The 288,358-nt window shown below is 46.6% G+C and overlaps 3 protein-coding genes across 7 annotated transcripts; 1 reads left to right on the top strand and 2 right to left on the bottom strand.

Moving 5' to 3' along the window:
* Positions 1–74,348: 74,348 nt before the first annotated feature.
* LOC119957790 (mitogen-activated protein kinase-binding protein 1-like) lies at positions 74,349–182,228 on the top strand. Its single transcript, XM_038785880.1, has 31 exons — positions 74,349–74,702; positions 101,065–101,156; positions 109,884–109,946; positions 111,022–111,079; positions 113,173–113,343; positions 114,403–114,540; positions 115,032–115,214; positions 115,330–115,490; positions 115,598–115,787; positions 116,820–116,969; positions 117,582–117,757; positions 119,379–119,470; positions 122,730–122,855; positions 123,577–123,647; positions 127,131–127,252; positions 128,372–128,447; positions 137,317–137,428; positions 143,423–143,486; positions 144,137–144,259; positions 146,024–146,139; positions 148,903–148,967; positions 152,994–153,242; positions 160,551–160,723; positions 161,462–161,613; positions 173,395–173,559; positions 173,658–173,778; positions 174,853–174,907; positions 176,604–176,883; positions 177,025–177,942; positions 178,790–178,875; positions 180,610–182,228. Exons 1-31 carry the CDS (start codon positions 74,571–74,573, stop codon positions 180,844–180,846), a joined length of 4,917 nt encoding a protein of 1,638 aa, XP_038641808.1. The 5' UTR covers positions 74,349–74,570; the 3' UTR covers positions 180,847–182,228.
* A 9,115-nt stretch (positions 182,229–191,343) lies between these two features.
* LOC119957937 (corepressor interacting with RBPJ 1-like) lies at positions 191,344–216,968 on the bottom strand. Of its 2 annotated transcripts, none has more exons than XM_038786154.1 (4): positions 216,864–216,968; positions 206,924–207,003; positions 199,887–199,967; positions 191,344–191,637 (listed from the first exon to the last, which is right to left on the bottom strand). In XM_038786154.1, the coding sequence occupies exons 1-4, from the start codon at positions 216,877–216,879 to the stop codon at positions 191,548–191,550; spliced, it is 267 nt and encodes an 88-aa protein (XP_038642082.1). In that variant the 5' UTR covers positions 216,880–216,968; the 3' UTR covers positions 191,344–191,547. The 2 variants fall into 2 exon arrangements, with proteins under 2 accessions (XP_038642082.1, XP_038642083.1); XM_038786155.1 differs by lacking the exon at positions 216,864–216,968 and adding an exon at positions 208,299–208,517.
* Positions 216,969–247,832: 30,864 nt separating this feature from the next.
* On the bottom strand, positions 247,833–279,643 carry LOC119957990 (cell wall protein IFF6-like). 4 transcript variants are annotated; one of them, XM_038786238.1, is made up of 5 exons: positions 279,138–279,643; positions 274,918–275,039; positions 266,069–266,559; positions 252,173–252,241; positions 247,833–248,056 (listed from the first exon to the last, which is right to left on the bottom strand). In XM_038786238.1, exons 1-5 carry the CDS (start codon positions 279,230–279,232, stop codon positions 247,958–247,960), a joined length of 876 nt encoding a protein of 291 aa, XP_038642166.1. In that variant the 5' UTR covers positions 279,233–279,643; the 3' UTR covers positions 247,833–247,957. The 4 variants fall into 4 exon arrangements, with proteins under 4 accessions (XP_038642166.1, XP_038642167.1, XP_038642168.1 ...); XM_038786239.1 differs by having other exon boundaries at positions 252,173–252,238; XM_038786240.1 differs by lacking the exon at positions 274,918–275,039.
* Positions 279,644–288,358: the final 8,715 nt, after the last annotated feature.

The raw sequence follows: 288,358 nt of genomic DNA, 5'->3' as shown, positions 1-288,358 counted from the left end.
GATTTGTTAAAACCTCCAAGATCTACACCTGAGCAGGACCGGGCTCAATGTCGTTGGAGGGAGATTTACTGTGTTGTTGGGGTGGCTTTATACTAGATTGGCAGGGGGGTGGGAGCCTGAGGGCAGATTCAGATGGGACATATTCAGAGCAGGAAGCGGGAGACCGAGAATGAGTGAGTGACTCTGAAAGACAGAAGAAGCAAAGGGTAGAACATAAAGAGGTAGACCATTCGTCCCATCGAATCTGCACGGACCCACTTAAGCCCTCATTTCCACCCTACCCCAATAACCCCTCCTAACCTTTTTGGTCACTAAGGGCAATTTAGCATGGCCAATCCACCTAATCTGCACGTCTTTGGTCTGTGGGAGGAAACCGGAGCATCCGGAGGAAACACATGGGGAGAACCTACAGACTCCGCACAGACAGTCACCTGGCGGGTTTACTGCACAAGAATTGTGCAAAGTTCAACGGTATTTATTTAAATGCAAGGGAGCAAATAGACACATGGCAGCATGATATTGTTATAATGGAAACTCGACTTAAAAAGGGCCAGAAATGGCAACTTAATATCCCTGGATCTAGGATGTTGAGTCAGGATAAAGAATGGTATAAAAAAAAGATGAGGGTGTCACCTTACTGGTTAAAGAATCCGTTACGGATGTGAGGTTTGATGTGCTGAATGAATTTTCGAATGAGGCCTCATGGGTTTAGCCCAGAAATAAAGAGGAGGCAGTCATACTACTAGGAGTGTACTATAGGCCTCCAAATCGTGAGAGGGACATAGAAGAGCAAGTCTGTGAAATATTAGATAAACATTGTGAGAAAGTACTGGAGGCACTGAATTCTTTGGTGGATATATCACCAGGGCCAGATAGATTGTTGAAGGGAGCCAGGAAGGAAAAAGCAAATGCTCTGAAGATCATTTCCAAGTGCTCACTAGACACAGGCAAGGTAACAGAGGATTGCGAACATTGTACCATTATTTAAAAAGGGTTTGAGGGATAGGTCAAATAACTATAGGCCAGTCAGTCTGACTTTTGTGATGGGCAAATTCTGAAAGTTAGGATAAGCTGTCACTTAGAAATGAACAGATTAATCAGGGGTAGTCAGCATGGTTTTATTAGAGGAAGATCTTGAGTTCCTAACTTAGTCAAGTTTTTTTGAGGAAGTGATGGGGAGGGTAGTGCAGTGGTTGTCTACATGGACTCCAGTAATGTATTTGACAAGGTCTCACATGGCAGACTGGTGAGAGAAGCAAAAGCCCCTGAGATACAGGGGAATGTGATGAGTTTCATACAGAATTGTCTCAGTGACAGGAAACCAAGGGCCGATGGATGTTTTTGTGAATCGAAATCCGTTTCCAGCGGTGTTCCACAGGGCTGTGTTGGGGTCCCTGCTGTTTGTTGTATATATTAATTATTTCAACTTAAACTTGGGTAGCACGATTATGAAATTTGCAGCTGTCACAAAAGTTGGCCATGTAGTTGAGAGCGAAGTCCAGCTTCTGTCCCAAGAGTAACTCGATGGTTTGGTTGGGTGGGTAGAAGGGGACAGAAAAAATGTATTTCTGTCCAGAGAAGTGTGAGGTAATGGATTTGGGGAAGGAAAATAAAGCTCGGGAATACTTAATAAATGAGAAGATATTGAGAGGGGTCGAAGGAGCGAGAGTCCGGAGTGCATATCCACAGGTTCCTGAAAGTGGCAGGACAGGTGGATAGGCCTATGGAATGCTTTCCTTTATTGGACGGCGTATTAAATACTAATGCAGGGATGTAATGCTGGAACCGTATAAAGCACTGGTTCTGCCACAGGTGGAGTTTTATGTGGCGTTCTGGTCACCACTTACAGGCACATGGTACTTCCAACAGTGCAGCACTCCCCGACTGCACTGAAGCACTTGCCTAGATCAAGCCTTTGCAGAGGGTGCTCCAAACTGCCATCTTCTGGCTTGGAGGTGTTTGCTACCAGTGCGACACCGCTGACTGATTATGCCAGAATGTCAGCAAATTATATGTTTATCACTGAATATACGGCACTATGTGAACCAGGGGTTCTACGAATTTATGCTGTTAACTGACCTTTATCTGCGAGCATATGTAAGGGTTCTACAATTAATCCTTGCATCAATGGGATGAGTGGAGGGGGGAGTAGGGGAAATCATCCGAAGGACCTTGCTCCATGAACATCGCCCCTGTACAACCACCTCATGACCACACCACGTCTTTAACCAGAAAATGTGAGAAAATGTGAGGTCTTGCACTTTGGAAAAAAGAATCCAAGCATAGACTACTTTCTAAACGGTGAGAAAATTCATAATGCCAAAGTACAAAGGGATCTGGGAGTGCTAGTCGAGGATTCCCTAAAGGTAAACATGCAGGTTGAATCCGTGATTAAGAAAGCGAATGCTATGTTGTCATTTATCTCAAGAGGGTTGGAATATAAAAGCAGCGATGTGCTACTGAGCCTTTATAAGGCTCTGGTTAGGCCCCATTTGGAGTACTGTGTCCAGTTTTGGGCCCCACATCTCAGGAAGGACATACTGGCACTGGAGCGTGTCCAGCGGAGATTCACACGGATGATCCCTGGAATGGCGGGTCTAGCATATGAGGAACGGCTGGCGTTCCTGGGATTGTATTCATTGGAGTTCAGAAGGTTAAGGGGAGATCTAATAGAAACTTACAAGATAATACATGGCTTAGAAAGGATGGACGCAAATAAACTGTTTCCGTTAGGCGAGGAGTCGAGGACCCGTGGGCACAGCCTTAGAATTAGAGGGGGTAAATTCAAAACAGAAATGCGGAGACATTTCTTCAGCCAGAGAGTGGTGGGCCTGTGGAATTCATTGCCGCAGAGTGCAGTGGAGGCCGGGACGCTAAATGGCTTCAAGGCAGAGATAGATAAATTCTTGATGTCGCGAGGAATTAAGGGCTATGGGGAGAATGCTGGGAGGTGGAGTTGAAATGCCCATCAGCCATGATTGAATGGCGGAGTGGACTCGATGGGCCGAATGGCCTTACTTCCACTCCTATGTCTTATGGTCTTATCTTAAGCAGGATTAGCAGATCAGGTGCCTTTGATGCGGCGGTGCAGACTCGATGGGCCGAAGGACCTTTTCTGCTCTGTAGTTTTCTGTGATCTGCAAATGCCAATGAATTGGCGGGGGGGGGGGGTACGGTTGTTGATTTATGACCAAAGCTGTCCCAAACAATCTGTTTTGGAATTTATTGCACATTTTTAATACTCCTACTTTCAGTGTCATGCAATAACTTAAACTTTAAAGATTTCATGTGTTTCTTTATGAACATTTTCTGTGGGGCAGTTTCCCCTTTTCTATTTACTGTTCAATTCTCTTCATGGTGTGGTTGAAATTTCATTACAGTATCCACGTCATAGGAAAAACCATCTGTGCTTCTGTCAGGAGGCTTGCTACATTGTGCTCTGTTGCAGGGCTATTGGAATGATATCTAACTTTAGTAGTATCTAGTATCTGTCTTATACCACTGTTGTCTTGGTTTTATCTTTACAGGCCATTGATGTAATCAGTGACTTGGATATGCAATCGGAAGAACTGTTCCAGGAAAAGGAACTGTTGATGAGAAAGCAGAAGAATTTGCTGGAGGAAATTTCACTTCTGGCGCGTAAGGCTAGCTCTGCTTTGACTTGTCGAAAGGGACTTCAAACTGTCTCTTGGTAGTACAGAATATAAATAATCACCAGTTTCTAGTACAGGAGAAGATGATGCTTATTGGTTTGCAAGTCGACCCTGGCTGAGGTGTTGCCATGGAGAAAGCAATGGGGAGCTGAAGGCTTCCCAAACTCCTGAGGAATTCAAAAAAGCTGCACAGCTTGAATATATTCCTTTTTTTGCAGAGAATGGGTCCCTGTACGTTACTCTAGCAATCATAAATAATCCACGTTACCACGTTATCTTAAAGTAGTTGTCAGTGCACGCGGGAGTGCTCAGTAAGTGCTGCCCAATAGCAGCCATTTTGTTTTTGGGACGTGGGCCGATTGAGTGTGGTCTGCACTCTGCCTGTAACAAACAACCAAAGGAAAATGCTGTTTGATTTTGATCGACCAATTGCTGGTACAAATGGCTTACAGATTTCATAGAATTTACAGTGCAGAAGGAGGCCATTCGGCCCATCGAGTCTGCACCGGCTCTTGGAAAGAGCACCCTACTCAAGGTCAACACCTCCACCCTATTCCCATAACCCAGTAACCCCACCCAACACTAAGGGCAATTTTGGACACTAAGGGCAATTTATCATGGCCAATCCACCTAACCTGCACATCTTTGGACTGTGGGAGGAAACCGGAGGAAACCCACGCACACACGGGGAGGATGTGCAGACTCCGCACAGACAGTGACCCAAGCCGGAATCAAACCTGGGACCCTGGGGAGCTGTGAAGCATTTGTGCTATCCACAATGCTACCATGCTGCCCTGGCTTTGAAATTCTTGCACGGTATTACTCAATTGTGTGGTACGCAGTATGTCTTTTAGGCTGAAGGCAACATCTTGTCAGTGGAAAATACCACATGTATTTTCATGCTGTTACACATATGGCATTTTCCACTAACACAAATACACAAGGACCTGTTTGCTGCAAACAAAAGACACATTCACCTTCTTTCAATTATAGTTCCCTGTTGCTTTCTCCATGGCAACACCTCCGCCAATCAGTCAACTTGTGAACAAATTTGCACCCTTGCTTCCTGGAGTATAAATTGTTGTGACTGTTTGAAATTTGGTATTCTTACATGTAGTGCAGCACGGTAGCATGGTGGTTAGCATAAATGCTTCACAGCTCCAGGGTCCCAGGTTCGATTCTGACTTGGGTCACTGTCTGTGCGGAGTCTGCACGTCCTCCCCGTGTGCGCGTGGGTTTCCTCCGGGTGCTCCGGTTTCCTCCCACAGTCCAAAGATGTGTAGGTTAGGTGGATTGGCTATGCTAAATTGCCCTTAGTGTCCTGAAAAATAAGGTTATTGGGGGGGGGGGAGGAGTTGTTGGGTTACTGGTATAGGATGGATACGTGGGTTTGAGTAGGGTGATCATTGCTCGGCACAACATCGAGGGCCGAAGGGCCTGTTCTGTGCTGTACTGTTCTATTCCATATCTACAGGTCTCTAATTTCAGCACTTGGTGCGAATCAATCAATACCTAAAATCCTGTGTATTCAGTCTGTAGGGCACGTTAGTTGCCACAAGAGTAAAACATTTTGTGACTCGAGTGCTACAATATCTTGAATGGCATTGAAGATGTTGGCCCAGATTTTAAAGTGTTTGGATGGTTGGAGACTGGATTTGCCCCAGAGAATGTGCTAGGAAACCCTTCAGAAGTCCCAATGCAAGAACTCTGCAGGAATTTCCCAGGAAGTTTCAGCTTCCAAGATGCTATTTCCCTACTCCCAGAGACCCTTAGGAAAAGTCTCCAAATCTGCATTAGAGTCGGAGACTTGGACGGTTCCAACTGATTTAACTGGATTGTTGCACAGGATATGTTACACAGGAAAAAACCGTATCTACCGCCTGGGTAACTATACAACTGACAGCCCCTTCCCTCCAATCCTCCTCACCTTCCAACTGCCCGAACCCCACAGCCCTCCTCTTCCCCCCCCCCCGGTTCAAGAAAGCTGCTCACTACTAGCTTCTCAAAGGACAATTAGGAATGGGCAATCAATGCTGACATAGCAAGCGAAGCCCACAACCCAGAATGAATTTTTTAAAAAGCCAATTGATCTCTAATTACGTTTTACAAGGAGATCGGTCCTTACTCAGCCTAGTTCATAGGTGACTCTAGTCCTGCATCAACTCTCAACATCTCTCTGAAGTGGCTACTCGACCAGAAAAAGCTACTCCATTGGATGAAAGAATACCACAAACAAAACGCAGGTGAATCAGCTGTCTACTTGGCTTGGTAATAAATACACATGCTGAGAACCAGGTGCTCACTCCATGTTGTGTGTGTAAATTTGAGGGGAAGTTTTTTTATTGAGTCGATTCCTCTTTCCCACATCAGACGTTTAGTTACTAAATATAATTTTTCTCTCACCTCTGGGCTGGAATATTCTGCGTTCTGGGCTTCAAGTAAATTTTATTTGATGCTTTTACTGTTTCTATGTGCTCTCTTTCCCCTTTGCCGTAAATATTTGTCTTCAGTTATTGCTCCTCATTCCTATTGACAGACCTATGTGGTGCCTCTTTTTGCTGTGCGATATCACGACCAGTCAGGGTTGTGAGATCTGTTACTAGACCTATAATTTCTGAGTCCTGTGTTGCCCATGATATCGATCTGTATCCATTTTTAAAAAAACTTTGTGCCCACCAAAAATATCAATTTGAAAATTAACCGCGAAGTTGCTCATTAACCTGAAAAGTGATTTTAAACAAAATTTGTATTACTTAAGATGCTCTTGCGAAATCTGAACAGCGGTTTACAAATCAGCTTATGTGGTGAACCCATGACCCATATAAATCACCACCGACCAGACGTTTGCTGGATTGTGCTCCTCAGTTTATGACCCAAATATCCAGTTCCTCTGACTCTTGTTGGTAGTGCTTCCATCAGAAACTCCCGAGTGTCGGCACCGGCCCCCACACTTGATATCTTTTGTGTTATGTTACGTCACTTAAATGCACCCACTGGTGCGAATCCACAGAACAGCATTAAAATTTGGGGGGTAAACATGCCCAGTTCCTTTTATCTCGTCAGTGAGGGATGTACCAGACATACCCACACAAGAGTTGGGGTAGCATCAGAAACCACACATTTCTCCCAGGAGTAACCAGTTGGATACCCCAAAAGGTGAACTGATTCGATTGTCTTCTTTGCAGATACCAGGTCTGATGCAACGGAGGAGCAAGTGGAAGATGGGCAGTTGTTTGGTACTAAGTTGGCTTCGGATGCGAGAGCTGTACCTTTTCAGAACCCTTCTGAACCACACTGGCTTAAAAAGAGTAATGTGTCTGATTCCGCAGTGATCAAAGGCAACACGGTTTCTGTTTTATCAGAACATCACGGTGACGTTTGCACAGGGGGAGTTAAATGGGAGCAGAATGAACTAAAGGCGACGAGTCAACTTAAAGGCAAGATGGCAGTAGACTTCAAAGAGCAACATTGCCAGGAACCAATGTACCCTGATGGTCCTGATGATTCCAATCCCTCTCCTGTGAGAAGAAAGAATTGCAATGGTAAAGACGAAGATGCTCATTTAACTTTCAGCAAGGAATCATCCATTGGGAGCTCTGACTTCGGCAGTCATTCTGATTTTGACATAAATACAGATGAAGTGAATGAAATTGATGTGGAAATACTGGTATGTACTGATCAACTATTCAAATGAATTTGTTTGTTAAAGTTGTGAATAGCGAATTAATTTATTTGTTCATGTTCCCTATTCAGCTCTTACAGTTGGTTAACTGTAGCTCTTCCATTGGCTGATCTATTCAGTAGAAAGACTGTGCAGACTCAAGAGTGTCCTGCACACAGCTTGACCGGTAGTTTGCGCTCTGTAGTCAGCTCCTGGTATCTCATTCAGATTGAGCAAAACTGGCCTGGGTTCTTCTGCAGTTGTAGATGACCCTGTTAGAGTTCTGTTTGTTTGCAGATGCTGGAGAATACTGGTTATACTGCCAGTGTTTGCAGTGTGCACTTGTGTGGAAAGAACAGCCAGGTGAGTGAGGTACCGAGGGGTGATGTCCAGAGGATCAGACCTGTGTGTGTCTCGGGTACTCTATCTATGGAAGGGGAGTGATCAAAAGTAGCAGCAAATAATCTGCACTAGGAATTAATTATTATTGAAATTTATGGTGGATTTTCTTTCTGGTTGTATTGCCTGGCCTGATCTTTCAAGAAATCTAAATTTGAATTTTGGCTCCATGACTCACTTCACCTCAGGCGGACTATCCTGCCCGACAGAACTCTCTTCTGTTTGATGATATTTATAAATAGCTTAAGGAGTGGACAGGGCTTGTGATCCAGAATGATCTAAACATTGTAACGGCAATAAAATGCAGAGAGGGAGAGAAATAATGGTACTGTTGCCTATTGCAATAATTTATAGCGGCTGAGTTTTGCTGTGTGATAAATAATCTAGAAGCTTAACTAGGAACTGGTATACACAGTGCTACATGATCTGAGATCATTTTGTGTTTGAAACCGACACGAGTCTTGGTGTTGAACAGTGTAACATCCCTGGTTGTGTTCCAAGACCTCTACCAATCCGGTGTCTGCCTTTCTTGTGTCTCTCTAGCTATGTTGGCCTTCACCCAGTATCCTCCCAGGATGGTAATGCTGCAGGGACTATCTAATAGTGTTTCACTCTACCATGTCAAACACTGCCTCACATCATTCTTGCATTGTTATCTTTGTGTCACTTGTGACACCGATTATCACTTGTGCCCAACATTGAGCTGTAATCCCTTGATCGATCAAAACTTGCGAAACAATCCTGATTGGGTGGCACAGTGGTTAGCACTGCTGCCTCAGAGCGCCAGGGACCCAGTTCAATTCCAACTTTGGGTGACACTGTGGCGTTTGTGTGAGTTTGCACGTTCTCCCCGTGTCTGCGTGGGATCCCTCCGGGTGCTCCAGTTTCCTCCCACAATCCAAAGATGTGCAGATTCGGTAGATTGGCCATGATAAATTGCCCCTTAGTGTCTAACCTGTTAGCTGGGGTTACGGGATCGGGTCAGGGTGTGGGCCGCGTTGGGATGCTCTTTCAGAGGTTCGGTGCAGAATCGATGGGCCAAATGGTCACCTGCACTAAAGGGTTCTATGCTAAGAATCACACTGATGGCCAATTTAAGATCAATAATTTAAATTTTTTTTAAAAATCATCTTTATTGTCATAAGTAGGCTTGCATTACCACTGCAATGAAGCTGCTGTGAAAAGCCCCTAGTTGCCACATTCCGGTGCCTGTTCGGGTACACCGGGAGAATTCCGAATGTCCAATTCACCTAACAAGCACGTCTTTCGGGACTTGTGGGAGGAAACCGGAGCACCTGGAGGAAACCCACGCAGACACGGGGAGAATGTGCAGACTCCGCACAGACAGTGACCCAATCCGGGAAACGCACACCATCACTAATTAACCCTGCTTCATTACACAATTCTAGATCCAAGATAACTTTATTCTTAGGGTGGTAAATAAATACTGGTCTTGCCCGTGTTGCCCAAATCCCATGGGAAAAAATAAGACTTGTTACAGCACGAAGGCGGCCATTTGACCCAATATGTCTGCACTGACTCTCCAAATGAGCATTTCACCGAGTGCCATTGTCCTGGTGTCTTCCTGTAACCATGCAGATTGTTCCTTTTCAAACCATCCAATTCCTTCTTGAATGCCTCGATTAAACCTGGTCTCCACCGCACACTCGGGCTGTGTATTCCAGACCTTAAAAAAAAGTTTTCTCATATCGCTTTTGCTTCTGTTGCCAATTACTTTTCTCGTTCTCCATTCTTTCACGAGTGGGAACATTTCTTCCTATCTGCTCTGTCCAGCCCCCTCGTGCTGAGTACTTCTGTCCAATCTCCTCTCAGCTGCCTTTTCTCCAAGAAAAATAGTCCCAACTCTTCCAATAAAAGCAGCAGATGCTGGAAAAACTCAGTAGGTCTGGCAGCATCTCTGGAGAGAGAAACAGTGGACGTTTCAAATCTGCATGACACCACTTCAGGGCTCTGTGTTTATTCTTGTAAACCTCTTCTGCCCTCCTTCGCATCCTTACTAAAATGTGGCACCCAGAACTGTTCGCAATACTCCAGCTGAGGCCTAACTTGTGTCTTACACAAGTTGAACATAACCTCCTTGCTCTTGTGCTGTAAGCCCTTCTTAATAAAGCCAGGGATACTGCTCTGAAGTCAAATGGACTCGAAAGGTTAACTCTATTTTCCCTCTCCACAGATACGGCCAGACCCGAGTTTTTCCAGCATTTTCTTTTTTTGTCTAGGAAACTGTTTGCTTTACTAACTGTCCAACCTGTCCTGTCACCTGAAATGATTTGTGCACACTGTTGTCATGCTTCTTCATGTAGCATAAGCGGCTTCCTTGATGTATGCTTTGACAAAGGAAGGGCCAGACTTTGTCATGAGTTTAATATGTTTATTGAACTGTTAACAAAGTTCTTAAATGAGTTCGACTTTCCTGCTAATCTAACTGTAGTAACTCAGTCTAACTAAGCCAGTCTGCTGTAAGCCACGTGCTGGGTGTGATGCTGCTGATCAACCCTGATGTACTCTCTTGATGTCTGTCTGTGGAAAGAGGCAGAGCCTGTGTGCCCTGTCCTTTTTTATATGGGTTGTGAAGTGCCCCCTTGTGGTAATGCCACCTCTGGGTGTCTTGACTGCTCATTGGTTGTGTCCTATTCTAAGTGTTCATTAGCTGCATGTTTGCATATCATGACATCACCGGTGCTCCCTCTAATATTTACTTAGTTGTAGTGTATTTACATTAACCCCTTGTGTATGTACGGTGATGCATATCACCACACACACCTTGCAGAGGGCCACCTCCAAGGTCATCATGAAATGCAAGGGTCTCAATACAGACTCCTGGGAAACTCCACCACAAACCCCCATCCAGCCTGACAAACATCTATTAACCATTACCATCTGTTTCCTGTCACTCAGCCAACGTTGTATCCATGTTGCTACTGTCCATTTTATTCCATGAGCTCGAACCTCCCTCTCACACAAAGCTATGTGTGGCACTGGATTAAATGCCTTTTGGAAGTCCGCACGTGTGCCACACCAAGAGCATTAGCTCACCCTACCCTCTTCGCCGAGCTCCAGCAACTTGGTCACTTTTTTTCCCTTGAGAAATCAACACTGGCTCTCCTTCAGTAAGGTCCATGTGACCGGTAATGAAGTCCTGAATTAGTCTCGACAGGTTTCCCCACCACCAAGGTTAAACAGGTGTTTTTGAGCTCACCCTATTTTTGAACAAGGATGAGGCGTTTGCAATTCAACGCTTATGCTTTAGTCACCACTTCTCACCCTGTGGGTACTGTTTGCTTCCCCTGCTATGAACCGTGTTGGGATGATCTATAAATTGTTCCTGTGTTTGCAGTGGAGTGTCAACATTGTTCATGTGCTGCTGTCGGCCTTGTGCCAACAGCTCTCTGCTCCAGAGGTGTGGGTACTGCCAGCGGGATCTGTCTAATTGTCAGTATAAACCCGGTGACACATTATGCAGGCTGTCTTTTACACACAATCATGTGGACTGTCCAGATGTGAACAAATCCCAGGCAATGCTGTTATTACAGTGGGTAACTGGCTGTATGGCTGGAAACTTATCAAAGGTTGTATCAGACACAATTTGAACCATTTTTCCAGGCAGCTTTTCTCAACACTTCTTTTTCTGGTTGAAGTAGCACAAAAAGGTTTTTATGTTTCTATTTGAGCTAAAATTCTATCTTTATTTACCCGCGGCAGAGTCGCTCCAATATTTTGAGCGTTCGCTGGTGGATTCTGATTCTTAGAAAGGCCTTGTCTGAAAATGTTGCAGTTTTCCTGACCAGTTCGGGGGCGTCATTAGCATTCTAGTTGCCCACTGCTTTAGCAGATGCAACGGCCAAGCTTTACTTTAAAAATAATTCTGAGCGTTATGGAGCTGGGATGTATAATTGGAGAAATCCAAACTCTTGTCACACAGTCCCAGGCGACAGGCATTTCATTTCTCAGACACTTGTTTTGCCTGTTTGAATTGTGTGTGTTTGGAGCTCTGGATAAGCTTTGTTACCTCATTTGGTGCATAAACCCAAAATCAAAACCCCAAGATCAGCAGTTTTGAGGTGAATGCAAACTGAGGCCCACTCTCCCTCTCTTTGTCGCCCCATGTAGGTTTGCGCTCCCCTGCTAGAAATCAGGAATATTTAATCCAAGGTAACTCATCTGAGACTAATCAAATTTCAATTCAAAGTAAAATGCGTCTTGGAAACAAGTCCGAGTGTAACTGTTTGGAACTCTGGGGAATTCCGAATGCCTGGCTGAGTGAATTGGGTTATTTGTGGGTCCAATGGCCTCTTTTTTTCATCCATGACCATTTTTGTGTCCGCACTGACTGATACAGAGTCACTCGGAGAGCGAAAGTGCAGATATTGAGATGGAAGATGGCGAAGTAGCCGACGAAACGGCGGCAGCTGAGAAATTATGCGCACCTCCCAGGTCAGTAACGGAGCATTTTGACAATTGTCGTCATTTTGCATTATTTCAGAAGTTTTGTCATGAGGTTTATGCCTTTCCAGCCCAGAGCTCTCTTCCCCCTCTCTCTCCCCCCACCCTCTCTCTCTCTCCCTTCCTCCCTCCCTCCCCCCTCTCTCTCTCTCTCTCTCTCTCTCTCTCTCTCTCTCCTCTCTCCCCCCCTCTTCTCCCCCTCTCTCTCCCCCTCCCTTTCTCCCTCTCTCTCTCTCTCTCTCTCTCTCTCTCCAATCTGACCCCTTTTTAAAATGCTTATCTGTTGTCTGACTTTGCTACTTTTTGTTTAAAGCGATTTAAAATGTGTAATTAGTAACTGCTGAGTTTGAATATATTGGCACAGTGCTAATGCAGCTGCTAATGTGCTTTTTAGTTTCTGAAAAACAATAAATCCTACTGCTAACATTTGATAGAATACAGACTCCCCCATTGATGCCCCTGGGCTGTGCAGCTCTTGTATCTGGGTAGGTAGCCCGTTTCCAGTGTTCTGGAGTCAGCCATTGAGAGAGATGGAAGAGCAGCGAATTCGCCTTTTTTTGCTGTGTGCCACCCACTCCAATTTTGCCACGTGAAAGATACACAAGCTCTGCTTTGCTTCCCACTCCAGTGCCATGGCAGGAAATAAGAACATAGGCATCAGAACACTCTGCTTAGTAGGTTACTCCTTTCTCCTCTCCTGAAGGTGCTGACTTCCTGTTCAGCTTTGGTTCCGCAGATGGCGGCTTTCCATCTCCATGCCCAGATTGCCCTGCTGCTGTGGGCCATTCATCCGCGTCCAGTACTATAGGGACTGGACCATGTCCTCATCTGCCAATCAAGTTGGAGTAGGGAGTCAAGGGACGATAATTGAGGCCATCTCTCTTTTTTTTCCTTCTCCCCACCCCACCTCAAAGATGCTGAGAAATGTTGTTCAGCTGAACTAGATAACAGCATGTAAGGATTTGGAAACTTTTGGCATCTTTAATCCAGTTTTACTGCTGCAATAAGTACATTTACCCAGGAATAATCTTTGCAACAAAAATAAGTCACCGCCTTGTAATAATTTAATCTTTGTTTTTAGGTGGCACTTTCACAATTATTCGCAATCTCCCAGGTTTGCACTCAGGAGAAAGGTAAGCTGAAGTGTATAACATTGATTGATTTAATCCTGCATTCTGCATTTGTGAGAGTTTGTGTATTCCGATAGGTCAAACCTCTGTTAATTTTTAAAATGTGGCGTTAAGACGTTGAACTGTGGTATCATTAAATACGGGAACATTAAAACAGGTCATATGGGGCAGCACGGTGGCGCAGTGGGTTAGTCCTCACGGCGCTGAGGACCAAGGTTCGATCCCGGCTCTGGGTCACTGTCCGTGTGGAGTTTGCACATTCTCTCCGTATCTGCGTGGGTTTCACCCCCACAACTCAAAAGATGTGCAAGTAGATGGATTAGCCACACTAAATTGCCCCTTAATTAGAAAAAATGAGTTGGGCACTCTAAATTTATAAAAAAAAACAGGTCGTATTGTCCGTCAGATCTCTGCTGATGCTCGTTTCTCACCAGTTTGTCTAGTCCTACTGGCCTTGCCCACCCCTCATATACTTGAATATTTACTTTTTGAGGATAACCACATTCTGGCCACCTGCTGTGTAAACAATTATTTTCCAGCCAACCGTTTCATCCTTTTTATGATGAACAAAGATTTGTGCCTCTGTAGCATCTTGTCACTCGTGCAAAATGATATGTCACTATTGCCTTATAACCATAATATTGAATGCATATATCTGGGCATCCATGAACCTATCTAAACATCATTAAGATCTGCACTGGCATCAGTATTGGGACAGGAGGGAACTGTACTGTTGGGGCGGCCTCCACCGGAACCCATCCGGGACAGTTCCAAAAACAAGGAGCAGGGCAGAGAGTAAAGAAATAGTCAGGAACCCGAATTCTGGGACTGCAGCTAATGGCAAAACTACAAGATGTATACTGGCCAAACCAGAAGAGAGATAATAAACAAGCGAATAAAGCATCAGTGCTGAGGGACAGGTCAGGGGAATAGCCGAGTCAGAGTTGTATATACTAAAGCACGGAGTGTGAGGAGTAAACTGGATGGGCTGCAGGCGCAAATGCAAACTGAACATTATGATGTAGTAGCTATTATCGAGACATGGCTGCAGGATGGTCAGGACTGGGAACTGAATATTCCTGGTTATAAAGTTTACAGGAGAGACGGGGAAGATGGCAGAAGGGGTGGAGTGGTCCTCACGGATTAGAAATACTATCTCCTCTTGGTGAGGGAGGATATAATGAGGGGAAAGCATCCAGTGGAGATCATATGGGCGAACCGAGGAACAGAAAAGGATCTAAAACAGTAATGGGTATTATGTAAAGACCCCTTGGTAGCAGCTCTGAGGTGTAAATTAGGCAAGTGTGTCACAAAGGCAGAGAAGTATAAATTGGGGATTTTAACTTACACATAGATTGGGAGAGGTAGAAAAGTACCTGTCAGAAAGATGGTAAATATCAGGAATGTGTCTAGGATAGTTTCCTGCAGCAATATGTTCTAGGTGTAACAAGGAGACTGGCAATATTAGATTTGGTTATGAGTAATGAGCCAAATTTAATTAGTAGCCTAACTGTGCGCGAACATATATCAAATAGTGATCACAACATGATCAAATTCAATTTAGCTGCAGAAAGTGAAAAACATGATTCAGTTGCTAGACTTTTAGACTCGGGTAAGTCTGACTATAAAGGGATGAGGCAGAGACTGTCCACGGTAAACCGGGAGCATCTGTTAATGGGTCAAGCGACTGAAGAACAGTGAAGAACATTTAAAGAAACATTTAACGATATACAGACCGGTTACCTTCACATCTGTGGTGGGGAAATTGCTGGAGTCTATAATCAGGGATGAGGTAACTGAATATCTTGAAAAATGTTGATCATGGAGAGCCAGCATGGATTCGTGAAGGGAAGGTCATGCCTGACAAATCCCATTGAATCTTTTGAAGAGGTGACTACGGTAGTGGACAGTGTCTATGGATGTTATTTAGATGGACTTCCAGAAGACATTTGATAAAGTCCCACATAAGAGGCTGCTAACTAAGGTGGAAGCTATAGAATCCCTCCAGTGCAGAAGGAGGCCATTCGGCCACCCGAGTCTACACCACCCTCTGAAAGAGCACGCTACCAACTCCCCTGTCCTCTCCGTGTAACCCCACCTAACCTGCACATCCTGGACTCTAGAGGCTATTTTATCATGGCCAATCCATGTAACATAGAACAGTACAGCACAGAACAGGCCCTTCAGCCCTCGATGTTGTGCCGAGCAATGATCACCCTACTCAAACCCACGTATCCACCCTATACCCGTGTACACACACACCACCACCACCCCACCCCCCCCCCCCCCCCCCCCCCCCCCGCACATCTTTGGACTGAGGGAGGAAACCAGAGCACCCGGAGAAAATCCACCCAGGCACAGGGAGAAAGTGCAAACTGTACACAGTCACCCGAGGCAGCAGTGCTAACCTCCACCACTGTGTTGCCTATGGAGTTGAGGGCAAATTATTGACATAGTTAAGAAATTGGCTCATGGCAGGCGACAGAGTGGGGATAAAGGGTAATTACTCGAATTGGCAGGATGTGACTAGTGGTGTACCACAGGTCTGTGTTGGGGGCCACAATTATTCACATTATTCATTAATGACTTGGATGATGGCATAGAATGTCATATATCCAAATTTGCTGATGATACGAAGTTAGGCGGCATTACAGACAGTCTAGATAATAGCATAAAATTGCAAGGAGATATTGACAGATTAGGTGAATGGGAAAAATTGTGGCAGATGAAATTCAATGTAAGTAAATAGAGGTTGTCTATTTTGACTTAAAAAAGGATAGAGCAGCGCACTTTCTGAATGGAAAGAGGTTAATGTCCAAAGAGACTTAGGGGTTCAGGTGCATAGATCTTGAAAATGCCAGGTACAAGTGCAGAAAATAATCAAGAAGGCTAATGGCATGTTAGCCTTTATGTCTAGAGATTTGGAATATAAAAACTCTGGGGTTATGCTGCAGCTATACAAACCCCTGGTTGGACACCACTTGAAGTTACTGTGAGCAGTTCTGGGCACCACACCGTAGAACATAGAACAGTACAGCACAGAACAGGCCCTTCGGCCCTCGATGTTGTGCCGAACAATGATCACCCCACTAAAACCCACGTAACCCGTATACCCGTAACCCAACAATCCCCCCATTAACCTTACACTACGGGCAATTTAGCATGGCCAATCCACCTAACCCGCACATCTTTGGACTGTGGGAGGAAACCGGAGCACCCGGAGGAAACCCACGCACACACTGGGAGGACGTGCAGACTCCACACAGACAGTGACCCAGCCGGGAATCGAACCTGGGATCCTGGAGCTGTGAAGCATTTATGCTAACCACCATGTTATATTGCTCTTGTTTGGCCATTGTTATGCACTGCAACCAGTCACTATTTGTTAAGAACCGATACGGCATTCTAGTGTATATCCATGCCAATGCCCTGGTTCACATTCTGCCTGTAATTGATGGTGAATTTCTGTTGTTTCCATTGCAAAAAATGTAATCGTTCCTTTTTACCTTTTCTGTTGGAAGGAATTCCAGCCATCTTCTGCATCCATCAGCTCGCACGACTATGCAACAAGTAATCTTTTTTTATTTTAAAGATGTCGTGTAAGAGCAGGAAGAATCCACTGCTGCACACCATGAGAGAGCGAGAGTGGCGCAAACTGATGCAGAAACGTTTCAGTGAGTTGAGGAAGATGCTGTTTGAAGACGAGAGGGTTTCTAAGCGTGCCATTCTCGATGAGGTTTGTCAAAGGATTTCCCTAGTGTTTTATTTACATTTGCTAAGAATCTTCAACCTTTCCCACCACTTCCTTCAAGAGTACATTCCATAATTTCTTCAGCTAATTTAGTGAAATGTGATAAAGGCCATTCAGCCCATCAGTCATTCCTTCCACAGATCCTATACAGTGCCCCCACCACAGACTCTATCCCAATTGCTTAATATCCACAAAGTCAATGGAGAAAAACAGCAGAATTTTCTCCATCTCTGTTCCCACTGTTGAAACACGGCACCTCCTAAACAGACCCTATCCCAGCTTTTCCCTCTTCCATAAACACAAAAACACAGCAACTGTTGTCACCTGGAATATTTATTTCAGGTGTACCATTAGCATATAACTTGTGAATTTGTCGTTACTGCTTCTGAAAATGATAGTTGATGTCAGAGTACGTTTCATAGGAAATGTCAACCCTCCAGCATTCCACCAAGAGGATGTCAACAGACTGCTTGACTTGGAGGAGTTGAGAGAGGGGGAGATCGTAGTTCAGCTCAGGTTCACTTCCTGAAGGACCTGCCTTCTTGACCTTGCCCCTCGTCTGAGGTGTGGTGATCCTCCGGTTAAATCACCCCTAGTCAGCTCTCCCCCTCAAAGGGGAAAGCAGCCTATGGCCTTCTGGGTCAATGGCAACTTTACTTACTTTTACTTTTAAGTATAAAGCTGACATACTAATGGAAACTTCCACTGGTTCACTCTCTTGGGGCTGACCCCTGACTTGAAGTACAATCTTGCAAAGATCATTTGTAATACAGAAGGAAAACTCTTTCTGCAGAAGTAAGTTTAGAAGAAATTGACAACAGAACAGAATTGTACAATCTTGTTGCCTTTCTAAGGAAATGGTAAAGGCACATAATAAAAAATCTTTGTATAGTTCTTTAGAGTATTAGTTTTATGATTTAATTGTCTCGTTTTCAAGTCACTTTTGCCCATTAACGTTACGAAACTATTGGCTAAAGCAAGTCAAATGTTTGCACAATGAGATTTTAAAGTGCGAACGACTATGCCAGAACAAACAGAAACTCTATGAAGAACCAGTTTAGAAGTGAGCTGAATTGTGATTTAACTGAAACTGGGGGAGGGAAAAAGCATCAAGACCAAGAAATTGGACAAGGCGCGAAAACTGGTATGGGTGCGGCAATGCTTCTAATGCAGTCAGCACGCATACTGCCGATTTGCATGATCGTGTGTGCTGGCAATGCTGAACACACTGCTGGCTACATGCCTTAGTGGTGAACCAGAACTTTGGCAAAACTAGCACCAAATAAAGCTGCACTACTCACCATCCTGACATGAAAATATATCGCTGTTCCTTCACTGTCAAAATTCTGGAATCCCTCGCTGACAGCACTGTGGGTGTACCTGGACTGCAGCGGTTCAAGAAGGCAGCTCACCCCACCTCCTTCTCAAAGGCAGTTAAGGATGGGCAATAAATGCTGGCCTAGCCAGTGAAGACCACATCCCCATGAATACATTTTTTAAAGTTTAAGAGGAGGTGCAATCTCGCTCAAGCAGGTGCCAGAATTGTTTGGGGAGGAGAATGTGAACAAGAAGAACACTGATTAATGCTGCAAAGTTCCAGAGTTCTCCTGCATTGGTTGCCTTGGTGGAGGTGAACGAGAGAGGTCCAGGAGCCAGGAGATGTCCAGACATGAATGAGCGCAAACATGATGGTCAGTGCCAAGAGTGTATCATCAGCCTTGGATACCGAGCCATTAATAATTTCCATTACCTCTTAAGAATGGTCATTGAATTCATCTTGAGGCCATATTAATCGATTGATTGATTGATATTTATTGTCACATGTACCGATGTACACTGAAAAGTGTTTTTCTGCGGCCATGAGAATGTACACAGTACGTACATAGTCGACAAAATAATCAACAGAGTACATTCACATTGGTGCATCAACAAATAGTGAATGAAGAGTGGTTCTGCCCAGACGATGTCACAGGCCACGGTTTTGCTTATCCTGAAACGGGACAAGGACCCGGAGTTTTGTGGGTCTTGCAGGCTGATTTCCCTGTTGAACGTAGACGCCAAACTGTTGGCCAAAAGTTTGTCCTCCATGATTGAGGACTGTGTACCGGACGTTATTGTGCAGGATCAGACAGGGTTCATGAAGGGCAGGCAACTGGTGGCCAATGTAAGAAGGCTGTCGAACGTGATCATGATGCCCCCCGAGAGTAGGGAGGTGGAGGTAGTGGTCGCGATGGATGTGAAGAAAGCTTTCAACCGGGTTGGAGGTTCTGGAGCGGTTCGGATTTGGGAGGGTCTTTATTGACTGGATCAGATTGCTGTACCAGGCTCCCTTGGCAAGTGTGCGGATGTTGGACTATTTTGGACTGCACCGGGGGACGAGATAGGGATGCCCCCTCTAGCCGCTGCTGTTTGCGCTGGCTATAGTGCTGCTGGCAATTGCTCTCAGAGCCTCGAGGGGCTGGGGGGGGGGGGAAAGAGAGAGAGATGGAGCACAGAGTCTCGCTGTATGTGGACGACCTGCTTTTGTATGTTTCAGATCCAATGGAGGGGATGGAAGAAATTATGGGAATTTTAGGGGAATTCGGCCGGTTTTCTGGGTATATTAGGAAGAGCGATATGTTTGTGGTCCAGGCGAGGGGTCAAGAGAGGCAACTGGGGGGACTGCAGTTCAGAGTGGTAGGGGGCAGTTTCAGATACCTAGGTATCCAAGTGGCGAGGGATTGGAACAGGCTACATAAATTGAACTTGGCCCAGTTGGTGGATCAGACGAAGGAGGATTTCCGGAGATGGGATGCGCTCCCGATGTCTCTGGCGGGCAGAGTTCAAACGGTAAAAATGATGGTCCTCCCGAGATTCCTATTCATTTTCCAATGGATCCGCATCTTCATCCCACGGTCCTTTTTAAGCGGGTCAATAAAGTTATTGCAGGCTTTATGTGGGGTGGCAAGTCCCCTCGAGTGAAGAGGGCAATTGTCGAGCGGAGTCGGGGGTTGGGGGGGCACGAAGGGTGGGCTGGCACTGCCGAATTTCAGCAATTATTACTGGGCGGCTAATATAGCCATGGTTAGGAAGTAGCTGGTGGGGGGAGGAGTTGGCATGGGTACGTATGGAGGCGGCTTCTTGCAAGGGCACAAGTCTGGGTGGGAGCTAGTAAATGACTTGTTTATGGAGGGGAGCTTTCCGAGTACAAGGGCGCTGGGGGAGAAGTTCACACTTGCGGGGGGGAATGAATTTCGATATCTGCAGGTGCGGGACTTTGTGCGGAGGCAGGTACCAACCATCCCACTCCTGCCGCTGAGGGGGATTCAGGATAGGGTGGTTTCTAGAGGATGGAGAGGAGAGCGTTTCGGACGTATATAAGGAGCTTATGGGATCGGAGGAGACGCAGACCGAGGAGCTGAAGCAAAAGTGGGAGGAGGAGCTGGGGGGAGAGATAGAGGAGGGCCTCTGGGCCAACGTGTTGAGTAGGTTCAAGGCGACCGCAACATGTGCCAGGCTCAGCCTGATCCAATTTCAGGCCGTGCACTGAGCTCACATGACAGTGGCTCGGATGAGCAGATTCTTTGGGGTGGAGGACAGGTGTGCAAAGTGTGCGGGGGGGCCAGCGAGCCATGTCCACATGTTCTGGGAATGCCCAAAGCTGAGCGGATTTTGACAGGGGTTTGCTGACGTCATGCCCAAGGTATTAAATACAAGGGTGGCGCTGAGTCCAGAGGTGGCGATTTTTGGGGTGTCGCAGGATCCGGGAATCCAGGAGGAGAAAGAGGCAGGTGTCCTGGCTTTTGCTACTCTGGTAGCCGGGATGCGGATATTACTAGCATGGAGGGAATCGGAGACCTGGCTGTCGGACATGGCTGGTTTTCTCTGCCTGGAAAAAATTATGTTCGCCATGAGAGGGTCATTGTTAGGGTTCGCCCGGAGGTGGCAACCGTTCATCGACTTCCTCGCAGAGAATTAACCGTCCGCAAAAGGGTGGGGGTAGGTTTGTGTAGAGTAGGGTTATAGGTAATGATGGGACCTGTGGGAGAGGGAGACGGTATTTTGCACTTTGTTGATATTTTTATGTATATTGTTTATATTGCTGCTGTTCCAATGCAATACCTCAATAAAATGTTTATTTAAAAAAAAAACAAATAGTGATTGGTTACAGTGAGGACAAGGCCAAACAAGAGCAGCGTAGGGTGTCGTGAATAGTGTTCTTACAGGGAGCCCGAGGGAGTGTCGTTAAGAGTCTAGTAACTGGCAAAGAAGCTGTTCCTATGTCTGGATCTGCGGATCCTCAGACTTTTATCTTCTGCCTGATCGAAGGGTCTGGAAGAGGGCAAAACCTGGGTGTGAGGGGTCTCTGACAATGCTGTCTGCCTTCCTGAGGCAGCGGGAGGTGTATACAGAATCAGCGGGAGGATGGCAAGCTTGAGCGGAGTTCACCACACTCTGCAGTTTCTTGCGATCCCGTTCTCCATCCAGCTGCTGGCTCAACAGCAGGATTATGCAGAATGCAACAGTCCTCTCTGAATCTTTGCATTCTGACTCGTACTGGGAGCTCCTCCAGAGTGGCTCAGGCAGTAATGTCCTAATGACCTGCTGTATCACATTTCCTGTGACAGGAAAACTTTTATTACTGCACATGAGGAGGTTGAGCACTGAAGTCTGATTGGATTTGTTCTATTGTCACCTGTACAGAGGTACAGTGAAAAAGTATTGTTCTGCATTCAGTGCAGACAGATCATTCCATACATGGAAACAAAAAGTCAGAATTCACAGATCATGTTGCCATGTAGCCACTTGGTGGTTTGTCAGGGTTCAAATGCAGATAAAACACTGGACTGCTGAAGAGTGAAGAACACCTGGTATTGACCTGCATGATGCACTGTGGTGAATAGTCACACACATTGAGGGAGTTCCTTCCTATTACATTAGATGGCCAAATTTGCAGGCGGCACCTGCAAAGTGAGATGTTTGCAGTGAAAATCTTGCACCTTGGGAAACCTACAATCCTCGCAAAGCCACTTGCTCTGCTTTGATTCTCTGATCACGAAACGTACTCGACACCCTTCTAATAGAGAGCCTCAGTGACCTTCCTTATGCAGCAGGGGAGGGCAAGCTGGGATACGTTGAACATGTCACTCGCTGAAGCCTGGAATAATTGGGCAGCATGGTAGCATTGTGGATAGCACAATTGCTTCACAGCTCCAGGGTCCCAGGTTCAATTCCGGCTTGGGTCACTGCCTGTGCGGAGTCTGCACATCCTCCCCGTGTGTGTGCGTGGGTTTCTGCTGGGTGCTCCGGTTTCCTCCCACAGTCCAAAGATGTGCAGGTTAGGTGGATTGGCCATGATAAATTGCCCTTAGTGTCCAAAATTGCCCTTAGTGTTGGGTGGGGTTACTGGGTTATGGGGATAGGGTGGAGGTGTTAACCTTGGGTAGGGTGCCCTTTCCAGGAGCTGGTGCAGACTCGATGGGCCGAATCGCCTCCTTCTGCACTGTAAATTCTATGATGAAATAAGCCAGATATGAAGATGACAATGGCCCTGGTCACTTTTTGACAGTCACTGGCAGAGTCATCTCGACTGTGTTGATGGCAGTTGTAGCAGGTTTCTGTGATTGAACACTTGCTGAGAGAGCAGTGGAGCCTGGGTCATTGAATATAGTCCAGGCAGTATTTGAAATGGACATGAAATAAAAATTGCTTATTGTCACAGAGGCTTCAAATGAAGTTACTGCGAAAAGCCCCTAGTCGCCACAATCCGCCGCCTGTTCGGGGAGGCTGGTACGGGAATTGAACCGTGCTGCGGACCTGCCTCGGTCTGCTTTAAAAGCCAGCAATTTAGCCCTGTGCTAAACCAGTCCCTGATTTTTGATCCGCAAGCGAATCGAAAGGTTATGGGGGCATGCAGGAAAGTGGAGTTGAGGCCCCATCAGATCAATCATGAGTTTACAGAATGGCAGAGCAGCCTCAGTGGGCTGAATGGCCTTCTCCTATTTCATCGTACCGGCTATGGTTCGGGTCGGAGAATTTTCTTTCTTTCTCTCTCTCTCTCTTTCTTTCTTTCTCTCTCTCTCTCTTTCTTTCTTTCCCCCTCCCTTTCTTTCCCCCTCTCTTTCTTTCCCCCTCTCTTCCTTTCTTTCCCCCCTCTTCCTTTCTTTCCCCCTCTCTTCCTTTCTTTCCCCCTCTCTTCCTTTCTTTCCCCCTCTCTTCCTTTCTTTCCCCCTCTCTTCCTTTCTTTCCCCCTCTCTTCCTTTCTTTCCCCCTCTCTTCCTTTCTTTCCCCCTCTCTTCCTTTCTTTCCCCCTCTTCCTTTCTTTCCCCCTCTCTTCCTTTCTTTCCCCCTCTCTTCCTTTCTTTCCCCCTCTCTTCCTTTCTTTCCCCCTCTCTTCCTTTCTTTCCCCCTCTCTTCCTTTCTTTCCCCCTCTCTTTCTTTCTTTCCCCCTCTCTCTCCTTCCCTGGGAACCGCCAAACACTTATAATTGTAGCAACAGCTGGTAGAAATTAATCAGCAATGAACCTGCAAATGATCCTTTAAGTAAACTGTTGTAATGCATTCTTGTTATTAATATTTGAACAAAAGTACTAAAAGGATCACATCAAAAAGGTTTTGCAACTTTTTATATTAAGTGATCATGTAACCTTTCAATGATTGATGTTCTTGGTAAAACATTATTCCAGATGGAGAACTTTTCATTATTTAACTGTTTGTTCCCACAGGCCATCAATGAAATTCAGAATCTGTGTCAACAAGGACAAAAACTCTATTTGGAGAAAAAGCTGCTTATGAAAAAAAACAAGGCATTGATAAAAATCATCTCTGTGCTCTCTGGTGAGGCTTATTTTCTACTATTGTAACTCTAAATTGTTTGAGGTGATTTAAGTTTTAATGGCTTTCTTAGTTTTTTCTTTTACATTAACTATTAGTAAATTAGATATAGCTCTTGCGGCTAAAGCGATCAAGGGATATGAGGGTGAAACTGGGATCATGATATTGGACTTGATCAACCATGGTCACCATGAATGGTGGAGCAGGCTCGAAGGGCCGAATGGCCTCCTCCTCCTTCTAGTTTTGAAGTAAAACAGTTCCATTGTGATGCACCATTTTCCGTTACCCATCTATTGTATTTCTGGCTGCCTGAAGCAACCCTTCGAGATTTGCTCTTAAAAAGAAAATAAAACTTTCCGATCTAAAGCAGGAAAATCTGCAAATACACAGTAATCTTGTCAATATTTGTGAAGAGAAAGCAGCAGTCAGCTTTTCATAGACCAGGGGTGGGCAGACTACGGCCCGCGGGCCGCATGTGGCCCGCCAAAGGTCTTTATGCGGCCCACCAAGATCAAGTCATAAAAAGGGGCTGTTGGGTTACTTACTGGTATAGGGTGGATACGTTGACTTGAGTAGGGTGATCATTGCTCGGCACAACATCGTGGGCCGAAGGGCCTGTTCTGTGCTGTACTGTTCTATATGAGGCGCCCAGAATCATAACCGGGTGAAGTAATTATTTTACTTAATATACTATGCGGCCCTTTAAAATTGTGAATTTCTGAATGTGGCCCTTGCACGGAAAAGTTTGCCCACCCCTGTCATAGACTGATGCATCACGTTATCAACTTAATAGTTTAGTGCTGGACACTAGTGCGACCACATTTGGAGTACTGCTCAGTATCAGTCACCTTATTTAAAGAAGGATGTAAATGCTTTGGAAGCACTTCAGAAAACGTTGGAAGGGTAGTCTTGTGAGGAAAGCTATAACCTGTGATTATCTCTCTCCAGTCGCACTGTCTGGACCTGTAAAAACTGAATTACCTGCAAAGACTCTCATTCAAAATATAATCTTGCATCATTGGCTTTGTCTGTGTATGTGTTTGTGTCACCTACCTCTTCACTCACCTGATGAAGGAGCTACACTCCAAAAGCTAGTGATTCCAAACAAACCTGTTGGACTTTAACTTGGTGTTGTAAGACTTCTTACTCTGTTCACCCCAGTCCAGCGCCGGCATCTCCACATCGAGGAAAGATTGGACAGGCTAGGCTTGTATCGCTGGAGTTTAGAAGTGTGAGAGGCGATTTGATTGAAGCATCTAAGATCCTGAGGGGTATTGCCAGGATGGATGTGGAGAGGATATTTCCTCTTGTGGAAGAATCTCAAACTTGAAAAATTAGCGGTCTTCCATTGAAAATGGAGATGAGGTGATTTCTTTGGAACTCCCTTCCTGAAAAGGTGGTGGAAGCAGAATGTTTGAATAATAAGGCAGAGGTGGACAGATTCTTGTTAAGCGAAGGGGTGAGGTTATGGGGGGTATGCAGGATGCAGATTTGTGGTTACTATCAGATCAGCAATTATCTTATTAAATGGTGGAGCAGGCTCGAGGGGCTGATTGGATTATTCCTGCTCCTTGTTCATACGCTTTGCTGAATATTTGAAGATTAAAGTGAAAGAGATTATTGGGCTCTTTGGTGCGTACTGACAGATGACTGTTGGCCAGGAAATGAGGAGAGCTCAGTGCAACACTGCCCTGGGATACGTACTGTCCATAGAACATAGAACAGTACAGCACAGAACAGGCCCTTCGGCCCTCGATGTTGTGCCGAGCCATGATCACCCTCCTCAAATCCACGTATCCACCCTATACCCGTAACCCAACAACCCCACCCTTAACCTTACTTTTTAGGACACTACGGGCAATTTAGCATGGCCAATCCACCTAACCCGCACATCTTTGGACTGTGGGAGGAAACCGGAGCACCCGGAGGAAACCCACGCACACACGGGGAGGACGTGCAGACTCCACGCAGACAGTGACCCAGCCGGGAATCGAACCTGGGACCCTGGAGCTGAGAAGCATTTGTGCTAACCACCATGCTACCGTGCTGCCCCTACAGTAGTCCAGCTGAACTACTGAAACAAGCCGACTGCCTTGGTTTAACTTTTCATCAGAACAATTGACGTCTTCAATAATTCCGCAGTCGGGGGAATTTGGCAGGTTTTTGGGGTATAAATTGAACATGGTGAAAAAGTGAATTGTTTGTGATCCAGGCACTGGGCAGGAGAGGAGACTGAAGGAGCTGCCGCTCAGGATGGTAGAGAGCAGCTTTCGCTTGCTAGGAATACAGGTGGCTCGGAAATGGAAATGGGAGGCACTACACAAGCTCAACCTAACCCGGCTGGTAGAGCAAATGGAAGGGGACTTTAAAAGATGGGACGTGCTCCCGCATTCGCTGGCGGGGTGGGTGCGGGCCGTAAAAATGATGGTCCTCCCCAGATTTTTGTTTGCCTTCCAGTGCCTCCCCTTCTTCATCCCTAAGGCCTTTTTTAAGCCAGTGAATAAGATTATTTTGGGCTTTGTATGGGCAAATAAAACCCCGCGAGTGAAGAAAATGTTGGAGCACAATTGGGGGAAGGGTGGGTTGGCGCTGCCGAACTTCTGCAACTACTACTGGGTGGCAAATATAGCGATGATTAGGAAGTGGGTGGTGGGGGAGGAGCCGGCTTGGGAGCTGATGGAGGCGGCGTCATGTAAAGGCACCAGTTTAGGAGCACTGGTAGTGGCATCTCTGCTGTTCTTGCCGGCTCGTTTCTCCACTAGCCCGGTGGTGGTGGCGGCACTGAGGATCTGGGGGCAGTGGAGGAGGTACAAGAAGTGGAGGGTGCGTCGATCTGGACCCCGATTTGCAATAACCACAGGTTCGCACCGGGCAGGATAGATGGCGAGTTCCGGAGCTGGCAGAGAGCAGGAATCAGACGGATGGAGGATCTATTCATAGAAGGGAGTTTTCCCAGTCTGAAGGCGTGGAGGACAAGTTCAGGCTGCCGCCGGGGAGGGGTTTCAGATACTTGCAAGTGCGGGACTTTCTGAGGAAACAGGTGTTGGCTTTCCCACTCTTTGCTGCTATGGGGGATACAAGACAGAGTAGTCCCTGATACCTGGGCGGGAGAGGGGAAGGTGTCAGATGTCTATCGGGAGGTGTTGGAGGCGGAGGAAACCCCGGTGGAGGAACTGAAGGGAAAGTGGGAGGAGGAGCTCGGTGGGCAGTTAGAGGCGGATCTGTGGGCGGACGCCCTAAGCAGGGTCAATTCCTCCTCATCATGTGCCAGGCTTAGTCTAATAGAGTTTAAAGTGGTGCACCGGGCACACATGGCGGCGAGGATGAGGAGGTTTATCGGAGTAGAAGATAGATGTGCGAGGTGTGCGGGAAGCCCAGCAAACCATGTCCATATGTATATTGATACGCTTAGGTGAAGGAAGCAACAGTATATTGATGGGCTTAGGTGAAAGAAGCAACAGTATATTGATAGGCTTAGGTGAAGGGAGCAACAGTATATTGATGGGCTTAGGTGAAAGAAGTATAAAGACCAGCGTGGACTATTTGGGCTATATAGACTGTTTCTGTGAATTATACATAATGAACCGCAGAAATGCCTAATAATCTCAAATTTCACTGTGATGTTTGCTGATAGCAGAAAGACTTCAGGATTTGGTGTGCGAGATGACAGGAAATCCTCCCGGCAACCTTCCCCCAATTCCCATCCATTTTCCCCTGATTCTTGGCCACCCGACTATTCGTGTTCGTACTCTTGTTCGTTGGCCACAAACAGGTCCCGGAACAATTGCATGAATGGCTCTCCCACGTTCTGTGGAAGCCGTCGTCTGACCCTCGGATGGCGAATTTGATTTTCTCCATTTGGAGAGATTCCGAGAGGTCGGACAGCCAGTCTGCAGCTCTGGGCCGTGCTGCTGACCGCCAGCCAAACAGGATTCTACGGCGGGCGATCAGGGAGGCAAAGGCAAGGGCGTCCGCCCTCCTCTCCAGGAATAGATCTGGCTGGTCTGAAACCCCAAAGACCGCCACTATCGGGCATGGCTCCACCCTCACCCCCACCACTTTGGACATAACCTCGAAGAAGGCTGTCCAGTACTCCACAAGTATGGGGCAAGACCAGAACATGTGGGCGTGGTTGGCCGGGCCTCTTTGGCACCGTTCACATCTGTCCTCCACCTCCGGGAAGAACCTACTCTTACGGTTTCTTGTTAAGTGGGCTCTATGTACCACTTTTAGTTGCGTCAGGCTGAGCCTTGCGCACGTGGAGGTGGAGTTGACCCTATGCAGTGCTTCGCTCCAGAGTCCCCACCCTATCTCAATCCCCAGGTCGTCCTCCCATTTCATTCTTGTTGCGTCCAGTACGGTGTCGTCCCCAGTTGGTTCCAGGATTGGAGGGTGGCTGTCGCCACTGGGCTGCTGGAGTGTTTTTTGGGTGGGGATGGGAGTGCTGCCGTGGCGAGGGCCCGGAGGGAGGTCCCCATGCAGGAGGCCTCCTCCGCACGCACCCACTCGGCTTCTGGCTCCTGGATCCATCCCCTTACTCGCTCGGCTGTTGCTGCCCAGTGGTAGAATTGTAGATTCAGGAGGGCTAGCCCCCCCCCCCTGGATTTTGTTTTTTGTAGGACCTTCTTTGGGATGGAAATCTTGACATTCTTGTCGCTAGACTCCGTAAACCTGGTTCAGTGTGTCACATTTAAATCTTTTCTTTTGAATTTAAAAATACAAACAACAGGAGTTCGAAGAAGAACAAAACTTTATTTACAATTTGAATGTTTATTGTACAGGAGAGAAGAAACTTAAAAATCAGAAAACTGATGCTGTTTGTGAGAAGAATAGTGGAGAACATGGTGATGGATCCCCTGTTTCTCCAGGGCAGTCCGTAAGTATGCAATATTTTGCCTGCTTTTTGAATTGATCCACAAGCTAATGGGTCTCACAAAGTACTTTTCCCTTTAACCTGACCCCAGATGAAGTCTGTATTGTCACCTAACCAATCAGAGTTGGGGATGGAGGGAAGTTAAAAGTGTAAAATAATTATGTATATATTTAAAATACTTTTTATTGTGTATTTTCAGCTACTATCTGCTGTGAAGGGGAACAATGAAGAATCTACACTGGTGCCAATAGCTGGTAAGATCTATTTCATGCTTCCTTCATTGAACAAAGAAATGTACAGCACAGGAACAGCCTGTGCCGACCTTGCTGCTCGACTAACCTAAAATCTTCTACACTTCTGGGGCCTGTATCCCTCTCTTCCCATCCTATTCATGTATTTGTCACTATCGTCCCTGCTTCCACCACCTCCTCCGGCAGCGAGTTCCAGGCACCCACTATCCTCTGAGAGGAAAAAGAACTTCCCTCGCACATCTCCTCTAAACATTGCCCCCCGCACCTTTTTTGTCCCCAAGTAATTGACTTCTCCACCCTGGGAAAAACCTTCTGCCGATCACTCTGTCCAACCTTGTAACAAAATTAGTTTTTGTTTCCGGCACAGTTATTAACAGAGTAAAACAGTTAATGGTCTGAAGCGGGAAACAAACTGATTTTATTCCACGCATTGAGCTGGACCTCTTCCCGTCAGCTTCGCCCCCACAATAGTGAGTATGAAAGCTGAGAAGGGTGCCAATATTTCAACCCCCAGAAATTTCTGCTTGAAAGCCCCTAGTTGCCACATCCCGGCGCCTGTCCGAGAGGGCGAATTCTGAATTCTCAGCTGGTACGGGAATTGAACCCGGGCTGCCGTTCTTGTCTGCGTCACAAACCAGCTGTCTAGCCCACTGTGCTAAACAAGCATGGTTGTTGTAGCATGGTATATTCAAACACTTGGATCTAAGAGCAAGTAGGATCTTGTGATCTGTGTGTTTTTCTGTCGTGACAGATGTGGAAAAATGGTCCGTTTGGCTGTTTAAGGCCACCAGATGCTTTTCTGTATGGAAAGTGTACATTTCTCCTGTGTAGTGAGAATGTAATCATTGGTCTGAGGTTAATATCCCTGCACAATGTCATCTACTAGCGCCCTGTTCAGTGGATAATCCTGTTTATTGTTGGGAGTGGAGAGCAGGTCATTAAGTGATGCATAATTTTTACAAATTACAAACTGCCACCAAATTCACCAGGAGATCATTATTATTCTGCTCTCAAACAGCTGTCGCAACTTGAAACTAAATACCCCCAGTGGAGGTATCACCACAATAGCAACTCGTGTGAATAGCGCTTATCGTCGTAAAATAGAACATAGAACAGTACAGCACAGAACAGGCCCTTCGGCCCTCAATGTTGTGCCGAGGATTCGTTCATCACAGGATTCTTATCCGACAAAACTTAACACTTTTTTTACTGTGAAAAGCCCCGAGTCGCCACGTTCCTGTGCCTGTTCGGGGAGGCTGGTACGGGAATTGAACCCTGCTGCTAGCCTGCCTTGGTCTGCTTTCAAAGCCAGCTCTTTAACCCTGTGCTAAACCAGCCCCCGTGTTTTTTTTTTAGGTTGACTAAGCTAAAGAAGATATTGGGGGCTAAAATTTGATTGAAGAAATTTTAAGCAAGGTTTAGGGAGGAAATACTTTGGTCCTAGAGCTCAAGGCATGGCATCCAATGGTGAGATAATGGAATTTGGGTGGGTAAAAGGAGCTAGAATTGGAGTCAAGTGTTGTTAACCTTGAGGATATTGGAGAATGGGGGGTAAGACTAGGGAGGGATTTGATCAAGAATGACTGAATTTCAAAATCAAGATGATGCCAGACTGAGGGTCATTAAAGGGCGGCATCGCAGCACAGTGGTTAGCACTGCTGCCTCTCAGCGCCAGGGATGCGGGTTAGATTCCGGCATTGGGTCCCTGTGGAGTTTACAAGTTCTCCCCGTGTCTGCTTGGGTTTCCTCCGGGTGTTCCAGTTTCCTCCCACAATCCAAAGATGCACAGGTTAGGTGGATTGACCATGCTGAAATTGGGTTGCGGGGTTATAGGGATAGAGTGGGGGAGTGAGCCTAGGTGGGTGTACTTTCAGAGGGTTTGTGCAGACTCGATGGGCCAAATGGCCTCCTTCGGCACTGTAGGAATTTTATGATTATACACCAGCATCTTGTAATTGCTACTGTTAATGCAGTAAAATGTTTTGAAGAAAAAGATGAGTGCTACGGGTCGATGGAAGGTCAGCTCCCAGTTCTTATTCCACCATTACTCAATGTCTATTTTTAGCTTTACCCTCTTATAATATCACGTTACTATCATTAATACACATGAATATCACGAAAGGGAAAGATGAGATGTTGAAACGGCACCTTAATGAATACAGGGTAACCCAAAGGGCTTTACAGCCAAGGAAGTACTTTTTGAAGGGTAGTCACTGTTGTAATGTACGGAATGCAGGAGCGAATATGTATGAATCAAGCTCCCTTTGTGATTGAGGAAATAGTATTTTCCAGGGGGCCAGTATAACTGCACTCCTCCTGTGAAGTAGTAGTGTAATGGGTTCTGACAAAGTAGATGGTGCCTTGGTCCAGCGTCTCATCTCTCAAACAGTGCAGCGTTGCTTCAGTACTGCGCTAAATGTCAGCCTGGGATTTTGTGCTCAAGTCTCGGGAACAGGATTTGAATCTACAACTTCCGACTAGGAGCGCTATCAACTGTGCGGACTGACACTATATTTAAACAGCAAGGTAGCTAGTGTGCAAACACATAGGGCCGAAGGCGTCCTTCTGCACCAGTTTTATGTTATGCTGTTAGAATATGAATGCTGTTAGTTTATTAGGTGCTTTTGCATTGCTCCTTGTCAGAGAGAGCACTGGACTGTCCCAAGTCCTGCCAGCCTAATATAGCTGGGCTCACTTGACTTGCCTTTTCTTCTGGTCCACCAACTCTGCTTTTTAAAATGTTCAAATCCTTCCATTTCCTTGTCCCTCCTATCTCTCCTCCATCTCTACAATCCTCCAAGAACTGCATCTTCCACTCCCATCAGTCTAACAATGACTGCCGTGCATCCAGCTGTTCGCAATCTATAAGCTTGAAGATTTTCTCCTCTGTAGCCAAATTCTAGTTACCCATTGTAATATTATTGTCAGTTAGCCTGGTCAGTTTTCTGTCTGATAGCTGTCGTTTGAAGTGCCTGAGAATGCTTTGTATACATAATGGGGGAATTGAAGACAGGCACCAGCAAATGGGTGATTCGGGGGGGGGGGGGCACACTTGGGGAACTGTGAACGGAATTAGGGGCAAAAACGATTGGCCAGGGTGATACCAATCCAGAGGTTAGAGCTATCAGGAAAGATTGAACAGACTGAAGCTATTTTCTTATTCCAGAGAAATTGAGGAGTGACTTGAGAGATCTTTAAGATTTTGAAAACGGTTAACAGGATAGACAAAGATATTTACACTTCTAGGGGCAACTAGAACAAGGGGACATCGATGTGAGAGAACTTCAAATCCAATAAAAAGGAGTTGGGGGTGAAGTTTGGGGAGGGGAGGGTTTCCGGTACATGCAGATGCGGGATGTTGTGAAAGAGATCTGCCCAACCTTTCCGGTAGCACCTCGGTCGAGGGGGTGTTGTCAGTGATGACGTTGGAGAGTGGGGGAGGGAGCGTGCCGATTTATGGGAGGATTTTGAAGGAGCATAGGGTGTCTGAAGGGGGTTACAGCCAAGTGGGAAGCAGAGCTGTGGATGGTGCTGGAGGAGGAACTGTGGTGTGAGGTGCTGGAGGAGGAACTGTGGTGTGAGGTGCTGCAGGAGGAGAAACTTACAAGATAATATATGGCTTAGAAAGGGTGGACGCAAAGAAACTATTTCCGTTAGGCGAGGAGACGAGGACCCGTGGGCACAGCCTTAGAATTAGAGGGGGTAAATTCAGAACAAAAATGCGGAGACATTTCTTCAGCCAGAGAGTGGTGGGCCTGTGGAATTCATTGCCGCGGAGTGCAGTGGAGGCCGGGACGCTAAATGGCTTCAAGGCAGAGATAGATAAATTCTTGATGTCGCGAGGAATTAAGGGCTACGGGGAGAATGCTGGTAGATGGAGTTGAAATGCCCATCAGCCATGATTGAATGGCGGAGTGGACTCGATGGGCCGAATGGCCTTACTTCCACTCCTATGTCTTATGGATGAATACCTCGACCCCGAGCTGGTTGCTGCCAACTGCTAGGGGAGAGGGAGGATGGTTGGGGGGGGGGGGTTGCTGGGGCTTTGTTTTGGGTTGGTTTTATTCTGTAATTGTTGTGTTTTATAAGTTTAATTGTTAAAGTTTGAATAAAAATATTTTAAAGAATTCGGGAAAAAAGTCTTCACCCAGAGAGTGGTTAGAATGTGGAACTCGCCACCCCGGGGAGTAATTTGAGGTGGCTAGTAATAATCATCTTTATTATTGTCACCAGTAGCCTTATTAACACTGCAATGAAGTTACTGTGACAAGCCCCTAGTCGCCACATTCCGGCGCCTGTTCGGGTACACAGGGAGAATTCAGAATGTCCAATTCACCTAACAAGCCCGTCTTTCGGGACTTGTGGGAGGAAACCAGAGCACTGGGAGGAAACCCACGCAGGCACGGGGAGAACGTGCAGACTCCGCACAGACAGTGACCCATGCCTGCATCGAACCTTGGACCCTGGCGCTGTGAAGCAATTGTGCTAACCACTGAAGCTCATTGGGAAATGAAAGGCACTATACAAATGCGAGTCTTGCTTCCCAATGAATTTCTTGCGGTCCCCATCTGCTTGCTCGATAAGATCTCGAACACACGAATGGCAATTTATCATGGCCCAATCCACCTAACCTGCACATCTTTGGACTGTGGAAGGAAACCGGAGCGCCCGGAGAAACCCACGCAGACACTGGGAAATCATACAGACTCCGCACAGACAGTGACCCAAGCCGAAAATGTAACCCGGGGCCCTGGCGCTGTGAATGGTGCTAACCACTATGCTACCATGCTGCCCAGAAGCTTTAGAAGCTAAATAAACACCTATGACGAGGGATATGCCAATGAGGTTAGATGACCTGTGGGAGGAGACGAGTGAGGAGCATAAACATCACCATGAACCTGTTGGGCTGATTGGCCAGTTTCTGTGCTGTTAATACCAGGTAATATATCACAGGTAATATACCACAGGTTGTTCTTGTACTCTTCAACCTGTTTACACCAAATCAGGCAGTATTTCACTGGACATGTGGAAATGTGAAGATGCTGGCTGGAAAATGGTTTACTTGATGTCTGGTACCAAATTTCGGTGCTGTATCCTTACTGTCAATACATAGAAACAGAGCAGCTCTTCTAGCCTGTTCCACCACTCAATATGATCATACCTGATCCTGTAGCTCAGTGCCATGCACCTGCACTCTCCCCATACCCTTGACGCCAATAGCATCTCAAAATCTATCCACCACAGCCTTCTGTGGTAGAGAAGGCCACCGGTTCACCACCCTCTGAGTGAAGGGTTTCTTCTCATCTCCTACCCCATATCCTGACATTGTGACCCCTTGTTCTGACCCCCCCCCCTGCAGCCAGAGGAAACAACGTCCCTGCATCAAGTGTAATGTCAGACTTCTGTGCATTTCAATTAGGTCCCTTCTCATTCTCCTAAATTCCAGTGAATACAGGCCCAGTTGACACAATCTAGCCTCATTCGACAATCCTGCCATCCCAGGAATCAGTCTGGTGAACCTCAATTGCACGCCTTCTATGGCAAGCATATCCTTTCTTGGACAAGGAGACCAAAACTGTACACAATACTCCAGATGTGGTGCAGTAAGTAAGACATCCCTGCTCCTGTACCCCAGTCCTCTTGCAATGAAGGCCAACATACCATTTACTGCTTGCTGTATCTGCATGCTTGTTTTTAGTGACTGATGTTCGAGGATGCCCTTTGTACGTCAACATTTCCCAATCCATCTCCATTATATTACTCCTCTATTCTGTTTCTCTGTTCAAAGTGGATAACGTCACATTTATCTATGTTGTACGGCATCTGCCATGTATTTGCCCACTCGCTCAACGTGTCTAAATCACCTTGAAACTGAACATCCTCCTCGCCACTCACGTTTCGTGTCTTCAACAAACTTGGAAATATTATTCTTGGTTCCCTTATCCAAATCATTGATGTATATTGTGCATAGCTGGGGCCAAGCAATGATCCCTGCCAGACCCCACTAATCACTGCCCGCCGCTTTGAAAAAGACCCATTTATTCCTACTCGGTTTCCTGTCCATACCAGTATATTACCCCCAATCCCATGTACTTTTATTTTGTATACTAACCTTTTACGTGTCACTTTATCACAAACATTTTGAAATTTCAGATACACTGCATCCACTGGTTTTCCCTTACCTATTTTACTAATTGCCTCAAACAAATTCCAGTAGGTTTGTAAAACATGAGGGCAGCACAAGTGGCTAACACTGTGGCCTCGCAGCGCCAAGGTCCCAGGTTCGATTCCCCGTTGGGTCACTGTCTGCGGAGTCTGCACATTCCTCCCCGTGTCTGCGTGGGTTTCCTCCGGGTGCTCCGTGTTTCCTCCCACAGTCCAAAGACATGCAGGTTAGGTGGATTGGCCATGATAAATTGCCCTATATTACTCAAAAAGGTTAGGAGGGGTTAATGGGTTACAGGGATCGGGGGAAAGTGAGGGCATAAGTGGGTCGGTGCAGACTCGATGGGCCGAATGGCCTCCTTCTACACTGTATGTTCTATGACTTCCCTTCCATAAATCTATGTTAACTTTGTCTAATCCCATTGATATTTTCTAAGTGTCCTGTTATCGCATCTTTTATAATAAACTCTTTTTCCCTACTGGTGTTGGGCTAATCGATCTGTAATTCCCTGTTTTCACCCTTCCTGCTTTTTTAAAAAGCAGGGTTACAGTTGCCACCCTACAATCTGCTGGGACTGTTCCTGAATCTACAGAACTTTGGAAGATGATGACCAATGCATCCACTAGCTCCATGGCCACCTCCTTTAGTACCCTTGGTTAAAATTATCACACCCTGGGGATTTATTTGCTTTCAGTTCCATGAATTTCTCCACTTTTTCTAGTAATTCTAATTTCCTACAATTCTTCCTCTCTCGATCATTGCTTCATTAGCATTTCTTGGAAATTATCTGTCATCTTCTGAGACGTCAGAACTAAAGTAGTTGTTTAATTGCCCTGTCATATCCTTCTCCATTTAAAATTCTCCTGTTTCGGACTGAGACATTTGTCTTTAATTCGTTGCTCTTTATATATGGACGGCACGGTAGCACAGTGGTTAGCACTGTTGCTTCACAGCGCCAGGGTCCCAGATTCCATTCCCAGCTTGGGAAACTCTGTGCGGAGTCTGCACATTCTCCCAGTGTCTGCATGGGTTTCCTCCGGGTGCTCCGGTTTCCTCCCACAAGTCCCAAAGATGTGTACTGTTGAGTAATATAGACATTCTGAATTCCCCTTCTGTGTCCCCGAACAGGCGCTGGAATGTGGCGACTAGGGGCTTTTCACAGTAACTTCATTGCAGTGCTAATGTAAGCCTTCTTGTGACAATAATAAAGATTATTATTCTTAAACTTTTAGAAGCTTTTACAGTCTGCTTTTATGTTACTTGCAAATTTACTCTCTCACTTTTTCCCTCTTTATCCTCCTTGCTGAACATCAAACTTCTCCCAATCCTCAGACTTGCTACTTTTTCTTGTAACTTTATTGACTCCTCTTTGGACCTAATACTATCCTTAATTCCTTCTGTAAACCATGGTTGGGCCATTTTTCATGCTGCGTTTTTGCACCAGAAATTAATGTATAATTATTGCTATGCTTGCATTTGTTCCTTAAATATTGCCTATCCCGGGCAGCACGGTGGCCTAGTGGTTAGCACAACCGCCTCACGGCGCTGAGGTCCCAGGTTCAATCCTGGCTCTGGGTCACTGTCCATGTGGAGTTTGCACATTCTCCCCGTGTCTGCGTGGCTTTCGCCCCCACAACCCAAAAATGTGCAGAGTAGGTGGATTGGCCACGCTAAATTGCCCCTTAATTGGAAAAAAAAAAAGAATTGGGTAATCTAAATTTTTAAAAAATAAAATAAATAAATAAATAAAAAATATTGCCTATCCACTGTCATATCCTTTAATTAAAGTTCCCCAACCTATCTTCACAAACTCACACCTCATACCTTTGTTGTTTCCTTTGTGTAGATTCAGGACCCTAGTTTCAGATTTGACTTCACTTTCCATCCTAATGAAGAATTCGATCATATTATGATCACTGTTCCCGAAAGAACCCCACACGGCAGATTATTAATGAACCCCTTCTCTTTACATAATACCAAATCTAGGATTGCATGTTCCCTAGTTGGTTCCTCAACATACTGGTCTAAAAAAAACACCCCGTCACACTCAAGGAATTCATCTGCTAATTGGGTTGGCCCAATCTATATGTAAGTTAAAGTCACTCGTGATTACTGTAGCATCCTTGTCACATGCATCTCTAATGTCCTGTTTAATGCAATCCTCTACTTAACCACTGTTTGGGAGGGCTAAAGGCAACTCCCACTAATGTTTTTCAATCCTTGTTACTTCTTAGTTCCACCCAGACTGATTCTACATCTACATTTTCTGAGCCAATATCCTCTCTCACTTTTGCACTGATCCCACCCTTAACTAAACACCCCCCCCCACCCACACACACACACACACACACCTCCTTTCGCCTTTTTTTGCCTGTCCTTCCTAAATATTGAATATCCTTGGAAAATCAGTACCCAGCCTTGGTTAGCCTGGAGCAATATCTCCATACTGGCAATCTTATCATACCTCTGTATGTAAATTTGCGCTATGAATTCATCTACCTACAGATGCTCCGTGAATTCCGATTCAGTGACTTTAGACTTTTTAACATTTTTACACATGCTTTTTTTGTACTGAGGCCCTATTTGCTGCTGGCCCTCGTTTCCTCTGCCTTCCACTTTTGCTTTCTACTGTTCTGTCTTTCATTTCTATCTTTGTTTCCCTCTCTTGTCTTTCCCCACTCAGGTTGCCATTCCCCTGCCCTCCAGATTAAACCCTCCCCAACAGCAGCACTAGGAAATAGCTTTGCGAGCAAGGATAGTGGCCCTGCTCCTGTTGGTGTGCAACCAGTCAAACGTGGCTAGACCTCATCTTCCCCAGAATGGATCCCAATGCCTCAGGAATCCAAATCCCTCCCTCCCTACACCATCCCTCCAGTGACACGTTTGTTCTCCCATTCCTGTTCTCGCTGGCACATGGCATTGGGAGTAATCCTGAGATTACTACCCTTTGAGGTACTGCTTTTTAATCTATTTCCTCGCTCCCTTTTATTGCGCTTTCAAGACCTCATCCCTCTTGTCTACACCATTGGTACCAATGTGGACCACAACTTCTGGCTGTTTACCTTCCCCCTTCGGAATGTCCTGCAGCCTCTCCATGGCATCCTTGAATCTGGCACTCGGGGAGGCAATGTACCATCCTGGTGTCACGCCTGCAGTCACAAACGTCTATCTGTTCCTTTCCGATAGAATCCTTCCCCCCCCCCCCCACTTTTCTTTCTCCCCACCCCATGCAGCTGATCCACTCGTGCCACAGACCTGGCTCATGCTTAATGAGACTGGTCTTAATCTTCTGTAAAGAAATAGCATGTAGCATTTTATCAGTGTTATACTTGGTGCTGGTTTGGGGAGAAAGTTAGTCCAGGAGGACTTCATGCCCTCCGGGTTGCATCAAGTCCCATCCAAAAGACAATCCAGCAATGCGTTCTGTGGCTTAACCTTCTAATCAACTGATATACTACAAAAAATACTGGTGTGCTGCCGAGTAAAACCGCACTCGATTTTACATTTTTTGAATATGTGACATTTCTGATGCACAGGAACGTGATTAACTTTTTATCTGTTCTCTGAAATGGCAGCACGGTGGCGCAGTGGTTAGCACTGCGGCATCATGGCACCGGGGTCCCAGATTCGATCCCAGCCCTGGGTCACTGCCCGTGTGGAGTTTGCACATTCTCCCCGTGTTTGTGTGGGTTTCACCTCCACAACCCAAAGATGTGCACGATAGGTGGATTGGCCATGCTAAATTGCCCCTTAATTGGAAAAAATTAATTGGATGCTTCAAATTTATTTTTTACAAACTGTCCGCTGAAATGGCCTAGCAACCTGCTTTGTTGAAAGGATTTGGCTGGGAAGCAGATGCTGGCTGTGCCAGTGTCACCCACATTGCGTGAAAGAATAAAGAAAAAGAAACAACCACATTCTCATTTGTAAAAATGTTTTTGCTGCAGGAACCCCTTTTCACCTTCTCCTCGAGAAAATTGCAGTTTCCCCTCAAGGTGAGAGGTTTGGTGAACAGGACTGTACCTCTCGGACAGAAGCACAGAGCATAAAGGGAGTAACGCAGGGCAGTGCTGACATAGCTCAGCAACTGGACACGCGTACGGCTTTTTCAGGTAAGGAGAGTGTCGAGAGAAGTTTCTGATTCTTTCCAAGTTTAACAGATGTTGAGATTGTGCAAGGCTGCCTATTCCTAAGATAGAGTGAAGATACTGGGGGACGTGGGCTGCTTTCCACCCCCTCTCGTCTATATTTTCACTGATGTTTGTTGAGAAATAATATTGAGCAAGACCTTCCTAATCCGATGAGGTCTATTATGAGGGGGGCAGATAGGGCCTAATGATCTATTCAGAAGGCAGCAGTTCTGATAGTTCTCCACTGAATTATCAGTCTGGAGTTTTGTGCTAGGTCTCTGAAGCAGAACCTAAACCCAGTCTCCTTGAGTCAATGTGAGACATCTACCAGCTGAAGCCACACCTGACATGTAAAACCCTCTCTGAGCATGCAAGAAAACTCAACTTGTGTGTTCTTGCAGAAAGGTAGTGCTATTTTAACCGGAGGTGGGTGAAGGATGAGTTCAGTTTGTTACTGCACAAGGAAATCAATGGATGCTGTTTATTCTGTTTTGAAATTCTTGCTTTTTAATATAAAAATGAATTGGGTAGATTTTGGCAATCCGCAGTGTAGGTTAGTACAATTTTTTTTCTAGCATTTGGGTATTAATACGGTATTAGCCGGAGGTTCTGCTTCATATGGAGGTCATAGTTCCCACTAAGGGACCCACCAATTCTAAGCAGCTGTACTGAAAGAACAGGACTTGGCATCATTCGGGTTCCTGTGTGTTGATCTATTGCAGACACGAGGCGTCGACTGTGACTGAGCACAGTGCAAAGTGTTCCTTCTGTCAGCTCGTTCATTAAATACAATTTTAAAGGCTGTCATGTCCACTTCTAATATTTTTTCCATTTGTTCAGTGTGTGTGTAGCTGGCAAGGACAGCATTTATTGTCCAGCCTCCAAATACCCTTGTAATGAAGAATTGGTAACTTGTGTGTTTTTGTTTGGGTAGTAAAATTTCTCTCATTCTTTATGTTTTACATAGAGGGCTATGCACGAACCTCGTCGTCATCAACACAGCTGAGAGGGGAAATGTTCATTCAAAAACTTTCCAAAAAATCAGTTTCTGGTACAGTATCAAAAGCTATTGATGCAGCTTCGAGGAACCCGAGGACTGTGCAGGATGCGAATGCAGTGGACCAGAATAACAAATTTGCAAAGGACCTACTGGCATCAAATGGAGACCTTAAAAAGCCAATGCAGGCCGCTTTGTATTGGCCACGGTCAGTATGCAAAGACGACATTGCAGACTCTCTGGAAAAGGATCAAACAGATTCAAGAGCAGGAGCAAAAGCGAAACTGCAGCTTCCCAGATCAACAAAAGGGCAGGACATTCTTCAAAAACTGGCCAAGAAGGTGCAAGAGGCTGGAATAAAACCATGGACGTGGAAATCCAAGCGAGACGATTCGGAAAATGTCCCGCACAACTTGTTTGATAGCGAGAGCAAGTCAGTGCAATGTTTCCAAAAGGCTACCACCTCTCTTAGCGAGGGCCCTATTTCCCAGTGTGTGTATACAGAGACAACTGAGCTCCTTGTGAAGGACCAGAGCGTGCATAGTTTTCAGCCAGGTAAAACGTTGAAGCAGAGCTCGTCTTTGAACAGAGGGGTAGCAGGGCAATTGGAGGGTGAGCTGGACATTGATTCAAATGGTTCTACAACAGCGACATGTGCAGTCAGAGAGCCCAAAATACTGATATCTTCCGTGGACATTCATTCTGCCAATGAAGCAAATGCAAATGGAGGTTACTTGCTACTCGATTCAACACAGTAGAGCATGAAATGCTCCCAAGCAGAGAGGTCTGACTGTAACGCATGTTACTGTCTTCTCCCTTGTCGCTGTGCTCGTCATCTTTCCACGCCTTAATAGAGCAGCAGAAGGCCAGAAAATGTGGGCGGGTTTTGGAATAACTGAGCCCTAACTGGGATTAGGCTCAGCCTGAGGCAAATTTTTGAAATTAATTGCACATACGGAACCCTATACTAATGTTGGATTTGATCAATTCAATGTTTACACACAACCTTTTTTGAACTGTTTGAGGGGGGGGGGTCTTGCTACGTTGCTTCCTCGGCTGAACCAGGGACAAGTTCTCTCATCCTCCCTGTATTTCCCCCTTCAAGGTTCCTGTCCTCTCAGCAGCAAGCAGGAGAATGGAAAGGATTAGCTCGATGAGCAGATCAAACTGCAAGTTGTACAGCTGTTCTGCAAAATAGCATTGGCGTAACGGAGTTGGAGGCGAGGGATCGAACCAGATTGAAATCGCATTGATTTCTGTGCCGTAGACATCCCTCAAAGTTAGAACATTTGTCCGAATGTTTGTATTTATGGAGATATCAACATTATAACTCGCTGCTCCGTCCCTTCCCACATAGCTCAGTTCCTGAGGCAATCTACTTAATTTGCAAAACAACATGGGTGTTTTTTTTCCACCAGGCGGAACCATATTTTGCCTTATTAGGATAACAAAGTTATTGCAGTTTGTAGGGAACGTAGATTAAAGTCTGAACCTCTGAAGACTGGTCCCCACTACAGCAAACACTGAAATGCTTGCTGTGCATAACTTAGAGTGGCAGTGGATAATTATTACGGTTCAAAAAGTGCATAACTTGAAGTGGATTTTATACTTCGCAGTACAGGTTGGAACTTCAGGCGCGTTTTTAACATTGTTTTATGTGGAACAAATACATTTTTATAGAAAATATGTACTCCCCCTGTATGGATGTTATTTTTCAAATGTGTCGCACTTAGCAATTGTCTTTGACTTGGATTTTAAGGTCTGTATTTGAAACGCTGTGAAATCTTCCCCTGATTAAAATAGCGGAAGGGAAGGAGAGAGTCGTGGAGATCGTTTTGTTCTCTTCTAACAGCTGCTGTGTGCGGTCCTCAAAAGAACAAAACCTTTTTGGGACTACAGAGATGTCATTTGTCAGGAGCTAGACTGTGCACCATTGTGTATCATTTAAAACTTGTATTTCATTCTGAACAGTCCTCCTGAGGGAAATATATGGACACTTTGTTCAATGTACTTGCACTTGATTGCGAGATTTGTAATACCGGGTGCAAATATTTGAAACTCTTGGTGCCAAGTGCTGGCTGAGAGCTTATGCAGCTTCTTGTCCCAATGTCACTGGTTGTCCGAAACTGGCTGATCGTGGAATAGACTCCCAGATAATAGGGTAACAAAGGTGGATTTCGGCAGTGGATGAACCTTCATGATCTTTCTGGTACACGAGTTAAAGAGTTAAGTTGAGTCCTTCTAGTTTATTGCATCCTTGATGATCCCGATCCTAATATCTTCTGAAGAAGTGCGCTGTTTCTTTCTCCAGCCTCTCCTAAAGTCACAAGCAGCTTCACCGCTCTGAACTGCAGGTATAAAAATCCTCCTCCTTCCGCTGTGATGTATTGGCGCATGGCCTACACGGCATGGATTTATGGAGAATAATTTTGTGTTGGGACCTGTTCATAGCAAATGTACAAACCTGTTCTAATTAGGAGTTTGACTGTGATGTCTCCCCTGTGCCTCCCTATTTCCGGTTGTCTGGCGCTTGTTATCCATACAGTTCAGTCCGTTTTGTACTTTTGTTTCTTCTTTGTTGGTTTTCTGTTTTAACTTTGTGGGTCTGCAGGTTTGTAAAGGGCTGCTTCACACTAGTTACTTTGGTGATGGGCAAATCCTATATTGGAACACCAAGACTGCCTATTAAAAAACACTTCATATATGCAAATTAACGGGAACCTGGATTTAACCTTTATATCTGTCCCCAAGGCTCCCTGTTATATACTTTCTCAGCTCATTAAGACCCACTGGGAGATCCTTGGGGTTTTGATGATTTGTTGCTGTAATTTGCCATGTGCTCTGCTCATTTCTATCGTGGGTGCTGGGTCGGATAATTTCTCCTGACAAATGAGGATGTTCCTTGGAAAAATCCAGTTTGATTTTTCAATTTTCCTCTGACTCTTTTTACTGTGTGGTGTACTCCACCATTTACTGTGCGTACATTTCTGGTGCTGTATCTTTCACTGTACATTTTAGACTGCTGCATCTGGTGTGCATTTTGTCATATAATGGATTTGAAGGGTCACTGATCTGCTCTACCTCTTCATAATTTGGCTTTGCACTGCCGTGGGGAAAGTTCCTCAGACGCTCCTTTCTGTTGTCCATTTCTGTTCTTTTCAGATTTCTGTTTGCTCGGCCTTTTCTGATTATTGTTATTTGTTGTATTCCATGTTTTGTCTCGAATCATTTGCACACCTGGCTTAACAATGGTGAGGGTTTCTAAAATTCATTTACGGGATGTGGGCATCACTGGCTGTGCCGTTTATTACCCGTCCCTCGATGCCCTTGAAGATGGTGGTGAGCTGCCTCTTGAACCGCTGGAAATACGTTGAAGTTGGAGATGTGACAACATTGTGGAATATGTAAGACTTCAAAAAAAAAAGGGATTGATGTCTTTGTATAATTCCTAACCTCAGTCGCCGCATCATTGGCAGAATTCAGCTATACTGGGACCACTACTGTAGGAATTTTGTGTTAAATATATTTGCATAATCATCCACAACACTACTTTAAATTCTGGATTTCATGCTCCCTCTGGTTGTGCATGACACTGCGGATTACAGCCTGTGCAGTTTGAGTATTTAGCAATTGCTTCTATGTTAGGTTTAGTAACCAGGGTTTTGTCAGGGTGAATAAAAGTAGTTAGAAACTTTCTAAAACAAAATGATTGTGCTGATTTTTCTTGATGTCATTCCTCTGCCGAGTGATCTGAGCCATAATCTGTTAATGTGACCGAATCCAGTTTGTAATTCTGATTTGATCTTCGGTGAAGTGGAAAATAGACCCACAGCTGTTTCACACTGTATTGTGGGAAGGGTGGCAATTGGTAGCTGGCTTGGAATGGTTCCATAGAATTGCAGACATTTTTTATTATAAATCTTTTCCTCCTTCGCCAAAGTAAAAATACAGCTGGCTACAGATCCCATCTTTTCCCAGAATACTTCCACAGTATAAACCAGAGGCTGGTTTAGCACACTGGGCTAAATCATTGGCTTTTAAGGCAGGCCAGCAGCACGGTTCAATTCCCGTACTAGCCTCCCCAAACAGGCGCCGGAATGTGGCGACTAGGGGCTTTTCACAGTAACTTCATTGAAGCCTACTCGTGACAATAAGCGATTTTCATGAAGTAAGGAATGATTTGGGGGGGGGGGGGGGGGGGAAGAGTGATGCATTTATTACATTAAAAATGTAGAATACCCTTCACCCTGTTTTTTTTTGGCTGGAAATTTGAATTAAAGACAAACTTGGAAATGTACATCAGGATCTGAAATGGGAAAAGACAGGTTATTCTCCCAATTCTAATTGCTGTTCATTAATTTCTGTCCTGTTAATACATTAATGAGAAAGTAAATAGATCCAATAGCTGTCTATCATTGATCTCGTAAAGGCCAGATAGAACTTGAAATAATGCCACTCGTGTTCCATCACTTCAAGTTAAAATCTCCTTTGTGTATTTAATGTGTTGTTTTGGAAAGAAACTCTTAAATATGCAGCTCTAAAGGCTGTCTCCAATACCCTATCTCTCCAGCATGTCTGGTTTTCCCCATTCAAGTGTAATCTGCCGTTAGAAGTTATGTGGGATGAGGAGCAGTTACATGGACAAATTCACGATTAGGTCTTGGCTTTTCCAACTTGCTTGAATTTGAGCTGCTTCTGGTGAAATTTATAATAGTTGAACGTTGCAGTACAGTTGAGAAAGAGATTATCTTGCAGGAGCGTAACCCAGATTGATCTTGTTTCCATTATAGCTTTGTAGTGGCGTAGCGTGTTTGCATGTGTCCTGGGATTGGGGTAGTTACCGACCTTGTGGACAAATGGCCTCTCCAGCAGATAGCGAGCATCAGTCTACTTCTACACATCTGCTTGAATTAGCTATTCCCAACATTGGAAAGTTTCCCTAAACTTGATGTTCAGTTTCCTTGTGCTCCCAATGGGCCAGGTTTCCAACTTTTTACTGTTGCTGTTGCACAGCCAGGCAGCTTGATTTTCTCCCTCCACTTGAGACTCCTGGAATATACGGGGGATGCCAGGGTCATACAGTAAAGCAAAATGTCATTATCTATGTAATGTGGCAGTCTAGCCCAGCTTCAGTGGCTGTTTAAAGAAGCATATTTTTATTTTCTTAATTTTGAAGCCAACCTTCAACATGTTGGGCTGCAGATTCTGTTCGCCAGCACCATGTAAGCAATAAACACCTGTCACCTGCACCAGTAATTAGCCAGTGGGGTAATTTTGGGGTCGGATAAATTCTCAAATTGGCTTCTCGTGATGATTGTAGATCAGATTTGACCAGCTTGCCTGGTCCTTAGAACAGCTCCTTCTATCTAACGCCATGTTGGCAGGGTACTAGAATTCCAAATAGTTGTTTAATCATTGAAGGAAAGTTTTTTTTTAAAGAAAAGGAATAATTGTATCAGCTTGGCTCCTTTGCTAACACTCATTTGAGTCGGAAAGTCACATCCACTTCAAGACTTTGAGCTTGTCGTTTAGTCTAACTGCATTATGGAGGTACAATTTGCATGTTGAGGCAGATGGTGTCGGAAGCCCGTGGGACAGCGGAGAAATTCCGTGCTGCCTTGGCCGACATTCTTCCATCAACCAGAAACTGTTTAACTGACTATTCATCTTAACTGTTGGATCTTGTTTGTCCAAAATGGCTGCTTTTGTTTGCCTACACCACCAGTCACTGCATTTCGAAATAATTGAAAGTGTGAAGTGCTTTGAGACATTCAAGAAAATGTAATAAGGCGCGACATGGATGCAAGTTTTCTTTATAATTGTATTTATCAGTGTAACTAATTAATGTGTTGCAAAGAATTCTGTGAAAAGGAATGGATAGAAGCTGGGCTGCGTGAAGGCTCCAGAGCTTTGACTGAATCGTTTATTGAGGAAAGTAGAAGTTTCTCCTTACTGACACTTTTTTTGTAGAAAACACGACTTTTATTATTTTAAAAACTCATGGTGTGTAAAAGTGCTCGTCTGCATACTGGAAGTTTTTCTTTCACATTGTTGTAGTTCATCGTGACTATGGGATGAATATCTTGCTTTTTTAAAAATAGCAAATATTGATTTGCTAATGAATTTATCTGAACCTGTTTGTAAAGTAAAACCAGTGTTATTTGTATTTTTAATACTTTTCAATGAAAGGTGCATCACCTGTTAATTGATGAGAATTATTTTTAGTATGAATACTCTGTAAATACAGCAAACCATTGTAATTAAAAAGCCTGTTTGCTGCAAAGTGTTCTTTTTCTTTTAGCTGGTCGTTGATTGTGTTCACTTCCAGGTGGCAGTTGTCACGATCGAGACACGAAGCTTGGCATTTGATGGAAAACCTCCTTCACGTCAAGCCTCCAGCTGCTTCTCTCTTTACCTTGAAGCCGATTCTATTCCATTCCCCTCTCTTATCTCCACCCCCCCACCCCACCCCCGCGCGCGCACTCCAAGCCCATCTTAACCTTTCTAAGTCTTGCTCTCATCAACATTGCTAAATTTTCCTGTTGGTTCTAAGCCCCTTTCCAACATGTTTCCATTTCATGTGTTGCCTCTTTTTGTCTTCTGTGTGCTGAAGATGAAAGATGAGGAGTTCCGGTCTCCGGTCCATAGTAGACGACAGCTCTCTGGTACTTTGACCAACTGGCCATTCTTCATGCAAGTGCCGGCCATACATTCATCAAGCTCCAAAGATAGACTTTTAGAATAGAATCTCCACCATGCAGAAGGAGGCCATTTGGCCCAACTAGTCTCCACCAACCCTCTGAAAGAGCACCCTAACTAGGCCCACTTCTCTACCTATCCCCATAATCCCACCTAACCTGCACATCTTTGGATAAGGGGCAATTTATCATGGCCAATCCACCTAACCTTCACATATTTGGACTGTGGGAGGAAACCTACACGGACAGCACGGTAGCATGGTGGTTAGCATAAATGCTTCACAGCTCCAGGGTCCCAGGTTCGATTCCCGGCTGGGTCACTGTCTGTGCGGAATCTGCACGTCCTCCCCGTGTGTGCGTAGGTTTCCTCCGGGTGCTCCGGTTTCCTCCCACAGTCTAAAGATGTGCGGGTTAGGTGGATTGGCCATGCTAAATTGCCCGTAGTGTCCTAAAACGTAAGGTTAAGGGGGGTTGTTGGGTTACGGGTATAGGGTGGATACGTGGGTTTGAGTAGGGTGATCATTGCTCGGCACAACATTGAGGGCCGAAGGGCCTGTTCTGTGCTGTACTGTTCTATAGACACTGGGAGAATGTGCAAACTCCACACAGCCACCCAAGGCTGGACCGAACCCACGTCCCTGGCACTGAGACAGCAGTGCAAACCACCATGCCACCCAATATAGATACATAGAAAATTAAGGGAGGGTCTAATTGAAGTGCTTAAGTAAGGATTCATTAGAAATTATGCTCTCTAGTGGTAGAGCCCATAACAAGAAAGGATAATTTTAGAAATTGAGCTAAACTGTTCAGGAATAATCTCAAAGGGTAGTGGAAATCTGAAGTTGAGATCAGTTGAAAATTGAAATTGATGGGTTTTCCATAACATGAACAGTTATGGAACCAAGCTGGGTCGATACAGAGTGGCGGAACCACTGTTGAGGGACTGAATGAGCTACTCTTGTTCCTACTTTCTTGGACAGCCCAGTCTAATTTCACACTCCATGCTGAATCTGCAATATTCCTGAGTCATTAACCCAACTCTGTCCCAATATGGTACACCTTTCTAAATTAAGTGTAAATGGCCGATTAAGCATCTGAAGATCACCTGTTTTTAAGTACCATGAGGAATGATGTCGGTGTGATGGTCTGTCTACCTTCTCAACTGGACTTAAAGAACTTCTTTCTGGCTTGATTTGACAGAGTAGATGAGAACTATTTTCTCTGGGGTATCCAGAACAGTCTTTAAGTTAGAGATAGGCTGTTTAGGAGTGACATAAGGCAAGTACTTCCATGCGCAAGTAATAGAAATCTGGAATTATTACCCTAATTTACCATTCCAGGTCTGTCTGCGACAGAGTTTAGTTGTGAATTTAGTGAGAATGTGCTTTGCCATTACTGAAGAGTCCCTCAAGGCAAAGGTAGGGCAAACAAATCCAGGGCTCCCTGCATAACAATTGAGATAGAAATTGAAATAAAGAAGAAAAAGTGTGCACGTGTCAGGTAGAAAACAAAATTGAAAACCAGGCTGAATACAGGAGGTGAAGAGGAGGGAGTATGAAAAGAGACTGGCAACGTGTTCTATAGACTAGATTTAGCTCACATGGTGGAGCTTGGCCCTCGTCTAAGGTGCGGTGATCCTCGGGCTAAATCACCCTCAAAGGGGAAATACGCCTATGGTCATCCGGGACGAGAGTGACTTTATAGATCAATAAATAGAAGGGTGGTAAAAGGAATAGGGGCCGAAAGGGATTAACAAATGGAGGCAGGGGGCATGGCTGAGGTATTAAATGAACATTTTATATCCGTCTTTACCAAAGATGAAGGGCCATAGTGAAAGAGGTGGCAATTCCATCACGCGATGATTTTAAAATTGATGTGTTAGCGAGATTGGATAGGCTGCCTGAAGAAGCACCAAGACCGGATGAGATTCATCCAAGGATACGGAGGGAGGTTTTCATAAAGACCATGGGAGTGTTTTACTGAGTGTGTGTACTGAAGCAGGAAGAACACAATTGAAATGGGGAGTATTGAAGGGAAGAATATAAGAGAATCATGGGAGCGGAAGGAGAGAAATGAATATAGAGTAATCAGCTTCAGATGAAGAGAATTACTTTGGAGTTTTTTTCTTTATTTGGGGAAAGAATATTTGGTTCCTATTTTCTCGGAGGCTTTGGCATAATTCCTTGAATATATATTTTTCCAAGTTTGGGGCAAATGGGGTGAGGGGTCTATATCCGTATAAATGGTAAACAGCCTTGGAAAAGAATGAACTTTCTAATCATTCATATATCAGTGTTGGCAAGGCTAGCATTTATTATCCATCCTTATTTGTCCCTAAGAAGGTAGAGGTGAGCTATGTTTTTAAATTTTAGAGTACCCAATTATTTTTGTTTTCCAATTAAGGGACAATTTATCGTGGCCAATCTATCTAACCTGCACATCTTTGGGTGGTGGGGGTGAAACCCATGCAGACACGGGTGCAATGGGTTGAATGTGCAAACTCCACACGCAGTGGCCTAGGGCCGGGATTCGAACCCGGGTCCTCAGCGCTGTAGTCCCAGTGCTAACCACTGCACGTGCCATCCCCTTTTTAAAAAATCTTTCTTGAATTGAAATGTGGGCATCGCTGGCCAGATCGGCATTTGTTGCCCATTCCTAACTGTCCTTGAACCAAGGGGCTTCCTCTGCTATTTCAGAGGGCTGTTAGCCACATAAGGAATGGAAATCTGCCATCCTTGCCTGGTCTGGCCTACATGTGACTCCAGTAAAAGGCACTGGGGGTGGGTTTTTAACCACAAGAATCAGTATTTCCATGGTCACCGTTCCAGAGACTAACTTTCAATGCCAGAATTCATGAACTGAATTTCGATTCCGTCACCTGTCAGGATAGGGGCCTGAACCAGGATCCCCAGAGCATTAACCTCGGCCTCTTGATTATCACTCCAGTGACATTTCCAACACTCACCAGCTCCCGATAACTGGAGAGCTTGCTAAGACGTTTCTAAGAACAGGTAAGAGTCAACCGTTTTGCTTTGGTTTAAGTTACAGGCCAGGTAAGGGCGGCAGAATTCCTACCCTATAGAACATTAGTGAATTGGATGGATTATTACGACATTGCAGCATTTACATTATCATTCTTACTGACACTAACATAATAATAGATTTATTAGCTGAATTTAAATTGACGATTATATCTGCATGATTTTTCTTTTCACCCTCGCTTTAAGTAATTCGATGGTGAAAATGCATTTCAGTGCCTTGCCACGAGGGGGAGGACCAGACTGAATACTCAACAAGATCCTGTTACTCATGGATGAGGAATATCATTTGGTCAGTCTTAATTTAACCAACCAGCAAGTGATTATAGGCGTTCCCATCCATTATCAAAACCACAGATTTGTTTTCAAAAGCAGCTGAGGGCAACAGCCCTGAAATCTCTAAGACCTGAGATGGTCACTTTGGAGAATCATATTGGAATTGAAACGTTAACTCTTATTTTTTGTGTTCTCTCCACAGATGCTGCCACATCTGGCTGAGTCTCTCCAGCACTTTGTTTTTATTTTACACTCCAAACTGAATTATTTTCTGCTTGTAATTATTTCCTTTTGTGGAATTCTTTGCTCCCTCTTCAGAGTCATCTGAGTCCATTTGAACCATGAGTCATAACTTGGTTGCAGGGGGAGGGGGGGTGAACCTTGAGTTGGTCACTAACCCATTGTTGGCAGGAAATGGTACAATGACTGAGAAATGGATAATGGTGAAAACAACGCAAACGCTGTCACTGAGAGAAAGTTTAGGGAAACTCACATATCATAAATGGCAGGGCCCTTTCAAGCATTGAGGTTCGGAGGGATCTTGGTGTGCGTGTACACCAGTCCCTTAAGGCAGCAGAGCAGGTGCATCCAAAAGTTAAGAAGGCATATGGTATACTTGCCTTTATTAGCTGAGGCATAGAGTTTAAGAGCAGGGAGGTTATGCTGGAACTGTATAAAACGTTGGTTAGGCCACAGCTGGAGTATTGTGTGCAGTTTGGAATCCACAATACAGGAGGGATGTGATAGCACTGGAAAGGGTGCAGAGGAGATTTACCAGCATGTTGCCTGGGCCGGAGAGATTTAGCTATGAAGAGAGATTGGATAGACTGGGATTGTTTTCCTTGGAGCAGAGGAGACTGAGGGGGGACATGATTGAGATGTATAAAATTATGAGGGGCACAGATAGAGTAGACAGGAAGAAACTTTTCCCCTTGGTGGAGGGATCAGGGGGCAGAGATTTACGGTAGGGGGCAGGAGGTTTAGAGGGGATGTGAGGAAAAGCCTTTCGACCCAGAGGCTGGTGGGAATTTAGAATTCGCTGCCTGAAAGGGTGGTGGAGGCGTGAACCCTCATAACATTTAAGAAGTATTTAGATGTGCGCTTGCGATCCCAGGGCAGACAAGGCCAAGTGCTGGAAAATGTATTAGAATAGTTAGATGGTCATTTTGGCAGATGTGATGGGCCGTAGGGCCTATTCTGTGCTCTATGATTCTAAGACTCTATATTGCTGTGGCTGGAATGTGTAGATTCTCCTTTCTACTATTGCACAGGTTGCAGCAATTTTTAATCCACTCACCAAAACGGCCAGTTGTTTACTTTCGCTACTGCTAGACCCAGAATAAAAGAGACTTTAACCAGACTTCTTTCAATGAACTCCAAGCAATTGATTTATTATACAAGAAAAGTTCTCGGGGGGGGGGGGGGGGGGGGACCAGTTGCAAAGCTGATAAACATCCAATTTGTAATCCAGAATTGTAATAAATTGCCCCCTTTTTTAAAATGCCAACACACACAAATATGAAACAAAGGATAAGCTACACAAGGTCTCTGCAGAGGTTGTTGTAAGTGGACACTATAAAAAGGATAAAAGTTCAAAAAGGCCTTGACGACATGAATCTGACAGTGCTGTGGTCACAGTCAATAACTGATACCTTTTCGGATGGAACTCCGCCGAAACACAACTTTTTTTTTTATAAATGTGTTTTATTGGGTTTTTGAACAAAGTATATTTACTGTTATGTACACAATTATATAAATTATATATAAGAACATAGAACATAGAACAGTACAGCACAGAACAGGCCCTTCGGCCCACGATGCTGTGCCGAGCAATGATCACCCTACTCAAACCCACGTATCCACCCTATACCCGTAACCCAACAACCCCCCCCCCCCCCCCCCCCCCCCCCACCCCCAGGGAGGTACATATATATTTGGGTGCCAGAAAAACAATTACATTAGTTATGTCCAATACAGATAGGGCAATACGAGAATGTTCTTGTTAACTTTTGCTTATTGCTAGTTTTTCTGGCTTTCAGTACAGATGAGTTTCCTGAACTGCACATTTCCTGGCTGATGGTGAATATTCTCTCTTCATCCCCTCCCCCTCCCCACCAGCGCATTGTCTGCAGTCCAGAGAGAGATGATGTGGAGATGCCGGCGTTGGACTGGGGTGGGCGCTGTAAGAAATCTTACAACATGTGAAGTATCTCTAAGGATTTGATCCAGTTTTGTTTAATTTACGGTTGCCGGTTGTTGGTGAGACATTGCTGAAACTCAGTAGAAAAGCAAGTTTAAAACTTGTCAGGTGCAAATAAGAATTGTTTTATTCAAAGTTCATTGGTTACAACTTGAAAATGATTTAAAAGGTAGTTTGTAGACAATTTGATTTTCTTCAAAGAATCACAGGAATTATCTTCTGAGGCAATAGCCTGAACACAACTTTAAAAGTCAAAGGCTGAAGTCAAAGTATGAAAATGAAATAGGAATACAGAACTCTTTTCTAATTCTCTCTCTCTCTCTCTCTCTTTCTGTCTTGTTCTCTTTGTCTCTCTGACTTGTCTGTCTTCTTGCCTTTCTGACTTGTCTGTCTTCTTGCCTCTAGTCTTCTGTCTCTAGTCTTCTGTCTCTCGTCTCTTCACCTCACTTCTAGTCTCTCGTCTTTTCACGCCTCACTTCACTTCACCAAAAATGGTGGTCAAATCATCCATGGATATACTCTTTGATATCTGTATTAAGCGATCCGATCACACCCCAATATAATCCTAATTGGTTTAAGCTATATTCAAAACACATTTGATTTGATAAAAAGCCGTCCATCATGACAATGTAACGCCACTTCTAATTGTTGCTTATTGGTATGTTTCTCATGGGATATTGTGCTTTATCAAAACCAGCAAAAACTGGTCTAATGCTGACCTACCTATTGCCACCATGGAGACCTCATGTTATCTCATATTGCTAGGCTAGGCATATTTCAGAACATACAACTCAAACTGTCTTTTATAAGATTGTTTCACTGAGAATGTTGGAATCAAATATATACATATATATATTATATTTGAGTCGATGTTTTAACTGTCCATTTATTAAAAACAAGGCAATATAGTTCAAGATTTTTTTTAGCTTGTATAATTTATGGGATATGATTCAACCTAATCTCGAGCGGCGTGAGAACCGAACAATGCTTCATCCTTATCCCTTGTTGCTATGGATTCCGCCCTTGCCCTTGGAAAATGTGATGTTTTTATCAAACTTCTGTGTTTTGCAAACTCATGACTGAGTTTGGAAATTGTATGGTTCTTTCATTTTAAAACTGGGAATTGATATTTCTGTCTTAAACAGTCTTCTTACCTATATTAAGTGTATTTAAAATACCTGACTTCTACAGTCGCCCCTTTGATAAATCGAAAGATCAAGTGAGATATATCAGAATAAGATAAAAGATATCATTAAAGCGATAGGGTAGGTAAAAGCGCAAAGAATAATTCATTGCAGATTTAAACAATAGAATGGAAACTTAGTATTGCAACAAGTATTTCAACAATAATCATTAAAATTCTTAAAGAATCATTATTACAAAATAACAATTAATGAATTAGTCAAATTTGATGCTACAGATTCAGTATTAATAGATTATACAAATAATTGATTGATATTACGGTTAACATTTTAACAAAAGTATTTCATCTCAAATTCATTAATTGGGGGTGCAGTAGGGTTAGTGTGAATCATTCTGACAGTTGGCCCCCTGCGTTTAGCGAATAGTTCTTTGATGCACGTAGCACACTGGTATGTGAAGTATCTCTAAGGATTTGATCTAGTTTTGTTTAATTTACGGTTGCCGGTTGTTGGTGAGACATTGCTGAAACTCAGTAGAAAAGCAAGTTTAAAACTTGTCAGGTGCAAATAAGAATTGTTTTATTCAAAGTTCATTGGTTACAACTTGAAAATGATTTAAAAGGTAGTTTGTAGACAATTTGATTTTCTTCAAAGAATCACAGGAATTATCTTCTGAGGCAATAGCCTGAACACAACTTTAAAAGTCAAAGGCTGAAGTCAAAGTATGAAAATGAAATAGGAATACAGAACTCTTTTCTAATTCTCTCTCTCTCTCTCTCTCTTTCTGTCTTGTTCTCTTTGTCTCTCTGACTTGTCTGTCTTCTTGCCTTTCTGACTTGTCTGTCTTCTTGCCTCTAGTCTTCTGTCTCTAGTCTTCTGTCTCTCGTCTCTTCACCTCACTTCTAGTCTCTCGTCTTTTCACGCCTCACTTCACTTCACCAAAAATGGTGGTCAAATCATCCATGGATATACTCTTTGATATCTGTATTAAGCGATCCGATCACACCCCAATATAATCCTAATTGGTTTAAGCTATATTCAAAACACATTTGATTTGATAAAAAGCCGTCCATCATGACAATGTAACGCCACTTCTAATTGTTGCTTATTGGTATGTTTCTCATGGGATATTGTGCTTTATCAAAACCAGCAAAAACTGGTCTAATGCTGACCTACCTATTGCCACCATGGAGACCTCATGTTATCTCATATTGCTAGGCTAGGCATATTTCAGAACATACAACTCAAACTGTCTTTTATAAGATTGTTTCACTGAGAATGTTGGAATCAAATATATACATATATATATTATATTTGAGTCGATGTTTTAACTGTCCATTTATTAAAAACAAGGCAATATAGTTCAAGATTTTTTTTAGCTTGTATAATTTATGGGATATGATTCAACCTAATCTCGAGCGGCGTGAGAACCGAACAATGCTTCATCCTTATCCCTTGTTGCTATGGATTCCGCCCTTGCCCTTGGAAAATGTGATGTTTTTATCAAACTTCTGTGTTTTGCAAACTCATGACTGAGTTTGGAAATTGTATGGTTCTTTCATTTTAAAACTGGGAATTGATATTTCTGTCTTAAACAGTCTTCTTACCTATATTAAGTGTATTTAAAATACCTGACTTCTACACAACACCAGGTTAAAGTCCAACAGATTTGTTTGAAATCACTAGCTTTCACAGCGTAGCTAGTGATCCTAAACAAACCTGTAGGATTTTAACCTGGTGTTTGTAAGACTTCTTACACCGAGAGAGAGAAAAACAGTCTTCCTTCACAGATTTATTCAATGCAAAACACTGCATATTGAGTTCAAAACAAAATAGTCAGAAAGAACCTCTCCCAGCCCAGGTGTTTTCAGCCAATCAGCAGTAGGCCAAGGCCTGACAACAGTAGTTTCTGTTTTAACGCAAGTAAACAAGTCTTCTCTCATCAGGTGTATTGCTGGTCATCCAGCTAAAGTCATGTGATTTTGTTTTTTGAAAAGCAGCTTGCTCACAGATCAAAGTGAGCTTGATAGCCTTATGTCCAAATAACTATTCCAATTTTATTTGGTCTTGGGAGATGTAGAATCCTTACAATATATTCAGTGGGTTGTTCATGACACAGCACCCCAAAGAATTTATAATAACAGGGAAAGGGATAAGCATGAAAAAATAAATATTAGGCATGAAAGGAAGTGACTAGCTCTTTCGCAACAAGCACTGACTCGTGGAATAATGATCTCCTTCAGTGTTTCATAATTCTATGGTTAAAAGTGGTGTCAGAGAATCAGTGTGAGCTGATGTGTTTGTGTCAAGTCGGTTAATTATTCTACAAACAGCTTAGGTTTGACAGGACCATTTTGATTTTTGTAGTTCTATTTGAAGTATGGTGGCCACAGGGGGCGGGCGGAAATGCTGGACAGAAACCACATCCCTCTGCCTGTCCACCCCGTCCCCATATATTCACAAACTCAAAATTGACTGATGCAAGCTTAAGGCCTGACTGAACTGCCTATATAGTTAATTAAATCCTTTCAACAAGTGTCCAACAGTACCGATGTTCACAATGTTTAATACACTCAAGATATTTTTTACAAAAGCTGAGCGGGTATTTCTGCTTCGGTGCATAGTTACAGACTAGTCTATACAAATCCCATTCAGTTCTTGTGCCATTTAAAACTGCTTGTAAATTGAGGATTTCCTACTAAAAATGTACCAGGATTTATTTAGTGTGACTATGCAATGTAAAGAGTCATAAATATAAGGAGAACAAGTTGTCTTTATTTAATGGGAGAATATAAAAGTTTCCACCCAGCGGCCGACTTAATTGATAGAGCAAAAAATGAAATTTGACATGAGAAATCTGGAAACTAATTCTACATAGGTCTACAGCATCTAACTACTAATTTCATTGGTTTTGAAAATGTGAGTTTTCAACTTTTAACTGATTGGGAATTTTGGAGTTTGAACTGAGACAGAGCGAAGAGCTTAAAAATGCAAGGTCATGTTCCAGGGTGAGAATGTGAAACAAACCCCCCCCCCCCCCCCTCAGGGGAGTGTGACGAGAGAGGCAATTTCTATAATCCAGACCCTCGTCAAAGCTTGAAATGTCTAAGGAAGACACATCAAAACTGCAAAGAATTGGATACTGAAGCAATGGCTACCACAGATAAACCCACCCAAAACCTCTTGAAATCCACAATGAGTCAAGTATTTCAAGTCCAGGCTACCCAGCGCTATAGAGAGATTGCAAGTGACACATAGAGTGTTAAACATAGAAAATAGGAGCAGGAGTATGTCATTTGGCCCTTCGAGCATGCTCTGACATTTAGTTTGGTCATGGCCGATCCTCTGTCTCAACGCCACACACCCATGCTCTTCTCATACCCGTAGGCATTTTTATAGTCGAGAAAACTATTTCCTTCTTAAATATATTCAATGACTTGGCCCCCACTGCCTTCTGTGGAGAGAATTCCACAAGTTCATCACCACTCACTGAGTGAAGAAGGTTCTTCGGCAGCACGGTAGCATGGTGGTTAGCATAAATGCTTCACAGCTCCAGGGTCCCAGGTTCGGTTCCCGGCTGGGTCACTGTCTGTGCGGAGTCTGCACGTCCTCCCCTTGTGTGCGTGGGTTTCCTCCGGGTGCTCCGGTTTCCTCCCACAGTCCAAAGATGTGCAGGTTAGGTGGATTGGCCATGCTAAATTGCCCGTAGTGTCCTAAAAAAGTAAGGTTGGGGGGGGTTGTTGGGTTACGGGTATTGGGTGGATACGTGGGTTTGAGTAGGGTGATCATTGCTCGGCACAACATCGAGGGCTGAGGGCCTGTTCTGTGCTGTACTGTTCTATGTTCTATGTTCTCCTCACCTCAGTCCTAAATGGCCTACCCTGTAGCCTGAGACTGTGTCCTCTGATTCTAGATGCACCAGCCGCCCATCCCCAGCCAGAAGAAACATCATCCCTGCATCCTATCTGTGGCCCTGTCAGAATTTAACATGTTTCACTGAGGTTACCTCTCAATCTTCTAAACTCCAGCGAATACAGGCCTTGTCGACCCAATCTCTCCTCATGCAACAATCCTGCCATCCCAGGAATCAGCCTGGACAAGAAAGTATTGGACAGAGGAAACCGGCTGAAGGCTGCCCTCCCTCCTTCGCACTCTTCTGGAATAAGTGTGTCACCTGGTTTGGAAAGCTAACTATAACAGAAACCTACCAGCCAACCAAGATCTCATAATAATTGCAACATCTTTGATATCTGACAGCATCCAAGAAACCAACTGACCCAAATCAGCCGCAGTGTTTGAAATCTACACCTTAGGGCCCCAATCAACTATATACTATTTTAAAATTGGACTCTGACTCCGCTTATTTCTGATAGCTGTGTGTGAGTGCATGTCCGAATGACTGCATGAGGGCCAGATGCTTAATGTTGCGTTCTCATTATTTCCTTAATCAGGGAAACTTTGTTTGATTGGCACCTTACTGCTCATAGTTTAACTAGTTTCATACATTCTGATTTGGAGAAGGCATATCGTCATGAAAATTAAATCTTTGTATTTTTTTCAAATTTAGTAAGCAGTCTTACAACACCAGGTTAAAGTCCAACAGGTTTGTTTCAAACACTAGCTTTCGGAGCTAGTGTTTGAAACAAACCTGTTGGGCTTTAACCTGGTGTTGTAAGACTTCTTACTGTGCTCACCCCAGTCCAACGCCGGCATCTCCAGATCATTTCAAATTTAGAGTACGCAATTCTTTTTCCAATTACGGGGCAATTTGCGTGGCCAATCCACCGAACCTGGGGAGACACGGGGAGAATGTGCAAACTCCACAGAGACAGTGACCCAGAGCTGGGATCGAACCTGGGACCTCAGCGCCGCGAGGCAGCAATGCTAACCACTGCGCCGCCGTGCTGCCCTGGCCTGTTGTCTCTTGATGAATAAATCCCAAATCAGAACACCCACGTCTGATCTTTTTTTAATACTTTCACAGAATATGGGCTTCGCAGGCTGGGCCAGCATTTATTGCCCACCCCGACCTGCCCTTGAGAAGGTGGTGGGTGAGTGAGCTGTCATCTTGGACCTCTGCAGTGGCTGTGGTGTTGAAACAAGCATAGCGCTTTTAGGGAGGGAATTGCAGGATATTGTTCACTTGGGTAGGACCTATTCAGTTAATGGTAGGGAGTTGGGGAGAGTTACAGAACAAAGAGATCTGGGTGTAGAACATAGAACAGTACAGCACAGAACAGGCCCTTCGGCCCTCGATGTTGTGCCGAGCAATGATCACCCTACTCAAACCCACGTATCCACCCTATACCCGTAACCCAACAACCCCCCCCTTAACCTTACTTTTTAGGACACTACGGGCAATTTAGCATGGCCAATCCACCTAACCCGCACATCTTTGGACTGTGGGAGGAAACCACCTTGGGTACAGGTTCAAAGCTCCTTGAAGGTGGAGTCGCAGGTGGACAGGGTGGTGAAGAAGGCATTCAGCATGCTAGGTTTTATTGGTCAGAATATTGAATACAGGAGTTGGACCGTCTTGCTGAAGTTGTACAAAACTTTGGTAAGACAACACATGGAACACTGTGTTCAGTTCTGGTCACCCTATTATAAGAAGGAGATTGTTAAACTAGAAAGAGTGCAGAAGAGATTTACGAGGATGCTCCCATGACTTGATGGTCTGAGTTATGAGAGGCTGGGACTTTTGTCCCTGGAGCGTAGGAGGCTTAGGGGTGATCTTATCGAGGTCTATGAAATAATGAGCATTGATAAGGTAGATAGTCAACATCTTTTCCCAAAAGTCGAGGAGTCTAGAACTAGAGGGCATAGTTTAAGGTGAGAGGGGAGAGATACAAAAGAGACCAGAGGGGAAATGTCACACAGAGGGTGGTGAGCATCTGGAACGGGCTGCCAGAGGCAGTGGTAGAGGCGGGTGCAATTTTGTCCTTTAAAAAGCAGTTAGACAGTTACATGGGCAGGGTGGGTATAGAGGGATATGGGCCAAATGCAGGCAAGTGGGACTAGCTTAGTGATAGAAACTGGGCAGCATGGACAAGCTGGGCCGAAGGGCCTGTTTCCATGCTGTAAACATTTATTACTCTACGACCCAACAACAGTGAAGGAACAACAATAGAGTGAGGATGGTGTGTAACTTGGAGGGGAGCGTGCAAGTGGTGGTGTTCCCCATGTGTCTGCTGTCCTTACCCTTCTAGATGGGTTTGGAAGGTGCTGTTAGCATAATAAACTCGAGGGAAATGGGAATTAATGAAGATAGGGATTTAAATTAACTTCCAAAACTCCATATACAGTCCAGACAGACAAGAGATTAAACATCCCTGCATTAACCCATCACCCCTCCAGCCCCCTCAGGCATACTACTTTCAAGTACAGTCTTGTGACTTCAATGAATGCACAAACTGATGAACCGGTTTAAAAATAAAATGCCTGTCGGGCTTTTTTTTTAATGTTGTGAATATTGTGCTCAATAAGCTGATGAGATGTTAGGGTAGATTGTTCCTCTCAGTTCTCCTCTTTCAATCAGATACTCCAAATGATACAAGCACAACAAGCGGTGACTTGTAGGACTCCTGAATTGGAAGAACCAGTATTATTGCTGAAAGCATAGATAATCTATGGTGCGATGGCAATAATCTCCCCCTCAATGTTAACAAAACGAAGGAGATTGTCATTGACTTCAGGAAGCGTAGTGGAGAACATGCCCCTGTCTACATCAATGGGAACGAAGTAGAAAGGGTCTAGAGCTTCACGTCTTTATAGTTAAGAAAGCCCACCGACGACTCTACTTTCTCAGAAGACTAAGGAAATTTAGCATGTCAGCTACAACTCTCACCAACTTTTACAGATGCACCATTGAAAGTATTCTTTCTGTTGTATCACAGCTTGGTATGGTTCCTGCTCTGCCCAAGACCACATCAGACTTTTGAATGGACCTACCTCGTATTAAGTTGATCAATTAAGTCACCTCTTAACCTTCTCTCTAACGAAAACAGCTTCAAGTCCTTCAGCCTTTCCTTGCAAGATCTTCCCTCCATACCAGGCAACATCCTTGTAAATCTCCTCTGTACCCTTTCCAATGCTTCCACATCCTTCCTATAATGCGGCGACCAGAACTGCATGCAATACTCCAAATGCGGCCGCACCAGAGTTTTGTACAACTACAACATGACCTCATGGCTCCGAAACTCAATTCCTCTACCAATAAAAGCTAACACACCGTACGCCTTCTTAACAACCCTCTCAACCTGGGTGGCAACTTTCAGGGATCTATGGTCATGGACACCAAGATCTCTCTGCTCGTCCACACTACCAATAATCTTACCATTAGCCCAGTACTCTGTCTTCCTGTTATTCCTTCCAAAATGAATCACAACACACTTTTCTGCATTAAACTCCATTTGCCACCTGTCAGCCCAGCTCTGCAGCTTATCTATGTCCCTCTGTAACTTGTAACATCCTTCTGCACTGTCCACAACTCCACCGACTTTAGTGTCATCTGCAAATTTACTCACCCATCCTTCTATGCCCTGCTCCAGGTCATTTATAAAAATGACAAACAGCAGCGGCCCCAAAACGGATCCTTGTGGTACACCACTAGTAACTGGACACCAGTCTGAACATTTCCCATCAACCACCACCCTTTGTCTTCTATCAGCTAGCACCATGGCACCAATCCTTACATAGAACATAGAACAGTACAGCACAGAACAGGCCCTTCGGCCCTTGATGTTGTGCCGAGCTTTGTCCGAAACCAAGATCAAGCTATCCCACTCCCTGTCATTCTGGTGTGCTCCATGTGCCTATCCAATAACCGCTTGAAAGTTCCTAAAGTGTCCGACTCCACTATCACAGCAGGCAGTCCATTTCACAACCTAACCACTCTCTGAGTAAAGAACCTACCTCGGACATCCCTCCTATATCTCCCACCCGAACCTTATAGTTATGCCCCCTTATAACAGCTACATCCACCCGAGGAAATAGTCTCTGAACGTCCATTCTATCTATCCCTCTCATCATCTTATAAACCCCTATTAAGTCGCCTCTCCTCCTCCTCCGCTCCAAAAATAAACGCCCTAGCTCTCTCAACCTTTCCTCATAAGACCTATCCTGCAAACCAGGCAGCATCCTGGTAAATCTCCTTCGCACTCTTTCCAATGCTTTCACATCCTTCCTATAATGAGGTGTCCAGAACTGCGCACAATACTCCAAATGTGGTCTCACCAGGGTCCTGTACAGTTGCAGCATAACCCCAGGGCTCTTAAACTCAAGCCCCCTGTTAATAAACGCTAACAAATTATAGGCCTTCTTCACGGCTCTATCCCCTTGAGTGGCAACTCTTCTTTAGATTGGTCGCATCACTGCTCCCACCATGTTTCCTACACTGCTCCCACCATGTTTCCTACACTGCTGGCATGGTTGCTGGTATGTGTGGCCTATCTTATCCAGAGACACTGTGGTCTCACTCTGCCAGTTACTTCAAACGGGTTTGTTAACATTTTAAGTGTAACAGAGGTTACAGAGTAGCTGTCTCTCTTCAGAGGACAGGCTGTTCCATCCTCTTTCCCGAGTGTCGAGCACATGACTGCTGATCTCCCTGTTGCATCATGGTCTCCGAACCCTCATTACCGTTGACATTTTATGAACCCATTCCACGCTTTGTGAGGCCTTGCTGTGTGTGGATTTACCATTTACCCTGCATTGTGACGGTGTCAATGCTTCAAAGGATACTTCATGGGGCAGCACGGTGGCCTAGTGGTTAGCACAACCGCCTCACGGCGCTGAGGTCCCAGGTTCGATCCCGGCTCTGGGTCACTGTCCGTGTGGAGTTTGCACATTCTCCCCGTGTCTGCGTGGGTTTCGCCCCCACAACCCAAAGATGTGCAGAGTAGGTGGATTGGCCACACTAAATTGCCCCTTAATTGGAAAAAATAATTGGGTAATCTAAATATTAAAAAAAAAGATACTTCATTGATTGGAAAGCACTTTGTGATGTCCTGAGGTTTTGCAAGTTGCTGTATAAATGCAAGTCTGGCTTTCATAGAATTTCTCCCTCCAACATCAAAAACTGCCCTTTACTTAACATTCTTTTATCGTTTCCCAAAACACATTGACACTAAAAAATAAGCACCACTTCTGAAGGTGGCCTTAATTACACTTTGTAGTACGGCCCTTGGCCAATGACAACTTGGGTTGGAACAATCAAAACCTCTTCCATGTGGTTCAAAGAAAGCATCATTTCTCAGCTTGAGCTGAGCTTGAACCCAGGCCCCCTGAGCAGGGTGAGGCCCAATGACGTGGCTCTCAAACCTCAGGGAACTTAATTGGCATTGCATTTTCTACTCACTAGTCTGACCGGTTTGAATTTCACAACCTGAGGTTTTACTGTTAACTGGTAGTTAAATTTGAAATCAGATACGAAGATCTTGATGTGTTGGCTAGTGTAGGCCTGAGAGATGAACAGACACTTCCAACACGGATGAAGGTTCAACTCAATTTTATTCACTACTTCTAACTAACTTAACACACGATGACTGTGGGTCTAAATAATGCTAACTTAAACTAGAGACCTAAGCCTTGTCCGAACCAGTTGATTCTCTCAGCACGTGGTGTGAGTCTGTGCTGGGCTGGATGAGTTCTTGTTACACTGAGAGGCAGCACCCAGAATGAGCGGGAACCGTGGTGCCCTCTGCCTTTATAGTGTGTGTATTCTAACTGGTGATTGGCTGCGGTGTTTGTACATGTTGATTGGTCCCTGTGTGTGTCCATCAGTGTGTGTCTGCACCATGATATACTGGTGTATATTATGACAGATCTGTCAGTATCAGCAATGTGAGACACAATTTATTCTGAAATCAACTGGTATAACAGACGCGATTGGGATGCGGCCGGTAGATCCTGGGAGAGTTCTCTTCTGGAATTCCCGATGGTCGCTATGCCTCGCGAGGACTACCGAGATGTCGGGAGACATTGCGATCTGGGTGCTGCCCACAATGGGCGAGACCCAGACTTGAAGAGTAGCTTAAAAGCTCACTTAACTCTGCCGGCACCAGATCTAACCAGCCTCTACTGGGCCCACATATGGGGGCCAGTGTGAAACGGGGTGGAAGCCAAGGCGGAACGGCATTTGAGGGTTCTCCCAGATGATTTGAGGCTCCAGGGTGGTTGGTATCTGGGCATGGTGGCACCGTGGTACTGATGATGCCACCTGGATACTGCCAGCCTGACACTCAGTGTCACCTAGACACCCTGGCAGTGCCAGGCTGGCACCCAGGGGGCACTGCCAGGGTGGCAAGGGCACTGCCAGGGTATTTTGCCCGAGGGATCGGGCCCGGGGATGCCCTGCCATATAAGGTGAGGCGCTGGATGCTCGAGGACCTCCAACAGGTAAGTTAGGGAGGTCTGGGGGGGTCACGTCGGGGGGGGGGGGGGGGGGGGGGGGTCGAGAGGTCGGGGCGTCCCGATTTCTTGCGGGAAATGCGACTGAGTGGGGCATTGGCAGGACATTCCCCATTGAGGCCCGAGAAAAATCCAGAGTGCCATTAGACAGCATGACCCCTCTAATCCCACCCAGAATGGACTTGTCTTTTTGGTTAGATCGCCTTGATGCGCGGTCAATGAACACAGAAACGAAGGAGTTGTCCGAATTGAAGGCTTTAATCTACAAGAAGTATGCCCAGCAGCAGGAGTACAGAAAGAAAGATGGCTGCTGGGAACACGGCTTCTTATACTCAGCCTCGTAGGCGGAGCTACCTTCCTCTCGACCAATGAGAAGACAACACTTGGGCCAATGGGCAGCGGGCCTTCTATCCCAATAGCAGCTCACACTCCCAGGTACCGTAGTATCTCTAGTCATACTACCACACGCCTCAAATAAGTTTGCATTATATTTCTACTTTCCAATTTACATTCAAATGTTTGGATAATTTGAATTTGTTGTGCAAATGAAATGCTTGCATTATCAGTAGTCTATAAGTGTAAATTTGGGAAACATTGAGATTTCAGAAACAATCTACTGAGCTAAGAAGTTTGAATATCTTGCAATAAACCACCCAATCCTCCCAATAAGAAAAAACTTTAAGTTCAAAGTTTGAAGTAAGCAGCACACTTCTTATTATAATGTATTTTCCATCTCCTGACTCCAGCACAGATGAATGAATGCAATATGTGTTTGTGTTATTGGACAGTGGAGACTGTCTGCAATCTGGGTTTGTATTGAGTTGTTTTTTTAATGCGGAAACAGTGTAACCCTCGTGCACAGAGAGATCTTCCAAACCATTTTCACCTACTTGCCAGCTAGCCTCATCTTACAGAGCCTCAGCCAAAGGTCTTATCAAATAACAACATGGGGTTTGTTTAATGAAGTCATGTGTTTTAAATAGGACATTTACACTCAGAGCATCATGATTAATCAGCACAAAGACTTCTTGCACCATCCTTGTAAAAAGGAATGTTTGTCCAGGACTTTATGCCAAAATGCTTGTCTCAGTCTAACACAGCACTACAGAGGCCTCGGTCACTTAAAGTACTTCCCTACCTTGACATCAATTTTTTATTCAACTCGGGGATTAAAGGAATTGTGGGACCATGTGTCAATTATGGACATAAACGGCCAATCTTCCAATTTTACATTCAGGAATTCTGTATCTTGCAATGATTTCACAAGGCAGTACAATAAACTCAGGGGCTGGGGCCAGATACTTTCCTGGCAATGGTAGCATAGCGCGCATGAGCAGTATTTATGCCACATTCCTAAAAGCTGCGCTAGGCAAGGGCTTGTGAGAACGGGTCAGATGCAGTCCCTCCCTATATCCGCTGCACAATTAGGAGTTATTCCTTTTTCTCCATTTCTTTCATGGGATCTGAGTACCACGGGCAAAGGCAATATTCATTGCCCATCCCTTATTGCCCTTGAAAAAGGTGATTGTGAGCCACATTTCTGAACTGTTGCAATCCATATGGCATAGGTACACGCACAGTGCTGTTAGAAAGGGAGCGCAGGGATTTCAATCCAATACCAGTGAAGGAATGCCAGGATAGGGCTTAGAGGAAAACATACAAGGGAGGTGTGTTCCCATGCATCTGCTGCCCTTCTGCTTCCAAATGGTAGAGGTCGAAAGTTTGGTAGGTGGCGTTGAAGGAAGTTTGGTGAATTGCTGCAGTGCATCGGATACAATATACAGTGCTGCCACTGTGCACTGGCGGTGGAGGGAGTGAAACGTTGGTTGGCATGCTGATCCAGCAGGCTGCTTTGTCCTGGATGGTGGATGGAGCTTCTTGAGTGTTGTTGGAGCTACACTCATCCAAGCAACTGGAAAGAGTATTCCATCACACTCCTGACTTGTGCCTTGCAGATAGTGACAGACTTTGGGAAGACAGGAGGTCAATTGCTCGCCGCAGGATTCCCAATCTCTGACCTGCTCTATAGCTACAGTATTTATATGATTGGTCCAGTCAAGATTCTGGTTAATGATAACTCCTAGGACGTTGATAGTGGGGAATTCAACGAGGCAATGCCATTGAATTTCAAGAGGGGCCATTGGTTTTCTCTTGTTTAAGATGGTAATTCTCCGGCACCAGCGCCGGCCCTAGGGTTGCTGGCGCCCCGGGCAAGCTGAACTTCGGCGCCCTTCGGGGGGGGCGGAGCCGGGGTGGGGGGGGGGGGGGCGGGCCCGAGGCGGGGGGGGAGGGCCTGAGGCGGGGGGAGGGGCGGGCCCGAGGCGGGGGGGGGCGGGCCCGAGGCAGGGGGGGGCGGGCCCGAGGGCGGCGGACGGGACGGAGGACGGAGGGGGACGGGAGGGGGGCGAGAGGGGGCGGAGGGGGCCGCCCTAGGGGAGGGCGGCCACCGCGCATGCGCTGGTTGGCACCGGCCCAACTGCGCATGTGCGGGACCCGAGTCTGGCGCCCCCTAGCACATGGCGCCCCGGGCGACTGCCCGAGTTGCCGGTGCCTTGGGCCGGCCCTGTCCGGCACTTGTGTGGCATGGATGTCACTTACCACTTATCAGCCCGAGCCAATGTTATCCATATGGGCATGGACTGCTACAGTATCTGAGAAGTTGCTGACACAAATTAGCAAACATCCTCACTTCTGACCACATGATGGAGGGAAGATGATTGATGAAGCAGCTGAAGATGGTTGGGCCCAGGACACTACCCTGAGGAAGTCCTGCAGTGATGTCCTGGAGCTGAGGTGATTAGCCTCAGACTACCACAACTATCTTCCTTTGTCTCAGGTATGACTCTACCCAGTGGAGAGTTTACCCCGATTCCCATTGTCTTCAATTTTGTCTGGGCTCCTTGATGCCAAGGGACATCATCCTCCTGTCATTCTGGAATTCAGCTTTCTTGTCCATGTTTGGGCTAATTCTGTAATGAAGTCAGGAGTTGTGTAGTCCTGGCAGAACCCAAACCTACCATCAGTGAGCAGGTTATTGCCGTGTAAGTGCCACTTGATAGCACTGCCGACGACACCTTCCATCATTTTGCTGATGATCAACAGGAGGCTGATGGTATTCATAAGTTCGTAAGAGATAGGAGCAGAATTAGGCCATTCGGCCCATCGAGTCTGCTCTGCCATTCTATCATGGTTGATATGTTCCTCATCTGCTACCTAATGTTACAGGCCAAAAGCTGGATTGTGAAATCAGTCAGAGTATCTCCTCCCTAGAACACATGACCTGAGAGTGGGAGACGGCAATGTAGCCTCCCAAGCCTAACACCCTCAATACGGTCATGGCTGATCCCATCGGCGACTTCCGGTGGGGGCCATGGCCAGCTAGGTCGCATTCATGGCAGCTCTCGCCGAGATCGGGATTTTGGGCCGCTAAACGAGGTGGCAGCAGCACTTGGAGGCGGAGACCGGTGTGGGAACGGACGCTGGAGCGGTTTCCCCCCCGGTACTGTGTGGAGGGAACCAGGATTGGGGCCATCAGACGTGCAATCGCGGGAAAGAAGGCTGAGAAGGTCCGGGGAAACAAAATGGCGGCCGGAGTGGATCGAGAGGTGTGGGCCCAGTGGGCCAGAGAGCTGCAGGAATTTCTGAGAAACTGTTTCACAGAATTAAAAACGGAGATGCTGGCCCCCATGAAGGCCTCTATGGAGAAGATTGTGGATGTCCAGAAGGCACGGGAGAAAGCGATCAAGGAGGTGGGGAGGAAGATGACGGAGAATGAGGACGAGATCCTGGGCCTGGAGGTGAAGGTGGGGGCGCACGAGGCCCTACATAAGAGATGGCAGGAGAGACTGGATGACCTCGAGTACAAGTCCCGGATCCATAATCTGCCGATCCTGGGCCTTCCCGAAGGTGCGGAAGGGGCGGACACGAGCATGTATGTGACCGCAATGTTGGGGACGCTAATGGGTGCAGGGGCCTTTACGCGGCCCTTGGAGGTGAATGGGGTGCATAGGGTCCTCGCCAGAAAGCCAAGGGTGAACGAGCCACCGAGGGCAATGGTGATAAGGTTCCACCGTTTTGCAGACCGGGAGCGTGTCTTGCGGTGGGCGAAGAAAGAGCGGAGTAGTAAGTGGGAGAACGGCGAGATCCGTATTTACCAGGACTTGGGAGCTGAGCTGGCGAGGAGGCGTGCGGGTTTCAACCGGGCTAAGCCGGATTCCTGTACCAGCCTCCCCGGACAGGTGCCGGAATGTGGCGACTAGGGGCTTTTCACAGTATCTTCATTGAAGCCGACTCGTGACAATAAGCGATTTTCATTTTTAATTTCATTTCAATGGCTTGTGGTCTGTAATTATAGTGAATTTCCGCCCGTACAAGTACTGGTGAACAGCCAGTCTTTCCTTTTGGATTTGGGCGTACTATCGTTCTGCCACCATCCTGGAAGCAAACGCTATAGGTCGATCCGGTCTGTTTTGCCCTCTGTGTGCCAAAACTGCACCAACGCAATGTGGAGACATGTCGCACGTGAGCACCAACTCTTTCCTTGGGCCATAGTGTGCCAAGACGTTCTCGGAGGAAAGCTGTTCTTTCATCTTCTTGAAAGCCCTGTCTTGGCGGGCGACCCACTCCCAGGCTTGTCTCTCTTTAGTAATTGGTGCAGGGGGTCCAAGATGGAAGTTCTGTTCTGTATGAACTTTCCATAATATGTCACCAGTCCTAAAAAAGGATTGTGGTTGGGGCCGGGGTATCTTTAGTCACCCTCACTCGATCCTCCAAAGGGTGTAGCCCTAATTTGTCAACCTTGTATCCCAGATAGGTTACTTGAGGTGCTGCTGAAAACCTCCTAAGGACTTCCTCCAGGTTTTGCAGGTGTTCTGCCTTTGTTTTTCCTGTAATGAAAAAATGAAAATGAAAATCGCTTATTGTCACGAGTAGGCTTCAATGAAGTTACTGTAAAAAGCCCCTAGTCGCCACATTCCGGCGCCTGTCCGGGGAGGCTGGTACGGGAACATCCCGTATGGGGGCATCATCCAGGTAAATGGCGACTTGCGGTAGCCCTTGCAATATATTCTCCATTGTCCTCTGGAATATCGCATAAGCGGACGATACCCCGAAGGGTCATCTTGTGCACTGAAAAAGGCCCTTCAGGGAGTTTATCGTTGAGAATTTTTGAGACTCTTCATCCAGCTTCAGCTGTTGATATGCGTGGCTCATATCCTGCTTTGGGAATAGGAGTCCTCCAGCCAGCTTTGCATACAAATCCTCAATCCGGGGAATTGGGTATTTGTCCAGTTGTGAGTAGCGATTAATCGTTTGGTTGAAATCTCCACAAAGGCGGACCGAGCCGTCCGGCTTAAGGATAGGCACCACAGGTGCCACCCACTCTGCAATCTGGACCGGTTTTATTATTCCCTCACACTCTAATCGTTTTATTTCCATATCGACGTTCTACCTTAATGCGATGGGTACTGGTCGGGCCTTGTAGAATTTTGGGATTGCCTCTGGATCTACATGCAATGTCACCTTTGCTCCCTTTATTATTCCGAGCCCTTCTCGGAAAACCTCTGGGTATCTGCGCAGGAGTTCACTCAGGCGGCCATTTTCTAGCTGGAAAATGTTTACCCAATCCAGCTGGATCTCTTTTGGCCAGTTTCGTCCCAAAAGCTGGCTTTGTCCTTTAGAAAAAGCGGCAAGTGGAGCGCATGAGTTACAGAGTACTCCGATGGAGGTAGACGCCCAGACAGTGACCCAGCAGGGAATCGAACCTGGGACCCTGGCGCTGTGAAGCCACAGTGCTATCCACTTGTGCTACTGTGCTGCCCTAGTCTTACTAGTGTTTTTGATGCTGAATCCTGTTCTAACTGTCACGAAATGGGAGGATGCTTTTAAAATTAATGTATTTTTTTGCACAAGGAAATTTAAAGTCGCATGTAATTTTTTAACCGTTTCTGGACAGCAACTAAGAGAAAGGAATGAACGGGAAAGAATAGGGAACAGGATGTTCTGTGCAATTAATGCATTTAGTGCAAGAGCTAAGAAGCAGGCTAGTCACAGATGGGGTGTTGAAGAGGCAACAGCAAAAGAGAGAGAAGAGAGGCAGCCAACCTCGGGAAACAGATCACCTAGACATGAAGCGCTGAAGGCAAAAGCACTGTTTGTGCAAAAGATTGTTTTCTTCGCTGAATCGGAGACATTCCCAAGTCCTGGTCACTTAGGCTGTATAGTGCAGTAGGCACTGGCTAGATTTGACCAACAGATTTATGGTCGTTATTTGGGAAAACAGAGGAGCCCCCCCAATCGGGTTTAGGGTTTCTAGACTTTGAGGGATTAAGTGCTCACTGTTAATGTTTACCAAAGTATAAGATTGTTCTTTGTAGTGTGTCATTATCTTTCTTCTACTTTAATAAATACTGATGCACCATCGATTGCATGCGAGGCGAGTGATTTACCAAAGTCAGGCTTTAATTAACTAGAACATAACCTGGCGATCGTCTACAGTGGAAAGGGACGATCGTCAGGCTTCTGAGCATTTATACCTCGTTGATAGAGGCGTGGTTAACTCAGCCTCTTGGCCAATCGGTCGAGAGGCACATGACCGACCAGGGCCAATGGTAAGCCGACGTTCTGGCCCAATGGCAGACGAGTATGCAGATCATATCATCACAAATACCTTTATTGTCGTTTAATGAAAGAGAGTTTTGAGTTCACACTGTTACCGCAAACATTTCTCACTCATAGCCAAAAGAAAATACACCACGCAAAACCAGTGTTTCAGGTTGGAACACTTACGCACATAACATCAGCGGGATTCGTAACATTACTCCTTTTTCATTGCCCATAAATTCTAAACAAGCCTGTATGCTGTCTCTTCTCCTCACATCCTTACTATGTTAAAAAAAGAACTTGCGTCTACTTAGTACCTTTCAAGTTTTCATTATTAGAAATAATTTTTATTGAAAAATTTTGAATTTATACAACAACATCAAACCATACTAAAATACCAACAATAATAGTAATGACAACAATCATGAACCTTCGCCCCTTCTCAATGAACAACCCAACATATTAACAACTTAAATTAACACAATGTTAAGTTACATAACCGTAGCGAAAAAAATAGAAACTATAATAAGGATCCCCACCCTCGACACCGTCCCCGCCACCCCCTTCCAGAATTCTTCCAGCGCTGGGCATGCCCAGAACATATGGGCGTGGTTCGCTGGACTCCCCGAACATCTGGTGCACCTGTCCTCACCCCCAAAGAACCTACTCATCCTAGTCCCGGACATGTGGGCCCGATGCAGCACCTTAAATTGGATGAGACTAAGCCTCGCACATGAAGAGGAAGAGTTGACTCTCTCCGAGGCATCCGCCCAAGTCCCGTCCTCTATCTGCTCCCCAAGTTCCCCCTCCCATTTAGCCTTCAGCTCCTCCACTGACGACTCCCCCACCTCCTGCATTACCTTATAGATGTCAGAAACCTTCCCCTCTCCGACCCACACCCCCGAAAGCACTCTGTCCATCGCCCCCGCGAGGGCAGCAAAGGGAATCCCTCTACCTGTCGCCTAGCAAACGCCTTTACCTGCAAGTATCTGAACATGTTCCCTTGGGGAAGCCCAAATTTATCTTCCAGTTCCCCTAGGCCCGCAAACCTCCCGCCAATAAACAGGTCCCTCAATTTACTGATACCCACCCTTTGCCACCCCCTAAATCCCCCATCTTTGTTCCCCGGGATGAACCGATGATTGCCACCCAATGGAGCCTCCATCGAGCCCCCTGTTTCCCCCCATATGCCGTCTCCACTGTCCCCAGATTCTTAGGGTCGCCGCCACCTCGTGGTAAACCTCTTAGGGGAGAGCGGCAACGGCGCCGTTACCATGGCACCCAGGCTCGTACCTCTACATGATGCCATCTCCATTCTTTTCCACGCCGCCCCTCCCCCCTCCATCACCCATTTACGCAAACGCATTTGATTATTAACGCCTCAGTAACAGCCAATTTATGCACTGCAACCTTATTTATTGGACTAGGGAACAATATACAGTGGTATCCCCCAGGGGTTGGTATTAAAGCCAGTTTCTTTCTGATTTATATTAAAGATAAAGGAGACATAATTACAAACATTGCAAATGACACAAAACTTTGAAATGGAAACAGTGAGGTATTGGGTTTTTGGATGAGTTCCAATTGGAATCAACCCAATTCATCCGTAATTTATTGTAACTCTCGGGTTTCAATAAGACTTTAAAGCCACAAGGCGAGACTCTTCTGATAGTGAATTTAAAGAAATGTTATTGAAAGAAAAACATAATTAATACAGAGATGAAATATAGGATTGGTTAAATGAAAACATACCAGAATTGTACTTCCATGCAATTAAATCTTCTCTCATCTCATAAGTATTATTCTCCGTCTTCTTTCTACATTTAACTAATCTCTTTTTTTTAAATTTAGAGTACCCAATTATTTTTTTTTCCAATTAAGGGGCAATTTAGCGTGGCCAATTGATCTACCCTGCACATCTTTTTGGGTTGTGGGGGTGAGACCCACGCAGACACAGGGAGAATTCAACTAATCTCAAGCACAGTTCATTAAAGCAGATAACGATACTCATCTACGACTTTTGATGGGTGATCAGTTCCATTAAACCGTGCACCTTCTTCCTTCTTTTGAATAGCCATGATGTGGAGTGTTTGAAACAAACATGTTGGGCTTTAACCTGGTGAGCACTGTAAGAAGTCTTACAACACCAGGTTAAAGCCCAACATGTTTGTTTCAAACACTAGCTTTCGGAGCACTGCTCCTTCCTCAGGTGAATGGACACTACGGGCAATTTAGCATGGCCAATCCACCTAACCCGCACATCTTTGGACTGTGGGAGGAAACCGGAGCACCCGGAGGAAACCCACGCACACACGGGGAGGACGTGCAGACTCCGCACAGACAGTGACCCAGCCGGGAATCGAACCTGGGACCCTGGAGCTGTGAAGCATTTATGCTAACCACCATGCTATATTGCTCTTGTTTGGCCATTGTTATGCACTGCAACCAGTCACTATTTGTTTTTTTTTTTTAAATAATTTTTATTGGAATTTTTTACAGAAAATATAACAAAAAGTATAGCAAAAAGCAGTAATATGCAACTAACAGCCCCATAACACCCACAATTCCCCCCATACCGTAACATCACATGTATCACATACCCCCACCCCCCCCCCAAACAAGAGAACTTAACCATAAATTAAAATTAGATAAATCAAATTTAAATAAAATAAGCTAACATAATCAACGTCCCCCCCCACCCCCCCCGGGTTGCTGCTGCTACTGTCCCAGTACCCTATCGTTGAGCCAGAAAGTCGAGGAAAGGTTGCCACCGTTTAAAGAACCCTTGCACCGATCCTCTCAGGGCGAATTTAACCTTCTCAAGCTTAATGAATCCCGCCATGTCATTGATCCAGGTCTCCACGCTTGGGGGCCTCGCGTCCTTCCACTGTAGCAAAATCCTTCGCCGGGCTACTAGGGACACAAAGGCCAGCACACCGGCCTCTTTCGCCTCGTGCACTCCCGGCTCTACCCCAACCCCAAAGATCGCGAGTCCCCATCCTGGCTTGTCCCTGGATCCCACCACCCTCGACACCGTCCTCGCCACCCCCTTCCAGAACTCCTCCAATGCCGGGCATGCCCAAAACATATGGGCATGGTTCGCTGGACTCCCCAACAGTCACTATTTGTTAATGTACCATTGCCAATGTTGATTATTCTTTTGTCTACAATGTACGTACTCCATACGTTCCCTTGGCCGCAGAAAAATACTTTTCACTGTACTTTGGTACATGGGACAATAAATATCAATCAACCAGTGTTTTAGACAATATATCCGTGGAATTGTACGGCCAGTGGTACACGCACATCTTTGAGCTGAAAAGCCCTATCACAGATGCAAATCTTTTTCTTTTGAAGGTGTCAAGGGCATTATGGGCTGAATGGCCTCATTTGTCAAAGGCTAGGTCGTCCATTGGCTCCCTCCTCCGCCAGTCACTCTCACTTCCCTGAGCCTCACGCCTAATCAATAGTGTAGGGGGCGGGCCCGAATGGCAGAGGCGGACTATTGGTGGGTCGCCACGTCCATCACGGGTCGGGAGGGTGGCGGCGCGGAGGGGGAAGCCGATTGGGTGGCTGGTCTGTCAGTCACCTCGCCCTCCCTCCAATCGCACGCCGCCGCTGGGGTTTTAGCGGGGCGGGCGCTCGCGCAGGGTTTGACGGTTGGAGCGGCCGTTGGAAGCCGGGATTTAAATCTGGGCCGCCTAGTGCGCGCGCGCCAAGCTCAGCCAAGCCGTCAACACAGAGAAAGTTCAACAACAAACTTTTCGTCGCAAACTGACCGGCTGCGGCTGCGGCTGGAGGGGGGAGACTTCTCTTTGTGCTCATTTAAAAAAAATTAAATTATAATATATTTTCGTTGTTCAGGGGAGTTTGATTTTTTTTGAGTGGAGGGGGTTCGGCCCGGGGACGCCAGGCCCGATGGCGGCGGCGGCCGCAGCCGGCGGCAGCAGCAGCAGCAGCATCACCAGCCGCATCAGGAACTTACTGCGCTCACCCTCCGCCATCAACCTGCGGAGATCCCGGACTGGGGCCAAGGCTGCGTCTGAGCGGGTCAGTGTCCCGGGGGGGGTGAGGTCAGTGTCCCGGGGGGGGGGGGGTGAGGTCAGTGTCCCGGGGGGGGGGGGGGGGTGAGTCAGTGTCCCGGGGGGGGGGGGGGGGGTGAGGTCAGTGTCCCGGGGGGGGGGGGGGGGAGTGTCAGTGTGGGGGGGGGAGTGTCAGTGTGGGGGGGGGGGAGGGGAGGGTCAGTGTCCCCGGGGGGGGGGGAGGGGAGGGTCAGTGTCCCCGGGGGGGGGGGGGGGGGGAGAGGGTCAGTGTCCCCGGGGGGGGGGAGAGAGGGTCAGTGTCCCCGGGGGGGGAGGGGGGGGAGAGAGGGTCAGTGTCCCCGGGGGGGGGGGGGGGGGGGAGTGGGTCAGTGTCCCCGGGGTCAGTGTCCCCGGGGGGGGGGGAGAGAGAGGGTCAGTGTCCCCGGGGGGGGGGGGGGGGGAGAGAGGGTCAGTGTCCCCAGGGGGGGGGGGGAGAGAGGGTCAGTGTGGGGGGGGGGGGGGGAGAGGGTCAGTGTGGGGGGGGGGGGGGGGGGGGGGGAGAGGGGGAGAGGGTCAGTGTCCCGGGGGGGGGGGGGGGGGAGAGAGGGTCAGTGTCCCGGGGGGGGGGGGGGGGGGGGAGAGGGTCAGTGTCCCGGGGGGGGGGGGAGAGGGTCAGTGTCCCGGGGGGGGGGGGGGAGAGGGTCAGTGTCCCGGGGGGGGGGGGAGAGGGTCAGTGTCCCGGGGGGGGGGGGGGGGAGGGTCAGTGTCCGGGGGGGGGGAAGAGGGTCAGTGTCCCGGGGGGGGGGTGAGGTCAGTGTCCCGGGGAGGGGGGGGGGGGGAGAAGAGAGGGTCAGTGTCCCGGGGGGGGGGGGGGAAGAGAGGGTCAGTGTCCCTGGGGGGGGGGGAGAGGGTCAGTGTCCCGGGGGGGGGGGGGGAGGAGAGGGTCAGTGTCCCCGGGGGGGGGGGGGGGGGGTCAGTGTCCCCGGGGGGGGGGGGGGGGTCAGTGTCCCCGGGGGGGGGGGGGGGGAGAGAGGGTCAGTGTCCCGGGGGGGGGGGGGGGGGGGGGGGAGAGAGGGTCAGTGTCCACGGGGGGGGGGGGGGGGGGGGAGAGAGGGTCAGTGTGGGGGGGGGGAGAGAGAGGGTCAGTGTGACGGGGGGGGGGGAGAGGGTCAGTGTCCCGGGGGGGGGGGGGGGGAGAGGGTCAGTGTCACGGGGGGGGGGGAGAGGGTCAGTGTCCCGGGGGGGGGGGGGGGGAGAGGGTCAGTGTCCCGGGGGGGGGGGGGGAGAGGGTCAGTGTCCCGGGGGGGGGGGGGGGGAGAGGGTCAGTGTCCGGGGGTGGGGGGGGGGAGAGGGTCAGTGTCCCGGGGGGGGGTGAGGTCAGTGTCCCGGGGAGGGGGGGGGGGAGAAGAGAGGGTCAGTGTCCCGGGGGGGGGAGGGGGGGAAGAGAGGGTCAGTGTCCCTGGGGGGGGGGGGGGGGGGGGGGGGAGAGAGGGTCAGTGTCCCGGGGGGGGGGGGGGGGGAAGGGGGTCAGTGCCCCCGGGGGGGGGGGGGGGGGGGGGGAGGTCAGTGTCCCGGGGGAGGGGAGAGTGAGTGAGGTCAGTGTCACGGGGGGTGAGGTCAGTGTCCGGGGGGGGGGGTGAGGTCAGTGTCCCGGGGGGGGGGGGGGGGGGGGAGGGTCAGTGTCCCGGGGGGGGGGGGGGGCGTGAGGTCAGTGTCACGGGGGGTGGGGGGTGAGGTCAGTGTCCCGGGGGAGGGGAGAGTGAGTGAGGTCAGTGTCACGGGGGGTGAGGTCAGTGTCCGGGGGGGGGGGGGGGGGTGAGGTCAGTGTCCCGGGGGGGGGGGGAGGTCAGTGTCCCGGGGGGGGGGGTGAGGTCAGTGTCCCGGAGGGGGGGGGGGGGGGAAGAGGGTCAGTGTCCCGGGGGGGGGGGGGGGAAGAGGGTCAGTGTCCCGGGGGGGAGAGGGTCAGTGTCCGGGGGGGGGGAGAGGGTCAGTGTCCCGGGGGGGGTGAGGTCAGTGTCCCGGGGAGGGGGGGGGGGGAGAAGAGAGGGTCAGTGTCCCGGGGGGGGGGGGGGGGGGGGGGGAAGAGAGGGTCAGTGTCCCGGGGGGGTGGGGGGGGGGGCGGGGAGAGGGTCAGTGTCCCGGGGGGGGGGGGGGGGGAAGGGAAGGGAAGGGTCAGTGCCCCGGGGGGGGGGAGGTCAGTGTCCCGGGGGGGGGGGGGGGCGTGAGGTCAGTGTCACGGGGCGTGGGGGGTGAGGTCAGTGTCCCGGGGGGGGGGGGGGGGGGGGTGAGGTCAGTGTCGGGGGGGGGGAGGGGGGGAGGTCAGTGTCCCGGGGGGGGGGGGGGTGAGGTCAGTGTCCCGGAGGCGGGGGGGGGGTGTGAGGTCAGTGTCCCGGGGGGGGGGGGGGGGGGTGTGAGGTCAGTGTCCCGGGGGGGCGGGGTGAGGTCAGTGTCCCGGGGGGGGGGGGGGGGGGGGGGCGGGGGTGAGGTCAGTGTCCCGGGGGAGGGGGGGGTGAGATCAGTGCCCCGGGGGAGGGGGGGGTGAGGTCAGTGTCCCGGGGGGGGGGGGGAGGGGGTGAGGTCAGTGTCCCGGGGGGGGGGGGGTCAGTGTCCCAGGGGGCGGGGTCAGTGTCCCAGGGGGAGGGGTCAGTGTCCCGGGGGGGGGGGGGGGGGGGCGGGGGGGGGGTGAGGTCAGTGTCCCGGGGGAGGGGGGGGTGAGATCAGTGCCCCGGGGGGGGGGGGTGAGATCAGTGTCCCGGGGGGGGCGTGAGGTCCGTGCCCCGGGGGGAGGGGGGGGTGAGGCTGAGGTCAGTGTCCCTGGGGGAGGGGGGGTCAGAGTCCCCGAGAGGGGGGGTTTAGTGTCCCCGGGGGAGGGGGGGGGGGGGAAGAGTCACTGTTCCTGGGGGGGGGAAGTCAGTGTCCCCGGGGGGGTGGGGGGAGACGAGACAGTGTCCCCGGGGAGGGGGGGAGGTCAGTGTTCCTGGGGGGGGGGGTGAGGTCAGTGTCCCTGGGGTAGTGAGGTCAGTGTCCCTGGGGGGGTGAGATCAGTGCCCCGGGGGGGGGGGGGGGGGTGTGAGGTCAGTGTCCCCGGGGGGGGGCTGAGGTCAGTGTCCCCGGGGGGGCTGAGGTCAGTGTCCCCGGGGGCGGGGTCAGTGTCCCTGGGGGGGGGGTCAGTGTCCCAGGGGGCGGGGTTAGTGTCCCCGGGGGAGGGGGGGGGAAGTCAGTGTCCCCGGGGGGGTGGGGGGAGACGAGACACTGTCCCCGGGGAGGGGGGGGGAGGTCAGTGTCCTTGGGGGGGGGGGGGGGGGGGGGGAGGGGTTGGGGAGGGGGGGGGGGGGGGGGGGAGGGGTTGGGGAGGTCAGTGTCCCTGGGGGGGGGGGTGGGGGCTAAGGGGGATGTCAGTGTCCCTGGGGCGGGGTGGGGGGGGGGGGAGGAGGGAGGGAGGTCAGTGCCCCCGGGGGGAGGGGGGAGAAGAGTCCCCGGGGGGGCGGGGGGGGGGGGGGGGAGAGGAGAGGGGAAGAGTCCCCGGGGGTTGGAGAGGGGGGTGTCGGGGGGGGGGGGGGTTGGGTCTGTGTCCCCTGGGGGGTGGGGGGGGGCAGTCTGTGTCCCCGGTGGTGGGGGAAGTGGCAGTCAGTGTCCCTGGGGGGGGGGGGGGGGAGAGAGAGGTCAGTGCCCACGGGGGGGGGAGAGGTCAGTGCCCACCGGGGGGGGGGGGGGTGTCCACCGGGGGGCGCCAGTGTCCCCGGGGGAGGGGCGTGGAGTTGGTGTCCCCTGGAGGGGTGGGGGGGGGAGAGAGTCAGTGTCCCGGGGGGGGGGGGGGGGGGGGGGGGGCAGTGTCCCCGGGGGGAGTGGCAGTCAGTGTCCCCGCAAGGGGGGGGGGGGGGGGGGTGGAGGAAGAGGGCAGTCAGTGTCCCCAGGGGAAGGGAGTTGGTGTCCCCTGGGGGGGAGGTTAGTTATTTTCCCCGGGTGGGGGGAGAGTCAGTGTCTGGGGGGGGGGGTGGGGGCAGTCAGTGTCCTCTGGGGGGAGGGGATGTCAGTGTCCCCGGGGGGGGGGGGGGAGTCTGTGTCCTCTGGGGGGAGGGCAGTCGGTGTCTCGGTTGGTTGGGGGGGGGGGGGAAAGAGAGGTATGTCAGTGTCCCTGGGGGTGGGGTGGGGGTGAGGTCAGTGTCCCTGGGGGGAGGGGAGGACAATGTCCCTGGGCGGGGGGTGGGAGTTCAGTGTCCCCGGGGGGGGAGAAGCAGTCAGTGTCCCCGGGGGTGCGGGTGGGGTAGGGGGAAGAGTCAATGTCCCCGGGGGGGGGGGGGGGGGAGGGGAGAGTCTGTGTCCCCTGGGGAGGGGGGTAGTCTGTGTCTGTCGGGGGTGGGGGAGGGGCAGTCAGTGTTCCCGGGGGGGGGGGGGGGGGGGGGCAGTCAGTGTCCCGGGGGGAGAGGAGAGGAGTGTCCTGGGGGGGGGGGGGGGGGAGCAGTCAGTGTCCCGGGCGGGGGGGGGGGAAATGTCGGGATGGGCAAGGAGAGGTGGGAAGATGACGGAGGTTGGGGGGAGGAAGATGTCAGGAGGGGCCAGAGGGTGAATATGTCAGAAGAGGGGGGGAGATGTCAGGAGGGGTGGTGGGGGGGGGGGGAGATGTCAGGAGGGGTGGGGAGAGGAAGATGACAGGAGGGGTGGGGGGTAGAAAATGTCAGGAGTTGTGGATGGGAAGATGTGAAGGGGGGGAAGGACCGGGGGTGCTGTGTGAATGTTCAGAAATGTCAGTAGTGGGAGTGGGCAGGGATTGGGAAATGTCAGGAGCGGGCTGGAATGTCAGGAGCTAGTGGGGGCAAGGGTGGAGTAGCGAACCTCGTCGGGTGGGCTGGGTGTGGAAGGGTATGTTGGGAGGGGCTATGTTGTGATATAACCGCACCATGTGCCTGTCCCAGTCGATATTCCGAATCGTCTTTACCAACTCCAAGACCCTCTCCTTCTGTTAAAAATCAAGCAAGCAGATAATTACTGCTCACAATGGCTCATTTTGCATTTGCCTGATTGCCTGGTGAGCTCTGTCCGATTCTGGAGGGGGGGGACACCTCCCACCAACCGACAAAACATCTCCGAAAAGTACTGGATCGGCTTCAAGCCCCCCAAACCCTCCGTCAGCCACACCAACCTGAGATATAACTGCTTTGACCTGTTCTCCAGGTTATCCACTTTCTGCGTCAGGCCTTTGTTCTTATCTGCCACCATCAGCCGTTCCGCCCCCAGCGAGGCAAATCAATCCTCATGCTACCCTCCTCCATCCCTTCCAATGTCTCAGCATGGCTTTAACCATGTTTAAGGTCTTCTTCCCTTCTTTATTCTTTATTAATCTTTATTATTGTCACACTTAACACTGCAATGAATTTACTCTGAAAATCCCAGAATCGCCACACTCCGGCGCCTGTTACAGTACACTGAGGGAGAATTCAGAATGTCCAAGGGTCTACAAGCATAGCTGGACCCACTTAATATATTCCTCTCCCAACCCAAATTTCTGCGGTGTGTTTATCAAATAATACTTCACCCGATCTAAGACTTTCTCCGTATCCAAGGAAAACACCATTTCGTGCCTGCTTCTGGAAAGCCTGGATCTCGTTCAATAACCGTCTAAAATTTAGTAGAAAATGTACCCTTAATAAATCCAGTCTGATGCTGCCACACAATCACCGGTAAGATTCCCTCTAACTAGGGCAGCACGGTGGCCTAGTGGTTAGCACAACCGCCTCACGGCGCTGAGGTCCCAGGTTCGATCCCGGCTCTGGGTCACTGTCCGTGTGGAGTTTGCACATTCTCCCCGTGTCTGCGTGGGTTTCGCCCCCACAACCCAAAAATGTGCAGAGTAGGTGGATTGGCCACGCTAAATTGCCCCTTAATTGGAAAAAATAATTGGGTAATCTAAATTTTAAAAAAAAGAAGATTCCCTCTAACTGCCAATACTTTAGAACAACAACCTCAGATCAAGATTTGGAGGTGAGATCGGCCTGTCGGAGGCACGGTCCTCCTGGTCCTTGCCTGTGTTCAGGGAGATGTTTGCCTCCTGAAAAGTCAGTGGCAGCAGGCCTGCCTCAAAGTAGCCACAATGCGTACCAATCAAGCGCTGAATTAACAGATCCTCAAACTTCCTGTGAAACTCACACCCTAAACCGTCTGACCCTGGGGCTCTCCCTGGCTGAAGTTCCTTAATGGCCACACTTTTGTTTTGAATATAGGAACACTAAGGGCCAAGCACTGATCTTCTGAAACCAAACAGTTCTAGGGAAGAGAAGAAGCATTTCATACATGCCAATGCATCACCAGATTAACCAGACTTGTATAATTCAGCATAAAAATCCTTAAATCCCCTGTTGATTTCCTTAGTTTTTATTAATCTTCTGTCGCGCATCCCACCCACGCACCACCACCGAGTTTCTCACATAAGAAATATCCCTAGAGTCTGCCTTCTTGCAAATGCTTTTATTAATCTAAGTTGCTGGTGCTGCTCTCCCTTCTTCAAAAGTCGTCATTATTGGGGTGGCACAGTGGATAAGCCCTGCTGCCTCATGGCACCGAGGTCCCAGGTTTGATCCCGGCCCTGGGTCACTGTCCGTGTGGAGTCTGTACATTCTTCCCGTGCTTGCGTGGGTTTCTCCCCCACAACCCAAAAAGATGTGCAGGCTAGGTGGATTGGCCATGCTAAATTGCCCCTTAATTGGAAAAAATGATTGGGTCATTATTCAAATGTTGTTTACTGGATTCATCAATGTTGGAATAAAAACAAAAAATGAAGAGTCATAAGACTTAAAACGTTGGGTGGGTTCTACCAGTTGCATTGTGTCTGAAAAACAGCGCCGAATTAACCAGTCGATACCGGGAGATCCCACTTCCAGAATCTACATGGCTCGCCATACCTTCCAAAATTTAACGCGATCCCGCGAGACATCACAGTGTGAATCCTGCCAATTGTGGGTGGGATCTGCTAGTCTCACTAATATGCGTTCCCGAGACGTGGAATCTAACCCCCTCGCCTTGGAGACCTTGGGCAAGTGCTGTTCGGTACTGTTTTCCAAAAACTGGGACCAGAAGGAATGGCACTTGTGGGGGTGTCCCAGGGGATTGACCCCCCCCCCCCCCCCCCCCCCCGGTGCATGCCCTCTGGGCAGGGTGACTGGTGGCACCCTGGCACTGCCAGCTGTTGGTCCAATTCTCGAGAACTTTCCAAGAGCGCCATGTCGACCACCTGTTCTTTTCAACACCTTCTTGTACTTTGTCACCTCCAAATATTCTCACTCGTCTATACCTCCCACTCCCCATGAACTCCAATGTGGCAAAAGCCTACCTCGTACTTTATTCTACTTGTTTGGTATCTTTCTTTCTGCATTCCCTCATGGTCCACCTATTTTCACAGGCACAGCTCTTCTCCACTGCTCTAAGCATACCTCTGACTTCATCCTCTTGTCTATCCCCATTGCTGCATTGTTGGCAGCAGAGCCTTCAATATGTCTGAATCCCAATCTTTGGAATGACCTTAAGCACCTGTATTGTGCTTTTCTCATTTTTAGTGTTCATCAAAAAGCATTTTTGGCTAAGTATTTGGTCACGCTTGTGAGTCTCTCTTGGACTAGCGTCTGTTCCCAGTTCCCTGTGAAATGCCAAGAGCATTTTGTGTTGGGTTCCATGAAAAATAGCTAATTTTTGATTATAAATTATATTTCTTCAGAACCCTTGTGATCATTATTGAGGTGTAGCAGCTGTTTAATCTCCACTGCTGTGCTTCTGCTCATAGTTTTAGTTATAGAAGTTCTCGAAAGCTGGAAATAAACCTTTTTAAAGAAATGTTTGATGGGATCGATGTATCAAGATTTGAGAATATTTTTGTGAGGTAACTTTGAAACTCTGATGTTCCAAACTTGTGGCCCAGACCTATGTATTAAGCTCTCTTAATGTAAAGCAGTATAAACCTGCTTTTTAACTTGTTGGTGTACAATTCCAGTGATAGTTGATGCAGAACACTGTTTTCTGTAAGTCACTAACAAATGTCGATGGAGTGCTCGGGGCTGCAATGGAAGCAATGGTATGAAATTGGGTTGTGTTACTTCCCCATTGGCAAGGATGATGCCGGAGCTTATTTTGCTGCAGGCGTAGGAGCACAGGGACTTGGAAACAAGGTACGCCAAGGTAGCCCCTCAAACTTGTTCTGCCTTTCAATGAGATCATTGGTCTGAAGCCTAGCTCCATGTACTCTCCTGTTCCTATATCCCGAACAGCTATTATAAACAAAAATCTTATCAATCCCAGATTTAAAATTTCAACAATTGATCTAGCATCAGTTTGTAGAAGTAAATTCCAAATTTCTATGGAAGTGTTTCCTAATTTTACACATGAAAGATCTGGTTCTCATTTTTAGACTATGCTCCCAATTCTATACTCGCAACCATCAGATATTGTTTTCTCTCTCCCTATGAATTCCTAATTACCCCTTAAACTTTAAGTTCCAAGCTGTCCTTATTGCTTAACCCTTCAGGCAGCATGGTAGCATAGTGGTTAGCGCTGTTGCTTCACAGAGCTAGGGTCCCAGGTTGATTCTTGGGTCACTGTCTGTGTGGAGTCTGCACGTTCTCCCTGTATGGAGTCTGCATATTCTCCCTGTATCTGTGGGTTTCTTCTGGTGCTCTGGTTTCCTCCCACAAGTCCACTGTTAGGTGAATTGGACATTCTGAATTCTCCTGTGTCCCTGAACAGGCGCCGGATTGTGGCGACAAGGTGATTTTCATAGTAATTTCATTGCCGTATTAATGTACTTGTGACGTTACAGTGTACTTGTGACAATAAAGATTATTATTGTTATGTCCAAGTATAATTGTGATGAATCTGCACACTGTCCAAAGCCAATATATCTATCGTAAGGTGTCGTGCTCAGAACTGCTGACAGTGTGATCTAATCCGCATTTGTATTGCATTAGAATAACTTCTACATCCTTGTATTTTGGTCTTTTAGATATAATGGCCAGCATATTGTTAGCTTTTTAAATTCATTTCTGTTCATGAGATTTTAACAATCTGTGTACCTGAATTACTAGGTTCTTTGGACCTCCACTGTTTTAGCTTTGCTCCATCTGGAGCATTGGGACCCCTTTTCTGGATCCAGAGTTGAAATTTGTTTGGACAGTTGTCTCATTCACTTATTCCAGTCATCTCAAGTACGGTGAATATTTGATCCCCAAATGCAAACCCCAAGACACATCTTTGCCAATTTATCTATCTGCCTGTTATCTCCAGTCTTCTGTATCCTGCTGCTCACATTCCGGCACCTGTTAAGTTACACTGAGGGAGAATTCAGAATGTCCAAATTACCTAACAAGCACGTCTTTCGGGACTTGTGGGAGGACACCGGAGCACCCGGAGGAAACCCACCCAGACACTAGAAGAACATGTAGACTTCGCGCAGACAGTGACCCAAGCCGGGAATCATAAAGAAAATACACAAGAACTCAGTTCTAAAAGGATGTTATACATCTACCACACAGTGCAATGTAACCTCAACTTGAGGAACAGAATGATAATTTCAACATATTTATACAGAGAACCAACAGTTATAGATTCAGTTTATAGTCAGTGCTGTCAGCACCTCCCAACAACCTAATTGAAACTGTATTTAAAACAAAGGGGAAACTACCAGGTGCAGAAGGTCACAGGATATAAGAGGACCAGGACCCAGCCAAGGATTTGTGTTCCTCCAGGGCACTCCCTCCACCTATTGATTGGAGAAGAGAAAAAACTACTCGTTCAGACAAGGGAATGTCCCAAAAATAAGAGGAAACAGGATATCGAACATAGTGCAGGACTCAACTTCACCCCAGGTTCTGGTACGCAAAGGAGTCCATCAACCAAGAATGTTCAAAAACATCAAAAGAAAAACTCAACCTCTTGGGATGTCCTTAATTAGTGCTTTCAAGAAGGAAGAACACAGAACCTGGGCAAGTCCAGTGCACTCTGACACACAGGAGTCAGTACACCCAGAATATCCAGCACACACCAAGTCCTGACCACATCCAAGGCAGTGCATCAACCCCACCAACACTAGAAAAATCACATCAGCCTCAACCAGGAGAACTCATCACTGAAGAGAAGAGTTGTCAAGGCACCCAATAATTGGGTGTCTTGGGAGGAGGACTGATTGTTCGTTTCATCCCTGGAATGTAAGGGGAACCCCCCCCCACACACGCAAGACCACTTTGAGGAGTGTTTAATTTGAACAAGGATTAACCATCCCCACTGCAGCATGCTCCCCTACTCATTTCCGCCTACTCTAATTACACTTTTTTATAAAAAGCGGCAACCCCAAGGAAGCATCCGTAGGAACCCAGTGATCTCCAGGATACATGATCTGCTCTGGTTGTTGATGGCGATGAGCATGGAAAGTAAGAGAAAAGGCGCGATACCATTATTTCTAACTGGGGCCTATTCTCAATCCTACTGAGGACTTAACTAACTCTACCACCAAGCATCCACCCATTGTCCCGCCATTGCTTCACTCATGTTAATTATAAACTAGATAAGGTTCTCCTTGTATTTGCGTGGGTTTCACCCCCGTAACCCAAAAATGTGCATGGTAGGTGGATTGGCCAGGCTAAATTGCCCCTTTATTGGGGAAAAAAAAATCATTGGGTACTCTAAATTTAAAAAAAATCAACTAGCTGAGGGGTATCTAAAATGCACTCCTCATAACTGCAAGATTATAGAACATTTTTTAAAAAAGAGTCAAATGTGCACAAACTACATATCACATTACCGATTCAATATGATCTTTGCTAAAACAGGGTAATAGACGACCCTCGCGCTCACACCCTGCCCATCCTTGCTCCGAGAAAAGATGACGAGAAGAAATCAACAGCAGGATCACGAGGGATTGTTGATGAACAGCAGGATAATAACACCACCTATGTTGCGTGGAAAGGCTGAAGCTATGACAGGGCTGCTGAATAACCCACATGATCTCTTAAATTACATTGAACAAAGTGCCTTCACTCCCGCCATGCCGACACCCAGGCCCTGGTCGGCGATGTGCGTGTGGGGGGCAATGATTATACAACCTGCCACCTCCAAACCCTCACGACGAGCATAGAGAACAGGATAATTTAAAACCAATGCTCGGGGGCCTCAACTGATCCCAGGCCTCGAAGACCGGATACAATGTTCTCCGTTGATCCTGGTGCACCAAGCCTACAAATCAAGGTTGCTAAAGCATAGCAACAAATTTTTAAAGTCAATTGGGAACTCGCCTCCCACATCTCGCAAGAGACCGGGCTCATGAACACTCCTTGTCCGGTCACAACTTCCTGCATCAGTCAGGATAGATGACACATCATGCAGCAGGATTTCTACGAATTGAAGGTGGGCCCCCACCAGAGAAATTTCTCCCATCAAATACCAGGATTCTCTTTGGAACTTCCATCATTCTCCCAAGGATGCTTTGCAGTTCCTCAAAGTGAGCACCAACGACCTGCACCACGGAACCAAGATCATCATCCAAAGCAGAATTTGCAATAGCAGCCAACATCCCAATGCAAACAGTACTGCTGAGACATGGGCCCAGTCACTAGCAAAACCGTCACTGCATGTCAGACCCAACCCCAGTCATCTCTGACCGCCTCAATCGAACTAGGATTGTCTCTGATTTAACTCTGCTCCTCGTCACCAAACTCTGACCAGGACCATCCAGGGAAATAGTGCAAGATGTGTATCCTCCCCAAAAAAGATGATTATGGAATGTGCATTAACATAGAAAACAAAGGATTAAAGAAGGGTAGAGCTCGACAAATCGCAGCCACTCCTGCACTCTCATCACGTGACCCCCAAATCCATGCTTTGAAAGAAACGCTTTCTTTCATGGTGTGGAAGCTGCTGGTGAAATCAGTATTTGTTGTCCGACCCTAATTGCCGGAGAGAAGGTGGTGGTGAGCTGCCAGCTTGAGCCACTAGTCCCATCTTGTGCGTACACCAAGAGTGCTGGTAGGGAGTTCCAGAATTTAGACACCGTGCCAGTGAATGAACTGTGATGTTGGACAGGCTTTGGGGAGTCAGGAGGTGAGTTATAGTAACTACTGCATTATTAGGTTGTTAACTTTATCTTGCTCATTGCTTATTACTAAATCTAGTATGTCATGTCCCCTTGTTAGTTCTGGGACATACACAAGATATTCACTACCTTTCTAATGTGTTTATACTGATCTATATGACTGTGACTCGTCTATATGATTGGTTGTTTGATAACTAGGTTTAGACATTGAAATAGGAATCAGAACAAGCTTCTGGTGAAAAGGACATGCAATACTGAAGAGTGCTGGGACATAAGATGAAAGTCATGATTTTGTATACCAGCTTGGGATTGCGTGACTTGGAGCTGTGTGTAAAACTTGGCAGTGTTAGTGGAAGATCTGAGCTGTGGGGCAAGGTTAGAAAAACTAACTGATACTAAACTTAAATGCTTTGGGCTGTATCCAAATCTGTTACTGCTGGCGAATTCATCCCAAATTGTTGTTTTCTGCATGTGATTTTTCTGGAGTGATTTTGTAGTTTCTAGATTGTTCTTGCTCTGAAACTGGTGCCTAATTTTTCAAGAACCGTATGTTGTTGCATGCAACACTAAAATACTCTTCCTCATCTTTGACAGAAAATTGTGTGGATTTGGTGAGGAACAGTCCCTTGGACATCATGATTTCTGATATTTTATGCAAATGTCCATTGCTCATGTGAAGCTAACATGTATGCACATGCTGTGTGATTGAAGAGGGCATCTTTTTATCTGTTTACATGCATATTTTCCACTGTGAAATCATGAAATAATGCAGATTGAATCTGACATCCTGTACTTTGTTCTCTGCACGCCAGGAACTTTATTTTTTGGACTTCAGGAGCACAGCACATGAGGAGATTTACCTGTGAGCTAGGGATAATCAAGTGCTCAAGATTGACATCTAAACATGGATGGGAAGTTTTAGCAGTAGTTAGTTCAAAGCCAACAGAACAGCAATGTTGTGGCTTGGTACTATGTTTTGTTGTCTTGTGTGACTAAGCATGTAGTGAATTTCTTGTGTAATAGTTTGAGGTGCTGGACCAGCCACTTCTTTCTTGATAGTTACAAGGAAGCGAGGACGGATCTAAAGAGAGCTAAGACGAGCAAGGAGGGGACATGAGAAGTCTTTGGCAGGTAGGATCAAGGAAAACCCAAAAGCTTTCTATAGGTATGTCAGGAATAAAAGAATGACTAGGGTAAGAGTAGGGCCAGTCAAGGACAGTGGTGGGAAGTTGTGTGTGGAGGCTGAGGAGATAAGCGAGATACTAAATGAATACTTTTCGTCAGTATTCACTCAGGAAAAAGATAATGTTGTGGAGGAGAATGCTGAGACCCAGGCTATTAGAATAGATGGCATTGAGGTGCGTAGGGAAGAAGTGTTGGCAATTCTGGACAAGGTGAAAATAGATAAGTCCCCGGGGTCTGATGGGATTTATCCTAGGATTCTCTGGGAAGCCAGGGAGGAGATTGCTGAGCCTTTGGCTTTGATTTTTATGTCATCATTGGCTACAGGAATAGTGCCAGAGGACTGGAGGATAGCAAATGTGGTCCCTTTGTTCAAGAAGGGGAGTAGAGATAACCCCTGTAACTATAGGCCGGTGAGCCTCACGTCTGTTGTGGGTAAAGTCTTGGAGAGGATTATAAGAGATACGATTTATAATCATCTAGATAGGAATAATATGATTAGGGATAGTCAGCATGGTTTTGTGAAGAGTAGGTCATGCCTCACAAACCTTATCGAGTTCTTTGAGAAGGTGACTGTACAGGTAGACGAGGGTAGAGCAGTTGATGTGGTGTATATGGATTTCAGTAAAGCGTTTGATAAGGTTCCCCACGGTCGTCTATTGCAGAAAATACGGAGGCTGGGGATTGAGGGTGATTTAGAGATGTGGATCAGAAATTGGCTAGTTGAAAGAATTCAGAGGGTGGTGGTTGATGGCAAATGTTCAGAATGGAGTTCAGTTAAGAGTGGCGTACCACAAGGATCTGTTCTGGGGCCGTTGCTGTTTGTCATTTTTATAAATGACCTAGAGGAGGGCACAGAAGGTTGGGTGAGTAAATTTGCAGACGACACTAAAGTCGGTGGAGTTGTAGACAGTGTGGAAGGATGTTGCAGGTTACAGAGGGACATAGATAAGCTGCAGAGCTGGGCTGAGAGGTGGCAAATGGAGTTTAATGTAGAGAAGTGTGAGGTGATTCACTTTGGAAAGAATAACAGGAATGCGGAATATTTGGCTAATGGTAAAATTCTTAGCAGTGTGGATGAGCAGAGGGATCTCGGTGTCCATGTACATAGATCCCTGAAAGTTGCCACCCAGGTTGATAGGGTTGTGAAGAAGGCCTATGGTGTGTTGGCCTTTATTGGTAGAGGGATTGAGTTCTGGAGCCATGAGGTCATGTTGCAGCTGTACAAAACTCTGGTACGGCCGCATTTGGAGTATTGCGTACAGTTCTGGTCGCCTCATTATAGGAAGGACGTGGAAGCTTTGGAACGGGTGCAGAGGAGATTTACCAGGATGTTGCCTGGTATGGAGGGAAAATCTTATGAGGAAAGGCTGATGGACTTGAGGTTGTTTTCGTTAGAGAGAAGAAGGTTAAGAGGTGACTTAATAGAGGCATACAAAATGATCAGAGGGTTAGATAGGATGGACAGCGAGAGCCTTCTCCCGCGGATGGAGGTGGCTAGCACGAGGGGACATAGCCTTAAATTGAGGGGTAATAGATATAGGACAGATGTCAGAGGTAGGTGTTTTTACGCAAAGAGTGGTGAGGCCGTGGAATGCCCTACCTGCAACAGTAGCGCACTCCCCAACATTGAGGGCATTTAAAAGTTTATTGGATAAGCATATGGATGATAATGGCATAGTGTAGGTTAGATGGCCTTTAGTTTTTGACTTCCCATGTCGGTGCAACATCGTGGGCCGAAGGGCCTGTACTGCGCTGTATCGTTCTATGTTCTAAGTGTGATGTGAGTCACTGCCTACATTCCTGCTTATTTCCTTGTGGTTAATGACTAATTGCAAGGGAAGGTGGGCGATTTCCTATCACTAGGACATAGTTGGGATGCTGGACCAGCCACTTCTTGCTTGTGGAGGTGTGATGGATCACTTCTGACATCCCTGTGTATTTCCTTGTGGCTGGTTAATGACTGTAATTGCAAGGGAATAAGGGTGATTTGCCACTAGGACATTGTAGTGAGGGAGAAATCTTTGAAGGCAGGAGTGACCATAGAACATAGAACAGTACAGCACAGAACAGGCCCTTCGGCCCTCAATGTTGCGCCGAGCCATGATCACCCTACTCAAACCCACGTATCCACCCCATACCCGCAACCCAACAACTCCCCCCTAACCTTACTTTTTCTAGGACACTACGGGCAATTTAGCATGGCCAATCCACCTAACCCGCACATCTTTGGACTGTGGGAGGAAACCGGAGCACCCGGAGGAAACCCACGCACACATGGGGAGGACGTGCAGACTCCACACAGACAGTGACCCAGCCGGGAATCGAACCTGGGACCCTGGAGCTGTGAAGCATTTATGCTAACCACCATGCTACCCTGCTGCCCCAAAGGAGAAGACCAGGAGAACATAAGCTTGTTATTTAACAAGGTCTATGATTAATATAATGAATACACGTTTATATAGTCTCATTTGTGTCCTCAAGACATCTGAATGTCCTCAGAATGAATAAAGCCACCCATGTCAACTTACAGCAGGACTCTGATAACATCTGGGTGACAGTGGCAAGTCAGTGCCATGTAATAATCATGAGCAAGAGAATGTCCCTTTGGAAGCTCAACATTAACAACTTTGGAGGGGTGGTGGCTGTCACTGTTGATTAGAAACTTGTTTTTTAAATATTTTGGAGAACCTAAATCTTTTTTTCCAATAAAGGACAATTTAGCATGGCCAATTCATCTACCCTGCATTTTTTTGGGGGTTGTGGGGGTGAAACCCTCGCAGACACAAGGAGAAAGTACAAACTCCACATGGACAGTGACTCGGGGCCGGGATCGAACCAGGATCCTCGGCGTCATAGGCAGCAGTGCTAACTAGGGCGCCACCGTGCCGTCCCCGCGGTTGACTCGGAACTTAACTGAGACAATCATATTAACAGTGAAGAAGAGCAGAAGTATCTCCTGGCTGTCGGCAAAGCTGAAATCAACATTGATGGGATACTCTCCACTTGCCTAGATGGGAGCAACCATAATAGCTCAAGAAGCCCAACACCCAGGACAGAAGAGTCTGCTTGATTGATGCCCCTGCAGTAGACATTATTTACACCCCTTCTACCACCAATTTATGGCTCTAGTATGCAAATCTACACCATGCGTTGGCACAACTCGTAACTTCCCCAGCCCCTACCTGTGACCTTTTATCACTGAGAAGAAAGGGAATAGCCACGACCATGACATTTCCTTCCATGATGCACATTATGATGATGTGGACATTTCTTGACAATCCTTTATTGGGATTGGATTAGCATCTTGGGGATTTTCCACCCATCACTGGGAGTATCTTTACCACCGACCGCAGTGGATCAAGGAGAAGATTCACCACTGTCTTCTAAGGGTAACTCGGGATGGGCAATAAATATGGTCCTTCAAGCGCCCCCCATGTCTGAGAAAAATAGGTGTAAAAAGAGCTTTTTGAATGCAGTCATGGTTACATAGGTAACAGGTTGTTCGATCCTTTATTTAATCTCTCGTTCGAGATTTCCCCCACAAGCAGAAACATCCTCTTGGCATCTATCTTCGTCAGGCCCACTCAGAACTTTGTATCACTTTTTTATACTTTCCTATCTGTTTCAAATCTATTCTTTTTATCCATTAGACCATTGTGTGTTTCGACAACGTTTCCAAATCCTCCAGTATCTTCTGTAACTTGCCAGAAGGGAGAATAGGCTAAATAGGCTGAATATTGTTCACGATCACTCTAAAGGTTTCTTTCTTTTCCTTTCAGCAGTGTGACTCCTAAATTGCATTTGACTACTTGCCATATGGGGATTGAGGTCATGAGCTTGCATCCTGGCATTCTAATCTAATACTTGGGTAATTTGTAAAAATTACATGATTTGCGTTTTGGCTGCCAAACAATATATTTCATGTATAAATGGTTTAGTGAGGATAATATTTCAAACTTCGGGCAGCACGGTGGGTCAATGGTTAGCACTGCTGCGTACGGCGCTGAGAACCCAGGTTCGATCCTGGCCCCGGGTCACTCTCCGTGTGGAGTTTGCACATTCTCATGTCTGCATTGGTTTCACTCCCACAACCCAAAGATGTGCAGGTTAGGTAGATTGGCCACACTAAATGGCCCATTAATTGGAAGAAAAATAATTGTGTACTCTAAAGTTTAAAAAAATATATATTTTGAACATAAATCTTCACTGCGGTTTTTAAAATTTTGAATCAAGGCCGACTTTATACATAAGCATATGTATTTTTTATTTCTCAGATTTTTAAGGTGACACCTACGTTCCATTTTCACTTAACCCTCATCATTGTATTAACCAAACTCTTCCGAAGTCTATACTGAAATCTATTCCTTAATCCAATTGTTATTCCCCCTTCTTTCCTTTCACACCATAGATTCATAATCATAGCGGTTTACAGCATGAAAACAGGCCCTTCGGCCCAACTTGGCCATGCCGCCCATGTTTTACCACTAAGCTAGTCCCAATTGCATTAGTAAATACAGATGAGGAATATTAATTTAGGATCTCGCCCATCTCTTGTGGATTTGCACATGGATGACCTTGAAGACCTACTCTCCCTCGTTACTCTTTTCCTGTTTTATGTATTTTTTTATAATCAGATAATCTTTATTGTCACAAGTAGGCTTAACACTGAAATGAAGTTACTGTGAAAATCCCGTAGCAGCCACATTCTTTTCAAAAAATAAATTTGAGTATCCAATTCATTTTTTTTCCAATGGGGCAATTTAGCGTGGCCAATCCACCTACCCTGCACATCTTTGGGTTGTGGGAACAAAACCCACACAAACACTGGGAGAATGTGCAAACTCCACATGGACAGTGACCCAGAGCCGGGATCGAACCTGAGACCTCGGTGCCGTGACGCAGCAGCACGAACCACTGCACCACCATGCTGCCCTTTGTAGCCACATTCTGGCACCTGTTCAGGTACACAGGAAGAATTTGGTATGTCCAAATTACCTAACGGCACGTCTTTCGGGACTTGTGGGAGGAAACCGGAGCACCCGGACGAAACCCATGCAGACATGGGGCGAACGTACAGGCTTTGCACAGACAGTGACCCAAGCTGGGAATCAAACCTGGTCCCTGACGCTGTGAAGCAACAGTGCTACCCGCTGGAGTAGCACTTGCTCCTGACCTCATTACAGCCTCAGTTCAAACATGAACAAAAGAGCTGAATTCCAGAGGTGAGAATGACTGCCCCGATAACAAGGCAGTATTTGACTGCGTAGCTACAAGGAGCCTCGTAAAATTGATGTCATAGTTGGCAGCATTTGAGGAAAGACTCTCCACTCGGGAGTCATACCTAGTACAATGAAAGGTGGTTGTTGGACGTCAGACATCTCAGTCCCAGTACATCACTGCAGGTGCTCCTCGGGATAGTGTCCTAGGCCCACCCATCTTCAGCTTCTTGTTCAATTACCTTCCTCCATCATAAGGTGAAAAGTGGGGATGTTTGCTGACGATTGCACAATGCAACGACTCCTACTGTAGTAGTCTGGATCCATGTACAGCAAGACCTGACCTGGACAACATTCAGGCTTGGGCTGGTGATTGACAAGTAACATCCATCCCACACAGCAATGATCATGAAAGAGAATGCAATCGTCACTCCTTGACATTCAATGCTGCAATTGTATAGTGTATTGGTGAGGCCGCACCTGGAGTATTGTGTGCAGTTTTAGCATCCTTATCTGAGGAAAGATGTTCCTGCTGTGGAGGGACTGCAGCAAAGGTTTACCAGGATGATTCCTGGGATGGTGGGACTGTCGTATGAGGAGAGACTAAATCGGTCAGGATTATATTCATTTTGAGTTGAGAAGAGTGAGGGGATCTCATCGAAACTTTTAAAATTCGAACAGGATTACACATGGTAGTAAGAAAGAATGTTCCCGATGGTGGGGGAGTCCAGAACGAGGGGTCATAGTTTTAAGATGAGGGGCAAACCTTTTAGGATTGAGGTGAGGAGAAACCTTTTCACCCAGAGAGTGGTGAATCTGTGGAATTGGTTACCACAAAGTAGTTGAGACCAAAAAGTAACTTCAAGAAGGAATTAGATATAGCAAGTATAGATATAGGGATCAAGTGATATGTAGGATCAGGGCATTGAACTTGATGATCAGTCATGATCTTAATGAATGGTGGAGCAGGCTTGAAGGGCTGAATGGCCTCCTCCTATTTTATATGTTACTATGTAATAACATTACCATCGTTAAATCCTGGCGATGACCATTGACCAGAAACTGACCTGGACCAGCCATATGAATACTGCGGCTGCAAGAGTCTGGGTAGTCATCTTCTGACTCCCTAAAGCCTGTACATATCACTTGATCCCTCTGGCCCCATTTGCTATATCTAATTCCTTCTTGAAGTTACTTTTTGGTCTCAACTACTTTGTGGTTGACACTGTCGACAAGACACAAATCTGGAATGTGATTGAATACTTGCCTGCATGAGTTCAGCTCCATCAATACTCAAAAGCTTGAACAATCTAAGACAAAGCAGCCTGCTTGATTGACATCTCATCTACTGCAATGCATAGAATCCCTACAGTACAGAAGGAGGGCATTTGGTCCATCGAGTCTGCACTGACACTTGGAAAGAGTACCCTACTTAAGCCCATGCATCTACCTTATCCCCATCAACCCAGTAACCCAACCAAACCTTTTCGATTATTTATAATTTGGGAACACAGGTAATTGACCCATTCTTGGCGCAAGTTAGGATACTGGCTACAGCGTTTTGGAAGATAGAACATGGGGAGCTAGGACTGTTAGAATTTCTGTAATCTCCGAAGACATAATCTGTAGCCGTTCTCTAAATCTGTATGAGAGGCTCCACTGCAATGTATTGATGAGATGTCATGATTTTGTTGGTTAGCATGCATGATGTCTTTCTCTTAGAATTGCTTGCTGGTTTTGTATGAATTCAGGTTGCCATTTTGTTAGTGCTAGCCAATATTCTTAGCAGCTGTACTACCAATAACCAAGAAATAGTGAACATTTTGAAAGATCATGCACTGATTTTCTGCCCTTGTGCTGAATAAGCATGTTTTTTTTCAATATGTGCTCGTCAGAACATCTTGCACAGTGGACATTTTGTTTTGTGCAAGCACGAGAACAATAACTTGTACAGTTTACTTGATAGTACAGTACTTGAGTATTGAACTTCCTTCAGTGTATGTGGAAAACTTGCACACGGTTGTAGCAGAGTTGCCAATTAGCATGGATTTTATAGGGAAAATATATTCGAATATGGAAGTACGCTTTCTCTCATTGCAATGCAGAAAAGCCGCTTCCCAAAACGCATTCTTTTGGTTTCCTTGGTGACGGGGCCCCGCACAGAGGTCCTGCCCCCTCTCCTCTCCGCCTCACACACTAACAGCACGTGTGTGTCAGACACGCATGCATTGTTGATGAGGCATCAAAGTGCGTATTGAATAGTACACTTGCCACCCAGCCCAGTACGGATTGTTGTTCCTTTTGAAAATTGGTGTTCTTGAATTTGTTCTTGGCTTGTCCTGATGCATGTAAGATGAAAAACTTCGACACTTCTGTCTTTTCAGAAATACCTTGTACAGCACATTTAACCATATCCTAAGGTGCGTCAATAGGAATGTGAGAGCAAAAATAGATACTGAAACATATTAGGGGAGATGGATAAAAACATGGTCAAAGAAGTCTCTTTTTGAGGCAGAAAAGCAAGTAGACACTGATGTTTAAGAAGGCAATTCCAAAGCTTTGGGTATTGGCAACTAAAATCGGGGATCCTCAAGAGACCAGAATTTGATGGGTGCAGATGGAGGGTAGTATGCGGGAGGCAATTACAGTTGGATAGACGATTATGTGGGGGTTCGGATCAGTAAGTTTGCTGATGACAAAGATTGGCCGGGTGGGTAACAGTGAGGTTGAGTGTCTTGGATTACAGGAAGATATAGACTGGATAGTCAAATGGGCAGGAAAGTGGCAGATGGAATTTAACCCAGAAAAGTGTGAGGTGATAAACTTTGGAAGGGGTAGTGTGACAAGGAAGTATTCAATGAATGGCATGACACTGGGAAGTTCCAAGGAACAAAGAGACTGTGGTGTGTTTGTCTATTGATCTCTGAAGGCAGAAGGTCAGATTTGTAGGGTGGTGAAAAAGGCATATGGGCCACTTGCCTTTATCAGTCGATGCCGAGATTACAAGAGCAGAGAGGTTATGTTGGAGTTGTATAGAATTTACAGTGCAGAAGGAGGCCATTCGGCCCATCGTGTCTGTACCGGCCCTTGAAAAGAGCACCCTACTTAAGCCCGCACCTCCACCCTATCCCAATAACCCCACTTAACCTTCTCAGTGTCCCAAGTGGGTTTGCACTGTTAAAATCCCCTCGTAGCCATACTCTGGTGCCTGCTTGGGTGCAATGTGAGGGAGAATTCAGAATATCCAGTTCACCTAACAGTGCGTCTTTCGGGACTTGTGGGAGGAAATCAGAGCACCCGGAGAAAACCCACACAGACATGGGGCGAACATACAGGCTCCGCACAGACAGTGACTCAAGCTGGGAATCGAACCTGGGTCCTTGGTGCTGTGAAGCAATAGCGCTAACCACTGGAGCAGCACATGGTCAGAACTTGCTTTTATCAGTCGATGCAGGGATTACATGAGCAGAGAGGTTATTTTGAAGTTGTATAGAATTTATAGAAGGAGGCCATTTGGCCCATTAAGTCTGCACCGGTTCTTGGAAAGAGCACCCTAATTAACCCGAATTTCCACCCTATTCCAGTAACCCCACCTAGTCCCCTAGTCGCCACACTCTGGCGCCTGTTTGGGTACACGCAGGTAGAATACGGAATATCCAATTCACCTAACAGCACGTCTTTCAGGGCTTGTGGGAGGAAACCGGAACACCTGGAGGAAACCCAAGAGGACACTGGGAGAACGTGTGGATTCTGCACAGACAGTGACCCAGGCCGGGAATCCAACCCGGGTCCCTGGCACTGAAGCAATGATGTTTGGGGGGTGGGGGGGAGATATGGTGGAGGGTAATGTGGTCAGTCGTGTTAGGCTGTAGGCACTACAAGTGACACTTGTACTGAAAGCATATACGGTATAAGCTGCATCGAAAGGAGTGCTTAATGCTTTCAATAATTCATTGCTGACTTGATAAAATCTTTACATGTTTATTTAGAAAGTCAAGAAATGTGACTAAACATTCTGCTTCCAAACAGTAAATTGCATTTACTTGTTCTACTTAACCCATTACAGAGATTATTATTTGAGGTTTGCAGCACTTGTAACTGCCATTTTGTACGATTCCTTTTGGAAAGTAACTGCTACTAAAATTGTACATTGCTTTAAGTCAAGACCGCAAGAGGCTAACTTCAGATGGTGTCAGTGAGTTGTGTGTTGCCAGTTCTTGCATGGTATGTTTAGAAAATTGATGATGGCAGCACATTCAAGCATGTGTAATGAATTGGAATGGGACCAGATATCTTGTTTATGACCAAGCCTGCTTTATGCTCAAATACTGAAGCAACGGCGATGATCATCGTCAGAAAGGCAAACCTTTTATTGAGTTAAATTCTTGACCCAAGCACGAGGGCAAACCAAAAAGGCACAAGTACAAAAAGCACATTATTAAACCAAAATACTGGTGGCTGTTGAAATAAAAACAGAAAATGGTAGTAGTACACAGACGTCTTGCAGTATTTCTGGAAAGGTAATGTATCATATCAGTGATGTTTAGTCAGAGCTCAAACACAAGAATAGGTTTCTGTACCAGAAAATAAAGTGGCTTTGAGTCTATCAAGTGCAATGTCCAGAATAAAAATAAATGTTTCAGAAATTCGTGCTTATACATGCATATGTTTTGGAGAAATATCTGTTTAAATTTATTTCTTAGGATTCTTTTATACATTTTAAAAATCAATAATTTGAATGATCTGAGTGGGCAGTGAAAGTAAAATCAAGACAGGTAATGAGCTGGGAAGAACATGAACATTTCTGAAGTCATGTGACCATTTTAATTCTTCATGCTTATTTGATTGGTTTAAGTAGAGACAACCCTGGTAATTATTGACCTGTGAGCCTTACTTCGGTTGTGGGCAAAATGTTGGAAAAGGTTATAAGAGATAGGGTTTATAATCATCTTGAAAAGAACAAGTTGATTAGCGATAGTCAACACGGTTTTGTGAAGGGTAGGTCATGCCTCACAAACCTTATTGAATTTTTTGAGACGGTGACCAAATAGGTGGATGAGGGTAAAGCGGTTGATGTGGTGTATATGGATTTTAGTAAGGTACCCCATGGTAGGCTATTGCAGAAAATGAGGAAGTATGGGATTGAAGGTGATTTAGCGGTTTGGATCAGTAATTGGCTAGCTGAAAGAAGACAGAGGGTGGTGTTTGATGGCAAATGTTCATCCTGGAGTTCAGTTACTAGTGGAGTACTGCAAGGATCTGTTTTGGGGCCACTGCTGTTTGTCATTTTTATAAATGACCTGGAAGACGTTGTAGAAGGATGGGTTAGTAAATTTGCAGATGACACGAAGGTCGGTGGAGTTGTGGATAGTGCTGAAGGATGTTATAGGATACAGAGGGACATAGATAAGCTGCAGAGCTGGGCTGAGAGGTGGTAGATGGAGTTTAATGTGGAAAAGTGTGAGGTGGTTCACTTTGGAAGGAGTAACAGGAATGCAGAGTACTGGGCTAATGGCAAAATTCTTGGTAGTGTAGATGAACAGAGAGATCTCGGCATCCAGGTACATAAATCCCTGAAAGTTGCCACCCAGGTTAATAGGGCTGTTAAGAAGGCATATGGTGTGCTAGCCTTTATCAGTAGGGGGATTGAGTTTCGGAGCCACGGGATCACGCTGCAGCTGTACATAACTCTGGTGCGGCCGCTCCTGGAGTACTTCGTGCAGTTCTGGTCACCACATTATAGGAAGGATGTGGAAGCTTTGGAAAGGGTTCAGTGGAGATTTACTAGGATGTTGCCTGGTATGGAGGGAAGGTCTTACGAGGAAAGGCTCAGGGACTTGAGGTTGTTTTCGTTAGAGAGGAGAAGGCTGAGAGGTGACTTAATAGAGACATATAAGATAGTCAGAGGGTTAGATAGGGTGGACAGTGAGAGTCTTTTTCCTCGGATGGTGATGACCAACACGAGGGGACATAGCTTTAAATTGAGGGGTGGTAGATATAGGACAGATGTCAGAGGCAGTTTCTTTACTCAGAGAGTAGTAGGGGTGTGGAACGCCCTGCCTGCAACAGTAGTAGACTCGCCAACTTTAAGGGCATTTAAGTGGTCACTGAATAGACATATGGATGAAAATGGAATAGTGTAGGTCAGATAGGCTTCAGATGGTGTCACAGGTCGGCGCAACATCGAGGGTCGAAGGGCCCGTACTGCGCTGTAATGTTCTATGAAGTAGATGCTAAAACTTTGAATATATTCAAGAGGCGACTGAATATAGTACTTGGGGAGTATGGGAGAAAGCAAGAGAGTTGGATCTTCAGCCATGATCGTGATGAATGGCGGAGCAGGCTAGAAGGGCCAAAAGGCCTCCCCCTGCTCCTATCTTCTATGTATATATGTACCTATGAGCCAATTTTGCTGATGTAAGGATAGGTGAAAAGGCAAGTTCCAAGGAGGTCAGGGTCTGCAAATGGTCACAGTGAATGGACTAATATTTGGCAGGTGGAACGTGATGTGGGAAAATGTGCAGGAAAAATAGAAATGTAGTATATTATTTAAACAGACTGCAGAATGCTGTGGTACAGAGGGATCGAGGTGTCCGTGTATGTGCATCATAAAGTTGTCATGCAGATTTGACAAGTAATTAGGAATGCAAATGGAATATTGGCCTTTATTGCAGGGGGTCAAAAGTAGGTAGGTCTTGCTACCACTGTGAGTGGCATTGGTGAGGTATTGGTATTCTTGTATTGGATGATTCCTGGGCTGAAGGGGGTTGGTTGCCTTGAGGGAAGTTTGGGCAGTAATCTTTCTGAAACATGTATGATTCTGAGGGAGCTTGACAGTGCATCAATGCTGAGAGGATTTTCCATTTTGGGAGAATCTACAACTTGGAGAACAGTATTTAAGATGGAGGTTGAGGAGCAATTTATTTTCGTGAGGGCTGTTAATCTTTGGCATTCTACTAGTCTGAGTAGTAGGGGTTGGGTCACTGAATATAATCAAGTCTGAGTTGAACAGATTTTTAATCTATAGTGGAGCTCAGGGTTATGGGGGCAGGCATGGTAGCACAGTGGTTACCTTCTGATTCTGTTGCTTCACAGTGCCAGGGTCCCAGGTTCATTCCCAGTTTGGGTCACTGTCTATGCAGAATCTGCACGTTCTCCATGTCTGTGTGGGGTTCCTCTGAGTGATCTGGTTTTCTCCCACAAGTCCCGAAAGACGTGCTGTTAAGTAATTTGGACAGTCTGAATTCTCCCTTCGTGTACCCGAACAGGCTCCAGAGTTTGGCGACTAGGAGCTTTTCACAGTAACTTCATTGCAGTGTTAATGTAAGCCTACTTGTGACAATAAAGGTTATTATTATTAGGTCGAGAAGTGAAGATCAGGCCAGAATCAGAAAAGCCATGATCTTATTGAACAGGGCAGCAGGCCTCTCCTCCAATTTATTTGAGGTCTTCATCAAGCTTGTTTTCAGCTGGAATGATGGGATTAGAAAGTAGTTACTTCTGTTTTGCCCTCTTCAAATTGTAGATCATGTGCATTGTAGGGGCTTTTCACAGTAACTTCATACTTGTGACAATAAAAGATTATTATTATTATTAACAAAGCAACCAGAGTTTTAATACAATAAGCCGTTATTTTCTTGGGAGATTTCTTTTTGCCTTGTACAACCTCTGCTCCAGAATCTTTGCCTTTCTAGGCAGTGGTCTCAATTTCGAGTCCTGTAAACCAATATTTTTGATTTTGTGTGCAATCTTGGGGATTGGGTGGGGAAGCCTTGGTAGAAAAAAAACCTCTGGTTATGAGTGAGATGCAGTGCAATTCAATTACGCTCGTGTAGCTTCCTGGTTTTTCTGTTGTACTTTGAATAACTATTTAGCTGACCCATTGAGTGCCTTCTAATTTATTCTTAAATTATTTCTCTTTTCAGACTACTCTGGACAAAGTCATTGGAATTACAGCTTCTAGCAGCAGTAGTTTAGCCTGTGATTTAACCACAGGACTAGTGGCATATCCAGCAGGGTAAGTGACATTAGGAAACCCCGGGTATTGAGGGATTAATGTCTAAGAATTTGTATGATCAGCAGTTGATGCAGCAGATTGGGTTTGCTGAGATCCATTTTAAACTGGTACCTAATGTATAACTTTCTGTACTGTTTGGCTTTATTTTCTGCATTTGTTGCTATTTCTATTGCTGTAGTATAGAAGAAACTATGTCAGCATTAATGGTACAGATTTCTATTGGGTGGCTGACACTGTCTTTTAGAAGCTGGTTAGGAAATGCCTAACAATGTGATGTTATTTTCAGATACCAGAACCTCTGCTTCGCAGGACATTTTCCCATTGTATGTAGCTAGGGTTAGAAACACAGAAAGCAATATTTGTTCTCAAGTATTTACGCATTTAAGTGAATGATACAGGATACAAAATGCTATCAGTATACCAAGTAAATGTATTTTGTCTTATGGTTGCCACTTAACACTGTTCCAGCTACCTTTGTTGTAAAGAAGGGGGAGGATGAACAGCCAGTGGTAAACATTGATACAAATGGCAGAGGTTTAAAAAAAGGAGGTGCTAAAGCAGAATATAGGGAGTTAGGAAGTAAAGTTGAAAAGTAGGATCTCCACGGTAATGATCTCAAGATTACTATCAGTGCCATGTACTAGACGGAGCAGATGAATATCAGATGAATACAATAAGACATAGGAGCAGAATTTGTTTGTATTGCTGTAGATCTGAAATTCCTTGAATCAGTGCATACTATAGCATAACTACATAGTTACTACAAAGTATAATCCCATTTCTGAATTTGTGTTCTGTGGCACTAATTCCATGTAAATAAATATGTACTAATGAAGTGCTCTTGAGGGGGCTAGAGTGAGGGGAAAAAATAAATAGAAACAAATAAATGTAGAAAATTGTAGTGCCAAGTAAGAGATGTATAGTTTTAATGGGCTGGAAATAGTTTAAGGTTTACATGATTTTATTCATCTGGCCAATGGAAGGGTTTGGCATTCGCTTTAAATTTCCCTGTGTTGAAACATGAACAGAATAATTCAACTTCTATTGCCAACAATTTGAAACAAGTAAATGGGTGGTCCAATGTTTCGATAAGTCCTTTGCCAAAGTATTAGTAACTAAATTGAAAGATTTGTGTAAGCGTTTTAATGTGCAGCTTTAAAAACATTTTGCCATGAAGTGCAAGTTTTTTTTTCTCTCTAAATGTCAGTAAACTTCTAATTTTAATGATGAACAAAAAATACTGGAAATAAGCAGTTGACCAGGCAACATCTGTGGAGAGAGAAACAAGGTTAACATTTTGGATCATCACCAGATATGTTAAATCAATTTATCTCCACTGAGGCTGCCTGACCTCATCATTTCCAACATTTTCTGTTTCTTTTAGAGCCCAACAACTGCAGAATTTTGCTTTTATTAGTTCACAAATATTATCACTTTAAAGGGTGACTCATTTTTGTTCAGTCTTATTTTTAAAAGATTTGGAGTACCCAATTCATTTTTTAAGTGGCAATTTAGCATGGCCAATCTACCTAACCTGCACATCTTTGGGTTGTGGGGGCGAAACCCACGCAACACAGGGAGAATGTGCAAACTCCACACGGACAGTGACCCAGAGCCGGGATTGAATCTGGGACCTCGGTGCCGTGAGGCCACAATGCTATCCACTGCGCCATCCCCGTCCTGCCATTATTTTGTACAATCTTGATTGACTGTCTTGCAACCCATTTGCCAAAACTACTTGCCTTCCAATCTCCCCTTGCATTGTTTTTTTAATTAACCTCATTTTGAAAGTGCAGAGGAATTTATTAACTGTTTAAAATTAATTTTGATTATTGTTTTAATATAACATGCAGCCGTGCAGTTTTAATCTGAAAGCATTCTAATATAGGCGAGGTCTATCTAGTTGCTGCTTAATAACTGGATAGACACAGCTGTGTCTATTTTGATCATTCCCGGTAATTATGAGGAAGCTCAGTTTGATTTTTGGTATGTATAACCACTGAATCCAGACATTGTGTGTGATAAAGAGTTACTCTGTTTCCAAAATGAAGTAGTGCTGTGAAAAGTCTGCTTGATATGTGTAACCAAGCAACACTATTTAATAAATATCTTGTATAGCGGCTTTTTTTTTGCAAATTATTCTTGTTTGCTTACTATTTCCACTTTTTTTTCTCTTTTCCCTCCCCCACCGAATGTGTTAACTTCCACTTAGTATGTTTCATGTATCTTTCTGCCTGCAACTTGCTGCCTGCAACTTGCAGCCTATGTATGTGTGTACATTTGATTTTGATCACCTCTCGTGTATCTGTATGTATTAAATGCATTTGATGATTTGGAGAAATGTGTAGAGATGCTTCCTGTAACCTTGTCAAAAAAATTCAACCAGATTTTACAATTGTGGCTTTGTTTGTAATCAAAGATACAATAACAGGTAAAGGATTGAGGACCCACATTCGACTTCAGTCTCACTGCAATAATAAAATAAAGTGTACCATTATCTTGGATATTCTGGTTTGTGCGTCACCTCACTTTCTTTGTCTCCCTTTATAGCTTTTCGATGCTCTATCTGCAAGATATCTGCCTTTTCTTGGATTTGTTCCACTTTGTTACTGTCACTTTGTTTTTATTTACAAATATTTTTATTCTCCCCTTTCACATTTTCTCCCAAATTTACCCAACAATAAACAATAATCAGTAACAAATGCAATGTCAATCCCCATATCAGTAACAACGATCCCATCCTGCCACCGAACCCCCAAACATTAGCCTGCATGTTAACATAAACAAATGACAAAAAGGAATCCGGAATAATCCACAGCCACCATTAACACATACAGTCTCTCTATCTCTCTCTCTCTCTCTCTCTCTCTCTCTCTCTTCTACCCCCCCCCCCCCCACCCACCCACCCAATGTTAGATGTAACCCAATTCTTGAAAGTGCATAATGAATAACGCCCATGAATTGTAGAACCCCTCCATCCTTCCCCTCAGTTCAAATTTGACCTTTTCAAGCGTCAAGAATTCCAGCAGGTCCCATGCCAGGGCACAGGGTGAGAGGTTGATCTTCACCCTAACAGAATCCGCCTTCGGGCGATCATAAGAACTAGGAGCAGGAGTAGGCCATCTGGCCCCTCGAGCCTACTCCGCTATTCAATGAGATCATGGCTGATCTTTTGTGGACTCAGCTCCACTTTCCAACCCGAACACTATAACCCTTAATCCCTTTATTCTTCAAAAAAACTATCTATCTTTATCTTGAAAACATTTAATGAAGGAGCCTCAACAGCTTCACTGGGCAAGGAATTCGATAGATTCACAACCCTTTGGGTGAAGAGGTTTCTCCTAAATTCAGTCCTAAATCTACTTCCTCTTATTTTGAGGTTATGCCCCCTAGTTCTGCTTTCACCTGCCTGTGGAAACAACCTGCCCGCATCTATCCTATCTATTCCCATCATAATTATGTATGCTACTCAACCTTTCCTCGTAATCCAACCTCTTCAGATCTGGGATTAACCTAGTGAATCTCCTCTGCATACGCTCCAGCGCCAGTACGTCCTTTCTCCGGTAAGGATACCAAAACGGAACACAATACTCCAGGTGCGGCCTCACTAACACCTGATACCTTATACGAGGCAAAGGCTACAACATCTGCCTCCGGACCCGTTTCCAACCCCGGCTAGTTCGACATCCCGAATATGGCCTCCCGAGGGCCCGGGTCCAGTTTCACATGCACCACTTTAGAGATTACCCTAAAAACTTCCTTCCAGAGATCCTGCAGTTTTGGACAGGACCAAAACATACGAACGTGGTTTGAGCCGACTCATCCTCATCTGTGTAAGGTTTCCTCTGTACACCACCTTCAGCTGTATCAGCCCCAACCTCTCACATGAGGTGGAGGCGTTCACCCTCCAGAGCACCTCACACCAGAATCCCCCCTCCATATCCTCTCCCAACTTTTCTTCCCACTTTGCCTTGATCTCTTCCACCGGCGTCTTCTTCCAAAATAGCCCTGTAATCCACCGATACTACCCCCTTCTCCAGTCCCCCTGTCGTCAGCACCTCCTCCAGAATTATGGAAGCTGGCTCTACTTGGAAGCTCTGTATCTCTCTTCTGGCAGTCTCGAACCTGCATGTATCTAAATATTTCCCCCTGCTCCTGCCCATACTTTGCTCCCAGCTCCTTCAATCCTGGAAACTGACCCCCAAGAAACAAATTTTTTAGTGTCCTAATTCCTTTCTCCTCCCACCTCCGAAAATTTCCATCCCACTTCCCTGGCAGGAATCTGTGGTTCCCCTGAATCGTCACTTCCATTGACCATGTTCCCAACCCGAAGTGCTGGCGAAACTGCAAATTCTCAACAAAGCTATTACTACCAGACTCCGAGTATCTCCCCAGGGCCGTCGGGAGCGGCGCTGTTGCTAGCGTCTTCAATACTGTCACTTTGTTGATCATGATTTTAATTGAGTTAAATCAATGAAGTCAACAATTTGAAAGTTTGCAGATGACACAAAACTTGGAAGTATTGTAAATATGAAGAGGACCGTGTAGAACTTCTAGACATGCTGGTAGAGTGGGCAGATAGGTGGCAGGTGAAGTTCAATGCAGAGAACTGTAAGGTGATGTATTTTGGTAGGAAGAAAATGGATTGATATAAAATAAGGGAAATGATTCTAAGGAGGTACAAGAGCAGCAAGGGACATGGGTGCATTTGTGCATAGATCATTGAAGGTGGCAGGACAGGTGGAGAGAGCAGTTAATAAAGCATACAATATCCTGGGCTTTAATAGTAGGGGCATATATTACAAGAGCAAGACGGTTACACAAGACACTAGCTAGACCTCAGCTGGCGTGTTGTGTCGGGTTCTGGGCGCCACACTATCGGGAGGTTATGAACGAGTTGGAGAGAGTCCAGAAGATGTTTACAAGAATGGTTCCAGTGATGGGAAACTTTAGTTATAAGGCTAAATTGGGGATTTTGGGACAGTTCTCCTTGGAGAGATGAAGGTTCAGTGGAGATTTGACAGAGATGTTGAAAATCATGGGGCTGGACAAAGTAGATTCGGGGTGGGGGGGGGGGGGGGGGGGACTGCTTCTGCTTTTAAAAGGGGCAAAATGAGAGTACACAGATTTAAAATGATTTGCAAATGCAGTGTGAGAAAAAACTTTTTCACACAAGTGGTTTGGATCTGGAATACACTACCTGAAAGTGTGATGGAGGCAGGTCCAATTGAGAGGGCATTATATGATTATTTGACTAGAAACTATGTGAAAGGGTATGAGCAAAAGGTAGGACTACGGCACTAAGTTATTTGATGGGCCAAATGGCCACCACGTGTGCCGTGACAATTCTGTGATATGATTGTTCAACTGCATGAGTGGAACTTTTGCCTCATGGGGCCTGCACTGGTTTTGTATTGTACAGAAAACTTCTCAAATACGTTTCACTGTTCATACGAACAGATTAAAAGCAAGTTCTATTTTGCTGTAATCAGGTTACTTCTCATCTATTTTTAAAACTTGTGTAAACTTTGAAGTCTTGGTTTATGGTTGACTGTCTCTTATCTGTCAAACTTAATGACATATTGACACTCCAGAGATACATGTGACAACTCTGATCTTTCATATTGCTCATGATCAATTGGATGATGCACTTCCTTGCAATACAGTTTGCCCTTTTTAAGGCCTTACTCTGTTCAGTGTTATCAGGTCCAACTAGTTTCCCTTCAACATTAAGTCGGAGTAGGAATGTTTGCTGAAGATTTGATATGTGTTCAGTACCATTCGCAACTCCTATGGAGCAGTCTGTGCCCGCAGCTGTGTGGGCAACCTACTGAGGGGTCTTGACAGGGTCGATCTGGAGAGAATTTCTCCTCTTGTGGGAAAATCTAGTATTAAGGGCCAATTTTCAAACAAAAAAGAGATTACATTTTACAGGTGAGAAATCTTTTCTCCTTCAGGCTGAGAGTCTTTGGAATTTGCATCCTCAAAAGGCAGTGAGCCGTTGAATATTTTTAAGGCAAAGGTAGATTCTTGATGAGCAAGAGGGGTGGAAGGTTTTCTGGGTTGGTGGGGGTTACAATCTTAATGACATATTGACACTCCAGAGATATATGTGACAACTCTGATTTTTCATATTGCTCATGATCAGTTAAATGATGCACTTTCGTGCAAGTGCAGTTTGCCCTTTTTAAGGCCACACTCTGTTCAGTGTGATCAATCACAAGCTCATTGAATGGCAGAGCAGTCTCACAATACCGATTGGCATACTCCTAATTAGTATGTAAGAGTGAATCTAACCAGCTCCCCATGACATTCAATGGCATTGCTATCATTACTAACCCTGCTATCAACATCCTAAGTTGCTATTGACCAGAAATGTAATGTGACCTGCCATACTGTGGCTACAAGGGCAATTCTGAGGCGAGATATTCTGCAGCATTTAACTCATTTTCGGACTCCCTAAAGCCTGTGCACCTTTCAAGATGCAGCAGCCTGGTTGATTAGCACTTCACTCACTATCTTAAACATTCACTCCCTCTACTACCGGCGCACTTTGACAGCATTTTCTTCATTGTTGCTGGGTCAAAATCATGGAATGTCCACCTTAATAATACTGTGGATAGATCTATGTCATAAGTACTGCAGTAGTTCAAGAAGGACTCCGGCAGTTAGGGGTGGACAGTTGATGCTTACATCCCAAAAACAAATATGAAAACTTATTAAGTCACAATGTATTTTTTTTGCCTCCATTTATGCATGCACATTGGGTATCAATTTTTCAATGGGTAAAAAGATGTAACAATATTTGCATAATAGTTGTAAGATCTCTAACCTGCATTTGCCTGTCAATTGTCAGTAATAAGAAATCAAGCCAGCCTGATCTCTTTATCCAAGATTTTGCAAAGAACACAGTGACCGCCAATATCCTTTTTTCTGACCTGTGAGCAATGCCACGGGGGATCCTCTGATTGTGAACCTAGACTAGAAATCAATGTTTACTAACAATTGAGTCATCTCAGCTGAGTTGAAGATAAGTCATTTTTATTAGGTGAAAAATTAATTCTCCGCAATCTTTTATTTGATAAACCAAGTCAGTACTTTGGGGAAATGAATAGAGTTGCACAGACCCTCCAATAGAACACCCTTCCAAGGCCCGATCCCCGTAACCCCACCTAACCTTTGGATGCAAAGGAGCGATTTAACATGACCAATCTACCTAACTGAGCATCTTCGGACTGTGGGAGGAAACCGGAGCACCCAGAGGAAACCTCCACAGACATGGGGAGAAAGTACAAACTCCACGCAGTCACCCAATGCTGGAATTGAACCTGAGTCACTGGCATTCGGAGTACAGTGCTTTCCACTGTGCCACCATGCCGCCACTCTGCCTTGACTTTTTTATATATTCAAACATTTTTTGTCTCTAAGCGAGAAAAAAACCTCCACCACTGGGCCATCTGTGGCTTGTCTCCCATTAACACATTTTGTAACTACTAGCACTTCGTCATTAATACTTCTCTGTCTTCTGACTACACATTGTTGCAATCTATCCTAGCTGCCTCCAGTCACTGACTTACTCCAGTGTTCTTCAGACATTTTTCCAGGGACCCATTTTTACCAACCGGCCAACCTTCGGGACCCACCATTTTATCTTACCTTGTTTGCTGCTGACAAAAATGGAGAAAATGGCTTTGGGTCCCTTTGGCCCGTGTACACGCTCCTCCAATGGAACCTGTTGGATGAAGGTGAAGCCTTGCGGTGTCTGAAAGTATGGAGTCTCCATCTGTCCAAAGTTCTGCAATTTTTTTTCCTGTAAAATTTTACCAAATAAAACTTGTAAAAAAAAAAGATAAAAATAAAATAAATAAAAAAATTAAAATTAAATTAATAAAACCCCCCCAAACTTGTAAAACAAAAAGCTGCGACCGTTTTAAAAAAAAAAGCAGCCAAACTGCACATGCGTGATCGATCATCGGCTCGCATGCGCAAAAAAAATGCGGCTGCGTTTTCTTTACATGTTCGTGGCCATTTTGAAGGCCGCTTGTAGCCGGCGTTATTAACAACCAGCTGCTGAGGCTGTTACGAGCAGATATGCGCGATCGGGAGTGCCGCACCAGACTGCGCTGTGCCCTCCCGATACCCACCCACCGGTCACGTCCCCGAGTTTGACAATGCCTGTTCTACTCTGTTCTGTTTGAGGGGCCAGATTAGCTCAGTTGACTGGACAGCTGGTTCATGAAGCAGAGCGAGGCCAACAGTGCGTGTTCAATTCCCGTACCGGCTGAGGTTATTCATGGTGGCCCCTGTCATTTCAACCTCGCCCCTGCCTGAGGTGTGTTGACCCTCGGGTTAAATCGCCACCAGTCAGCTCTCCCACTTAAAAGGGGAAAGCAACCTATGGTCATCTGGGACTATGGCAACATTGCTCTGTTCTAGCTGTTAACCTCCTCTAATACAGTATCCAACACATTAGTCTCTCTCTTTAGTTCTGAAGAAAGAGTCATACAGACTCACCGCTAACTGTTTCTGTCTCCACAGATTCTGCCAGACTGAGCTTTTCCAGCATTTTCTGTTTTTCTTTCAGATTCCAGCAACTGCAGTATTTTACTTTTCAGAACATTTGTAGTTCTCTCAGATGGCTGAGTAGTTACAATAAAAATTTGATCAGTTTGTCTTTTTGTCTGTAGTACGAGAACTGAGTTCTCATTGTTTTTTCTGTTTTAAAAGGTGTGTGGTGGTGTTGTGTAACCCCGCAAAAAATAAACAGACTCACATCCTCAATGCCTCCAGGTAAGGGAACCTAAGCACAACATTGATTGTCAAATAATTCAATTTTGTTTACATAAAGGCAACATCAGTTTGGAGCCCTTGTTTGAAAGGATATCGGAACAAATGAAAAGTAAGCTTGTACATCTGTGATCTTTGGGCTCTCCCTGATTGTAGGTACATAAGTTTGTCTACTGATTTTTCTTGAGTAATTATGGTGGTCTCATCCTTAATTATCTTAGAAAAAAATAAGTTTTCAGCAGATTGTTCACCTGTTGCCTCTTTGTGCTCACAGTTTGGGAAGATGACGCATGACCTAGATAGGATGAATATGGATGCATCTGATTAAAAAATATATATATTTAAAGATAGGTGGCACTGTGGTTAGCATGCTGCCTCACAGCACCAGGAACCCAGGTTCGATTCTGACCTTGGGTGACCGTGTGGAGTTTATGCTTTCTTGCTGTATCTTAAATATAGTGTTATTCTGTGAGTGACTCTGTTCCCTCTTGAAACTGCAACATAAAATGTGTTTCATTTTAAGTTAAGGGCAAGAGTCTTCATAATGCAAATATCCCCCAATAAAACTTCAGCTTACTGTCATTAAAATTCAAAACTGAATTTGACCATTCCAAGTTGAACTCCAAGGCGTGCAGTTTTTGTACCATTTGTTTGTCAGTGTCTCCACTGGAGAATCAGCCAGGTCCAGACCAAGGTAAATTCCCCATGCCTCACGAACATAATGGTCACGTGAGTTTAACATTTGCATGATACTGGTCAGTTGCTGTCCAAAGCTGGCAGGAATGGCATATGGCAGGCTACAGGTGGTGATGAAAGGACTGGTACTCGAGTTGTTGATGGTAGATTTTGGGAGGATCTTGTAATGAGGAATATAACGTTGGCATTTTAATACCAATTGAGGCTAATATTTGTGAACTACCACTGACCATGCAAAATATCCTGCACATGGAAGTTGGCAAAATGTTCTGATCATGTCGACAAGAAATGGGTAGTTGCTTACTCAAAATTCTGTTTGAAACACTAGCTTGCTAATGACGCTGTAAATCACTTAATTTCCTAATCTTGTTTTTTGATTTAGAAAAGCAGTCAGTGCCTTGGCATTCTCTCCAGATGGAAAATATTTGGTTACTGGGGAGGTGAGTCTGTTTTTAAAATGACTGCTTGCATAATTTACAATTTCTGTAATTTTAAGAAATGGGAGCAGGGGTGTGACATACATCCCTTGGGTAATTTTTTTTAGCACATTTTTTGATAATTAAAAATGATCAAATCTGCTATTTGTGAAACCTTTCTAGAAATTTCAGCAGAATTGTGAATCTTTCAAATGCTATGAAAATCCATAGCTTTCTAAAGTTTGCACACTTGGGGAATTGAATACAGGTGATTGGCAGGGAAAGTGGAGTTCAGGTGGAACATCATCCACGGTGAGATTGAATAGTAGAGCATGTTTGAGAGGCTATGTTCCCTATTTTTGACATATGAAATATTTACTCCTGCACCATTTTGTTTTGTATGTAAATCTGCAATGGTATTTCTGCTTTTCTGGCCAGTCTCAACTGGGCAGCACGGTAGCACAGTGGTTAGCACAGTTGCTTCACAGCTCCAGGGTCCCAGGTTCGATTCCTGGCTTGGGTCACTGTCTGTGGAGTCTGCACGTTCTCACCATGTCTGCGTGGGTTTCCTCCAGGTGCTTTGGTTTCCTCCCACAGTCCAAAGATGCGCAGGTTGGTGGATTGGCCATGATATGTTGCCTTTAGTGTCAAAAAAGGAGAGGTGGGGTTACTGGATTACGGGGATAGGGTGGAGGTGTGGGCTTAAGTAGGGTGCTCTTTTTAAGCCCATGCAGACTCGATGGGCCAAATGGCCTCCTCCTGCACTGTAAATTCTATGATTCCATTTAGATGGAAAATAAAATTCTGAAAAAATTATTACCTGTCACTGTTTAATAAGGTGAAAACACTACTATAGTGAACGGGAAAGCAAATAAAAATGTGATCACTTTCTGTAAGTGGCATCACAAAGTCAGCAAGGTTGAAGAAGGTGGAAGAGGCGTCAGTAGAGGAGCTGAAAACCAAGTGGGAGGGGGAAATGGGGGAACAGATCGAAGACGGGACATGGGCTGATGCCCTGGAGAGGGTAAATTATTCCTCCTCGTGTGCGCGGCTTAGCCTCATTCAATTCAAGGTGCTGCATAGGGCCCACATGACTGGGACGAGGATGAGTAGGTTCTTTAGGGGTGAAGATAGGTGTGTCAGGTGCTCGGGGAGTCCAGCGAACCATGCCCATATGTTCTGGGCATGCCGGGCATTGGAGGAGTTCTGGAAGGGGGTGGCGAGGACGGTGTCAAGGGTGGTGGGATCCAGGGTCAAGCCAGGATGGGGATTCGCGATCTTTGGGGTTGGGGTAGAGCCGGGAGTGCAGGAGGCGAAAGAGGCCGGTGTGCTGGCCTTTGCGTCCCTAGTAGCCCGGCGAAGGATTTTGCTACAATGGAAGGACGCGAGGCCCCCAAGCGTGGAGACCTGGATCAATGACATGGCGGGCTTCATTAAGCTTGAGAAGGTCAAATTCGCCCTGAGAGGATCGGTGCAAGGGTTCTTTAAACGGTGGCAACCTTTCCTCGACTTTCTGGCTCAACGATAGGGTACTGGGACAGTAGCAGCAGCAACCGGCGGGGGGGGGGGGGGGGGGGGGGGGACGTTGATTATGTTTGCTTATTTTATTTAAATTTGATTTATTTAATTTAAATTTATGGTTAAGTTCTCTTGTTTGGGGGGGGGTGGGGGGAGTGTGATACATGTGATGTTACGGTTTGGGGGGAATTGTGGGTGTTATGGGGCTGTTAGTTGCATATTACTGCTTGTTGCTATACTTGTTGTTATATTTTTATATTTTCTGTAAAAACATTCCAATAAAAATTATTAAAAAAAAACAAAGTCAGCAAGGTTTTCAGAGAAGTGATAAGTTGGAGCTAAATACGAATAGACTTGACTCTCACTACAATATTTTTAAATTATTTTTATCACTTGGGATTGAAACGTATTGGAGGTAGAGGGTTGAAAATAAGTAGTCATATACAGATCATAAATAGAAAAAGATCTTGATGGCCCAACACAAATGAAATGTCCAATTTTAGTTCAGGGACTTCTAAATCCGGTAATATAGCATTCTGAAATAAATTCTGTTTAGTTGATTCCTGCTGTGTGCTTTACAAAGCTTTTCTTTTAAATAGAGTGGACATATGCCTGCTGTGCGAGTCTGGGATGTGTCGGACAAGGTGCAAGTGGCTGAATTAAAGTGCCACAAATATGGAATATCATGTGTGTCCTTTTCTCCCAACATGAAGTATATTGTATCAGTGGGCTACCAGCATGACAAGCTTGTGAACGTTTGGGATTGGAAGGTAAGAACATGGGGAGATGTTCGAACATGGGCAGTGAAGCGGTTTTTGCTTTTGCATTCTGTACCAAAATGTAATCAAACCTGGACATGAAAGACATGTCAGAAATTTATATTCTAAGGTTTAAACTCCAGGGAAAAGTGCATGTGAAGATCCGCAGGTGCTCAACTTCCAAACATAATTGTGCAGAATTATGAAGAACAATAGATTGGATTCTCTCAAAATGGGACTATGTCCCCACGACAGCATAAAAACGCTGGGGCTTTACTCCAGAGATTCCTGTTTTAAAAAAAAAAAGTACAGCTAATTCAATGTCCTGCAGGGGGCTAGCTGGGACCCGTTTTAGCTGCGGATATGGGTCCCCGCACTTGTGGTCTGGAGTCTGCGCATGTGCACGGTGGCGTCTTCCAGCGGCCCCGCTGAGATCCATGGCGAATCCGGACCGCGGAACACCCCCCCCCCCCCCCCCCCCCCCCCGGTTCGCGTGCCCGAGCACCTAAAAGCACTCCCCAGCCATCTATAAGGCCCCCCAGCCCCTCACCAGGATGGCCGCGGACCGAGTCCGCAGCCGCCATGCCAGCATCCCGACTGGCAATAGGTAGTTAGTTCCACGCCATCAGCAAGGCCGGTCGGGAGTGGAAGATTGCCGGACGGGCCTCTGTCTTTGGGCCCCCAGCTGTGTGGCGGACTCAGCGATCATGCCGATTCTCGGGCCGATTTCGGCGCGGGGCTGCGGAGAATCCAGCACACTGTATTTAGTAATGGTCAGTAATAATGGTGCAAGTCAGTAGCTGCCAAGTATTTTTTATTTCTAGCTCTTGCTTTTCATCTCTTTTGTGATTTCCCTGGATTACATAACATCTCTTCTATCCTCCGGCTAGTCCCTTTGGATCATAAGTGACAGAGCCTCATTAGTATTCGATGTACTAATTCCTTCATCACTCGCTACATTGGCCTTATTCACTATTGTGATCGTTATGTTATAAATGATGAAGATTATAAGATGGATTTTGTAAACATGTCTTTGAAGTAGTACTTACAGAAATGTGCTTGTTTTGACAGAAAAACTCCATTGTAGCATCAAATAAAGTTTCCAGTAAAGTTACAGCTGTTTCATTCTCTGAAGACAGCAATTTCTTTGTCACAGCTGGCAACAGACATGTCAAGTTCTGGTATTTGAATGAATCCAAAGCTTGCAAGGTAGGTGCATTCTCTAAGAATAGTTTCAAACATGGTTTCGAATACAATTTTGCAGTAATGAAAATTGCTTTAGAACAAACTGTATTAGTACAACAAAATGAATGGTTTACTTTATAGATTAAATTGCTCTAGCTGTGAGATGCTCACAAATAAAGATTTCCATGTGATGGATGCCTTGATTTGTTTCCTTTTTGTTTTCATGAAATGACTTGTTTGAGGGCCAATTGGTCTGTTCCTTATGTGCTGTAGGCAAACTTATTGTTTTCTGCTTGATTGATTAGTTGAGAGTGTGATACCAAGAGTATACTTTTCCTCATCCCAACATAAAGTGGTGCAGGAAAATTGGGGAACCCATGAATTTTAAGTTTAAGATGATTGGTTTTAGAATGACAAGATTTATAATTGAGCAATGCACTGTGATAGTTTCCGTGTGTAATTTTTCACCTTTCTCCTCATCTCTGAACTTAATACCTGTATGTTTTCCAATCTAGGCAAATGTTACTGTTCCCTTAATAGGACGGTCTGCATTGTTGGGTGAGCTGCACAACAACTTTTTTTATGGAGTAGCATGTGGTAAAGGGAAGATGGCAGGGAATACCTTCTGTATCACAAGCTCTGGTTTTCTCTGCCAGTTCAATGAGAAAAGACTGCTTGATAAGTGGTTGGATTTGAAGGTACTGTTCTTTTTAAATGGCTTAAAAAACACAAATCTCTGATTTTAGTGCGGTCTCAACTTAAAGGAAAAGTGATGTATACTGAGCATAATTTTCTGTTGTTTTTTTCTTTCAGACTTCTGCTGCGAACTGCATTTCTGCAACTGAGAACTTCATCTTTTGTGGTTGTTCCAATGGAACATTGAAGTTGTTTAACCCTGTGAACCTCCACTTCATCACACATCTGCCTAAACCTCATTATCTGGGAGTGGACCTGGCAGCTGGAATTGAACCAAGGTAAAAAGAAATAAACTTCTGCAGTCACTTTTTTACTATCAAGTTCTTAGAACTTGACACCAAGAAGCAGAAGTGAATGATTTCTAAATATGATCATGTCTCCTCAGCCATTTATTCAGCAAGAAGACAGATGCCATATATCCTGATGCCATTGCTTTGGCATTTGACCCTTCCAATCGGTGGTTGTCATGTGTATATAGTGATCATAGTCTTTACGTGTGGGACACAAAAGACGTTAAAAAAATTGGGACGGTTTACTCAGCATTGTATCATAGTTCCAGTGTGTGGAGCATAGAGGTATGTTGACCCTATATTGAAAATGAAAATTATATATCAAGTGTGTATATTATATATCAAATGTATTTATTTCTCCAGATTTAGCTGTTGATACTTTGGATTTTCTATAGAGTTGGCAAATCAGCTGCTCAACTTGAGAACCTTTTGTATGCCACTGCCTCAACAGCGCAACACTGTGTCAGAATGTCTCAATTATAAAATAGGTGTATAGAAACACATCCTAAAAGAGTTTGAAAATTGGGGACCGAAGAAACCTTGAGAGTTTTGAAGCTCTATATCGAAATCAATGAGTGATTTTCCCTGGACAGTTTTTATGTGCAAAAGGGACCTCCTGTGTAAGAAAGTGTGAAAATTACTTTATTATAGGACAGCGTGCTCTGACCGCCTGGAGTTCAACGTGGGCACCTTCTTGTCGAACATCAAACATTTAACTTAAAAATAGATTGATTGCATGTAGCCAAATCTGAAGTGTCACAGTCATTATGGGATAGGAAGAGGCTGTTGCCCTTGATCCCATGTCGCGGTCTGTAGTGCAATCTGGTCAGACCCTTGTTCTACCCCTTTAGCCCTCAAATTTATTTTCCTTTAGTGTACTTCCATATTCCTCACTTAATCCAAAAAAAAAACAATAGGAAGATCTTCAAATTTGATTACATTGGGGTGTAATCAGTAGTCTTTCTGAAGCAGTGAGACCTACATTTTTCTAGTGGCTTTTTTTGATTGAAATCCCTGCTTCTATCAATGGACAAAAGACATACGAGAATGGAGTCTTGCATAAATTGGAGAGAAGACTACCTAATAGTTTGGAGTGCAAATTTCTGAAAAGGAGTACCCCAAATGATGGTCCTCAGTTTATCACCAGTTTAGCCAGTTTGAAAAGTCAGCAGTATAATTTTCCACATGGATGATGAACCTTTGTTTAAGGAATTAAAACCATGTTTGTTAAGTATCGACAACATGTACAAGTAATATGAATTACTGTATTATTTTTGTTTGGTGTAAAAACTGTATTCGGATATTTTAATTTTCCAGGTTTATCCGGAGTTGGAAAATAGCAACCAAGCGTGTCTGCCACCTGCATCTTTTCTTACTTGTTCATCGGACAATACTATAAGATTGTGGAATACTGATGGTGCTTCTGGATTTCAACTCACTTCATTCCATAGGAATATTTATAGTACAGTAAGAACTGTCCCTCTTTTTCCTACCCTAATCCTGATGCAGTCAACCATGTCCAATGTGTAAAAGATTTTTCCAGGTTAAAGTATTTATTTACATACAATTCAAGCTGATGTTCATTCTATTAGCTGCAATGTTGCATGATGAATCCTATAAAGGAACACCATGCCTAGTCAGGTGAGAGAAAGAGAGACTTGGATTCCATTGAAGAGAGTCCAGAAGATCAGCAAGGATAATGCCGAGACTTGGGACTCTTGTGAGGTGTATTTTTTGCCAGCTATTTATTAGTACCAATACTGTGGTAAAATAAGGGGAAAATATTAGGTTGAGAATGGAGATAAAGTTAAAGAATAATTGCTGTACTGTGAGCTGGATGGAACATTTAAGTTGACTGGAGACCTCTAGGCTATGATTGCAAAATAAAGATTTTGGCTTAATTGTTCAGGTCATGGTGTATTCACACACAACGTTTTACTCAATGTTAATACATGGGTTAAAGTCCAGATTAGGGGAGATCATATCCCCTTTGGAAAAAAGCAATGTTGAATTTTAATCTTGGCATTTCGTAATCATGTATTCTCAGCCAGAGTGCATGACTTCTGCTTGTTGTCCTAGGACTTGATTAAAGTTGTGTACGTTGATGACAATATCCAGTATCTTCAAGATACAGCCAGCAATGCTGACCGAACTGAAAATGGTGGAACTTCAGAGATAAAGTCAGGAATTCGGGTCTTAACCATCAGCCCTGATGGGCAGCACCTGGCTTCTGGAGACCGGATTGGCACCCTGAGGTACAGATGAAGATAGAACATGAACATAGAACATACAGTGCAGAAGGAGGCCATTCGGCCCATCGAGTCTGCACCGACCCACTTAAGCCCTATCCCCGTAACCCAATAACCCTCCTTTTGGTCACTCAGGGCAATTTATCATGGCCAATCCACCTAAGCTGCACGTCTTTGGACTGTGGGAGGAAACCGGAGCACCCGGAGGAAACCCATGCAGACACTGGGAGAGCGTGCAGACTCCGCACAGACAGTGACCCAGCAGGGAATCGAACCTGGGACGCTGGTGCTTTGAAGCCACAATGCTCAGCACTTGTGCTACTGTGTTGCCCATAGATGTTCGATTGAAGGTTGCTTTTTGATCTTGTATGGTCATTGTCTTCTGCGATGGCACTGTTAGTTTTTTTTTAGTGTTATCCTGAAAGTTTAATGATTTTAGTACCAGATCATTGTGAAAAGGGTTCTTAAGATGTTTACAGTGCTGGACAATGTACTGTTTTAATTGTAGTACAAGACATTCATTTTAAAGTTTTCTTTCACACTTTGTGCATGGGGCTGGTTTAGCTCACTTGGCTAAATCGCTGGCTTTTAAAGCAGACCAAGGCAGGCCAGCAGCACGGTTCAATTCCAGCACCAGCCTCCCCGGACAGGTGCCGGAATGTGGCGACTAGGGGCTTTTCACAGTAACTTCATTGAAGCCTACTCGTGACAATAAGCGATTTTCATGTATGGTGGCATAAAGGAGCCAACTTGTGCTCTCTCTCAGTGCAGGTACTTTGGGTTGCTGCGCAGTTTAGGACGAAGATTAGTGCGGAGTTCGTTTTAGAAAAGTGGTGCTATTATACCGCAGCATAAATATGTGGCAGTAGACTATTTGTAGTAAATCAGTAGGACGGTAAAGGAATAATATGAGAAAATGGATCATTAGATTAAGTAATATATCAATCTTTATCTGTATAGATTATGGGGGGGAGAAATATAGAAGTATATTTTATTTGTTATTATTGCCCTATACGCTAGGTTGGAGCAGATGGGCGGGGGGGTCGGTTAGCTCAGTTGGCTGGACTGCTGGTTCATGATGCCGAGCAACGCTAACAGCGTGGGTTCAATTCATGTACTGGCTGAGGTTATTCATGAAGGCCCCACCGTCTCAACCTTGCCCCTCGCTTAAGATGTAATGACCCTCAGGTTAAATCACCACCAGTTAATGCAAGCTCTCAAAAGGGAGAGCAGCCTATGGCCCTCTGGGACTGTGGGGACATTTACATTTTATTCAACATTAAGTATAAATTGAAGGGCTGTTACAATTATAGTTGGCTTGGGATTTTGAATATTCACCAACTTCTGGAGCCTTCCTCTTGTGGTTTTGTTTCTGGATCCCCACTCTTTATTGTTCGTTCTTGGGTTGTGGCTTTGCTAGCAAAGCTGGTAATTATTGCCTACTCATTGCCCTTAAAAGAGTGATGGGGAGCTATCTTCTTGAGCAGGTACAATCTGTGTTGAAGGGTCTCCTGTGATGCCTTTGGGTAGGGAGTTAGTAACAAATATTTTTATGATAAACCTTTTAAAACTTCACAAAATAGTTCACTATCTAATTAGATTTTAACTCGTGTACTTTTGCATTTAGAATCTTTGACCTTCAATTCCTGGATGAACTGATGAAAGTTGAGGCTCATGATTCTGAGATTCTATGTCTGGAGTATTCTGAACCTGAAACAGGTGAGTAATTGTGTGAACCTCCTTTTTTTGACTAGTACTTATTTCAATTTCTTTCTGTTTATTGACCTGATGATCCTGAACATACAAATAGGAGCAAAAGTAGGCCATATGACCCCTCGGCCTGCTTCAGCTTTTAATAAAATCATGGCTTGTTTGTTTGGGTTGGGTTCCTCATTCCCTGTCTACCCCTGATAACCTTTGATTCCCTTGCCAAACGAAAATCTAAAGGGAATCTATCTACTTCACCTTTAAAATATTCAGTGACGTTGCTTCCAGCAACTTCTGAGGCAGAGTTCCAAGTCACACAACCCTCAGAAAAATATTCTCTTGATCTCTGTCCTAAAGTGGTGTCCCCTAATTTATTTTAAAAACAGTGTCCTCCTGATTCTGGCCACTCGCATGAGGGGAAACATCCTTTCAATGTCCACCGTGCCAATACCTTTTCAGGATCTTGTATACTTCACACAGTCACCGTCACCCTTAAGAAATAGGAACAGGAGGAGGCCGATTGGCCCCGATCCTGCTCCGCCATTCCATAGGAATCATGGCTGATCCAACATTCCTCACGACCACTTTCCTGTCTTTTCCCTCATCACCCTTGATTGCCTTACTGATGAAGAATTTATCTATCTCAGCCTTAAATATATACAAGGACTCTGCCCCCACAACTCTGTGGCAAGAGTTTCCAAAGAGAGACCACCCTCTGAGAGAAGAAATACCTTCTCATCTTTGTCTTAAATTGGCACCTCTTTATTCTGAGATTATGCCCTCTGAAAAATGAAATAAAATGAAAATGAAAATCGCTTATTGTCACAAGTAGGCTTCAAATGAAGTTACTGTGAAAAGCCCCTAGTCGCCACATTCCGGCGCCTGTTCGGGGAGGCTGGTACGGAAATTGAACCGTGCTGCTGGCCTGCCTTGGTCTGTTTTGAAAGCCAGCGATTTAGCCCTGTGCTAACCAGCCCTCTGGTCCTAGACTCTCCCATAAGGGGAAACATCCTCTCAGCATTTACCCTGTTTTCCCCTTAAGGATCCTATATGTTTAATTGAAATCGCCTCTCATTCTTCTAAATTCCAAAGAGTAGAGTCCCAACCTGTTTAACCTCTGTTCATAAGGCGATCCCTCATACCGAGGATACTCCTAGTAAACCTTCTCTGAACACACACACACACACACACACACACACACACACACACACACACACACACCCCCCTAATATCTTTCCTAGAATAAGGGGACCAAAGCTGCTCGCAGTATTCCAGATGTGGTCACCAATACCTTGTACAGTTGCAGCAAGACTTCCCTATTCCTGTACTCCAACCTCCTTGAAATGAAGGCTAATATTACATTAGCATTCCTGATTATCTGCTGCACCTGTGTGCTAGTTTAGTGTTCCATGAACAAGTACCCTTTGGTCCTTTTTGTGTTGCAGCTTTCTGTAGTTTTTCTCCATTTAAATAATACTCTGCTCTTTTGTTCTTGGACATAAGTTGGTCTTTCCAACCTATCCTCATAACCGTTATGTTTAAGATCTGAATCTAGTTGCTACTTGATTCTTCCTCCAGTCTCAACAATAACTTCATTGTAAATCACCTTAACTTCAACTGTGAGGCTACCCAAAACAAACGTTTGTAATTCTAGCAGCTGTTTTAATACTGTAGCTTTGTAGCTATTGAGGGGACATAGTGTTGAAATTAATGTTAAACTTTCACCTCAGTATGATTAACAGACTCCAGACTGAGCTGAAGAGCTGCAGGGCAGTATGTGATGCACCTTGAGGTAAAAGGATAAACTCTTTTGTTGGAAGCAACTCGTATTTTTACAGTTATCTGTGTTTCAGTATTAAAGGTTAGATTTAATGGATAGGAACTACAGTTAAGAAGCAAGTTTGTAATGTATTTATATTGGTAGATTTTTAATTTCTTGAATTCCCCTTTGCCTTGAGATGTGGTTCAACCACAACTGGTTGAATTGGGCCCTATTCAGAGCATTGCACTTCAGGAATGATGTCTAGGCGTTAGAGACAATTCAGAAAACAATGGGAATTGTTCCGGGAATGAAGAACTTCAGTTACATGGATAGATTGTAGAAGCTGGGGTTTCTCTCCTTAGCAAAGAGATGAGAGGAGATTTAATAGAGGTGTTCAAGATCAAAAAGAGCAGATAGGGAGAAAATTCCCATTGGTAGAAGGATTGAGACTGGAGGAGAGGGAGGTTATGGCGTGAAGAATCAAAGGAAGCATGAGAAATTTTTCACAATGTTTTGTAATTATCTGGCATATGTTTACTTGAGTGTATTGGAAGCAGATTCAATGATAGCCTTCAGAAAATAATTGGGTAATTAGCTGAAGGGAAAAGAATGTCAAGTTACAGGGAAAGGATGGTGGAGAGAGACTGGGAGAGTTGCTCTTGCAAAGAGCTAGCACACAACTGACTGGCCTCCTTTTGTGCTGTAACGGTTATGTGAGTTAAGATGGTTCTCATTTAAAAATGACCGAGGGCCTTTATTCCCCTCCTCCCCCATCTCTGATGGACAGATAGTGGCATATGCCATCTGCTACTATGTGTAGCAGCCGTCTTAGCTCAGTTGGCTTGTCAGCTCGTTTCTGATGCAGAGCGAGGCCATCAGCGCGAGTTCAATTCCCGTGCCAGCTGAGGTTAATCATGAACCACCTGCCCTCAACTTTGTCCCTTGCCTGAAGTGTACCGATCCTCGTGTTGAATCGCTACCAGTCAGAGCTCTCCCTCAAAGGGGAAAGCAGCCTCTGGTCATCTGGGACGATGGTGACTTTACTTATACTTTACTACGTGTAGAAGGATGACCCCAGGGTATCTCATCTCTTTGATTTTCCTTACCTGTGGGGAAAACCTTATCCTTCCTCATTGCTTCAATACAGTAACATGTTGAAATACTCATGTCTCTTAAATAATGTTTGGCAATTTAAATGTTTTGCTGAATACAGGTACATTTAACTTTGGGTAATTTAACAATGCTGGCTGAAGTTAAGGTTTCAATTTATCAACTGCAGCTCATATTGCCATCTCCCAACCAGCATGGAGAACTGAGGCTGAAAGAATTGAGTGAATCTCGTGTTGTAATTACAATTTACCAAGTTTTTAAATGTGCTTATTTGTTTCTATTGCATGCAGGTTACTGAAGAACTCCATTTAATGATTTTCTTATTGGGCAAATTGTTCCAAGTACTTTATTTAATGGTCATGGAATTATATTAATTTTTAATATATAATCATTGTTTAGGAATGAATCTGTTGGCAACAGCAAGTAGAGACCGTTTGATTCATATATTGAATGTGGACAAACAGTACAACCTGGTGCAGACGTTGGATGACCACTCTTCATCTATCACTGCTGTGAAATTTGCAGGTACAATTTTGGAGCCAAAATGGCTACCCCGGAAGTTATCTGACTGCTAAAATATATTGAATTTAAATTCCTTGTACAGATGTGCACCTTTTTTAATAAGTGCCATGTTGACCAAACATGATCTTTTGAAGTGAAATTAATTCTTGGCTTTTAGTTGCAAACAAGTTGAAGTCATTAGCTTGAGTGTTATCCAGCTGAAATTGATAGACTAATAATGAGATTGTATTTCCAAAACGAAATTGATTGGTACTTGACTTAGGACGTTGACAGTATTAGAAAAGTATTGAAGCATCACTGCTGAGCCTGATCTTCCTAGCTGAGATATTTATGCCCATTCGCGATATCTTTCTCAAAGGAGATTTGAAGTATGAACCATGGCTATTTCTTTCTGATTTCTCCATTGAATTGACAAATTGAAATCCGCATACTTGCCTTTTAAATATTCATTTCTGTTAAAGCTGTTTCCGAATTGACATACATTTACAACTCAAATGTTTTGAAAACTTTGCTACAAGGAGATTATCTTCTAAATTATGGAAGACTGCACAGGCAAGAGAAAGGAGATCGATAGCATATGCGAGTTATCTGTACTTGAAGCTTTTGGGTGTTGTATGTCACCTAATCCCATTGATGACTTGATTATTGTTTCCAGTAATGTATATGAATTATGATGGAAAGTTTTAACTTTATTCTGAATTATTCCTTTTGTTCTCCCTTTCAGTAGCCAATAACAATGTCAAAATGGTTAGCTGTGGTGCTGATAAAAGTATCTATTTCCGTACAGCACAAAAGGTAAACTTTATTTTCTCTGGATTAATTAATTGAAACTTCCTGCCCCATTTCCTTTTCAGTCTATGCATTTTTGTGGTGACTTGCCCCAGCCCCAAGGTATGCAGTGACTTGCATACTGAATCATTGCTTGGCTAAAGATGCCCAAATAATTTGTGAAGTACGTGAGTTATATGTATTTGGTTGATTTTGTTTATTTTGCTTTGCTGACTTTTTCAGGCCCTGGCCTGAGGTAGGGATCTCAATGTGCTAAGAATTACTGGGGAAACTCTGCATTGAGAAATGTATTGCTTAACTATTGTGACTAGCTCTTTGCCATTTGTCATTTACAACCTCTACCCACCTTGGTTTCCACACACAAATTGACTTTTCCAGCTCTCTTGCCAATGCAGCTCTGAAAACATAGCATAGAATTACAGAATGGTTACAGCATAGAAGGAGACAGTTGTGTTCCTTCTGGCTCTCTGCGATAGCAACTTGGCTAGTCCCACTCCCCTACCTTTATCCCCATAGCTTCAGAATATTGTCCAATTTGCTTTTGGAAAAACACAATGAACCTGTGTTCATTGAGGGCAGCACGGTAGCATAGTGGTTAGCACAGTTGCTTCACGGCTCCAGGGTCCCAGGTCTGATTCCCCGGTTTGGGTCACTGTCTGTGTGGAGTCTGCACATTCTCCCCGTGTGTGCGTGGGTTTCCTCCGGGCAATCTGGTTTCCTCCCACAGTCCAAAGATGTGCAGGTTAGGTGGATTGGCCACACTAAATTGCCGTTTGTGTCTAAAAAGGTTAGGTGGGGTTACTGGGTTATGGGGATAAAGGAGATAGGGTGGAGGCGTGGGGCTTAAGTAGGGTGCTCTTTCCAAGACTTGATGGGCTGAATAGCCTCCTTCTGCACTGTAAATTCTATTCTCTAACCTGCCTTCACCACATACTCGAGCAGTGCATTCCAGATCCAAACCACTCTGCTTTTAAGAAATAAGTTCCTCATGTCACAGTTACTGCAGGAACAAGAGATGACCAAAAAAAAAACTAATACGCAGGTACAGCTGGTAATATGGAAGGCAAATGCAATTTTGGCCTTCATAGCTAAAAGAATAGAGTACAAAAGTAGGGAAGTGTTGCTGCAAATGGCAAGTTGCAAAATGCAAGTAGCTTTGGTGAAGCCACAACTGGAATACTGTGTACACTGTTTTGGTCCCCTTGTTTGAGGAAGGATGTAGTTGCATTGGAGGCAGTTCAGAGGAGGTTTACTAAATTGATTCCAGAGATGAGGCGTTTGAATTGTGAAGAAAGATAGAGCAGTTTAAGCCTATACTCTCTCGAGTTTAGAAGAATGAGAGATCTAATTGAGTATACATGATGATAAAAGGTATTGACAAAGTAGACATAGAGCAGATGTTGCCTCTTGTGATGCAATCTAGAATGAGAGGTTATAGAATTAGGGTAAGGGGTAGCAGATTTAAAACCGAGATGAGGAGCAATTACTTCTCGGGTTGTGAATCTGTGGAATTCATTACCCCAGAGTGCAGTGGATCCCAGCACATTAAGTAATTTAAGGAGCAGGTATATAGATTTTATAAATATGTAGTTGGTTGAAGGATGTTGGATGTTTCGCTTTTCTTGTATAAAGAGTCAAAGGTTTTGCTCCTTTTTACAAACACCTTTATTTCACTTTAACAGACTACACAAAACTCTATCATCCATCACATCACCTGACCCAAAGGCCACCTGAAGCCCCTTTACATATGTGTCAATTATTGGATACTTAACATAAATGAGACAACTAATTGGAATGTCTCTTAACCCATTACTTAACAAAGGATTATGGAGAACAGTCAGGAAAGTGGAGTTGAGGCTGAGTGGCGATCAGCCATGATCGTATTGAACGGTGGAGCGGGCTTGAGACGCTGAATTGCCTACATCTGCTCCTAGTTCTTATGATCTTAAATGGGCTCTCAAGCCTGCACCACCATCAATAAGATCCTGCCTGACCTGATTTTTCCCTCACCTCCACTTTGCCTGCCTGTTCCCCATAATCATGTGCTCCCTTATTGTTAAAAAATATGCCTTTTTCAACTTTAAATGTATTCAATAACTTGGGTCCCCACAGCTCTCTGGGGTAGAGAATTCCACATATTCACAATTTTCTGAGATGAAATTCTTTGTCATCTTTGTCTTATTCTGAAACTGTGCCCCCAATTCTAGATTATCCCCTCGGAGGAAACATCCTTCCAGCAGAGATTACTGGGTTTGTGAATGTCTTAAAGTGATCGTGTCCCAGAAATACTTTGTCCAATTGTTATTATCTATAGTTAGAGGTTGATAGTGTTTGGATAAATGCTCGATAATTCGAATCTTTATATAGCATTGGATGAGAGATTGCAGTACTTGTACCTGACTTTATTAATAGAGTACAAGAGCAAGGTGATTGTGCTGCATTTATACAAGACACCAGTTAGACCTCAGCTGGAGTATTGTGTTCAGTTCTGGGCACCACACTATTTAGGAAGGATGGGGACGCAATGGAGAGCGTGCAGGACAGCTTTACAAAAATGATTCTGGGAATGAAAAACTTCAATTATGAAGATAGATTGGTGAGGTTGGGGCTGTTCTGCTGGCGAGGAGCAGGCTAAGATTTGGTAGAGGTGTTCAAAATCACGAGGGAGCTGTACAGAATAAATAGGGAGAAATTGTTCCGTTTTGTAAAAGATTGAGAATGAGGTGGATTTGCAAAAGAAGCTAATGTGATGTGAGAAACCTTTTTCACATAGCAAGTGTTCGAGACTGGAATACCCTACATGGAAGTGTGGTGGAGGCATATTCAATCAAGACATTCAAGAGGGCATTTGTTGTTATACAGATGATCATCTCTGCAAGCATATAGGAGAATGGCATTAAATCAAAATGCTCATGAGAGCACGCGTAGGCATGATGGTCTGATTGGTCTCTGTCTGCGCCATAACAATTTTGTGATAATATCGTAAGAAATACAAACAGTAGACTGTTCGGCACCTCCGAGCCTGCTCCGCTATTCATAAGATCATATCTGCTCCAGTATTCCTCACGTCCACTTTCCTGCCTATTCCCTGTAACCCTTGATTCCTTTACTGATCGTGAATATCTATCTCAGCCTTAAATATACATGGACTCTGCCCCATAGCTCTCTGTGGCAAGGAATCCCAGTCCTCTGAGGAAAGAAATTCCTCCTCCTCACAGTCTTTAATTGGCACTCCTTTATTCTGAGAATATGCCTTCTAATCCTAGACTCTTCCATGAAGGGAACCATCCTCTCAGCATTTACCCTGTCAAGCCCCTTAAGAATCCCATATGTTTCAACGATATCATCTCTCATTCTTCTAAATTCCAATGAGTAGAGTCCCAACCTGTTTAACCGTTGTTCAAAAGCAAATCCCTCCATACCAGGGATCATCCTAGTGAAACTTCCCTGAATCTGAAATCCAATTCGGTCTTTATTTTTTTTTGACAGTCCGGAGATGGAGTTCAGTTTACAAGAACTCACCATGTAGTCGGAAAGACGACCTTGTACGACATGGATGTTGATATCACCCGGAAATACGTAGCTATTGGCTGCCAGGACAGAAATATTAGGTATGTTTCTTCTTTTGGAGGTAGGTTGCAGCTGGTGAGGAATGTCAACATTGAGAATGAAACATTTCCTATCTTTGGTACCCACTGGTGGATAAAACATTATCTTTCCTGCGCCCTCCCCCTGCCCAAATCAAATTGTAAGATTTAGGTAGAAGAAAATTAATTTGCTCTTTCCCTTGTGTTAATTGGGATGATGTAATTTAGATCTTTGGAGAAAAGATAACTGAGGAAGGATCTGATCCAGGTGTTTAAATGCAGTGAGCCGCACTATTATAAAGTATAAGTCTGAAATTTGTGTCTGTAGTTTTTTTTTGTCCATTTATGGTATTTGCAGTTTTGATGGCAAAGCTAACAAAGTAAGCTGCCAAGTCTAGGGGGGAGCAGAATTAGTTTGACATCAATTTTGGTCTGAGAGAAAACATTGCTTCTTTCTTTGGTTATTCTCTCCCAAGTCCCTCATCCCTGACCACCAGTTTATGGCTGATATAAGAATGGAAAGTGAGGTATAGCTGTTACAGTCAATATTTAATTTTGGTTTGCTACGGGTTGTCATTTTTAAGCAGAGCACTTCGCTCACTACAAACCACAATGGAACCCTATGCTGCAACGTATGGATTTGCAATAAATCGAGGGCTAAAAGGTGAAAGTTTTGGGGTTTTATTTAATTGTTCTTGGTCTTAAAGAGTTTGAGATTATGTAAATAGCTGACCAGAAAGATCACAGGAATGGTTCTTGATCTGTCTTGATCTTGGCTAGAATTATGTTAGTAGGTTTCAGAATTGGTATTTGACTACTAGGTTAAGGAGGGAAAGATCTAGCTCAATCTCTATTCCTGATGGCTATCCATATATATCATCAAGCTAACCTTGCTGAAAGTGTAGAGGACAGAATTGAGTCGAGCTTTGATGTCACCAAGCCAAATAGTGTTGATGCTTGTTGCTATTGAAGCTCCAACATGACTGATACTCCGACAAATTGGTGGGTGATGGAAGGTGACCAGTGCCCAAGAAACTATTCCCAGCAACAAATGTGTTGTAAGGAGAGGAGTGCAGAGGCAGAAAGAGAGTCTACTTTTATAAAGCCATATCTTTAATTACACTTTTTATATTGATGTTGCAGAGTATTTACCATCACCAGCGGGAAACAGAAAAAGTGTTTCAAAGGTTCACAGAGTGAAGATGGAATCCTCCTCAAAGTAAGAACACGAGTTGCTGCAGCATCTGAAGTAGGACAGAATTTATTTAATGCTGTCTTTTCAGTAGTTTTACAAAGGATATAACATAGAACATACATAGAACACAGAACGATACAGTGCAGTACAGGCCCTTCGGTAACGCTTTACCAAAAACAGTGCTGTTGCACTCAAAGTTCTTAAGAACTGGGTTCAGAGATGGTGGATGCATTGGTTTTAATCCTAATGGTATTTCATTCAAGAAACATTCAAAGACCGTAGACTAAATTGCAGTGTGACTTGCATCAAAAAATTCAGGTACAACGTACAAAACTCCCCTATTCAAGAAAGGGCAACAGAAAGCTGGAACCTTTAGGCCACATAACCTGATATTGGGAAATACTGGAATCTATTAAGAAAGTAGCAGGATATTTCGAAAATCACTTCCAGAACACACACAGCATGGGAATGAAGAGGCCATTCCTAGTTGATCCCAGAGAATGGAATCCGTGAGAGGCTACAAATAGAGTACAGGGTAAAGCTTTGGCTTCCACATTTAAGGAGGGACAAACTTGCATTAGAGGTAGTCAGTGAAGGTTCACGAGATGGATGAAGGGATTGTCTTACGAGGAGACAGTGTTTGACAGGGTAGATACTGAGAGGAAGTTTCCCCCATGAGCCAATCTAGGTCTGGGAGCTACCAGACGCCAACAGTGGGTAGGATAATGGACAGAAGCCCCAATATTTTATTTTAATTTTGTAAAACTGAGGAAAAGAAACCTCGCTCCAGGCCTTACAAAGAAATAGGAATATGGTGCATTAAAACCAACTTTATTACTAACACAGTATTAAAACATCTTTAACATCACACCAGAAAATAGTTTACAATTGCCCCTTAAACTTACCAGTGGGCAGCACGGAGGCATTGTGGATAGCACAATTACTTCACAGCTCCAGGGTCCCAGGTTTGATTCCAGCTTGGGTCACTGTCTGTGCGGAGTCTGCACATCCTCCCCATGTGTGCGTGGGTTTCCTCCGGGTGCTCCGGTTTCCTCCCACAGTCCAAAGATGTGCAGGTTAGGTGGATTGGCCATGATAAATTGCCCTTTGTGTCCAAAATTGCACTTAGTGTTGGGTGGGGTTACTGGGTTATGGGGATAGGGTCGAGGTGTTGACCTTGGGTAGGGTGCTCTGTCCAAGAGCCGGTGTAGACTCGATGGGCCGAATGGCCTCCTTCTGCACTGTAAATTCTATGAAAACGATGCTAATCATTACAGTGAATACAATAACCCTTGACTGCTAGCATTACACCACGTAAATAATATAAACCCATCTCAGGGCAGCATGATGGTGCAGTGGTTAGCACTGCTGGCTCACTGCACCGAGTTCCCAGGTTTGATCCTGACCCTGTGTCACTGTCCGTGTGGACAGTAAGAAGTCTTACAACACCAGGTTAAACTACAACAGGTGAATTTCACCTGAGGAAGGAGCAGTGCTCCAAAAGCTAGTGTTTGTAACAAACCTGTTGTACTTTAACCTGGTGTTGTAAGACTTCTTACTGTGCTCGCCCCAGTCCAACACCGGCATCTCCACATCATGTCATGTGGAGTTTGCACATTCTCCCCGTGTTTGCGTGGGTTTCGTCCCCACAACCCAAACATGTGCTGGGTAGGTGGATTGGCCATACTAAATTGACCCTTAATTGGAAAAAATGAATTGGATACTCCAAATTTATTTTAAAAAACAAAAAAACCATCTTGGTTCTCAATCCACAGATAAAACAGCTAGCACTTGAGAATACTTGCTTTACAGAGATGTGGTTTGAGAAAGAAAGATCTTTTGACACAGATTTAAAGAAAAGACCTGACTCTATCAGAACCATGCTGAAAATCCGGCTGTATTTCCTCAGATGATTCTCCTAGCTTGTTTCCGCACCCATTTCCAGCCACGCTGCTAATCTGTCTATAGACATATAGATCCATAGAATTCTTAGTGTAGGAGGCCTTTCGTCCCATGGAATCTGTACTGACCCTCTGAAAGAGAGTCCTACCTAGGCCCACTCCATTGTAACTCCACCTAACCTGAACGTCTTTGGACACTAGGGGCAATTTATCATGGCAAAACCACCTAACCTGCACAACTTTGGACTGTAGGAGGAACGGAGAATTCCGCCCAACATTTCCAAGTTTGTTGATGACCCAAAACTTGGCGGAAATCTGAGTCTGACAGAAATCTGAGCCTGAGGAGGACATTAAGAGGCTTCAAGGTGATTTAGACAAATTGAGTGTCCTGACAAATACATGGCAGACGCAATATAATGTGGATAAATGAGAAGTAATCCACTTTAGATGGAGAAACCGAATGGAAGAGTCTTATTTAAATGGTGATAGATTGGGAAATGTTGACTTGCAAAAAGCCCTGTGTTTTCTAGTACACCAGTCATTGAAACAATCATGCAGTTGCAGCAAGCAAGTCGGAAGGTAAAATATTCAGCCCACTGAGTCTATACCGATCCTCTGAAAGAGCCCTATACCTAGGCCCTCACCCTATCCCTGTAACCCCATAGACCCACTAACCTTATAACATTGAGGGACAATTTAGAATGACCAATCCACTTAACCTGCACATCTTTGGTATGTTGGTCTTCATTGCAAGAGGATTTGAGTACAGTATCAAGGATATCTTGCTGCAGCTGTACAGGTCCTTGGTATGACCACACCTGTAGTATTGTGGGCAGTTTTGATCTCCTTACCTAAGAAAGGATACACTTGCCATAAAAGAAATGCAGGGAAGGTTCACCAGACTGATTCCTGGGATGACAGGATTGTTGTCGAGGAGAGATTAGGTTGACTCGGCCTGTTTTCACTGGAGTATGGAAGAATGAGAGGGGATCTAATTGATGGGGCTGGACAGACTGGATGCTGTTTCCTCTGGCTGGGTGAGGTGGGCCATTTGGAACTGAGACAGAAAATCGGTGCATGAGGAGGCCATTAAGCCTTTGAGCCTGCTCTATCATTCATTATGACCATTGCTGATCATCTAACAAACTCAATAGCCTGATCCTACCTTTCCCCATACATCCTTTGATCCTCTTTGTGCCAAGTGCTATATCTAACTGCTTCTTGAAAACATACAATGTTTTGACTTCAACTACTTCCTGTGGTAATGAATTTCACAGGCCAACCACACTCTGGGTGAAGATATTTCTCCTCATCTCTGTCCTAAATGATCTACCCTGTATCCTCAGACTGTGACCCCTGGTTCTGGACATCACCACCATCAGGAACATCCTTATTGAATTTTCCATGTCTAACCCTGTTAGAATTTTATAGGTTTCTATGAGATTTGCCTCCTTATTCTGAACTCCAGCAAATACAATCCAAACCAACTCTTTCTCTCTTCATATGTCGGCCTTGCCATTCAGGAATCAGACTGGCAAACCTTTGCTGCACTCCCTCTAGAGCAAGAACATCCTTGCTCAGATAAGAAGACCAGAACTGCACACATTATTCCAGGTGTAGCATCACCAAGGCCTTGTATACTTGCAGCAAGACATCCCTGCTGCTGTACCCGAATCCTCTCGCAATGAAGCATACAATTTGCCTTCTTTACTGCCTGCTGCAGCTGCATGCTTACCTTCAGTGACTGGTGTATAAGGCCACCAGGTCTTGTTGCACATTCTCCTCTCCCAATTTATGGCCATTCAAATAATAGTCACCTTTTGCTACCGAAGTGGAAAACCTTGCATTTATCCAAATTATTCTGCATCTGCCATTCGTTTGTCCACTCACTTAACTTGTCCAAATCACACTGAATGATCTCTACATCCTCCACACAGCTCACCCTCCCTCCCAACTTTGTGTCATTTGCAAATTTGGAAATGATATATTTTTGTTCCTTCATCTAAATAATTTATTTTTTATTTATTTTCGTATAAATTTAGAGTACCCAATTAATTTGTTCCAATGAAGGGGCAATTTCACGTGGCCTTTCCATCCACCCTGCACATCTTTGGGTTGTGGGGGTGAAGCCCACTCAAACACGGGGAGAATGTGCAAACTCCACACGGACAGTGACCCAGGGCTGGGATTCGAACCTGGGACCTCAGTGCCGTAGGCAGCAGTGCTAACCACTGTGCCACCATGCTCCCCCCTTCATCTAAATCATTAATATATATTGTGAATGGCTATGATCCCAGCACCGATCCTTGCGGACAAATGTAAGATAATGCATTTTGGTAGGTTGACATAGAGGGGAAATATACAGTAAATAGGAAAACTCGTAGGAATGTAGAAAGTCAGCGCGATCTGGGCGTACAGGTCCACAGATCTTTGAAAGTGACAACACAAGTGAAATGAAATGAAAATCGCTTATTGTCACAAGTAGGCTTCAAATTAAGTTACTGTGAAAAGCCCCTAGTCGCCACATTCCGGCGCCTGTTCGGGGAGGCTGGTACGGGAATTGAACCGTGCTGCTGGCCTGCCTTGGTCTGCTTTCAAAGCCAGCGATTTAGCCCTGTGCTAAACCAGACGAGGTAGTTAAGAAAGCATATGGAATGCTTGCCTTCATTTGACAGAGCATTGAGTATAAAATGTGGCAAGTCATGCTGCAGTTGTATAGAACCTTGATATGGCCGCACTTGGAATATTGCGCACAATTCTGGTCACCACACTACCAAAAGGATGTGGAGGCTTTGGAGAGGGTACAGATGAGATTTATCAGGTTGTTGCCTGGTCTGGAGCGTGTTAGAGGCTGAATTGACTTGGACTGTTTTCATTAGAACAACGGAGATTGAGGGGCGACCTGATGGAGGTCAACAAGGTTATGGGAGGCATGAGTAGATGGGCAAGTGCTCTTTCTCAGGGTGGTGGGGTCACCAGTCGGCATAGGGTTTAAGGTCTGTGTGGCAAAGTTTAGAGATGATGTGCGAGGCAGGTTTTTTACACAGAGGGTGATGAGTGTCTGGAACGTGTTTCCAGGGAGGTTGTGGAAGCAGATATATTAACGGCATTCAAAAGGCATATTGGCAAATACATGGATAGGATGGGTATAGAGGGATATGGTACAGGGATGTGCTGAGGGTTTTGGCCAAGGGTGATATCATGACCGGTGCAGGCTCGAAGGGCCTGTTCCTGTTCTGTATTGTTCTTTGCTCTTACCCCACTAGTCACTGCCTGCCATTTGGAAAAAGGCCTGTTAATTCTTACTCTTTTCTGTCTGCCAACCAGTTTTCTACCCATCTCAATACCATCTCTTACCCCACGGTAGCACAGTGGTTAGCATTGTGCTTCACAGCGCCGGGGACTTGTGTTTGATTCCCAGCTTTGGTCAGTCTGTGCACGTTCTCCCCGTGTCTGCATGGGTTTCCTCCAGGTGCTCCGGTTTCCTTCCACATTCTTGAAAGACGTGCTTGTTAGGTGAATTGTACATTCTGAATTCTCCCTCAAACAGGTGTCGTAGTCTGGCGACTAGGGGCTTTTCACAGTAACTTCATTGTAGTGTTAATGTAAGCCTGCTTGTGACACTAATGAAGATTATTATTATGTGCTTTAATTTTACATACTAATCTCTTGTGGATTCAAATAAACCACATATACTGGCGTTCCCTCATCAACTTTCCCAGTTACATCCTTGAAGAATTGTCAAGCATGATTTCACTTTCAGAAATCCATGCTGACTTTTCGATCCTGCCACTGTTTTCCAAGTGTTGTGCCATAAAATCTTTGATAATGGATTCTCAAATTTTCCCCACCACTGATGTCAGCCTTATTGGTCAACAATTCCCCGTTTTCTATCTCCTGCCATTTTTGAATAGTGGAGCTACATTAGCAATCTTCCGACCTGTAGGAACTATAATCTTGGAAGATGACCACCAATGCACCTGCTATTTCTAGAGCCACTTCCTCAGTACTCTGGGATATAAATTATCACCCTGGGCAATTACCGGCCTTCAATCCCATCAATTTCAACTGAAAGCAATGTAAATTCCTGCATGTGTACTGAACAGCCCTATCTCCGCTATTTCAACCCTTGCACTGAATTGTCACTTTTTCTGACATCCAGTACTGAATGAACAGAAATTTACTCCGACTAAATATTGTGAAGACTGAAGCCATTGTTCTTGGTCCCTGCCACTAACTCAATTCTTTAATGACTAACTCTGTCTCTCCACTAGCAACAATATGAGGCTTAAGCAGAGAATGTTGGATAAATTCAGCAGGTCTGGCAGCATCTATGGAGAGAGAGAAACAGAGTTAATGTTTCAGTATGACTCTTCAGAACTGAAGACAGGTCATATGGACTTGAAACGTAAACTCTGTTTCTCTCTCCACAGTTGCTGACAGACCTGCTGCTTTTATCCACCATTTTCTGTTTTTACTTCAGATTTCCAGCATCCATGGTATTTAGCTTTGATTTGAGGCTTAATCACAATTGTTCACAACCTTTTTTGTTCCCAAGTTTTGAACACATCCACGGCAGCAAATTTCCACCTATTTCTAACATTGCACAACTGTTCCACATCTCGGCTCATCTGCTGCTGAAACCCTTATTCATACCCTAGACCTATCTAGACTCCGCTATTTCAGTGGTTCACTGCCTATGTTCTACCCTGATAAACTCTGCGTTTTGTTTCTGAACTCCTACCAAGTCCCCTGAATCTTTCGCCCCTGTACTCCCTGACCCCACCCTGACCTATCTTGGCTTCTGGATAAGTTACACCTTGAATTTACTTTTTAAATTCTCATCCTTGTTGTTTTCAAATCCTCTGTGGCCAATATTCACCAGCCTTACTAGCCTCAAAGATACCTAAACACCTCTAATTCTAAAGTTAAAAGAAAAATGTTGGAAATACTCAACAGACTAGGAAATGTTTGTAAAGAGAAAAACAGACGTAATATTTCACATCTGTGACCGTCAAATTTTAGCCTCTTGAGCATCCTATTCATAATTGGCAACTGTGCCTTCAGCTGACTAGGCCCTAAGCTCTGGAACTCCCTCTCATTTTAAGCTGTTCCTTAAGACCTACCTCTTGACCAGGGCAGCACGGTGGCACAATGGTTAGCATTGCTCCTCATGGCGCCGAGGCCCCAGGTTCGATCCCGGCTTTGGGTCACTGTCCGTGTGGAGTTTGCACATTCTCCCCGTGTTTGCGTGGCTTTCGCCCCCACAACCCAAAGATGTGCAGTGTAGGTGATAAATTGCCCCTTAATTGGAAAAAATTAATTGGGTATTCTTTTTTTTAAATGAAAAAGAAAACCTACCTCTGACAACAGTCCTGTGAAGTGTCTTGGGACACACTTTGTATGAAAGGTATTATCTAAATCTGCAAGTTTATTGTATTGCAGACTTTAATAAATTAGGATGGGATTCTACTGGAGTGTGCAGCACTTTGGGGATCACCCCCACCAAATTTAAAAGGCAGCTGCAAGTAATGGCACATTTCAACGCCACAATGTTGTTCCAGTGCAGTTTGCGATCTGCACCCTCAGTTTATACAACTAAGCTATCTTTTGTTTTAATAACATTTTAGAGCACCCAGTCCTTTTTTCCAATTAAGGGACAATTTAGCATGGGCAATTTATCTACTCTGCATATCTTTTTGGATTGTGGGGGTGAGACCCACACTGACAAGGGGAGGTTGTGGGGGTGAGACACACACATATGCGGGGAGAATGTGGGGGTGAGATCTACAGACACTGGGAGAATGTGTAAACTCCACACGGACAGTGAGCCAGGACTGGATTAAACCTGGGTCCTTGGCACCGTGAGGCAGCAGTGCTAACCCTGCGCCACTGCGTTGCTCCGTCAACTAAGATATCTTCATTTGTCATTTTCACAGCTCCACATGTTCTGTACATCTGTTCTGATCAGCTCATCTGGCCACAGGTAGTTCAGTTTTCTAGGTTCATGTCTTTGTGTGCAGCTTATTTCCCTGCAACATCTGACCGCTCCCATCCCACCTAATTGATTCAAAGTAAATGATTGCTTGAGGTATTTTTGGCGAATTGAACCAAAGATTGAGCTGGGCTGCCCTCTGCAGTTTGACTAATGGAAGTCTTTGAATGCAAGCAAAATGTACATAAAATTGGTTTCAATAGCAGTTGAAAGGTTTAAAGAGAGTGTTTTTTTTTTCTTTTTTTTTAAATTTAGAGTACCCAATTCATTTTTTCCAATTAAGGGGCAATTTAGCATGGTCAATCCACCTAGCCTGCACATCTTTGGGTTGTGGGGGCGAAACCCACGCAAACACGGGGAGAACGTGCAAACTCCACACGGACAGTGACCCAGAGCCGGGATCGAACCTGGGACCTCGGCGCCGTGAGGCTGTAGGGCTAACCCACTGCGCCACCGTGCTGCCGTTAAAGAGAATGTTAACGTGGAAAACAACATTTTCTTGATCTTCAAGTGACAGTTAACTTCAGAATCATAGAATTTACAGTGCAGTATGAGGCCATTCGGCCCATCGAGTCTGCACCGGCCCTTGGAACAAGCACCCTACTTAAGCCCAGGCCTGTACTCTATCTCCGTAACCCAGTAACCCCACCTAACTTTTTTTTTGGAAACTAAGGAGCAATTTAGCATGGCCAATCCACCTAACCTGCACATCTTTGGACTGTGGTAGGAAACACACACAGACACGGGAAGAACGTGTAAATTCCACAATCTCCCACGGTCAGAATCGAACTTCGGGACCCTGGAGTTGTGAGGCAGCAGTGCTAACTACTGTACCACCATGCTGCCCGTACTTGTATACTGCCTGCATTTTATTGCATGAATGGCTTTTGAATTTTTTTTAGTAACGTGTTTTTTTTTAAACATTGAGAATTTCCTTGCAGCTATTTCACACTTTAGTTGAGGTACCTAGTATTGGTTTCTCTGCTTTGATTTCTAGGTTCAGATGGATCCCTCTGGAACGTTTGTAGCCACTAGTTGTTCTGACAAGACTATTTCCATCTTCGACTTCTACACTGGAGAATGTGTAGCCAGCATGTTTGGGCATTCAGGTTTGGCAACCTATAAACAAGAATTATTTAATTTTTACAATTGATCTTGTGTTGGATTTTTTTCTACGTATTTGTTCCTTAAACCCAGTAACTAAAATTGGCCTGCCCAGAGAGTGAGTGTGGCTTTTTGTTGGGAGCATGCCATCCCTGAAAGTGGAACTGGAAGCCGTGTTTCTACGATCTTCCAATTTTCCAAGCTATTACAATTTCCAAAAAGTGCTGGTGGTGTGTGATGCTGCAGAAGATGTTTTTGAACCTGCTGAAAAAGCTGCAGCTACAGATGGGCTGTTAAAAACATCTGTGGTCAAACAGGGAGGCTCTACATAGTGGTCAAAACCTTCCTGCCTAGCTACAGAAGACTTTCTTAAAGCACAAAGGTGGCACGGGGTTTTTTTCAAATTTAAATTTTCTTTATAACTATTTCACATAGTGGCTTCACTTTATTCACGTGTGTATCATTGTTATTTGTCAAGACTAACTTAGTCAGGGCTAAATATACTGGAAATCTCATGGTTGGCACACATTGATACTTACAGGAGAGTTGTGGGCATTTATTTTATTGTGGAAGAAAGTGCTTTTTTCCCTTCCGTATTTATTGAATGTTCTCCAATGTTGTACTCACCACTCTGAGACATGGCTGAATTTTCGGGCCATGAATTTTAAAAGAGATTGTCCGAGATCTCATGCAGCGAGGATAATTGAAATGTTGTCGGTGAACTCTTTGCCAGCCAGCAGCTTGAAATGGTGCCGCCCTTGAAGCACCGCCCTTTAGACCCCTCATTTTCTTACCTTGACTGACTGCCCCATCCGCACTCAGGACCCCAGGCCCTCCCACTTCAGTATTCCATACCCATGACCCCAGCCTCTGCCATCTCTTGGATACCTCTTCCATTCTTCCTTCACTCCTCCTGTCTCCCAGTTACACTCCATGTGTCCCCACCCCCACTGCTGACTCGTCTTTGCTGCAGCTCAGCCTCCATGCAAATGTTGTTCTCCTGCTCCCATGCTGTTCAGTTGAATGACATAATTGTACAATGCAGACTGGATCATGCCATCTTAAACCAATGTGAACTGAGGGCAGCATGATTCTCGTGCACTGCTGACTTTAACGTAAAGCCTCAACTTCAAGATAATGAGTATTAATGGAATGCAAAGTTATGAGAAGTATGAACCAGCCATAGGCTAGCGTGAGACTCAACACACCATTTATTTTCATCTCTGTATCTCATCCCACCATAGGGAAATCAATATTTTGCATCCTGTCTACCTAATCAGTAAATGTGAGCATTTTGAATAATGAGATTCTTCAAGGTTGTGGGATAGCTTCAAAATAAAATCTAATTGTATAGGTGAATTTTTCTGCATATTTTTACGCATTTGTTTTAAGAAGAATCTGCATGTTGCTAAGTATTGTGATTTAGTGTTTAAAAATGGCAAACGCCATATAACTATTAACAAATGATATTTGGGACTTCCGGTGGTGGTCATGGAATGAGCACATTAGGTGGCTGCTGCCCAGGGTTGGATTTTTTTTGGTCCCTCTTCCCCCCCCATTTTGTGGAGTGTTACACAGATGGGAAACGAAGGAACATTGAGAACGAGTGATCCTGTTTCGGTGGGGAATGTTTAAGACCTACCAAACGATGAGTGCAACAAACAAAGGGCAGCAGTCAGACCAGGAGGAGACTCAAGGTGAGACAGAGGAAAAGATGGCCGAGAGCTCTGACGTCGTTGCCCACACAATGATCAACGGAACAAAGTGAGTTTTTGACAGCTGAATTCCAGAAGCGGAGGAAGGTGGCTTCAGAAGACTTGGCTAGGGTGGCATAGCCGATCTGGGATGCCCTTCAGTTAGTGGGAGAAGATGGATGACCTGGAGAATCGCTTGAGGAGGCAGATTCTCAGGATCATGGGGCTGCCTGAAGGAATTCAGGGAACACAGGCCACCAAGTATGTGGCTAGGATGCATTCTCGGCAGGTAATATTGTTAGCGGATCCTGCAGGCAAATATGTTATGGTGAGCGGGAGATTAGAGGGTGCTGGTGAATTTTTTTTAATGAATTTTAAAGTACCAAATTCATTTTTTCCCCCAAAAAGGGACAATTTAGCATATCCAATCCACCTATCCTGCACATCTTTGTGTTGTGACGATGAGGCCCACTCGTACACGGGAAAATGTGCAAGCTACGCACAGACAGTGACCCAGGCCTGGGATTGAACCTGTGAAATTGTGAGGCAGCAGTGCTAACCACTGCACCACCGTGCCGCCTGTTACTGGTGAATTATATCACCCCCCAACTAGAACGATGCAGAATTAGTGTTAGTGAAGAATCCGGAACTGGGGGAGAAGGAGAAGGATTTACATATGGTTCTTGATCTTAAGGGAGATCAGTCGTACCCTAAGTTCCTAAAGGTGTTGGTAATGGCAAAGAGATTGCTGGGGTTTATGTAGCGAATGGGAGGGGTGGAGGCCGAGGGCAAAGGAATTTTTGTTCTTTGGGCCTGTACACCGGGTGTCTTTATTTTTGTGCCTGACAAGACGTTGCTGATGGGGGTTGTTGGGATGGAATATTTGGCGATTGTGGTGTCCAATCACTAGCTGCATCTGGTAGACCTGCGTGTGGAAAGGAAGGGTTCCCAGCGGCTGCAGTGGAGGCTAGATGTGTAGCTGTTGTCTGATAAGGGGATCTGCGAAATGATAGTTTCGTATAGCCACCCCTATGTGGAGCTAAATAGGACGGACGAAGTTTCAGCCCCGGTAGTGTGGGAAGCACTGAAGGCGGTGATCAGAGGGGAGTTTATTTCAATCCAGGCGCATGGAGAGAAAGGGAAACATCAAAGATTAGTGGAGGCCGTTTTGGAGGTGGATCGGAGGTACTCGGCAGCCCCTGAGGAGGCGTTGCTAAAGGGGCGGAAGAAGCTCCAGATGGTATGAGTTTATGTCTATGGGAAAGGCAGTGGCCGGGTCAGGGATGATGTATGAATATGGGGGGAAAGACTATCGCAGTGGTGCGCATGCGGCCCGCCAAAGGTCTTTATGCGGCCCACCAAGTCATTAAAAAAAAAATTTTAAATTTAAAAAAAAAAAATTTTTTTTTTTTAAGGTTAATGGGGGGGGGGGGGGGGGGGGCTGTTGGGTTACTTACTGGTATAGGGTGGATACGTTGACTTGAGTAGGGTGATCATTGCTCGGCACAACATCGAGGGCCGAAGGGCCTGTTCTGTGCTGTACTGTTCTATGTTCTATATGAGGCGCCCAGAATCATAACCGGGTGAAGTAATTATTTTACTTAATGTACTATGCGGCCCTTTAAAATTGTGAATTTCTGAATGTGGCCCTTGCACGGAAAAGTTTGCCCACCCCTGGACTATCGGGATGCTTGTGCATCAGTTGAGGCGGCAGGTGGCGGCAAGGGAAATTAGTCGGATGAAAAATTTGACTGAGTCGGGGGAGGTTAACAGGGTTTTTGAGGCCTTTTACCGTAAGTTGTACACTTCGGGGTGGTTGGATATTAGACTGGAATTACCGGAAGGGGAAGATGCAAGGGTTGGTGCCCTGATCGGACTGGAGGATGTAATGGGGCGCATGGGTTCCATGGAGTCCTGGACCGGGTCCAGACAGGTTCAGAGTGTTTTTAAAAGTTTGGCACTGAATTGGGATATATAATGAGTCAGTCAGTAAGTTGGGGGGGGGGGGGCTTATTTTAAAAAAGGTTGCCGAATGTGCTGGCAATGTGTAGAGGTCTGTGTGCCGGGGGTGATAGGGTTTGTGAAGGGGTGGTAGCTGTCAGCGAACATTAGAAGGCGATTGAATGTGATCCCGATGACCCCACAGGGCCAGGAAATGGAGGTGATCATGTCTTTGGATGCGGAGAAAGCGTTTGACCAGGTTGAGTGGGCCTATTTCTTTTTTGAGATGTTGGGACAGTTTGGGTTTGGGCAGGAATTCTTAGATTGGGTTAGGTTGTTGTATAGGGCTCCTACAGTGTGCACAAACAACGTTAATTCTGGGTGTTTTGGTCTGCACCGGGGAACGCGGTGGGGTTAGGCTAGGGATCTGTTTGTGTGGGAGGTGGTCGGGATGTTTGAAGAGTTGGGAGAGCTAGAGGTGGAGAACGGGTTTTAGTATCTGCTTCCACAACCACCCTTGGTAACGCATTCCAGGCACATTAAACTTGCTCGGTGGGTGGACCACATGAAAAAATAATAAACTTTGCCTCTCCCAACTTTTAAAAAAAAAAATAATTTTTATTGAAATTTTTTACAGAAAATATAACAACAAACAATGAAAAGCAACAATAAAACACCATAATAACTGTAACACCCCAAGACCGTAGCAACGCATGTATCTCACCCCCCCCCCCCCCCCCCCCAAACCCAGTATACAACAAGAGAACTTAAAAATAAATTAAAATAAACTAAACATAGTCAACCAGGTTGCTGCTGCTGCTGAGCCTCTCCCAACTTTTAATCTCACCACACGCACCCAGGACAGGGTACACAAGACAGGAAACTGCACTCTCCTTAACTACACGTGGAATTTCAGCTCACTTGTCCGATTGCATTCAAGTAATTTGCATTCATGTAATATGCCATTTAAACGCAGTGCATGCCCAGTGTCTGGTAAGGACTGAATTGACATTTTATGCAAGGTTTTCCCTGCAGGCTTCAGAATACTGATGTTGGGAAATGCTGCATTAGCGGCTGATGGGAACACCACGATCCTTAGCTCTGCAGCCCTTCTGACACCCGCCCGTGACCCACCCACCGGTCGGGACTGGAATTTGAAAATCCCTGATCTGAAAGGTGCACTGCAGCAACTCTCCATGGCTCCTAAGGCACCTTCCAAACCACAGATGCTACCATCTAGAAGGACATGGGCAGTAAACACATGGGAACACCAGCACCTGGAAGTTCTGTTCCAAAGTCACTCACCATCCTGTCTTGGAAATACATTGTTGTTCTTCACTGTTGCTAGATCAAAATCCTGGACAGCATTAACAGCATTGGGTATACTCGTGCCTCAGGGATTGCAACATTCTCCCAGTATCTGCTTGGGTTTCCTCCCGGGTGCTCCGGTTTCCGCCCACTGTCCAAAGATGTAGAGGTTAGGTGGATTGGCCAAGATAAATTGCCCTTAGTGTCCAAAAAAAAAAGTTAGGTAGGGTTATGGGGATAGAGTGAAGGTGTGGGCTTAGGTAGGGTGTTCTTTCCAAGGGCTGGTGCAGACTCAATGGGCCTACTGGGAACCTGCACTGTAAGTTCTATGATTGCATTCATTTTGGGTCTCGAAATCTGAACTGACCACTTTCCTTGGGAGAGTGCTCAGAGGGGATTTTTCTGTGGGTAAGTAACATGCCCGCCACTGAGCTTTTTGTTTAGGATGTGATTGAGGATTCAATTTAGGATTTATAAACTGCTCATCAGGAAGTAAAATCTCTGCCTACCACAGCAATTGGCAGGTTTTCTCATTTAAATCTGACCTGAGATTTTATTTTGGTTTACATGTTTTATCCTGAGAAATCCAGCATTGTTCAAGTATTGAAGTCCAGGGTCTGAATTTTCCAGCCATTCACGCTGGCGGGATATTCCAGTCCCGCCAATGTTATTCCGGTGGTGAGAGCTGCATTCAGCGGGAATCCCCATTGACAACAGCAGGACCAGAAGACCCCACCGCTGGTCCGTGGCAGGCCTTCACCGTGAAACACACAGCGGGTTATGTGGAAAGTCCTGCCCCAGATCCATAACTAAGTGGTGTGTCCCTGCAGATTGTAAAGATAGTGCTTCATTTTGAAATCTGATGGAATTGTGTTTAAAAATGAATAAAATTCAAGGAGCAATTTGCGACTGTCTGCACTGAACTTTAATGTGATGTCTCTAGATCTTCAGAAACCATAAACTGTTGCATGTAGTTTGAATTCAGTAATGATGCAGACTGATTACCAAAAAATATACAAAGATTGTAAAACAAATTTTTATTTTATTCCATCCTAGAAATTGTAACAGGCATGAAATTTAGCAATGACTGCAAGTATCTAATCACAGTTTCAGGAGACAGGTGAGTACTTTCTACTGGGCTATCTGGCATTTACTTTTGGGAGGCAATCCAGGTGACTTGTGTTTTGGTTGTAAATAGCTATTGAAAGGCCCTAATCTTTGTAGGTCAACATGTCAGGCGCATGTGCAATGTGTAACTTCTTCCACAGCCACTCAACAATAACCTGACAATTGGGAGGCTGAAGTGCTGTCTTTAGTCGTGGCATGTTTCCACTGTGAAATATGTGTCTGAGAAAACACATCCTCCCTGTCTTTTATTTTACCTCCATCATTAATCTGTCACGCTGATATAGTCTTCATCACATTGGGAAGCAAAGTTCTGTCTTATTCTACAGCAATTCAAATGACAATATTACTGAGGTTTGTGTAGTGCCATTAACATATGGGCTTCCATTTGTCATAGCCATTATCACAATTCCTCTGGATCCTCTCATTCTTCTTCTCAACTACTAAGTGTATTTATCATAGTTCTTGTATGTCAGACTAAATTTCTGTTCCATACAAATGCTATGAAGAAAATTAACTTTCATAACCACCTAGCAACTCAATATTGTGACACTTTCTAATCTTGACTGCAATATTATTAAAGTAATAATTGGTACTTTTACTGAATATTCCAAGATTTTTCTTATTCAATTTTCTAACCCACAGTTGCATTTTCATGTGGCGCTTGGACTCTCAGTTGACAAATTGCATGAGACATCGTCTCTCTGAAATTAAACAGGTTGCTAAAAAGGACAAGATACCACCAACCAAGGCACCTGCACCAATCAGGTATATTTATTAGAACTGCTCTCTGACTTGCACGTACTTCAGATATTGGCATTTAAAAAATCGGACAGCTCTTTTTTAAATTTACAAGTCCTTATTTCAAGATACGAAATTTGATAACCCAGTCCTGTAGCACACAGTGCAATGAGTTTTCAAATACTTGCACATATCGAATGCTGGTTCACCTGGAATTTTGGGTATAATTCTGGGGGTAGACAGGAAAAACTTGTTTCCCCTCGCTTAGGGATTAATTATTAGTAGGCAAAGACTTGAAGTGATTGGGATGTTATCCCAGGTATGTATCCATATATTTATTAGTGTGGGTTCAATCCGATCTCGATGACAAAAGTAAAAAAAGGCTTGTTTGTATAGTGCCTTTCATGGCCTCAGGGTATTCCAATGCACTTTACAATCAATCGAGTATTCTTAAGGCATAGCCACTGTTTTAATGCAGCCAATTTATGCATAACAATCTCCCACAGATAATCTCCCACCTGTGATAATCAGATATCATGTTTATGATGCTTGGAGGATTAAGAATTGTCATGACCCCTTTATGGACTGACCTCATTAACACTATACCCTGTATGCTTCATCTGATGCCAGTGCTTATGTAGTTACATTGTATATGTTGTGTTGCCCTATTATGTATTTTCTTTTATTCTCTTTTCTTCCCATGTACTTATGATCTGTTGAGCTGCTCGCAGAAAAATACTTTTCACTGTACCTCGGTACACGTGACAATAAACAAATCCAATCCAATCCAGGAGGAACTGTCTCCTTTTAAAAAAAAAAAAAAATGTTATGGATTCACTTGTTTCACATGAGAGGACATATGAGGCGTCAATGTAATATCTTGCCTGAAAGACAAAACCTTCATCTGTGCGGAACACCGAAGTGTCAGTCTTCGTTTTATTCTCCAGTCTTCAGCGTGTAAAGGTGCTACCCACTGAGGAATAGCTGACAAAGTTAGGACTCTGAACTACATACTGCTGCTATAACGCTGCACACATGGTGCTTTGGTATTCTCCATATGCCACCATGTGCATTTGTATAGCTGTATACCCAGTGCAGCATTTAGGCCTTTTTTGGAATGCCCTTGTGGTTGCAAAATTGATAAGATTAGTAAATCCCACATGGAGGTGGCATGGTAGCACAGTGCTTAGCACTGCAGCCTCACAGCGCCAGGGACCCGAGTTCAATTCCGTCCTTGTCCACCACTATTCACGTAATGGTAGAGTGGGAGATGTGCAGGACCATGAATGTGGTTACAGATTGTGGTTGAATGCAATTTTATTGCTGCTGATGATCCACAGTGCTTCATATATGCCCAGTGTTGAGCTGCTAGATGTCTTCTAAGGGGTGGCACAATGGTTAACACTGCTGCCTCACCGCTCCAGTGACCTGTGTTCAATTCTGGCCTCGGGTGATTGTGTGGAGTTTGCACTTTCCCCTTGTGTCTGCGTGGGTTTCCTCCGGGTGCTCCGGTTTCCTCCCACAGTCCAAAGATGTGTAGGTTAGGTGGATTGGGCATGCTACATTACCCGTTGGTGTCCAGGGATATCTAGGGATAGAGCAGGGAAGTGGCTTTGGGCACAACATCGAGGGCCGAAGGGCCTGTTCTGTGCTGTACTGTTCTAATTCTAATTCTCCATCACAGAAGGTCGGTGCAGACTTGATTGGCCAAATGGCATCCTTCTGCACTAGGGATTCTATGTATCCTGTGGATAGAAAGGCTTTATTTTCAATATTTAATCTTTGTTCTAGGAGAGAGACCTTTATGGTGCGAAAGTTAACTTCAGAGGATCAGGAAGATGATATGAGCGAGGAGGATGCAGAGGATGAGTCGTTCCAGACCCCTCTAAAAGAGCAGATGGACAGAGGTAGGGGCTGCTGTGTATGTACTATACAGTACATGGATATGTACCCTCTCCAAAGTGAATACCTCAAAGGCTTCATATTTTAATATTTGTATTACACCTTTCTTGACCACACGATATCCCTAACTGCATTAGAACTAATTCAGTACTTTTAATGTATGTTGTAATGTGGGAAATGTAGTGGCTAATTTCGCACTGCAAGCTTGAACAAACAATGTGGTAATGACCAGATAATCTGTTTTTCTGGTTTTGATTTAAGGGATAAACATCAGCCAAGGCACTGTGCTCCTCTTTGAAATAGTCATGTGATTTTTATTTCCCACCTGAGAGGGCAGACGGGGTTCCTATGATCTTTGTGTCATCAGCAAATTTAGCAAACCGTTCCTGATACGACAAACTCTTCATTCCAGGGATCATTCTTGTGAACCTCCTCTGGACCCTTTCCAAGGCCCCAGCACATCCTTCCTTAGATACGGGGCCCAAAACTGCTCACAATACTCCAAATGGGGTCTGACCAGAGTCTTGTATAGCCTCAGAAGTACATCCCCGTCTTGTATTCTAGCCCTCCCGACATGAATGTTAACATTGCATTTGCCTTCCTAATTGCAGACTGAACCTGCACGTTAACCTTAAGAGAATCTTGACCAAGGACTCGCAAGTCCTTTTGTGCTTCTGATTTCCTAAGCATTTCCCCATTTAGAAAACAGTCTATACCTCCATTCCTCCTTCCAAAGTGCATAACCTCACATTTTTCCACATTGTATTCCATTTTCCACTTCTTTGCCCACTCTCCTAGCCTGTCCAAGTCCTTCTGCAGCCCTCCTGCTCCCTCAATACTACGTATCGCTCTAAACATTCAACTGAAGGAGCAATGCTCTGAAAGTGTTTGAAATAAACCTGTTGGACTTTAACCTTGTGTTGTAAGACCTCTTACTATGCTCACCCCAGTCCAACGCCGGCATCTCCACGTTATCCCTCTAAGGATCTTTGTATCATCTGCAAACTTAGCAACAGTCCCTTCAGTTCGTTCTTCCAGATCTTTATTATATTGTGAAAAGTTGTGCTCCCAGCACCGACCCCTGAAACACACCACTAGTCACCGGCTGCCTTCCTGAAAAAGACCCCTTTATCTCTACTCTCTGCCTTCTGCCAGTCAGCCAATCCTCTATCCATGCCAGGATCTTACCATTAACACAATGGGCTCTTAACTTATTTAACAGTCTCCTATGTGGCACCTTGTCAAAGGCCTTCTGGAAATCTAAATAAATCACGTCCACTGGTTCTCCTTTGTCTAACTTCCTTGTTACTTCCTCAAAGAACTCTAACAGACATGACCTCCCCTTGACGAAGCCGTGCTGACTCATCGTGCACTTTCAATTACTCCGCGATTTCATCTTTAATAATGGACTCTAAAGTCTTACCAATGATCAAAGTCAGGCTAACCGACCTATAATTTCCCGCCTTCTGCCTGCCTCCCTTCTTAAACAGCGGTGTTACATTAGCCACTTTCCAGTCCTCTGGGACCCTCACTGCCACCAGTGATTCCTGAAAGATCACCACCAATGCCTCCACAATCTCCTCGGCTATCTCTTTTAGAACCCAAGGGTGTAGTCCATCCAGTCCAGATGATTTATCCACCTTCAGATGTTTCAATTTCCCCAGAACCACCTTCTTGGTGATGGCCGCTGCACTCACCTGTGCCCCCTGATTCTCCTGGAGCTCTGGCATCCCACTGGTATCTTCCACCGTGAAGACTGATGCAAAGTAACTATTCAGTTCCTCTGCCATTTCTTTGTTTCCTATTATTACTTCTCCAGCCATAAGTCTCGGGAACCTGTCAGTCCAGAAGTCCAATAATTTGCTCTGTACCACTTCTCCGGTCATTCTGATTTCCTTGAGCCCTTCCCTCCCTTCCATTTCCTGATTTACAGCTATTTCTGGGATGTTACTTGATTTCTCTATAGTGATGGAGAATTAGAATTAGAACAGTACAGCACAGAACAGGCCCTTCGGCCCTCGATGTTGTGCCGAGCAATGATCGAGGGCCGAATGATCGAGAAGCAGTGGTATAGTGATATTGTCACTGGACTAATAATCCAGAGACCCCACCATGGCCAATGGTGAAAATTGAATATGATAAAAATATGGAATTAGAAGTCTGATGGCCATGAAACCATTGAAAGTTGTCGTAAAAGCCCATCTGGTTCACTAATGTCTGTTTTAGGGAAGGAAATTTACCATCCTTAACCTGGTCTGGCCTTTGACTCAATGCCCACAGTGATGTGGTTGACTCTTCAATACCCTTTGAAATGAGATGGCAAGGCAAGCTACTTTGTTCAAGGGCAGTAAGTGCTGGCCCAGCCAGCAAGGCCCACACCCCATGAATAAATTACCAATGCAAAATGCATGTTCTCCTATCTCTTAATTTTCCATTATTAATTCCACAGATTCTCCTTTCTATCGTATCTACGCTTACTTTTCTTCTTTAAATAGCCATAGAAACACTTGCTATCCGTCTTTGAATGCCTCCCTTATTCTGTGAAGAATCCTAAGAACACATGATACAACCATAGAGTTGACAATACAAGAAATGTTTCATCCACTTCCTGTCGTAGGGATGCCAGCTCTTTATTAGAGCAATCCAAACGCAATCCTACTGCTCCATGCTTTCCTCACATCCCTGTATTTTCCTTGGTTTCAAATGTTATTACAACCTTTGAGTGCTGAAAAATATTTTTCTACCATTTTTGTTGCACAATCTTGCAGATAAGACTGAAAATGCTGTGCTCCTGAAGACGAATGGGAAACTTCCATTGTGGGCAAAGAGACTGGTAAGCTCCTAATTTTAGCTGGAAAGCATGGCAGCCTTCCCTTTTTACAAACAAAGTTACCCTTTGAGATACAGTAAAGAAAATCTGCTCAAATGATGCACTACTTCCTTTTGGAAAACAGCCCTTTCCCAGGCCTCCGATTAACGCAGTGCTGGAGTTAGTATGGCTATATGTTGATTCATGATCAGAATATTGATACTGGGGTACAGATAGGAAAGTCGATTGGAGACCATTTTCAGATCAGCTATAATCTTATTGAATGGTTTTGCAGGTTTAAAGGGCCATATGGCCTACCCCTCCTAAATCCTGTGAAGGAGCGAGGGAGAAATTGTGAATGAAGATCATATCTTTCTGAAGCAAATTGTGTAACAGCTTGTACATTGGATTGTGCACAGCTTCTTGATGCTTTTTGTTTAGTGTTTTACCTTGCTGTAAACAGGAAAGGAATGATTTGCTAGATTTTGATGTGATATGCAAAGTTTACCGATTATAGCAGTACACTGGTTTCTTGAATAACCTGCTGCACCAATTCAGCTAACAAGTATGTGACTTGCATCCAGATGAAAAGTTTTGTTGGAGTAGTGAGTGTATGTTTAAAATGTTCAAGAGCTGTGAAGAGAGCTGTCAGTTTTGTAGAAGGGTCATTGAGACTCAACATTCACTCAGTTTCTCGCCACAGATGCTTGATCTGCTGAATTTATCCTGCAGTTTTTGTTTTTATTATATCAAAGAGACATGTATGTGTTGGTAGCATAAAAATTCAATGATGTGGATTTTTTCAACTAAACGTTACTATTTTTTTAGAACAGCACAGAACAGGCCCTTCGACCCTCGATGTTGTGCCGAACAATGATCACCCTACTCAAACCCACGTATCCACCCTATACCCGTAACCCAACAACCCCCCCCCCCCCTTAACCTTACTGTTTAGGACACTACAGGCAATTTAGCATGGCCAATCCACCTAACCCGCACATCTTTGGACTGTGGGAGGAAACCGGAACACCCGGAGGAAACCCACGCACACACGGGGAGGACGTGCAGACTCCGCACAGACAGTGACCCAGCCGGGAATCGAACCTGGGACCCTGGAGCTGTGAAGCATTTATGCTAACCACCATGCTACCGTGTTGCTCATATTATTGCCCATACTATTGTCCTGAATTATTTCCCCATCGCTTCTCTAGAGGTATGGAGTTGTGCAGAGTTGCAATTGTGTTGTCAAATGAGAGAATTCATATTTGAACCAAGGCAGTATCCTTGACTCATATTTTTTAGTCTTGGGAGGGACTAACAGCTGAGTATCATTCTACACCTCTTTGTACTTTACACCCATAAACTGCATTGTTATTGAATGGGAGTCCTGGCTTCTTTTGGGTCCCTAAAGCTGAGGCATTGAGGCTGAAATGGATGACCCAATCAACCATGTTACGTGGTTGCTGCTGTGTCCCCCCCCCCCCCCCCCCCAAAACACTCGCCCGTCTTGACGTCATAGAGATCTACAGCACAGAAAAGGTCTTTCAGTTCACCACAACTGCCCCGGTCAAAAAGAACCACCTAAGTATTTGAATCCCATTTTCCAGTACTTGGCCTATAGCCTTTTATTTCTTGACATCGCAAGTGCACATCTAGTAAATGCTTTGACGATCTCTGCCTCCGCCACTCTTTCAGGCAGTGAGTTCCAGACTTCCAGCACACCCTGGGTGAAAATGTTTCTCCTCACATTCTTCTTATTTTGAATGTAGGATTTTTGATATATTGGATTATAAGTATTTGGTGAAAGGGCAGCACGGTGGCACAGTGGTTGGCATTGCTGCCTACGGCGCTGAGGACCCGGGTTCGAATCCCGGCCCTGGGTCACTGTCCGTGTGGAGTTTGCACATTCTCCCCGTGTCTGCGTGGGTTTCACCCCCACAACCCAAAAGATTGGCCACTCTAAATTGCCCCTTAATTGGAAAAAATAATTGGGTACTCTAAATTTATTAAATAAATTTTTTAAAAGTATTTGGTGAAGTAAGGATTAAAAGCCTGCGTTAGTGTGTGTTTGACTGCTGAAGTCATGTTTTTTAAAAGAATCTTGGTTTGAAAGACAACAAAGGTTTTAGGAGCCAGAGGTGCAATTAACCATCGTTATTAGCTAAGGCAAATGCAATTTTGTTTTGATTAAGGGATTCCCTGGAGAGTTAATTAGATTTTAACTTGGTGAGATGATGTCATTGCTGGGTGGCGCTAAGGCTTTTTGAGAAAGCATTTTTTCAGTTGCGTTCTGATCTGGCTGAAGGTGTGCACAGTGAAACAATCCTGCTCTGTGTGAGTTCGTTAAAAGAGATTAACTGCATTTAAAGTAGTGCAGACTTGTCTGAGGACAATGGATACTTGAAACAAGCCAATTGAAAACAGCTTTAGAAGACATCTAGCCAGAACTTCGGCAGGGGTTTGGACCAAAGTTAGATCTGTTCAATAAAGCAGTGTCATAGATCATAGAATTTCCAGTGCAGAAGGAGGCCATTCGGCCCATCGAGTCTGCACCGGCTCTTGGAAAGAGCACCCTACCTAAGTCCACACCTCCACCATATCCCCATAACTCAGTAACCCCATCCAGCACGAAGGGCAATTTTAGACACGAAGGGCAATTTAGCATGGCCAATCCACCTAACCTGTACATCTTTGGACTGTGGGAGGAAACCGCAGCACCCGGAGGAAACCCACACGTTCACGGGAGAATGTGCAGCCTCTGCACAGAGAATGACCCAAGCCGGGAATCAAAGCTGGGACCCTAGAGCTGTGAAGCAATTGTGCTAATCACAATGCTACCGTGCTGCCCTGTCAAGAGATCTCTTTCTCAAAGAATAATTCTAAAGCAAATATTCTCTGCCATTCTTGTTTAAGATGGATTGAGAGTCTATTTTCTTGTCTAAGTGGGAATAAATTTAGCAATTAAGGGTGTTGTATTCACTGAGGATGGGACGTTTCGGCGTGGCCAGTTCGGCGTGGCCGATTCGGCGGGGTCAGTTTGGCGTAGCCGATTGGATGGGACGTTTCGGCGTGGCCGATTCGGCGGAGGAGTTTTTCGGCGGAGGGACGGAAATTTATTTTAAAATCTATGCTACCGCTTCCCATTGAGAGTCTACTGGGGGCCGGGGGAGAGGTCAGACCCCCGTAGACTCTCAATGGGAAGCGCTAGCATAGATTTTTAAATAAATTTAAAACCCCCATCGTGGATCTAATTAAAACAGTGTCAATTTCAGCGGCCGGAGAGGGAAGCTGCTCTCTCACTGAAGCAATCAGCGGCCGCTGAAATTGACACTGCCTGCTGCTCTCTCTCTCCAATCCAACTTTTAAGTTTTAATGTTTCTGATTGGAGGGAGAGAGCAGTGGGCAGTGTCAATTTCAGCGGCCGCTGATTGCTTCAGTGAGAGAGCAGCTTCCCTCTCCGGATCAAAGTGAGCCGGCCGCTGAAATTGACACAATTGACAGTTGGGGTCCATAAGCTCCCCCGCGGAGCACCAAACCGGGTCTGACTTTATACAGCCGGTGTTACTGAAGATATTGTGACTTTACACAATGTGTTAAGTCAGACAGCAGTGTAGATCACTGGGCAGCTGCTTCAATACTTTCAGTAACACCGGCTTTCTTTAAGAGTTTAATGTTGGTGCCTTTCTTTAAGAGACCCGGTTTGGTGCACAAACACGATATCTGAGGCGGCTGGAAGGAAAAGATACAAGAAATGGGCTGCACAAACATTTTGCGACTATAACTAATTTGACACCGAAACGTCCCTCCGCCGAAAAATTCCTCCGTCGAATCGGCTACGCCGAACTGGCCACGCCGAACTGGCCACGCCGAAACGTACCAAACCCGTATTCACTGTATTGAGTAGTTTAAGGGGTAATTTCTGTGGTATCGACCTATATGACTCCCCGTGTAAAGCACTTATTAAATATTTGTCCACTTCAGTCTTTTACAATTCATTTTTTAAAAACTCCTTCTCGCAAAGAACTCACTTTCTTTCACCATCTGTTGTAGGAGGCAGGTGATGGAAATGTGCAGGATCGAACTGGAAATAGAACTGTGGAAACATTCCAGCCACGAGGAAGATGGGCTGAGAGAATGGACAAGGATCTTATTCACTCCATCCTGGGAAAAAGGCAGCTGGAGGAATACTGTGTAACCCCAATTCCAGGCAGTACGTCAAAGGCTCAGGGACTGTCAACCGGCTGTTTGGTGGAACAGGACAAGTTTGGACCACGGAATTTGGATAACTTCCTTGAAATGGTCAGTTTGTTATTGACTAGTAATAACTTGTGTTGCGGACAGTAGGTCTCTAACCCATGTGTGGTGGACAAATGACTGCAAGTCATTATTCACACTCCCACATTGTTACAGTTAATTAATCACTCCATCAACACCAGTTATTCTACAGAATACTAAAAGTTCACACTTAGACCTTAACTTTTGAGTGACTAGCAAGTACCCAGACAGATATTGGCCCTTATCTGTGTGTTGGCTCCTGTAGTCCTCCTAAGCTTGGTCCTTGGTCTGGTCTGATGCTCTGGCTCTGGTCTTCCTTCTGTTGGTGGTGTGATGATCTCCTTGTGGTGGCGGATGAAGACCACCATTGTTTTGTTGCTGTTGCTGACTGCTGCAGAGAGTTTCTAAGGTGGTGCAGCACCTTTTTTAATCTTCCTGGATTCGCGCCCTTTTAGGTAGTTTCTGGGTCATTGCCAATCAATTGATCAGGATTCGATCACCCTGTTCGGTCAAGTCCAATCAGGGGCTGCCACATCGAACTCTGGGTATGTACTCACCGTTCATGTCTGCAGGTTATTAGGGCATGTAGGCTTTCCAAATAAGGAGTATAGGTGCCACTGTGTCTGGTAAACAAGTGTGTTTGACTGGATAGTTTTGTTACACAGATACATAGAAGATAGGAGCAGGAGGAGGCCTTTTGCCCTTCGAGCCTGCTCCATCATTTATCACAATCCTGGCTGATCATCCAACTCAGTAGCTTAATCCTGCTTTCTCCCCATAGCCTTTGATCCCATTCTCCCCAGTGCTATATCTAGTCGCCTCTTGAATATATTCAATGTTTTAGCATCAACTACTTCCTGTGGTATTGAATTCCACAGGCTCACCACTCTTTGTGTGAAGAAGTGTCTCCTTATCTCTGTCCAAAATGGTTTTCCCTGAATCCTCAGGCTGTGACCCCTGGTTCTGGATACACCTATCCTATCTTCTATGTAACATCTTCCCTGCATCTACCCTGTCTAGTCCTGTTAGAATTTTCGAAGTCTCTATGAGATCCCCACTCATTCTTCTGACCTCCAGCGAGAACAATCCCAACCTAGTCAATCTCTCCTCATATGACAGTCCCGCCATCCCTGGAATCAGTCTGGTAAACCTTCACTGCACTCCCTCGAGAGCAAGAACATCCTTCCTCAAGAGAAGGAGACCAAAACTGTACACAATACTCCAAGTGTGGCCTTGGCAAGGCACTGTATAATTGCAGCAACACATCCCTGCTTCTATACTCGAAACCTCTTGCAATGAAGGGTAACATACCATTAAACTTCGTTACTGTCTGCTGCACTTGCATGCTTACCTTCAGCGAATGGTGCACAAGGACACGCAGGTCCCGCTGCACACTCCCCTCTCCCAATTTACAACCATTCAGTAGTAATCTGCCTTCCTGTTTTTGCTTCCAAAGTGAATAACCTCACATTTATCCAAATTATACTGCATCTGCCATTGGTTTGCCCACATGCCCAACCTGTCCAGATCTTGCTGTAGGATCCCTGCATCCTCGTCACAATTCACCCTCCCACCTAAGTTGGTATCATCTGCAAACTTAGAGATGTTGCATTTTGTTCCCTCATCTAAATCATTAATATATATTGTGAATAACTGGGGTCCCAGCACCGATCCCTGTGGTACCCCACTGTTGTGCCTGGAGATGGCCTTTTTCCAGCGTCTTGCGATGTCTAGGCTGCAGCTTGCTCATCAATGTTTATTTAAACTGCAACCTGCTTGTACTTGGCCAATTCTCCCAGCGTCTTTTGCAGGACGCCATCTTAGGTGGCTGTTTGGCCACAACTGAATGTTGCTAATGGCTTCTGGGTTCCCAATACATGAGTTATACATGTGTACTGTGGAACTACCATTGATGTTAGTGTGGGGTGGGGGGGGGGGGGGGGGGGGGGGGGGGGGGGTGCAGTAGCGGAGGAGAGCAAGACTCGAGTTGCTCAAGAATCCTTTGGAGTTGTTTGTTATTTTTGATGTTTGTGTAGAACAAGATTGATGATGAACAACTCTGTATAAAGTTAAAGCACATGGGATTGTGGGTAGTGTCTTGAGATGGATAGAAAGCTGCTCAGCAGATAGGAAGCAAAAATGGATCTTTGCCAATTGGCAGGCAGTGACTGGTGGGATACTGCAGGGGTCTGTGCCAGGACCCCAACTGTGCTTTGACCCCACGGTCAAAAACTTCCCCCACCTTTCCTCAAACCCCCCTGAAGAGCCCCTTAACCCATACTTTATCTTCTCTAATCGCTGGAAATCGTGCAGGTCACCCAACCAAGCCGCTACCCCCAGTGGTGAGGGCAGCATTCAAACCACAGATCCTGTAAGTCAGCAAAATCTGCCAAATTGCTCTTTTACTGACTTGCTGGGAATGCTTGAAAGACAATCGCACACTTGATTTAACCACTTCATGGTGTTAGTTAAACCAAACCAAGTCGGCGCAATTGGCCCCTCTCTCTCAGAGGCATAGAAGATGTCCATTTATTGTTTAGGCCCAGACATGGTAGCCTTCCCATGCAAAAGCCTGCCAGGCAGAATTGCCCAGCAAAGTGATTCAAATGTGAGAGCACATGGTGCTTCACCAGTTCTGTCCATTGAAAATGTCCAATTAGAGGAGAAAACGACAGAATAAATGTGGCTTATAGCTCACCTGGAACATAGACTACAAGCAAATGAATGCCATCTCAGACTCTGCTTGGGGCTACAGTCTCTCTTTATAGATGCACCATGCTACCAGCATATGAAACAATGGGGATTGTAAACAAGTGGAGATTAGCTGCAGCTAATGACTCAGCTTCCCTACCTAAAATTTCTACTTTAATAAAATAGATTGTCACTGGGGAAAAGATTTAGAGTTTACCAATAGTTTATGGTTTGAAGTAGCTAGCTGATTCAGGCTACAGACTCTCTTGATAAGAATATTGCTCAGTAGTCTACTTCATGATAGCAATAACTGAGCTTGGAGCAACTTCTCATTCTAGGTAGCCTCTTGGCCCAATTATAAAATTATGTTTTGTATTGGGTGCCCAGAGAAATTGGTAACTGAATAAGTGTTACTATAGAACCAACATTCCCATTCAGCTTAAACAGGGGCATACACCATTGAGGTGTAATTAATATCCTTAATACAATAATGCAGAGAGACTGTTCATCTTCTTGATTGGTCTCCCAGAGGATGTAAATGTTATGAATTTTCATTCATTCTTATCACCTTGAGTGAAGTTTTGTTATATTAATGATTTCACTGGAAATGATGCCATAAATCCTAGCACAGGCAAAGAACAGCCATTAAGAGATAGCATGCTGTAAATAAAGCTCTGTTTTAAACTCCCCAGTATCACACCTCCAAAACACAACATAAAAACAGGCGACGAGGAATCATAGAATCGTACAGTACTGAAGAGGCCCTTCAGCCCATCAAGCCTGCACCGATAACTCGCTCTATACAGTAATCCTACTTCCCAGCATTGGCCCATAGCATTGAATGTTATGGCATTTCAAGTGCTCATCCAAGTACTTTTTAAAGATTGCGACTTCCTGCCTTTACCCTCCCAGGCCACGCGTTCCAGATTCCCACCACTCTCTAGGTGGAAAAAGTCTTTCCTCAAATCTCCGCTAAATCTGCCCAATGAAATTCTCTGGCAAGATCCTCCTGTCCGGCAGCAACCGCCACACATGTCCGCGAGTTTCCTGACATTGTGAGGCGGCCACAAAGGGAAACCCCATTGGCTCATTGCAGGAACGGAAAATCCCATTGACGGCGGGGCGCGTCACACAGGAAAACTCAGCTGGCACACCGGAGAATCACACCCCTGCCTTACACTTTAAGATTATGCCCTCTTGATATTGACCTTTTAATTAAAGGGAACAGCCACTTTCTATATACCCTGTCCATAGGGGCAGCAGGGTAGCATGGTGGTTAGCATAAATGCTTCACAGCTCCAGGGTCCCAGATTCGATTCCCGGCTGGGTCACTGTCTGTGTGGAGTCTGCACGTCCTCCCCCTGTGAGTGTGGGTTTCCTCCGGGTGCTCCGGTTTCCTCCCACAGTCCAAAGATGTGCGGGTTAGGTGGATTGGCCATGCTAAATTGCCCGTAGTTTCCTAATAAAAGTAAGGTTGGGGGGGGGGGGGGGGGGGGGGGGGGTTGTTGGGTTACGGGTATAGGGGTGGATACGTGGGTTTGAGTAGGGTGATCATGGCTCGGCACAACATTGAGGGCCGAAGGGCCTGTTCTGTGCTGTACTGTTCTATGTTCTATACTCTTCATAATGTTATCCAGCTTAATCAGGTCCCGTCTCAGCCCCCTCTGCTCCAAAGAAAACAACACAACCCGAGCGTATCCTGCCTCTCTTCATAGTAGAAATGCTCTATCCCAGGCAACATCCTGGTGATTATCCTCCGCACTCTCTAGTGCAATCACAACCTATAGTGCAGTGACCAGAACTGCACCGTACTCCAGCTGTGGCCTAACCAAAGTCCTGTACAGCTCCGACATCGCTGCTCTTATAATCTATGCCACGACTGAGAAAGGCAAGTATCCCATATGCCTTCCCAACTACCCTACTCGTATGTCCTGCCGCCTTCAGGGATGTGTGGACAAGCAGCCCAAGATCCCTCTGGTCCTCTGAACTTTCTAGTGTCCTACCATTCATTGAATACTCCTTGGACAACACTTTTCAGGGTTAAATTCCATCTGCCACTGATTTGCCCCCACCCTTTGTCTCCCATCACTAATGATGTGGAGATGCCGGCGTTGGAGTGGGGTGAGCACAGTAAGAAGTCTTACAACACCAGGTTAAAGTCCAGCAGGTTTGCTTCAAATCACGAGCTTTCGGAGCACTGCTTCTTCCTCGGGTGAATCCGCCTGTTGGACTCCCATCACTAAGCCAATTTTGGATCCAACTTGCCACGTTACCCTAGATTCCATGTGCTTTTACCTTCTTTATCAGTCTTCCATGTGGGACCTTGTCAAAGGCTTTGCTGAAATCTATATAAACTACATCAATGCCATACCCTCATCTACAGCTGGTCACCTCCTCTCGAAATTCAATCAAATTCATTCGACATGACCTCCCTCTGACAAAGCCATGCTGACTATTCCTGATCAAACCTTGCCTCTCCAAGTGGAGATTGATTCTGTCCTTCAGAATTTTTTTCCAATAGTTTCCCAACCACTGATGTGAGACTTGCTGGTCTATAATTCCCTGGTTTATCTCTACCACCCTTCTTGAAAAGTGGAACCACATTACCTGTTCCCCAGTCCTCTGGCACCTCCCCTGTGGCCACAGAGGAATTAAACATCTGGGCCAGAGCCCCTGTAATTTCCTCCCTAGTCTCCCACAGCAACCTGTGATCCAACTCACCTGGATGGGGATTTGTCCACTTCTAAGCCCGCCAATACCTCCTCACTCCTTATGTCAAACTGCTCAAGAACCTCCCAGTCCCTCTGCGTCTATATCCTCCTTTTCCAACGTGAATATAGATGTGAAGTGGTTTAACACCCTACCAATGTCATTCAGTTCGACGCACGGATTACCTCCTTGGTCCCTAATGGGTCTTACTCTTTCCCTGGTTATTCTCTTCCCCTTGATATGAAATTTTGAGATTTTCCTTAACCTTATCCACCAGTGCTTTTTCATGCCCCCTCTTTGCTCAATTTGATGTGCCCTCCCCCACCCCCCACATACCGACACTTCTATATTCTGTTAGGGCCTCTGTAGATTTGCTCCCTTTGTACCTGCTAAAAGCTTTTCTTTTCCACCTCATCCAGTCCTGAATATTCCTACACATCCAGGGTTCTCTGGACTTGTTGCTCCAACGTTTTACACTGAAGGAAACATGTACCTGTACTCTTACCAATTCCATTTTGAATCCTCCCCCATTGTTTTGCTTTAGATTTATCCAGAAGTAGCTGTTCCCAGTTTACCTTGGCCAGATCCTGCCTTGTTTTAATAAAATCAGCCTCTCTTTCTCCCCCCATTCAAAACCCTTTTTTGCCAGACCATCTTTTTACGTTTCCATGACAAATTTAAAACATATGCGATGGTTGCTCTCAACTAAAATACTCCCCCACTGCCACCTCGAACACCCGTCCGGCTTTGTTCCCCAAAATAGGTCCAGCAATGCTGCCCCTTGTTGGACCTTTGACATGTTGATATAAAAAGCTCTCTTGAATATATTTCAAAAGATCTGCTCTCTCTCTAAACCCTTTACAATGTCACTATCCTAATTTTCACACACCTCAGTGATTTGTCTACTTGTCTCCTCTTTCCTGCTGACTATTTGGTATAATACATTCCCAGAAAACGCTCTCTCTTTATTCCTAAACTCTACCCACAAAGCCTCACTAAAAGATCCTCCAAGATATTGTCCCTCCTTACTGCAGTAACAGACTCCTTAATTAAGAATGCAACACCACCTCTTTTACACCCTCCCCTCTCCTGCCTGAAGATACTATACCCTGGAATGTTGAGTACCAGTCCTTTCCCTCAACCATGTCTTTGTGATTGCAACAACATCTAGCCTGCTAATATAATATATGATTTGGAGCCTTCCCCACAAGAATTGTTATGTTACAAAATTCACATTGAGGCTAGGCTGGGTAGAAATTGAACAACTTCATGTTGTTGTGTTCATTTTGTATACACAAGCAGACAGCAAGATCGAAAGTGGGTTGTAGAACTGTGTTAAATCTTGCATTAAGTGAGATGGCTTCAGGAGTCTTGCGGGAAATGGAGGAAAGACTACTGTATAAATGCATTTTCAGTTCTAATTACAGAGCTACATAAAATAAATAGTGTGTGTGCATATACACTGATGTGAGTGATTTTAAAACGTCAGCTTGACAAAAATGATGTTTATTTCCAGTTTGATATAAATGTAAGTTTCTACTGAAATTTGGCATTTCTTGGTTTAAAGTTTAAATTGTTTTGGTAAATTTGATATGTCAACATTTCAATGTACAAAATGTTTATTCAAACTTTGGGCTCCTCTATAAAACAGCTCTTGAATATGTATACATGGCACAGGGTAATGTCTTCCGCTTTCCTCACCAGTTTTGTGGAAACATTTAGTCTTGGCTTGTCACGTTCATCTTCTGAAAAGGCCGATATTGGAAAGGCCTGGGGGAAATTATAGGATTAATTGGTTCCATTTCATTCTTTAAAGCAATAGCAATGTTGTGATAAATATTTGATGGGACATTTTGTTGCAAAACAGTGATGCACTTCAAGGTTAAGACCATTTTAGACATTGTATATAATTTAAGAATGTTATTGCTTTAGATGGAACTATCTCCCAGCCTTTTGTCCAAAGAGTCTGCGGGAAGGCCAAGTTCTATTTGCCGTGAGGATACATACAATACGTTTTCCCAGAAGATGGATACTCAAGAAATTGAACTAGATGCACCAATGTTTAATCCCATGCAGAATAATGATCCTTCTACCAGCACAGAAAAGTATGTATTCTTCAGTAGCATTAAATACCTGAATGCTAAAATTGCTTTCTGGCATAGAAAATGAACTCCTCAATGGAACTGGTTGAACCATAAGCTGATGTATTCCTGCATCTAATCTGCTTTATAATGGCCAGCATTTATACAATACAAACGAGCTAATGACTCGGCTTCACCATCTATAATTCATACTTTAATAAAATGGATTGTCACTGGGAGAAGATTTAAAGTTTACCAATAGCGTATAAACTTGTGTGGACTGTTGAAAGCAGCTGCGAAACGAAAGCAAGCATCCCTCTTCCTCCAGGGGACAATAACAGGGATAAGTAACTGCAGGCAGTTATCCTTTCATCTTGCCATAGAAAACTTTGTTTTTGTTTAACATAAGCACTGTAAAGTAAGAAGGAATGAAAGTTAGGCCTGAGCAGTTATTTTGTCGTCCCAAGCTCTGGCATGCGCACTGAACAACTTTCAAGAGGGTCACTCTGGTTAGAATTGCGCCAGGGACCCAGGTTCAATTCCAGCCTTGGGTGACTGCGGGTGCTCCAATTCCTCCCACAGTTCAAAGATGTGTAGGTTAGGTGAGGTTACTGGGATGGGGCGGGGGAGTGGGCTGAGGTATGGTGCTCTTTCAGAGGGTCGCTGCAGACTCGATGCGCCGAATGGCCTCCTTCTGCACTGTAGGAATTCTAAGACCCCAGTGACTTGTACTGATTGACTATATCTCTCATTGCACACTAGCGATTATCAAGTAAAAGAGCCTCCAGAGAAACTACAGGAGAGTGAATCTGAGTGGAAGGTTGTGCGTTCAGTGGAGAACAGTCCAGACAGTGCCTACTCAATGGATTCGGGCAGCAGCCATGCCTCCTCCAGCAATGAGCAACAACAAGATGGTAAGAAATCCCGAACAGCATCTTTTTATTTTTCAGATAGGCACTGGTATGGTGGCGCAGTGGTTAAAATTGCTGTCTCATGGTGCCGTGGACCCGGGTTCGATCCCGATCCCAGGTCACTGTCTGTGTGGAGTTTGCACATTCTCCCCATGTCTGTGGGTTTCGCCTCCACAACTCACAAGATGTGCAGGGTAGGTGAATTGGCCACGCTAAACTGATCCCTTAATTGGGAAAAAGGATACTCGTGAATGTACTAATGTAAATATAACAGACGGGCCAGCAGCACGGTGGTGCAGTGGTTAGCACTGCTGCCTCACTGCGCCAAGGTCCTAGGTTCGATCCCGGTTCTGGGTCACTGCACTGTCTGTGTGGAGTTTGCACGTTCTCCCCATGTCTGCATGTGTTTCGCCCCACAACCCAAAGATGTGCAGGCTAGGTGGATTGGCCACGCTAAATTGCCCCTTAATTGGAAAAACCGAATTGGTACTCTAAATTTTTTTTTTAAATATAAATAACGGTACTGCAACCAATATTACACATCTTAACTGTACTAAGGATTATACAATATATTGGTATACAGCCAAAGTATTTCCAAAAGGATAATAATTAGGTTGAGTTAACATTGTAGTCGTTACTCCTGTGTTTCAATATTTTTATCATTTTATCCATCTAAACTTGGTTTGTGCATGCTGTCAAGCTCAGTAATTCCATCAATAGTTGCTTTTTTTTTCCACACAGTCTTTGCATACTCTTTTAAAATTATATATTTTAATATTTAAGTTTTTCCAAGTAGGCTTTGCAAAACTACAAACTTAAATGTATTTATTTACACACTGGTGGTTTCTGGCGGTATGTGAGAACATGGTGTTCCTAAACTTAAATTCTTGAATCTACTGATGACATCTAACTCCACCACCTCCCTGCTCCAGATTTTTACCACTCTACTGAGGTAGTTGAAATCAAAGTTGCTTACCTATGGTTGCCTGGCTTTGAGTCTGCGCCCCTGGTTACAGAATTTGATTGTGTCAAAGTTTATTTGTGTTAAATATGTTATTGCCCTGGACTCTTAAACGACAGTTAAGTCTCCTATTCTGCGATGAGAGCTTACTTGCCTTCCAATACTGCATTTTCTAATAGGTTGAGCTTTGTTACAATTTTCCACATACTTGGGAGCACATTCTTAAAATAAATTGGGGCTTTAAACACATCACTTCTCAGTCCTAAATGATCAGCCCCTTATCCTGAGACTGCCCCTTATTCTAAATTCCCAAAGCAGTGGAAACATTGTGTCTACCCCATCAAACCCCTGCGGAATCTTGTGTTTCAATGAGATTGCTTCTCGTTCCTCTAAATTCCAGCGAGTAGGGACACAATTTCCTAGTGTTAAAATAAAATGTAAAACACTAACAGAAGGGTTTGGGGTTCATAAAAGGCCCTACACATGGATGCACAGGCTATGGCTGTAGTCCTGAATGAGTATTTCTTTACCTGGAAGATGAGGCTGCTGAAGTAATAATGAAAGAGCAAGGTAGTCGAGGCACTGGGTGAGCTAAAAATTGATAGGGGAGGTATTAGGTTGATATAGCCCCAGGAATGGATCAGATGAGTCCAAGGATGCTGAATGAAATATATGGACCTTTGAGCAGGTACCGGCCATAACATTCCAGTCCTCCCCAGATACAGAGCACTGGAGACTTGTAAAGCTTGAGTCAATGAGAATTGGAGGAAACTCTCCACTGATCGGGGTCGTGCCGAGCACAAAGTTGTGCTTTTGGAGGTCAGACTTAGTTGTGAGACATCACTGCAGAGTTTCTTAGGGTAGGATTCCACGCCTACCACCTTCAGCTTTTCATGAAGATCCTTGCTCCATCATCAGGTCATAAATGAAGATATTTGCTATTGATTGCACAATATTCAGTACCATTCGTGACATCTCGGGCAGCACGGTAGCACAAGTGGATAGCACTGTGGCTTCACAGTGTCAGGGTCCCAGGTTCAATTCCCTGCTAAGTCACTGTGCGGTGTCTGCACATCCTCCCCGTGTCTGCATGGGTTTCCTCCGGGTGCTCCGGTTTCCTCCTACAGTCCAAAGATGTGCAGATTAGGTAGATTGGCCATGATAAATTGCCCTTGGTGACCAAAAAGGTGAGAAGGGGTTATTGGGTTACGTGGTAGGGTGGAAGTGAGGGCTTAAGTGGGTCGGTGCAGACTCGATGGGCCGAATTGCCTGCTAGGAGTAGTCTATCGGCCACCAAATAGTAACGATATGGTGGGGCAGGCAATAAACAAAGAAATAACTGATGCATGTAGAAATGGTACAGCAGTTATCATGGGGGATTTTAATCTACATGTCGATTGGTTTAACCAGGTCGGTCAAGGCAACCTTGAGGAGGAGTTTATAGAATGTATCCGCGATAGTTTCCTAGAACAGTATGTAATGGAACCTACGAGGGAACAAGCGGTCCTAGATCTTGTCCTGTGTAATGAGACAGGATTGATTCATGATCTCATAGTTAGGGATCCTCTCGGAAGGAGCGATCACAATATGGTGGAATTTAAAATACAGATGGAGGGTGAGAAAGTAAAATCAAATACTAGTGTTTTGTGTTTAAACAAAGGAGATTACAAGGGATGAGAGAAGAACTAGCTAAGGTAGACTGGGAGCTAAGACTTTATGGTGGAACAGTTGAGGAACAGTGGAGAACCTTCCAAGCGATTTTTCACAGTGCTCAGCAAAGGTTTATACCAACAAAAAGGAAGGACGGAAGAAAGAGGGATAATCGACCGTGGATATCTAAGGAAATAAGGGAGAGTATCAAATTGAAGGAAAAAGCATATAAAGTGGCAAAGATTGCTGGGAGATTAGAGGACTGGGAAATCTTTAGGGGCAACAGAAAGCTACTAAAAAAGCTATAAAGAAGAGTAAGATAGAGTATGAGAGTAAACTTGCTCAGAATATAAAAACAGACAGTAAAGTTTTTACAAATATACAAGACAAAAAAGAGTGGCTAAGGTAAATATTGGTCCTTTAGAGGATGAGAAGGGAGTTTTAATAATGGGAAATGAGGAAATGGCTGAGGAACTGAACAGGTTTTTTGGGTCGGTCTTCACAGTGGAAGACACAAATAACATGCCAGCGACTGATAGCCTCATTTCTATGACAGGTGAGGACCTTGAGAGGATTGTTATCACTAAGGAGGTAGTGATGGGCAAGCTAATGGGGCTAAAGGTAGACAAGTCTCCTGGCCCTGATGGAATGCATCCCAGAGTGTTAAAAGAGATGGCTAGGGAAATTGCAGATGCACTAGTGATAATTTACCGAAATTCACTAGACTCTGGGGTGGTCCCGGTGGATTGGAAATTAGCAAACGTGACGCCACTGTTTAAAAAAGGAGGTAGGCAGAAAGCAGGAAATTATAGGCCAGTGAGCTTAACTTCGGTAGTAGGGAAGATGCTGGAATCTATCATCAAGGAAGAAATTGCGAGGCATCTGGATAGAAATTGTCCCATTGGGCAGACGCAGCATGGGTTCGTAAAGGGCAGGTCATGCCTAACTAATTTAGTGGAATTTTTTGAGGACATTACCAGTGCAGTAGATAACGGGGAGCCGATGGATGTGGTATATCTGGATTTCCAGAAAGCCTTTGACAAGGTGCCACACAAAAGGTTGCTGCATAAGATAAAGATGCATGGCATTAAGGGTAAAGTAGTAGCATGGATAGAGGATTGGTTAATTAATAGAAAGCAAAGAGTGGGGATTAATGGGTGTTTCTCTGGTTGGCAATCAGTAGCTAGTGGTGTCCCTCAGGGATCCGTGTTGGGCCCACAATTGTTCACAATTTACACAGATGATTTGGAGTTGGGGACCAAGGAAAATGTGTCCAAGTTTGCAGACGACACTAAGATGAGTGGTAAAGCGAAAAGTGCAGAGGATACTGGAAGTCTGCAGAGGGATTTGGATAGGTTAAGTGAATGGGCTAGGGTCTGGCAGATGGAATACAATGTTGACAAATGTGAGGTTATCCATTTTGGTAGGAATAACAGCAAATGGGATTATTATTTAAATGATAAAATATTAAAGTATGCCGCTGTTCAGAGAGACTTGGGTGTGCTAGTGCATGAGTCACAGAAGGTTGGTTTACAAGTGCAACAGGTGATTAAGAAGGCAAATGGAATTTTGTCCTTCATTGCTAGAGGGATGGAGTTTAAGACTAGGGAGGTTATGTTGCAATTGTATAAGGTGTTAGTGCGGCCACACCTGGAGTATTGTGTTCAGTTTTGGTCTCCTTACTTGAGAAAGGACGTACTGGCACTGGAGGGTGTGCAGAGGAGATTCACTAGGTTAATCGCAGAGCTGAAGGGGTTGGATTATGAGGAGAGGTTGAGTAGACTGGGACTGTACTCGTTGGAATTTAGAAGGATGAGGGGGGATCTTATAGAAACATTTAAAATTATGAAGGGAATAGATAGGATAGATGCGGGCAGGTTGTTTCCACTGGCGGGTGACAGCAGAACTAGGGGACATAGCCTCAAAATAAGGGGAAGTAGATTTAGGACTGAGTTTAGGAGGAACTTCTTCACCCAAAGGGTTGTGAATCTATAGAATTCCTTGCCCAGTGAAGCAGTTGAGGCTCCTTCATTACATGTTTTTAAGGTAAAGATAGATAGTTTTTTGAAGAATAAAGGGATTAAGGGTTATGGTGTTCGGGCCAGAAAGTGGAGCTGAGTCAACAAAAGATCAGCCATGATCTAATTGAATGGCGGAGCTGGCTCGAGGGGCCAGATTGCCTACTCCTGCTCCTAGTTCTTATGTTCTTATTTCCTCAGTGTCTTCAGGATGATATCTTCTGTAGTAGGTGATTCAGTTTCTGTTTATAAATCATCTGAGGAATTTAGAGCGCTGTCGCCAAATCAACCTCTATTTTTAAAGGTTGTCCATTCAATTTTGCAACTACCCAGACCAATGTAATTCCCCATGTACCGATAGTACATTCGGTATCAGTTCCTCATCAGAATCATGCACTGTATTCTTGTTGTTGTTATTTTATTCCACATTGTGAATTTTCTTAGTTAACTTTGTTTTATTTCTTCTTTTAGAAGTATTCTATGTTTATCCTTGAATGTTCTTTTCTAGGAGACTGTTTTATTCCAGCAAGCTCTTGCTGTGGGGCCAGTTCTTCCACAATCTCTGCGTTGGCTCTCCTTGCTCCAGCCTGTGAATGGCCTGTTTTTGCACAGCGATGACATGCTTGTTGCTGGGTAGACTTTCTTTTAGAGGGAAGCTAGTTTATGTATCGTAAGATCATAAAATATAGGAGCAGGATTAGGCCATTCGGCTCATTGTGTCTGCACTGCCATTCAATCATAGTTGATATGTTTCTCATCCCTATTCTCCTACCTTCTCCCCATAACCCGTGATCCCCTTATTAATCAAGAGCCTATCTATCTCTGTCTTAAAGACACTCAGTGACTTGGCCTCAACAGTCTTCTGCGGCTCATGCCTCTTTAGCAGGCTCCATTGAAAAGGCAATATCTAATGCTATTTTTAAACTTTGATTTTGTTCTATTACAGGGGCTGGTTTAGCACACTGGGCTAAATAGCTGGCTTGTAATGCAGAACAAGGCAGCAGCGCGGGTTCAATTCCCGTACCAGCCTCCCCGATCAGGCACCAGAATGTGGTGACTCGGGGCTTTTCACAGTAAATTCATTGAAGTCTACTTGTGACAATAAGCAATAATATTATTGTTGTAATCTCCTGGCTCCATTTCTCAACCCACAAACCAAGCAATCTCTAATGATATTTTCAAGCAAGTCAAATTGTCAAAACTCCGCGAGTGCGAGAGGGTCACAACCAACTGCGCAATGCTTTCCCCCATCGAACTGATTCCTTCAGTGAAATTGAAACCTATAAGTAACAATTTTAGTGCATAAAGGTCTTCTAATATTTTAACAAATTATTGATCGGTTTTGTTACTGTGTTTCTAAAGTTGGACAAAACTTCTGAGCAAATACATTTTGCTTCCAATTGTACTAAGAAATGCAGGGACCTCAATATCTTAAATTTTATTGTCCAGGATATAATAGTGGAATCTCTCTGCATATGATTTCCAGTTTTCTGAACCTTCCTCAAATGGAGCCATGGCACCAAAGTTTCCAGTCTTTTTTCGGTGTTATCTGAATGTTGTTGCAACTTTGATCTATTTTAAATATGATGAACAAACCAATTATATCAGCTAGTGATGCACAATTTTTTTTCTTTACCCCTCTACCTCGTGTCTTACTCTACTGCACGCAGCGACGTCTACAGCACGTACTTCTCTGGTGCTGGTTTAAATTCAGAATGGACCTTTCCTTTGAATCTTTCATTCCGCTGCCAAGTGTGAGATGCGATCATTGACCCACTGTTGACGTGCTCGACCTTCAACAACTCCAATTTTCTTTTTGCTTTGAAAAATATTTTATTTTTCTGATCCGTTCCACATCGCCAGTTTAATTTGACCTATTGTGTACCGCACTTGTAGGATAAAAGAAAAGCAAATGCTGAAGCACATGGGTTAAGTGCGATAATCAACAGAGGTTTATTCCGTAGTTGTTAACTGTACAAAGGCTAGGGAGAGACTGACTCTAAGCTCGCAAAGTAACCAATGATGTCACAGTCTATCGCTTGACTCCACTCTGAAAGGGATCATGCAATGCACATATATAACATCTACCACCTAGAAGGGGTCAGGGCAGCAGATGCATGGGGACACCACCGTTTGCAAGTTCTCCCAAGTTGTACACCATCCTCCCTTGGAACTATATCATTGTCCCTTCACTGTTGCGGGGTCTGAATCCTGGAACTCCTTTCCTATTAGCACTCTCGGTGTATCTACATCATAGGAACTGCACAGTGGTACAAAAAGGCAATTCACCAAAACCTCCTCAAGGGTAATTATGAATGGGCAATAAATACTGGCCCAGTCAGAAACGCCCACATTCCATGAAAACGTTTTTGTTTTAAGTTGCACTTCTTCGTAAAAGGATGAAAGAATAAACCCAACAATTACAGACAAGTCAGTTTCACCATAAGGTGGGAAAATTTTTTGAAATAATTTGAGATGAGATGAATTGTCCAAACCTGGGGTGTACAGGGCACAATTTCAAAATTCACAGATGACAAAACTTGGAAGGTTAAGAAAGTAGCTTTGAAAGCACTTGCAGTGGATTTATAAATAGAGACATAGGTTAGAAAAGCAAGGAGGCTATGATCATTTATAAATAACTAGCTCAGCATCAATTGAAGTATTGCGTCCATCTCTGCATTGGGCAGGGTTCAGAAGTGATGTAAGAGAATAGTTCCAGGAATAAGGGATTCTAGTTACTGGATAGATTGCAGAAGCCATGACCATCAGTCTGGACACAAGATTATCTAGCTCTATATTTGTATCCCACCAAAATTTGCTTAGCACATCTTACATGGGCTATCACGCAAAAGACCATTTTGATGTGTTCGGTCTTTCTGTTCTATAACTTACCAGACTGATCAGTTGTGATAGCTCTTAACGAAAGAAAATTCGAGCAGTTGTCACTTACTGTAAGCAGAGAATTAAAACTAAATGAACCATGAAACTGCATATCACTGACCTGTAATAGATTGCTCTGAGACGAGAAGATTGAAACAATATTTGTAGGGGTGTTCAAGAGTGATTTAGTCTTGAGTAAAGGGAGAGGAATCTATTCCTGCTGGCAGATGGGTGAGAACCAGAGGAGGATGATGATTTCAGGGGTCTGGTGACACAAGCAGAACTATTTTATTTGATAAGTGATTGAGATCCGGAATGCACCATCTCAGAAAGTGGTGGAGGCAGAGCCCCTGAGAATCATTCAGTACAGAAAAGGCCATTTGGCCCATCAGGTTTGCCCTTGCAAAATTACACTGAATCTACACTAATCCCTCTTCTAGAACCTGGCCATGGCCTTGAATGTTAGAATATTTCAAGTGCTCATCCATATACGTTTGAAAGGTTGTGAGGTTTCCCGCCTCTACTATCCTTCCAGGCGGTGCATTCGACACTCCCACCACCCTTTAGGTGATTTTTTTTCCATCTCAAATCCCCTCTGAACCTCCTGCCCCATATCTTTAAATTATGCCCCTTCATTATTGACTCTATAACTAAGGGAAATAGCTGTTTCCTGTCCACCCTATCCCTCATAATCTTACACACCTCAATTATGCCCCTCCCACCGCCGCTTTTCTTCTAAAGAAAACAGCCAGAGTTCATGCAATCTCTCTTCATAGCTCCGTTTCATCCCAGGAAACATCATGATGAATCTCCTCTGCACCCTCTCCAGTGTAATCATATCTATCCTATAGTGAGGCGAGCAGAACTGCATACAGTATTCCAGTTGTGGCCTAACCAAAGTTGTATACAGCTCCAACATAACCTCCCTGGGAACAGAAGTGAGATCATCTTCAGAGCGGAGGTCTTTTTCCTGCTGATGGACCAGCAGCATAGTTTTGCGTTCGGGTGTTGAAGCCAGCTTTTGTATTTGAGTAATGGAGTGTCTTTTTTTCCTATATTTCTTCATAGAACATGGCTATTGCTGTCAAGGCCAGCTTGTGTTGTCCAACCCTATTAATTGCCCTTGAGAGCACTTAAGAGTCAACCACACTGTTGTGGATTTGGAGTCTCATCTAAGCCAGACCTGTTAAGGATGGCAGATTTCCTTGCCTGAAGAATATCAATGATAGAGATGGATTTTTACAATAATCTATGCTGGTTTCATGGTCGTCCTTATCAAGGCTAGCTTTCAACTGAGATTTGATTTAATTTAATTTAAATTCCACCAGCTGCAGTTGTATAAAGCCATAATCTTAGAGCGTTAACCTGGGTTTATGGATTACTAGTCCAGTGACATTACCACAATGCCAACAACTTCCCCACAGTGTTTCACTGTGATGCATCCTACATTTTTCTGTAATTGAGTAGTTACATTTTATGGTTTGTTCTGGGTGACTGTAGTCACATATTGTAATTTTTCATTTGTGCCTCAAGTGTCCATATCTGCCTTGGTTTGTGAGGAATATAGTTTAGGGTTGCCAGTGAACTTCGCACATGCTCAAATCTGAATCAGGTCTTCCATATAATTTCCTTGTGACTTCTTGTGAACATCATTTGACTTTTCAAGCTGCTTCATGGTGGTATTGTTGAGAGTTAAGTGCATGGATCCAAAAGAACCTTCAAGTTGTGTTGAGATTTTGGTAGTTAGGGTGGTGTTCATTTTCCTCTATTAATGGACTTCCCAGAGGTTGCATTATCGTGACCATGAGAAAGGATCGATAAATAATTTTGGAGTTCAGGGTCCTTTAAGGAGCAATGTCCATAACATGATAGAATTCTTCCTTGGGATGGAAAGTGAAGAAGTTTGATCTGAAACTAGGGTCCTAAATCTAACAAAACTATGGAAGTATGAGACACCTCGGTGGTTAGCACTGCTGCCTCACAGCTCTGGATCAATTTCGGCCTTGGGTGACTGACTATGTGAATTTGTAGTCCTTTCCCTGTCTGCATGGGTTTCCTCCGGGTACTCCAGTTTCCTCCCACAGTCCAAAAATGTACTCATTAGATGGATTGGCCATCCTAAATTAAGGTTAGGTGGGGTTACAGGGATAGGGTGGGGTCGTGGGGTTACTGGGTACAGGGATAGGGTGGGGATGTGGGCTTATGTAGGGCTCTCTTTCCAGAGGCCAGTGCAATCTTGATGGCCCAGATGGCCTCCTTCTGCAAGTTGACTTGAGAAAGATTGGGAAACTTCATTAACTCGTGGGTAGGCAGTGGCTAATATTTAAGGAACAAATGGATGCATTGCAACAGTTGTGAATTCCTTTTTGGTGCCAAAGCACAACTAGAAAAGTGGCCCAAGCATGATTAACAAAATAAGTTAAGATAGTATTAGATCCAAAGTGGAGCCATATAAAGTTGCTAGAAAAAGATTGCAAGCTTGAGCATTGGGAGTAGTTCAGAATTCAGCAAAGGAAGACAGATTGAGCATAAAAGTTTTTATATAGGTATGTAAAAAGAAACAGACTAGTGAACACAAATGTAGGTCCCTTACAAAACGTGAACATTTATAATGGAGAACAAGGAAATGGTCGAGCAATTAAACAACTACTTAGTTCTGTCTTCACCAGAGGAAGACGCAGATAACCTCCCTGGAACCAAGAGTCTAGTGAGAAAGAGAAATTGAAGGAAATGAATATTCCAAAAAAATTGCTGGAGAAATTAATGAGATTGAAAGCCAATAAATCCCCAGACTCTGATAATCTATGTTGCATTACTAAAAGAGGTGGCCATGGAAGTAATGGACGTGTTGGTTGTCATATAATATTTCTCAATATGTTGACGACATGAAACTTGGTGGGAATATGAGTGGTGAGGAGGATGTTAAGATGCTTCAAGGTTATTTAGACCAGCTGAGAGAGTGAGCAAATACATGAGCAATGTAGCAGAGTATGGATAAATGTGAAATTTCCACAACCCGCCCATTCCAGGTATTAGTTTAGTAAACCTTCTTTGAACTGCTTCCAAGCATTTACATCCTTTCTTAAATAAGGAGACCAGCACTGTACACAGTACTCCAAATGTGGTCTCGCGAGTACCTTATATAAGCAAAGTATGTGTCTGGTGGTGACATCATGCTGGTGTTGGCATATTTTTATTCTCCTTCCCCCACCCTTCCTCCGTGACATCCTGGTTCTCCACTCCCAACTCCTTCCCATGCAATCGCAGAAGGTAGAACACGTACCCCTTTACTGCCTCACCATCCAAGGCCCCAAACACACACCTTTTAGGTGAAGCAGCATTTCAATTGCACCTCTTTTAATTTGGTGTACTGAATTTGCTGCTCTCAATGCAGTCTCCTCTATAATGGGGAGACTAAACACCGATTAGGTGACCATTTTGCGGAACACCTTCACTCGATCCGCAAGGATGACCCTGACGTGTTCTTGCCATTTGACTCACCGTCTTGCTTTCATGCTCACATGCCCATCCTTGGCCTGCTGCAATGTTCAGATGAAGCCCAACTCAAACTGAAGAAACAGTACTTCCTCTTCCATTAGGCAATTTGCAGCATTTTTGGAGTTTTCATTTACATATTTCTTTAAGAAGCTGACCAATACAGTACACAATGTGGTCTCACTAGTGCCCTGTACAACTGAAACATAACCTTCCTGTTCTATTAGGAACTTCCCCCAGTGGCAAAAAGGGAAGTAACAAGATTACTTGGATTTAAGGTTTTTGGCAAATGAACCATGAGGAAAAGAATGTTTTATGCAGTGAGTTATGCAGTGTGAGGAGATATAGATTTAAGATTTTGGATGCAGGGTGAATGTGAAAAAGGAACTTTTTCATGCAGCAAGTGGTAATGACGAAGAACACTGTCCACAATGGTGGTGGCAGCAGAGATTATCAGTGATTTCAAATTCAAATTAAATGGGCATTTGAAGAAAAAATCCTTGCAGGGCTGCAGAGGTAATGTGGGGGAATGGGACTAACTGGGTTATATCACAATGGGCTTGGGCTGATTTGCCTCCTGTGCTGGAAATGTCTCTGACTGAGTATGTTAGGGTTCTCTCAAATGACATTAAATGGTGGTTTCCCGTCATGCAGATAGATATGTAAGAGTTTCAGTTCGTGAAACATTAATTAAACCAAGTCCACAAAGTGTATTACCAAAATTGAGACTCCAGGTAAACCCTAACTGTACTTTCTATATTTTTTGTGCACCATCCCTAGATTCTGACTCCGTGGGCCAACTTAGTTCTGATGATCATTCTTCAGGATTGGAGGAGGAAGAGCAGTCCTGTACAGTGCCCCAGGAGTTGCATGCAGCAAAAACACCAGACCAAGAAAAATTTCTCAAGCACAACTTTGAAGCTTTGGCTAATGAATTTTCTCATGGTAACAACCTGTATAAAATGTGACTCCTTACTCCATTGAGTTTTAACTATTATGTTTTTGCAGCTGTATGTCACTTAAATTAATTTGTTGATTTGCAGAGAAATTTGACAGTTCACTGAAAGATCTGCAGCAAGATACAGAGAATGAAAACAACTTTTTCCTGAATCCTCGTTTGAGTATCTCGGCAAGATTTTTGTTCCGCTGCCAGAAAAACAGCAGGTTTGTGTTGTACTGTCCAAAAAAGATTTAATGAACTTAATAGTATTTAAAACCTTAAGAATGGAGGCAGCATGTTGGCGCAGTGGTTAGCACTGCTGCTTCAAGGCTCCCCAGACCTGTGTTCGATCCTGGCCCTGGGTCACTATCCGTGTGGATTTGCAGATTCTCTGTCTGCGTGGGTCTCACCCCCACAACCCAAAGATGTGCAGGTAGGTGATTAAAGTTGCCCTTTAATTGGATTTTAACCTTGTGAACTTCTTCATGCTCTTGGTTATATTTTAGCAATCATTCAATTTGAAGGCTGATTCAAATTGAAGGTTGCCTAATTATCTGAAAATTCTTGATGCATTATAATGAAGTACATCATTATAATGCATTAAATCCCCGTATAAAGTCTGTATATCATTGCTGGTTGCCGGCACAGCATCAAGTCTTTCCTGTTGCAGCATGTCCCTATTCTGCTCCAAAGCTTGGAATTGATTAATTTAATTGCTGGTCTCTGATTTACACAAGTTAAATGCTCTAATGTAGGATCTAATGTGGCACACAGCATGTCAATGTCCAGATTAGACAGAAAATAGATCTGACCAGGACGTATTTGCAAGATTGTCCCTTAAAAGGTGCATCAAAATGATGGCTTTTTGAACGATATCACCTACTAATACTTTGTCTCAGTGAATACTATTTGACATCAGACAACATTAACAAGTCTGAATAATTTTTTGCCCATGATCTGCCGACACACTTTGGCAGTAATTGCTGAACAACTCCTTCGCTTTTTCTTTGATAATGCAGTCCATGTCCTTCACCAAAGCCCTTGTTGCTAATGAAGCAGAAATTACTGATAAAGGTTTTCCTGTCCGGCCTGTTGAAACAGACTGAATGTTGACAGTTTATAATTACTTCATTATATGCAATCTTTGGATATTTGACAGTGTATATTTTAGATTGCAGATTAATTTGAGATGGTTATCCAGAGGAAATTTTAAATATTTTCAGATATTTTAGAATTCCACACTTGCTGTTTCAGGCGTGTGTGTTTCTGAATGTTATGACTTCTGTTTTACCCTACAGGATAGCAGCAGGTTTCCCCCCCAAAGTCCAGCAGCAGTTTCAACCCCTGTCAGACGTGAGTAGATAATTTTGACATATATAAAATAAACATAGCTACGGTGTTACCTCTAATCCAGTTTTCAATGAATATCAAATCATCCACTATAGTTGTGCTGGAATTTGTACAAGTAACAGGAGGCCATTCAGAATCCAAGTTAGAGAGAGGACTGCAGTACTGTAGGGCTAATCCTCCAACTTGCTTTCCTTCAAATGTAACATTTTGTGTTGGGAGCAGAGATCACTGGGTTTAACCATGTACAGCCTGAAAGTCACTTGTGACAATTGAGAAAATATTGCCAATCTTGGCAGATTGACACTCCAACATAAACTTAAGTCCATCTCCTGTTGAGTAGAGAATTAACTCGCGCATAAAGCCTATAGTGCCAAATTAAATATAATAAGAAGTCTTGCAACACCAGGTTAAAGTCCAACAGATTTGTTTCAAACACTAGCTTTCGGAGCACTGCTCCTTCCTCAGGTGAATGGTGTAGGTCTTCTTACCGTGTTCACCCCAGTCCAACGCCGGCATCTCCACATCAAATTAAATCTAGTAATTAAAGGGAATTGAGCATGCTAACCAACGAATGTAAGTGCCATTTGAGAGAGTGTGACTATGCTCGTTAAATTCCTTTTTTGGTGAATACCACGTCAGAAATCCATTATCAACTGGGTTCATTTTCTCTCCTGAATGCAGCAACCGTCTAGAAACATCCATTTTTATGTTGGACTAGAGAGCAATTGGCGGCACTTCATGTGCAGCTGCCGGCCACCTTTTACTAAACTAAGGGGAAGTATCTGTGTCATAATAGTGATGTATGTTAATTGAGCCACAGCATTTTTACTCCGATGTTACCATTTATCAGGCATTATGTGCTATAAGAACAGTAAACATAAGCTCACCACATTATGTTGTGTCATCTGGTTGAGGCAGAGGAAGCTGGTACCAGTACGTTTGAACTGTTGACTGAATAATTTAACAATCTTACTTTCAAAAGAGCCCTAACACAATACCACTTTCCATCATGTTTGCTTATTATCTTACTTTGCTTCAGGACTATAACTTCAGTCAGTGTGTTATATTTGTTGTGACCGTATGTTTATTTCCACTTTTTCATTTGCCAAATTCATGAACATCAGTCTGAGGAGCTTTCAGGAATAATTGTGTAAATTATTTTTAAGTGGAATATTTATCTGTTGAACCTGATTTTAGAACAAAGAAAATAGCAGCAGGAGTAGGTCATTTGTTTCTTTTGAGCCTGCTCCACCATTCAGTATTATCATGTTTGATCCCCTATCTCAACACCATACTCCTGCACTCTCCCCATACCCCTTAATGCCTTTAGACTCCAGAAATCTATTGCCGCCTAAATATATTCTCATTTGGCTTCCACAACCTTCTATGGTAAAGAATTCCACGAGTTCACCATCCTCTTGAGTGAAGACGTTTCTCTTCTCGTCTAAATGTATTTTCAACAACTGATTTTGTACTTCAGCATTTATTCCCTTATCGCTTTATGGCTAATGTGATGTCCAAATTCCCTAACAGCATTTATTAGGGAGAATGTCAAGTAGCTTTGAGTGATCATGGAATACAATCCCTGCTGAAACATCAGTTACCACACTAAAAAATGATATTCAAGAAAAGTTTGTGAAAGATAAATGTCTCGTTCTCCCTCTCTCTCTCTCTAAATCTCTCTCGCCCCCACCCACAGATGAGTCACAAGTGTACCAAGCTGAGTGCTGAAGTTAAATCGTTTCAGGAAGTTAAAGAATTCGAGTCACAACCATCCTTCGATGGGACAAAGAACTTTAGCGATGAAGAGATGGGTCAAAGTGAGAAAAGGTGCAGCGAAAGTGACTGGGGAATAGAGTCAATGAATTCAAGTGCTGAGATGTCTCGGGCATTGACAGAGGTGAAAGGTGCAGCACCATGTAATGGGAGAAGCCTAATGTATAAACGGTCAGCATCTGTGATCGACCTGATACAAGCTGGTAAGATTTAACCCGTAAGGTTTTCTATTGCAAAATGGTACGCCTGCAAGTGAATGTCCTTTGTTAGTAAAATCATTCATGCCCATTTCACGTTTTTTCTACAAATGCATTAACTAAATATTTGATCTTATTTTCAATCAGAAGAACCAATGTCATCTTCATTCACAACAACATCAAAGTCCAGAGTGCATAATCTGCATGTAAATGAGGGGACAGTGCAGAGTCATTCACTGTGTGACAAAATGGACATGCTTGCTGCAACTTTTAGCAACGAGATGTCTAAGAGCAAATCTGGAAGATCTAGGTCCTACATGCACCCAACTGCCAGTTTCAGAGCTAAAATGTCACGTAGTGCATCAATGGGAGAAAACCTGCATCTGCAAACGTCGGGACAGTCGAGCATCATGAGTTTACCCAGTTCCAGAGCAGGTTCTACTGTAGACTTAACAGAGTCAGTGAAAGACTCCACTCCAAGTGAAGATGGTCCAACTGAAAATTTTAAAGAAAAGGTCCCATCAAAAGAGACATTACAGAATGGTACTTTATCTTATGGGAACCATCAAGCTAGAGCTAACTTAACGCTGAAGCTTTCCAAAATGCACACAGACAGACAGCTGATGCCTCCTCCAATAGCTAATGGTGTTGCTGTTTCGAAGGTCAAACAAAAACTGCGTGCTGGTCAGGATTCCACACGGCCATCTACCTCGGCAATCACACCCACGCAACCAGCATGTTTGGCTAAAAAAGATCAAACAGTTTATGAAGCCCTCGAGAAAAAGAGGAGCAGCCCAAATATGAACTCGTTGACAAACCTAAATAGGGATACTGGGAATTCAGAGCACTGTAATAATTCTCAAGATGTCATGGAGCACACGTTGGAAGAATTTCAAACATGGGACTCGATTACTTCACTACTGCAGCATGACAGCATCAGTTCCAACAGGGATAGTATGAGCAATAATTCTCTAACTATCTCCAAGGGAAACAGCTTTCCTACAGATGTTATTAAATCACCCAGAGACAGTGTGGGGATTGAAGAGCAACCTACCAATGCAGCAGGTATTATACTTCCTAATGTGTATTTAACTTCCATTTCATCTCCGGCTCCCAATATTTTGCTTTCTCAATACAAATATAATTTTGAAACAAAAAATATATAGAATTAATCTTTAAGTTCCTTCAAAATAAAGTTTGTTTGTGTTTTATTCAAGAGAATTTGAGTATTGGAACAAGGATGTCTTAACTGCAGATGTACAGAGTTATGGTGAGACCATACCTGGAGTATTGTGTGTGGGAGAATAGCATTGAGATAGAGAGAGGGAGGATCAACTATGATATTAAATGGCACAGCAGGCTCAGGGGCTGAATGACCTATTCACTTCTATATTTCTATTCTTGACAAACTGGATTTAGAAAAATTTTTTGGGTGCAGCTTGGTATTCCCCCACCCTAACCTTACCTCCACTTATAGCTTCTCTAATGCTATATAATTCTACCATTTAAGGTACCTAAACTGCAGATCTTGCAGTTATGGGACAGCTCAGGTCAGGGGTGTGTCTTTTGATGGACACTGTATAATCTTCCTTTCTTCCACTGTCTGCCCAGCAGCCAAAAATTACCAAGTCCAATCATCTCCCTTTGATATTCAGTGCATTACCATCGCTGAATCCACAACTATCCACATCCTGGGGGCTACCATTGATCACAAACTGATATGAACTAGCCTTATAAATAAAAGCAAATTACTATGGATGCTGGAATCCGAAACAAAAACGGAAAATACTGGACAATCTCAGCAGGTCTGACAGCATCTGTGGAGAGAGAGAAGGGAGCCAACGTTTCGAGTCTGGATGATTCTTTGACAGTTAATTGAATCTTTTTCTCAACTGATTCTCAATTTTCGCAGATCTTGTAGCCAGTGTTGAAAGCTGTGAGTACGTCGTAACAGAACTTCAGAACACTTTGCAGAAGGCCTTACAGTTGTACAGCAAGGTAGGTGCATGTTGATTAACTTTGTCAACATTTTAATTCTACTCTTTCCCCATTTCAAACACCTTTGTTTTCTTCACCGTTTATTGCACATTTGACTAATGATCCTGAAAGCTCCAGTTTGCTTTGCTACACCTACCCGCCCGAATTCAGTGGGTGCTTCTCCAAATAGGTACACATCAAGATAAGTGGAACTCCTTTCACAAGCACTGGTTGAGGTGACCAGCATGGGCTCACTTTAGGGAACCTAGATAAAAATGAGAGGATAAAGGAAGAGAAAGTTATCTTGATGGGTTAGAGTGAAGAAGGTTTGGAAGACGAGCCTTGTGGAACACCAGTACAGACGGTCAGGGTCAAATGGTCAGGTGTTTTCGTTTACAGCAGGCTCTTGTTTGATATTTACAACAGACAAGCCTGTGTACGATGTTATGTTCGGTTTCAAGCGAATACTGTAGCACTTAGAATGGGCTGCATGAATTAATTCTGCACAGAAGCACTGCGTTCATCTTTTTCCCCCAAACCAGAGGCCGGAGCAGCATTTGCATGGAAACATTACACCTCCATGTGCCCTCCAAGTCTCTCACTGTTCCACTTGGTCATGCAACAGCTTTCCTTCATTGTCACTAGCTCAAAATCCTGAAATTCCCTACCTGATGGCCTGTGGGTGTCCCTGCACCCCACGATCGCAGCAGTTCAAGAAGGCAGCTGGCCACCACCTTGAGAGCTACGAGGGATGGGGAGTATTGCCCCTACACACACACACACATCCACACGCCACCCCCTTTAGTGGCCACAGAGGAGCCCAAAACAGGAAGTGTAAATAAACTTGTTTTATTACAAAGTAAACTATATACACCATATACTCCAGGTCCCAGCCGGGACTACCCTGCTCGGCTCTCAGCTGGGCTAGCTTTTATGTGAGAGTCCATTACACCGCTGATGGGCCTCCGGCCCTCAGCGAGGATGTCTGTATTCTACGAGGCTGATGGGGAGGATAATTGGTCCATCCCCGTCGGTCTTGTGCGGGTTGTAACACTCCCAAAAACTTTTTTTAGAAAGGAAACTATCCATATTCAGTGGCGATTGAAAGCCGGATAATATAAAACCCTGCTGCAGAGTTTATCTTTGATTTGCTGGTGAAGATGACAAGTCAACATTTTTGGATCAAACTAATAAGAGATTTGAAAGGAAACATATTTTGGGACTCTCACTTGCCAATTGATTTGAAGTGAGTTTCAATGCACTAAAATAAGTGCTTCACCTATCAATAGATTGTTAGACTAGCAACAGGCTCTTGCCTGGTTCCCTGCCTTCCTTCATATTCCTTGGGCAAGTTGTGAATGGCTGTACATGGGGTGTATCAATCCATAAAACAGGGAGGGAGGAGGAAAATCAGCAACTCTTCAGTCTCATTGCTTCCTACAGAGATTCACAGTACAAATCATGGCCATGGGGAAGTAAATTGTAATAGAGGAGTTGCTGTCTATAAATGAACTTTGCTATTGATTGAAATAGCCAAGTATTTTAATTGTTCTGATTAGTTTTAGTATCCCAGGAATAGGGAGGGAAAATATCACCTGTTCCTTGCTTTTGATTCCTACTATGGAATGCTCATACATGGACACCACTTGAAGACAAAACTTAGCTGAGCTACAATACCATCATCACCAAGTTTTTAAAAAAATATCATCTGTGAAACATCTGCACACTACCAGATAACAGCACCTTTCTTCACAGGTGACTTGCAGTGAAGATGCACCAGAGGTGAAGTCCCAGATGATGGCGATCCTGTGTGATGCATTTTCCTCAGCGAGGAAACATTTGAACTCTGTGGAGTGTTTGCCAATTTCCACCTCTCCAGCGAACAAACAGCAAATCATTTCAGAAGCTCTTGAGAATGGCAAGGCAACAGCTTTACTGGAGCAATATTCAGAATTGTTGGTAAAAATGATGGCACAAAAACTGCAGTTATAGCATTGAAGTGCTACATTTGAGGAGCCAGGAAAGGATGTTAAAATTGAACTTTTTCCTCGGAAATTGTACATTCGAGTAAGTTTATTTCACATATTTCCTGATGGCGCCAGAATCAACATGTCTTCTCAGAATTATAGTCAGTAGTTTATTTAAGCTTAAAGCTTTCCAGATGTTCTCCTTTTTGTTCAAAATTGGTCTGATCACTTCATTATTAGGAAAGCTTCTGAACTGCTAACGAGAAAATGTTTTATTGTCACTTAATTCAAGAAGGACCCAACCCCCGCCCCCTGAAGCTCCATAAAAACACAACTCTTTTTTGCACCTTTAAATTACAATAATGTATGACAAAAGCACACTGTTTTCTATGAGAAATAAGAACCCAGGAAATGGATTTTGTTTTTAAAAAATGAGTTGGCACTCCTTTTTAATAACAGCTAGTTTGCCCGTCCAGAAGTTTCTTTATTGTTTTTTAAATGTGTGTACACCGCAGAAAGAAACGATCCCAAACCGCCTAGAAAATAATCTGAGTCTTAGAAATGTACAGTTGGTTGACGTTACTGGTTTTCAGCAGCAACCTACTTCTGTCATTCAGACCATTTATAATATTTTTAAGAAAAACTGAATAGGTCACTTAAATTGACACAAGATAGAATTCAACACTTAAAAGTTATATGGTCAGGTGATTCGAACTGAATAATTTTGAATTAACAGACTGCAATATTTGACTAGGCTGGCTATACTTGATGGCTCTTCATGGTAATACTCAATTTTAGTGTATTTGTAGAAACTTTATGCTGATTATCTGAATTTAAATTTTAGTCGACGTTTTCAATGTTATAATTTTACTGTGCCGGGGGAGAGTTTATGGTCTTTCTGGGCGCCTTCCTGCAAGGAAGCTTGGTCTGAAACCTGGTTTCATGCTATGTTTTATATATATATATATATATATATATATATAATATCTATTAATATATATATATTATTCATGGCATACGTATTATTTTTCAGATCTGGTGTGATACTATTAAGATAAATTAAATGTCTTAAGTTTTGTCAAAAGTATAGAGGGCTGAATCCCTTAAGGGGCTGTCTTAATCAGGGTTTCTGATATATGCAACATTTTTTTTGGCAAAAAAAGCTCGTTTTTAAAGACACTGATGCACATGGATGCTACAAGTTTTAATTCTGCTGTACATATATCTGTATAAAGTTAGACTTTGCAGCGCAATAATGTATTTTATAATGAGCACATTGTTTTGAATGTTTTCAGTATTGTATGATGTCCCCTCTTTTTTATGTATGTATATTGTATTAACTATTTGTTTGTTTTTTTACTTGTCTCTTGCCTCAACTCTTTTTTGAAATAAACATTTTATTTCTGATCGTTGAGTTCTGATGGTTGCTTCAAGACGATGAAAAAAAACGTTGGTCAGGTAACTTGCAGGTAGCAAGTCCAACATTTCATTAAAAAACAATTGGAATTAAATATTGTTGAGACTTGTTATTTCCTACTGTTCTTGAACAAATTGACCACCTTAATCTAATTGTGCAAAGGTTAAATCTCCTAAGTAACAAATGCTTGTTCTGTGATTGGAGTGGTTTCTTTTGGTGTGTGTTTTCTATGCTATTCTATTAATTAATCCTTTGCTGCAACAGTCTGGATGTGTCAAATTTCAGCCCACGCCAGGAACAACATGGATTGGAAGTGGAGCAGCTCCTAATGTTGATGGTTGCTGCTCCCCAAACACAACTTGTAGGCAGCAGACTTTAAACCGAGTTTGCAAGGTGGCCTGATAATGACACACATTTTACAGAACTTTCTGTGCTCACCATCATTACGGAACTGAGAGCAGCTTCTGGAGTTGGCACCTGTGCAGAATAACCGAGAAGTTAAAAAATTACTGTCAATGATTCTGCATCCCTCCGGAGCCAATGATGTTGAAGCCTCCCCAAAACAGATTGCAATCTTTAAGCAATCTGTGAATTGACACTGCAGAGCCCCCAGTAGCATAAAAGATCCAAGGAATTTCCCAGGTGCTATGACAGTGTAACCAACTACAAAGGAAAGCTCCCTAGTTCTAGATTCTCCCTCAAGAGTCCAAAGATGCATAGGTTAGGTTATATGGGGGGAGTGGGCATGGGTAGAATGCTCATTCGAAGGGTCGGTGCTGACTTGAAGGGCTGAATTACCTCCTTCTGTAGTGTGATTCTAAAGGGAAACATCCTTTCCACATTCACCCTGTCACGACCCCTCAGAATCTTACTTTTCAATCAAGTTGTCTCTTGCTCTTCTTAACCCCAGCAGATACAAGCCTAGCCTGTCTAACTTTTCCTTGTAAGAAATTCCCTGGATTTAATCAAGTAAATCTCAACTGCTTCCAACGTATTCACATCCTTCCTTAATATACACAGTACTCCAGATGTGGTCTCACCAATGCCCTGTGTAACTGAAGCACAATGTCCCTACTTTTGTATTCAATTACTTTCACGGTAAACAAGAACATAAATTGCTGGAATGAAGAGCTTGTCATGTGAGGAGTGGTTGAGGACTCTGGGTCTGTACTCGAAGTTTGGAAGAATGAGAGGGGGATCTGATTGAAACTTACAGGATACTGAGATACCTGGATAAGAGTGTGTTTATGGAAGGATGTTTCCACTAGTAGGAAAAACTACAGCCTCGGGCTGAAGGGACGATTCTTTAAAACTGAGATGAGGAGGAATCTCTGAAGCCAGAGGTTGGTAAATCTGTGGAACTCTTTGCCGCAGAAGGCTGTGGAGGGCAAATCACTGAGTGTCTTTAAGACAGAGACAGATAGTCCTTGATAAATAAGAGGAACTAAATAAGGGGATCAGGGGTTATGGGGAGAAGGCAGGAGAATAGGGATGAGAAACACATCATGATTGAATGGCAGAGCAGACTCACTGGGCCGAATGGCCTAATTCTGCTCCTATGTCTTACGGTCTTATAAGATATAGGAGCAGAATTAAGCTATTTGACCCATCGAGTCTGCTCTGCCATTCAATCATGGCTGATCTCATCTTGGCCTCGACCCTGCCGTCCTGCCTGTTTCCCAAATCCCTTCAACCCATTACCAATTAAAAATCCATCTAATTCCTCCTTAAATTTACTCGCTGTCCCAGCATCCACCACACTCTGGGGTAGCGAATTCTCTAGATCCACAATCCTTTGGGAGAAATAGTTTCTCTGCAACTCTATTTTAAACTTGCTGCCTCTTATCCAAGACTATGACCTCTTGTTCTTGAATTCCCCACAAGAGGAAACATCTGCTCCACGTCCACTTTATCCATACCTTTTAGCATCTTGTATACCTCAATTTGATCTCACCTCATTCTTCTAAACTCTAGACGTTTAGGCCTAAACTGCTCAATTTTTCTTCATACGACAAACCCCTCATCTCTGGAATCAACCCAGAGAACCTCTCTCGACTGTCTCCAATGCCACTACATCTTTCCTCAAATAAGGGGTCCAGAACTGTGCACAATATTCCAGGTGTGGTCTTGCCAATGCCTTAGAGTTGTAACCATACTTCCTTACCTTTATGCTCTATTCCTTTAGCTATCAATGCCAACATTCAATTAGCTTTCTTTATCAGCTGCACCTACATGCTAGTTTTGCAACTTGTGAATGAGGACCCCCAGATCCCTCTGCATCGGAGCACCCCAAAGTCTCTCCCCATTTTGATAAGTTGCCGTTCCATTTTTGTGAACAAAATGCATGACCCCTCACTTTATTAGCGTTCCTTGATTACTTGTCATACATGTATAGTAACCTTTTGTGATTCATGCACTAGGCCATCCTATGCATTTCGGAGCTCTGCAATCTCTCACCATTTAGACAATATAATTTGCCATTCTTTCTCCCAAAATGGACAATTTTGCATTTTCCCACATTATACTCCATTTGCCAGATATTTATTTACATGTTGCCAACCAGAAACTGATCCATTTATGCCTGCTGTTTCCTGATAGTTAGCTATTGGGTTCCTATGACACATAAAACAAACCCACCATGATATTTTCCAATCTTTATCCATTTGCCATTTAGTTTTAAAACTGGAGCTTTTCTGCTGAACAAAGAAATTTAAGATGGCTGCTACAAGTCACCTGATCACTGGGTTGGCCCTTTGCCTGGGACTATCCCCAAGAATTTAACGGACAAAATCATTTCTGCAATGTTATGCCTAGATTCGTATCACAACTGGACTGTTCGGACAAAGTTCAAAGGGAACTGCAGGGATGCCATTGCATTTGATAAGCCAATCTTGCTAGGGAGTTGGTGTCTGCCCAAATGCCAGATCCTCTGCATAAATGGCTCCCCTTTCAACGAAGGTCTGAGACATGTAGTCCTAAAACCAAAGCCAATTCCAGATGCTCGACAGCCATTCCTTTTGAAGTCATTGTGGAGAAGGATGGTCACATGACCCAAGCCATTGACTTTTGGACAGCTTAATATTGTATTTTTGGTCTTCATAGGCAGTCTGATATTTTAACAATTCTGGTAAGTCACAAAGAAACGGGCTCCTCCAGGCCCATCTAATGACTGCTGGTAGATTTTGCACCGTTGCCTACAGAATCAACTCCATCTCTGCGTGCTTACTTCATCTTGCTATGTCAGTCCCAACCGAAAAGCGAATCCGACATTTCCAGTCTTCAGCCAGCTAAACTCGGACTGCCTACAGAGAAAGAATGCCTATGGAAAAAAGTCTTCATTGGATTCTGACTTGGGATTCTGGAATTCCCATGAATCAATATTCCCTTTTCTTTGGTCCTTGTACTGTAAAACTACTTTTCTCAAGCCCCTCTTTACCATGTGCTGGGTGGGTCATTAGAGGCACTCATTTGGCAGGTTTTTGAATGTGTAATATGAACTAACTTTTGAGTTAAACCTAACACATTTGCTGTGGACCGGGCGCACAGGACGCTGCGGAGGCGAAAGGCGGGTGAGCAGCCGAGATCGATGGTGGTGCGATTACTTTAGTTCTTTGACAAAGAGAGAATTCCTACAATGGGCGAAGCCGATGAAGTGGACCTGGTTGGGAAAACCTGCCACCACCTATTCTGTAAAAACGAATTGAAACACTGCTGCTGATGGACAGGTGGTGAGATGAAATAGTTTGAGCTGACACTCCTTTTTGCACTACAGGAATAGTGCCAGAAGACTGGAGGATAGCATATGTTGTCCCCTTGTTCAAGAAGGGGAGTAGAGACAACCCTGGTAACTATAGACCAGTGAGCCTTACTTCTGTTGTGGGCAAAGTCTTGGAAAGGTTTATAAGAGATAGGATGTATAATCATCTGGGAAGGAATAATGAGTAGAGATAGTCAACACGGTTTTGTGAAGGGTAGGTCGTGCCTCACAAACTGTATTGAGTTCTTTGAGAAGGTGACCAAACAGATGAGGGTAAAGCAGTTGATGTGGTGTATATGGATTTCAGTAAAGTGTTTGATAAGGTAGGCTATTGCAGAAAATACGGAGGCATAGGATTCAGGGTGATTTAGCAGTTTGGATCAGAAATTGGCTAGCTGGAAGAAGACAAAGGGTGGTGGTTGATGGGAAATGTTCAGCCTGGAGTCCAGTTACTAGTGGTGCGCCACAAGGATCTGTTTTGGGGCCACTGCTGTTTGTCATTTTTATAAATGACCTGGAGGAGGGCGCAGAAGGATGGGTGAGTAAATTTGCAGATGATACTAAAGTCGATGGAGTTGTGGACAGTGCGGAAGGATGTTACAAGTTACCGAGGGACATAGATAAGCTGCAGAGCTGGGCTGAGAGGTGGCAAATGGAGTTTAATGCAGAAAAGTGTGAGGTGATTCATTTTGGAAGGAATAACAGGAAGACCGAGTACTGGGCTAATGGTAAGATTCTTGGTAGTGTGGGTGAGCAGAGAGATCTCGGTGTCCATGTACATAGATCCCTGAAAGTTGCCACCCAGGTTGAGAGGATTGTTAAGGCGTACAGTGTGTTAGCTTTTATTGGTAGAGGGATTGAGTTTCGGAGCCATGAGGTCATGTTGCAGCTGTACAAAACTCTGGTGCAGCCGCATTTGGAGTATTGCGTGCATCCTAAGAAGTATGTGGAAGCATTGGAAAGGGTACAGAGGAGATTTATCAGAATGTTGCCTGGTATGGAGGGAAGATCTTATGAGGGAAGGCTGAGGGACTTGAGGCTGTTTTCATTAGAGAGGTTAAGAGGTGACTTAACTGAGGCAGACAAGATGATCAGAGGATTAGAGAGGGTGGACAGTGAGAGCCTTTTTCCTCGGATGGTGATGGCTAGCACGAGGGGCCATAGCTTTAAATTGAGGGGAGATAGATATAGGACAGATGTCAGAGGTAGGTTCTTTACTCGTAGAGTAGTAAGGGCGTGGAATGCCCTACCTGCAACAGTAGTGGACTCGCCAACACTAAGGGTATTCAAATAGTCATTGGATAGACATATGGATGGTAAGGGAATAGTGTAGATGGGCTTTAGAGGGGTTTCACAGGTCGGCGCAACATCGAGGGCCGAAGGGCAAGTACTGCGCTGTAATGTTCTATGTTGGTCTGTTCCTGCTGATAACGCCAGCCTAGTCATAGGGGTAATAATATTGTGGATAAAAGTGAAATAAATTAATTCTGTGTTAATGTGTTGAGTCTTTGTAATATCTCGGACACAAGTTACATATGAATTAGGACCAGAAGTATGTGCTGACCCTCGAGCCTGCTCTGCCATTCAACACCATGCCTGATCTGATTCTAACCTCAATATCTCATTCTCACCTACTCCGATAACCCTTCACCCCATTGTTAATCAATAATCTATCTACCTCAGCCTTTAAAATATTCAAAGACTGGAGAAGATACGTCCAAAGGCTGACAATCCTCAAAGGAACAGAAATTCTCTACCTGTCTTAATTGGGCAATCCTTTATTTTTAAACAGTGACCCCCTTATTCCTCCGACAAGAGGGAACGTCCTCTCCACAGCCAACCTTTCAATAACCCTCAGAATCTTAAATCTTTTGTTCCAGTTCCAGCTTATTCTTCGAAACACCACTGGATACAAACCTATCAAGTCCCAACTTTCTCTATAAGGCAACTCCCATGCCAGTCTAGTAAACTCTGAACTGCTTCCAACCTATTTACAACCTTCCCCTAAATAAGGGGGGCAATATTGAACACTACTCCTGATGTGGTCTAACCAATCCTCTATAAGTGAAGCATAAACTCCCTATTTTTTTAAAAATCAGCTCCCCTTGAAATTTCCGTCACTTATATAAATTGTCAAAATGTTAAGGCCCCAGCACTGACCTGTGGCTCACTACTAATTACATCTTGCCACCACAGAATTAACCATTTCAGCCTGCTCATTGCTGTTTGTTCAAACAGGAAACAAAGAATATTACAGCACAGGGACAGGCCCTTCAGCCCACTAAGTCTGCCCCAATCCAGATTCCTTATTCAAAGAAGGCATATGGCATGCTTGCCTACATCGGCCGGGGCATTGAGTACAAGAGTTGGCAGGTCATGTTACAGTTGCGTAAAACTTTTCTTAGGCAACATTTGCATGCAATATACTTGTATCCCAAACAATCTGTATCCCTCCATTCACTGCCTGTCATGTGTCCTATTTATCCTATCAAGATACATCTTAAACATTGCTATTGTGTCTGACTCCACCACCTCCACTGGTGACGCATTCCAGGCACCCAACACCCTCTGCATAAAAAAGCTTTCCCCGCACATCTCCCCTAAACTTTCCCCCTCTCACCTTGAACCTGTGCCCCCTTGTAATTATGTCTTCCACGCTGGGCAAAAAGCTTCTGACTATTCACCATGTCTATACCTCATGTCATTTTGTTGACCTCAATCAGGTCTTTCCAACGAAAATAACCCGAGTCTATTCAACCTTTCCTCATAGCTAACACCTAACTAGGGAACATCCTGGTAAACCTTCTTTGCACACTCTCCAAAGCATCCATGTCCTTCTGGTAGTGTGGTAACCTGAACCGAATGCTCGTGATTCCAAATAAACCTGGACTTTAACCTGGTGTTGTAAGACTTCCTACTCTGCTCACCCCAGTCCAACGCCGGCATCTCCACATCATAGTTATTTAAGGAAGTAACATGTGCTATGGATACAGGAGAACCAGTGGATGTACTGCAATTATATTTCCAGAAGGCATTAGATAAGGTGCCACATCAAAGGATACAGCAGACAATACAAGCCTGTGCTTTAGGGTAACATATTGGTGTGGATAGGTTAGCTAGCTAGAACCCTTAGCAGCATTGACATACAGAGGGATCTGGGCGTTCAGGTCCATAGTTCCATGAAAGTGGCATTGCAGGTGGTCACAAAGGCATATGGCATGCTTGGAATCACTAGCTTTCAGAACGTAGTTCCTTCATCGGGTACTTTAAGCTAACCGGTTTGTCGTTTCCTGCTTACTGTCTTGTTTTTAATAAAGGAGTTACATGGAACCGGCTCAGATCACGGGGGTTTTGGAAAATTAAAACCGATGCATCAACTATCTCACTACCCACATATTTTAAGACCCTAGGATAAAGTAAATTGGGTCCTGGATATTTGTCAGACCAAAGCTCCAGCATCTTCTCAGTACCACTTACCTGCTGATTGTAATTTTAGTTTTGTTTTTGCAGTAGTTGTGTAGCTTCATATGAAAATGGCCTAGAGAGAAGCAGGTAGGAAAGATGCAAGTGGAGGCTTTTTCTTCGGGATTATTTTCAATGGAGACTGTTCGAGTGCCTGTACACTATAAAGCCGGGATGATTGAAATTCTCAGAAAGGACAATAATTAAGTTGTGTCTAACTAGTGGTGTGGCCGAGTGGTTTAAAGTGCTGGATTAAGACTTGCCTCTGTGAAGGCATGGGTTCAAACCGCAACAACTTTTTCTTTTCAATTTAAAGAAGCCCTTGGGGTAGCTGATATGTGCCATCCTTTGTTGTGTTTGGAAGAACAAGGAAAAGATGTTTAAATTGTAGAGTGAACATAGAATTTACAGTGCAGAAGGAGGCCATTCGGCCCATCGAGTCTGCACCGGCTCTTGGAAAGAGCACCCTACCCAAGCCCATACCTCCACCCTATCCCCATAACCCAGTAACCCCTCCCGACACTAAGGGCAATTTTAGCATGGACAATCCACCTAACCTGCACATCTTTGGACTGAGAGGGGAAACCGGAGCACCCGGAAGAAGCCCACGCACACACAGGGAGAACGTGCAGACTCTGCACAGACAGTGACCCAAGCCAGGAATCGAACCTGGGACCCTGGAGATGTGAAGCAATTGTGCTAACCACTATGCTACCATGCGGCCCAACACTCTTGGTGTTTATGTCTGCGTGTGTTCCTGTGTGTATGCGTCAACGTGGTTCAGTTCCGGAGGGTAGGAACCGATTTTTACCATCTCAGACTTCATTTACTTACTTCATAAATCTTTGTAGTAAATAGTATAGTGAATAACAAATTTGCAAGAGGAGATTGACACCTGTGTTTCTGCTTGAGTCGAGACGTCTTATTGACTCTGGCCATATATTACACAGCGGAGGATGATTGAAATTTTCACTGATCAACATTTAAACAGTCAGTGGATTCACTCGGTGTGATGGTGCGACCCTGGTTCTATACCTGCCATCACACAATCAATTTCTATCAATTGTTTTGAGCCCAATATTTCTAATGTCTGTGGAATTGGGCCACATTCCTGGATTGTATGGCATGCAGCTCCTCAGAGGAGTCGTGAACCATAGTTTGTGAGATGTGTGGAGGAGGGGAATGAGGTGGTATGGATGGGGAGTGGTTTGGGGAGGTAAGTGCAAGGTGTGAAGGCCAAAGGGCCTTTTAAATAGCCACTTAGCAGCCCCTGTGACCAATCTGTGTCTGGGCACAGCGGGCAAGACTCCATCCTGGATCACAAGCGAAGAATTGCACCTCCTGAAAACTTCGAACCTGAGCTACCCCCAATCAGTGGGGCCAATGTCCTTTTAGATTTATTGTCACATGTTCTGAGGTACAGTAAAAAGTTCTGCGTGCAGTCCAGGCAGGTCACTCCATACATGAAAAACATTGGACATACGACCGATACATAATGTAAATACATAGACATCGGGTGAAGCATACAGAGTGTAGTGCTACAACTGTAGAGAAGATGCATAGAGAGATCAGTTCAGTCCATAAGAGGATCATTCAGGACTCTGGTAACAGTGGGGAAGAAGCTGTTTTTGAACCTGTTAGCGCGTGTTCTTAAACTTTTGTATCTCCTGCCTGATTGAAGAGGTTGGAAGAGAGAATAACCCGGGTGGGAGGGGTCTTTGATTGTGCTGCCCGCTTTCCCAAGGCAGTGGGAGGTTATAAACAGAGTTAATGGATGGGAGGCAGGTTTGCGTGATGGACTGGGCTGCGTTCATGACTCTGTAGTTTCTCAAGTCTTTTTCTGAAGTTTTGAGTTTGTATTGAAGAAATTGCATCACAAATGCTGGTTAGTCAGAATATTTTTTTAATAATCAGGCAACTCCATTGCTGAAAGTTAATATTTAGATCTTTCTATGAAGCAGTAAGTTCATACTGACGCGATTAAACAATGATATTTCAGAAAACTTATTCTAAAAATAAGTGAAAGGCCAAGACATTAGATACAGGAACAAATGCAAAAAATGTCACTTCTCCAAATGCTTTTGCTGCCATTATTTGCAAGGTTTATGCTTATGGTGTCCTTCCTTGCTTTTATTCTCCTTCTTTTTCTTTTGTTTCTTCACCTTCTTTTCACCAGGACACTGTTGGGTGAAAAGAAAAAAGGGGTCAGTTAAAATTTAAAAAAATCATTGTACCCAGTTCGTTGTCTTCGGACTGTAATTATGGATGAGCCACAGTAGTGCCTGGATAAGCAAGGGTTGGAATCGGTATGGCTGACTCCAATGTTCAAATGCTCTCCAATAGAGTTGGAAAACAAAGCAACTCTTTTTCCAAAAAATTCCCCATCTCGAGGCAGAGTACGGCGTTCCCAATCTGATCCGGCTGTCAACCTCCAACTCAGAATTGAGAACTTATGGAAACTGAGTCGCCATCAATCCACACGTACTTGACTGATTTCGCTCATTCATTCTACGAATGGCTCCCAGATTTGCATTATGTTCCACACCCAAATGTTTACCACTGCTGCTATACACCACAACACTCACTTGGAATCTCTTCACCATTCCTGATCCACTGCTATCACAATGGAACTCTTGTTGTGACAACTTGACCAGAGTAAAACACCCCTAGATGCTTCACAAGAGCGTTAATTAAAATCTTTCACACCAAGCCACATGGAGATAATATGGCAAGTGACCAAAAGCTTGGTTGGAAAGTAGGTGATAATGGGCGACCACACGGCACCAATTACCAGGGTTCAATCCCAGCCCTGGGTCACTGTCCATACGGCGTTTGCACATTCTCCCTGTGTCATAAGAACATAAGAACTAGGAGCAGGAGTAGGCCATCTGGCCCCTCGAGCCTGCTCCACCATTCAACGAGATCATGGCTGCTCTGATCTGTGGACTCAGCTTCACTTTCACTTTCTGGCCCGAACACCATAACCCTTAATCCCTTCATTCTTCAAAAAACTATCCATCTTTACCTTAAAAACATTTAATGAAGGAGCCTCAACTGCTTCACTGGGCAAGGAATTCCATAGATTCACAGCCCTTTGGGTGAAGAAGTTCCTCCTAAACTCAGTCCTAAATCTACTTCCCCTTATTTTGAGGTTATGCCCCCTAGTTCTGCTTTCGCCCGCCAGTGGAAACAACCTGCCCGCATCTATCCTATCTATTCCCATCATAATTTTTTATGTCTCTGTAAGATCCCCCCCCTCATCCTTCTAAATTCCAATGAGTACAGTCCCAGTCTACTCAACCTCTCCTCATAATCCAACCCCTTCAGCTCTGGGATTAACCTGGTGAATCTCCTCTGCACACCCTCCAGAGCCAGTATGTCCTTTCTCAAGTAAGGAGACCAAAACTGAACATGTCTGCATGAGTCTCACCTCCACAACCCAAAGATGCGGAGGATAGGTGGATTGGCCACGCTAAATTGCCCGTTAATTGGAAAAGGAATTTAAAAAGGAAAAGCAAAGTGTGGTGTTATTTGTGTTGCTAATTTTAGGGTGGTTGGCGTAATGTTCACAAAGACAACAAGTAGCTTTTAAAATGAACAATGCTATAAATTTATTAACACTACTTAATTGGATTTGACACCTACTCCAATATAAAACACAGTTGATAATAAACATATAATCCACACTCATCGACTAATCTTTACACTATTACATTAACTATGATCTGCTCTCACTCACTCTTTCCTCCAGTCTGTCCTCTAGCTTTCTCCTCAACCTCTCACCCACAAGGCTTAGCATCGATGCCTTATGTAGTTGCACATCTAGCTCCCTCTAGTGGTTGACCTAAACATTACATTAACCCTTACAGTTATGATAATGCCACACAAATTAGAGAAATTTGAGAGTTTTAGAGCTTAGGGCCCAGTCAAATGGTAGTAAAACAAACATTGTCTGACATTATCTGGTGAAGGATCAAAAATATGCCAACATTTTTGCCCAAAATGCAATTGAAACATCGCTACCCAATGGAATTTGAACCTGCATCAGTCGATTTAAGTAGCCCAAAAGGCCAGGTTCCATAGAGTAAGGATCAACAACATGGATAATGGGTGACTAATAAAAGGGTATCAGTTGCCCTGCAGATTCTATTTTACATCTTTAACGGTGGAGACTAAATGAAACTATTATTCATTTCAACCATTTTGGGTTTAAGACCTAAGGTAGGCACGGTAAGATTTTTAAGGAGCTCCCCATATGGAAATCAAAACAGTCCAACACTGCACCCTCATTCTGTGCAGCATGGCACAGCATAGAATCCCTACAGTGCAGAAGGAGGCCTTTCAGCCCATCGTGTCTCCACCGATGCTGTGAGGCAGCGGTGCTAACCACTCTAGCACCCTGCCTTCCCGAAGAACAAGTGAAGAAATTGGGTCAGATTGTGGCCAGCGCACGCGGTTCAGTATCAGAAGCACACTGCACTGTCAGAGATGCTTTCAGATCCGACAGTTAACCAAGAAGCTATCTGTTTATGGCGGATATTAAATGTCCCAGGGCACTATTTTGCAGAAGAGCATGGGAGATCATCCTGGAATGCCGGCCACTATTTATCCATCACGGTAGCATTGTGGATAGCATAATTGCTTCACAGCTCCAGGGTCCCAGGTTCGATTCCGGCTTGGGTCACTGTCTGTGCGGAGTCTGCACATCCTCCCCGTGTGCGCGTGGGTTTCCTCCGGGTGCTCAGGTTTCCTCCCACAGTCCAAAGATGTGCAGGTTAGGTGGATTGGCCGTGATAAATTGCCCTTAGTGTCCAAAACTGCCCTTAGTGTTAGGTGGGGTTACTGGGTTATGGGGATAGGGTGGAGGTGTTGACCTTGGGTAGGGTGCTCTTTCCAAGAGCCAGTGCTGACTCGATGGGCCGAATGGCCTCCTTCTGCACTGTAAATTCTATGTAAAAAAAAATCAAATAACACCTTTAGAGTTGATTTGGTCCCTATTACATTGCTGTTTGTGGGAGCTTCCTATGCACAAATTGACGAATGTGTCCTACATTTACACCAGCGTCTACACTTCAACTGTACTTCAGTAGGTGTAAAGCACAAGTCCTCTTAACAAAAGAAAAATTAACAGGCATTTAGTCAGACAGAACTTGTATAAAAAAAAAAGTCATGTCGAAGCTTTCCATCTTGGACTCATCAAGTCATTTGCAAGATTACCAAATGCAAAGGGAACAACGGTTATACTTGTTCAGACGAGTGCCAATTGGCCTCTGATTGGTGCATTCTCCATGGCAACACCTCTACCAGTTAATTAACGACTGAGCTAATCATCAAGCTTGTTTGAATCCAGACCAGGCAGATTGACTCTGGTCATCGCATTGTCGGAGAAAATGGCTGTTGCCCATTTTGTTGAGTTCAAATAAGTGCAATGTGTGTTCATCTTCTTCCTGCCTGCAAAGAACAAGTCTCTGTGTATTAATAGTTGTAGTTTGTAGCACGCACAATGGTGTCACACTGTGAGCCCAACTAATAATCTTAATCGGTGGTCAGTAGAATTATGAGGACATTCAGAATTGTTTGTCAGATGTTTAAATGTGGAAATGCATTTCATGTTGGACACTTTTGAAGTTTGCAAGCATGGCCATTGCTTGTTGCGAACAGCCAAAAGACGTAGAAGAGACGTACGGACTCGAAACGGGCAGCATGGTAGCATTGTGGATAACACAAATGCTTCACAGCTCCAGGGTCCCAGGTTCGATTCCGGCCTTGGGTCACTGTCTGTGCGGAGTCTGCACATCCTCTCCGTGTGTGCGTGGGTTTCCTCCGGGTGCTCCGGTTTCCTCCCACAGTCCAAAGATGTGCAGGTTAGGTGGATTGGCCATGATAAATTGCCCTTCGTGTCCAAAACTGCCCTTAGTGTTGGGTGGGGTTACTGGGTTATGGGGATAGGGTGGAAGTGTTGACCTTGGGTAGGGTGCTCTTTCCAAGAGCCGGTGCAGACTCGATGGGCCGAATGGCCTCCTCCTGCACTGTAAATTCTATGAAATTCTATGAACCGTTAGCTCTGTTTCTCTCTCACCAAAGATGCTGCCAGCATTTTCGGTTTTCATTTCAGATTTCCAGCACAACAGTATTTTTTGCTTTGATTAGCCAAGAGGACATGTTTGATATGATCTGGCTGTCTTTGGGACACAGAGAGGCAGTGCCGTAGTGGTATTGTCACTGGACTAGTAATCCAGAGACCCGGATAATGCTCTAGGTACCAATCCCACCACGGCAGATGGTGATTTAATACAAATGTGGAATTAAAAGACTAATGATGGGGGCAGCACGGTGGCGCAGTGGTTAGCATTGCTGCCTCACAGCGCTGAGGACCCGGGCTCTGTAATGCAAATAGCTGGAATTAGAAAGTGAGGGGATACGATCTACACACCTCCCTGGCAAGATTGTGCAGAGTCACACCCAGACATCCCAGCATCTCCTGGCTTCCAAGTTCATTACCGCCCCCAAATACACGTTTTATTGGGCGACAAGAAACATAGAACATACAATGCAGAAGGAGGTCATTCAGTCCATCGAGTCTGCACCGACCCACTTAAGCCCTCACTTCCACCCTATCCCTGTAACCCAATAACCCCACCTAACCTTTTTGGACACTACGGGCAGTTTATCATGGCCAGTCCACCTCACCTGCACGTCTTTGGACTGTGGGAGGAAACGGGAGCACCCGGAGGAAACCCACGCAGACATGGGGAGAACGTGCAGACTGCACATAGAATCCAGCAGGGAATCGAACCTGGGACCCTGGTGCTGTGATGCCACAGTGGTATCCACTTGTGCTACTGTGCTGCCCCAAAAACAGATTTCGAAAGGCTCCCAAAAGAACATCACAAATCCGGTAATCTCTTAGTTTAATTAATCCTTTTGAGACTAGTTTTACGGGCTTTATTACCAATGGCATAAATAAACCAGTGAATGCAGCCAAGTGCATCAGGGTAGGATCAGATTCCATTCCATTTACAAAGCAGAATGACATTCTGCTATTTGACTACCACACCCAAATATGCCTCGAGCACTCTTGTGGGATAAGGTTACAGACCTTTAGTTATTTAGCAATCCAAGTTCAACAAGCCAACAAATTGAGTGGCGAGCATTTCTTTTTATATTCAGGAAAAGGTGTGTGCCTGGCAAAATGCCAGATACATGGGTGTGTGGCAGATACGTTGCACAGCATTGCAACTTGCACTATGGGGTTAAGCAGCCAGCTGAGAGTGGTTATTTTAGGGCCTTGGGGATCAAATTAGTTTTGTCAAAGAGGAACGGCAGCAGAAACATACCTGAGAAAAGTGCTGGGGTAGTGGCACTGTAGTCAGCACTGCTGCCTCAGCACCAGGGACCCAGGTTCGATTCCGAACTCAGGTCACTCTGTGTGGAGTTTGCACGTCTCCGCCCGTTTCTGCGTGGGTTTACTCCCACAGTCCAAGGTAAATTCACTCTGAGGGAGGGATTGCAGGTCGGGGCATTGGGCCCAGGTAGGGTGCAGACTCGATGTGTTGAATATCCTCCTTCTTCACTGTAGGGATTCTATCATCTTCCCATTCGATCAGGATCTGAGTGGAGTGGGCTGGAATCAATGGGATCAGCAATGTGTAGCTTTGGAATACAGACCCCTCAGCACCTCAAATGCTTTCAGGACTTCAAGCACAGAGTGGCTGATGCCATCAGAGTTTATAGAAACTCTACAGTGCAGAAGGAGGCCATTCGGCCCATCGATTCTGCATCAACCCTTTCGAATTGACACTGTACTCATGTCCATCCTACCCCATCCCCGGAACCCCACAACCTACCGGCTGATCCCTGGACCCCTAATGGGCAATTTAGCATGGCCAATCCACCTAACCCGCATATCTTTGTGTGTGACTCGTTTAGCACAGTGGGCTAAACAGCTGACTTGTAATGCAGACCAAAACCAGCAGCGTGGGTTCAATTCCTGTGCCGGCCTCCCTGAACAGGCGCCGGAATGTGGCGACCAGGGACTTTTCACAGTAACTTCATTGCAATGTTAATGTAAATCTACTTGTGACAATGATAAAGGTTATTAGATTATTATTATTAATACAATCTTCATGACTGGAACAGCGTCACTTCCATTTTACAGTCGGCACTCTGCATGTCTTTATTGGACCAGAATGTTTGAATGTTCAATGATAATTGTATTTATGAATTGGAGTTTATGATACCTTTTGTAAGAGGGAGAAAATGTCATTTCACCTTCATCAAAATCATTTGTGAAAGCTCTCCCTGATCGATGGATGGGTGAGGATATTTGCTCTGCTTTATTCACTGGTCTGAACTGGGTGTCAGTGAGCAGGTCAGGTTGTATAAGTTCACAATCTAAACTGGGTTCAATTAACAAGCACCTAGATCTCGATCTATTATTGGGCACTTCAATTCAGGCCCGGACACCAAACAAGAAAAGTACAGCACAGGAACAGGCCCTTCAGCCCTCCAAGCCTGCACCAACCACGCTGCCCAAAACCTTCTACACTTCTGGGGTCCATATCCCTCTATTCCCATCCTATTCATGTATTTGTCAAGACGCCTGTTAAACGTCCTTGACTCTCATTGACTTGGACAGCCTCAGTGGAGAGAGGGGTGTTCACCCCCTCCCTCCCTCTCGGAGGTCGTGTGACCTGGTCCCCATTTATTAAAAAGCAGTGGTAATTCCCGCTGGCGTGACGTCACGCCCGCTGGATGGAAAGATTGAATGAGGGCTGAAGAAGCAGCATTAACCAGGCCAAGTACACGTTAGTTCAATGGGAAGAATCCAATCAGGAAATCTCACCAGCACAAATCCTATTTTCGGCCTCTCGTGGGATTTCTTGGCCATGATGGGATTTACGCCCCTGAATTAGGCCTGCTAGATCCCACGCGCTAAATCCCACCCGTAGAGTTTTACAGCACGGAAAGAGGCCCTTTGGCCCATCCGGTCTATGCCAGCCATCAAGCACCTATCCTAATCCTATTTTCCAGCACATGGCCTGTAGCTTACCAAGTGCTCGTTTAAATTGCTTTAGATTACACTCTCGTACCTTGCTGCAACTATAAGTGTGGGAAAACCAGGCTGCACCACTCAGTCTGCGTCGGGGCCCAAAACAATGCCCGAGATGCACTGAGCCAGGAAAGCAGCAGTTTTTAATGCTTTGTTCAACTCTTCTTAAGGGTGGAACTAGGGGCAGCACGGTAGCATGGTGGTTAGCATAAATGCTTCACAGCTCCAGGGTCCCAGGTTCGATTCCCGGCTGGGTCACTGTCTGTGCGGAGTCTGCACGTCCCCCCCGTGTGTGCGTGGGTTTCCTCCGGGTGCTCCGGTTTCCTCCCACAGTCCAAAGATGTGCGGGTTAGGTGGATTGGCCATGCTAAATTGCCCGTAGTATCCTAAAAAGTAGGGTTAAGGGGGGGGGTTGTTGGGTTACGGGTACAGGGTGGATACGTGGGTTTGAGTAGGGTGATCATTGCTCGGCACAACATCGAGGGCCGAAGGGCCTGTTCTGTGCTGTACTGTTCTATGTTCTATGTTCTATGTTCTAACCAAAGATGTGCAGGGTAGGTGGATTGGTCACGCTAAATTGTCCCTTAATTGGAAAAATGAATTGGCCACCCTAAATTTATTTTTTAAAAGGGTGGAACTAACATGTGTTATGGGCCAGGGTTTAGAGAACCCCAAAGTGTATCATGGAGTTCACCTGACCCACAACCTTTAATAGATTGTGGTATGGGGAGCACACGGCCCACTCTGCAGGTGTGGTACAGCAGAAATGGAAAAGTATTTTTTAAAGCAAAACAATGTTTATTCTATGAACTCAAGTTAACTTTTCAAAACATACAGTGAACAACTTAGCAAACATTAATTCAAATACAACCTGCAGAGAATACAACACTAAGTAATCCTTTAAGCTTTCCTTTTACCATCCATAAGACTTAAAACACCTTTTACCAGAAGCATATCAGGTTAAAGTCACGACTGTTATTAGTTTTAAATCACCAGGATCGACTTACAGTCTTTAGGTTACAGAGAGAGAGACTCCAATACACCTTCAGGCTGTGACTGCAGCTATCCAGCTCTGAAAACGAAACTAAAACACACCCTGCAGCAACCAGCCTAAAATGAAAGCAAAAAGCTGACAGACAGCCCAGCGCCACCCACACACTGACATCACTGATAAACACGCATTTCTTAAAGGTACATTTCTTAAACATCCATTTCTTAAAGGTACTCTCACATGTACAGGGCGGCAAACCACAAAACAGGTGATGTGAGGGGGCAAGAGGCAAATCCCAGCAAAGCGAAGAGGGGCCACCTCTTTCTTCCCATCCCACCCCTCATTCCTTCGCAGTTTGAAGTCCAATGACAATCGATTCTGCTTACCTTGCCTTTCCCCTCACTCTCCGAGCTGCTGCTGGAGCTGGATGAGCTACTAGAGCTGGAAGACGATTTGCCTTCTCCCTTCTGCAAGGAAAGTAAAAGACTCAGGATCAGTCATTTGGATCAGTTTGGTTGCCAGGAATTTTCATTCTGCAGGTCTCCCCCTTGCTGCCCACAGCTTCCTGCGTCGCCCCTCCGTCAGGTTGAGGCCAGTGACTCATCACAGATTCCAGGCTGCCACTCCCGAGTGTGGTCCCGTGGGCGGGCGCTGCATTGTCGGAGGTGCTATCTTTTGTGGGAGACCACATAGGGGCTGGTTTAGCTCACTGAGCTAAATCGCTGGCTTTTAAAGCAGACCAAGCAGGCCAGCAGCACGGTTCGATTCCCATTCCAGCCTCCCCAGACAGGCGCCGGAATGTGGCGACTAGGGGCTTTTCACAGTAACTTCATTGAAGCCTACTCGTGACAATAAGCGATTTTCATTTTTCATTCATTTTTTCACATAGCAAATCTGTTCGTTCAGATGGGCGTAAAAGATCTGCAGCCCTGTTTGAAGACAGCCAGGGAAGCCCTGATGTCTTGGCCAATATTAACCCTCAAAAACTGATCATCTGGTGCTTATTACGTTGTCTGCACGTGGAACCTTTCTGCACCCAAATTATTTCCTCCACTTTGTGTAAAGTAGGGTGCTCTAGTTTCCTCCCACAATCTAAAGATGTGCAGGTTAGGTGGATCATAGAATTTACAGTGCAGTAGGAGGCCATTCGGCCCATCAAGTCTGCACCGGCTCCTGGAAAGAGCACCCTACCCAAGGTTAACAACTCCACCCTATCTCCCATAACCCAGTAACCCCACCCAACACTAAGGGCAATTTTGGATACTAAGGGCAATTTATCATGGCCAATCCACCTAACCCGCACATCTTTGGACTGTGGGAGGAAACCGGAGCACCCGGAGGAAACTCACGCACACACGGGGAGGATGTGCAGACTCCGCACAGACAATGACCCAAGCCGGAATCGAACCTGGGACCCTGGAGCTGTGAAGCGATTGTGCTATCCACAATGCTACCATGCTGCCTCTTCATTTCCAAAGATTAGGTGGGGTTATGGGTTATACCGAGTGAGCTTCGGTAGGGTGATCTTTCAGAATGTTCGTACAGACCTGATGGGCCAAATGTAGGGATTCTATGAAGAAGCAACTAAATCCTTCTTCATCCCAAGTTAGGCTCCAGAACAAAGGTTTGTTGCTGGTGATGCCCTGGGAGTGTAACCAGGTCCAAACTCCCATTCATCCCAGGGAGGCCTGGAGGTACTGTGGTTAACACTGCTGCCTCACAGCCCCAGGGAGCCGGGTTCAATTCCGGTCTTGGGTGACTGTGTGGAGTTTGCACGTTATCCCCGTGTCTGCGTGGGTTTCCTCCGGGAGCTCCGGTTTCCTCCCACAGCCCAAAGATGTGCAGGTTAGGTGGATGGGCCGTGATAAATTGCTCCTTAGTGTCCAAGGATGTGTAGGTGAGGGAGTGGGCCTAGGTAGGGTGCTTTTTCGGAGGGTTGCTGCAGAATCGATGGGCTAAATGGCCTCGTTCTGCACTCCATGATTAAACACGGTGACTCACCCTGTGCAATGATACAGCTGCAGATCCCAATCTTGGCCGAGGACAATCATTAAAACAGATTTCTTCCCAAGACAATGTTGAAATGGGTACTGTGGCTCAGGGAAACATTAGGGAACCAATTCGCTCAGTGTCTGAAACAACTGGGACAGGGAAGAAGGCAGACAATCTACTCTTAATTTGCTATGGTAGAAAGTTCTCCAATGGCTGGGGATGGCGAGCAGACATTAACACATTAGATTAGATTACAGGGCAGCACGGTAGCATGGTGGTTAGCATAAATGCTTCACAGCTCCAGGGTCCCAGGTTCGATTCCCGGCTGGGTCACTGTCTGTGCGGAGTCTGCACATCCTCCCCGTGTGTGCGTGGGTTTCCTCTGGGTGCTCCGGTTTCCTCCCACAGTCCAAAGATGTGCGGGTTAGGTGGATTGGCCATGCTAAATTGCCCGTAGTGTCCTAAAAAGTAAGGTTAAAGGGGGTGTTGTTGGGTTACGGGTATAGGGTGGATACGTGGGTTTGAGTAGGGTGATCATTGCTCGGCACAACATCGAGGGCCGAAGGGCCTGTTCTGTGCTGTACTGTTCTATGTTCTATGTTCTATTAAGAATAGTTGCTCCGGTAATACTGAGGGTTAGATTAACGCCAATGACACATTCCGAAGAGGAAGGGAAGGAAGAATGGGGCAATTGTCCCTGAGAAATTCAACCTGGGAAACCCACGATACCCCATTTAAACAACCTTTAGAACAAAAGTCTATTTTGACAACAGCGCTTTGTGGCAATGTTCCAAATCAACAAGCCAACGGCTGTATCATTGCACAGGGTGAGTCACGATATTGAATCAATGAGAGTTTGGACCCGCTTATACACGGATGGGCGTTTCACCAACAAATCTGACCTTTCCTCCTGGAACGTAATCTGGGATTAAGGATTGTGCAAAAATGGTTGTTGACATGTCAGGAGTGAAAGGTTCTTTGAATGATTTAACCCATCAATCACTGGGTGAGACAAATGCTTCGTCAGCAATCCCTTTGCTCTTAGCCGTGTATTGATTGATTTGGCGAATCTAGCTGTCCACCAATTAGTTTCCACATTTCCCGACGTGGCAAGAGTTACTTTAAAAAGCTCCCCATTGGCTGAAAAGCACCTGAAGCCATCTGGAGATAGTGTAAAGTGAATGCGTCTTTCTTTCAACTTTGTCCCAAGAGCAATGTGATCCTGATCATGCCGGTTATGTTCTGCAACGTAAGATAATGAGCTGAACCTTTTGTGTGACCCGAATGGGGGCCACAATCGGCGGACGAGGCCCAGTCTTGGGCAAGTCCATTATTTGGGGGGGGGGGGGGGGGCGGGGGGGGGGGGGGGGGGGGGGGAAGAGAGAGAGAGGGAGAGAGAAGTATGAAAAGCAAGGTAAAAGTAGTCGCCACAGTCCCAGATGACCATAGGCTGCTTTCCCCTTTGAGGGGAGAGCTGATTGGTGGGGATTTAACCGGAAGGTCACAATTTATACGGACATACAAGATAGGAGCAAGAGTGGCGAATGGTCTACTTAGAGCCTGATCTGCCACTCGATACGATCATGGACAATCTGAATGTGGGCTCAAATTCATTTTCCTGTTTGCATCCCCCCCCCCCCCCCCCCCCCAACAAGTAAAATCACAGAAATGTATCTGTGCACACGCAGGGCATTTGGAATTTTAAATTCCACGCTACAAATGGGTTGTACAAGGACAGTCCATGAACTCATTTTAAATGGAATTTACTAGGTGCTGGAAAAGTAGACAAGGCAATGAGAGGGAATAGACAAATGATTGGAGGGGGGGGGGGGGGGGAATAAAAGGGATCCAGTGCCACATCAATAGGCCAAAATGAGCCATCTTTACGTGAACAATTTGCACAATTGGACACACCCTGGAATGCATCGAGCAACAGGTTCGAGGGTTCAGGGTTTCTGCAATCAGTTTCGACGTGGGACTTCCTTGAAGACAAACTCTCGAACACAAAAATATATCTTTCCCTTTTTTTAAAAAAACTCATCGCACAAGCTTAATTGATAGGAATGACGTTGAACGAGTTAAACAAGCAGGAGTGAAATAAGCTGCATGTACAGGAGAGTTTTACTAGGGATGTTGCCTGGTATGGAGGGCATTAGCTGTGAGGAGAGGTTGGATAAAATCGGTTTGTTCTCACTGGAACGACAGAGGTTGGTGGTGGGGGGGGGGGGGGGGGGGGGGGGGGGGGGGGGACGACCTGATAGAGGTCTACAAAATTATATGGGGCATCGTCAAAGTGGATAGTCAGAAGTTTTTTCCCAGGGTGGAAGAGTCAATTAGTAGAGGACATAGGTTTAAGGTGCGAGGGGAGTTTTTTTTACACAGAGGGTAGTGGGTGCCTGGAACTCGCTGCCGGAGGAGGTGGTGGAAGCCGGGACGATAGTGACATTTAAGGGGCATCTTGACAAATACACGAATAGGATGGGAATAGAGGGATACGGACCCCGGAACTGTAGAAGGTTTTAAGTTAGCCGGGCAGCATGGTCAGCGCAGGCTTGGAGGGCCGAAGGGCCTGTTCCTGTGCTGTACTTTTCTTTAGAACATAGAACATAGAACATTACAGCGCAGTACGGGCCCTTTGGCCCTCGATGTTCCGCCGACCTGTGAAACCATCTGAAGCCTATCTGACCTACACTATTCCATTTTCATCCATATGTCTATCCAGTGACCACTTAAATGCCCTTAAAGTTGGCGAGTCTACTACTGTTGCAGGCAGGGCGTTCCACACCCCTACTACTCTCTGAGTAAAGAAACTGCCTCTGACATCTCTCCTATATCTACCACCCCTCAATTTAAAGCTATGTCCCCTCGTGTTGGTCATCACCATCCGAGGAAAGAGACTCGCACTGTCCACCCTATCTAACCCTCTGACTATCTTATATGTCTCTATTAAGTCACCTCTCAGCCTTATCCTCTCTAACGAAAACAACCTCAAGTCCCTGAGCCTTTCCTCATAAGACCTTCCCTCCATACCAGGCAACATCCTAGTAAATCTCCTCTGAACCCTTTCCAAAGCTTCCACATCCTTCCTATAATGTGGTGACCAGAACTGCATGCAGTACTCCAGGAGCGACCGCACCAGAGTTTTGTACAGCTGCAGCATGACCTTGTGGCTCCGAAACTCAATCCCCCTACTGATAAAGGCTAGCACACCATATGCCTTCTTAACAGCCCTATTAACCTGGGTGGCAACTTTCTTTGTATTAGAGCCACCTGGTGACCCTCGTTCACTCTACTCTTTCATGAATCCACTTGGAGACATGGGTAGACCATATCAAAGGGCCTCGATTGGTCTGTGTCTCTCCTGGTAATGAGTTTAGAATGCCAGATTACATAATCAAGCGTGAGCAGTTTATGGAGGAGAAACAGGTTATAGTCAGTTGGGAAGGTCTCTGAGATATACATATGTTAATTAATTTGATGTGCAGACAACCAAAATACATAGAAAGCATAATCAAAGAGCAACAAAGGTATAATTGCCCAGGAACGAGAAGCAAAGAGAGGCAGTTACCATCTAGCAGTCTCAGAAAGTGAACAGGCCAGTTTCCCGCCACCAAGCCTGAAGGCCAAGTTTACAGCAAACAAGCTTCTAAGTCTGAGAGCTAAGGCAGTGCAGAAGACCTTCGTAACAACAGTTTTATAATGGGAATGGATGAGTGAGTGACTTCACATTCCTGCTATTAGCAACCTAAAGATAGAGAGAGACACAAACACGCCCACACCAAAAGAAAACGTTGTTTGCCCTAAGCTAATATAATGTTACTGTTTACTGTGAGGGGAATTGAGTATAAAAGTTGGGAGGTTATGCTTCAGTTATACAGGGCAGAGGTAGGACCACGTCTGGAGAATTGCGCACAGTATTGATCTCCTTATTCGAGGTAGGGTGTACATACATTGAAGCAGTTCTGAAAAAGTTTCATAGACTAATACCAGGAGTGAGAGGGTTGGCTTATGAGGTAAGGTGGACAGGCTAGACTTGGAATAAGAGGCAACTTGATTGAAACACAAGATCCTGAGGGATATTGACAGGGTGGATGTATCCTCTCGTGGGAGAATCTAGAACTAGGGGTCACTGTCGTCCATTTAAGACAGAGATTAGGAGAATTGTTTTCTCTTGGAGGAACATGAGTCTCTTGAACTCTCTCCCTCTGAAGGCATTGGAAGCAGAACCTTCAAAGGCAGAGCTAGGTTGTTTCTTGATTAACAAGATAGTATGAAAGGTTGTCAGTAGATTGGTCAGGTCAACCATGATCTCACTGAATGGCATAGTCCTGCTCTTCATCATAGAACTTACAGTGCAGAAGGAGGCCATTTGGCCCATCGAGTCTGCACCGGCTCCTGGAAAGAGCACCCCACCCAAGGTTAACACCTCCACCCTATCCCCATAACCCAGTAACCCCACCCAACACTAAGGGCAATTTTGGACACTAAGGGCCAATTTATCATGGCCAATCCACCTAACCTGCACATCTTTGGACTGTGGGAGGAAACTGGAGCACCCGGAGGAAACCCACGCACACACACGGGGAGAACGTGCAGACTCCGCACAGACAGTGACCCAAGCCGGAATCGAACCTGGGACCCTGGAGCTGTGAAGCGATTGTGCTATCCACAATGCTACCGTGCTGCCCTTAACAAATTCAAATTCCACCATCTGCAATGGTGGGATTCGAACCGGGTTCCCCAGAGCTGGGTCTCTGGATTACTAGCCCAGTGACAATGCCACTATGCCACCACCTCCTCGTAATTCGTATGTTCGTATTGTGGTACTGGAGACCACACTAGAAGGTCCGCCTCCCCGAACAGGCGCCGGAATGTGGCGACTAGGGGCTTTGGGGCTGGTTTAGCTCACTGGGCTAAATCGCTGGCTTTTAAAGCAGACCAAGCAGGCCAGCAGCGCGGGTTCAATTCCCGTACCAGCCTCCCAGGACAGGTGCCGGAATGTGGCGACTAGGGGCTTTTCACAGTAACTTAATTGAAGCCTACTCGTGACAATAAGCGATTTTCATTTCATTTTCATTTTTCATTTTTCAGAAGGTATTCGAGTGTGTTGTTCAAAAGAAGGAACTTGTTTATATCAATAAATAACACGAACCATAACTCAGAAGACTAGTAGGGAGTGTAATAACGATGGAAACAGCACCTCTCGTAAAGCAGGTCTAGGGTCATACTCATTGGAGTTTAGACTACAGACTGCAATAGCTCGCCCAGAGCTCGCGCATGCTCAGAACCCTCAGTAAAACACCAGCAAGACAATTACAGAGGGGAAAGGCTCACAAGAACACTCTGTAACAGATATGTTCATGTGTACATTGTGACTCGTTGAGGAACTGGAAACAGAATGGTAGAGACGGGCATGGGAATGATCTGTTACCTTTTTATTCTCCTTGATTTTTCCTTTCTTCGTCTCACACTTCTCTTTCTCCTTAACCTTATCACAAGACTTCTCCAAATCTGTTTCCAAAACAAGGAGACATTTCAGAACTGAACTCAACAATTGTAAAATAGCACCCGGGTTACGCAGTTAGCGGTCAAACAGAGGCTCAAGAATTGTTTCTTTTAAACCAATGGGTTCAGAGGACAGCAACAACATAGGAACAGAGGAATTAGGCAGTTCAGCCCTTCAAGCCGTACCAACAATCAGATTACTGATCTCTTCCTGGTATTAAATCCACCTCCCTACCTGTTTCCCATATCCCTGTTTTTTTAATCAAGACTATATCTATCTCCGTTTTGATTTTCATAGATTTTCACAGAATTTACAGTGCAGAAGGAGGCCATTCGGCCCATCGAGTCTGCACCGGCTCTTGGAAAGAGCACCCTACCCAAGGTCAACACCTCCACCCTATCCCCATAACCCAGTAACCCCACCCAACACTAAGGGCAATTTTGGACACTAAGGGCAATTTAGCACAGCCAATCCACCTAACCTGCACGTCTTTGGACTGTGGGAGGAAACCGGAGCACCCGGAGGAAATCCACGCACACACGGGGAGGATGTGCAGACTCCGCACAGTGACCCAAGCCGGAATCGAACCTGGGACCTTGGCGCTGTGATGCCATTGTGCTATCCACAGTGCTACAGTGCTGCCCCGTCACACAAGATTTTTGAAAATACATAAATGCAGTGAGGTGTGATCTGAATTGCAGATTTCAGAAATGACGGTGGAAGCAGATTCAATCGTAACTTTCTGAAGGGCTACTAACAGGGGGAAGAGTTGCGTGGTTAATTGGGCAACACGGTGGCACAGTGGTTCGCACTGCTGCCTCACAGCGCCAGGGACTCGGGTTCGATTCCAGCCTCGGGTGACTGTCTCTGTGGAGCTTGCACGTTCTCCCCGTATCTGCGTGGGTTTCCACCCACAGTCCAAAGATGTGCGGGTTAGGTAGAGTTACGAGGATAGGGCAGGGGGAGTAGGCCTGGGTAGGGTGCTCTTTCAGAGGGTAGGTGCAGACTTGATGGGCCAAATGGCCTCCTTCTGCACGGTCGATATTCCATGGATAGCTCTTGTAAAGAGGCACGATGGGCTCCTGCAGGGCGGTACAATTCTCTAACTAACCCACAACGTAAGAAAACCTTCCAACAGCCTAATGCTGCTATCACTGAACCCAGTTCACCAGTCTTAAAAACACAACTTTCACAAGAGTGCGTACAAGCTGCACAAAAATTGAGATTAACAGAAAGAATTCCCACTGAGAAATGGAATGGTCAGTTACCGAACCCTCATCCCATGAAGATCCGCACTTACCCATAATTAACTGTGTTGAGCCAGTCGAGTGAAGACAAAGAGGCGCACGATTTGTCTTCAAATCCTTGGGAAAATAAAGTTTGTCCTCAGCGCGAAACTTCTGAGAGTTCCACGACTGGGCAATGCTGTGAGACAGGTACGGAGTTTGGCTAATGTAGGGAGGTGACTGAAGGTGTGGTCAAAATATCCCAGGTATTGACATGCCCTTAATGGTTGTCCAAAGTACAAATAAAGAGGCGTCTGTGCCTCATAATAGTGAGGGACATGTGGCATAACCTGACTCATTTTGGCATTAAGTTATTGATGGTATAATGTTTATTAAATCGCAGCAACTTGATTCTGACAAATCAACTGGTTTTCTTTTTAAAAAGTGACAATTTATGAACTCGATCTGATTCCATTTGGTTTGCAAGGGAGGGCCGGCCGCTGGTGTATATTATTTAAATTGGAGAATTTGCTTGGCTGACTTCTCACTCCCTATTCGTGATTATATGCTGCATTTTTCCCAAGGGTGGGTAAGCTGATAATCACGGTCTTGATTTTGAAAGAGATTCCTTTGACTGGGAGCAAACCCTACCCTTATGAGAAACAGGTGCAAAAACTGGTCTCAACCAGTGGAACATTAGCCAGCAAAGTGTATTCTAAACTTCTCCCTATTCTTCATTTACAATGAGGACACATTTTACCAATATCTTCCGTGATTGTATAACTTGCTTTCACATTGTGTTCATTCACCTGCAGATTTTAGCACAAACCAATTATTTCCAAATATGTTTCCTCTGTTTTTCTTTCTTGTCAATCGAACTCTTGTCATCTTTCAGTTCCTGCTTCTCCCCACCCAATCCTAAACCAGTACTAATTCCAAATCAATCTCTTTCTGCTCTCCCACCGTAGACAGCCCACTGCTTTCTAGGGGTCTCTCTTTTGGAATTAATGATTTCTAATAATAACATTCAATCAGAGCCACTGTGATGGAACATTGTTGTGATTCAGTGGCACAAATGTGCAGCAGTCTGATAATGTTTTGCTTTGCTCATAAGGATCTTTAGTTTTATGATTTTGAGGTATGAATTTCCAAATGTACACCAGCGTTGGTCAGAAAACCTCAGGAGGAGTGGGCCTAGGTTAGGGTGCTCTTTCGGAGGGTTGATGCAGACTCAATGGGCCGAATGGCCCCCTTCTGCACTGTAGGAATTCTGTGAAGGGTTGATTTCCCTTTAAAGATTCACACCGTTCCTCCTTTGAAAAATATCTCACTGTATCTTCACCGTCACTGGGTAAAAGTCTGGAACTCCCTGTCCTCCAACACCGTGGGTTTACACATGGTACATGGACTGCAGCAATTCAGTAAAAGTTGAACTCACTGTCACCTTTTCAAGGGCAACTAGGGATAGGCAATAAATGCCGGCGCGGTGTCACAGTGGTTAGCACTGCTGCCTCAGCTCCAGGGTCCTGGGTTTGATTCCGGCCTCGGGTGACTGTCTGTGTGGAGTCTGCACGTTCTCCCCGTGTGAGCGTGTTTCCTCCGGGTGCTCCAGTTTCCTCCCACACTCCAAAGATGTGCAGGTTAGGTGGATTGGCCAGGCTAAATTGCCCCTTAGGATCCAAAGATGTGCAGGTTAGATTGCAGGGGTTACGGGGATTGGGAGGAGGGATGGGGCTAGGTAGGGGCTGTCTCAGGGGGTCAGTGCAGACTCGATGGGCCGAATGGCCTCCTTCAGCACTGTAGGAATTCCGTGGTTCTATGCCTGTGATTCGAAGAATGATTTTTCAAAAAAAGTAAATAGACACTCATAGAATCATAGAATCTACAGTGCAGATGGAGGCCATTTGGCCCATCGAGTCTGCACTGGCCCTTGGAAAGAGCACCCGATTTAAGCCCACGCCTCCACCCTATCCCCGTGACCCAGTAACCCCCACCTCACCTTTGGGACACTAAGGGACAATTCAGCACGGCCAATCCACCTAACCTGCACATCCGGAGCCGGAGCACCCGGAGGGAACTCGCGCAGTCACGGGGAGAAAGTGCAGACTCCGCACAGACAGTGACCCAAGGCCAGGATCGAACCCGGGACCCTGGAGCTGTGAGGCAGCCGTGCTGACCACCCTGCCGCCCGTCAACACAGCATCCCATCCAAAAGTGGTCCATTTTTGATCTAGCAGACACGTTTCACCATATAAATCGCTTCCTTCTAAACAAGGAAACTATTAAAGTGGCTGCCTGAACTGGATTAGGTTATTTACGTCTCACAGGGCAGAGGCCTGCTTTCTGTTAACTTCTCCCTATTAATTGTTGAAAATGTAAATGGGGGACCTGTGATGCCAAAACCCGTCTCTCGTCACCTGGCTTTGAAACCACAAAAGCATTAAACAGGCGTGTTCGAACCACCCTCGTCTTCATTTGTGCCAAAGGATGTTTTTCCCACAATTGAAATCACAATAAGCACAGCGTAATCATTTGAAATATAGTTGTGTTTTAATGATTTATTTTCCAACACAAAGAATAAAGTGAAAGGATTAAATAAGAGTTGAATTACATATAATTTACAGTGCAGAAGGAGGCCATTCAGCCCATCGAGTCTGCACCAACTCTTGGAAAGAGCACCCTACCCAAGCCCATACCTCCACCCTATCCCAATAACCCCACCCAACATTCACGGCAATTTGGACCCTAAGGGCAATTTAGCACGGCCAATCCACCTAACCTGCACGTCTTTGGACTGTGGGAAGAAACCGGAGCACCCGGAGGAAACCCACACACACACGGGGAGAACGTGCAGACTCCACCCAGACAGTGACCCAAGCCGGGATTCGAACCTGGGACCCTGGAGCTGTGAAGCATTTGTGCTAACCACTATGCTACAGTGCTTACCCATCAATTCCCAATCATGAATTAATTACATGGTTGTGTACCTGGTAATTGAAAAGGTTCAGGGTGAATTTGATTGAAATTTTAAGGTGGGCGCTGGTATCTGCGAATGTTTCTCTCTATTTCTCCTGACTGGGGGAGTCGAAGTGGATGATATGAAACACTTGTACACAAAGGCTAATTGTAGTTGGGAACAATATTCTATCAACATGAATTGATGCGAAGCAGATTGTTCATTTTAAATTGAAGGTTGATTTTTTTTTGTCAGCCAACAGTGTTAGGGGATATTGTCAGCACTGTGGAATTGTGGTTAGCACTGCTGCCTCACAGCGCCAGGGACCCGGCTTTGATTCCAGCCTCGAGTCACTGTCTGTGCGGAGTTTGCACGTTCTCCCCGTGTGTGCGTGGGTTTCCTCCGGGTGCTCCGGTTTCCTCCCACAAGTCCAAAGATGTGCGGGTTAGGTGGGGTGACAGGAATGGGGTCGAGGCAGGGTGCTCTCTCAGAGGGTCGGTGCAGACTCAATGGGCCAAATGGCCTCCTTCTGCACTGCAGGGAGTCTATGACATGAGCCAACGGCAGGTATCTTGAGCAGGGGGTCACAGGTCAGTCATGATGTTATTGCCTGTCAGGACAGGTTCGAGGGGCTGTACGGCCTCACCCTGTCTCTGAGCAGGCTGCAGTGTTGGAGCATGATGTTGTGTGTGGGTATTAGAACATAGAACATAGAACAGTACAGCACAGAACAGGCCCTTCGGCCCTCGATGTTGTGCCGAGCCATGATCACCCTACTCAAACCCACGTATCCACCCTATACCCGTAACCCAACAACCCCCCCCCCCCCACTAACCTTACTTTTATTAGGACACTACGGGCAATTTAGCATGGCCAATCCACCTAACCCGCACATCTTTGGACTGTGGGAGGAAACCGGAGCACCCGGAGGAAACCCACGCACACACGGGGAGGACGTGCAGACTCCACACAGACAGTGACCCAGCCGGGAATCGAACCTGGGACCCTGGAGCTGTGAAGCATTTATGCTAACCACCATGCTACCGTGCTGCCCACGGTATTGGTGTGGGAAAAGTCCAGATCACCTGAAAGAAGCATCGAAATGCTTCAATCCACAACAAAAGTATTTTGACACCGACATCAGTCAAACTGACCTCTGGAAAGTGCATTTCGGTAGCGCCTTTCACGACCTCAGGATGTCCCAAAGCACTCCACAGCCCGAGTGTAATGTGGAAAATGCAACCAGCCAATTTACACAGCAAGATCCCACAGATCCCCCGTGATGATGACCAGATGATCTGTTTTTTTTTGCGGTGTTGGTGGAGTGGTCAATATTGGGCTCAGGACGCTGCGTGTCACATTCAAAATAGTGTATCTGCAGACAGAGCCCGAGGTCACCTGGGGACCTCAGCTGAGGTCACCCTTCACAACCAATATCCAATAAGCCTGATTGGATATTGGTTGTTGCAAATGATCAGTGGAAGAAGCTTCAATAAGAGCTTCCAAAAGGCCATTCAGTCCATCGGGTCTGCACCAGCCCTCTGAATCAGCATCCCATCCAGGCCCTCTCCCCCACCCTATAGATGCACCATAGAAAGCATCCTATCTGGCTGCATCACAGCCTGGTATGGCAACTGCTCGGCCCAAGACCGTAATAAACTACAGAGAGTCGTGAACACAGCCCAGCCCATCACACAAACCCGCCTCCCATCCATTGACTCTGTCAACACCTCCCGCTGCCTTGGGGAAAGCGAGCAGCAGAATCAAAGACCCCTCCCACCCGGGTTATTCTCTCTTCCAACTTCTCCTTTCGGGCAGGAGATACAAATATCTGAGAACGCACATGAAAAATTCAAAAACAGCTTCTTCTCCGCTGTTACCAGAGTCCTGAATGACCCTCTTATGGACTGAACTGATCTCTCTACGCATCTTCTCTATTGAGGGGGGGTGCATAGGTTGGAGGGTCAGTGCAGACTCGATGGGCCAAGTGGCCTCCAATTGCATTGTAGGGTTTCTATGATACTTTGGACTGTTGGATGAAACCGGAGTCACCCAAGTCCGGAACTGAACCGGGGTCCCTGATGCTGTGAGGCAACAGTGCTAACCACTGTGCCACTGTCAGAATGCAGGGCTATGGGGAATCTCTCCCCCTCAGGTACCCGTTGAGGTTGTTGTTGTGTTATATACTCTGGGATAACACAGGCCGCAACTCAATGCAGCTTTGACCAAAAGATACTCCAGACTTTGAAGTTCAATGTGATTTATTGAACCGTTAGCACAGTTCTCTATGAGTTCGACTCTCCTGCTAATCTTGCTGTAGTAACTCAGTCTAACTAACCAGTCTGCTCTAAGCCACGTGGTGGGTGTGATGCTTCTGATCTGCCCCTGTCCTTCTCTCTATGTGTCGCCTGTGGAAAGAGACAGAGCATGTGTGCTCTGTCCTTATATATGGGTTGTGTACTGCCCCCCTTGTGGTAGTGTCACCTCTGGGTGTCTTGACAGCCCATTGGTCGTGCCCTATTCTATGTGTTCATTAGCTGTATGTCTGCATGTCATGACACCTCTGGTGCTCCCCCTAGTGGTTACTTAGTCGTAGTGTATTTACATTAACCCTTTGTGTATCTACAATGATGCATATCACCACTGTTGTGAGGAAAAATTGAAAATGGCAACAAAGGTGTTTGTTACATTAGAGCATTCAGGGAAATGCCCTGGGCAGCGGACTGCAGCACCCTTCTCTAGTCCCTCTCCGCTGTCAATCCAGCTGGTTAGAGCGTTCACCAGTTTCCATTCTTGACCATCTATTCGGAGCTATTGAATCGCTTGCAATGGCTTCTCTTCCTGTTCTGGTACTGTTACTTCCGTTGCCCCCAAGGATCTCTCCTCGACCCCTCTTATTCCATAGCCACAAGCGGTGACAACATCCGAAAGCACAGCGCGTGTCCGCTGACTATACTCAGCTCGACTTCAGAACCACCTCTCTCTCCAATCCTCCGCTGTTTCCCAGTTACCTAACTGCCTCCAATTAAATAATGGGGAAACTCCACTCCCCCACCAGTGATTCCGCCCCTCGCAACTCCCTGAGGCTTCGCCAGAGCTTCACAGGTTTGGTGCCAATATTTGACCCCGAAGATGAGCACCCCATAACTGCACCATCTTTGTGCCAACCTAATTCTTCCTCCGCATCATATTCCATCTCTGCCTCTATTCATGTGCTGCAAATCCCTTGTTTCATGTCTTTGTTGCCGGGAGGCTTGACCACTTGAGGACAGGCCTGGCTGACTGTTGGAACCAACAATTCTACGGACATGCGCTTGTAGGATTAGAATAGCGGTTTTAATATACTTTCAACAGAGCCAGCCTGTTAGCCGTTGAACTTTCGGTGAACTGGCCGGCTGACCCTGTGGCACTGATCTTTATACAGCAGCTCCCGGGGGAGGAGTCCTAGGCGGAGCCAAGGGAGAAGTCCCGTACAACTCTCGAGCATTCCCAGAGCTACTCCCCCTGCAGGTCAGGGAGTGCAACTGCACTTACAATATAGTCACATGTATATACAGATTATAATCTGGTGTGAATCACATTCACCACACTGACCTCCTGACCTCCATAAAAACGTGACGTCATCCAGATCGGTGCTTCCCATGTTCTGGCTCAGAGTAGCCTGACCGTTCCTTCATTGGCCATGTGCTCTTGGCGAAAGAGCGCACAGATTTTTAAAATTCTCACCCCGGTTTGCCTGCCCAAAATCCCTCTCTGGCCTCGCCTCTCCCTCCTCCACTCCCATGCCTTCCGAGGTGGCTGCTTTCATCTAATTCCGGTTCCCCTTCCATATCCAATTGTAACTGTGCCTCCATTAACATTACCAAAAGACTGGAATATCCTCCCTAACTCTTTCCATTCCTTCCTTCCAGATACTCGCTCCATTATGTGGCCCAACGTCAGATTTTAGTTTATCAAGTTCCTGTTCAGAAAGTTGTGTCATTTCCGCTACATTTTGTTTTTCCAAAAGAAAGATGCTCTGTCAATGCAATTGTTTAGTTGAAAGGCGGGTAAACAGCGTGGAGGGAACGTACGTTCCAATTGACTGATAGAACAGCTCAAGGGGCTGAATGGCCTCCTCCTGTTTGAAGGACGAATGGGATAGAGCCTTGAGTTCAGCACTAGGGTGATGTCATGGTACGAATCTCTGCCAGTTCCCAAAGAACCTTTCACAGTTCAAGGAGCACATTGCTTCTTCAGTCGAGTATTTCATTTGATTTGATTTGATTTATTGTCACATGTACCGAAGTATTTTGATGACAATAATTGGAAAAAGGCAGAATTTACAGAGGAATATTCACACATAGGACGCGACGGGATGCGGCACTCAAAGTGTCTCAGAAACTGCAGGGAATATCCGACCTCTGGGTTCAATTTCGCCCATTTCCAGCAGTTTGCTCGATCGATTTTAATCATTCTTCACTAGCCCCCTTGGCAATATTACAAAATGCGGGCAGCTCACACACCCTGCTCTTCACCCTGTCTTTTGCAATAATTGCTCCTAACACCATCGTCAGGGCTCCCCCTCCTCCCTCGGGTTCATACAGGGCAGAGCTGTGTAAAGCTCCCCGTTCCCAGTGCCAGGGTTCAGCAACGACTGAGTTACTTAATCCATAACCCCAATCCCAATTTAACATTACTGAAGAAAGTTATGAAATGAAATGAAAATCGCTTATTGTCACAAGTAGGCTTCAATGAAGTTACTGTGAAAAGCCCCTAGTCACCACATTCCGGCACCTGTCCGGGGAGGCCGGTACGGGAATCAAACCGTGCTGCTGGCCTGCCTTGGTCTGCTTTAAAAGCCAGCGATTTAACTCCAACATAATAATAATAATTGCTTATTGTCACAAGTAGGCTTCAATGAAGTTGCTGTCAAAAGCCCCTAGTCGCCACATTCCGGCGCCTGTTCAGGGAGGCCGGTACGGGAATTGAACCCCCACTGCTGGCACTTTTCAGCATTACAAGCCAGCTGTTTAGCCCACTGTGCTAACAGGAAGCAAGAACACAACGTAAACGCAAATTACTGCAACTTAAACCCAACTCTCCACATTAAATTATTACAATTTAAACAGGGCAGGTACGGTAGCACAGTGGTTAGCACAGTTCCTTCACAGCTCCAGGGACCCGGGTTCGAATCCTGGCTTTGGTCACTGTCTGTGCGGAGTCTGCACATCCTCCCCGTGTGTGTGCGTGGGTTTCCTCCGGATACTCCGGTTTCCTCCCACAGTCCAAAGATGTGCAGGTTAGGTGGGTTGGCTGTGCTAAATTGCCCCTCGTGTCCAAAAAAGCTGAGGTGGGGTTCAGGGATAGGGTGGAGGTGTGGGGCTTAGGTAGGGTGCTCTTTCCAAGGGCCGATGCAGACTCGATGGGCCGAATGGCCTCCTTCTGCACTGTAAATTCTATGATAAACCCGACTCTCCACATTTAATTATTGCAACTTAAACCCAACTTTCCACATTTAATTATTGCAACTTAAACCCAACTTTCCACATTTAATTATTGCAACTTAAACCCAACTCCGTACATTCAATTATTGCAACTTAAACCCGACTCTCCACATTTAATTATTGCAACTTAAACCCAAACTCTCCACATTATAATTCGCTCTATGGTGTTAAAACATGCTCGTATGTTTTGCTCTTACCAAATCCGCAACTCATGGTGCTGCGGTGAAGCTGGAGGCACAGAGTGCCGAGTGAGTACTGTCAACATCTTTATACTGCCTCCTGGAGGGGGGGGGGGGGGGGGGGGGGGGAGGGGCTGGTGCTCACTGAGTGACAAGTCCCTCCCAGCTGCAACCTGACCTCCTCAATGATTGATGACACCCAGGGGATCTGACTGTGTTGGGCCGGTTGATCGACCTTCACGGGTGTGCCCACCACGGAGATTCCGTGCGAAGGTGCATTGGGAACAAGTGGCTACTCGCTCCTGTTCAGCAACATTTCTAATCGTTTTAACGTGCGTTTCAGCATTAACCCCAAACTAGACAAACTGGCATCCAGCTATGGTGGCGACTCACAAAGGATTCATCATCCATTTAATGTTCCCCAAGTTATCAGTGTCACAGGCCCATCCCTAATTGCCCCTTGAGAAGGTGGTGATGAGCTGCCTTCTTGAGCCGCTGCAGCCCATGTGGTGTAGGTACACCCACTGTGCTGTTAGGGAAGAAGTTCCAGGTTTTTGACAAGGCAACAGTGAAGAAACGGCCGATATTTTTAAATTTTGTCTTTTGAAATAAATTTAGAGCACCCAATTCTTCTTTTTCCCAATTAAGGGGCAATTTAGCGTGGCCAATCCACCCACCCTGCACATTTTTTTGGGTTGTGTGGGTAAGACCCAAGAAGACACGGGGAGAATGTGCAAACTCCACACGGATTTGCCCAGGGCAGCACGGTAGCATGGTGGTTAGCATAAATGCTTCACAGCTCCAGGGTCCCAGGTTCGGTTCCCGGCTGGGTCACTGTCTGTGTGGAGTCTGCACGTCCTCCCCGTGTGTGCGTGGGTTTCCTCCGGGTGCTCCGGTTTCCTCCCACAGTCCAAAGATGTGCGGGTTAGGTGGATTGGCCATGCTAAATTGCCCGTAGTGTCCTAAAAAAAGTAAGGTTAAGGGGGTGGGGTTGTTGGGTTACGGGTATAGGGTGGATACGTGGGTTTGAGTAGGGTGATCATTGCTCGGCACAACATTGAGGGCCGAAGGGCCTGTTCTGTGCTGTACTGTTCTATGTTCTATGTTCTATGATTGTGACCCTGGGCTGGGATTGAACCTGGGTCCTCAGCGTCGTGAGGCAGTAGTGCTGACCACTGTGCCGCCGTGTTGCCCCGAAAGACCGATATATTTCCAAGTCAGGGTGGTGAATGGCGTCACCATCACCTGCAGGTTCCCCTCTAAGTCGCTCACCTTCTTGAGTTGGAATGTGTCACCGTTCCCTCACTGTCACTGGGTCAAAGACCTGCAGCTCCCTCCTTAACGGTGGCATAGTGGTTAGCACTGCTACCTCACAGCGCCAGGCACACAGGTTCGATTCCAGCCTCGGGTGACTGCGTGGAGTTTGTCCATTCTCCCCGTGTCTGCGTGGGTTTCCTCCGGGTGCTCCGGTTTCCTCCCACAGTCCAAAGATGTGCAGTTTAGGTGGGGTTACCGGGATAGGGCGGGGGGGGGTGGGCCTGGGCAGGGTGCTCTCACACAGGGTCAGAGTAGGATCGATGGGCCGAATTGCCTCATTCTGCACCGCAGGGATTCCATCTCTACTGTATGCAGGTAATAAGGAAGGCAAATTGAATTTTAGCCTTGATAGCGAAAGGAACAGAGTATAAAAGTAGGGAAGTGTTGCTGTAACTGGTGAAGTATTGGTGAAGGCATTTGTGAAGCCACAACTGGAACACTGTGTACACAGTTTTGGTCTCCTTAATTGAGGAAGGATGTGGTTGCCTTGGAGGCAGTTCAGAGGAGGTTTACTAGATTGATTGCAGAGATGAGGGGTGAGATTCTCCAACCCCCCCCCCCCCCCAGCTGGGTCGGAGAATGGGCGGGGGGGGGGGGGGCGTGAATCCCGCCCCCGCCGGCCGCCGAGTTCTCCAGTGCCGGAGATTCGGTGGGGGTGGGAATCGCGCCACGTCGGTTGGCGGTCGCTCGCAGCGCCCCCCCCCCCCCCCCCCCCCGGCGATTCTCCGACCCGCGAAGGGCCGAAGTCCGACCCGTTCTATGCAGGTCCCGCCGACGTAAATTAGACTAGGTCCCTTACCGGCGGGGCCTGGCGGCGCGAGCGGGCTCCGGGGTCCTGGGGGCGGCGCGGGCCGATCTGGCCCTGGGGGGGTGCCTCCACGGTGGCTTGGCCCACGATCGGGGCCCACCGATCCGCGGGTGGGCTTGTGCCCTGTGCCCGGGCACTCCTTTCACACGCGCCGGCCGTGTGGTCCTCCGCGATGGCTGGCGCGAAGGTGAACCCCCCCACTGCGCATGCGCGGGGATGACATCAGCAGACGCTGACGCTCCCGCGCATGCGCGGACCCGTGCCGGCCGGCGGTGTCCCTTCGGCCCCGGCTGGCGCTAAGCCCCTTCCACGCCAGCCGGCGGGGCGCAAACCACTCCAGCGCCTGTCTAGCCCCTGAATGTGCGGAGGATTCCGCACCTTTGGGGCGGGCCGACGCCGGAGTGGTTCACGCCACTCCGTCCCGCCGGGACCCCCCAACCCCACCAGGTACGGGAGAATCCCGTCCGAGGTCTTTGTCTTGTGAAGAAAGATTGAGCAGTTTAGGCCTGTACTCTCTCTCGAGTTCAGAAGAATGAGAGATCTAATTGAGAATACAAGATGATAAAAGGTATTGACAAAGTAGACATGATGTCTACTTTGGGGCTGATTTAGCTCACCAGGCTAAATCGCTGGCTTTTAAAGCAGACCAAGCAGGCCAGCAGCACGGTTCGATTCCCGTATCAGCCTCCCCGGACAGGCGCCGGAATGTGGCGACTCGAGGCTTTTCACAGTAACTTCATTGAAGCCTACTCGTGACAATAAGTAATTTTCATTTCATTTCATTTTCATGTTGCCTCTTGTGGGGCAATCTGGAACAAGGGGTTCAGGATAAGGGGCAGCAGATTTCAAACTGATTTGAGGAGAAACCACTTCTCCCAAAGGGTTGTGAATCTGTGGAATTCGCTACCCCAGAGTGTGGTGGATGCTGGGACAGTGAGTAAATTTATGGAAGAGACAGATAGATTTTTATTCAGTAATAGGTTGAAGGGTTCTGGAGAACGGGCAGGAAAGCGGAGTTGAGGCTGACAGGTGATCAGCCATGATCGTATTTAATGGCGGACGGGATCGAGGGGCTGAATTACCCACTCCTGCTCCTAGTTCTGATGTTCTCAGGGACTGCAGCGGTTCACGAAAGCAGCTTACCGCCACCTTCAAAAGGTCAACTAGGGATGGGCGATAAATACTGGTCTAGCCAGCTTTAGTAACTTGAGAAAGGAAGCCAGGGCGAGGAGAACAGAGGTTTGGTTAACTGTACACAATACGCTGCTCAAGGCACCAACTCGCTCCCAGTACAGTCCTAACTGGGAGAACTAACCACACCAGGCCCTGCTTTTGGCGACCCCAGCTGGGTGACCTCTACCCCCTATCCGGGAAGCCTGTACTCCCCGAGTTGCACGGGGTGATCGACAATAGTTTTCCCCGCGGTCCCTGTGGAGGTTATAACAGCAACGATGCCCACACACTGTAAATTAATAAAATAACATCACCTTTAATGGACCGGTAGAAGACATTTCCCATATGCCCTGGAACCTGACTGTTCACACATGTGGTTTCATGACTGTTAAACAAAAGTAAGCCATTTTGATATTTCCTAATCGATTTTTTTTTTTATCAAACAATTTTATTGAGGTATTTTTCGGCATTGCTACAGATAACAACAAAAAAACCCAAAAAAGTGCAAACATCAATGTAAAATCAATACTTCAATCGAACCATACTGCACAATCCCGCTCCTCTCCCATCGATACTCCCCGCCTATTTATCCCTCCTACTCTACTCTAACCCCCCCCCCGCTGATGTTCGCTCTCCCGCGAAGAAATCGATAAATGGTTGCCACCTCCGGGTGAACCCCAGTACAGATCCCCTTAAGGCGAGCTTAATTTTTTCCATACCCAGAAAACTTGACATGTCCGAAAGCCATAGCTCAGTCTTCGGGGGCTTTGAGTCCCTCCATGCCAGCAGTATTCGTCGCCGGGCTATCAGGGAAGCAAAGGCCAGAACATCGGCCTCTTTCTCCCCCTGGACTCCCGGGTCTTCCGGAACCCCCAAAATTGCCACCCCTGGACCCATCGCCACCCTTGTTTTTAGCACCCGGGACATGATCCCCGCAAATCCCTCGCAGTACCCCCTAAGCATCGGACATGCCCAAAACATGTGAACGTGGTTCGCTGGTCCCCCCCATGCACCTAGCACACTTATCCTCTACCTCAAAGAATTTGCTCATCCGAGCCACCGTCATGTGGGCCCGGTGAACGACCTTAAATTGAATCAGGCCGAGCCTGGCACATGTTGCGGTTGAGTTTACCTTTCCTAATCGATTTTGATCCAATGAGAACGAAGACGTTTCATTCAGAGACTGAACTTGAAAAATGAAAATCGCTTATTGTCACGAGTAGGCTTCAATGAAGTTACTGTGAAAAGCCCCTAGTCGCCACATTCCGGCACCTGTCCGGGGAGGCTGGTACGGGAATCGAACCGTGCTGCTGGCCTGCCTTGATCTGCTTTAAAAGCCAGCGATTTAGCCCAGTGAGCTAAACCAGCCCCTTCAAGACGCTGCTCGTGTCTGACGCTGATATTTGAATGTCATTATACCCCCCCCCACCCCCCGTACTCGGGGGGGGGGGGGGGGGGGGGGGATATAAACTCAGGCAAAGTTACCACCCTCTGCCATGGTTTGCTGGCTCTAGTACTTTTTCAAAAGTGATTCTGACGTTCTATTTTTAAAAATATTTTTATTGAAATTTTTCAAGTTTTTACAAAGAAGGCCATGGATAGCGATGTAAACCAGCGCAGCACTACAGCCGAACACAACCCTGGTTAGACCCCACTTGGAGTCACTGGGAGCAGTTCCGGGCACCAATCTCGGAAGGATATTTTGGGCTTGGAGGGAGTGCAATGTAGGTTTATAGAAATGATGCCTGGATTTACCGGGGTTATAGAACATATAGAACATAGAACAGCACAGAACAGACCCTTCGGCCCTCAATGTTGTGCCGAGCCATGATCACCCTACTCAAACCCACGTATCCACCCTATACCCGTAACCCAACAACCCCCCCCCCCCCCAACCTTACTATTATTAGGACACTACGGGCAATTTATGGGTTGAGTTGCGAGGCGAGAGTACACAAATTAGACCAGTTTCCGCTGGAATTTAGAAGGTTAAAGGGTGATCTGATCGAAGTATTCAAGATATTAACAGGGAGGGTAGATAAAGATAAACTATTTCCACTGGTTGGAGATTCTGAGACTAGGGGGCACCGTCTAAAAATTAAGGTCAGACCGTTCAGGAGAGATGTTGGGAAGAACCTCTTCCCTCAAAGGGTGGTAGAAGTTTGGAACCCTGTCCCACAAACAGCAGCTGAAGCTGAAAAATGAAAATGAAATGAAAATCGCTTATTGTCACGAGTAGGCTTCAATGAAGTTACTGTGAAAAGCCCCTAGTCGCCACATTCCAGCGCCTGTTCGGGGAGGCTGGTATGGGTAAGCTGGTAAGCTAGATCAATTGTTAATTTTAAACATGAGATAGATTTTTGTTGAGCAAAGTTATTATAGGAAATGAGCCAAAGGCAGGTGTGTCGAGTGAGGCCACAGGGCAGCCATTCAAAAGTTTTTAAAACATTTTTTTATTCATTTATGGGATGTGGGGGTCGCTGGTTAGGCCGGCATTTATTGCCCATCCCTAATTGCCCTTCAGAAGGTGGTGGTGAGCCGCCTTCTTGAACCGCTGCAGTCGTTGTGGTGTAGGTACACCCACTGTGCTGTTAGGGAGGGGAGTTCCACGATGTTGCCCCAGCGACAGTGAAGGAACGGCCGATATATTTCCAAGGCAGGATGGTGAGTGAGTTGGAGGGGAACCTTCAGGTGGCGGGGTTCCCAGGTATCCGCTGCCCTCATCCTTCTGGATCAGTGTTTTTCCAACATTTTTTCCCGCGATCTACTTTTGCCAACTGGCTGATCTGCGGGATCCATGCCGGAAGAAATTCACACCACGCTCACTTACCCAGTCCATCCTGAGTCAAGACACTAAGGTTTTCTTGCTCCGTGCAAAGAAGGGAAATTAAATCATCTGGTTTTCCTGTTATTGATCACTATCTGTTAGCCCCTGGTGCATTGAATCTATGGTCAGCATTGAGTGAGGAAAAGGCGGCACGGTGGTTAGCACTGATGCCTCACGGTGCCGAGGTCCCAGGTTCAATCCCGGCTCTGGGTCACTCTCCATGTGGAGTTTGCGTGGGTTTCACCCCCACAACCCAAAGATGTGCAGGTCAGATGGATTGGCCACGCTAAATGGCCCCTTAATTGGAAAAAATGAATTGGGTATTCTAAATATATTTTATAAAAGCATTGAGTGAGGACATGATCAGACGTGGCTGTGATGTCCTGCTGCCTATAGAAGGGTCACACATGAAGAATAGTTACCCATAAGAGTGTTGTGCCTCGGCCGCAGTGTATCTTAACCCATATTAGAATTAGAATTAGAACAGTACAGCACAGAACAGGCCCTTCGGCCCTCAATGTTGTGCCGAGCAATGATCACCCCACTCAAGCCCATGTATCCACCCTATACCCGTAACCCAACAACCCCCATTAACATTATTTTTTAGGACACTAAGGGCAATTTTGCATGGCCAATCCACCTAACCCGCACATCTTTGGACTGTGGGAGGAAACCGGAGCACCCGGAGGAAACCCACGCACACACGGGGAGGACGTGCAGACTCCGCACAGACAGTGCCCCAGCCGGGAATCGAACCTGGGACCCTGGAGCTGTGAAGCATTGATGCTAACCACCGTGCTACCATGCTGCCCCGAATATATGGTGGACAAGTGACGACAAGTCGGTTTCACACAATAATTCAGTATTTATTCGCTATCACACAATTGTTACTCGCACACACATACAAACTACCAAGCTAGTACTCACAAGACCTTAACTTAACTTCAAGTGACTGACAAGTACCGGCCATATATGGCCTCTATCTGTGACCAGCCTGCAGCCGATGGTTGGTTGTTGGACTTCCTCATCCTTGGCTCTGTTCCTCCTGCTGTCGGTGGCGTGGATGGCCGCCTCCTCCTGCGGTCGGTGAAAGGTCACCATTGTTAGTTGCTGTCGAGAGATTGCAACGAGGGGTTGCGCAGTACCTATTATTCCCAAGGGATTTTGAGCCCTTTTGGGCGAACCCAGGTGAGCTACCAATCAATCAATCAGGGTTTGATCACCCTGAGCGATTCAGTCCAATCAAGGCCCGCCGCTTGATGGCCGGGCGCCTCCTTACCGGCCATGTCTGTTGGTGTCCGAGGCCTTTCCAAATAAGGCTGTATTTCAAACAACGACGAATCAGACTACAGGAGGGAGATCAATCACTTGGTTGCACGGTGTACTGAAAACAACCTCTCTCTAAATGTTGGACAGACCAAGGAACTGATCATCGACTTCAGGAAGCGCAGCACGACACACACTCCCGTCTGCATCAATGGCTCCGAAGTGGAGATGGCCGATAGCTTTAAGTTCCTGGGGATCACCATCACCAACACCCTGCCCTGGGCCACTCACATTGATGCAACAGTCAAGAAAGCCCAACAGCGTCCCTACTTCCTACGGAAGCTACAGAAATTTGGCATGTCTGCATCGACTCTCACAAACCTCTACAGATATGCGATTGAGAGCATCCTATCCGGCTGCATCACAGCCTGGGTATGGCAACTGCTCGGTCCAAGATCGCCAGAAACTGCAGAGTGTGGTGAACTCAGCCCACAAGCTTGCCATCCTCCCATTGATTCTGTCTACACCTCCCGCTGCCTCAGGAAGGCAGACAGCATTGTCAGTGACCCCTCCCACCCAGGTATTGCCTTCTTCCAGACCCTTCCATCAGGCAGAAGGTACAGAAGTCTGAAGACCCGCACAGCCAGACGTAGGAACAGCTTCTTCCCCACAGCTACAAGACTCCTCAACAACTCCCCCTCGGACTGATCAGTTCCCTGTAAGAACACCATTCACGACGCCCTATGCTGCTCTTGCTCATGTATTTGCTTTGTTTGGCCCCTTGTTCTGCACTGTAACCAATCACTGTTCTGTCCATGTACCATTTGTCAATGTTCTCTGTTGATTATTCTTGTGTCTACTATGTACGTACTGTGCATGTTCCCTTGGCCGCAGAAAAATACTTTTCACTGAACTTCGGTCTATGTGTCAATAAATCAAATCAAAATCAAAATCCAATAAGGGAAACAGATACTTTGTAGGTGATTCGCATTTAAGCCGATTGTCCTGGAATGGCCTTTTTAAAAAATAAATTTAGAGTACCCAATTCATTTTTCCAATTAAGGGGCAATTTAGCGTGGCCAATCCACCTACTCTGCACATCTTTGGGTTGTGGGGGTGAGACCCACGCAAGCACGGGGAGAATGTGCAAACTCCACACGGACAGTGACCCAGAGCCGGGATCGAACCTGGGACCTCGGCGCCGTGAGGCTGTAGGGCTAACCCACTGCGCCATCGTGCTGCCCTCCAGGACGGCCTTTTGATGACCCCTTTCCCATGTCATTTTGCAAAATCTGGGCTGCACCTTTGTTTATTCGGAGCTGTAGCCTGCTGGCCCTCGAACTTGGCCACTTTTCCCAGCATCCTTTGCCGGACCCCATTTTAGGTGGCCACAAGAGGGCCTGCGTTCATAGTGGGGCACTGCCGCAAGGAAACAATGAAGCGACGGAGACTGAGTAGAGGAGAACAAAGAACAGCTACCACTGGGAGAGAGCCATATGTGGTCCTCGTAAATAAACCAGCCAGAAATGATGGTGATATTAAAATCTTGATTGAGAATTGGTGAAAGGCAGTTCCATTTCTCGATGCAAGTTTATTCAATTTCAAAGTACACTATTTGAAACAAGTTGATCAATATTGATGAATGCTGGCATTAACCTTTGTGGTGGTATGACTAGGGTACGTCAGAGTAGCGCTGCCATTGGTGCAGAGGACTCGCTGCCCATTGGCTCAGGCAGGTCATGTGTCTCTCTGCCAATTGGCTGAGGTCAGTCACGTGACTGCTCGCCGATTGGCCGAGAGGCCAGTAGCCACTCCTACTAGGCGGGGTATAAGAACCCGTAGCAGCCGGCAGTCGGCCTTTCTCTGTAAGTCGACTGCCATGCACACAGCTAGTTCATTAAAGCCTGATGTTTGGAACTTCTTCACGACTCGAGTCCAATTGATGGTGCATCAACCTTCCCCATAACTAACTGGTAAACTAACGATTCTGGTTGTCAGTCATCAGGCAGAATGGACATTGCACAAAATTTTCTCCGATTTTTAATTGTGGCATCGTGATGTGCTCAGTGTCCCTGCAACCAGAAGCCACGTCACTGCAGCCACGTCCCGGATGTCTCCAATAATGTAGCTATCACTGTGATGGCAGCCAATTCCCTCCCACTGAAGGTGCCTCCCTTGGCGTCGCTGACACGGGCACTGAGGGACCCTCCGCAGCAACCAGATTGTAAGGGTGGCAGGGGGTCCTATTCGCGTGATGCACAGAATGGTCCCCCTGACGTTGAAAGCAAATGACTGCGGATGCTGGAAGGTGAAACAGAAAGAGAAAATACTGGCCAATCTCAGCTGGTCTGTGGAGAGGGAATGGGAGCCAACGTTTCTAGTCTCTGGATGGCTTTGCCAAAGAGCCACCCAGACTCGAAACGTTAGCTGGCTTCCACCAGAGGCAGTGCTCTCTCTATTTCAAGAATCTTCCCTTGTGCGGCCATTGCCTCGATGAACCCTTGGAATTGCGCCTGACGAACCTGCAGCTTAGATTTGACGTTTTCAGCCAACCCATGCCGGGTTAGGGTTAGGGTTAGGGTTAGGGTAAGGGTTAGGGTTAGGGTTAGGGTTAGGGTTAGGGTTAGCGTCAACAATCAGCATATTGTTTCCCAATTAAGGGGCAATTTAGCGCGGCCGCTCCACCTCCCCTGCACATCTTTGGGCTGTGGGGGGGGCGAGTCCCACGCAGACACGGGGAGACACGGACAGTGGCCCAGGGGCCGTGACCGAACCCGGGTCCCCGGCGCTGTGAGGCAGCGCCGCCGTGCCGCCAACAGTAGCAGCCTCATTTGCCGCCGTCATCCGTCGATGCACACCTCACCACCAGGGCGGCAGCCCGCTCAGGCACAACTGCGCCACCTAAGGCCGGGCCCACTCCGGCCGCCACGCATAAGCGGGGATTTAAACGTTCCATCTTGCCTCCATCATGCAGAAACTCCAATTCTTGGGACATAGCACAAGAAATGTAAACCAAGAAAAGACGGGCGGAAGAATGAAAAGGCGGATTAAACGTGAGGCAGAACAAGGCTCGTTAAAAACCCAGCCTCTCCCACAACTCACATCGCGCTTCTCCCGATTCTAAGCAGTAACTTCCTTTGTCTACAATCCATTAATGAAGGGATCCAGTCACCTTTGCAGAAATGATTGCTTTTGTGGTGAACACATTGTATAACCATTCACCACTATATTACATTGCATCACGCTGTTGCCCATTGGGCTCCACCTATGAACCATTGTACCGTATAACATGGAATGTATCATGTTGGTGCCTGTGTGGGCTCCGCCCCTGACTCCGCCCCCTTGAGGGGAGGTATAAAGAGCAGCTGCCCTGTAGGCGGCTCTCAGAACAGAGCAGTCGCAGGCAGGCACAGTTCTAGTCGATTAAAGCCACTGTTCACTTCAGCTCTCTGTCTCGCGTGAATTGATGGTCGCCTCAGCTTTGCACAGAGATTTATTGCCCTGCCCTTGAAGAATTGTCCGAAACCTTCCTGTCTATCCCTCTCTCTATCCCTCTACCTCGCTCTGTTTCTGCCTCTCTCTCTCTCTCCTGCTGTCTCCTTGACTCTAGCTGCCATTTTGTGTTCTCTCTATATTTGTTTCTCTCTCTCCTTAACTCCTGTGGTGTGTGTGTGTGTGTCTTTCCCCCCTGTCTATGCGTAGCCCTCTCTGTGTCTATCTTGTCTATGTGTGTGTGTCTGTCTCTCTGACTGTCTCTTTCTCTTATGTAAGGCCTTTCTTTGCTTCTGGCTCTGTCATACTCTGATTCTCCCTCTTTCATTCTTCCGATCCACCCTAATATGGTACACTAATTGCCGTCAATTTATTAGTTATTCATTGACCCCTGAGGGTAGAGTTTGTTTCCTTGAAATGCTTCCCCACCCCTCCTTCTGGCTCAGTCCCTGCCTCCTTCGAGCTGCAAACATATAACTGCAAACCTGTCGCCTACCTGCATTCCTTCATCTTTTCCGACATGGACAGGCACTGCATGTTCACAAGGACCTATAACATAGAACATAGAACAGTACAGCACAGAACAGGTACTTCGGCCCTCGATGTTGTGCCGAGCAATGATCACCCTACTCAAACCCACGTATCCACCCTATACCCGTAACCCAACAACCCCTAACCTTACTTTTTAGGACACTACGGGCAATTTAGCATGGCCAATCCACCTAACCCGCACATCTTTGGACTGTGGGAGGAAACCGGAGCACCCGGAGGAAACCCACGCACACACGGGGAGGACGTGCAGACTCCACACAGACAGTGACCCAGCCGGGAATCGAACCTGGAGCTGTGAAGCATTTATGCTAACCACCATGCTACCGTGCTGCCCTGTGACAGGCAAATCCCTCAGACACAACCACACACTGAGCCTAGAGAGGCATACCCTGTGATTGAATGAGTAGCACTGTCTTTGTCCTGCTTGCTGCTTCTCCGAGCACAGCTCTGTCGTCAGTTCCCGCTCTCGGCGATGGTCAGAAACTTAGGGGTGGCCTTGTGGTTTACTGGCAGAGAGTGAACCGTCGGTTTCGCTGACTGGCGCCCCCAGCGGTAACTGCTCCACCTGATCTTTGGGCAGCTCTGTGAGAGCTTTGGCGGCATTTAATTCCGTGTTTTTGCGAACTGCAGCCGTTTTTGTACAACCCCAAAGGTAGCCCATGGCAACCACCTAGTTTGCCCTCATGCTGGCAACAGCCCTGGTTGTCCTTGGTGGCATGATCGCAGATTTGGAAGTTACCGTCGAAGGAGCCTTGGCGAGTTAGATAGATAAAAAAATTGATTAATGGAAAAATAATCCTTTTTTTAAAAATGTATTTTATTACCAACATGTATCAAAACAGCAAATAAACGCCCCGGGAAACATACTTCCCAGCGATCAATTGTACAGTCTGAGGGCAGCACGGTGGCGCAGTGGGTTAGCATTGTTGCCTCACGGAGCCGAGGTCCCCGGTTCGATCCCGGCCCTGGGTCACTGTCCGCGTGGAGTTTGCACATTCTCCATCGTGTCTGCGTGGATTTCGCCCCCACAACCCAAAGGCTAGGTGGGTCTGGGCAGCACGGTAGCATGGTGGTTAGCATAAATGCTTCACAGCTCCAGGGTCCCAGGTTCGATTCCCGGCTGGGTCACTGCCTGTGTGGAGTCTGCACGTCCTCCCCCTGTGTGCGTGGGTTTCCTCCGGGTGCTCCGGTTTCCTCCCACAGTCCAAAGATGTGCGGGTTAGGTGGATTGGCCATGCTAAATTGCCCGTAGTGTCCTAAAAAGTAAGGTTAAGGGGGGGGGTTGTTGGGTTACGGGTATAGGATGGATACGTGGGTTTGAGTAGGGTGATCATTGCTCGGCACAACATCGAGGGCCGAAGGGCCTGTTCTGTGCTGTACTGTTCTATGTTCTATTGGCCACGCTAAATTGCCCCTTAATTGGAAAAAATGAATTGGGTACTTTAAATTTCTATTTAAACACGGTCACAAACATTCCGCACGCTTTCTCAACCGCACCCCCCCCCCCCCCCCCCGCCCCCCCCCAACCCCCCCCCCACCCCCCCAGTCATTATAACACTGTTATAGATCATGTCTAAAATAAAAATAGAGTGCAAAATACTAAAATGATTGCACAATTTAGAGTATTTAATTCTGCAAAGAACTATAAAATCTTGTACAGTGTATCTCAATTTGAAGAATAACAATGAAAGGCTGAATTGGATAGAATTCCAACAGTGCAGAAGGAGGCCTTTCGGTCCATCGAGTCTACACCGTCCCCCTGAAAGAGCGTCCTACCTAAGGCCACTCCCTATTCCCACACCCCACCTAACCCACATCTTTGGACTGTGGCAAGTCTGGGCACACACGGGGACGAATTCAACAGAACCAAGGGGGCCCTGTTCAAAAGTGGGGTTAAGTTTGGGGTGCTTCACCCAGACAAGATTTGGGTGAGGCCCAATACAAGGCCCCAGTCCAAGGTTGCACTGTTTTCCAGCCCCTTGCAGAAGCGGACAAGTTGACTAGGCTGGGAAAGCCCCAGCAGAACATAGAACATAGAACAGTACAGCACAGAACAGGCCCTTCGGCCCTCAATGTTGTGCCGAGCCATGATCACCCTACTCAAACCCACATATCCACCCTATACCCATAACCCAACAACCCCCCCCCCCCTTAACCTTACTTTTTAGGACACTACGGGCAATTTAGCATAGCCAATCCACATAACCCGCACATCTTTGGACTGTGGGAGGAAACCGGAGCACCCGGAGGAAACCCACGCACACAGGGGGAGGATGTGCAGACTCCACACAGACAGTGACCCAGCCAGGAATCGAACCTGGGACCCTGGAGCTGTGAAGCATTTATGCTAACCACCATGCTACCCTGCTGCCCAGAGCAGAGGGGAAGCCGTCAGTCTGGAGAGGCTGAGAAACTGAGGGACAATTCATGCACCGCCCAAAATCTAAGGCACGGGGAAGAGGGGGGGGGTGAAAGTGCAGAAACAGGGAAGAGAGAGGATGAGAGGAAAGGGAAGGAAGGCAGCACACAAGGGGAAAATTCAGCCCAACCCCGGGCGGGGGCCACCACACTAGCGGGGAAGCTAGCGCCAGGAGAGAGACGGGAAGCCGGGATGCATCGCCCGCAGAGGAAACAGTGCCCGGCGAGGCGGGTGAGGTGGGGTAAACATCACAACAAGGTAGAGAAACGGGGGGACAGAAGAGGGGAAAGAAAGTGATGCACGATCAATTGCACAAAGACAAGAGTTGAATACAACTGAGGCTTTATTGCAGTCAGATGTGTGGCCTCCTACAGCAGCTGGCAAAATGGCAGCTGTGTGGGGAGCACACATATTTATACTCCGCCTACTGGGCGGAGCCAGCAGGCAGGGACTACCCCCGCACCTGTAGTATAGGAGCCTTACCATACATACACTAATATATACAGCAGTGGTTACTACCACAGAAAGGAAAGGGGGGGGTGACACAGAAGGGGAGAGGGTAAGGGGGGGGGGGGAAGTACAGAATCACAGGGGGAACGAAGGGACCATGGGGAAGGACTCTAGGCTGGCCTCAACAGGCCATGCGTGGCAACAAGATGGTGCCGCAAACAAAGGGGAACCCCGGAGCCCTGGGGCCCGACCTCATCGTGAGGGCGGCGGCCGCGGCCATTTTGGACGGCCCCCTAACAGAGGGAAACCTCGGAGCGCAGGGGCGCGTCCACAAGGTAAGTATGGTTAATCCCGCAGGAGGAGGGTGGGGGAACAAAAACCCATAACCAGGAAAATCACCTGGAACGTCACCGGACTTAACGGCCCAGTGAAAAGAGCCAGAGTCTTTGCCCAGCTGAAATCGATGAAAGGCGACATAGTCTTCCTCCAAGAGAAGCACCTGAGGGGGAAGGAACGACTGTGGGTAAGACAGGACTGCTGGGACAGACGTACCATTCCTGTTACGGGATGAGGGTGGGGGGGGGGGGGGGGGGGGGGGGGACTTTAACTATGTACAGGATACCTTCTACCGGGGGATGTACATCTCCGAGCTCCCAGCAGGGGGCTTAAGGATGAAGCAGTTCGTCGATGGACGACATGCTAGGCGTGGGGGAGGATAGGAGAAGGGGCCTGGAAGCACTGGGAGAATGGAGAGTATCAGCTCCGTGCAGGCGGGGAAGGTGTCAGGGCCGAATGGTCTCCCGGCGGGCTTCTACAAGAGATTAATGAGGGCTATGCCCCCCCCCCCCCCCCCACCACCTGCGTGAGGTGTTCACAGACTCGCTGGCGAGGGGCACACTGACGCCTACGCTTGCACAAGCCTCAATCTCGTTCATACCAAAAAAAAAACCTAACAGAGCGCGGTCCCTACAGACCCATCTCGCTGTTAAACGCAGACGCGAAAATACTGGCCAAGATCCGAGTCAAAAGGCTGGAGGACTGCGTAACAGAGGTGGTAGCAGAGGACCAGATGGGCTTTGTTAAAGGTAGACAGCCAACATTGAACATCAGGCGCCCGCCTGCTGAACGTGATAATGAGCCCCCTCCAGAGGTGATCGTCCCCCCGGACACAGAAAAGGCCTTCGATAGAGTCGAATGGAGGTACCTCATTGAGGTACTGGAGCGGTTCGGGCTTGTAACAGGGTTCACCTCCTGGATGAAACTCCTATACAACGCTCCCATGGCGAGCATTGTACAGCACACCACCAGCACTCAGCACTTCCAACTGCACAGAGGCACCAGGCAAGGGTGCCCGCTGTACCCCTGCTGTTCACCCTGGCAATTACGCTCAGAGGGGCAAAGAACTGAAAGGAGAGGACAGAGAGCACCGAGTCTAGCTTGAGGTAGATGAGCTGCCCCTCTACATCTCGGACCCACAAAGCAGGCATGGAGGTGCTCTTGAAAGAGTTTGGAGCCTTATCGGGCTGCAAGCTCAGGGGCTGGTTCAGCACACTGGGCTAAATCGCTGGCTTTGAAAGCAGACCAAGGCAGGCCAGCAGCACGGTTCAATTCCCGTACCAGCCTCCCCGAACGGGCGCCGGAATGTGGCGACTTTTCACAGTGACTTCATTTGAAGCCTGCTCGTGACAATAAGCGATTTTCATTTCATTCCATTTCAACTTGAGCAAAAGTGAGATCCGTCCGGTGAACCTGCCAGGGGGAGGGTCAGAGCTGTCAACGAGAACCATGGGGGGGGGGGGGGGGGGGGGGGGGGGGGGCTGGCCCTCCCAAATATGCAATATTACCAGTGGGCAGCAACAGTGCAAAGCGTAAAAGGATGGATCAAGCAAACGAGACAAGAGGGGCCTAACAAGCATTTCATCCCATCTTAACCTCTCTGATCTTATATTCTATTAGCCTCAGCTAATGACAGCAAATATCCCATAAGCCTTCTGAGCCACCTTGTCTACTGTCCTGCTGCCTTCAAGGACATAGAGACATCGAGCACCCATCTGGTCCTCGTACTTCCTAGTGTCCGACCGTTCATTGTGTATTCCCTTGTCTCGTTCGTCCTCCCAAAAGGTACCTCACACTTTGCAGGATTATCATAGAATTTACAGTGCAGAAGGAGGCCATTCGGCCCATCGAGTCTCCACCGGCTCTTGGAAAGAGCACCCTACCCAAGGTCAACACCTCCACCCTATCCCCATAACCCAGTAACCCCACCCAACACTAAGGGCAATTTTGGACACTAAGGGCAATTTAGCCTGGCCAATCCACCTAACCTGCACATCTTTGGACTGTGGGAGGAAACCGGAGCACCCGGAGGAAACCCACGCAGACACGGGGAGGACGTGCAGACTCCACACAGACAGTGACCCAAGCCGGAATCGAACCTGGGACCCTGGAGCTGTGAAGCAATTGTGCTATCCACAATTCTACCGTGCTGCCCTTGAATTTGCCATGGTTCTATCCATCTGACCTGCCCGTCGTGTAATCTAAGACTATTTACCACACCACCAATTGTCGTGTTATCTGCTAAACTTACTGATCATACCTCCCATATTCAGAGACATTAATGTGCACTACAAATAGCATGGGACCCAGTACTGATCCCTGCGGTACACCACTGGACACAAGCTTCCAGTTACCAAACCAACCACCTCTGCCTCCTGCCACGAAGCCAATTTTGGGTCCATTTTGCCAAATTTCCCTGGATCCTATGGATTCTTACCTTCTTGACCAGTCTCCCATGTGGAACCCTGTCAAAAGCCTTACTGAAGCCAATGTAAACTACATCAACCGCACTGCCCTCATCTACACACCTCCTCGAAAAATTCGTTCAAATTTGTTTGCTCTCATAGACCGGTGACAGATACAGAGCAGCGATAGGCTGCCCTTGTAATTGAGACTCTGGCAGTCACATGGGCTTGCAAAATATTCTGTTCTGGGATTCCAACACCAAAATACCGACAAAGGTGCCACTCTTTAGAAAGTACCTGGATGAGCACTTGGCGCGTCATAACATTCAAGGGGCGGGACCAAATGCTGGCAAATGGGATGAGGTGGGCAGGTCAGGTTAGACATTCGCCAACTGTTAAACCAGTGACACCTGGTTATCGCCAGGTGAAGGGCGATGGGGCCTGAAATTCATCTGGTCGCCGGGTATCTCCAAACCCACTGAGGACCTGGATATTTGCATCATCCGTAGACAAGACCACAAGGAAGGGCTGATGGTGTTCTGCTTCCCATCCCAACAGTGGGAACACCACGGGGAGGATGTTTTTGTCTTTCGGGATGAACCTTCTTATCGTTGCCAAGGTCTGGGAGAAGGGGGGGTGCAAGGTGCCAAACACTGTGGTCTGGGGATAAGGGGGTCAAGGTTCGGCGTTGTCAATGGAGTTTGTGTCATTGTCCAATCTGAGCTTCAGACCTGGCAGTTCTGTCAATACTAACGTTTCTGATTATTTTTTCGCAACTGGTCAACCGTTCTCAATCCCTATTCTTTTAGTCAGAAGTGTGTTTTAAATTTGTGTTTTCCTTGAAGGATCAGAAGAGGCAATCATCCCCAGCCTGCCTTGCCTGAACCTCGCAGAATTCTGTACAGCTCGAAACTGGGGAGTTGGAAATTCTTTGGCAAAGGCTTTTAGCCTGAGGCTCAAAAACAGGTGACGAAGGAGCGCTGGATACTTTCCTAATTGCCCATCCCTAGTTGCTGAGTGGCTTGCTGGGCCATTTCAGGGGGGGCATCCAAGAGTCAACCACATTTTTAAAAATATTTTTATTAAGGCATTTGTATATACATTAAACACAAACCAACACAACAGTGAAAACAAGCAGGAAACTTCGTAACAAATAAATAGCAACACAAAACTCCCCCAACCTCCCTGCCGTCCCCCTCCACCCGCCCTGCCCTCCCCATTTTAACCCCTGTATTTCCCCCCGCCCTCCTGCTGACACCTCAATTTTCCTTGAAGAAGTCAATGAACGGCTTCCATCTCCGGGTAAACCCATCAACCGACCCTCTTAAGGCGAACTTCAGTTTCTCCAGCCTTCGGAGCTTCATCTTCACCCCCCCCCCCCCCCCCCCCCCCCCCCCCCTCGGTGGCACCGAGTCCCTCCCCTCCATCAAAATCTGTCTCCAGGCTACCAGGGAGTTAAAGGCCAAAACGTCAGCTTCTCTCTCCCCCCTGGACTCCCGGGTCATCCGACACGAGTCAAGCACATCGCTGTGGGTCTGTAGTCACATGTAGGGCCAGATCAGGGAAGGACGAGAGATTTCCTTCCCTAAAGGGGAAGTTAATGAACCAGACGGGTTTTTACGACCACCGATTCATCGTCAACATAAGACTTCTCATTCCAGATTTTACTCAACACATTCGGACAATTTTCTTTGTTCCACTCAATTGCCTGAGCAAATAGCCCACGAAAGGTGAAACCTCCATTAGATTTTCTTACGAGGAGAGGTTGAGTAGTGTTGGATTCAACAATATAGAGGGGGAGGTTCTTTAAAATATTAGCCAAAATGCTTCTTGAAAATTACTGAATTTGTAGAAATATGAGTAAGTTATAATCGTTTGAAAACTGTCCATGACAGTCTCAAATGTTATGAATAATGTACTACAAGTGCTGATATGAAGGTACATTCAACAAGCTTGAAACAATCACATAACTGAGACCAGACATGATGTAGGGGGTTTGAACGTGCGTCAAGAGTCGTGGGACTAAAGTCGTGGGAAGGTTAATTAATTAATTTGGAGTAATTGATTAACGTCTAATTAACCAATCGCCTGTTAAGTGTCTGACACTTTCCTGAACGAATCAAGGGGGTCTCAGCTGAGGATTAGAACCAATGAAACAAAGTAAGGGGCTAAACCCAGATAAGGATTCCCTTAAGAATGTGATCCGGTTAACTGATTAGCAGAGGAATTATAGCCGTCGGAGAATCCTTGAAGCATTGGTAAAATTTACTTTCAAAGGCCTTTGTTGAAATGACTTTTAATGTTGTAAATCTGAAGTCACTTTTATCTTGACGTTTTTGCTTCCATTCGTTGGTATCTCAAGGACATTTCGAGAGACACAGGAAGTTCAGTTCAGTTACTAGTGGTGTACCGCAAGGATCTGTTTTGGGGCCACTGCTGTTTGTCATTTTTATAAATGACCTGGAAGAGGGTGTAGAAGGATGGGTTAGTAAATTTGCAGATGACACGAAGGTCGGTGGAGTGGTGGATAGTGCTGAAGGATGTTATAGGTTACAGAGGGACATAGATAAGCTGCAGAGTTGGGCTGAGAGGTGGCAGATGGAGTTTAATGCAGAAAAGTGTGAGGTGGTTCACTTTGGAAGGAGTAACAGGAATGCAGAGTACTGGGCTAATGGCAAGATTCTTGGTAGTGTAGATGAACAGAGAGATCTCGGCATCCAGGTACATAAATCCCTGAAAGTTGCCACCCAGGTTAATAGGGCTGTTAAGAAGGCATATGGTGTGCTAGCCTTTATCAGTAGGGGGATTGAGTTTCGGAGCCACAAGGTCATGCTGCAGCTGTACAAAACTCTGGTGCGGTCGCTCCTGGAGTACTGCATGCAGTTCTGGTCACCACATTATAGGAAGGATGTGGAAGCTTTGGAAAGGGTTCAGTGGAGATTTACTAGAATGTTGCCTGGTATGGAGGGAAGGTCTTACGAGGAAAGGCTCAGGGACTTGAGGTTGTTTTCGTTAGAGAGGAAAAGGCTGAGAGGTGACTTAATAGAGACATATAAGATAGTCAGAGGGTCAGATAGGGTGGACAGTGAGAGTCTTTTTCCTCGGATGGTGATGACCAACATGAGGGGACATAGCTTTAAATTGAGGGGTGATAGATATAGGACAGATGTCAGAGGCAGTTTCTTTACTCAGAGAGTAGTAGGGGTATGGAACGCCCTGCCTGCAACAGTAGTAGACTCACCAAATTTAAGGGCATTTAAGTGGTCGCTGAATAGACATATGGATGAAAATGGAATAGTGTAGGTCAGAGAGGCTTCAGATGGTTTCACGGGTCGGCGCAACATCTAATGTTCTAACATTAGAACATAGAACAGTACAGCACAGAACAGGCCCTTCGGCCCTCAATGTTGTGCCGAGCAATGATCACCCTACTCAAACCCACGTATCCACCCCCCCTTACTTTTTAGGACACTACGGGCAATTTAGCATGGCCAATCCACCTAACCCGCACATCTTTGGACTGTGAGAGGAAACCGGAGTACCCGGTGGAAACCCACGCACACACGGGGAGGACGTGCAGACTCCGCACAGACAGTGACCCAGCCGGGAATCGAACCTGGGACCTTGGAGCTGTGAAGCATTTATGCTAACCACCATGCTACCGTGCTGCCCCATGCAGCATTACAGACATTCATTCAGCCGGACTGGCTTATCTCTGAACGAGAATGTACAAGTTGTGCCAGTACCCAATTGGAGTTTAGAAGAATGAGAGGCAACCTTATTGAGACAAATCGGATCCTCAGGGGCCTTGATGGACTCAGTGATAAAAATTTGATGGAAATCATTTGAACGCTCACACACACACACCAATGGGCCTGAGGCTTTGGTAATCTAGGTGGATTACTCAATGCATTATGAAATAATAAATGTGCAAAATAAATAAACTTGCTATTGTGCCATAAATAAGTGAAGTGGAAAAGACAGAAAGACGAGTTTGTTGAATTGAATTTGATTATAATCTCATGCTTCTGCTCAACACAAAGGAACCTTGTACCATGTATAAAATAAATTTCACCTCAAAACGTCGGATTGGATTTGTTTATTGTCACGTGTACCGAGGTACAGGGAAAAGTATTGTTCTGTGTATAGTCCAGGCAGATCGTTCCATTCTTGAAAATATAGAGGGCAGACATGAAATATACAATGTAAATACGTAGACACAGGCATTGAGTGAAGCATACAGGAGTGTAGTATTACTCAGTAGAGATGTGTGAAGAGATCGGGGCGGGGTTCTCCAGGTACGATCTCCGCAAAGTGATCAGGGATGCCAAGAGACAATATCAGACCAAGCCAGAGTCACAGACAAACATTGGGTACCTGGCGGGGCGGGGGGTCCCGGCGGGATGGAGCAGTGTGACCCACTCCGGCGTCGGGCCGCCCCAAAGGTGCAGAATCCTCCGCCCCTTTCGAGGGCTATGCCCGCCCCTGAGTGGTTTGCGCCCCGCTGGCCGGCGGGGAAGGAGCTTAGCGCCATGCCAAAGGGCGCCGAAGAGCCTCCGCCGGCCGGCGCGAGTTGACGCATGCGCCGACGCTATCCCCGCGCATGCGCAGAGGGCTTCGCTTCCGCACCGGGAATGGCGGACCGGTGCAGCCTCCGGTGCGGAAGGATAGAGTGCCCCCCATGGCACAGGCCCGCCCGTGGATCGGTGGGCCCCGATTGCAGACCAGGCCACCGTGGGGACCCCCGGGAGGGGGCCAGATCCCCCCCCCCACGCGCCCTCGAGGACCCCGGAGCCCGCCCGCGCCGCCAGGTCCCACCGGTAAGGGACCTACTCCAATTTACGTCGGCAGGACCGGCTAAGAACGGGCGGGACTTCGGCCCATCGTGGGCCGGAGAATTCGGGCGGCCCCAGGGCCCATTGAGTCGTGCCAGACCCGCCATTCTCAGAGGCGGGGGGCGCAATTCACGCCAGGCCGATTTCTGGGGGCCCGGAGAATTTGGAGGACGGCAGGGGTAGGATTCACGCCGACCCCCCGGCGATTCTCTGACCCGGCCGGGGGGGGGGGGGGGGGGGGGGGGGTTTAGAGAATCCTGCCCCTGATCAGTCCATAAGAGGGTCATTTAGGAGTCTGGTAACAGCGGGGAAGAAGCTGTTTTTGAATCTGTGTTCTCAGGCTTTTGTATCTCCTGCCCGATGGAAGAGTTTGGAAGATAGAATAACTCAGGTGGGAGGCTTAAACGACGTAACAGGCTTCGCTTTGTAGTCTGTCATGTTGTTTAAGCCTTGCCACAACCAACGAGAGTCCGTGATGTTTGTCTGTGACTCTGGCTTGGTCTGATATTGTCTCTTGGCATCCCTGATGGCTTTGCGGAGATCGTACCTGGATTTCTTGTCTTGGTCAGGTTTGCCTCAGATCTGGCCTTCAGTTGTTGCCAATCGGCCACCAGAGTCGCCAATAATGATGCCAATTAATAATCATGCTCTTTAGAGTCGCCAGGTATCAAATGATACCACCGCAAGGCTTTACCGGATATCGATCAAAGGGTATCCAGTTAGTCAGTTCAAGTTCAAAGATGGTTTATTTACACACACGGATTACTTCAACATGCAACACAAAACACTACAAGTTAAACTACACCTAACAACTACAATAACCTGTACTTAACTTCAGGGCAACCGGCTCTATGCAGATGGACAAGGCCTTTGTCAGGATCTTGCGTGGCTGGTGGAAGAAGTGACTCTGTTTCTGCTGGGCCTATCTGTCTGGTAGCGATCGTTGGTCTTGAACTTGTCTGTCTGGTGGTTATGCTGCACTTGGATTGGCATAGGCCGGATCCAAGAGAGACCGAGCACATGGTGGTGTCTTCTCTGATCCCTCTGCGATTTTGCGCTCTTTGGGACGGTCCTTAACTTGGACCCAATAATTCAACAGGCTTCGATCACTGCCTTCGATTTTGGCCAATAAAGGGGCGGGTGCCTTGATGGCTGGGCGTGTCTTTAGCGGTCATTGACCGTGGCTGTTTGGGATTCATGGGTGAAGGGAGTGGCGTTGATTAATCTGTATCTGTATCGGTTACCCGAGTACAGTTCTTCTGTTCTGGGGAAATGGGCCATTAGAATGCAAACGAGCGGGGGTTTCGATCGCGTCTAGCTATCTGGGTTACAAATACACACACAAGCTCTGAGTCTGTCTGAGTCCTGGGTTGGCCATAATTCCCATGGTCCTTTGCAGGTGGCCGTCTGAGATGGCTACACAGTAGGGAGTCAATCTCCCAATTAAGCCATGGTTGAAAGAGGTCCATTGTTTTATTTGCCCCCGTTTGTCACCTTGTTTGGAACATAGAAGATAGAAAAATACAGAACAGAACAGGCCCTTCGGCCCACAATGTTGTGCCGAACTTTTGTCCTAGATTAAGAACAAATTAATCTACACCCATCATTCTACCGTAATCCATGTACCTATCCAATAGCTGCTTCAAGGTCCCTAATGTTTCCGACTCAACTACTTCCACAGGCAGTGCATTCCATGCCCCCACTACTCTCTGGGTAAAGAACCTACCTCTGACATCCCCCCTATATCTTCCACCATTCACCTTAAATCTATGTCCCCTTGTAATGGTTTGTTCCACCTGGGGAAAAAGTCTCTGACTGTCTACTCTATCTATTCCCCTGATCATCTTATAAACCTCTATCAAGTCGCCCCTCATCCTTCTCCGTTCTAATGAGAAAAGGCCCAGCACCCTCAACCTTTCCTCGTAAGACCTACTCTCCATTCCAGGCAACATCCTGATAAATCTCCTTTGCACCTTTTCCAAAGCTTCCACATCCTTCCTAAAATGAGGCGACCAGAACTGCACACAGTACTCCAAATGTGGCCTGACCAAGGTTTTGTACAGCTGCATCATCACCTCACGGCTCTTAAATTCAATCCCTCTGCTAATGAACCCTAGCACACTAACGCTCCATCACTAAAGTGAAAAAGTGATTATGAAGAATGAAAATGAGTTCTGGCCCTATGGCTGCTTTTTAACTTCCTTTGATCAATTTGTGCATAACCCGGAATGGTCGAGTATAACGAAAGGATTATTAAATCCTTCAGCTCCAGTTTCACGTGAGGGTGAAATTCTGCGCCGCAAACTATTATTGAAAGAGGACAATTGCTTCAAAAGGGAATGATTTCTTTGTGCATGAGGAACATTAAAGCAACCAGGAGATTGGGATTAGACTAATCACTCATGTTGGCAATACTGACGCAAGTTTGACGGGCTGGTTAGACCACACCTGGAATCCTGTGATCTGTTTTGGTCCCCTGATCTATGTAAAGATATACTGCCATTGGAGGCCGTCCAGAGAAGGTTCAGTCGGTTGATCCCGGGTATGGAGGTATTTTCTTATGAGGAGAGGTTGAGTAGGTTGGGCCTGTGCTCATTGGAGTTTAGAAGAATGAGAGGCGACCTTATTGAGACATATCGGATTCTCAGGGGGTTTGACAGGGTCGATGTTGAGAGGTTGTTTCCCCTTGTGGGAGAGTGATGGAACCATCAATTCACCAGACACGTGTTTCCGATGTGAATCTAGGCTTTAGTCAACTTACTTCAGAGCCAGCCTGTTACCTGTCGATGAACTCGTAGTGACCCAGGCTGACTCTGGACACGGGTACTTATACAGCTGCACTAGGGGGAGGAGTCGTGGGCGGAACCAAGGGTGGAGCCCAGTACAAGTTCCTAAGTGCTCCCAGCGCTATTCCCCCTAGTGGTAGGTCTGCGCTACAGCGCTTACAACAACAATGTGAATTAACATGAGGGCAGCACGGTAGCATTGTGGATAGCACAATTGCTTCACAGCTCCAGGGTCCCAGGTTCGATTCCCGGCTTGGGTCACTGTCTGTGCGGAGTCTGCACATCCTCCCCGTGTGTGCGTGGGTTTCCTCCGGGTGCTCCGGTTTCCTCCCACAGTCCAAAGATGTGCAGGCTAGGTGGATTGGCCATGCTAAATTGCCCTTAGTGTCCAAGAATTGCCCTTAGTGTTGGGTGGGGTTACTGGGTTCGGGGGATAGGGTGGAGGTGTTGACCTTCAGTAGGGTGCTCTTTCCAAGAGCCGGTGCAGACTCGATGGGCCGAATGGCCTCCTTCTGCACTGTAAATTCTATAATCTATAATCTATAATCTATATATTAACATATATTACATTCACCACAGAGAGTCTAGGACCAGAGGGCATCGTCTCAGAGTGAAGGGGTCGTCCATTTCAGACAGAGATGAGGAGGAATTTCTTCTGTCAGAGGGGAGTGAATCTGTGGAATTCTTTACCGTAGAGAGCTGTAGAGGCCGGGGCGTTAAGTATGTTCAAGGCTGAGATGGACAGATTATTAATCATGATGTGGAGATGCCGGCGTTGGACTAGGGTGGGCACAGCAAGAAGTCTTAGAACACCAGGTTAAAGTCCAACAGGTTTCTTGCGAATCACTAGCTTTCGGAGCGCTTCTCCTTCATCAGGTGAGAGTTTTAATCAGTGAGGGAGGGCATCAAGGGTCATGGGGATAAGGTGGGAAGGATTATCATATCAGATCAGTCAGGGCAGCACGGTAGCATAGTGGATAGCACAATTGCATCACAACTCCAGGGTCCCAGGTTCGATTCCATTCTTGGGCCACTGTCTGTGTGGAGTCTGCACGTTTTCTCCATGTGTGCGTGTGTTTCCTCCGGGTGCTCCGGTTTCCTCCCACAGTCCAAAGATGTGCAGGTTAGGTGGATTGGCCGTGATAAATTGCCCATAGTGTCCAAAATTGCCCTTAGTGTTGGGTGGGGTTACTGGGTTATGGGGATAGGGTGGAGGTATGGGCTTGGGTAGGGTGCTCTTTCCAAGAGCCGGTGCAGACTCGATGGGCCGAATGGCCTCCTTCTGCACTGTAAATTCTATGATCTCATTGAATGGCACAGCAGACTTGATGGGCTGAATGGCTTACTTCTGCTCCTACATCTTATGGTCTGCTTCTATATGCTTGGCTGAACTATTCTCATCTGCCCAAATGTCTTTTTTCTTTGTTGAGAAAACCTGATCTGCCAGTTGTTGCGAGTGGGAACTGAGAGCAGAGCAGCGATTGGAGAAGCAGGAGGCACTGGAAAGATGGATTCTGCCTCTCGCACTTCCGCGTGGGCTTCCAAAATTATTCTGATAAATGGACAGGAGCCCTCCATCAGAAGCACCATCTGTCAGATGGTAGTGGAGTTCCAGTGGATTTTCTGCACTGGGCCCTCTACCCAACTCTCTCCAAGCTCCATAAGCCCCCCTCGCTGTCTTCACACCGAGAGGAGTTCCTGACCTGCCCTCGGCAAAAGGACGATTTTGTGAAATATTGCAACGACAAACCTAAATTGGCGAAGAACATAGAACATTACAGCGCAGTACAGACCCTTCGGCCCTCGATGTTGCGCCGTCCTGTGAAACCCCTCAAAAGCCCATCTACACTATTCCCTTGTCGTCCGTATGTCTATCCAATGACCATTTGAACGCCTTTAGTGTTGGCGAGTCCACTGGCAGGGCATTCCACGCCCTTACTACTCTCTGAGTAAAGAACCTACCTCCGACATCTGTCCTCTATCTATCTCCCCTCAATTTAAAGCTATGTCCCCTCGTGCTGGACATCACCATCTGAGGAAAAAGGCTCTCACTGTCCACCCTATCTAATCCTCTGATCATCTTGTATGCCTCAATTAAGTCACCTCTTAACCTACTTCTCTCTAACGAAAACAGCCTCAAGTCCTTCAGCCTTCAGAGGCGAGCTTGTTGAAAAATAACTTCCACCGGAATAATCATTGTGACTCTTTGCTTCTTCTGACGCTCTGGGGGAACCGTAGCCATGAGCAGAAGGGACTGAAATTCAGGGATTCCACCACACCCTCAGGTCTCACTGTGTTTCGGGGCGCTGTGCGTTTAAATTGGGCGTAAATTCTCACTGTATAAATAATCTCTGCTTTAATCTTACCTCTGAGGGAAATGTAATTATTCCTAATGTCCTCGTAACCTGTTGTCCTTCTATCTTGGAAAGAGTTTTTCACTGTACAAAACGAGCTCTATCTCGTTCATTCCCCATTGCTTCCATCCAATGGAGGTTGAGGCTGTTGTTGGCTGACGTGATCCACTGGATATATTCATTTCTTTGCCGCCCCCGTATCCCAACTCACACGGGCAGGGCACCACAGGCCCGATCCCCGGAGCGGGGAAAAGGCCAGACTGGCACCTCGGCAGTGTCTCTGCCAGCCTGGCAATGCCACATGGGCAACCTGGCAGTGCCAGGGCAGCACCCAGGAGGTACTACCAGGGTGCCTGGGTGGCACCAGCACTGCCAGGATGCCACCCTACGCGAACGTTGACCACCTGGGGGGGGGGGGGTGTGATTGCCTGGGGGACCCCCCCTCCCCCGGAGGCTGTTCAATCCAATGGCTTAAATGAGTTTTTAACCAACTTATCTGTACGCGACACAGATCGCAATGTCTCGTTAGATCGCCCGAGCGTAACGGTCGTCGGGAATCCTGGGGAAGACCTCCCCAGGGTACCTGCCGCGTCGCGCCCCCACCCCCCCCGCCCGATTCCGACAGGATGCCCTAAGTGTCTGAACGAGTCAGCAGCTTGTTTCCTTCAAGTTATCGTCCCTTGAACTTTCTGAAGCCTCTTGAATGCATCGAGTCAAAACTAGCTCATGTTAGTCACTGCCCCACTCCTCCAATCACAAGTTTCCTCCCCCTGAGATCAGTCCTACAATTGGAGGAGCAGCAAGGGCGGATTAGACAGATCCTGTGATTGGAGGAGCTGGAGCAGTTACTTTGGCCGTTCCCGCTGCCACCATGTAGGAGTCTGTCAGCTGCTGCGATCAATTTGTGACAACGTCTTCCAGAGGACAAGGAGACAAAACGAAAGATAAAAGAACAAGAGGGCGTCACCACTGGTTATGAGGCTGGGGGGGGGGGGGGGGGGGTGGCAGCCGGGGGGGGGGGGACAGGCTGGGGGGGAGCAACCTGGGGGGTGGAGCAGGCGGGGTGGGGTTGCAGCCACGGGGGAAACAGGCTGGGGGGGAGCAGGCAGGGGGGGTGGGGCAGCCCCGGGGGGAACAGGCTGGGGGTGAGCAGGCCGGAGGTGGGGGGGGAGCAGGCTGGGGTGGGGGGGGCAGCCCCGGGGGGAGCAGAGGTGCCGGCCCGGGCAGGGGTGTCATTCAGCCTCACACTCAGCTGGACCTGGCTGTCACCGTGTCCGCAGCACACACCGGCCCACGGCAAACGGAGCTTCAGTTCTAACGGTATCGTTTTAACGGGATGGGGGTGATCTTGAGCGAGGTGAGTGAGGCTGTGTCACTGTCGTCCGGAGTAGGGAGAAGGTAGATCCTTCCCCTTAGCCACCCTCACATAACCCACCAACACCGAAACAATGTGAGCGGCTCCATGGACCCAGGCCTTTGCCATTCAGAACAGGTACTCGAGGGCAGCGCGGTGGCGCAGTGGTTAGCACTGCTGCCTCACGGCGCCGAGGTCCCAGGTTCAATCCCGGCTCTGGGTCACTGTCCGTGTGGAGTTTGCACATTCTCCCCGTGTCTGCGTGGGTTTCACCCCCACAACCCAAAGGTGTGCAGGGTAGGTGGATTGGCCACGCTAAATTGCCCCTTAATTGGAAAAAATGAATTGGGTACTCGAAATTTCTAAATAAAGATCAGGTCGTTGAGATATAAAAAATATTTTCATGCAATCTAGATTGCAATTATTTAATCTTTTCTCCCAAAAAACTGATGGTGAGAGTGAAAGTGGACATGCCGGGTTTCCTTAATTTCCTGAGGAAGTATAGGCGCTGTTGTGCTTTCTTGGTCATAGCGTCGATGTGGGTGGACCAGGACAGATTGTTGCCGATGTTTACACCCAGGAATTTGAAGTATTCAACCATCTCCACCATTGATTCAGACAGGGGTGTGTACAGCACTTCCCTTCCTGAAGTCAATGACCAGCTCCTTAGTTTTGCTGACATTTGAGGAAGAAATTGTTGGCGTTACACCAGGCCGTTCGGTTCTCGATCGCCCTCCTGTACTCTGACTCACTGTTGTTTGAGATCCGACCCACTACAGTCGGGTCGTCAGCAAATTTGTAGATGGAGTTGGAGCCACATTTTGCCACACTGTCGTGTGTGTATAGGGAGTATAGTAGGAGGCTAAGTACGCAGCCTTATGAGGCCCTGGTATTGAGGACTATTGTGGAGGAGGTGTTTATTCTTACTGATTGTGAAGTTTTGATATGGGTGTGGTGAATGTAACGTAGTAATTCACACTGTATTTACCAATACCATTGTAAGCGCAGTAGCGTTATCCGACCATTAGGGGGAGTAGCTTTGGGAATGCTCAGGAGTTTGTACAGGGCTCCACCCTTGGCTCCGCCCATGACTCCTCCCCCTTGACTGCTGTATAAATAACCGTGTCCAGAGCCAGCCTGCAGTTCATCGAGAGTTCAACGGGTAACAGGCTGGCTCTGTAGTAAGTACTGTCCATATCTTAAAGCACGTGTCTCGTGAATTGATGGTTCCATCAATGGGTTTGGCTGGGATTATGGTGTTGAAGTCAAAGCAGTAGTCAATAAATAGGAGTCTGGTGAGATGGAATTTGCATGGGACCAGGGCGTGGATGAGTGAGGTTTTTCCGGAGGTAGAGTTTAAGCGCGAGCGCGTTTCAGGGGGTCTGGCGAATCACACGCACATGTTCTGGTCATGTCCAAAACCTGTGAGCTTTTGGGTCGCCTTCTTCAGGCCACACTTGGAGTATAGTGTTCAATTCTGGTCGCCGCACTACCAGAAGGATGTGGAGGCTTTGGAGAGAGCACAGAAAAGGTTTACCAGGATGTTGCCTGGTATGGAGGGTGTTAGCTGCAAGGAGAGGTTGGATAAACTTGGTTTGTTCTCACTGGAAGGACAGAGGTGGAGGGGCGACCTGATAGAGGTCTACACAATTATGAGGGGCATGGACAGAGTGGATAGTCAGAAGCTTTTTCCCAGGGTGGAAGAGTCAATTACGAGGGAGCATAAGGTGTGAGGGGCAAAGTTTAGAGGAGATGTGTGAGGGAAGTTTTTTTACATAGCGGGTAGTGGGTGCCTGGAACTCGCTGCCGGAGGAGGTGGTGGAAGCAGGGACGACAGTGACGTTTAAGGGGCATCTTGACAAATACATGAATAGGATGGGAATAGAGGGATATGGATTGTGGTGAATATAACTCTGTAATTCACTGTATTCTATATACATGAGACCATGCATTTGTAAGCGCAGTTGCGTTGTCCGACCACTAGGGGGAGTAGCGCTGGGAATGCTTAGGAGTTTGTACAGGGCTCCACCCTTGGCTCCGCCCACGACTCCTCCCCCTGGACTGCTGTATAAATCCCAATGCTCAGAGCCAGTCGTTCAGTTCATCGAGAGTTCAACGCGGAACAGGCTGGCTCTGTTGTAAGTAGATTAAAACCACTTTTCGTATCTTAAAGCACGTGCCTAGTGAATTGATGGCTCCATCATGGATCCCGGAAGTGTAGAAGGTTTTAGGTTAGACGGTTCTTTGTTCTTTAATGCAAGGTTCCCCAGAGTTCCACAGGAGTGTTCTCAGGCGAACGAATCTCGCTCTCCGTCACGCAAGTAGACATTAAGACCAAAACCTGGTTTAAGAGGTGGGGAGTTTGTTGAATGAGGAGAGGGAAGTTTAGAGAGGCAATTCCAGAGACTGAGGTCCCGAAAGGTGAAGGCATGGCCACCAATTGAAGTGACAGAAATACAAAATAACCTTGAACACAATTGGCACTCAAGATGCTCGGAGACAAGTGCACAGCGAGGTTGCCTAACCAGCAATCCGAGTGCAACGTGAAGAGGTGGCTGCAGATGCTCCTGAAATAAGACTGACCGCAATCAATTAATCGAAGGAAGGCCACACTCCAAGAGTATAAAGGACAACGTTTAATCTAGAAAATAATTCTTTAAACGTGCCAAGAAGCTTAAAAGGTTAGCCACCAGAACAAAAGCTTAAAACAAAATCTTGTGAGGTTTCCTCGTCCAATGTTAATGTTTGCACTGCCCGGTCTTCCCCTTGACGCTCTCTCGCTCACTCTCTTTCGCTTTCACTTGCTTCACCTTTTTCTTTTTCTCGCGATGTCCAGGCTGTTGGGTTAAAAAAAAAAAGAAGAAATTGCCACAAAATGAATGGAGACACAGATAGGCGTCCACTACACTGCCTGCAGACTGATATCACCCACAATTCCATCTACCATGTGACCCTTTGGTGCTGTTTTGTTATGAAGGTCTTGTGGCGCAGTGGGTTAGAGTCCCTGCCTCCGAGCCGGAAGATCCGGGGTCGAATCTCACCCCAGGACTTGCCGGCCAGGGAAGGTTTGTTCATGATGTGGTCAACCAAGTGCCAACCTGCGATTCCTTCCCACACCAGTAGGCGGCAGGAGTGGGAGAGACAGAAGTAGAAAACAAAACTAGGAACTACGGCGGGGTGGAGAGAGTCAGGGGTTCAGGTACAGCAATCGGGAGTGAGAGCGGGATCTCCCGCTGAAATCACCCCACGCTGCCAGGAATCCTGAGGGCAGGCATGACACTGGGAAGTTCCGAGGAACAAAGGGGCCTTGGTGTGTTTGTCCACAGATCTCTGAAGGCAGAAGGGCAGGTTAATAGGATGGTGAAAAAGGCACTTGCCTTAATCAATCGAGGCACAGATTACAAAAGGGAGGTCATGTTGGAGTTGTATAGAATATTGGTGAGGCCACAGCTGGATACAGTGCGCAATTCTGGTCACCACATTATAGGAAGGATGTGATTGCACTGGAGGGGGAGCAGAGGAGATTCACCAGGATGTTGCCTGGGATGGAACATTTAAGTTACGATGAGAGGTTGGCTTGGGTTGTTTTCAGAGAAGACCGAGGGGCGACCTGATCGAGGTGAACAAGGTTATGAGGGGCATGGACAGGGTGGATAGGGAGCAGCTGTTCCCCTCAGTTGAAGGGTCAGTTACGAGGGGGACACAAGTTCAAGATGAGGTTTCAGGGGGATTGGAGAAAAAACCTTTATGCCAAGAGAGTGGTGACGGTCTGGAACGCCCTGCCTGGGAGGGTGGGAGAGGCGGGTTGCCTCACATCCTTTAAAAAGTACCCGGATGAGCACTTGGCACGTTGTAATATTCAAGGCTATGGGCCAAGTGCTGGCAAATGGGATTAGGTGGGCAGCTCAGCTGTTTTTCACGTGCCGGTGCAGACTCGATGGGCCGAATGGCCTCTTCTGCGCTGTATTATTCTGTGGTTCTGTGAAAAGAGGGTCCGGAGAATCGAACCTTCGGTCTGTGATTCCACCAACTTAGTCTCATCTTTTCCAATCCTTTGATAAGTGGAACTTAAAACTCGGAACGATGGAGGGGTTGAGAGTCCCAAGTACAGAAAGTAATAAAAAAGTAAATAATTAAGCAGCCTAATGGAATGTTGCATTTATCTCAAGGGGGTGAACTATTTGCAATCTTTAGTAATGATTTGGAGGAAGGTACTAAAATAACAGGAGCCAAACTTTGATGATAAGTTAGGTAAGTTGCGACGAGGACACACAGGCTTAGCAAAGGTGACGTCGATAGGTTAAGGGGGTGGGCAGAAAATTGGCGGTAAACGTGGGAAAGTGTGAGCTTGCTATCTTCAGGGGACTAACTAGTGAAGCAAAATATTATTTCCATGGAGAGAGAGACTGCAAAATTCTGCGGTACAGAGGGACCTGGGAGTCCTTGTACATGAATCACAGAAAGTTGGCTCGGCGGTAATAGCAAGTCATTCGGAAGGCAAATGCAAGGGAGATAAGAGAGTAAAAGTAGGGAGGTCTTGCTCCAGCTGTATAGGGCCTTGGTTAGACCACACGAGTAGTGTTGACAAGTTTTGGTCTCCTGATTTAAGGAGGGATACACAATACTTGCAATACTTATATGAGCTGGTTTAGCTCACTTGCCTAGACAGCGGGTTTGTGCTGAGGAGCGAGGCCAGCAGTGTGGGTTCGATTCCCGTACCGGCTGAGGTTATTCATGAAGGCCCCGCCTTCTCAACCTCGCCCCCTTGCCTGAGGTGTGGTGACCCTCTGGTTGAATTACCACCAGTCAGCTCTCTCCCCTCAAAGCAGCCTGTGGTCACCTGGGACTATGGTGACGTTCACTTTTCACTTGTTGTGGAGGTGGATCAGAGAAGGTTGATGAGGCCGATTGTTGGGATGGAGGGGTTGTCTTTCGAGGTTTGGTGCTGTGCGTCACTGGAGTTTGTTGCCGCAGCTTGTGTGTTTACGGGGAGAGATTGGATAGAACATAGAACGTAGAACAAAGAAACTACAGCACAGAACAGCATGGGGCAGCACGGTAGCATGGTGGTTAGCATAAATGCTTCACAGCTCCAGGGTCCCAGGTTCGATTCCCGGCTGGGTCACTGTCTGTGCGGAGTCTGCACGTCCTCCCCCTGTGTGCGTGGGTTTCCTCCGGGTGCTCCGGTTTCCTCCCACAGTCCAAAGATGTGCGGGTTAGGTGGATTGGCCATGATCAATTGCCCGTAGTGTCCTAAAAAGTAAGGTTAAGGAGGGGGTTGTTGGGTTACGGGTATAGGGTGGATACGTGGGTTTGAGTAGGGTGATCATTGCTCGGCACAACATCGAGGGCCGAAGGGCCTGTTCTGTACTGTATTGTTCTATCTATCATCACAGGCCCTTCGGCCCACAATGCTGTGCCAAACCTAGGTTGTGTTATTTTCCGTGGAACAAAACAGGGTGATTTAATTGAGGTGGACAAAATGATGAGGGGACGAGAGGGCGGACAGGATAAAATTGTTCCCTTGGTGGAGAATTCTAGAAGCAGGGGACATAGATTGAAGATAAAAGTGGCAGAAGGTGCAGAGGGGACATGAGGCAGAACCTTTTAACGCAGAGGGTAGTGAGAGTCTGGAATTCGCTGCCCGAGTTGGTGGTGGAGGCAGAGACCCTAAACCCTTTTAAATGGTTCCTGGATCTGCACCTTAAACTACAGGGCTATGGACTGGGTGCAGGAAGGTGGGATTAGAAAGGGCACCTGGGTGTCCTCGGGCAGGCATGGACAGGATGGGCTGAATGGCCTCCTTCTGTGCTGTAACTTTTCTATGGTGTTATGATTAATGGTTGGAATTCTCTTTCCAGGGAGCAGTGAGAGTCGGATTGTCAAATACAGTCACGTCTGAGCCAGACAGACTTTTGGCCTCAAAGGGAATCAAGAGTTATCGGGCAGCAGTGGCGTGGAGCTAAGGCCATCATCCAATCAGCCATGAGTTTATTGAGTGGTGGAGGCGGCTCGAAGGGCCGAATGGCCTCCTCCTGTCCCTATTTCTTATGACGTTATCCTACAGTTAAAGAGCAGTGGGGGTCAGGATTTGATGGCCAAGGAAGGTGCGTTCATAACTCGGCAAAACAGGTCGAGTGTGTTGTTATGGGCCAGAGTTTAGAGAACCCCAAAGTGTATCATGGAGTTCACCTGACCCATAACGATTGCGGTATGGGGAGCACACGGCCCACTCTACAGGTACAGCAGAAATGGAAAAGTATTTTTCAAAGCAAAACAATGTTTATTCTATGAACTCAAGTTAACGTTTTCAAAACATACAGTGAACGTCTTAGCAACCATTAATTCAAATACAATCCCCAAAGAATACAACACTAAGTAATCCTTTAAGCTTTCCTTTTAACATCCATAAGACTTAAAACACCTTTTAACAGAAGCACATCAGGTTCCCATTCACTTCTGAGAACATTTATAATTCTGAATTCACCAAATGATCAAGAGATAGTCTTTTCATGGCAGAGAGAACAGAAGTACACCTGCTCTGTCTGGCTTCAGCTCCAACACTGAAAACGAAACTAAAACACACCCTGCAGCAAACAGCCTAAAACAAAAGTAAAAAGCTCACAGGCAGCCCAGCTCCACCAACACTCTGACATCACTGATGAACACCCATTTCTTAAAGGTACATTTCTTGAACACCCATTTCTTAAAGGTACTCTCACATGACACTCCATTTAAGGATGAACCTCGGAGATTGCCGTATTCCTTCACTGGAGCGTCAGCCTCGATTTCAGGTCTCTTGATGCAGACAGTGAATCGACAAATTTGTGACCCCAGCCGGGAGGACGTGTTACCCATCGATCCGCCACCGATCCCTCAGTTGATGTCCAGACGTTTCATACCCAGAATAATTGCTTATTAACAGGATGAGGATCATCCAAAAATAAACCTACCGTTTCTTCACTTTCACTGGCTGAAGAGCTGCTGCTACTGGAGCTGGAGCTGGTGCCATCTCCTCCCTGCTGGTAAAGAGAAACACGTTTGGAAACATTCTGAGGGTCCAGCCATCTCCAATCAACTGAAAGGGCGTTTTATTGAAGTTTTCCTCAATGTAATATGACCATAATAGACTGGGGCTGCGGCAGGTGGTGAGGGAACCAAGAGGGAACAACATGCTTGACCTCATCTTCACCAATCTGCCTGCTGCGGATGTATCTGTCCCTGACAGTATCGGTAGAAGTGACCACCGCACAGTCCTTCTGGAGACAAAGCCCCGTCTTCACATTGAGGATACCCACCATCGTGTTGTGTGGCATTGCCACCCTGCCAAATGGGATAGACTTCAAACAGATCTACCAACTCTGGACTGGGCATCCATGAGGCGCTGTGGGCCATCAGCAGCAGCAGAATTGTATTCAAGCACATTCTTCAACCTCATGGCCTGGCATCTCCCCCACTCTCCCGTCAATGGGTATCAGGGGGGAAACTCTCCGCTGGTTGGAGTCATATCCAGCATTAAGGAAGATGGTTGTGGTGGTCGGAGGTCAATCACCTCAGCTCCAGGACATCACTGCCTGAGTTCCTCAGGGTAGTGTCCTCGGCCCAACCATCTTCAGCTGCTTCATCAATGACCTCCCTTCCATCGTAAGGACAGAAGTGGGGATGTTTGCGGATGGCTGCACAATGTTCACACCATTCGCACCTCAGACACTGAAGCCGTCCATGTCCAAATGCAGCAAGACCTGGGCAATATCCAAGCTTGGGGCTGACAAGTGGCAAGTTACATTCACGCCATGCAAGTGTCAGAGAATGACTATCTCCTACAAGAGAGGATCTAACCATCATCTTTTAACATTCAATGGCATTACCATTGCATTACCATCAACATTCTGGAGGTTACCATTGATCAGAAACTGAACTGGACTAGCCATATTAATACTGTGGCTACCAGGGCAGGCTAAAGGCTAGGAATCCTACGATGAGTAACTCACCTCTTGACTCCCCAAAGCCTGTCCGCCATCTACAAGGCACAAGTCAGGAGTGTGATGGAAACCAACTCCCAATACTTCCAGCTGCACAGGGGCACCAGACAAGGATGCCCACTGTCCCCACTGCTGTTCGCACTAGCAATCGAACCGCTAGCAATCGCGCTCAGGGCAGCAAAAAATTGGAGGGGGATCCGAAGGGGAGGTAGAGAGCACAGAGTCTCACTCTATGCAGACGATCTGCTCCTCTACATCTCGGACCCACAAAGCAGCATGGACGGAATCATCGCGCTCCTGAAAGAGTTTGGAGCCTTCTCGGGCTACAAACTCAACATGAGCAAAAGCGAGATCTTCCCAGTACACCAGCAAGGGGGGGGGGGGGGGGGGGGGGGGGGGCGGCACTAAAGGGGCTGCCGTTCAAACAAGCCCGACATAAATTCCGCTACCTGGGGATCCAAATAGCCCATGACTGGAAAGGGATCCACAAATGGAACCTCACCAGCCTGGCGGAGGAAGTAAAAAAGAACCTGCAAAGATGGAACACACTCCCACTCTCCCTCGCAGGAAGAGTCCAGACGATCAAAATGAACGTATTGCCCAGGTTCCTCTTCCTGTTTAGATCCATTCCGATCTACATCCCCAAGGCCTTCTTCATAGCGCTGGACAAACTTATCATGGCGTTCGTATGGGGGGGTAAAAATGCTAGGATCCCAAAGAAGGTCCTACAGAAAACAAAATCCAGGGGGGGGCTAGCCCTCCCGAATTGACAATTCTACCACTGGGCGGCAACAGCCGAGCGAGTAAGGGGATGGATCCAGGAGCCAGAAGCTGAGTGGGTGCGTGCGGAGGAGGCCTCCTGCATGGGGACCTCCCTCCGGGCCCTCGCCACGGCAGCACTCCCATCCCCACCCAAAAAACACTCCAGCAGCCCAGTGGTGACAGCCACCCTCCAATCCTGGAACCAACTTGGCAGCAATTTGGCCTGTACAAAATGTCGGACAAGGCTCCCATCTGCAACAACCATAGGTTCAAACCAGCACTGACTGACGCCACCTTCAAAAGGTGGAGACAGGACGGGGGGACACTGACAGTCAGGGACCTATACACGGACGACAGGATCGCAACACTGGACGAACTGACAGAGAAATTTCAGCTAGCTGGGGGGAACGAGCTACGGTACCTGCAGCTCAAAAACTTCCTACGAAAGGAGACAAGGACGTACCCACAACCGCCACGACAGACACTACTGGAAGACCTACTGGACGCAAGTATCCTAGAGAAAGGGAACTGTAGTGACATGTATGGCCGACTGGTAGATAGGGACGACACCGTACTGGAGGCAACAAGAAGGAAATGGGAGGACGACCTGGGGATGGAGATAGGGTGGGGACTCTGGAGCGAAGCACTGCATAGGGTCAACTCCACCTCCACGTGCGCAAGGCTCAGCCTGACGCAACTAAAAGTGGTACATAGAGCCCACTTAACAAGAAACCGTATGAGTAGGTTCTTCCCGGAGGTGGAAGACAGATGTGAACGGTGCCAAAGAGGCCCGGCCAACCACGCCCACATGTTCTGGTCTTGCCCCAGACTTGTGGAGTACTGGACAGCCTTCTTCAAGGCTATGTCCAAAGTGGTGGGGGTGAGGGTGGAGCCATGCCCGATAGTGGCGGTCTTCGGGGTTTCAGACCAGCCAGATCTATTCCTGGGGAGGAGGGCAGACGCCCTTGCCTTTGCCTCCCTGATCGCCCGCCGTAGAATCCTGTTTGGCTGGCGGTCAGCAGCACCGCCCAGAGCTGCAGACTGGCTGGCCGACCTCTCGGATTCTCTCCAAATGGAGAAAATCAAATTCGCCATCCGAGGGTCGGACGACGGCTTCCACAGAACGTGGGAGCCATTCATGCAACTGTTCCGGGACCTGTTTGTGGCCAACGTACAAGAGGAAGAATAGTCGGGGGAAGGTAGCCGGCGGGGAGGGGGTCTACGGGCTCGTTACGGGGGTTTGATGGCTAGCTAAGGCCCAAAACCAAACTAAATAAATGCCAATAAACATGTTGGGGAATGTAAAATATGTATGCCGGCAAAGAGGGGGAGGCCACAGTTATTACTACGAAGATGCTCACCTGTAAATATATATGTTAATTTTTGCGTGTTTTTTTTTTCACTCTCTAACAATTTGTAATTTGTTCAATATAAAACATGAAAACTGAATAAAAAACATTTATAAAAAAAAGAGTGTGATGGAATACTCTCCACTTGCCTGGATGAGTGCAGCTCCAACAACACTCAAGAAACTCGATACTGATGTGTTACCTGTGCTGGTCTAACAGCGACTGCAACTGGATGCAGTAAAACGAGAAACAGGCTTCCGACACAGGAGATGGTCCAATGCTGTTTTATTGAACCTGTTGATTGCTGTATATAATCTGCTGTGGGTTGCCACTCTATTAACCTAACTGATAACCTCCTACTGGATTCACCAGACTAGCTCTCTACCACATGGTGATGATGTTCATTGGCCTGTGCACTGTGACTATCTCCCTAACCGTGTCCTGTGAGAGAGAGAGAGGCTTAATGCCCTGTGGGCTTTATAGTGGTGGTGTCCTGCCTGGTGATTGGTTGTTCTGTGTCGTGTGTGTTCATTGGTTATCCTGTGTGTCAATCACTGCCTGTCTGCATCTCATGATATACATGAGTGGATATTATGACAGATACCATCCAGGACAAAGCAGCCCGTTTGATTGTTTCCCCCTTCCACAAACATCCATTCCTTCCACCACCGACGCACAGTGGCAGCCGTGTGTACCATCTACAAGATGCCCTGCAGTAACTCACCAAGGTTCCTTAGATAACACCTTCCAAACCCATGACTGAGACCATCTAGAAGGACAAGGGCAGCAGATACCTGGGAACCCCACCACCTGGAGGTTCCTCTCCAAGTCACTCACTACCCTGACTTGGAAATATATCGGCCGTTCCTTCACTGTCGCTGGGGCAACATCCTGGAACACCCTCCTTAACAGCACAGAAGGCAACTCATCATCACCTTCTGAAGGGCAAGTAGAGATGGGCAATAAATGCTGGCCTAACCAACGGTGCCCAGATCTCAAACATTAATTTTTTTAAAAGTGCCAGATGATTTACTCCCAGCTTCATTTGTGCATGGAATCATAGAATCCCGACAGTGCCATTCGGCCCATCGAGTCTGCACTGACCCTCTGAAAGACCACCATACCTGGGCCCACTCCCCCCACACTAAGGGGCAATTTACCATGGCCAATCCACCTAACCTACACATCCGGGGGGAAACCGGAGCACCCGGCGGAAACCCACACAGACACAGTGGGAGGTCCTGTCACAATTGCACCCCCCCCCCCCCTCCCCCCACCCGCCCGCCAGTGATCTAACTGGGTTCCCGCCATGCAAGTCAGAAACCTCATTTTAATACATTAGCATCTAATATTCGGGCCTCCGCGCTCTAACGTCTGCCCGTGGAGGTGTGTCGTCAGCATGGTGCCCTGTACGGTCAGTTTCAAAATGAGAGGAGTTCGGAGGTTTGGATCCGGGGGGGGGGGGGCACTCAGCGTGGGAAGGGGGTTGGAAGCCAAGTTTTAAACTGATTCTTCCACACCTCCCGGCCTCCGCCTTCCCGGGGAGGCCCTGACACTGGGAAGGCGAATCCCGGGAGAGTGCGGGCGTCTGATCCTCTCAAATGTGGGGGGCAGGAGTGGCCGGCGGCCAGATCATTATCTCCAATGGTGAGGGCTGTGAGAAATGGACACTTCCTTTGTTGCTGAATTCGCTCAGCTTCAAGCCGATCAACATTCCTTCAGCCTGACAGCTAAGCCACTAACTCACCACTGATGTGTGAGATTGCGACTGAGTGGCGCTCAGCAGTTAACCCTTGGCACTCTGACCTTCTTAATCAGGGACCGCTATGGTTCCCCTGAATCATTGGCCACGTGGACAGGCACAAACATCCCCTTCGACAGTGAGCAAGGCTGCACAGAGTGCTCCGGCCTATTAGATGTGTGTGCTGGTGTGTCTTTACAGACACCCCCCTCATTGGCCATGTTGTGCGCAAGGCCTTTGAGTGAAGATTCATAGAATCCTGGTGCAGGAGGAGGCCATTCGGCCCTTCGAGTCTGCACCGGCCCTTGGAAAGAGCACCCTACTTAAGCCCACGCCTTCACCCTATCCCCGTAACCCAGTAACCCCTCCTAATCTTTTTTGGACACTAAGGGCAATTTATCACGGCCAATCCACCTAACCTGCACATCCTTGGACTGTGGGAGGAAACCGGAGCACCCGGAGGAAACCCACGCACACACGGGGAGGATGTGCAGACTCCGCACAGACAGTGACCCAAGCCGAGAATTGAACCTGGGACCCTGGAGCTGTGAAGCAACTGTGCTAACCACTATGCTACCGTGCTGCCCCAAGAGAACAAGACAATTGAGACAAATGCCCGTGCCCATCTTGAGCTCAGGATTCAGTCGGGTAGCAAAAGCTGTGTCACCTTGTGTGGTGAATGTAATATAGATGTATATATGATAATTCATACTGTCTTTGTAAGCGCAGTAGCGCCATCCTACCACTAGGGGGAGTATCGCTGGGAGCACTCAGGAACTTGTACTGGGCTGCACCCTAGGCTCCGCCCATGACTCCTCCCCCTAGTGCAGCTGTATAAATACCCGTGTCCAGAGTCAGCCTGAGTTCACTAAGAGTTCATCAACGGGTAACAGGCTGGCTCTGAAGTAAGTCGATTAAAGCCTAGATTCACATCAGAAACACGTGTCTGGTGAATTGATGGTTCCATCACCTTGGCCAAGCTGAGTGGGGCAGGGGGTGGTGTGGGGCCTTGTCCAGTCTGGGGGCCTGGTGAGGGCCAGTTCCTCAATGTGGTGACCAGCCCATTAATCACTGGCCCTAGAGACACGGACGCAAAATGTATTTGGGCAAAGGCTGAATTGTTGGAGGCTAAAGCGCACCTTTAGTTCGCTCTCTCTCTTTTTCATCGATTAGCGTGAGGGTGGGGATGGGGGTCCCTGAGGCTGAGTGTCACTGGAGGCTGAGGTCCAGGGTCTAGCGGCTGGGTTACGGAGCACACGTTGACAATGGCTGGGCTGAGTGACGGTGGGCCTGAACATGGCGCGGGACGTCCTCAGTGCGCAATAATTGAGTTGATTTACAGAGGTGGACGCGATCCACAGATGCCGAGTATCCGTGCCCACGCTGTGATCTTCTTCACCTTTCTAACCCTGCCCCAGCCTCCAGAGAGGAGTGGTTAGCACTGTTCCAGGTGCCAGGTTCGATTCCCGTCTGTGCGGAGTCTGCATGTCCTCCCCGTGTGTGCGTGGGTTTCCTCCCGGGTGCTCCGGTTTCCTCCCACAGTCCAAAGATGTGCAGGTTAGGTGGATTGGCCGTGATAAATTGCTCCTTAGTGTCCAAAAAGGTTACGGGGATAGGGTGGAGGTGTGGGCTTAAGTAGGGTGCTCTTTCCAAGGGCCAGTGCAGACCTGATGGGTCGAATGGCTCCTTCTGCCTAGATATTATGATTGTATAACCTGCACATCTTTGGGCTGTGGGAGGAAACCAGACCACCCGGAGGAAACCCACGCAGATGCGGGGAGAAAGTGCAGACTCCGCACAGACAGTGACCCAAGGCTGGAATCGAACCCATAAGATGTGGGAGCAGAATTAGGCCATTTGGCCCATCAGGCCTGCTCCGCCATTCGATCATGGTCGACATGTTCCTCATTCCGGGTCCCTGACGCTGTGAGGCAGCAGTGCCAAGCCATTGCGCCACCCTGCCGCTAGCCAGCGTTACCGCCACCATCGCCCATGTTGGGCTGGCGTCCCGGCTCGGTGCCCTCCTCCCTGTGAGACACACCTCTCCGTGGCATCGAGCGGCCTGTTGAGGGGGGGCCTCGGAGGATCTGGGGGCCTGACGTCTTTGAAACTGCGCGTACCGGTGGAGCAGGCGGAGGTGGCTGGGGGCGTCAGCTGCCGGCGTGACGGGCGCACTGAGGGCGTGTGAAACCCGAGAATATGGCGTCAAAACGCGACGTCAGCGCTGGAGGGCTACACGCCACTCCAGCATGGCGCCAAGTTGTGTATCCTCTGGAGAAAGAAAACAAAGAACAGGAAACCGTCGCCAGGGCAACAGACTATCCAACTAGTAGAATATTTCCCATACACAACAAGTCAATTCTACATTCTTTAAAATAAAGGAGTTGGTTTTGCGAACCAACGCACAATGGGGCCACATTATGGGTCAATGACCATCAACATAGGGGAGCGTTTGATGAGTCAGAGTTTAATCGGATTGATGCACTGAAGGAAAACCATCGCCCGGCCCAATGTTTACTCTGCACCCTCATTTAGGATAAAGGTGGATGACTCAGAAAGATTTAAAAAAATAGCTCATGAAGAAAGGCCGGTCAGCCACCCAACAGGGAAAGGCGTTGAATGGAATATTCCAACCTTTTCGTTCACCCCAGAAATGAACGATGTTTGTAATGTGGAATGTCGGAGAGGGTGGGACAGGCAATATTTAAGAAGCATTTCGATGAGCAGTTGAGATGCAGTGGAGTACAGGACCAAGTGCTGGGAAATGGGATTAGAATAGATAGGTGCTTGATGGCTAGTACAAACACGATGGGCCTCTCTCGATGCTGTAAAACTCGAGGACTTGGCGTTAATTAGCTTTGCCTCTGTTTCTGTTTCTTCCACCACGTGGACAGCCTGACCATCATCATACACAAGGGGTCATGAGGCAACACCAAAAGCACAGAAAGAGGCCACTCGGCCCATCGTGTCTGCACCGGTTGACCAACCAGCTCCCCAGCCTAATCCCACTTCACAGAGCTTGGGCCGCAGACCTGGAGGTAACGACACTCGAGGTGCGTATCCAGGCGAGGGTTCCTGCTTCTACCCGAGTTCCAGACACTCGCGCTCTCCGTGTGAAACCAAACTTGACTCATCTCCCCTCAAATCCTTCCACCATCGCTTTAAACTGTCAGTTTCAACAGCAACCCAAAACACACGAAGCCTGCAAAGTGGCCTATCAGCTCCAGGCACGGCCTTGAACTGTGAGAGAAACTTCCTTCAAATACCGTCAAACAAAATAATTCCCCACTTTCCCCCGTCTTTAACCTCTTCCCTTTGTTTGGGGTGAGGTGATAAATGAAGGAGAATATCAGAGGTCAAATCAAAAAACTTCAAAAGTGTTGTTGGAATTGGGTGAATAATTCAATGGAAGGTAAAGACTGCCTGTATTTAACTGTATACTCGCTGTGAGCACTGGCACTGTACACACGCAGTGAGCACTGGCACTGTATACTCGCAGTGCGCACTGGCACTGTATACACGCAGTGAGCACTGGCACTGTACATACGCAGTGAGCACTGGCACTGTATACTCGCAGTGCGCACTGGCACTGTATACACACAGTGAGCACTGGCACTGTATACACACAGTGAGCACTGGCACTGTATACGCGCAATGAGCACTGGCACTGTATACACACAGTGAGCACTGGCACTGTATACGCGCAGTGAGCACTGGCACTGTACACACGCAGTGAGCACTGGCACTGTATACACGCAGTGAGCACTGGCACTGTACACACGCAGTGAGCACTGGCACTGTATACTCGCAGTGCGCACTGGCACTGTATACACGCAGTGAGCACTGGCACTGTATACTCGCGGTGAGCACTGGCATTGTATACTCGCGGTGAGCACTGGCACTGTATACTCGCAGTGAGCACTGGCACTGTATACTCGCAGTGAGCACTGACCTTGTATACTCGCAGTGTGCACTGGCACTGTACACACGCAGTGAGCACTGGCACTGTATACGCGCAGTGAGCACTGGCACTGTACACTCACAGTGCGCACTGGCACTGTATACACGCAGTGAGCACTGGCACTGTATACTCGCAGTGAGCACTGGCATTGTATACTCGCGGTGAGCACTGGCACTGTATACTCGCGGTGAGCACTGGCACTGTACACACGCAGTGAGCACTGGCACTCTATACTCGCAGTGCGCACTGGCACTGTATACACGCAGTGAGCACTGGCACTGTATACTCGCGGTGAGCACTGGCATTGTATACTCGTGGTGAGCACTGGCACTGTATACTCACAGTGAGCACTGGCACTGTATACACACAGTGAGCACTGGCACTGTATACACGCAGTGAGCACTGGCACTGTATACTCGCAGTGAGCACTGGCACTGTATACTCGCAGTGAGCACTAGCACTGTATACTCGCAGTGAGCACTGGCACTGTATACACACAGTGAGCACTGGCACTGTATACACGCAGTGAGCACTGGCATTGTATACTCGCGGTGAGCACTGGCACTGTATACTCGCAGTGAGCACTGGCACTGCATACACACAGTGAGCACTGTCACTGTATACTCGCAGTGAGCACTGGCACTGTATACGCGCAGTGAGCACTGGCACTGTACACACGCAGTGAGCACTGGCACTGTATACGCGCAGTGAGCACTGGCATTGTATACTCGCGGTGAGCACTGGCACTGTATACTCGCGGTGAGCACTGGCACTGTATACTCGCAGTGAGCACTGACCTTGTATACTCGCAGTGAGCACTGGCACTGTATACACACAGTGAGCACTGGCACTGTATACACACAGTGAGCACTGGCACTGTATACTCGCAGTGAGCACTGGCACTGCATACACACAGTGAACACTGTCACGGTATACTCGCAGTGAGCACTGGCACTGTATACTGGCAGTGAGCACTGGCACTGTATACTGGCAGTGAGCACTGGCACTGTATACTCGCAGTGCGCACTGGCACTGGATACACACAGTGAGCACTGGCACTGTATACTCGCAGTGAGCACTGGCACTGCATGCACACAGTGAACACTGTCACGGTATACTCGCAGTGAGCACTGGCACTGTATACGCGCAGTGAGCACTGGCACTGTATACTGGCAGTGAGCACTGGCACTGTACACACGCAGTGAGCACTGGCACTGTATACTCTCAGTGCGCACTGGCACTGTATACACGCAGTGAGCACTGGCACTGTATACACACAGTGAGCACTGGCACTGTATACACGCAGTGAGCACTGGCACTGTATACTTGCAGTGAACACTGGCACTGTATACTCGCAGTGAGCACTGACCTTGTATACTCGCAGTGAGCACTGGCACTGTATACTCGCAGTGAGCACTGGCACTGTATACTCGCAGTGAGCACTGGCACTGTATACACACAGTGAGCACTGGCACTGTATACTGGCAGTGAGCACTGGCACTACATACACACAGTGAACAGTGTCACTGTATACTCGCAGTGAGCACTGGCACTGTATACGCGCAGTGAGCACTGGCACTGTATACACGCAGTGAGCACTGGCACTGTATACTGGCAGTGCGCACTGGCACTGTATACTGGCAGTGAGCACTGGCACTGTATACTGGCGGTGAGCACTGGCACTGTATACTCGCAGTGAGCACTGGCACTGTATACTCACAGTGAGCACTGGCACTGTATACTCGCAGTGAGCACTGTCAATGTATACACAGTGAGCACTGGCACTGTATTACTCACAGTGAGCACTGGCACTGTATACACAGTGAGCACTGGCACTGTACACTCGCAGTGAGCACTGGCACTGTACACTCGCAGTGAGCACTGGCACTGTACACTCGCAGTGAGCACTGGCACTGTATACTCGCAGTGAGCACTGCCACTGTATACTCGCAGTGAGCACTGGCACTGTCTACTCGCAGTGAGCACTGGAACTGTATACTCGCAGTAAGCACTGGCACTGTATACACAGTGAGCGCTGGCACTGTATACACAGTGAGCGCTGGCACTGTATACTCACAGTGAGCACTGGCACTGTATACACAGTGAGCACTGGCACTGTATACTCGCAGTGAGCACTGGCACTGTATACGCGTAGTGAGCACTGGCACTGTACACTGGCAGTGAGCACTGGCACTGTATACTGGCAGTGAGCACTGTCACTGTATACCCGCAGTGAGCACTGGCACTGTATACTCGCAGTGAGCACTGGCACTGTATACCCGCAGTGAGCGCGCACACTGTATACTCAGTGCGCACTGGCACTGTATACTCGCAGTGAGCACTGGCACTGTATACTCAGTGAGCACTGGCACTGTGTACGCAGTGAGCACTGGCATCGTGTACTCGCAGTGAGCACTGGCACTGTACAATCAGTGAGCACTGGCACTGTGTATGCAGTGAGCACTGGCATCGTGTACTGGCAGTGAGCACTGGCACTGTGTACTCGCAGTGAGCACTGGCACTGTATACTCAGTGAGCACTGGCACTGTGTATGCAGTGAGCACTGGCATCGTATACTGGCAGTGAGCACTGGCACTGTATACTCACAGTGAGCACTGGTACTGTATACACACAGTGCACTAGCACTGTATACACACAGTGCACTGGCACTATACACACAGTGCACTGGCACTCTATACACACAGTGAGCACTGGCAATGTAAACTTGCAGTAAGCACTGGCACTGTATACACACAGTGAGCACTGACAATGTATATTCGCAGTTAGTACTGGCACTGTATACTCACAGTGAGCACTGGCATTGTATACTTGCAGTGAGCACTGGCACTGCATACTCGCAGTGAGCACTGGCACTGTATACTCACTGTGATCACGCACACTGTATACTCAGTGAGCACAGAAACGATATACTCGTAGCGAGCACACAAACTGTACACTGACAGTGAGCACGCACACTGTATACTCAGTGAGAAATGGCACTGTATACTTGCAATGAGCATGCACACTGTATACTCACTGAGCACTGGCACTGTATACTCACTGAGCACTGGCACTGTATACTCACTGAGCACTGGCACTGTATACTCACTGAGCACTGGCACTGTATACTCACAGAGCACTGGCACTGTATACTCACAGAGCACTGGCACTGTATACTCACTGAGCACTGGCACTGTATACTCGCAGTGAGCACTGGCACTGTATACTCAGTGAGCACTGGCACTGTATACTTGCTGCGAGCACGCACACTGTATACTCAGTGAGCACTGGCACTGTATACTCAGTGAGAACTGGCACTGTATACGCAATTAGCACTGGAATCGTATACTGGCAGTGAACACTGGCACTGTAGACTCGCAGTTAGCACTGGCACTGTATACTCGGAGTGAGCACTGGCACTGTATACTCAGTGAGCACTGGCACTGTATACTCATTGAGCACTGGCACTGTGTACTCACTGAGCACTGGCACTGTATACTTGCAGCGAGCACGCACACTGTGTACTCACAGTGAGCACTGGCACTGTATACTCAGTGAGAACTGGCACTGTATATGCAATTAGCACTGGAATCGTATACTGGCAGTGAACACTGGCACTGTAGACTCGCAGTTAGCACTGGCACTGTATACTCGGAGTGAGCACTGGCACTGTATACTCATTGAGCACTGGCACTGTGTACTCAGCGAGCACTGGCACTGTATACTCAGTGAGCACTGGCACTGTATACTCAGCCGGCACTGGCACTGTATACTCAGTGAGCACTGGCACTGTATACTCAGTGCGCACTGGCACTGTATACTCGCAGTGAGCACTGGCACTGTATACTCTGAGCACTGGCACTGTATTCTCAGTGAGCACTGGCACTGTATACTCGCAGTAAGCATGCACACTGTATACTCAGTGAGCACTGGCACTGTATACTCGCAGTGAGCACGCACACTGTATACTCGCAGTGAGCACGCACACTGTATACTCAGAGTGAGCACTCGCACTGTATACTCAGTGAGCACTGGCACTGTGTACGCAGTGAGCACTGGCACTGTATACTCGCAGTGAGCACTGGCACTGTATACTCAGTGAGCACTGGCACTGTATACTCAGTGAGCACTGGCACTGTATACTCAGTGAGCACTGGCACTGTATACTCGCAGTAAGCACGCACACTGTATACTCAGTGAGCACTGGCACTGTATACTCAGTGAGCACTGGCACTGTATACTCGCAGTGAGCACACACTGTATACTCGCAGTGAGCATTGGCACTGTATACTCTGAGCACTGGCACTGTGTACTCACTGAGCACTGGCACTGTATACTTGCAGCGAGCACGCACACTGTATACTCAGTGAGCACTGGCACTGTATACTCAGTGAGCACTGGCACTGTATACTCAGTGAGCACTGGCACTGTATACTCAGTGAGCACTGGCACTGTATACTCGCAGTGAGCACACACTGTATACTCGCAGTGAGCATTGGCACTGTATACTCTGAGCACTGGCACTGTGTACTCACTGAGCACTGGCACTGTACACTTGCAGCGAGCATTGGCACGGTATACTCAGTGAGCACTGGCACTGTATACTCGCAGTGAGCACGCAAACTGTACACTGACAGTGAGGTATTTGATCTCTTTGAGGCAAATCTTTGAACATTGAGAGGAAACCGAAACACCATCAAACAAGGGCTGATGGCAAATAACAGTGTAGTTACAAAAAACACAGGTTTACAATGGGCAAGATAGAATTTTAGCGTAGCATTGCAAGAAATGGGTGGAGGGGAGATACGATTAGCCCCTGTCCTGTCCTATATTCCTGCACCACTGGGTGGGTGGACGTGAATGAGGATCAGTCTGGGCTGAGCCATGTTTGATTGACGGGTGAACGCTCGCTAATGAACACACGATTGAAAAGTGGGCATTTGGGCAGGGGATGAGAGAGCGAATTCGCAAACCTGCTGGCAACTACTTGGCCTTCATTGATGGGTGAAGGAGGGCAGGGAACATAAATACAAATATAACAAGACATCATTTACCTTTTTAAGTCTCTTGCTGCACTTGTCTTTGGCATCATTGGCACTCCCGTTGCCATCATTGATCACCTTGCCATCATTGGCTCGCCCATTGCCATCATTGATCACCTTGCCATCATTGGCACTCCCTTTGCCATCATTGATCACCGTGCCATCGTTGGCACTCGCTTTGCCATCATTGATCACTGTGCCATCGTTGGCACTCGCTTTGCCAGCATTGATCACCGTGCCATCGTTGGCACTCGCTTTGCCTTTCTTGTTCACCTTGCCATCATTGGCACTCGCTTTGCCATCATTGTTCACCTTGCCATTGTTGGCACTCCCTTTGTCAGCATTGATCACCATGCCATCGTTGGCACTCCCTTTGGCATCGTTGGCACTTTCTTTAGCATCACCCTGCATCATTGTGACCTCCCTGGTATCGCCGCTGTTGCGATCGTCATTGTACGTGTGTTTGGCAGCGTCACGCCCTTTCACAGAGATCTTGCCACCATCTGATTGCAATCAAGAATATTATTTTAGGATTGAAACACATTACTGAATATTCAACCCTGTGATGTGCAGTGGAGTCTGTACATTTGGCAAAGCAATATTCGGCAACCAGTCGGGGGGAGTGGGGGGGTTTGCAGGATACATTATAATGAGAGCTTTTTGTTCAAAGTTGCATTCAGACCTGCCTTCTGGTTAGGCTCTTTGTTTAAAAAGGAATTGTGATTATTACAAAGGAAAGCACAGCACAGGAACAGGCCCTTCGGCCCTCCAAGCCTGCGCCGACCATGCTGCCCGTCTAACCTTCTACACCTCCGGGGTCCGTATCCCTCTATTCCCATCCTATTCATGTATTTGTCAAGACGCCCCTTAAATGTCACTATCGTCCCTGCTTCCACCACCTCCTCCGGCAGCGAGTTCCAGGCACCCACTACCCTCTGTGTAAAAAAACTTCTCTCCCACATCTCCTCTAAACCTTGCCCCTCGCACCTTAAACCTATGTCCACTGGTAATTGACTCTTCCACCCTGGGAAAAAACTTCTGACTATCCACTCTGTCCATGCCACTTATAATCACCCCTCAACCTCCGTCGTTCCAGTGAGAACAAACCGAGTTTATCTAACCCCACCCCTTAGCTAATGCCCTCCATACCGGGCAACATCCTGGTAAATCTCTTCTGTACCCTCTCTAAAGCCTCCACATCCTTCTGGAAGTGTGGCGACCAGAATGGAACACTACATTCCAAGTATGGCCTAACTAAGGCTTTATACAGCTGCAACATGACTTGCCAATTTTTATACTCAATGCCCCGGCCAATGAAGGCAAGCATGCCGTAAGCCTTCTTGACTACCTTCTCCACCTGTGTTGCCCCTTTCAGTGACTGTGAGCCTGTACACCCAGATCCCTCTGGTGATCCCTAAGGGGCTGGTTTAGCACACTGGGCTAAATCGCTGGCTTTTAAAGCAGACCAAGTAGGCCAACAGCACGGTTCAATTCCCGTACCAGCCTCCCCGAACAGGCGCCGGAATGTGGCGACTAGGGGCTTTTCACGGTAACTTCATTGAAGCCTACTCGTGACAATAAGCGATTTTCACTTTTTTTCACTCTGCCTGTCAATACTATTAAGAGTTCTGCCATTTACTGTATATTTCCCACCTGTATCAGACCTTCCAAAATGCATCACCTCACATTTGTCCGGATTAAACTCCATCTGCCATCTCTCTCAATAATAATAATAATCTTTATTATTGTCACAATTGTTAATTGCTCATAAACACTGCAATGAAGTTACTGTGAAAAGCCCCTAGTCGCCACATTCTGGCACCTGTTCGGGTATACGGAGGGAGAATTCAGAGTGTCCAATTCACCTAACAGCACATCTTTCAGGGCTTGTGGGAGGAAACCGGAGCACCCGGAGGAAACCAATGCAGACATAGGGAGAGACTCCCCAAGCCGGGAATCAAACCTGGGACCCTGGAGCTGTGAAGCAACAGTGCTAACCACTGTGCTACCGTGCTGCCCCAGTCTCCAACCAATCTAAATCCTGCTGTATCCTCTGACAGTCCTCATTGCTATCCGCAATTCCACCAACCTTTGTGTCATCGACAAACTTACTAATCAGACCAGTTACATTTTCCTCCAAATCATTTATATATACTACAAACAGCAAAGGTCCCAGCACTGATCCCTGCGGAACACCACTACTCACAGCCCTCCAATCAGAAAAGCACCCTTCCATTGCTACTCTCTGCCTTCAATGACCTAGCCAGTTCTGTATCCATCTTGCCAGCTCACCCGATCCCGTGTGACTTCACCTTTTGTACCAGTCTGCCCTGAGGGACCTTGTCAAAGTTCTTACTGAAGTCCATGTAAACAGCATCCACCGCCCTACACTCATCAATCATCTCCATCACTTCCTTGCAATCCTACGGTAAGGTTTCTCACTCAGGTACTGGGGCAGCTTCCTCTTGGTTGCTGACCATCGTCCCTTTGAGTGACACAGGAAGTTTCTTAATTCATTCTTGGGATGTGGGTGTAATTGGCCAGGCCAACATGTGTTGCCCAGCCTTATTTGCCCTTTGAGAAGGTGGTGGTGAGCTGCCTTCTTGAACTGCTGCACTCCCTGAGGTGTAGGTGCACCCACTGTGCTGTTAGGGAGGGAGTTCCAGGATGTTGCCCCAGCGACAGTGAAGGAACGGCCGATATATTTCCAAGTCAGTGTGACTTGGAGGAGAACTTGCATGCGGTGGGGTTCCCAGGCATCTGGTGCCCTTGTCCCAGCTGGTAGAGATCAAGGGTTTGGAAGGTGCTGTCTAAGGAGCCTTGGTGAGTTGCTGTAGTGCATCTTGTAGATGGTACACACGGCTGCCACTATTTGTAGGTGGTGGATGGAGTAAATGTTTAAGGTGGTGGACGGGGTGCCAATCAAGCGGGGCTGCTTCATCCTGGGTGGCGTTGAGCTTCTCGAGTGTTGTTGGAGCTGCACTCATCCAGGCAAGTGGAGAGCATTCCATCACACTCCTGGCTTGTGCCTTGGGGACAGGAGTTGGAATGCCAACCTCTGACCTGTTCTTGTAGCCACTAGCTATATGACTCGGCCCAGTTCAGTTTCTGGTCAATGGTAACCCCCAGGATATTGATTGTGGAGGGTTCAGCGATGGTAATGCCATTGAATCTCAAGGAACAATGGTTGGATTTTTGCTTCTTGGAAATGGTCATTGTCTGGTACTTCTGTGATGTGAATATTATTTGCCACTTGTCAACCCACGCCTGGATATCATCCAGGTAATAATGATAATCTTTATTAGTGTCACAAGAAGGCTTACATTAACACTGCAATGAAGTTACTGTGAAAATCCCCTAGTCGCCACATTCCGGCACCTGTTCGGGTACACAGAGGGAGAATTCAGAATGTCCAAATTACCTAACTGCACGTCTTTCGGGACTTCGAGGAAACCGGAGCATCCGGAGGAAACCCACGCAGACATGGAGAGAAGGTGCAGACTCTGCACGGGCAGTGACCCGAGCTGGAATTTGCAGCCGGGACCCTGGTGGTGTGAAGCAACAGTGCTAACCACTGTGCGGCCGTGCCGCCCAAGTCTTGCTGCATTTGGACATGGATGGCTTCATTATCTGAGGAGTCGCGAATGATGCTGAATATTGTGCAGTCATCAACGAACATCTCCACATCTGACCTTATGATGGATGGAAGGTCATTGATGAAGCAGATTAGGATGGACCTCATTTTTAGGTAAACCTGGTCCCGCTCCGGGCCGCCCTCCCGCTCCGGGCCGCCGCCCCGCTCCGGGCCACCCTCCGGCTCTGGGCCACCCTCCCGCTCCGGGCCGCCCTCCCGCTCCGGGCCGCCGCCCCGCTCCGGGCCGCCGCCCCGCTCCGGGCCACCCTCCGGCTCCGGGACGCCCTCCGGCTCCGGGCCACCCTCCCGCTCCGGGCCGCCCTCCCGCTCCGGGCCGCCGCCCCGCTCCGGGCCGCCGCCCCGCTCCGGGCCACCCTCCGGTTCCGGGACACCCTCCGGCTCCGGGCCGCCGCCCCGCTCCGGGCCGCCCTCCGGCTCCGGGCCGCCGCCCCCCGGCTCCGGGCCGCCGCCCTCCGGCTCCGGGACGCCCTCCTGCTCCGGGCCGCCCTCCGGCTCCGGGCCGCCCTCCGGCTCCGGGCCGCCCTCCGGCTCCGGGCCGCCCTCCGGCTCCGGGCCACCGCCCCGCTCCGGGCCGCCCTCCGGCTCCGGGCCGCCGCCCTCCGGCTCCGGGACGCCCTCCTGCTCCGGGCCGCCCTCCGGCTCCGGGCCGCCGCCCTCCGGCTCCGGACGCCCTCCGGCTCCGGGCCGCCTTCCCGCTCCGGGCCACCGCCCCGCTCCGGGCCGCCCTCCGGCTCCGGGCCGCCGCCCTCCGGCTCCGGGACGCCCTCCTGCTCCGGGCCGCCCTCCGGCTCCGGGCCGCCGCCCTCCGGCTCCGGGACGCCCTCCGGCTCCGGGCCGCCTTCCCGCTCCGGGCCGCCCTCCGGCTCCGGGCCGCCGCCTTCCCGCTCCGGGCCGCCTTCCCCGCTCCGGGCCGCCCTCCGGCTCCGGGCCGCCGCCCCCCGGCTCCGGGCCGCCCTCCGGCTCCGGGCCGCCCTCCGGCTCCGGGCCGCCCTCCGGCTCCGGGCCGCCGCCCTCCGGCTCCGGGCCGCCGCCCTCCGGCTCCGGGCCACCGCCCTCCGGCTCCGGGCCGCCCTCCGGCTCCGGGCCGCCGTCCGGCTCCGGGCCGCCGCCCTCCGGCTCCGGGACGCCCTCCGGCTCCGGGCCGCCTTCCCGCTCCGGGCCGCCTTCCCGCTCCGGGCCGCCGCCCCGCTCCGGGCCCCCCTCCGGCTCCGGGCCCCCCTCCGGCTCCGGGCCCCCCTCCGGCTCCGGGCCCCCCTCCGGCTCCGGGCCACCGCCCCGCTCCGGGCCGCCCTCCGGCTCCGGGCCGCCGCCCTCCGGCTCCGGGACGCCCTCCGGCTCCGGGCCGCCTTCCCGCTCCGGGCCGCCTTCCCGCTCCGGGCCGCCCTCCCGCTCCGGGCCCGCCGCCCCGCTCCGGGCCCCCCTCCGGCTCCGGGCCCCCCTCCGGCTCCGGGCCGCCGCCCTCCCGCTCCGGGCCGCCCTCCGGCTACGGGCCGCCACCCCGCCCTCCGGCTCCGGGCCGCCCTCCGGCTCCGGGCCGCCCCCCTCCGGCTCCGGGCCGCCGCCCCGCCCTCCGGCTCCAGGACGCCGCCCTCCCGCTCCGGGACGCCGCCCTCCCGCTCCGGGACGCCGCCCTCCCGCTCCGGGACGCCGCCCTCCCGCTCCGGGACGCCCTCCGGCTCCGGGCCGCCCTCCGGCTCCGGGCCGCCCTCAGGCTCCGGGCCGCCTTCCCGCTCCGGGCCGCCCTCCGGCTCCGGGCCGCCCTCCCGCTCCGGGCCGCCTTCCCGCTCCGGGATGCCCTCCGGCTCCGGGCCGCCCTCCGGCTCCGGGCCGCCCTCCGGCTCCGGGCCGCCTTCCCACTCCGGGACGCCCCTCCGGCTCCGGGCCGCCCTCCGGCTCCGGGACGCCCTCCTGGCCCTGCCCTAATCACTAAACCAGAGTTGCGATGAAAACTATACGTCACATATTGCTAATTTATATAAATACAAACAAGGAGAGAGAAGACAAGCAGATGTTCCTCTTCATACTGTGGAGAACATTAAAGGAAGTGTTTTATTGTCCATTGAATTGTAGAAAAGCTGTGGTGGCGAAAGAGGCCATTCAGCCAGCATCGGCCACAAAAGAGAAACTATAACCGAGCCGCTCCTTTTTATCCCGTTTTCCAGCCCCTGGCCAGGAACCTGCCAGGTTCCAGCACTTCAGCTGCAGATCCAGGTATGTTTTAAATGAATGACTTTCCTTCTTGGGAGTGAGGTCTGCCCATTCCTAATTTCCCCTTCGGAAGATGCCGGTGAGGCGCCCCCTCGACCCGCTGCTGTGCCTGTGGCATCCATACACCCAGGGTGCTGTGTGGTTTGACACAGGCCAATGGGTTACTCAGCCACTGGCGGGGAACGTCAACCGTATTGACGTGGGTCCGTCTGGACACAGATCAAGATGGCAGATTTCCCCCCCCCCCCCCGTCAAAGGGTAAGAGGAAAACAAACATTAGTATTTTATCCCAGACGGAATTCCAATTCCTCCCACATCTGCCACACAGAGAGATGTAGTTCCTGTTGCCCGAACATTAGTCTGGGCGATGGATCCATTCCAGTAACATTACCACGGCTACCGTAGAATCACCACAGTGGAGAAGGAGGCCATTCGGCCCATCCAGTCAACACCGACTCGCTGAAAGAGCAGCCTACCTCGGCCCAATCTTATCCCTGTAACCTCGTCTGACCTGCACATCTTTGGACTGTGGGAGGAAACCGGAGCGCCCGGAGGAAACCCACGCAGACACGGGGAGTACGTGCAGACTACACACACACACACAGTGACCCGAGGCCGGAATCGAACCCGGTTCCCTGGCGCTGTGAGGCCGCAGTGCTAACCACTGTGCCACCGAAAATAAAGTCCGCTGCGGGTAAACCCAGAGGAACCGGTTCCTGTGGAAAGGGTTAGATTTAAGGAAGGAAAAATCAGAAAGGCAACGCAGTCAGTTACAATCCGGACTGACTGACCCACATTTTCCGAGCTCGTCCGAGTTTACCTGGGATCTTTTATGTCTCCTCTGAACTGTGACCCCCCCCCCCCCCTCGGTACGAGATCAGCTCAGATACTGTGCCGAATGTCCCTGGGCAGCTTCCGAGGCACCGAGTGACACCTTAATTACAGCACTCATGAAGAAATGTGTCCGAGTTTGCCGACGGCACAAAGCTCGGTGGGAACTCTGATGCACTGGGATTTGGACAGGTTTGATGAGTGCGAGAGTGCGTGACAGAGCGGACGTGGGAGAACAGGAGATTATTCCCTCTGCTGATAGGGTGAGAAAAGCACAAATTGTTTTTTTTTTAAATGGTGCAAACATGTCAATGTTGAGAGAGACTTGGGCTTGTAACAGGAACTGGAACGCGAGCACACGGGTGTAACGATATTAGCATGGCAACTGGCTTGTTGGCGTTAATTACAACAGGATTTCAGTACACGCGCGGACATCCTGCTGGGCTGGCGTGAGGACAACTCTGTGTAAAAAAAACCTGCCTCGTACATCTCCTCTAAACCTTGCCCCTTAAACCGATGCCCCCTAGTAATTGACCCCTCTACCCTGGGAAAAAGCTTCTGACTATCAGAGGGTAGTGGGTGCCTGGAACTCGCTGCCGGAGGATGTATTGGAAGCAGATACGATAGTGACGTTTAAGAGGCGTCTTGACAAATACATGAATAGAATGGGAATAGAGGGATACGGACCCCGGAAATGTAGACAAATACATGAATAGGATGGGAATAGAGGGATACGGACCCCGGAAATGTAGAAGATTTTAGTTTAGACGGGCAGCATGGTCGGCACAGGCTTGGAGGGCCGAAGGGCCTGTTCTGGTGCTGTACTTTTCTTTGTTCAAAGTACAGATCAGAAACAGACAACAGATCAATGTGGACGTACCTACACCACATGGACTGCAGCGGTTCAAGGCGGCAGCTCACCATCACCTTCTGAAGGGCAACTAGGGATGGGTAATAAATGCCAGCGAAACCTGCATCCCGTAAATTAATCTTTTATAAAAGGATCTTGGAATATTTTTTGAATTTAAACATTTTTTTAAAAATCCATTCTTAAAGTTACAAAGCCAGTGCGCAGAGTGGGCAGGACAAGCCCTTAACCCACCTCATTGCGTGCACCAAACCCCAATTCCAATGGAATCCAATTCACAGGCTGGGATTCCCCGTTGTGCGTCCGCCCCGCGACCAGCGAGGACGGGGAATTTTGGCGCGGGGGATTCTCGATTCCCGCCGCTCACCAATGGGACTTTCCATTGAAGCCCCCCCCCCCCCCCCCCCCCCCCCCCACGCCGCCTGGAAATGCACGGGTGGGGGGAAACACTGCTGGAGAATCCCACCCAAGGTCGCCACCAGAGAGATCCAAAATCCAAACGACGTTGCACCTCATCTTGGGCCTGATCGGACTCTTGATTATCATAGAATTTACAGTGCAGAAGGAGGCCTTTCGGCCCATCGAGTTAGCGCCGGCTCTTGGAAAGAGCACCCTACCCAAGGTCAACACCTCCACCCTATCCCCATAACCCAGTAACCCCACCCAACACTAAGGGCAATTTTGGACACTAAGGGCAATTTATCACGGCCAATCCACTTAACCTGCACATCCTTGGACTGTGGGAGGCAACCGGAGCACCCGGAGGAAACCCACGCACACACACGGGGAGGATGTGCAGACTCCGTACAGACAGTGACCCAGCCGGGAATCGAACCTGGGACCCTGGAGCTGTGAAGCAACTGTGCTACCCACAATGCTACCGTGCTGCCCATATCTGGGCCAAAAGGCCGGGATATATTCTGTACATAATTAAATTTACTCATTCTGTTCGAAGCTTGCTTAGCTCGTTCGTGACGAGTCACTTCACTACATCTCTTTATTCCTTCCCTCTCCTTAAACTCAGGGTGGTGTTCTGATTGAATCAATTGATCCAGGTATGTGGCATACAGCCATAAATTGTAACTGGTTTTCAACCAGAATGTTCAGCCACATCAGAAACCTGTTTGACAGCAAGCACAGAAATTCTGCAATAGATAAGCGGGAATTATGTGTGACACCTGTCCATAGTGGCCCAGCCACAATCCAAGGGTTTAAAAACAAAAGGCGTCAGCAAAATAACGTGTTTTTTTTTGAACAGCATAACACCGGCCAGAATTTTGTGCAGTCACACCCTGTCACCTCTAAATATGACTCCAGTCCAAGAGAGGGTTGAGACGAGTGTCAGAGTTCCACAGCTGATGCAAGCTGGCCGGACAGCCCTCGGGAGTGAAGGCACCTTCCACATAGCCATGATCCAGTGTCTGTAACAAGGCGGGGGGGGGGGGGGGGGGGGGGGGGGGGGCACAGTGGTTAGCACTGGGAAAGAGGGGCCTTGTCGCTCATTCCCCTCCCCCCCCAATCCACAGGGGCTGGAGCTAATTTCAGCAGATTACCCACTATGCAGGACGGTAGCATAGTGGTTAGCTCAATTGCTTCACAGTGCCAGGGTCCCAGGTTCGATTCCCCGCTGGGTCACTGTCTGTGCGGAGTCTGCACGCTCTCCCCGTCTCTGCGTGGGCTTCCTCCGGGTGCTCCGGTTTCCTCCCACAGTCCAAAGACGTGCGGGTTAATGGGCGGCATGTGGCACAGTGGATAGCACTGGGACTGCGGTGCTGAGGACCTGGGTTCGAATCCCGGCCCTGTGTCACTGTCCGTGTGGGGTTTGCACATTCTCCCCACGTCTGCGTGGGTTTCACCCCCACAACCCAAAAATGTGCAGTTTAGGTGGATTGCTCATGCTAAATTGCCCTTTAATTGGAAAAAAAAATAATTGGGTACTCCAAATCTTTAAAAAAAAAAGATGTGCGGGTTGGGTGGATTGGCCGTGCTAAATTGCCCTTGGTGTCCAAAAAATGTTAAGTGGGGGGTTACTGGGTTACGGGAATAGGGTAGATATGTGGGCTTCAGTCGGGTGCTATTTGTAAGGGCCAGTGCAGACCCGATGGGCCGAATGGCCTCCTTTGCACTGTACATTCTATGAATGGTGGATCGATAGACCATTCAGTAATGGCTCTTTGGCCGAGCTAATGAACAATTAATCCCGGTTCCCCTCGTCCCAGCTATTGATTCAAACTTTAACCGATGTTCTTCTGAAAGTTACTATTAAATCTCCTCACATTCAGGCAGGGCATACAAGAGGACGGCAATGGGAATAGAACGTGAAGTTACCCAGTTTGGTTGGAAATAGAAGTTTTCGGAAAACATTATTGCGATAGAATGGCCTCGCCGCCCCCCCCCCCCCCCCCCCCACTCGAACGACACGCCAAGGCCATTAAATCCCGCGAGAGGATTTGCGGCGCTCGGAATACATGGCGGGAGCTAACGAGGTCTCGAGATGCAGATCTCGCCCTCGTTGGGGCGAGATCCAGATTAACATATTTATGGCGCAATCAAATATGTCTGCGCGCCATTCTCCCGAAGCCCGGAATGATCACCCATGCCTGCCAGACGTCGCCGGGCACCATTTAGCACTGGTAGATGTGGGCCAGGCACCTGGGTGGTGGTGGGGGTGGGTGGTGGTGGGGGTGGGGGGGGGGGGGTGGATCTCCAGGCCACTGGAAGCCCCCGTGATCGGGCTCTAGCCAGGATGGCACCCTGGCATTCGCATTGGCACCTGGCACCAGCAGGGGCAGGATGCCTGGCAGGTTGCCCGTGCCAGGGATTGTCCTTCCCTTAAGGGGTGAGGGGGTACGTTGGGGTAGTGGCAGGGTGTGGGGCCACAGTCGGGTGTTCGGACGATGGTTGGGAGATTGGCATGGCATTGACAAATGGCGCCCCGATCTCTTCCCACACCGATGAGCTCGTCAATGCAGGACGTGAGGTAAGTGCCGCTCTGATGGGGCAGATTGGCGGGGCGTTCCTCGCCATGTGCTGCAACCCCCAATTTATCACGGCCAATCCACCTAACCTGCACAGAACTAAACCGAGGCTGGAATTGAACCCGGGACCCTGGCGTAGTGAGGCAACTGAGGTATCTTGCCACCAATTTTCCAGAATTTTCCATTTTTATTTCACACCATCCATTGGTGATTCCTTAAAAGTTTTCTCAGTTTGAAGTGCTTTGAGAACATGAAAGATCGATGTGCTCACTAGAAATCATTCAGATAACAGCCCACAGTATAACTCCGGTCTCAATGGTGAGCTCAGACCCAAGGGGCAAGATGCAAACAAACAGGAGGTTCATGTACAGTATTGTTATTTAAACCCACACTGTATTAATTTATTGTAATTTAAACCCACACTGCATTAAATTATTGTAATTTAAACCCACACTGTATTAAATTATTGTTATTTAAACCCACACTGCATTAAATTATTGTAATTTAAACCCACACTGTATTAAATTATTGTAATTTAAACCCACTCTATTAAAATATTGTAATTTTAAAAATATTGTAATTTAAACCCACACTGCATGAAATTATTGTAATTTAAACCCACACTGTCTTATTGTAATTTAAACCCACTCTGTATTAAATTATTGTAATTTAAACCCACACTGCATTAAATTATTGTAATTTAAACCCACTCTGCATTAAATTATTGTAATTTAAACCCACTCTGCATTAATTTATTGTAATTTAAACCCACACTGTATTAAATTATTGTTATTTAAACCCACTCTGCATTAAATTATTGTAATTTAACCCCACTCTGCATTAATTTATTGTAATTTAAACCCACACTGCATTAAATTATTGTAATTTAAACCCACACTGTATTAAATTATTGTTATTTAAACCCACTCTGTATTACATTATTATAATTTAAACCCACACTGCATTAAATTATTGTAATTTTAAAAATATTGTAATTTAAACCCACTCTGCATGAAATTATTGTAATTTAAACCCACACTGTCTTATTGTAATTTAAACCCACTCTGTATTAAATTATTGTAATTTAAACCCACTCTGCATTAAATTATTGTAATTTAAACCCACACTGCATTAAATTATTGTAATTTAAACCCATTCTGCATTAAATTATTGTAATTTAAACCCACTCTGCATTAAATTATTGTAATTTAAACCCACACTGCAGTAAATTATTGTAATTTAAACCCACACTGCAGTAAATTATTGTCATTAAAACCACACTGTTTTAAATTATTGTAATTTAAACCCACACTGCATTAAATTATTGTAATTTTAAAAATATTGTAATTTAAACCCACTCTGCATGAAATTATTGTAATTTAAACCCACACTGCATGAAATTATTGAAATTTAAACCCACACTGCATTAAATTATTGTAATTTTAAAAATATTGTAATTTAAACCCACTCTGCATGAAATTATTGTAATTTAAACCCACACTGCATTAAATTATTGTAATTTAAACCCACTCTGCATGAAATTATTGTAATTTAAACCCACACTGTCTTATTGTAATTTAAACCCACTCTGCATTAAATTATTGTAATTTAAACCCACACTGTTTTAAATTATTGTAATTTAAACCCACACTGCATTAAATTATTGTAATTTAAACCCAGTCTTATTGTAATTTAAACCTACACTGCATTAAATTTTTTAATTTAAACCAACACTGTATTAAATTATTGTAATTTAAACCCACACTGTATTAAATTATTTTAATTTAAACCCACACTGCATTAAATTATTGTAATTTAAACCCACACTGTATTAAATTATTTTAATTTAAACCCACACTGTATTAAATTATTGTAATTTAAACCCACACTGCATTAAATTATTGTAATTTAAACCCACTCTGTATTAAATTATTGTAATTTAAACCCACTCTGCATTAAATTATTGTAATTTAAACCCACACTGCATTAAATTATTGTAATTTAAACCCACACTGCATTAAATTATTGTAATTTAAACCCACACTGCATTAAATTATTGTAATTTAAACCCACTCTGTATTAAATTATTGTAATTTAAAACCACACTGTATTAAATTATTGTAATTTAAACCCACACTGTATTAAATTATTGTAATTTAAACCCACTTTGTTTTAAATAATTGTAATTTAAACCCACTCTGCATTAAATTATTGCAATTTAAACCCACACTGCATTAAATTATTGTAATTTAAACCCATTCTGCATTAAATTATTGAAATTTAAACCCACACTGCATTAAATTATTGTAATTTGAACCCACACTGCATTAAATTATTGAAATTTAAACCCACACTGCATTAAATTATTGTAATTTAAACCCACACTGCATTAAATTATTGTAATTTAAACCCACACTGCATACATTATTGCAACTTAAAACCACGCTCCAATGTAATTTGAAATTAAGCTTCGAATATTGCAATATCCACTTTAAAATATTCTCCAAGGCAGCATGTTGAACACTTCATTTATCATCTTACCTAAAGCCATGGTGTGTTACAAACGGCTGCTGATCTGAGTTTTTTATAGACTCCTGGGAGGCAGGATTGTTTATGGTTGCCGAAATGTCCAACATCCAATCCTGCTGTTATTGGCCAGGCAGAGCATTCCTCCCTCTGAATAGGAGATGCATGAAGAGAGCTAAATTAATGTTAAATCGCATGGAAGTGGGTCTATTTCTTCACTTGGTTAGGCCTCTGGGATTCCTATTTTGCTCATTGACCCCTGACAGGGCTGCCCAAGGTGATGGGACACCTCGGCACTGGGGGAATCTGTGATTTATATTAACAAAGCTCTTTTTTTCTACCTTCCAGCGACCGATCCTGGAAAACCCGGATCCGCGGAGGGAGGAATGTTCTACCTCAGGAGGGCTGCTAACCGTCGGCTGTCGGCGAGAGCTGAAGATCCCACTGGCAGGAATGGCTGGAACGGAGGCACCATGTTGCCCCAGTGGTTAGCACTGCTGCCTCACGGCGCCGAGGTCCCAGGTTCGATCCCGGCTCTGGGTCACTGTCCATGTGGAGTTTGCACGTTCTCCCAGTGTCTGCGTGGGTCTCACCCCCACAACCCAAAAAAGGTGGATAGGTGGATTGGCCACGTTAAATTGCCCCTTAATTCGGGGGAAAAAATTGGGGACTCTTAAATTTATTTTAAAAACAGGAATATTGGAACATCCTGGCCATCATCTCAAGCTAAGGACTGAGGGGAAATTATTCCACTCAAAGGGGCTGTGAATTTGGAGTTCTCTCGCCCAGAGGGGTGTGGGTACCCCATCGTTGAATATATTTAAGGCTGGGGTTAGACAGATTTAACAGGCGCAGGAATGTGGCGACTAGGGGCTTTTCACAGTAACTTCATTTGAAGCCTACTTGTGACAATAAGCGATTTTCATTTCTTGGGGAATATAGGGAGTAGGTGGGAAAATTGTTGAAACGCAAGATTGGCCGTGATATTGAATGGTGGAGCAGGCTCGATGGGCTGAATGGTCCATGATGTGTTATGTACTCTGGGATAACACAGGCTGCAACTCGATGCAGCTTTGACCAAAAGGTACTCCAGACTTCGAAGTAAGTTCAATGTGATTTATTGAACCATTAGCACAGTTCTCTACGAGTTCGACTCTCCTGCTAATCTTGCTATAGTAACTCAGTCTAACTAACCAGTCTGTTCTAAGCCACGTGGTGGGCGTGATGCTTCTGATCTGCCGCTGTCCTTCTCTCTGTGTCACCTTTTAGAATTAGAACAGTACAGCACAGAACAGGCCCATCGGCCCTCGATGTTGTGCCGAGCAATGATCACCCTACTCAAACCCACGTATCCACCCTATACCCGTAACCCAACAACCCCCCCCCCCCCCAACCTTACTTTTTAAGGACACTAAGGGCAATTTAGCATGGCCAATCCACCTAACCCGCACATCTTTGGACTGTGGGAGGAAACCAGAGCACCCGGAGGAAACCCACGCACACACGGGGTGGACGTGCAGACTCCGCACAGACAGTGACCCAGCCAGGAATCGAACCTGGGACCCTGGAGCTGTGAAGCATTTATGCTAACCACCATGCTACCGTGCTGCCCTCACCTGTGGAAAGAGTGAGGGCATGTGTGCCATCCTTTTATATATGGGTTGTGTAATACCCCCTTGTGGTAGTGTCACCCTTAAGTGTCTTGACTGCCCATTTGTCGTGTCCTATTCTATGTGTTCATTAGCTGTATGTCTGCATGTCATGACGTCTCTGGTGCTCCCTCTAGTGTTTACTTAGTTTTAGTGCATCTACATTAACCCCTTGTGTATCTACAGTGATGCATAGCACCACAGTCCACTCCTGCTCCTGTTTCTTATGTTCACAGAAATCGAAGAGAAGCCACTCTCACCATAGTCTTCACACGTGGATAAGTTACACAGATGGAGCTTTTAAGCAGACTTCTAAAGTACAGATTGGATTCGCCTCAAGGTTCACGGCCTCAGAATCCCTCAAAAGGACTGGGCAGCCAGTGGTGACATTTTTGACGTGCATTGTTATAATGTAGGAACCGGGGAAAATGAGCTTTGCGCACAGCAAGATCCCACACACAGCTCCGTGCTGATGACCAGATCAGCTGGGTTGCACAAAGCGGATCAACTCGTGTCTTCCTCCGTACAGCTGTCATCCTTTACAGAGAGGATTCGCACCTCTGTGAGTAAGTCACCCCCACGTTTTGGACAGTCTCCATGAGAGAATGGCCCAAAGTTCCTCTCGCTCGGGGAACGACAGCCAATAGAAAAGAGGCAAGGCAGACAAGAGAACTCATCGATCTTAAAGAGCACAACCAATTATTCGCCTTGCACCTCAAGGACCTCGGTTCCAATTTAGTGTGGACTCAAAATGGAGTCTGCGTCGGCCGACTTCAAGAGCCTTGTACAAGTTCAATCCTGATACCAATGGGAACAAGACTTTAGCATCGAGGTGCCTCTTCTTTGGCACCAATTAGCGACCTAAAGGCACAGATCTACCGATTAGTGGGGCAATGTCAGACTGACACAGTTGGGGTTGTTCTTTTGAGTTTCTAACCTGAACCAGCATCTCAGCCTGAGGGTCATATTTAGGATCTGGTTATGATGGGCCCGCCATAATTGACTGGCAGGCCAGGGATATACTTCTGAGGCTGTACAAGGCTCTGGTCAGACCCCATTTGGAGTATTGTGAGCAGTTTTGGGCCCCGTATCCAAGGAAGGATGTGCTGGCCTGGAAAAGGTCCGGAGGAGGCTCACAAGAATGATCACCGGAATGAAGAGCTTGTCGTATGAGGAGCGGTTGAGGACTCTGGGTCTGTACTCGTTGGAGTTTAGAAGGATGAGGCGAGTGGTGGGGGATCGGATTGAAAATATCAGGATACTGTGAGGCCTGGATAGAGTGGACGTGGAGAGGATGTTTCCACTTGTAGGAAAAACTAGACACCATCGCAGACTAAAGGGACGATCCTTTAAAACAGAGATATAGAACATAGAACAGTAGAACAGTACAGCACAGAACAGGCCCTTCGGCCCTCAATGTTGTGCCGAGCCATGATCACCCTACTCAAACCCACGTATCCACCCTATACCCGTAACCCAACAACCCCCCCCCCTTAACCTTACTTTTATTAGGACACTACGGGCAATTTAGCATGGCCAATCCACCTAACCCGCACATCTTTGGACTGTGGGAGGAAACCGGAGCACCCGGAGGAAACCCAAGCACACAGGGGGAGGACGTGCAGACTCCACACAGACAGTGACCCAGCCGGGAATCAAACCTGGGACCCTGGAGCTGTGAAGCATTTATGCTAACCACCATGCTACCGTGCTACCCATGATGAGGAGGAATTTCTTCAGCCAGGGTGTGGTGAATCTGTGGAACTCTTTGCCGCAGAAGGCTGTGGAGGTCAAATCACTGAGTGTCTAACACAGGGATAGATAAGTTCTTGATTAATAAGGGGATCAGGGGAGAAGGCAGGAGAACTGGGATGAGAAAATATCAGGCATGATTGAATGAGGGAGCAGTCTAGATGGGCCGAATGCCATAATTTTGCTCTAATGTCTTATGGTACTGGGTGCCTGAATCGGGATGTTCCTCTCCCAGTATCAACAGCCCTCTTCTTTAGCACAAACACGGTGCTTCAAATTTCACCCTCAACATCCTGAAATAGCAAAAGAAAAACGGAGAATCTGTGAGCATTTACACGTTTAACTTCATCCAACAATAATTCCACACAGTGCCGCTCTGTCTGTGCCTGGCTGCTCCTCTATCGGCAACTTGTTTCTATTTTAACACGGATGGAAATTAAATGTTTCTCTATTGCAAACATTATTTACACACCATACAGGAGGCTTCAGGGTGTGTGTGTGTGTGTGTGTGTGTGTGCGTATATATGCTCTCTTATAGAGCAGGATGCTGTCAGGTTACGCTCAGTTACTTTCCCAAAGCATTGGGAGTTGAAAGCACCCTCTCCTCGATACAGTAACGGGCTTTGTAATCGAATGTAAAAACATACCCGACTCAGGGCAGATGGAGAGCTTTCCACTTGTACAAATAGACAGACCAATTGACCCCACGCACCCACTAATCCCCCCAACCACCACCCGACTACAAATAAAGTCTCAAATGTTCGAGGCGCCTTTTCTGTTTGTGCAAGTTTGGCACCTTTCCCAGGAAAACTCACAAATATTCCACTTCCATAAATAGTTTGGAAAATAAACAGCCCAGTCACGGTCCACGTTGGTACAATTGAAGCCTGTTTGATTTTGGATCTGTTCCAAGAAAACTTAATGTGGAGATGGACTGGGGTGAGCACAGTAAGAAGTCTTACAACACCAGGTTAAAGACCAACAGGTTTGTTTCAAACACTAGCTTTCGGAGCACTGCTGCTCCTTCCTCACCTGGAGGAGCAGTGCTCCGAAAGCTAGTGTTTGAAACAAACCTGTTGGACTTTAGCCTGGTGTTGTAAAACTTCTTACGGAACAAAACGTAACATTGCCAGGGAGTTGGGGTAACAATGGCAATGTCGCTCATTCGCCAAGTCTTAATTCACAGTCAGGAATGCACTGCCAAAGAGCACGAGGAGGGGGAAACGGGAGAGCGAGGAGGTAAAAGGGAGAGTGAGTACGAGGAGGGAAAATGGGAGAGAGGGTGCGAGGAGGGAAAATGGGAGAGAGGGTGCGAGGAGGGAAAATGGGAGAGAGGGTGCGAGGAGGGAAATTGGGAGAGAGGGTGCGAGGAGGGAAAATGGAAGAGAGCGCAAGGAAGCAAAATGGGAGAGAGCGCGCGAGGAGGGAATACGGGAGAGCGCGAGGAGGGAATACGGGAGAGCGCGGGGAGGGAATACGGGAGAGCGCGGGGAGGGAATACGGGAGAGCGCGGGGAGGGAATACGGGAGAGCGCGGGGAGGGAATACGGGAGAGCGCGAGGAGGGAATACGGGAGAGCGCGAGGAGGGAATACGGGAGAGCGCGAGGAGGGAATACGGGAGAGCGCGAGGAGGGAATACGGGAGAGCGCGAGGAGGGAATACGGGAGAGCGCGAGGAGGGAATACGGGAGAGCGCGAGGAGGGAATACGGGAGAGCGCGAGGAGGGAATACGGGAGAGCGCGAGGAGGGAATACGGGAGAGCGCGAGGAGGGAATACGGGAGAGCGCGAGGAGGGAATACGGGAGAGCGCGGGGAGGGAATACGGGAGAGAGCGCGAGGAGGGAATACGGGAGAGAGCGCGGGGAGGGAATACGGGAGAGAGCGCGAGGAGGGAATACGGGAGAGAGCGCGGGGAGGGAATACGGGAGAGCGCGAGGAGGGAATACGGGAGAGAGTGCGAGGAGGGAATACGGGAGAGCGCGAGGTGGGAATACGGGAGAGCGCGAGGAGGGAATACGGGAGAGCGCGGGGAGGGAATACGGGAGAGAGCGCGAGGAGGGAATACGGGAGAGAGCGCGAGGAGGGAATACGGGAGAGCGCGAGGAGGGAATACGGGAGAGCGCGAGGAGGGAAATACGGGAGAGCGCGAGGAGGGAATACGGGAGAGCGCGAGGAGGGAATACGGGAGAGCGCGAGGAGGGAATACGGGAGAGCGCGAGGAGGGAATACGGGAGAGCGCGAGGAGGGAATACGGGAGAGCGCGAGGAGGGAATACGGAAGAGCGCGAGGAGGGAATACGGAAGAGCGCGAGGAGGGAATACGGAAGAGCGCGGGGAGGGAATACGGAAGAGCGCGGGGAGGGAATACGGGAGAGCGCGGGGAGGGAATACGGGAGAGCGCGGGGAGGGAATACGGGAGAGCGCGAGGAGGGAATACGGGAGAGCGCGGGGAGGGAATACGGGAGAGAGCGCGAGGAGGGAATACGGGAGAGCGCGAGGAGGGAATACGGGAGAGCGCGAGGAGGGAATACGGGAGAGCGCGAGGAGGGAATACGGGAGAGCGCGGGGAGGGAATACGGGAGAGCGCGGGGAGGGAATACGGGAGAGCGCGGGGAGGGAATACGGGAGAGAGCGCGAGGAGGGAATACGGGAGAGCGCGAGGAGGGAATACGGGAGAGCGCGAGGAGGGAATACGGGAGAGCGCGAGGAGGGAATACGGGAGAGCGCGAGGAGGGAATACGGGAGAGCGCGAGGAGGGAATACGGGAGAGCGCGAGGAGGGAATACGGGAGAGCGCGAGGAGGGAATACAGAAGAGCGCGAGGAGGGAATACGGAAGAGCGCGAGGAGGGAATACAGAAGAGCGCGAGGAGGGAATACAGAAGAGCGCGAGGAGGGAATACAGAAGAGCGCGAGGAGGGAAAACGGGAGAGTGCGAGGAGGGAAAACGGGAGAGCGCGAGGAGGGAAAACGGGAGAGAGCGCGCGAGTACATAGAACATAGAACAGTACAGCACAGAACAGGCCCTTCGGCCCTCGATGTTGTGCCGAGCCATGATCACCCTACTCAAACCCACGTATCCACCCTATACCCATAACCCAATAACCCCCCCCCTTAACCTTACTTTTTAGGACACTACGGGCAATTTATCACGGCCAATCCACCTAACCCGCACATCTTTGGACTGTGGGAGGAAACCGGAGCACCCGGAGGAAACCCACGCACACACGGGGAGGACGTGCAGACTCCGCACAGACAGTGACCCAGCCGGGAATCGAACCTGGGACCCTGGAGCTGTGAAGCATTTATGCTAACCACCATGCTAGAGAGTAAAAATGGAAGAGAGTGCGAGGAAGGAAAACGGGAGAGAGCACGAGAGGGGAAAACGAGAGAGCGCGCACAAGGAGGGGAAACGGGAGAGCACGAGGAGGGGAAAACGGGAGAGAGAGCACACGAGGAGGGGAAACGGGAGAGAGAGCACGAGGAGGGGAAACGGGAGAGAGAGCACGAGGAGGGGAAACGGGAGAGAGAGCACGAGGAGGGGAAACGGGAGAGAGAGCACGAGGGGGGGAAACGGGAGAGCCGAGGAGGGGAAACGGGAGAGCACGAGGAGGGGAAACGGGAGAGAGCACGAGGAGGGGAAACGGGAGAGAGAGCACGAGGAGGGGAAACGGGAGAGAGAGCACGAGGAGGGGAAACGGGAGAGCACGAGGAGGGGAAACGGGAGAGAGCACGAGGAGGGGAAACGGGAGAGAGAGCACGAGAGGGGGAAACGGGAGAGCGAGCACGAGGAGGGGAAACGGGAGAGCGAGCACGAGGAGGGGAAACGGGAGAGCGAGCACGAGGAGGGGAAACGGGAGAGAGAGCACGAGGAGGGGAAACGGGAGAGAGATCACGAGGAGGGGAAACGGGAGAGAGAGCACGAGGAGGGGAAACGGGAGAGAGAGCACGAGGAGGGGAAACGGGAGAGAGAGCACGAGGGGGGGAGAAACAGGAGAGAGAGCACGAGGAGGGGAAACGGGAGAGAGAGCACGAGGAGGGGAAACGGGAGAGAGAGCACGAGGAGGGGAAACGGGAGAGAGAGCACGAGGAGGGGAAACGGGAGAGAGAGCACGAGGAGGGGAAACGGGAGAGAGAGCACGAGGAGGGGAAACGGGAGAGAGAGCACGAGGAGGGGAAACGGGAGAGCACGAGGAGGGGAAACGGGAGAGAGAGCACGAGGAGGGGCAACGGGAGAGAGAGCACGAGGAGGGGAAACAGGAGAGAGAGCACGAGGAGGGGCAACGGGAGAGAGAGCACGAGGAGTGGCAACGGGAGAGAGAGCACGAGGAGTGGCAACGGGAGAGCACGAGGAGGGGAAACAGGAGAGAGAGCACGAGGAGGGGAAACAGGAGAGAGAGCACGAGGAGGGGAAACAGGAGAGAGAGCACGAGGAGGGGAAACAGGAGAGAGAGCACGAGGAGGGGAAACGGGAGTGTGCACGAGGAGAGGAAACGGGGGAAGAGTTCGCGAGGCAGAAAACGGAAAATAGCAAGTGTGCACTACAACCCACAAAGTGAACCTGCTTTTCTTTCATTCTTCCATGTGATCTGGAATCATTGACTCGGGCGACGTTTGTTGCCCATCCCGAATTGCTCTTGAACCGAGGTGTTGCAAACTCCACCAGCTGAACCTGTGTCCCCAGGGCATTAGGCTGGGCCTCTGGATTATTACTCCTGTGGCATTACCACACCACCCGTCTCCCCCGAACACAAGCACTCGCTTTGCCATAACGTGAAATGTGATCTCCAACTACTCCAGACCCCTGCTCCCAACGTTTTGAAAACCTGGCTGGAAACCTACCTTCTAAACAGATTATTTTGCGGAAAGTTAACTTCTCGTGCAGCAATATTGAATTACTTCTGCCCAGAACAGCAGAATTTGATCAAGTGAGGGGAGACGCAGGAAATCTGCGCAGAACACCAAACCCCAAAATGTGCTTGGGAGAGCAGTGTCAAATACAGCCACAAATTGTCATTTCTAGAAACAAGACGCCATTTTACTAGATGTGATTTATTGATTCCTCAAAAGAAACACAAATCTGCTTAAAGCACACTTTTAGTGTCAAATACAGCGTTCATCCGGCAGGGAACAAGTTGACATATGCCATGTTTTTGGAGATGACGGCATGTACTACTCTGTCCAATCATGAACCAGCTCAGGCCCATAATGGGCAACAGTGCTTTGGAATTCACACTTTTTAACTTGGGCAGAAGCTGCATTCAGATTGTGGGGACATTGTCTTGGCTTTTCCCCCCCGACTGCCAGTAAATACTCGCCTGGCAATAGGAAGCATCAGCCACTGGTCTGTGAACTTCTGAAGGATGAACTACAACTCAAACTAGGTTTTGAATGAAACGCAGTGAAACTAAGTCAATGCAAGACGTGGTACAGGTCCCTATAAGGGACACACTCGAGAACTCAAGCTTCAAGAAGGGCGATGCACAGATTAGGCATCAGAAGCCTGAAACTATCCTCGTGACTGGCGCTGGGCAAACTGCAGCTTGTTTAAACTCACGAGAGATTTAAAAACTGATTTTGTACAATTGAAAGCTGCTTGTAAATGGCGCAAGCTTGACAAAAGTTATGAGGTTCTGTTTTTGTGGAGAAGTTAAATTGACAAACCCCAATTTAAAAGCAGTTGGAAATTAAAATAGATAAGGGATATGCTTGGAATATTTTTAGAAGTAAATTTAAAATGTATTGGCCTTGACTATCCTCCACGGGTGAGCTTGATGTTGACTGGCTATTTCACCAGGATGCGCATCACGGTCAAGCCCAGTGTACATACCCATGCCC

Source organism: Scyliorhinus canicula, chromosome 27, assembly GCF_902713615.1.
Source record: "Scyliorhinus canicula chromosome 27, sScyCan1.1, whole genome shotgun sequence".
Taxonomy (NCBI): domain Eukaryota; kingdom Metazoa; phylum Chordata; class Chondrichthyes; order Carcharhiniformes; family Scyliorhinidae; genus Scyliorhinus; species Scyliorhinus canicula.
Note: the sequence above shows the minus strand (reverse complement) of the source record. Positions and strands in the feature narration are given on the sequence as shown.

Coding starts and splice junctions, on each gene's coding strand:
- LOC119957790 (XM_038785880.1), top strand. CDS start 74,571: ATGGCGGCGGCGGCCGCAGCCGGCGGCAGCAGCAGCAGCAGCATCACC. Junction 115,491..115,597: donor GCAGCTGGAATTGAACCAAG/GTAAAAAGAAAT, acceptor ATGTCTCCTCAG/CCATTTATTCAGCAAGAAGA. Junction 123,648..127,130: donor ATTTCCGTACAGCACAAAAG/GTAAACTTTATT, acceptor TTTTTTTGACAG/TCCGGAGATGGAGTTCAGTT.
- LOC119957937 (XM_038786154.1), bottom strand. Junction 199,968..206,923: donor AAATCAAGGAGAATAAAAAG/GTAACAGATCAT, acceptor CTTTCCTTGCAG/AAGGGAGAAGGCAAATCGTC. Junction 191,638..199,886: donor AGAGTGAGGGGAAAGGCAAG/GTAAGCAGAATC, acceptor TTCACCCAACAG/TGTCCTGGTGAAAAGAAGGT.
- LOC119957990 (XM_038786238.1), bottom strand. CDS start 279,232: ATGTTGGACATTTCGGCAACCATAAACAATCCTGCCTCCCAGGAGTCT. Junction 275,040..279,137: donor GTAACACACCATGGCTTTAG/GTAAGATGATAA, acceptor GCCTTGTTACAG/ACACTGGATCATGGCTATGT. Junction 266,560..274,917: donor GACTGGAGTCATATTTAGAG/GTGACAGGGTGT, acceptor GATTGCAATCAG/ATGGTGGCAAGATCTCTGTG.